This window comes from Dipodomys merriami, unplaced genomic scaffold (genome assembly GCF_024711535.1).
Source record: "Dipodomys merriami isolate MVZ:Mamm:240054 unplaced genomic scaffold, mDipMer1.0.p SCAF_8, whole genome shotgun sequence".
In the NCBI taxonomy this organism is placed as follows: domain Eukaryota; kingdom Metazoa; phylum Chordata; class Mammalia; order Rodentia; family Heteromyidae; genus Dipodomys; species Dipodomys merriami.
Window position 1 is genome coordinate 58,657,705 of NW_027206401.1, and position 246,345 is coordinate 58,904,049.

At 41.0% G+C, this 246,345-nt stretch overlaps 1 protein-coding gene and 1 long non-coding RNA gene across 3 annotated transcripts; one reads left to right on the forward strand and one right to left on the reverse strand.

The window, feature by feature from the left end:
• Positions 1-34,126: 34,126 nt before the first annotated feature.
• Bckdhb (branched chain keto acid dehydrogenase E1 subunit beta) lies at positions 34,127-218,565 on the reverse strand. Of its 2 annotated transcripts, XM_070010168.1 has the most exons (10): positions 218,342-218,565; positions 212,478-212,555; positions 209,825-209,893; positions 171,329-171,462; positions 170,918-171,073; positions 167,547-167,655; positions 154,089-154,186; positions 151,557-151,667; positions 85,562-85,648; positions 34,127-34,275 (listed from the first exon to the last, which is right to left on the reverse strand). In XM_070010168.1, the coding sequence occupies exons 1-10, from the start codon at positions 218,532-218,534 to the stop codon at positions 34,135-34,137; spliced, it is 1,176 nt and encodes a 391-aa protein (XP_069866269.1). In that variant the 5' UTR covers positions 218,535-218,565; the 3' UTR covers positions 34,127-34,134. The 2 variants fall into 2 exon arrangements, with proteins under 2 accessions (XP_069866269.1, XP_069866270.1); XM_070010169.1 differs by lacking the exon at positions 85,562-85,648.
• On the forward strand, positions 39,980-44,631 carry LOC138819234 (uncharacterized). The gene is made up of 3 exons (XR_011369374.1): positions 39,980-40,290; positions 44,205-44,313; positions 44,501-44,631. It is a non-coding gene; the product is annotated as an uncharacterized lncRNA (long non-coding RNA).
• Positions 218,566-246,345: the final 27,780 nt, after the last annotated feature.

Consider the following 246,345-nt stretch of genomic DNA (forward strand, 5'->3'; position numbering starts at 1 on the left):
GCTCCACTGAATGTTTTAGCAGATCAGTCCAGAATAATCGATACCAACTGCTGGTGCTTTGCACAGTGGCCTGGGGAATAACTCTTGGGTGTAAGCTTTATTTTACTTTAGTTCAGGCAAAGTGCTTTCACATGCCTTCCTCTACTCCTGTTAGATCAGGGAAGGAATATTTGGGTAATATTTTATGTAACTTACTGGTTACAAACATTTAAAATAACACTCGACTTAAGTGAGTTTGAACTTTTCTTATCTAAGTAGTTGCACAAAGGAGTTGCAATTCAACATGTTTACTTAATATTTCAATGCATCTTGTTCAGTGTCACCCCCTCCATCCTTCTTCCCATCTCTCCCCACCGCACCCCTCCCCTCAAGTTACCTGGTTCGATTTTCACAGGTGTACATTGAATTTTATGACTATTCACCCATCTCTTCTTTCTTTTGTCCATCCCCTCCTCTTGAACTCACCCCAACACCCCACGTACCAGCTTCCTGCAATGGTAAATTGGTTGCTCAGAGAAGTAACACCATTTGAATCTGCCCCTGTGTACGCTATACCTTAGTTAATATGCTTGTGCTTGAACTTTTAAACTTGTGAATCCTGTTGTCTCAGAAGTATCCACTTTATAACCTGCCTTGGATGAAAATGTAAAAGTACTGCATAATTGTTTAATTGTCAATTTATGGCTAAAATAATAATTTAAGATGTTATTATAGTTTAATATTTCTGTGTTGGGAAAAGAAGATTGACACCATTGTTTTCCATGTACATGTATATTCATTTACTTAGTTACTTGAACTCAGGGTCTCAAACTCTCACTTGGCTGTTTTGATCAAGGCTAGTGCTCTAGCACTTGAGCCATAGCTTCACTTTTGGTACTTACTTGGAGATAAGACTTCTCTGCCCAAAGTGGCTTCAAACCATGACCCTCAGATCTCAACCTTCCGAGTATTTAGAATAACAGCCCGGAGCCTCCAACACACAGCTCATTCACCATCTTTTGCCTATTCATTGAAGTGTGATATTTGGTTGTTTGCAGTTTCTCCTATTATTAAAAAACAACTCAACTGTTTGCAAACAGCCTTCTTTTTTCAAAAGTAACCTTTGCAGAATTCAGCGGCTCGTTACCCTGGTGTTGTCTTCAGATCCGAAGCAACAATCCCTGAGCACAGTTCCAGCTTTCCCTCCCGACACTCAGCACCCACGGGCTCTCTTCACAACCCCCAAATTTACCAACCAGAAAGCCACAGCGTTCTCACAGAATGGCCAAAAACTTGCTTAAAGAGTTCCAGCGTCAGTCATATTTTCCATTTAGATGTGGATTTCTTCCTGAACCAGAGCTTTCCTTTTAGATCAAGACTTAATTTCTTTGAAGCCTGTGGTTTTGAGATGATAAATTCCAGGACAGCTCCAGCATCTGCCGTTCTCCGTCGGCTCCTCTGCTGCATAGATTCGCAGCAAATACTTTAAATATTTTAGAGATCTTGATATGATGTTATATACTTGACGCAAGGCGTCATGGGACACACTTAAAGATCCAAATGAGACAGAAGTCTATTAAACTGGAAAATGTTGGCCCTTTTCATTGTATGACCTTTGCCCCCAAGTTCCCCTGCCTAGCCAGATGAGACAAGGTGTGGTATTGGCTGCCTGTCCTGTCATGTCACCCATGTATTGACTCACATGGGTGCAGCTCCCTGCATTTGATGACACTCATTATATCTGGGTCAGCATCTGGCTTCTATTATATGTTGGATACTGCAGATAATGAAGAGGTTCAAAGACAAAATTGCATTCTTACCTCAGCTTTATTTTTCTTCTCTGATCGCGCGCGCGCACACACACACACACACAGCATGCACATTTTTACTTTTGCTAATTGTTGTGTCATATGTTTTTCTTCTTATCCCATCTTCTTATTTTCCCATGTCAGAACATTCCCGATCTTCCTTGGGAAGATCTCATAATATGGAATTTTTGATAATTGATGGAACCCTTCCTGTCTTGGCCTGTTCATACTTTATCCTGTTTACCAAGCAATCTTTGACATTCATACCTTTTTATTTGTAGGATTTTGCACATTGGCACATATTTCTGTAAGGTAAAGTGGAATCCAAAATTTACACATGGCTTTATTTTCCATATACATCACCAATATTTTCCAAAGATACATAATAGTTACATTGCACATTGTGTGTAACTTCAATATTCCTCACCGACAGTGGAAAATAAGTAAGAACTCCTTGAATCATAAATATATAGAGATATATTTATATTAAGATGTATCACCAGTCAGAAAAGTCACATTTTCAAATCTCCTTGCTACTGAAATCTCAAAGACCCACAATTTTCAATATATCCAGCAGGTATCCCTAATAAATTGGAATTAAACAGGAAGTTAACTTTCCTAATGGGAGATCTAAAGTACAGCGCCTTACTGAATCTTTTTGTCTGGGGTTTTGGTTTGCTTGTTTACTTATTTGCTTTGAGACAAGGTCTCAATGTGTAGTCAAAAGCAGGTCTTGAACTCACAGCCTTCCAACACCAGAGGAGATGTCATGTCCCATTGGTTTAATGAATCTTGAAGGTAGTTTCTCACTCATGTAATAGACATGAGATTCTTACCTCAGATGGCTTCCTATGGTCATTCAGGGATTTGGATTCCTGCAATCTTATTGATCTCCCCTCTACACAAGGGAAGCTAGATCATTCGCCCAGGCAGGAAGAATTTTGAGGTCTTTCACCTCATGTTACTTCACTGTGGTCTTGTTCAGAAGTGTGTCCTCCAACACAGCTGAGTGCACAGGAAAAGAACTGATGGGTGAATTTATCACAGTGATCCTTATCTCCAACTAACCACCAAAAACACTAGCGCTAGAGCTGTGGCTCAAGTGGTAGAACATTAGTCTTGAGCACAAAAGTTCAGGGACAGCACACAGGCCCTGAGTTCAAGCCCCAGGACTGGCACAAAATGACAATGAAAATGTATACAGTCACGTATGCACCAGCACGTCAGCATAAAAGAGCAGCTACGGAACCACTAGTTCATTCCTTTTACACCATTGAGCATATCAAGGACTGGAGAGCTACAGTTTATCCATTCACCTATTGAAACTCATCTGGATTATTTCTAGTTTAGAGTAGTTACAGGTATAATTGTGCTGAGCAGCCATGTGTGGGGTTTTGTGTGAAAAAGCACATCTATATGTATGTGCATACATACATATGCATATGCTTTAAATCACATAGAAATCTTTCCATAGAATTTTTTTGTGCCAGTCCTGGGGCTTGAACTCAGGCCCTAGTTGCTGTCTCTAAGCCTCTTTGTGCTCAAGGCTAGCTCTCTACCACTTGGGTCACAGCACCGCTTCCAGCTTTTTCTGTGTAGTTTATGGCAGTAAGATTTTCATGGACTTTCCTGCCCAGGCTGGCTTCAAACCATAATTTTAGATCTCAGCCCCTGAGGAGCTAGGATGACAGGCATGAGCCACCAGTGCCCAACTTCAATAACAATTTTTAGCTCTTTACCTCTATCTTAGCCATATAAAATAATTGATTACATCTCCTGAACCTATCTCGATGCTTACACCAGTGTTGCCAAGACAACAGAAGCAGTGTGTCTCTTAATTCAGTTCCTGGCAGTTCCATCTCCAGACCTTTCTACCCTGAGCTTTTTTTTTCTTTTTTTAATCATAGATTTTTTTTTTACTGTTATTAAAACAGAAAAATAATACTTTCTAATTACTTCTATTCATTTCAGTACGTTCTCTGGGCGGGGGGGAAACACAAGCTGTGTGCAAAAGAATAGGTCTGCAGAATGCTTATCTTTTTTATTTTTTCTATCATCTTTAAGTAGTTGTACAGAGGGGTTTCAACCCCTCCCATCATTCTCTCCCATCGCCCCAGCCCCAGCCAGCCCCTCAGGTGACCTATGCCCATTTTCGCATCTGCACATTGACTAGACTGACTGTATCCACTCATCTTTCCTCTCTCTATTCTTCTGCTTCCTCTCACTTGACCTCTACTTTTTATTGGGTGGTACAGGTGTTTGAACTGAGGACCCTGTGCTCGCTCAGCAGGTATTCTACCTCTGAGCCACACTTCCAGCCCTCTGGGTCACCTTTTAAATGTCTAAACAAAAGCGGAGTTGTAATTACTTCATACCATGAGAGCAAGCCAAGGAGGCCTAAGAAGAATCTTGTGTCTATAAATAAAATCCACGGAGTGCAGTCTGTAGTGGGGCCTGGGATGCAGAAGAGAGGAAGCCATAATCCCTGCTAGCTGGCTGTAAGCCTGGACCAGAAGACATTCCTGACTCCTGTCTTGCTGGCACAATGAGCGCATTAACTAAAGGCACACAAAAGGGCCTTTATTGTTTTCTGGAAGATGATAAGACCAGCTGAATCATTTAATGCCTCTTCTGGCGCTGGGAGATGGAGTCAGGGAACTTTGGTTACTCCAAGGGAACAATAAAATGGCCCTGTGAAAAGGGCACTTGAGAAATACAGTAATGACAGAAATAGAAGACGGAGCAATGCTATGGAGATTCGTGGCTGGGGATGCATGTGGAGCTGCTGGCGCTCCGTCGCTCTCGTCCACGGCTGGCTGATGAGCAGGTTAGGCTGCCCACAAACCAACAGCAGCAGAGGTAACCTCAGTCATGCAGCCCACAGCCAGCTGCACTCCAGAGCGGGTAGAAGCAGGCCCCAGGCAGGGACTCACCAAAGGTGTTATCATGACTGCACACTCAGCACACCATGGGAAGGTCCAGGTACATGACCACTCACTTCACCAGATGGCTCCTTGAAGGACAGTTAGAAATAAGTAAATGTCATATAAAAAGAATCAAAAGAACAGAATCCACTGACTTGTTTAGCATATGTGTTAATACAATGTTTGGTGCTTCAAAAAACGGTTTTGGCTCTTTTTATTTTTCCTTTTTTGGAGAAGATCTCACTTCAATCCCTGTGCCCTTTCTGGGTGATTCACATCTGTCCATTCGATGCTCATAAATAGTCTACATTCCCACATCTGTCTCCTCCTATGTTGAGCTGGGTAGATTATCCTGCTTTGCTCTGCAGGGCTTCATTTCACGTAGGCAATAGCACTGCTTCTTCTACCAGAATATCAGCAGCATCACTATCACCTAGGGTCCTTGGCTCTCTAAGACGTACATCCACAGTGAAAAGAGCTGTCCAGGCCAATGGTCTGAGAGAGAACTGGCTTTAATTTTCTTGTCATTCCAACCCTACTCTTTCGAGACCCAATGATCCTCCACTAGCCGCTTCCCATGCCACTTTTCTTCAGTTGTGGGTCTTGAACTCAGGGCCTCGGTGCTGTCCTTGAGCCTTTTCACTCAAGGCTAGTGTTCTTCCACTTGAGCCACAGTGCCACTTCTGGTTTTCTGGTGGTTTGTTGGAGATAAGAGTCTCAGACTTGCCTGCTCTAGCTGGCTTTGAACTGTGAGCCTCAGATCTCAGCCTCCCAAGTAGCTAGGCTTATAGGCTTGGGCCACCAGCGTCTGGCTAGACCCTTTTTTAAAAAATCTAATACTGGACATCTTCTAATAGGGAGATCCTTCCAAGGGAGGTGAGATCGAGATCATCAATCTCCTGCACCTATGACCCAGTTCAAATTGAAGTCCAGGCGCTTCAATTAAGCTACAATGACACCTGTTCCTGTGCCTTACCCCTTCCCCAGCCCCACAGTGGTGGGTTTCCTTTGGAATAATTATGGTACTGAAACTAAAGGCTATTTGGGTCCTGTCTTTAACTTCACAGGATGATTCTCCCATTTCAATTAATGACATAACTTTCAAAGTCACAAGATGAACATAGTAGAATCTGTCCTATCTAGAAAGATAACGCTCTATCCAATTTAAATAGCTATTCTAGTCAGCTATCTGAGTGAGCTTCTACACTGTAGCCTCCACCGGGCTGAGCCCAGGGCCTTACTCTAGTGCGCACTGTTCCTTGGGTATCAGATGCTTCAACGCTCAACATGAGGTGGAAGCAAAATGGGGTAATGGTGACGATCACAAGAGGAACTGTCCTCTGGCAAAGTTCTCTGTTCTTCGATTCTCAGAGGCAAGTTAATCGTCAAAATAATAACACTGGAGCCAGGCACTGGTGACTCAGGAGGCTGAGATCTGAGGATCATGACTCAAAGTCAGCCTGGGCAGAAAAGTCTGTGAGACTCTCCTATCCAATTCAAGAGCAAAAAGCTGGAAGTGGAGGGATGGCTCAAGTGGTAGAATACCAGCCTTGAATAAAAAAGCCAAGTGAGATCATATGGCCCTGAATTCAAGCCCTTGTATCTCCACACACAGAAATAGCAGTGCTGCACACCTCTGAGCTCTATCCATCTTGGGTGCTGGGTTGGAAACTTTAGACATATTGTTTTTCAGTATCCACCACAGCTTTGTGTAGTCCATGTCATCCGCTGCGAGCCAGCAGGCATACAATGACTTATGTAGTCTGGGCTCATCTGGGCTCATCTATTGGGCTGAACTTAGCTTAGCTAACTACAGTTAAGTTCACCTGGGATTAATAACTGGTAAAATGAGGGTGGCTGGGATAAGCAGTGCCTCTCCATGCTAAGCCTCTCACTCTGGCAGGCCAGCTTCAGACCTAGTCACATGAGAGGCACACTGAGAAGAAAGGAAGCAGAAATGTACACAGTTCCTAGACCAGCTCAAAGCTTCCCACATCACCTCTCCCACAGTAGGGACTGAAGCAAGCCCCGCCCAGGATTCACAGCCAAGGAATGGACTGTACTTCCTTCTGGGAGAGGCCTGAGCCTCAGTTCAACACCACTCAAAAAGTGGACCTATGGGGGGCCATTTTCACAAAATACCACAATGAGGCAGATGTTATGTATCCATTTTTTCTCACAGTCAACAAACCAAAGCTGGAAGAAAAAAAAAAAAGCAGAGCTCCAAGAACAAAGTAAGACATTCTAGAAATGTTCTCAAAGTAAAAGAATAAAGCCACGAGTAAGTTGAGTGATTACATGAACTAGAGCTCTGATTCCAGCCCAGGTGGTCCGCCTCATCCTCCTGTGTGGGTTTTCGCCCTCGTTTGGACTGACTCCCACACACAAAGTCAAACAACAAAGGGAAGTAGAGGGATGACCTTTCAAAGGTTGGTAGACTCTGGTCAAGCCCAACTGGTGATGGCAGCTGCTGGCCAGGAGAGGGCCAGACACTGGATGACAGGCAGCTCAGGGCTGATCGCTGAGACAGGAGCCCAATGACCTGCCCAGCTCACCGCGTCCAGTGTGCAGTCCATGTGGGTCACTGCAAGGACAGCCTGTAGTCCCGCTAAATTTGAGATTCAAATTCAGAAAGCCAAGACAGCTGGGACTTGAACTTGCAAAGAAGAGCTTGGAAGAGGAAAACGGCTGCACATAGCTATAATCCCAGCGTTCAGGGGTGGAGGCAGGGGGAAGACAAGTTCGATGCCACCCTGAGCTACGCAGTGAGATTCTATCTTCTAAAAAAATGTTTTTTAAATCATTGTACCTGGGCACCGGCTCATATTTAGCATCCTAACTACTTAGAAGGCAGAGATCTGAGGTGTGAGGTTGGAAGCCAGCCCAGGCAGAAACCTCTGAAAGAATCTTATCTCCCATTCATCAACCAAAGGCCAGATGCGGGGGTATGGCTCAAGTGGTAGAGCACTAGCCATGAACCAAACAGCCAAGTAAGAGCTCAGGCCCTGAGTTCAAGGCCCAGTAGTGGCACAAAAGGAAGAGATAATGGAAATTCTTAAGGAGATATAGTAAGATCCTATGGCAGATCTTTTCTTTTTCACTGTTGCCCACTGCTGTCGTTACCGAGACTCTAAACCCATTGGTGCCTCCTTAAGAACTAAGCAGCCTCTTCCTACATGTGGGAATATTTTGAGACCCGGGTGAGAGGTCAGTCCAGATGCGAGCCCTCGGCTGACCACACAGCGGCTGACTCACAAAGGCTGGGCAGAGCGCATTCTGCTTCGGCTGACATGAGCATGCAGTCAGGGTTTCCCAGTGTGAGTTGTGGCTGACGCATCGGTAAGGAGTCACAACCAGAGTTGAAGCTGGGCAGTTTGGTGGTCACGCTGAACCATCAACTGAGGGAAGCATTTTGGTCTTGGGTTCCAGTGTGGCCTAGAGCATGTGAGCAGTCTCTTTTTCCAACTCTGCAGCTTCCATACAAGCTGTTGGAATCCCCTGCCCAGGGCAGAGTCATCATTCCCAGATATTTGGACCAGGTTTGGTGTGTGGCAAAGCCATATGGCCTTCATCTTTGTTTGATATCTTCCAAACTGTTCACTATTATATTTTTCTATCGGGTGATTCCTTCCATGTTTCCAAGTAGGAAGACACTAGCCTTGAGTGAGGGGAAAAAAATAAGCAAGAGCTCAAGCCCCAGCACAGGCACAAAAAATGATGGATGGATGGATAGATACATAGATACATAGATACATAGATAGATACATAGATAGATACATAGATAGATAGATAGAATGAAAGTATTGGCACATAAAATGTGATCATCTAAATTATTTCAAAATCCATCTAACTAAGCTGAAGAGCTGAGGGACAGTTCCCAGGCCCAGAGTTCAAGCCCTACAACCATCAAAAAAAATTAAATTTTCTGTATATCAGAAACCAAATTGCTCATAAATTGAACAAAAATACAAGAACATTTAGAATACAAGTAAGCATAGAGTTACTAATCATATTATATGTCAATAACACATAACTATCCATAAGAGAAATGCCTAACATTCTTTTCTTTTCAAAGACTTGGTACAGGACAAGAAAAAAATTATACTAGAAAAGAAAATGAATTGAACATATGGATAATAGTTGGCTACAACTTAAAGACATGAGATTCTAAGTATACAAACAGATGACTTTTCAGTCTGTGAGATTATAAAATAGTAAGGGAATGGTCACTCCCAGACACTGGCAGATCATTGAGCAATTTGTCAGTATCTGTTAGAATTTCTGAAGGTGCTCTTACAATGTTTCCCCTAAGTAATAAATCCTATGCACATTAGCTTCATCAACAGGAATTTAGCCTCTTACACAGCCTGAAGTCAAAAATGAAATAAACTTAAATTGGATGCAACCAAATGCATCTCAATGTAATGCATCTCAAACCCAACAGTAAGGACCCAAAATCTTTTCCTTTTATTTTTTGTGTTGTTAGTCTAAAGGAGCTCACCTTTTACGGTCCAGCAATGACTCCGCCTAGCCAGTGAATATTGGGGCCCAGAAGGAAAAGCGATCACATTTTTCTTTTATTGCACTACGAGGGTTGAACTCAGGGCTAGTGCTTGCAACAGCTCCACCACCTGAGTTCCAGCCCCTGCTCAAATCACCCTTCCATAGACATGAAGTGACATTTCCTCAGCTACTCTCAAAAATCCACCCCTTGCATTTCGTTGACCATAAATTAATAGTATGGACACAGGAAAAGTTTTTAAATCATAAATATTAAAAGCAATACATGTAGTCATTAGGGCCAGGAAATTAAACCTGATAGGCCAAGGTGGTGCGTTCCGCACCCTAGAACCTTCTCCTTGTGTTAAATGACAAAATTAGCCTTTTTCTGTGATATGAGAAACCTCAGACTGTGTGAACAGGCTGAGGGGCTCAGGGCCAAGTCGGGGAACAGAAACCCAGCATTCACCCCTTTCACCTGTGTTACCTGTGTCACCTGTGGTGTTTCCATCAGAGCTCCAGATTTCCAGAAGATGCACAGCAACCATCTCAGTCTTGTGTTTGTAGTGGTCAGGACTGATCAGGGCTGGTCAGGGGTGGTCAGGGGCTGATCAGGGCTGGCCAGGGTTGGTCAGGGGTTGATCAGGGCTGGTCAGGGTTGGTCAGGATTTGTGAGGGGCTGGTCAGGGCTGGTCAGGGCTGGTCACGGCTGGTCAGGGGCTGGTCAGGGGCTGGTTAGGGGCTGGTCAGGGCTGGTCAGGGGTGATCAGGGTTGGTCAGGGCTGGTCAGGGTTAGCCAGAGCTGGTCAGAGGTGGTCAGGGATGGTCAAGGGCTGGTCAGGGGTGGTCAGGGGCTGGTCTGGGTTGGTCAGGGCTGGTCAGGAGTGGTCAGGGGCTGGTCAGGGATGGTCAGGGGCTAGTCAGGGATGGTCAGGGGCTGGTTAGGGGCAGGTCAGGGCTGGTCAGGTGCTAGCCAGGGCTGTTCAGGGGTGATCAGGGTTGGTCAGGGCTGGGCAGGGGCTGGTCTGGGTTGGTCAGGTGTGGTCAGGGTAGTCAGAGCTGGTCAGGGGCTGGACAGGAGCGGTCAGGGCTGGTCAGGGGCTAGTCAGGGCTGTTCAGGGGTGATCAGGGTTGGTCAGGGCTGGGCAGGGGCTGGTCTGGGTTGGTCAGGGGTGGTCAGGGTGGTCAGAGCTGGTCAGGGGCTGGACAGGAGCGGTCAGGGCTGGTCAGGGGCTAGTCAGGAGTGGTCAGGGCTGGTCAGGGGCTAGTCAGGGCTGGTCAGGACTGGTCAGGGGCTGGTTAGGGGCTGGTAAGGGCTGGTCAGGGTTGGTCAGGGGCTGGTTAGGAGCTGGCCAGGGATGGTCAGGGATGGTCACAGGTGGTCAGGGGCTGGTCAGGGGCCATCAGGGGCTGGTCGTCAACATGGCCACTTGTGTTCATCCCCAGGTCACAAAGCACAGAGACTCCAGATACGAATCACCATCTTGATTCCACTCAACTCCCTGTTCCTTCCTGGGCAACAGGTGCTTCTCTCCTTCCTTCTTCCAGGTCCCCCTCCTTCATCTGTGACACTGAAATAAATCCTTGCTGAGACTCCCACCTGGTGAGATGACGGGCATCTCAACAGAGATTGCGAGGTCCTTGTGGAGTGTGGGGGCTGGAGATCCAGCTGGGCGATCCCAGGATCGCCAGGATCCCAGGCTCCAAGCCGCTGGGAGTCGTGGGGTCGGGGCCGGTCCATGCCATGGGTCAGGCGGGACAGTGCGCCCTGAGCCCGGTCTGCGCCTGAGCAGGAGGAGGGGACATGGGAGCGGGGCCTCTGGGGCTGTGTGGTCTCCAGAGCATCTGCAGGCTTTTGAGTCTGCTCCGCGGGGCTCACACAGGGGCCAGGTCTCAGAGCCCTGCACACGCTCACTTCCACGGAGATGTCCATGAGTCCCACAGGCTCCCCATGGGTGCTCTGCAGACGCGACCCCCTCCTGTCCTTACCTGCTCCATCCACATCCACGCAAAAGTCCACTCCGCTCTGCATGGCATCGGAGCTGCTCTGGCTCGTGCCTTGAAGGATCTTCCTTGTCCGGAAAATACACTAAATGGAAGAAAGAAATTGCATTTAATGTGAGATGATCTTTTTGGGTGAAATGACCCCACCGAGCTGGGCTCACAGGTCCTGGCCGCCTTGGAGAGGAAGGAGCATTGGAGAGGAGGGAAGAAGGGACTCAGGTCACCATACCCACCCCTAGGTCCCCATACACGCCCCACCTGCCCCCCCCAGATCCTCATATCCACCCCTCCCCATACCCCTACCTACTCTATACCCCTAGATCCCCATACCTGCCCCCAGGTCCTCATACCCGCCCTACCCCCCAGATCCTCATATCCGCCCCCCCCAGATCCCATACCCGCTTCCACTCCCCCCATTCTTATATCCACCCCTCCCCATCCCCATCCCCTCCCGCCAGATCCCCATACCTACCCCACCCCCAGCCCGTCCTCTGCCTGGACACGCAGGGCCCCCCCGTGGTATCCTCCCCGTGGACCATGGAGCCCTCTCCCTCTGGGGGAATCAGCTCTGCCTGCCCGGGGTGTCTGACTGGCGACCCTTGCTCCTCAAAGGCTCAGATCCGCCACATGAGCAGCTTTGCCCCTTCAGTGTGCAAGTTACTACACACGGATGCCTCACCGCACAAACTCTTCCCTCCTGCCACGCAGAGGCAGGACAAGACAACTGAGGCAGAAGCCAACACGTGGAGCCAAGGACACATCCAAACACACCGCTCCTGTCCCCACCAGCCCACGCGGGCTCCCCGGCCTCTGCATGTGCCCCGCGCATCCTCGCTGGTCCTGGGCGGAGGATCCAATCAGAAGGCCCGCTGGGCACTGGTCCCGGGCTGGGGATCCAATCAGAAGTCCCGCTGCGGTACAGGCTCCGCCAATCGGAGGCAGGGGAGTGGGACCCACCCTCTGGCAGGCCTGAAGAAGGGACTGCAAACACTCAGCTCTTTGGAGAGCCTGCTTTGCTTCAGGTCCAGCTTGCACTCTCCAATACATGGCTCTCTCTCCTTCAGCCACCTCCTCACCTTTCTAATTCTTTAATCAGAGGCAAAGAACAAACCTGGCTGTAAACAGCATCACCCTCAGAGGAAAAAAAAATAGGACTTGGTCTTCCATTCTGACCTTAAAATGAAAAAGACATGGAACAGACCCAAAGCTGACCCTCAGCGAATAGGGACCTGAGAGGAAAATGAAGTTTGGTCACTATAAAACACTGGGATTTCCATGGTTGTGTCCATCGTGCATATCAAACACAGAATGGGGGGCTGGGAAGGTGGCTCAGTGGTAGAGTGTTTGTCTTGCATGCATGAGGCCCTGGGTTCGATTCCTCAGCACCACATAAGCAGAAAAAGCCAGAAGTGGAGCTGTGGCTCAAGTGGTACAGCGCTAGCCTTGAGCTGAAAAGCTGAGGGTCGGCACCCAGCCTAGAGTTCCAGGCCCCACGACCAAAAAAACAAAAACAAAAACAAAAAAAACACACAGAATGGCAGCACAAATGCAAACAGATATTTTATGAAAAAAAACGTTGCAGTGTATTATAGTGTTGAATGAGAGAATAGATTAAGTGCTATGAGAGGAAACTAGACAACAAAAATTCACAAAGAAATTATGATTACAATTCTGTTCTATTTGTAAGAATCTTTTGATTACATTTCATTGACTGACACATTTGTTCTTTGTACTCTTTTAAGTGACAGGTCATTTCAAATCAAACTCAATATCTTTCTTTTATTTAATGTGTTTTCAAGACAAGGAAGATTGTCAAGGCACTGGGGGAAAAACCGCAAGCTAGAGAGGCTCTAAAGCCTCTAATGGACCTTTGAGAAGATATGGAAGGTATAAATAAAGACCGTAGGTTGATTACATTACCAGCATGTACAGAAAAGTTGAATTGAAATAGAAGGCACAAACATCTACTGATATCTCCATGGACTTTTCAATAAAGTGCATGCAGTAGTAATTAAAACAGCATGGTATTGGCATTTTAAAAAATAGATTCATCAAAAAACAGATGGGAATACAGAACTGACAAGTAAATCCTTGATTTTATCCAGCCATCTGATTTTCAACATAGGTGCTAGTGCTCAGAAAATTGGATATCCACATGCAGAAAAATGGAACAAGATCCCTAACCTTCCCTAAATATAAAAGTCAAGTCAAAGTAGATTAAAGATTTAAATGGAAGACTTAAACCTATAAAACTATTAGAGGAGAACATGTGGGAACTGCTGGAGAACACTGGATTTGGCAAGAACATTTGGTTAGGACTCCAAAAGCACAGGAAACAAAAGAAAAAAAAAAACCCTGGGATTACATCACACTAAAAAATGTCTGCACTGGAAGGAAATAATCATCAAAATGAAGAGATAGCCTACAGAATGGAATGGATTAAGTTTCAAACTGTACAGATGATAAAGGCTAATAACTAAAAGGTGTAAGAAATACCAAAAGCTCTACAGCAGAAAATAAATAAAAAAATAAGGCCTCTTTTTAAAAATTTGCAATAGAACTATATAGATATTTCTCAAAAGAGGACATACAAATAGCCATCTGGTGTGCTTTAAAAAATGTCCAACATCACAAATCACTGGGGAAATATAACAAAACCACAAGAAGAAATCATTTCACACTAGTACACATACAGTTATTAAAAAATCATGTACAGAAGGTAAGTGTTAGTGAAGTTGTGGGAAAGATGATGTCAAACACTTTGTGGACATGTTACCTAGTGGCCCACTAAAAAGAAATAACAAAAACAGCACTGAACATTAAAATAGAACTACCCTATGATGTAGCCATCCCACCCTGGGAATCCATGCAGGGAAAGGAAATCAGTTATCACAGAGACATTTGCACATCTGCTCTCCACTAGACATTCCAGCACTGCTCACAATACCAAGAAATGGAACCAACCAAGACCACCATCAACTCTTGAGTGGACAAAGAAAATGCACACACACGCAGTGCAATACCTTTCTGCCATAAAAAGAATGTGATCATGTCATATGCCATGATACAGATGGACTTCAAGGAAGGAAGCCAAGCACAGAAAGACAAGTATCGCACCAATATGTGGATTCAATCACCGATCTCATAGAAGTTGACAATAGAATGGAAGTTGCCTGAGGCTGAGAGGGGAAGGTAAAGGAAAGCATAAGAAAAGTTTGGCACATTCAGATAAGAGCAGGAAGCCCTGCTTTGTATTTGCTGAGTAGGTTGCCAACATATAATAACTCTGTAGTGTACATTTCAAAAGCTACACGAGCTTTGAATGTTGTCACACACATGTACAAAAACAAGTGCTAGAGGAGATAGATGTTTACATATCACACAGATTGCCAGATGCCAGTATTTCATGCCTGTAACTTATCTGCTCAGGAGACTGAGGTCCAATGGACCAAGGTTCAAAGCCAGTTTAGACAGAGAAGTCCACAAGACTCCATCGTCCAAATAACTAACAAAAAGCTGAGCTGGATGTGTGTTTCAAGTGGTAGAGTACCAGCCTGTCATGAAAAGCTAAGTAAGCGTGAGGCTGACTTCAGATCCTAGTACTGCCAGAAGATATGGGCATATAGATATACATTTACATACATACATACACAGATGTGCACAGATGTATGTATATATATATATATATATATATATATATATATATATATATATATAATATGTGTGTATATATATATTCCTTTCCAACTTCACGATGAACTGGTCCTTTAGTTTCTACCAGAATGCAGTTGGGGATGGAAAGGTTGATTCTGGGTTTTTTCTTGGACTTGAAATCTCTCCAGGCCACTCAGGAGCCACATGTTACTTTGGCATTACTTTGAATTTATAAATGCAAGCAGCACATTATTTCCAGTGTCTAGGGCATCTGAAATAAGTAAAATTTCACCCTTGCTGTTGCAGGCGGTTAATGAGCCCAGCCAGTCAAGAAAGCAGATTTCATTTCTCTATAATACTGAGCCTAAAACAAAGTTTGCTAGAAATGGAGTGGAAGGTCCCACAAAAAAAAAAAAAACAAGAACTGACTTAAACCTCACTAGACAGAAATGAAATCTCATCATGAGCTTTGAAAGTATCCAAATCCCCACCCTTCTTTATTAGTTCTGTTTATCTTTGTTTTTTACATTGCTGGTGTTCTTAATATCTTTTGGCCTTCACTAGGTCCTACTTTAAACAGGAAAAAGGTTAGAAAAAAACAGCAAAAATATTGCCATTGTATTTATGGCCTAACCAGAAGTGGGAAGCAATGGAAGGATTGAGACACCATAATTAAAGTCCAGAAAATTATGATTCCTGTAAGAAAGAATGCCAACAATGAGACAGTAGTCAATATGGCTTTGCCATGGGTGAAGTCTGAGGTCCACTGCGGAAGTTTAACACACACACACACACACACACACACACACACACACACACACACGTGTCTCTGCAAATAAAAACTGGTCATGAAGAAATGAAAACACCACTTATTTGGGAGTTGTTAAAAGGGAAAACTGGGAAATATGTAACTATAAAATCTACTGCAAATCCTACAATCCCTTTAAACCATTAATGTGCACACTGCCTGACAGGGCTGAGTCCAAGGGAGTGGTTTAGTACTCTTTTCATTCCTTCCATCTGCCCAGCTCAAGATAAGTCATAAAGATTTAATTTTTAAAAGTAAAATAAAGTTAGTAGTGATTTGGACATCGACAATAAGAAGGGTCAAGAGTTTGCAGTATCATTAGCATCCATTAGTTACATACGGGAGGATTTCACTGTGTTGTTCCACATATGCATACAACGTATGCCAGCTAATCTCACCCCCTACCATTCTCCCTCAATAATACCAGCATGTCTCACTGCAGAAAATCAAGTTCTGACCAAAGGAGGCTACGTCTTACCAGTCCATGACTAGAAGCAGTTTTCCAATGTGGTCCATAAATCGGAGTCTGTTAAGCTCTTATCAAGTGGTGTGGATGATGCTGATGGCAAGCCGAGTTACTGAGAATTGTGGCTCCAGAAGACAAACCAGGAGAACAAAGTTAGGAGGAAAATCTTGACTGTATTTCAGATGTGGTGCATACTGAGACATTTAGTATGCCATAGGAGATTCAGGGCCCGTGAAAAAGCTGGGCGCAAGACAGCTATGAATGGACTCTAGATGAAGTCTAGAAAGAAAAGATGGTGGCCAATTTATCTATGAAACTGGTTAGGTACACTCCATGCCAATGAGAAACCAGAGCGAGTCTAGAGCCAGCTTCTCACAAGGTTGCTGTCTGGCCAGAGGCCAAAAGGAAAAGCCCCTTGACCATGCACTGAAAACCTGCAGAACTATGAATCAAAGGGACCCTCTTCTCTTTATCCATCCTCATCTCAGGCATTTTGTCATAGTAACGGAATGCTGGGTAATACAGGCTTTCAGGCTAAGCTCTGTTACCACAATCTTGAAAATGCTTAACAATTCTATCTGTGAACATGTGTTCTGTAGGAAAGCTGGAAAACACAGTGAGCTGTGTGTACATAAAGAAAGCAGTCTGTATCGTGCACATCCGCACTATTCCTTACTAGTCAGGTATTACATTTATTATGTCCCACACACATAGAACACTCACACTCTGTATAGTGATCCAGTGAGACACAGGGTAAATACGAGGAAAACACATTCTATTTTAGTTTGACAACAGGAGAGGCATAAGAAAAGGCTAAAAGGCTGGAGAGACCATGCTACTGTTGGAATCAGAATCTGCTGGTCTGAAAGAAAGTGGCATTGTGAGGAAGTGGCGCTGTAGCTCAAGTGGTAGAGCGCTCACCTTGAGCTAAAGAACTGAAGGACAGTGCCCAGGCCCAGAGTTCAAGCCCCACGACTGACAAAAAAAGAAAGAAAGAAAGAAAGAAAGAGATAAAGAAAGAAAGAAAGAAAGAAAGAAAGAAAGAAAGAAAGAAAGAAAGAAAGAAAGAAAGAAAGAAAGAAAGAAAGAAAGAAGGAAGGAAAGAAAGAAAGAAAGAAAGAAAAAGAAAGTGGCATTGTGAGAAACATGGACAGCAGGAAAGCCTCAGTATCCTTTCTTCACATGTGTGCATCTCTGCAGAGCCCAGACTTACACTGAAGATGAGGACACAGAAGGAGGGGAAAACAGCAACCAGTCTCATTTCCTTCTAGCTCTTCCTCATCCACAGGAAGCCAACAACTGTGCTGGTAAAATGAGCATCAACAAGTGAGCCCCCAAACCAAGAGCATTTGCTTTATGCCATAATTCTGTTCTAGTAAGGATGGAATGGGCTTTATGAGGTACAAAATAATGATAATATGATTTGAATGCTTTTAAATTTGTTTAAAATTCACAGTGTATGATATGAAGATGGATGTAAAGTTCAGGCTAATAATTTATTATACCACTTTTTCTTAGAATGAAATTAAAATGTATCATGACGAATCAAGAATTACAAAAGAAAGAAAAAACTTCATATTTGAAAATCACTAATGGAATTTTCTTACATTTGTGAGGGTGTGTGTGTGTGTGTGTGTGTGTGTGTGTGTGTGTGTGTGTGTGTGTGTGTGTGTGTGTGTGTGTGTGTGTGTGTGTGTGTGTGTGTGTGTCTGCCAGTCTTGGGACTTGAACTTAGGTCCTGGTTACTAACCTTGTGCTCAAGGTTAGTGCTCTACCACTTTAGTTACAGCTCCATTTCCGGTGGTTTGCTGGCTAATTGGAGATAAAGAGTCTCACAGACTTTCCTACTGGAGCTGACTTTGAACCACAATTCTCAAAGCTCAACTTCTCAAGTAGCTAGGATTACAGGCATGAGCCACCAGCACCTGATGGTACTTTCTATTTTTTTAATTTGCCCTAGGCTCCTGAATTACTGAGCCAGCTCTTGGAGAGTATAATCCTTTAATTTCTTGTTTGAATACAATCCTGTCACTGGGGTTGGGCTTGGAGGATAGAACTTCCTAATAGAAGCTCCCTGCCACCCCCTCCCCTGCTACCCCAGCCCAAATTTGCCTCTATTCCAGGCCTGTCTTTCTTTCTGTTGAGGATTGAGAACAGATGTTAAACATGGGTATTAAGTGGTTCCTGGTAACTTCCAAGAAAGCAAGGTATAGAAAGTTCTAGACTAAAAAGCAAATTGCAAATGACTAAGGAGTGAGCAAAGAGTATATTAATGCATCAAGGATAATTGGTACTCTCAGACATTTTGTTGGAAGAATGGATGGGAGGATGGATGGATGAATGGACAAACTGACTTATCTACTCTGCTTTCAACTCTTTATACATATAGAACTATATATGTGTCAAGAAATAGGAAATGTTTATAAGACATCTAAAAGCCAAGACCAACACTTGAACAACTTGTGCAAACTATTCTTTGCTGAATGACAACAAAATAGGCAACTTTAACATTTGTAATTCAATTGTCTATTTGTACTATAAGTCAAAGTTAGTTCACCTTTATGTTTTCTTTTTAATTTTTTTTTTTTTTTTTTTTTTTTTTTTTTTTTTTGGGTCCGGTTGTGGGGCCTGAACTCTGGGCTGGGCACTGTCCCTCAGCTCTTCAGCTCAAGGCTAGTGCTCTACCACTTGAGCCACAGCGCCACTTCCGGCTTTTTCCTTTTTGCTTATGTGGTGCTGAGGAATTGAACCCAGGGCCTCATGCATGCAAGGCAAGCACTCTACCACTGAGCCACCTTCCCAGCCCCTTCTTTTTAATTTTTAATGATGTGTCTCTCACCATTAAAGACAAATATTGCCGATCGTGTCTGTGAACACGATGGTTGTCAGCAATCGGCTATCTTTAGTGCTTCTGTTTCTAGGTACAGTTGTGAACAACAGTGGCACGAAGCCCCAAATACGTCCTCACGATGAAATCGCGTCCCAGGACAGGCATCTGCCAGCTGTTGCCTGGAGATGGGAAGTCCAGCCTCGTCTTGAAAGACATTTCTCTTCATGGGAAGCCAACTGGCCAACGTGGGCCTCCGCTCTCCCACTGTGGCTCCATCAGTTCCAGGCCTAGCAACAGGGAAATTCCAGCTTCTATGATTCCTTGTCAAGGTGCAGCACTGGTGTAGAGAGCAAATGACCTGCGGAAAATCGAAACATCCCTGCATGAGTAAAGATTCGAACTTCACCCATCAATAGGACATCTTAGAAAGATGGTACCAGCTGGACCGAGATATTTTACATTTCAAATATTTCCAGACGTGTCATGTGACACATCCTACGACACACTCCCTGGCAGAAGGAGGGAAGGAGACAGAAGGAGGGAAGGAGACACACCGAGACAGGTTGGCAAAGACATTTTTCTTGCAGACTAATAGGTACCTCAAAGAAACATATATATCAGAGAGCTGGGCTGGCCTCTCACCAGCACTTACTGCCCCAGAACCTCCCACCCCACGTGAAGGTGGGGAAAGAAGCCCTCCCTTCTCTCTACCCACCAGACACCTCTTCTGATACAAGCAGTGCGGGATTCAGTGACAGGAGCAGTGCTGGCCTCTTGGGGGACCAGTGGTCTGCATCAGAACCTGGGTCTTAGGGGCAGGTCCTGAGGATGCTGCCAGCTCTGCCCTCCCGCTGTAAGTTTGAGGCCATTGCATGTTTGGAATTTAGTGTAATAAATACGAATGTGTAAGTGATCAATACTCTCTAAATCCTACTGCACATGATTGATATAGACATGTGAACTGGAAGACAGGCAGGAAGGAGGGAGGGAGAGGGAGGGAGAGAGAAAGGGAGAAAAGGAGGAAGGAATGAGGGAAGGAAAGAAGGAAGGAAGGAAGGAAGGAAGGAATGAGGGAAGGAAGGGAGGGAGGGAGGGAGGGAGGGATAAGGGAAAGGAAAAAGAGAAGGAAGAAGAGAGGAAATGAAGGAAAACGGGGAAAGGGAAGAGAAAAGGAACAAAAAAAGGATGACTGAAAGTAGGGCTTTCATTAATCTCACATAATAGTTTAGGATTGCAATCCCAGAACTCAGGAGGCTGAGGCAAGAGGATAGTGAACTCAAGCTCAAGGTCAGATTGAGATACATAGCTAGTTGTCTAATATATATACATATATATACATATATATTAGTACATACTACATATATATGTATATACAACTGGAAAGAAGGTAAGGAGAGAGGGAGCAAGGGAAGCAGACAAGAAAGAAAAGAGAAAATCAGAGAGAAAAGAAAAAAGAACAACTGTATCAGCAAATACAAGGCTGCACAAATGCCAATCACCTATATTTTGTATGAATACTACAATTAATTCTACAATCTTTCTACTTCTGAATCTCTCAACACTCTATGTAGAGCTTCTCAGGCTTTTAATGAACCATGCCGATTGTGAAAGATGACTTTAGAAGACGATGCAGTCTGGTTTCGCTGATGGAGTGTGTGTGCCGGGGAGCATGAACTTGCTCCTACATTTCTGCTGTGGTGTCTTTGGCCCGCAGCCTGAGCGATGCTTGCTTATATTAACAAAGTATGTAGGGGAAGATTCGCGGGATGAGGTCAGCCCTTGTAACTGCAAGGAGCTTAGTGCATGAATACTTTCCTGCACATATAAACCTAGGAAATTCAAAGTATTAATTTTGTGTGTGTGATGGAAAGAGAATGAGGGAGGAAGGAATCACAAGCAAGGCTCCTGGGACTTCAGACGGACACTCTGTGGAATCTTTTATTTGAAGAGACAAGGAAATAAATGTTTACTAAGCATAGGATCTTGGAGAGAAAAAAAAGAAGAGTTTCTTGTCATCCAAAACATATTAACCCCTGGAATCCTAGAAAGCTGCCATTTTAGAAATGCTTCCATCAATTTGCTCCAAGTCACCTTTTGAGAACAACTTTGTTTGTGCTACGATTTGAAGGGTTTTCCCTGGGTTCTTTGCAGAAAAACTTTCCAAGTACCATCAAACTGAGAAGTGAGGTTTGCTTTTGGGTAGAGGGTAATTGCCATCCACAGCCTGCAAATGTGGGTAAGCTCGCCCTGAAATAAACCACCCGAGCCTAGGCCGAACCTCCAAATTGTAGGCGTAAGGAGCAGAGTGGAAAATTGTAGTCTGACAAAATAGCTACATTTAATTATGTCAAATTACATAGAATTTTCATCTTCCTCAGAGGTGCTTGATTTAAACTCACATCTGAAGGCACGTCTTTGGACTGTGCAACCTTCATTTCCAGTCAGGGAGTTAACAATGTTTTTCTGTGTTTAGGAATCCAGCACTGTAATGTCGGCAGATTTGGAAAGTTTGGGGGAGGGGCAGGGGGGCATCTTCAAGGAAAATGTCATTTAAAAGCCATCTTCATCTCAGGGTTTGGGGTTTTTGTTTTTTGGGGTTTTTTTTTGCTTTTTCTTTCTTTTCTTTTTTTCCTTTTGCCTCAAATGATGTGTGGCCAGGTATTTCTGCTTTGATACACAAAGTAAATACTTATCTTTCATTCCAGTGTCTACTTAAAACTCACTCTTCTAGGGAGCATCCTAAATGTCTCTTCGTGGAAGAGCCCATGAAAGGCCTGAGCTCTTCTAACTTCTAAGTCAGCTGAGGAGCAGTTTCTGCAGTAATCTAGCACTAAGATAGGATAGATACTTGCTTAGCTAGCTGGAGGGCAGAAATATCCAATGATCCACCTCCGTTCATGCAACGCAAGCTCGGTGAGCATCGCCATGCACACTGTCTCCCCCACCTCTTTTGGAGGAAAGTATCTTTAGTGGACCTTCTCCAAACAGATTGCAGGGCATTCCTGGAAGTTGGGAAGAAGGCTTGTGTGTGCTCTAGTCAAAATGGGACTTCAAGCCACCTGCTCCAGAGATTGAAGGTAGGAAAGGAAGTAACTCATGTGAGCATTAGAGAGAAGAAAGGTGGTTGCTTTCTTATTGCCACCTCTGAGCTCAGATACACAGCCAGTTCTTGCCTATGTCTGTCTTCCCAACCAAGCTTCAGTTCTTCCTTTTTAAAGTTTATGTTTTATTTACTTACTTATTTTTGCCACTACTGAACTTGGGTCCTTGCTCTCTTGTTTGGCCTTTTTTCTGAAGGCTGGCACTCTACCACTTGAGCCACAGTTTCCATTTGGGCCTTTTTGCCCAATTGGAGATAAGAGTCTCCCAGACTTGTCTGCCTGGACCGGCTTCAACGCATGATCCTCCGATTTCGGCCTCTTGAGAAGCTAGGATTACAGGCATGCTCACCAACACCTGGCCATCATTTCTCCCAAGAGCTTGACTAGAATTTCATCTCATTTCCACATACCTCAGAAAAAGCTTGGTCTATATATGAATTATCTACATAAATCACAATAAAGAAATCGTTGCTTTAATGGTGCAGTTTCCAGCACCACTTTTTCTATGTACAACGTGTTTTCCCCTTGGAGCAGCCCTAGCTCTTGGCCAGCTGGACTTTCACGCATGCTTCATGGGTTTGTCACCTCCCCTGTTCCGTCTTCATTCCACCGTGTGTGACCCCTGTGTGCAACATAGCACCTAGAGAATCACAGAGAAGGAACACACGGGCCTGAGTGGCTCCCAAGCCTGGGTACACAGAGCTTCTGTTTGCCTGGAGCCCTGTGCATGATTGGTATTGTTAAGTGTCAGTGTCTGGATGGCCTCTGGAGACATTTTGCTGCTGCAGAGATAAAGTCCTCTTCTTACCCAGTGAGAGCTTTATCTTTGCTGATAGCCAGGACAGCGCTAGAGAGAAGACCGGCTAAAAAGAGTCCATACGCATCTCTCCAGATGCACTGTCTTCTAAAAGAAAACCCTTCTACCCACCCTCTCCCTAAAGTCTGACTAACTCACTTTTTCTAATGAAGAAATAATAATGGCAACAGCTATAATAAACCACCCTTCTCAGAGAGAAGAACCTGTCCAGTGTTCCCTGGGGCACGTTATCTTTGCTAGCCCTCTCTAGGTAGTGCACCTACATCTGCACATCTGCTCCCAGATGTGGACCCAGCGTGGACAGCTGCCAGCCCAAAGCTGGCCCAAGGATTCACTCGCAGGAATTTGGAATTGAAATGAATAAACAATATTGCTCAGGATGGGAAGCCAAGCCAGCCAGCCAGAAAAGGGCTGTCATTACTGAACAGCCCAGCACCAGGCGATGAGAGGGCTGGGAAGCAGCGGGCAGAGAGACAAGAACGCAGCCTGCATGGGGTGCAGAGGGGAGTCCATACGGGGCCTGGGAAGGAGAGGCAGTGGGAGGTGGGAGAAGAAATCAAAAGTTCTAGCGTGACTTGCTCATTTTATGCAGCCTACAGCTTCTCCTGAAATTGGAGTCCTTCGAATCAAACTCCACTTGGCTTCATCCACCATGAGTGGATTTGTGGTCTTCACAAGGAAACGGGCCTGGTCACCTCCATTTCTTAGAGGGGAGAAAAGAATTAAGATGGCTAACTAGCAATCGGTGCGTGTGTGGCTCTTGGTTTTCATTGCAGCTGCTGCAGATTCCATAGTTTGTCCTCCCTGATTTTATTCCTCCACGGCTGCAATCACCACGCAGGTGCACCACCGCTCCCTGGATTGGATGAGCAGTCTTACGTGGGCTGAGTGAAGTCCATGAGCCACAGTCTGGTGTTGCTCACACTTTCTCCCAACTTAAGTCAGGGTAGAGACTGACAGCCCCGGCTCAAGACACTCTGCCCTATCTAATTCTCACTTCCTTCGAAGACAGGTCTGGAAATTAATACTTTGCCAACACAATCCCACAAGACAGGGAAGCATACATTTAATTTCAGTCACTTGGATTAAAACCTCCAAAGGAGATTGTTTGGCACATCGTCTGCCTTCAATAACTGTGAGTCTCTGTTGCTATATCCTGTCACCCACTACCACCTTGTAAACAATGGAAAAATCAACCACAAGACAGGTACTGGTGGTCCTCGCCTGTCATCCTAGCTACCTAGAAGGCTGAGAGCTGAGGGTCACCATTCAAAGCCAGCCCAGACAGGGATGTCTGTGAGACTCTTATCTCTAATGAACTGGCAAAAAAAGAAAGACAGAAGTGGAGCTGTGGCTCAAGTGGTAGAGCACTAGCCTTGAGGAAAAACAGCCAAGCAGGATCACAGAGGCCCTGAGTTCAAGCCCCAGTATCAGCACGCATGTGGGTGTGCGCACACACATGCACACAGACAGACAGACACACACACATTCTCTCTCCAGAAGCCCAGTGATGCACTGTGGTAACAGCACCCACCCATGTGTGCGCAGCTGCGGGGAAAGCAGGGCTGAGTGTGTGTTGCAGATGCTCCTGGGGCAGGGGGAGTGTCAGGTGCTGGCCGTACATCTGTCTTGGGGAGGTGAGTCTAAGCCAGGAAGATCTTAAACTCCATCTCACCCAACTGTCTGGGCTTGAAAGCAGCTCTCCAGCAATTCCAAGAATAATGAGGGAAACTAGGGAATGCTCTTTCTAATTCTAGTCTTAATATCCTTCTAAGCTAGGGAAGACTAGGATTGAAGAATTGTAGTTTTCGTGCTACAAATAGCCAGTATCCTGTTCTCTAATTTCTTTGAAACTTTCATTGAAAAGAGGAAATAATGGCCAAGGGCCAGCGGCCCACACCTGTAACACAATCTGAGGATTGCAGTTCAAAACTAGATGGATAGGAAAGTCCCTGAAACTCTTACCTCCAATTAACCACCCACAGTCCAGAGATGAGCTGTGACTCAAGTGATAGAGTGCCAGCCTTGAGCTTAAAAAGTTAAAGGACTCGCATGGAGTTTAAGCCCCAGTACCACTAGCACAGAAAGAAAGGAAGAAAGGAAGAGAGGAAGGGAGGAAAGAAGGATGGAAGGAAGGAAGGAAGGAAGGAAGGAAGGAAGGAAGGAGGGAAGGAGGGAAGGAGGGAAGGAAAGAAAGAAGGGAAAGAAGGAAGGAAGGAAGGAAGGAGGAAGGAAGGAAGGAAGGGAGGGAGGGAGGAAGGGAGGAAGGATGGAGGGAGGGAAAGAGGGAAGGAGGGAGAAAGAAAGCGGAAGGAAAGAAGGAAGGGAGGGAATTAGAAAGGAGGAAGGAAGGAAGGAAGGAAGGAAGGAAGGAAGGGAGGGAGGGAGGAAGGGAGGAAAAGAAGGAAGGGAGGGAGAGAGGAAGAAAGGAAGGAAGGAAGGAATAAATAGAGTAATTGTGAGGGCTGTTTTACAGCTCTGTAGTTATGTTTAACCATGACACTAAGATCTTCATACTAATCCTCCAAAGAACAAGGTTACTAGAACACAGCGGATTGTGGACTATTTGTTTTCCTAAGAAAAGATTGCCAGCATTCAATTTTCAGGCTGAAAATCTGAATGCCCTTGTTTCATGATGAAGACTTAGCCTTCACACGCTATCTGCAGCTAATTGGTGCCACAGATAAGTTGTACATAAACGGATCCCAACACTGGAAGTTTCTCCAAGTATACTTTATGAGAAACATGTGCACAAACAATGTATTCCCAGCATCCGAATGGATGAATTGTGAGGCTTTTACTTGGAAGCAACAGAAACCCAACAGGAAGGAGGGCAGGGGCGGTTTCCTGAATTCCTGGGGCAATTCCTTAGAGACGGAAAGGAAGTGCAAAACACTTGAGGGTGTTGCGGGCGGAAGTGGAGCTGGCCTCCGAGGGGATGCTTCTCGAGGATGGAGTCTGGTGGGAAGTGACCCCATCTCGCATTGCAGCTCTTGATGATCACAGATGGCCTCCATCCGTAGAGAGAGTGGTTCTAGTTCATTCCGATCTATTCATTCAAAAACTCCTGAAGAACAGCCCAAGGTGGTTAGTTCCCATCCCTTGACTAGACATTGGGGCCAAGAGGCTAGGTCTTAACACTGCCCCGCCTCCCATCTACAGACCACGCCCCCTAAAAAAGGAGAGGTGGCATGGCCAGGTACGTTGGGAAGGATTGCAGAAGCCAACTCGTCACCAGAGACAACAGAAAAGCTGAAGAAAATTAACTCAGCCTCAGTGCCACCGTCCTCAAAGGAAGAGTTCAGAATGAGCTCCTGAACTCTACATTGTCCATATACCGGACATTGAGTATCTACAGCTGTCACACGTCCTTCACAGACGGCTGCCATACAGTCATTTAACAAATACATGCCTTGAACTCTACCTGAACAGACCTAAATCACAGCAACAATGGGCCTCTCCCAGGGAGCCGGGGGAAGGCCCTCTGTGGAAAGCTGTCTGTGTCTGAAATTTCTTTAAGAAATAAGCAGACTGAGCACCCACAACTGAAGCACACATCTGAAATACAAAAGACTGCAAAACGGAATCCTCCTTCCTCACCCCCAACCCCGCCATTCTGTATTCTTTTATTTCAACTTATTTTTCCATTTATTTTTGTCAGTCATGGGGCCTGAACTCGGGGCCTGAGCACTGTCCCTCAGCTCAAGGCTAGCGATCTACCACTTTGAGCCACAGCACCGCTTCTGGCTCTCTCTGCTTATATGGTGCTGAGAAATCGAACCCAGGGCCTCATGCATGCGAGGCAAGCACTCTACCACTGAGCCACCTTCCCAGCCCTTTCAATTTATTTTTGTGCTGGTACTGGTGCCTGAACTTGGGGCTTTGGAGCTGTCTCTTAGCTTTTTTGCTCCAAGCTGGCATTCTTGCCACAATGACATGTTTTTTTTTCCCTTTTAAATAAAGGAATGCTTATGCCACCAACCTCCCTCCATTAGTTGTTCTAGAGGAGTTTGATCATACCATGTCCACACATGTACAAAGTATATCACAATCAACCTCACCTCTTGTGTCCCTTACTCTCCTTTCCCCTTCTTACAACAGGGGTCTTTGTTCTATATTCACCAATGCAGACTACTTAGACCACCTTCGTCCTCATGAATCTTCTGCTAGAATCTACCCCCTCCCCAAAGTGCCAGTCTTATTCTACCATTTTTTTTTGTTTCTTTGTTTGGTCATGGGGCCTGAGCTCAGGACCTAGGTGCTGGTCCTTTAAGTTTTCTGCTCAAGGCAAGTGCTTTGCCACTTGAGCCACAGCCCTATTTCTGGTTTTCTGGTGCTTCTTTGGAGATAAGAGTTTCAGGGACTTTCCTGCCCAGGCTGACTTCAAACCACAATTCTCAGATCTCAGCCTCCTGAGTAGCTTAGGATCACAGGCGTGAGCCACCAGCGCTCAGCTATCATTTGTTCCTTTCAATATGTATTCATTGCACCGATGTCTTACCGTGGCACTTTGGACAAGTGTGCTTTGCTCAGGATAACTGTCTTCATTACTTTCTCTTCCTTACACCCACTTTCATGACGCATCCTAGGCTCTCTTCATATAGAATTGCAATGTATTTTGAAATTATTCAGCCATCCTTTCTTTTTCCTTCCCCTCATCCTCCTAACTAGAACCATAGTTAGAATCATTGTGTGTGTGTGTATATGTGCGCGCATGTGCACATGTGCTTGTACATGTCCACTGAAAATCTATACTCTTCAGGCCCAACTTCTACATGTGAGCAAAAACATACGCTCTTCAGCATTTTGAGTTGGGCTTCTCTTGCTCAACATAATGTCCATCAATTCCACCCATTTTCCTGCACAATAAATCATGTTTGAGGGGTAAGTAACAGTCCATGGTATAGATGTACCATATCTTGTTTATCTCTTCACCTGGTGCTGGCAGCTTGGCTGATTCCTTGTTTAGCTCTTGCCGGTGGCACGACAGTAAACACAGGTGTGCAGGTGTCTTTGTTCCATGTTTATTTACACTCCTATGGATACCCCTACTATGATAACGGCAGGGACCTAGGGCAGGTCTGCTTTTAGTTGTCTGAGGACCCCCATACTGACCTCCATAGTTTTTGCACTAGGACAGAAAAGACCTGGAAGAATATTATTTCCCAACCACTGTCCCACTCCTACTCCAGCTGAAATTCTCAGCAAAAAGGAATATTTATGACACATATTTCTTCCCCAAAAGTAACTTCATTAGTTCAGCCTCATGAGCAAGGCATTCTCAGATGGATGAAGAGTAAGAAGAAGAGCCTTTTGGAAGAGCCATGAACAGGGGAGCGAGTCGGAGGTGTGAGGAGGAAAGAGTTCAGCATGAGGATGTGGGAGGAAATGCTTGCAGCGCTGGGCAAACCATCTCATTTTGTAAAATATTTCTGCTCTCTTAAAGAAAGCAGACAGTCATTCTGTGGTTTGCATACACAGGTATCATGAGGAAATAAAAACACAGGACACATGATAAAGCAGAAAAAGAAAATCATTTTCATGGCGGGGGGGAACACAACTTTTCCTCATTTGGAACATTCGGTTTATAGTGGTGTGTGTGTGTGTGTGTGTGTGTGTGTGTGTGTGTGTGTGTGTGTGTGTGTGTGTGTGTGTGTGTGTGTGTGTGTGTGTGTGTGTGTGTGTGTGTGTGTGTGTGTGTGTGTGTGTGTGTGTGCGCGCTTGAAGTTTGCAGTGTTCTTCTTTCAAAGACTTAAAGTCTATGAATTTACCCCTGCAAGGCTCTTGACTGACACACCTCTGTGATCTTATGCTTTCAATATTTAGTAACTGCGTTTACATTTTCTTTCTGGTTTCACAGTTACAAAGCTGGGTGATTTCTTTCTTTCCAAGATGCCAAGACTTTGTGATGTGGTCAGAGGATATGATTGTTAGGAATACTCCTTTGGAAGGTCAACGTTATTTTAATTCATGCCCTGGGATGTGATCAAGTCTTAACTGCTTGTGTATACTTTAAAAGCTTCTATAGTCTCTGTGGAGACATAAAAGCTTAAAATATATTATTTCTATTGATCCAACTCTATTGCTTACATAGTTAAAACTATCATCTTTTATTGTGATCCACTTCAATGACTAAATTGAACGTAGAGTATGAAGTTACCTCATACACCTGTTTTGTCCATATCTGAACTTATGAATTATTGCTTACATTTTAAGGCTATACATTTGGGACACAAAGGATTTAACTGCATACTCTTGCTGTGAGATGCTGATATTAAATGCACATTTCCTCGTTGTCCATTTTGTCCAATGTGAATTACAACACATTTGCTCATTTTCTTTTTGATCTAGTATTTTCTCCATCTTCAAATTTTAAGCTTTCTAGAGCAACCTATTGGAAGATTCTTCCTGATGAATTAGTTGGATTTTTGTTTCTTAACCCATTCTAGTCTCTTTTTGTATTTTTTTTGTCAGTTGTGGGGCTTGAACTCGGGGCTTGGGCGCTGTCCCTGAGCTCTTTTACTCAAGGATAGCACTCTACCGCTTGGAGCCACAGCACCACTTGGAGAAGAAATAGAGACTCGTGGAGACTCTTCTGCGGGGGCGGGCTTCAAACTGCGATTCTCCGATCTCAGTCTCCTGAGTAGGATTAGCGGCATGAGCCATTGGCTCCTGGTCTAGTCTTCCTTTTTAACTAGGAAACTTATCTCATTACATATCTTGGTGTGCATTCATTGTACAAGGGGAGTTCATGTGGTATTTCCACGGTCTCTTGTTTTGTTGACCCTTTTTTATTCTGGTTTCCTCTCTTTGCTTTATAAGAGATTTGTTTATTTGCTGGTGTGTGTGTGTGTGTGTGTGTGTGTGTGTGTGTGTGTGTGTGTGTGTGTGTGTGTGTGTGTGTGTGTGTGTTGAATGCAGGGTCTGTTTCTTCAATAACTTTGTACATAAAACTCTAACCCACTGCCTGGACCCCAGTATCCACCAAATGTGTGTGGAATAAATTAATTATGTATAACTTGAGAATTAATGTGGACAATATAAAATATGCACACTGCTTTTAATTATTAGTGGTTAATTTCAGGAAGTATTTTAAATGAAAACTCTAAGCTGGGTGCCAGTGGCTCATGCCTGTAATCCTAGCTTTTCAGGAGGCTGAGATCTAAGGATTGAGGTTCAAAGCCAGACTGGGCAAAGGAAAAAAAAATCTGTTCTACTTGAATTAACCAGAAAAAAATAAAAGCCAGAAGTGGAAGTGTGGCTCAAGTGCTAGAATGCCAGCCTTGAGTAAAAATTGCTAAGGGAGAGTGTCCCAGGCCCTGAGTTCAGTACCCAGTACTGGCACCAAAACCAACAGATTTTTTAAAAAGCGATCAAAGTTAACAGTAGATTAATGAAGATAAACTCTTTATTGAGATGAAGCATTTAGAACCTGGAACTCCAGTTGATAAATCTCCTATTCCAGTCTTTATCAAGTTAAGTCATATTTACAATCCCCTTTTCCCCCTTTTTCTAACCCAGAGCCTTTACGTCACCAAAAAATGAGTTTAAGCCCATTATTTATACACATGCATTAATCTGTTTGTATTCTACTTCCCAGTCTCTCTAGCTATAACTTCTTTTTTCTTATTCTCACTGTTCTGATCACCAATATCTCAGAGGGCCCTAGAGGTCGTAAGCCTCAAACCATCTATCCACATGTTCTGTGACTTCCCAGTTGCTTATCTCCTCCTGCGTCACACTAGGATTTCCCAGGGGCTGGTCCTGGGATTTCTGCCGAGGATTTCTGCACAAGGTTTCATCTTCTATATGTCCGTCCACTAACCTATCACTTGTGTCCCCAGGCATTCTGGGAGCAGGCAAAAGTCTGAGAAGCAGCCACTGGCAGAGCTTGAGGTCCACTAGCTGTAGTGTGTGTACTAAGGTGCTGGGGGACAGTGTGTGTCTGGACCCTCTGTGCTGGTATGGAACCCTTCTGGGATTAGCAGCAACCCTAGGGAACAATGGGGCAGGGGGGTGGGGGGGAAGTTATCTGAACAAAGACAGCACTGTTACCAGATAACTGGGCAGAGACACTGACCACCAGAAAACACACGCATCTGCGGGCGAGCGACAAGTCAGGCCTTACTTTACACTGAATGTGTACCTTCTGTAGGCCTGATTCTGCAAATCCACCATTTTCCAAGTGATATGACTTAAACTAAGGGGTCACTTTCTAATCTAACTCGTGTGTGTGTGTGTGTGTGTGTGTGTGTGTGTGTGTGTGTGACTTAAACTCAAGGCCTAAGTACTGTTTTTTTCTCAAGGTTGGCACTTTACCACTTGAACCATAGCTCCACTTCTGGCTTTTTGCTTAGTAAATGGAGGTAAGAGTCTCTCAGATTTGTCTGTCCAGGCTGGCTTAACCACGATCCTCAAATTTCAGTCTCCTGAGTAAACTAGGATTACAAGCATGCATCACTGGTGCCTGGCTTTTGCTCCATTCTCTTATTTTTACAATATGGAATATTTTTTTCGTGTTACAATGTCTTTGACAATTACACAGACATTATGCAGATGTTTTGTGCTGAAGACTGAGTTTGGTACAACTACAGTCATAAATGATGTCAACCAATAGCAAAATAGTCTCATTTGTATCATGACATTAGGACTCGTGGGAGAGGAGGGTGTGTTGACTGCCATTAGGCTTCCGGTTCTGCTGGGCCAATCACATGACTGCAGAGTTCTTTCAGGTGGCCTAGGCATTTGATGGGGAACATGGCCAAGCCAAGGTGCTTAGGAAGCCTAGGCATCTTGCACTCAGATGTGCTGTGGAGTGAGCCAACTGGATTCCCTAAATCTTTTTCATTTTCATACTTGTGGTTGACACACAACATCTTTTCCCATCTTGTACTGTACATACAAGTTGAAGCCAGCCCAAGTGGAAAAGTCTGCAAGACTCTTATCTTCAATGAACCATCAAAAAGCATGAAGTGGAACTGTGGCTCAGTGGTACAGCACCAGTCTTTAGTGAAAAAAACCAATAAGGTCTTGGGTTCAAGGCCCAGTACTGGCATGTACACACACACACACACACACACACACACACACACACACACACACACACACACACACACACACACACACACACACACACAATCCCATAGGTTTTGCCAACACCCCACCAACTTGGCCATGAAAAACTAAACCAAATGCACCTAAATTAGAAAATTATCATTTGTAGGGTAAATATTTTAATTTAATACTTTAATTCAGATTTAATTAATAACAATCAATTATTTTTAAAAAACTTTTTTATTACAGGACAAAGAGGATACACACAACCTGAAGACAATTGGACTTTGATTTATTGAATATTACCGGGCACCTATTTACAGACATAATTGAGTAGAATTTATAAGAATACCATATAGAATATTTTAAAAGTGAATTGAAAACACCCTTAATGGGAATCATTGGGTCATCATTTCTATTAATACAAGAATTTCAGCTCTTCAGCCAATATCCATGATAGATCATTTCATAAAAAATAATTTCAAAAGATGAGTCTGAGGAAATAAAAAAAAATCAGAAAAATATCTCCATATCGAGTAAGAATCTTCCTGTTTTTCTGTAAAAAAAAATTAAAACACTTGTAAGCAAACATTCTTTGTTACCTGTAGGACTATGTTCTTTAAGAATATTTAATTTTACAGCACAGAAAAGCAATTTTATTCATATTTCCAGCATTTTAAATGTAAGAAAAGTTGAAAAGCAAATGTGCTATCCAAAGTGAAACCCAACATCAAAACACGACTTGAAAAACAGTGCAATGGGCCTGGCCATCTTACTCAAATGCTTCACATGCATGCCTGCGGACGGAACACCATGAGTGCAAGAGAACGGAAGATCTTTAATCTGCCCTAAGTGTGACTTGCTGTAGAAGCTGCAAGCTGTTCTCCCAGGCATTATGAGGCCATCAGAAGGACAAGTTCTGGACCTGCCTATCAGAACACTCTGGGTACAAGGCCTGGCAGCCCTAACTTACAATGATAACCTAGTCCCCTAACAACAGCCTAGACCCCTAAGGATAACCTTGACCCCTAATAATATTCTCAGTACACAAGTACCCAAGACACAGGGATCCTGGTAGCACAGTTTTTGCAATTTGCACAAATTGAGAACACACAGGATGTGTTATTGTGTGGAGCTCAATCTCCTTTTGCTTTGGAAAGTTTATGGTGCTTTAAAGTGTACTGCTATTATTACTGCAGTTTAGATATTTAAATAAAAGCATCAAATCCTATCTACTCATTTTGAAAACTTCAAAATCAGAGTGTCAGCGATACACAACTTCTGTCTTAAAATTATGAAAACCAGGAAATTCCTAATGAAATTTTTGTTAGAACGGCACTGATACAAGGTTTGGTAGTCATGATTTAATCAATATGAATAAATATCATTTGTGATCTCATATTTAAAAAAAATCTATAAGCCAGCATTGTGACACATGCCTGTAATCCCAGCCCTTGAGGAATTGAGACAGGAAGATGGGCTACATAATGAGACCATGTCATTAACAAACAAAACAACAACAACAACAACAAAATTATTCGGCAAAGAAGTTCTAGGAATGGTGGTTATGTTGGGTTTGTTTTCTGTTTTGGTTTGAGTTGTTTAAAGTTGCTCTTAAAAGCTCTTGCTTAACCACTCTATTTATCAGATAATATAAAGGTAAATTTAAGAATCTTTATGGATCACAATATAAAATAATTGGAGCCTAAGGTAATAGTACTTAAAGGGTCATTTTATTTTTATTATCTCCAAATAGTAGTAGAAGGGGGGTTCAATGTAACATGCCCCTTTTTTATATGCAATGTATCCATCAGCGCCCTCCCACCCTGCTCCCCAAGACTCCTACTTCTAATCTCACGTGTGAACATGAACAGCTTCCTGGTGTTCATTTGTTCACCATCTGACCACTGTTTGAAAGGTTCCCATGTTATCTCCACTGCAGTCAGCGTGGCTGTGTACAGAAACAGACCACGTAACACACACACGCCCTGTGTTCCACTCAAGGTCAATGCCCTGGTTGATGCTTGACTTCTTTTTTCCTTACCTACACATTTTTGTTCTAAAAGTTGCTACCCACTGGCACGCGAGCCGGTGAGGACTGCTACACCTCGGAGAAGAGGACGCGATGTGACACACTCGGGGCACGCTCACGCTCACTCTCTCAGAGTGCACCGCTCCTACCTGTGTGCTCAGTAGTTGATCATTTTCCGAAGGGCATCGTAGCACTTCCATTTGTCAGGGATGTAAAACGGCTCAAAAATGTGGGGGAAGGGAGTGTCGTAGCCACACACTCTGGATATAGGAGCCTCTAAGTTCAAGAAACATTCTTCCTGCAGAGAAGAACCGAGACAGGACAACTTTAACATGCTCTTTTTATATTGTTAGCGAGAGAAATAGTAATAGCCAGGCACTGGTGGCTTTTGCCTATGATCTAGCTACTACGGAAGCTGAGAACTAAGATTGTGGCTCAAAGCCATCCAAGGCAGAAAAATCCCAAAGACTCCTCTCTCCAACTAGCTAGCAAAAAAAACCCAGGAGTGGAGGCATGGCTCAAGGGTAGAGCACCAGCCTTGTGCAGAAAAATGCCAAGCGAGAGCTCAAAGCTTGAACTTCGGTTCAAGCCTTAATACCTACACAAAACAAGCAAAGGAAAAACGCTAACAACACAATCACACCTACGGAGATGAGCAATGAAGTGACTTTTCCTTTAAAAAGCATGTCACAAGGAGCATGCGCTCATGGTCCATGATTCCTTGAAACACGCTTGTATATATATTTATGCGCACTGAGAACACAGCACGGTGCGTGGCAAAGCCAAGTAGGACACAAATTACCAGCGAATGTTCACAGTGGCTCACACTGTGGCTTGAGAGGAGGGATTGCGCTTCTTGGTTCCATCATTCTCCAAGCTGGTAAAATGGATGTGCCTCGCTTCCACAATACACGCCTGTAATTCCCCTGCGGCCCAGATGGACTGAACGGTCAGGGCCCTCTCCACTGCCCGGGTCAATTCCCCTTTTCACCTGGGAGAGCAAAAGCTCCCGGTGGACAGAGGTCTGGCTTCAGCAAGGAAGAGCTGACCTTTAGTACAACTGTGTGGGGACATCATTTGATGGGGGAAGTGTTACACAACTTTTATTAAAAATCCTAATATATGAAAATTAAAAATTTGAAAGTTTTAAAGCCAGACTTGTACATATAAAACTTTAAAGATCACATATATCTTTAAATACATAGTTTTATTTTTTTTAAAGTAAACAGAGTAAGTTTATTTAAAAAGAAAAGGAAAGAAAAGTTAGTGAGAGCAAACTCTCTCAAGGAGGGAAACCCTAGTGTGCAAACAATACATATAATTTTAAAATACAAAAATTAAAAGAATGTATAACTTTAAATATATATATATATATGTTTGTATGTGTAAATTAAATTTTTATTTATTTTGTATATGCCTGCATGTTCTGTGTCTTGAACTCAGGGCTTGGGCACTGTCCCTGATCTCTCTTGCTCAAGGCTGGCACTCTACCACTTGAGCCACAGCACCACTTCTGACTTTTGGCTAGTTAACTGAAGATGAAAGTCTTATGGACTTTCCTGCCTGGGCTGGCTACAAACCATGATCCTCAGATCTCAGCCTCCTGAGTAGCTATGATTAAAAATAGATATTTAAAAAAGTCTACCAATCAATCAATCAATCAATCAATGGATAGATATGTATTTAAACTAGTCAAAGGAAAATGTTAAATTAAAACCCTAGGTTTTAATTTACATATTAATACACGGCTTGTTTCACAAAGGATTTGAGGAGACTTAAGTTTTCTTATATCTTGTACTATTTTTTAAATCACTTGAGCAGACATTTCTACCTGAAGAAATCCTGAAACCTTGCACTCAATCTTCAATCCCAGTGTGATTTTTGTTCCCCAATGATAAGTATAGTAAATGCCCACGAAACCATCTAGCACCCAAGGACACAAACTGAACATTCCCAGACTCTCCTTCACCCATTACCTGCTGTGATGTACAGCATCAGTCACCAAATAAGAACTGCATTTTCCAGCAACCCAACATCTCTACCAGCAACACTATAAATTTAAAATGCACACAACTTCAAGAGTGACCTAAGACATTCCACTTCTCACTAAAACGAGATGACAGATTGGGTGAATTGTTTGCTCACTGTAACCTGTAATTTTTAGAGCCTGAAATGATCAATTTCTTAAGCATATTGCTCTTTGTAAACAAATTATCTATGGACACTGCAACATACAGAAGACTCAAAGGCAAAAATAGTTTGCTAACTGCTTTTAATTTTTGTACCTGGTATAAAACAACTCTTCTTTCAAACTAGTAACTTGGAAGGCTGGCATGTGTGTGTGTGTGTGTGTGTGTGTGTGTGTGTGTGTGAAACAGTCTGGTATGTGTGTGTGTGTGTGTGTGTGTGTGTGTGTGTATTGCAACCACTCCACTTAGCACCATGACTAAAATCACTGGGCTGAGTTTCTGTCTGCTGACAATGCTGCTAACCCCTCAAGAATGTGAGGGCCTCTCCGGCAGGAAGGCATCTGTAAGACATCTGTGAGTTCCCCGCCACACAACACCTGCCTGCAGTGGCGTCTGACCTCCAACAGTGGCTTCCCCTTTGCAGCTGGGAATCCAAAGCTGGGAAAAGATTCCCCTTTGTACGGTACATATTCATTAATTCAGGTTTTATGAGACAGGAAAATTGAACTGAAATGAAATAAAAAAGTGAAAAACTGATTTGTGGTGTGTGTGTGTCTGTATTGGGGCTTGAACTCAGGGCCATTCGTTCTCACTTCGCTTTTTTGCTCAAGGCTGGCACTTCTGCCACATGAGTCATACACCTCCAGTTATGGCTTATTGTTGGTTAATTCAAGATAAGAGTATCTCAGACTTGTCTTCCCTGGGCTGGTTTCGAACCATAATCCTCAGATTGTAGATTCTGATATAGCTAGGATTACAGTCACAAACCACCAAGTGCTCAGCTGAAGAATCACTTCCTTTTGTGAAGTTCTAGTTTATGTTACTGTGATTTGATAAGTAAGGTTCCTTAATTCAGAAACAATTATTGTAAATTATATGGAATCTAATGACTATAAAGTATTCCTATAAACATATAAAACATATTGTAAAAGTCATAAAGGAATTCAAAAATACACAGCAAGGAGACCATGAATGGGTTTTTCAATTTTATAAAGATATACCAGGTGATACAGGTTGAAATTCTAAGTCTTTGCTAGCTAAAGCATGTTAAAAGAGCCATTAGTTATTTCTTCCTTGGAGTTCAGTTAAAACTTGTTTTAAAGCAACTGGAAAAACTAAGCGGCTACCAAGTTTCTTCCCACTGAATTTATTTCCATGCAATGGTGTTATGTGTGATTTTCTTTGAGCAACCATGAAAACTGGTCACCCTTGTTCAGGCTTGGTTTTTCCATACAGAAGCTACACGCACGCACATACACACACACATGCATGGCGTGCACACACACACACACACACAAAGAAATGCTCAAATCTCGTTGAAAGATTTACATATTTGGGCCCAAACTGAATCCTTAACAAAATATTGTTCTCTCCTGTATAACCACATGACACTGTAACTAGATTTTGTACACAATCCAGATTAATCACAATCATGTGTTCCACTGGTCGCCTAAGGACACTTGCATTTTTAAAATTATGTTTGATGATTTTTCTTGATTCAGAAACAGTAAGTGCATAGGAATTAAATAAGGGTTTGGAGGATGCATGTTAAGTCTAGGGCATGAGCCAAGGTAGGCAGTGCTTATACTGGGCCTTTCTCTCTAGAGAGCTGGTGTGTGATCAGCTCCATTCATGTGACAATGTGACCAAGAGACCCATGTAGACAGAGAAGAAGCCAGACAGGAGTCAAGAGAATCATTCTTCCCATGATTTGGGGTTCAAAGTATCAGCCAGGAGGTAGTGAGAATGATCAAAAGCAAACCTCCAAAACCACTGTAATGACTACTTATGTTATGTTGCAGTGCAATATGTATTTTCACATAATCTGGTCCCTAAAGTAAACTATATTCCTTCCAAAAGGTGAAACTCCAGAAGTGACGTTTGAATTTCCTTCTGAATGCACTCTGAGAATTTTTCCCCTAAATAAGTGAATAGTAAGATGGGCGATCAGGACCTCTGTCGGAGGAGCTCGCCCACAGTGCAGCAGTCTTCAGTTCTTTCCTGCAAATTCTGGGGTATTCATTTTGAGACTAGCAAAAACAAGGAGGAAATAAATTAGGAAAAAATTTTAAATGGCCAAATAGAAGACAAGCCAAGATGATCAAGAGTCTACAGAGAACTTTGAAAGACTAAGTAATACCAAGGAAGGTAGAGGCTGTGGCAGGGAAAGACACTGGGAAAAAAGCCGGGCAAAGGAGCTCACACCTGTAATCCTGGCTGTCAGGAGGTTCAGCTCTGAGGCTCATCAATCAAAGCCAGCCCACACAGAAAAGTCCTTGAGGCTGCTTCATCTCTGTTTAATTGGCAAAAAGACACACAAGTGGAGGAACTGTGGCTCAAGGGAAAGAGTGCCAGTCTCAAGCAAAAAGAAAAAAAACAAGAGTGAGAGGGTCTAAGTTCACTAGTATACACACACACACACACACACACACACACACACACACACACACACACACACACACACACAGAAACTAATAGCAAATTGATATAAGATGGGAACATACGAAGCAAAACCCAGATGACCCTGAGTACTGGGAGCTATCCTACACGATTTATGTGAGCATAACTCAAATTGTTTATATGTTAGCCATCTGGATGGCTATATGTATTATAGCCAGAACAGGAAGCGAGCAATGCGAAATAGTTCCAAATCATTGCAATCACGGACACAGGCAAAATACATTATCTTCATTTCGCTTTTTTCCATAACAAATTACAAATTTATCTTTTTGCTTTTGAAAACAAAATATAATACCAAAATTAGACGGCACAGAAAGTCTTCAAGTTTTTAATTTTTTTGGGGGGGGGGGTCTGGTTGTGGGGCCTGAACTCTGGTCCTGAGCACTGTCCCTCAGCTCTTCAGCTCAAGGCTAGTGCTCTACCACTTGAGCCACAGCACCACTTCCAGCTTTTTACTTTTTGCTTATGTGGTGCTGAGGAATCAAACCCAGGACCTCATGCATGCAAGGCAAGTGCTCTACCACTGAGCCACCTTCCCAGCCCCAAGTTTTGTTTTTTTTTTAAAGCAGGTAAGAGAGAATAAATACAAATTAAGAGATTTTGATCCATCAGTGTTTAGGAGAAATAAAATATTATTGAGGTGAAAAGTAAGTACAGTGCCTTTACTCCTACATAAGTTGAATGCATCCCCTAGTGCTCCTGTGCTGGAGACAGCTCCTTCATTCTTACACAAGAGTATTTGGAAGACACACTTTGGGGAGGTGATGAGGGTTACAGAGCCATGCCCCCCCCAGCAGTGCTGGGTTTGTAAGGAGAAGCAGCGACCCTTGCTCAGTGTTGATGTGAGGCTCTGATATAGCCATGAGCCTTCACCAAATGCCAAAAAGTGTTGCCCTAAAGAAACTGAATGACCCAGCCACCAGAACCAAGGGCCACATAAACATCCTTCCCTCACCAACCACCCCATCTCTTTTACGACAGTAACCGAGAGCAGGCTAGGACAGTTACATGTCCAATGTGCTGTGCATTTAGTCAATCACTCCACACCTGTCAATTCTTAAACTCAAAACATCAAAACACCAAAATATCAAGTCCACCCATCAGCCATTCATTTACCTGTCACTGTGCCACAGGGGTTCTACCACGGAGAAAATCCCATGCCTCAGACATTCCACACAGTACCTTCAGTCACCATTAACAAATCTGTCGTTACGGAAACAACGTACAATGTAATTGGCGCAGCACAGAATTTGGAATTCTATCTGAAGGACATTTTTATTCTAGGATTTAACCACTCCAAGCCCCTATTCACACAACAGTGAAAGAAAGAAAAAAGAAAGGGGGAGGGGGGAGAGGGGGAAGGAGAGAGAGAGGGAAAGGGAGCGGGAGGGAGGGAGGGAAGGATTTTAAAATTCTGTATTACTGATTTTTTCCTATTGTTTTGTAACTGTATTATCTTGTTTATTTGCCTCTTTAGATTTTGTTACCATGAAAAATATACTACATGGTCTTGTGCCTGACATATCACATGTCACTAAGTTTTTTTGTTTTGTTTTGTTTTTCAGATAGAGATTTTCCAAGTTAAAGGAATCCTTTACTTCTAATACAATACAGGGCATTTGAATTTGTGGACCAGGAATGCAGTCATTGAAGACAAGATTCAGGTAAGCAAAATAGTAGAGCCTGAGAAGCAATATCCCATGTAACACTGTGCCTGAACTTACTGAACATTTATTAAGCCTTAAAAAGTATATGCTTAAGAAAGTATATGTGACCTTTTCCGCTTGACTCATACATATACTAAATATTACAAGTAAGGGAAACCATGGGACCTATGTTTCTTTGGGCCTGGCTTACTTCACTTAATATAATTTAAAACGAGCTTTACAACGTCGGTGCGGGGGGGGGGGGGGGGGAAGGTGGGGAAGGAGAAGGATTGGGATTGGGGGGGAGGGGGAAGGCTGGGAAGGGATGTGAAGGGTAAACAAAGGAGGAGGCTGCAATGCTTGGTAAGAAATGTACGCATTATCCTGCCCATGTAATTGTAACTCCTCTGTACAGTATGTTCACAAATAAAATTAAATTAAAAAAAGAAAGTATATGTGTATATATATGAGTATATATCTGTGTGTGTGTATATACACACACACACACACACACACACACACACACACACACACACACACACACACACACACACACACACACACACACATATATTTATAATATGTACCACCTGAAAGGAAAGACAGGATGGAAGGACAGACAGAAACTCTTAGACCACAGGGTCCAGTGCTGCCCCCTAGTGGAAATTGAGGAACTTGGGCACTAATTGCTAGTTCCTGGTGCTGCAATAAAATCAGGAGCTTTAGAAATAGTTAACACACTAACACACACACACACACACACACACACACACACACACACACAGAAAACATACTTTTCATGCCATAATACTACATAAAACTGACAAGGCAGCTAGAGAAAAGTTATGAGTAACAGAGTCCAATAGGTAAAAGGATACAATCAAGGTACACAAGCTTTGAAAACTAGAGTCAAGAATAAAGACCACACACGACCATGTTATATTTTTAAAGTAGTTTGTTTTCTTTTTGTTTGTTTTTTAGTTTTAATGCAATCCCAGGCTCGTGTTTCTTTCTAAGAACCATTTTGGAACAGTTTTTACTTACTTCTTCTAATGACAGAAAGTTGGCTAAAGCCCACTATGCAAGACTATCGACCATCTAGAGTTGGAAAAGCTGGGAAGAAAAGTTCAAAATAAGAGAAGAAAATTCCAGATCTTTCCTAGCCTAGACATGTTCTCTTTTCTTATAGATGGCACAGGCTGATAAAATTCCTTCCTTTTTTTCTGAACAAAGTTACTAGCTAGTTGTTTTTGTTTTTGTTTTTGTTTTGTCGGTCATTGGGCTTGAACTCTGGGCTTGGACACTATCCCTCAGCTCTTCAGCTCAAGGCAAGCGCTCTACCACTTGAGCCACAAGGCCACTTCTGGTTTTCTAGTGGTTTATTGGAGATAAGAGTCTCATGGACTTTCCTGCCTGGGCTGCTTTGAACCGTGATCCTCAGATCTCAGCCTCCTGAGTAGCTAGGATTACAGGCGTGAGCAACCAGCACCTGGCTAGCTAGTTTTTTAAGCACTAATGGGATGATAGGAAAAAGAAGGAAGCTGCCATGAGAAACACAAATCAACACAGGCCTATGCTGCCTATAGGGTTACGTGACCCTCAGGATTTTGTGTTTCTGTAAAGAGAACTATCCTGCCACAAGTTCATTTCAAAGTAAAAACTCATGAAATTAATTTTTAGGTCACTTTGCAAATAAAAAGGGCTAGCTTTGATGTCAAGTAATCATGATACCCCTGTGACAATTTAACTAATGAGAGTATATGTTCTTTCAGGGAAAGGAGTAAAATAAATCATGTAGTAACCACTGTACAGCCATAGAATTAGTGTTTCTCTCCCCCACCCCTTGGAAGAAAATGTTAAGTATGTGATGAGTAAATATGCTAAACCTTAAAACTAAATCCTATCATCACTTAGTCTTCATCAATTATTAAATTAATCAAACTAGAGATTTTATTTCTAGCTGTGCAAGAGTTAACTTCTAAAAATGTAAGAACTAAGCTAGTAGTCCGAAATGACATGCTTTTGATGGTTAATAGGCAATGAACTTAGAGGCATATGTTTATTCCCCATTATGTAAGGTTCCATGTCACTCAGCTTCCAAATATTATCACAGAATATTTGTTTTAAATCTGCCATGAAAACTTGCCCGTTGTTAAAACACGAATTTCAACAGATGAAAAAAAAGCAACTCTGGTGTCTTGAATCACACTTTCTCAGTAAATGAGTCATAGACCTGAAGAGGCAGAATGCCAGCAGCTCCAAATTAATTTCATTACTAAATTACATAAATACAATGTTACCAGTGTACCATATTATGTTCATTTCAGTTAATGGCTTAAACATATGTGTATCCCATTCTCTACATATATGCATACCTATAAATTTAATTATAAAATTAAGGTTTCAAAAGATAGAATCCAGAATCAATAACTTGTTGTCAAATCATTAGGATAATGTCCCTAAATGATAGTTATTTATGTTTAATTTTCTAATATAACATATGAAAAGTAAACCACAAATGTTTTTGATAAAGGTCTGATGATTTTTAAACACAGCTGAGAAAGTGGAGTTGTGGGTAACATGGTAAAGTACTTGCTAGCTTTGAATGAAAAGGTCAAGTAAGACCTCAAGGCTCAGAGTTCAAATCCCAGTATCAGCACTAAAATGAAAGAAAAATAACCAAAACATTGTTGAACCAGTAAGTAAATAAAACAATACATGAATAATACGATTCTAGCCAGACTTGTATAAAACCTGAAACATTATTGTAAAAGCCAAACTATTTTAGCAAAGCTTCTAGGTATAAAATTATAATCTTGACTAAATAAAAATGTGTCATCTCTACTGCTTAACTTCACCAAAGTACTTCAGTGTCTACTGACTTTTTCTAAGTTCCATTTCTCTTTCTTTAAATGCAAATCACTATTGATTCTGTATGATTCTTTCCTAAGATTTCTTTCGGCTAGCTAGAGAATGGAACTGAATCCAAAATTGGATTTTTCACTTAAATTCAGTTTCCATTTTTAAAATGAAAGCTTATTTTCTGAAGTTAGAAAAAAAAACATCATTTCTGCCCTAAACGGGTTCTCTGGACACAATCTAACTACTCTAAAACAAAGTTGGACAATATTATTAAAATATGCATAAACTTGCTTCACAGACTGTTCTGACTCGGTATATGTGTTCACATAAAGCTGTCTATGAATTGATACATACATTGCCTGTTGCAATGAGAGTAGCAGAAATGTTTAAATAGAAACCTAACATTAAGTTAATAATTGACTTGTTAATCTAGAAATCATTGTTAATAGTTACAGAGCTTGCAGTTGCTCCTCAAAACTAGTTTTCCTAATTTTGCTGTTTTAAAAAGAAGAGAATAAAAAGCGAAGAAGTAAAACTTATTCCTGTCATTTAGAACTTTATCTAAAATTGCTTGAAAAAAAAAACCTCTATGATTCCCAGGAGTCACACTTAAATGTTTTAAACTATTTAACTCACTTCCATTTCCATAAATCTTAAGTTAGCAATCAGGCACGTGAAGCCAAGCAATGCTTCTAAACCATTCTGGTTTCTAAGGTTAAACCTGTCAAGCTTCATGTCTGCTTTTAAATTTTGCCCACATACTGTCCTGAGCGCACGGCTTTCACCTGAAGAACAGAAGCAGCTGCAGGAATGGAAAACACAGCTCAGTAACTCTTGCTGCAACACACTCCGTTTATTTAGATGTCTGGGGGCTGTAAAAATGGAAAGTGTACAGTTTCAATTCTTGAGATACCCAATGCTTAAGGGTTCACATATTAAAAATGTTGGGAGCTACGATGTGATGGGGAAAATCCTTTCTATTCAAGAAAGGGGGAGAAAGTAGGCAATGCTCTCAAATTTCCAGAGCCGCCGAAGCTTCTCAATTTTTATAGTGGAAATTCTTCCTATAGACGAAGGCGAGGACTTGAAAGGGGGATCGCCTGAGATGCAGAGTCCTAACTACAAACATAAGGGCCGTCCGGCCGCAGCTCACCTCTGGAGCAAGCTGCCCGCCGTAAGGTAGGATTTCTGGTTTCCTTGGCAGCAGGATATTTACAATACTCCTGCAAAGTGATGTGGGATGATCCTACCAAGCAAACTGTTTTTCTGCTTGTTTTTACAAATATCTTTTCATGTCGCACCACCAAACAGAAGGCAGCGATCATTCCTGCCGGAGGCGACCTGATGATTCCTTTGTCTCTAACAGGAAATTCACGGAGTTCAGATGTGTGCAGGGCTGAAACTACGTGAAGAGGACTGTCCTGAAGATTTGTTGTCATCTCACCTTGGCGACCTGCTTTAGAGTTTCTAGCCTAATTACAAACTGAAACTACTAAGAGAGTGATGTCTCACTTGCTATGTCTCTTGACAAAGCATGAGAAAAGTCAAAACAATGTTAAAAAATTTTCAAAGATGACTAAGATATTTGCTATCTGATAAATCATACTCTTGATGAAATATTAACGGTGGTTTTTATTTTTCCTTAACAACATTTTTTTCCTTCAGTTTAAAACATGTTCAATTTTTTGCATTGCTGTTTATGTTTCAAAGAATGTCAAAAAGAGCTCACTGAACATACAAAGGGGGAGGAAGGCTCTGCTTTCTTCTGTCTATGTAATGTTAAGGGCTATGCCAGTGTTCCGAGTGTCACAGCCACGACCTTTAACGTTTGACTTTGTTGATTGAATTAATCAAGTTCGTTTTCATGAGCTTAACTCTGATCGCTAATGACTGCAATTCCACTAACATAATACAGCAAACATAAACGTTAGATGTTATCATGAATTATTATGTAAATGTAGCTAAAACCTTGACTCCCCCATTACTGTTGACTGAACACCATTAGTAAATTCATCCTTGAAGTTTAATAATAGAACAAATTAACAAAGCAAACAAATCTGTGGTAGAAATAACTGATCCAAGTAAAAAAGCTTGTAAAAGTTCTCATTATGTACAACTACTTAACGATTAAAAAGGAAACAAACAAACAGGCCTTGGCCAAGGTGGGGAAGTCTCATATATTTTCTTCTTTACTATCTTTATATACAATCTGTGATTTTTGCCTTTAAAAGGGTTGGTACTTCTTCAGAAGGAGTTTTTGGTTTGCAAGTGTTCAGGATTTGTATATATACATGTTCATGCTGGAATTTTAAGAATCAGGAAATATTTCAGAATTAGGAGGAGAAAATGCCAGCTTCATTTTTAAATTCTAATTGGGGAGATGCGGTGCTGATAAGATAGACGCAGCTCTGTAAACATTTTCACAGTCTGTTTGCTGGTTCCGTGGAGAAAATGTCTAATAAATGTGGTAAAACCATAGACTCCTTAACAAAGGGCTAGTTAGGGACTGGGATCTTACTGTGGATACCTTTACTGTTATAAGTGTAAAAATATAAAATTAGAAATGTCTAGAGGCACTTCCAGTTAATAATTTCAGGTGAACAAAATTTTCAGCTCGTGTACAAAGGTAATAAATAATCACATAGTTTACTTAGATGGACCACAGCATTTATTTTCTTAGAAATGTCTTATGTACTTACTTGATCTGAACCACCCAAACGCAGGCAGGTTCTAGTAAAAGTCTCACAGGATTGATTCAACTGTGAAAATTGTAGAGATTTATCTATGTGTCACAGGTCCAAAGGAATTCATGTATCAAGCACCCAGGACACACTCAAAAAAACCAATGTATCACATTATACATGTGTTGGCCCGAGAAACAGCATGGAGAAAGAGAAATATTCATAGAATTATCCAAAGGCATCTGGGTTGAAAAGAAGTATCTGCACAGATACAAAGAACCAAAAGCAAGACTAACTAGTAACCAGATAACAGAATTTAATAAGAAGCACATATAACTTTTCTATCATCTCAGTTAATCATTTCAACACTTCTGTGTGGTAGGGGCAGTGGAGGGATCGAGGCTGGGAGAGATGACAAGGTGACCTGGAACAAGGCACATGCAGTGGACAGGTATTTGTAGCAGCATTCCTGGTTAATCCCAGGTGCACTGCAAAGTCTTTATTGAGATGTAAGTGTTGGGGACTCTGTTTTTACAGAAGTTAGTGTACCAGTTGTGCCTGTGGAGGAAAAACTGTTACCACCATCTTGTTGATCTCAAATCGGGTCAAGATTTCTAAATGTTTATAACAAGTCTGGCACTTTGGTAGCTCCTGCAGTGGGGAAGACATGGGTCTCTTTCATTAGAATCACAGCACAATCAGCTTGGATTTTCAGAGGGAGGTAGAGCAATTTCTGGGATGATGCCCCTCACATGGAAATTTGCTTCTAATGAATTCTCAGCAGTTCACTTAAGTGGAGGTCCTCTGAGCCCACTTGAACTCAAAAGCTGACTTTCAATTCTCAGGAAAACTTGGATGTTCGACTTACGGTGAGCTGTAAGTTGAAACTGTAAGTTGTATGTGTTTGTGCATTGTGTGCATGCATTGTGTGTGCATATATGTATGTGTGTGTGTGTGTGCCAGTACTTGGGCTTGAACTAAGGGTCCGGGTGCTGTCCCTTAGCTTTTTTGCTCAAGCCTAGTGCTCTACAATTGGAGCTTTTGGGTGGTTAATTGGAGATGAGAGTCTCATAGCTTTATGGCTGGCTTTAAACCCCAATCCTCATATCTCAGCTTCCTGAGGAGCTAGGATTACAGGCATGAGCCACCAGTGCCAGCTTACAATTTTTAAAAAATAACCAGTGATGTGCTTCATTATGATATTCAACTTTGTAATTTATTTCCTTATCTGTGATGAATCTAGATGAATGTATGCAGCTAGGTACATTGATTAAAATAACAGTTTTTTGATAAGACTAGAGAAATATATTAAGTAGACATCATTTTGAAATCTTACACTTAGTTTTAACAGGAATATTAAATTTAATACACTCCTCACGGTAAACATTTTATAGATATTTTTAAGGATAACTCGTTTTGTAGGACTCTAATACTATATGACAAAAATTTTTTTTAATTAAATAAGTATCTCAAGAATAAAATTAAATTCCCTATTTTGCAATTTAAATGACAACCAAGAAAGCTATTGCAATTAAAGCAATCTCAAATTAAAATGGAAATAAAGCCACAGTCCAGGGTCTTATCCTGTCGTTCTTAGACAGGCTTCAGTTAGTGGCTTTGGGCACAGCCCCCGGCAGGCGCAGCGTTTACTAAGGAGCTGTGCACCTTCCTTGGAGGTGGAAGTGGTGTCGAGTGGGTCTGGCCACACACAGAAGGCCCAATCCCCATCCATGGAAGCAAAGGAGCCCCAGGTGTCTGGGACAAGTACTTCGATCTGCCCTGGGAAAGTATAACTTTAAACAATGTTATTAAAAATTCTACGTGTACCAAAGAGCACCACAGGTGCACACCAGTAATCCTAACTGCACAGCAGGCTGAGACTTGAGGACTACAGTTTGAATTCAGCCTGGCAGGAAAGTCTGGGGGACTCTTATCTCCAATAAACCACCCAAAAGCCAGAAATGGAGCTGTGGCTCAAGTAGTAGAGCATCAACCTGGAGCAAAAAAGCTAATGGACAGTGCCTAGGGCCTGAGTTCAAACCCTAGTACTGGGGCGCATGCCCACATGCATGCACACAGACACAACACATGCATGTGCTCGCACACACATGCACACACGTGCACACACATCAAGATTTATCAAACATTTGAATTTCATCATTTTCAATTCCCAGCCCCCTCCTCAACAAGCATGCTTGTATTTGACCTAACAAATCACCACGCCACAAGGATTTTCCTTAGGTTTCCTCCAATGCTAATTATGCAGCAAATCTAATTAAGTTCATATAATTCACTTCAGCAGTAGGTACTTCAGTTACTGCAGAGCTGCCAAAGGGGATCTGGAGTGCCTCTTCTCCCTCCAAAACAATCAGAGCACGGGCCAAACTGATAACCATTAAACACAGCTGCAGAGCTAATGTACGTCTTGGCCCAGCCAATGCACTGTTCACACATCAGTCTGTGCCTTGAGCAAGTTCAGACTCAGGACTACTGACAGCAAGCTCGCATTGCTATGATACGAGATCTATGGGTATAGATGGAGATGGGTATGAAGTTCTTTGTTCCATCTAGCACAGCTGGAGTAGATTTTTATATGCTCTGAGTTTTTGCTACTTAAAAATTTATACTCGCTGGGTACTGGTAGCTGCTCACTAGGCTGAGATCTGAGTTCAAAGCCAGCAAAGGAAGCAAAGTTCATAGATTCTTAACTTCAATTAATCACCAAAGTAGCACAAGTAGAAGTATGGCTCAAGTGGTAAAGACACCCTGGAGTGAAAACACTAAGGGACAGCACCTAGGCCCTGAGTTCAAGCCCCAGGGCCAGCATCAAAATAAGAAAGTTTTGTAAAGTATACTGAAGTTCTGAAAATTTCCAGTATTGACAAATACATTGATCAACACATTACATCTTGTCCATCATATGAATGTGTGCTGGAGAACGTACTCAGGGAAAAATGACCACATTTAACATCATTCCTAAAGAAAATCACAAAACTGTCCTTATTATAAACACTTTGCTTTTGTTTGCAGTCTGTAAGAGTGGAAAATGAACTTAAGGCTGGAAAAATAAAACTTTGGTTTCATTACTTCAGATACGTTCACATGGAAGGAAGTGCTTTGCAGAGGGGGTCTGGGAATGGGGTAGGCTGCTGGATGTGGGGAAGGCCTTGGCCAATCCTGCACCGCCCCCACCCCCAAAACCCTCAGGTCACCATGGCAACCATCCTTCCTCTATCAATACAGAAATGCTGTAAGGGCTAGTATTCTGGAGGGGGAAAAAAACTATTTCCTTTTCTGTGACGATAACAACATGATCTCGTTTCAAGACTAAATATACGTCTTCCTTTGTGCAAAACAATGTATTTGCTGACTGAAATATTGCAACAAAAGTCAGCCAAAACAGTGAAACCAGTCATTGTACTCTAGTTTCAAAGCAAAGTGGATTCAGTCATCTCAGACGGGTTCAGTTTGTTGTGTTTCAGTTCCAGTGGGTGATGTGCTTTAAGTCCAGGCAGAAGAAAAACAGGTGTACAGTGAGCAAAAGACTCATCAGAAGCTAAACTGTCAGCAGTTAAACAGCAAATGCTTCCAAGGTGCTCATAGAGTTCTTAAAAGACACAAACATTTCAACCGGTCTATCATGGTGTTTACGTGGGAGGGAGGTAAAACACTTTTCTGCTCAAGTCTAGCACTCTTGCAGTTGAGCCACACTGACACTTCTGGCTTGTTGATGGTTATTTGGAGATAAGAATCTCACAGGCTTTCTTGCCTGGGCTGCTTCAAACTACCATCCTCTGATCCTAGCCTCCTCAATCCTTAGCTAGGATTACAGATGTGAGTGTGAGGGGCTAGTGCCCAGCTTCAACAGGTATTTTTCTATACTGTAGTTTTTGTAGATATCTAACTCTTAATGTGCAAGGAAATTAAAAGAATGAGTTTCCAAATTTTAAAGAAATGCTCAAGGTGATATCTCATTTTAGGTATGCAAAACACTGCAAAGAGTCATATAAACAGCTTACCAATGTAAAAACCTGCTAAATATGCACCCACAAACAAAGCGGTTAACAGTTTCAGCTTGTACTTATGTTCTGTATCACCTGGGCCCATGAATGAGCTTAGGCACTAAACAGTTCCTCCAAATCAGCAAGACAGGAATGAGGTGCAGAGATTCTTAATCCTTAGCAATTTCTAGACACCTCTCACTCACCTAACAGAAACCACAGCATTGCCACTGTGACCAGGTGTTTAAAAGGTTTTCCTGATGCCCCAAAGCTCCTTATTTCCTTTTTCTCCCAAAGCCCCGTGTGAACAAGGGTATGTCTGCCTTCCTCCAAAAGCTTAAAAAATTTTTTCTTAAAGACAAGCCACTTCCTTCATGCAAGTCTCTCTCCTTTCATTGTTCTATATCCTGCTACCTTCAGACGGCTTACCTTGAAACCACTGCTCAAAAGCCCTTCTGCAGGAAGGCTAGTTATTTTTTTTTAAGCTATGTTCTTTTTTTTTTTCAATCACTGTTTTGTTGTTGTTCACTTGTTTTGTTTTTTTGTGCCAGTACTGGGGCTTGTACTCAGGGCCTGGGTGTTGTCCTATGGCTTTTTCACTCAAAGCTGATATTACTACTTGAAGCAACTTTGGGTTTTTGCTGTTTAGAGGTGAGTCTCATGGACGCTTCCTCCCCGGGCTGGCTTTGAACCGTGATCCTCAGATCTCAGCCTCCTGAGTAGCTAGGATTAATTACAGGCATGAGCCACGTGAGCTGGGCTTCAATCACTGTCAATTGCCCACCTTGTCCCGCCCTCACAGAGTTTTATGGTACAATGAAGGAAACACGTGAGGATGGTCAAAGGTAAGCCAGGGTCACTGGAAGACAGGAACGGGGAGCTGTGTGTTACACTGTGCACCCGGAGTGGGGCTTTGGAAAGGAAGCTGAGAAGTAGGGACCAGCTGTGCAAAGACCTGGGGGGAACGTGTGGCAGGTTGTGCAGCGTGCGCCAAGGCACAGAGGCAGGAAAGAGTCTGGTGACCCAGGAAGGGAGAAGGTCTCTGTGGTGGCAGCATGGGGAGAATGGACACCAGAAGAGGGCTCGTGGACCCAGGGGAGGGGAAGCAGATGGTCTCCAGAGAGACCCCGGCGGGAAGACAGCTGCAGGTGTTTTTCATAGTCGTTTGCATCACATGCTACAGAACATATGCCAACATCGTTATAGAGCATTATGAGAGTCTCACAGTTCGGTTATTAGAATCCAGAAGCATCCTTAGATATTGATAGATGAGTAAAGATAAATAAGTGATAAAGCGGCTGAAAATTTATATAACCAAGTAAGTCAAAATACACAACAGAAACAAACAGATCACATGATTTTGTCATTTGAGGAAAATTGCTAGGTTCAATGTAAGAAAATTTCAAGATCAACACTAAAACGCACACTGAGAAGACAGTGAAGAGGGAAAATGAAAATTACAATTATAGGATAACGAAAGTGCTTCACTACATTATAGTTTGTGGCTATCGAGATTCCTTTCTTGGCTAGCATTCAACTATCTTTTCTCTTCTTGTAATCTAATACACTTATTGCCACATCCATCACTGTAATGATACTATCAATTCCCCACTTCCTCATACTGTTTCTTTCCTCTGTGTATTTCTTATCTCTCTCAGTGCTGTTTCATTTTAAAGGCTTGCATATTTAAAGAAAAAGATGCATAATGTAGTAACCTAGCAACCTGCACACGGATCATATTTTATAAATGCTGTCTATTGTTCCTTCTACTGCAGCGAGAAACAGATTTTCATATGCTTTATCTGGGAGTAGAAGAGAAAAAAAAAACAAAAAACTTTTCACTCTCGCTCTGGGTTTCCAGTCACCAAAGGCTGATTTACAACAGAACAAATTCGGAGCAAAGCCCATAATAAATTCGCTACTCAGAAACTGGAGATGATTATCAGGTGGTCTAAAAAGGAAGGTAAAAATATAACTAGAAAATTTTCTATGTACCCAATTACACTAAGTTCAGAAAATCATGCTTTTTTTCCCCCTTAGTATGTATTTCAATTCCGAGTTATAAAAATTCCTGTTGCTTGAAAATTCTATTATTTCTTCTTTACATAAGCATTCATTTCTTTAAAAATAATTAAATTAAATATAAATTAATGATTAAATTATTAAAATAAATTACAATTAATTATCTTTTTAAAAATGTTTATAGTGATGTTACAGCCTGGAGCTGGTGACTCACACTTGTATAATCCTAGCTACTCAGGAGAGTGAGATCTGAGGACTGTGGTTCAAAGCCAGCCCAGGCAGAAAAGTCCATGAGACTCATCTCCAATTAATGAGCAAAGGCCAGAAGTAGGCCATGTGGCTCATGCTAGAGCACAAGCTGGCCTTCTGTGTCCTTTTTGTGAAAAAGAAGGATAAAACAGCACTGCAGTAGGAAACCGAAGACTGTAGTCAGTCCTTGCGGCTGTCAGGCAAATGACAGGACAATGTGACCCTCCCTGTTCACTGGCCACTCACTCTGCACAGGGTCAGCATGGGGATGAAGGCAATCAAACTCCTGTGGCCGGAAGACGACATGTCCTTCCGGAGTCCTGCTGGCAGAGGCTGAGCCAGCACGCGCGAGCTAGCACGCAGCAGGCATGAGAGGTACATGAGGGTTTACCTCAAATGCTCCACTTCCCCATTTATGGTCAATGTCTCTTGATCACAGAGAGCGTGAGGACACAGGCTGCAGTCCTTCGGGGGTCAGGACAGAAGTCAGCACACTTTGAAAAGACCTCCGTTCTGAACGCTTTACAAAGCGCAGACTCAGAAAGTGGTTGGCGACACTTTCAACATGAAAATGGCAACAAACAAAATACAGATGATTATAGAATTTGATTGTTTTAGTAATAAGACCATGAACATTAAAAAATGGCCAAAATGGTTCAAACAATCCTATAATCATCAACAGAACAGGAGAGAGAGAGAGAGAGAGAGAGAGAGAGAGAGAGAGAGAGAGAGAGAGAGAGAGAGAGAGAATATGTTCACATTTATAGAGGGATTGTCAAATTTTGCTGTAAACCAAGTACAGAAATGGTGGGAAAAAAAACACCATTTCTTTTGGAGGAAAAAAAAGTGTTAAACTTGAGAAAAATCTCATAGTGAAATCTAAAAGATAGATCTCTAAGGGTTAAAAAGGAGAGGCCATTGCTTCATGGAACAAAATCTCTAGAAAAGAGTAAGGTGTTACAAATTTAAAAAAAAAAAAAAAAAAAAGCACATGATAGACAAGAAGCAAATATTTGCAAACCAAAAAAAAAAAAAAAATGTGACAAAGCAAATAAGCAGAATAGCTCAATAGCTATGTACATATGACCATATAAGATGATGCTAGGTGAAATGAACTCCAAGACACAAAAGGTTTTTCTTTGTTGTTGTTGTTTTTAATGTACTATGTGATTTCTTTTTTCTTTTGTGTTTTTTCCCCCTATGGTTTATCCCCTGTTGTCACTGTATTTGATTTTTGGTACCTTGGGTATTATATGTATATGTTTCTGATTTAGGGAAGGGAGGGGGAATAACAGAATGTGGAGACAAAGGACAAGGGGGAACCAATGCAACAGTGATACTAACAAGACAATATGTTGGAAATGAGCTGTGCAACTGGGGGGGGGGGAGGCATTGAGAGGGAGGGAAACAGGGAGGGAGTAACAAGTTAGGCAAAAAATGTACTCACTAGAGTCAGGCACCAGTGGGTCACACCTGTAATCCCAGCTACTCAGGAGGCTGAGATATGCGGTTCAAAGCCAGTCCCAGCAGGAAAGTCCATGAAACTCTTATCTCCCATAAACCAATAAACCACCAAAAAACTGAAGTGGTGCTGCAGCTCAAGTGGCAGAGCGCTCACCTTGAGCTGAAGAGCTGAGGGACAGTGCCCAGGCCCAGAGTTCAGGCCCCACAACCGACCAAAAAAAAGAAAGAAAGAAAGAAAAAAAGAAATGTACTCATTACTGCAATCCCTCTGTACGTCACACCTTAACAATAAAAGTTTTTTAAATAAAATAAAAATCTGACAAAGGTCTTAACATATAAAATATATAAACAAGTTTCAAAACAATTAGGACATGAGAAAAAGATGGAAACAGACATCTCACCAAAGAGGAATATGAAAAGATGTTTAATACCACTAGCCAGTAGAAAAAATAAAAATGAAAATCACATATTAGAACAGAAAGATACTGACAGCACCGGGCACTGAAGGATCGTAGAGAAATTGAATCATATGCACAGCAGCAGTGGGAACACTCAACAAAACCACTCCAGCAGAGCTTGGCAGTTTCCTAGAAAACTCACCATGCACTTCCCATACGAATTGAACTCCTGGGCATCTATCTCAGAGAAATGAAAACGCATGTCCCCAGAAAAACACACCCCCCCAACATGCCTAACATCCTTTTCACTGCAGCAGAACACTGAAAGCCATGCAAATGCCTCTGGGGGGGAAGGGGATGGCTTAAAAATTATAGTGTACTCATACCATTAAAAATGAATCATCAGCAAAAATAAATGCATTATTGATACACACACTCTGGATGGAGTTCAAGAGCACTGTGCTTGGCAGGAATAAGAAAGAAAAAAAAAAAAGCCTGTTTCAGACACTGGTGGCTTCTGCCTAGCTACTCAGGAGATTGAGATGGAAGGATCACAGTTTGAAGCCAGCCTGGGAGAGAAAAGCCATGAGATTCTTATCTCCAATTAACTATCCAAAAACAAACCCAGAAATGGAGCTCTGGCTCAAGCGGTAGAGCACTACCCTTAAGCAAAACAGTAGCTCAGAGACAGCACCCAGGCCCTGAGTTCAAGCACCAGGACAAGCAACAAAAAACAAAAGGAACGAGAGACAAACAGACAGACAAACAGACAGACAGACAGACTCACGATTTAAAAAAAAAAAACATTCTGGACTTCATAAAACTATAGAGATGGAGAAAAGATTTGAAAAGATTTGTAGGTGCCAACAGGTCAGGACTGGGTGTGTGTAACCCAGATACATAGATAAGCACAGCATGAGAGTGCCTGTGATCAAACCATAGCCTGCCTAGGATGATTGCTACAACAACCTATACATGGAATAAAACTTCACACACACACACACACACACACACACAGGTTCAACAAATGGAAAAAACTTTGGCAATCTAATTTGCACTATTCTATCAATATCAAATGTCACTTTCCTGGTTTTGATGCTGTTGTGCAGTTAGATTGAGAAAAGTGAAGTGAATCATGCATAGGACTGTTAAATACTACTTTTTTTTTATTTTTGGAACTTAGTGAATTCCACAATCATATTTCAATTCTGAGGCATGTTTGTTTTTTCGTAAAACACAGACACAAGTTGAAAGCCTGTTATTCTGGCCGGTTAGTATCTTCCCACCCCCACAGCATACCTCAGCAAAGAAAATCAGGGAGGCAGTCAAGAAATGCCCAGGGCACTCCTGCAGTTTGTCACGTGGGTGACCTGCCAGGCTCCAGTCTTCTAAGTCTCCATTTTCCCATTAGTGAAAATGGTAGGTCTATCCCACAGGCTTCTAAAACTAGATGTGAAATCTAGTCCAGGTTGGGTATATATTGTTTCTTGAACTTAGGCCACACTACAGTGAGACACATAGATGGACAGACAGACAGACAAATAGGAGGTCATAAACCCAACCACTCCAGCCTCATTGTCTCCTAAGGAAATGCTAAAGAATGAAAGACTCCTTGCCTTCTTCAAACGTCGTGAAGGCTTGGCTGCAATAATATTTTGGCAAAAACTCATTCTTTATCATAACTTCTTGTGTCAGGACAATATTGAATTCACACAGAAACTGCCACAATAGTAGACAGTTTCCACAAATCCCACGCTCAGCTCCTGCTATTATTATTATTATCATCTATTGGGGTGATACATTTGTCATGTTAATGAACTAACAGTGGATGTACTGTGACTAACTGAAATCCAACTTTTATTCAGATTTCCTCAGCTCTCCCCTGGAGTCCTTTCCCACTCCAGAATCCTACCCCGGACCAAGGATCCTTCAGACTTCTCATTTCCTTGGGATCACCCTTGACTTTCCCCATTGTTGAGGCTCTTAAGCTTTCTGACCAGTACTAGCCATGCATTCCGTAGAACGTCATTCAACTGGAATCTGTCTGATATTCTCTCATGAATGGACTGGGGTTATGGGGATTTTGCTCAAATAATGAATCCCACACTTTGGTTCTAAGATGAACAAAAGTAATTTAAGTTTGACAATTTATACATCCAGAAACAAGCAAGTGGTTTTCTACATACTGGCCTGCTGAGAAATTGCTTTGGGATATTAAACACTTTCTTCAGAATATGATCACAACCAGCAAATGGATCAGCTCTAACTTTTGTCACCATACTGTTCAGCAAGCATTCACACACAGGCTAGTTAGGAGCTCTATCTATAGGCTTTAGCCCTCTTTCTAACTTGTTTTATTTCAACTGCTAATTCTGTTTCAGGAGGCACTGATAGTCCACGCAAACTCTTCTTGGCTTTTGTTCCATTAAGTGACAGACACAGAAGCCCCATTGTTTGATAAATTAGCAGCTAGTAAGTGGACAGCCACATAGCCGTATGTCTGCCTGATAATCTCCAGAAATGCCAGGATAGAACTGCACTTTTTTGCCACAAGAGCAAGTTGGTGAAGCAGTAATTTTTCTCAAGCATGATACAGACATGATATAGTCTTCCATAGGTTGCTGCATTGTTTACATGTAAACATTTCATGTGATACAGTACATTGTAATGGATATACCACATTATATACTCATCACCAATAAATGACTTTCCCTCAACTATCTCAACTCAAAAGCAAGCATGACGTAAAATTGTCTGTATGCTATGCAAAACTGTTCCTATAAAAAGGCACCAATGACTCACATGTGTAAAATAATACACTGCGACTTCTGACTATAGAACCCACAGTGCCTGCTGCCTAGCGGGCACCCACTGGCATCTCCACATGGGTCTTAAGGGTAGCTGGACTTCCCCCAGTTCGAGAGCCAACCTCCAGTGACTTGGGAAATCAGTATATTTCACAGTCCTGACCTCAGCATTGTTTGAGGAAACAACTTATTGGTTCTGATCTGCTCAGAGTGAACCTAGAACTGCGTAGAGATGCAGGAGCCACCGGGCCACCATGAGGACATCAGCTCTGAGACCAGCTAGGTACCAGGCAGTGCCCTCCTGCCTGATCTAGGACAGAAAAGAACATTCTAGTAGGGAAGCGGCATGGCAGGATAGGGAGTGTGGGTAGAGCCGGTCAGATCTGGTTGAGTCAGCTACAGCAGCAATAGAAGCACACTTCCTGCTCATGGAGACGTGACCCACAGGCACGTCTGCCTGGCTTGTTAGCCATGAGCTGTCCACGCTCCCTACACGCCCCAGAGGGACCAATCAGTGCCCGTCACAAGTGCCTTACATCAACTCCCCGCTAAGTGATTGGCCGGGAAGGACTTAGGAGGTTGGGAAAGATGAGGCTATAAAATTCACCCCTTGCACAGAAATAAACGAGACCTGCTTAACCCTGTTCCTTGTGCGCGTCGTTCACGCTTACCTACTGCTGGAGATCTAGCCTCACAAGGGAGGGAAAGATGGGGAGGGCAGTGCATAAAGGAACAGGTGCATCAAGATTCCACAGGAGCATCTACTAACTGCAAAAGCTTTTGCAAACCTAAACTGGTGACACACCAGTTACACTGAAGGGCGTCTGAGACTCACCGTCAAGTATGCTAACGTGTGTCAAGATAGTGCTAGATTTCCTGCTACCACTATTTGGATAAAGGTTTCATCACCCTTATCCCTTTCACCACCCAAACTTGATAAAATGTTAACCTTCATTTTTGTTCTTCATCTCCCACACTCCCACTCATTCTGGCAACAATTTAACCTAATTGTATCCTTCAACACCTGCACATTATGAACACATGAAGAGCTTTAAAAACTGACTCCTAAGTCCCATCTTCAGAAATTCTGATGAAACTGGAGTATGGTGAGGGTATCAGTGTGTGTGTCTGTGTGTGTGTCTGTGTGTGTGTCTGCACGTGCGTGCGCACGAGAGTGCGTGCGTGTGCCAATGTACAAGCTCCAGTACTGAAGCTTGAACTCAGTGCCTCAACTCTGCCCTTAGCTTTTTCACTCAAGGCTGCAGCAGTTGAACCACAACTCCACTCCTAGCTTTTTGCTTATTAATTGGAGATAAGGGTCTCATGGACTTTCCTACCTAGGCTGGCTTTGAACTGTGATTGTCAGCTCTTAGCCTCCTGAGTGGCTAGGATTACAGCATGAGCCACCAGTACCTGCCTCCATCAGGAATTTTTTAAAGCCAGGAAATTGCAATGTACAACCAGGGCAAAAACAAGTCCACTGCTCAAGAACTGTGATGAACGGCCTCTCAATTAATGACGCCAATGATTTTTCTCAGCTGCTTCTACTTTGAGCAGAAATGGGGAGGGGGGCGGGGCAGTGAAGCAAATCCCAATCAAGAAATGCTTATCTCTTTATAGCATAAGGTTGGACAAAGAGGAGGAGCAGCCACATCCATCTGTAGAAATCAGCCCTAGCAATAAGATTATTATGGCTGAAACTTATAAAATAAGATTATTGTGGCTTAACTGTGAGAAATTGAAAGGGAAAGATGAGAAATATGTGCTACAGGAATAGTAAAGTGGATAGGGAAGACAAAAATCACTGTACGAAAAATTTGCTGACATGAAAATTCCTCACTAGTACAGAGCAGACTGCATGGGGCTGTGCACTACAATATAAACCCACTTATTAACTCTCTGATAAAGAAAGGTGACTTTTAAAGGGTTTTAGTGTCTTAAAATTCTCATATGTTGGAAGGTAGAATATTCGTGTTTTAAAAATCCAAGCTAAGACAGTACGTCACACTTTTCTGTGAAACTTCAGAAACAAAAGCTCCAATTCCTAATAAAGGTCAATTTGTATTATGTGTTCATAAAATACCTCAAAAAATTCACTAAACTGGGTGCCAACGGCTCATGCATGTAATCCTAGATGTCAGGAGGCTGAGATGTGAGAATCAAGTTTCAAAGTCAGCCCAGGCAATCAGATATGACTTATCTCCAATTAACCAGCAAAAAGCCTGGAGTGGAGGGGTAGCTCAAGCGATAGAGAGGCAGCCTTGAGTGAAAAGACCAGCAAAACTGTGAGGTCCTGCATTCAAGTCCCTGTACTGGCCAAGAGCACACACACACACACACACACACACACACACACACACACACACACACATGCACGCGCGCACACACACACCACACACATTACTAGCAGAAAACAATCGAGAGAATGAGCTTCTGTAACAACAGTGACACTAAGAATATTGTTACAAATAGATCCAGAACCCCTCAGGAGCACATGAGTGGCGTAGGCTCGATGCAAGTGCCTAGTCCAAGCCATGCAGCTAACACATGGCTGGACAGCATTTGCAGTGGTTTCTGTCCTACAGCAGAGCCTAGGTTCTATGCTTTTATGCCCCATTGTATTGCTTCAACTAGACATGATTCATCAGAAATAGTTTACATTAAAAAATTCTGGGCAATACTCTTAAAAAAAAAACAAACCACAAGGCAAATTAAAGAGAAAATTTAGGTAGAGACAGGGTAAGTTTAGCCTCAGGGGTAAAATCCAGAACCAATCGCTTCGGGTATCTTTATAAATGGCTATAAATGATGGATGAGTTCTACATGGATATGTTCCACGCCGACTCCAGTGGAGTCTGCTTAGCATGGGAAACCATCTATCAGACCAAGATAGGGGCTTCAGAGACCTATCTCCGAGTTTTGGGACTTCACCGAAGTCTACCTCGGAGAATAGGGCTTCTAAGAGGCCTACTCCTGGAAAAAGGCTGGCAAGCCCCTGGGAAAGATGTGTTTCTGTCTTTCTTCTCCTCATAAGAGTGCCTATTAATCTTTTACTGTTTCTGCTGTTCATCGTACTTACTCATTGTCAACGTTCCCTTATTCAAAGTTCTTAAGAGTGTTGACGACTCCAATATCTGATGAGTGTCTTAAAAATATGACTAACTCACCAGAGTTAAGTGCTACCCTGAAACCCCTTTTATGGAGGCTAGTAGACAAGTCATAAGTAAATATAAAAGTATTGGGGGTTTCACAAAGTCACTTCAGCAGAAGGAATTGTAAGAGATTTACAAGAAGCTGTAGGCGAGGCTAGAACAGAAAGAATGTATGGCAATTGCTGAGATAACTACTTAGGAGAAAGAACTTCCTGTTACTCTTTCATTTACTAAGAGACTTGCTAGATCTAGGCCTCCGTGACCTTACTATTAAAGAAGGAACAGGAAAGATCTTATGGGACAATTAAGGCCTCTATAGAAATAAGGTAATGGTTAGATGGTGACAAACGTGGAAACCCATTATATTTCTTAGAGATAAGCCAGAAACAAGTGCCGATCAGGCGACCAGCTGGTGACCACCCAAGAATGAAGCCCTGCAGCAAGATTGTGTAAACTTTTGCCCTTTCAGGCGACCAGCTGGTGACCATCCAAGAATGAAGTCCTGTAGCAAGATTGTGTAACCTTTTGCCTTTTCTTATGGAGACTTTTTGCTATAAAAGTTTGTTATCCTCTGCATTAAATCGCACTCAGCACTCAGCATCCACTCCTAATGTGTGTGAGTTGTCTGTTTGCCATCTCCCCCCCTATTCCAGGTTCCTCCCCTAGGTGTCCTCCGTCGTCCTGACAGAACCCGGTCCGCGGCAGATATGTATATAATATATACATGTATCTGAGTTTATACATATATACACGTATCGTTTTATATATATAAGCTCATGCATATGATTATTGAGACAATGACTTGTTTTTCATTTACACACAACAAGTCATGAGGTCAGTCTCCTCTGACTGAGCATGTGCTCAGCCAATCACTAGTGAATTCACTTTAGAAAACACATCATGGGTTGGCTTCTATGAACTCAACATGGCACCATTATTATGAGTAAAGACATGATGGCACTACCGTGCATATGTAATGTCACCATTATTATTAATGAAGAAATAACCACACTATGGTGCATACATATCTAACCCATACTATCTCTTAGTTGTTCTACAATGTGTGTGTGTATATGTGTATTCTATCAGGAAGATCTCTTCCTTAAATGGGTGTATCTGGACGGCGGGCACCATGTTCTGTTCAGCTGGCTTCTCTTCCCTCAGCCGGACACATCCTCCATCCTCCTCCATAAACAGACTGCAAGTGAATACCTGCTGAGCTTACTTCATGCCTGACATGAACTGAATACTACAATGCACACATGAAATCAGAAAACTCATTACTCTGATTGTATATTTTTCCATGCTGGAACTTGCAGAGGTTCCATGTTACAAATGGAGTAGAGAACAATAGGAAATCAGGAAAGGAACATTTTCATGCTTATTACTAATTGAGTAGTTAGAAATCTGGAGACGATTAGGTATTAATTTCTTGCTTTATATTACTAGCATACATTATAAATGATAATGTCAGAATGAAGACATTTCATTTCAGTGCAATTCCTTTTTATAAAAATGTGGGTGGACATGGAGCCTTCCCAAGGCTTGTAAATAAGGACTACATTGTTGTCTCTTTAACAGCATGGACAACATACTGTCTGTGTTCATGTGGCTCAATTTACCCAGCATCCCACAGGGCTCCAGGCAGCTAGTCCTCGCTGACAGAGAAAGCCCCAGTCAAGGGAGAGGGTACATGACAGAGCTGCAGGAAGACCCCAAGACGGAGGTGTGAAAGTGTGAGGCCTGCTGTTCTCCACGAGCCTTCCCACCGAGGGACGGGAAACAATGACTGTGACTTCTCTGTCACTGCAGACATTTTCCACCCACAGAGGACATGGCTGAGTGAAGGTAGTGGTTCTTCTTAGCCTATGGATGGATCCAATATGGATCCTGAGAAGCTTTTACCCAGAGTGACAGGGATCGCATGGGAGGTAAAGCTGTCGGCCCTAGATAAATTGTATTGTTCAATTCATGATGTGTTCAAATATCACACTTCCATAACATAGCCTAAGTCACAATGAAACCTACCCTGGATATTCTTTCTCAGTATATATTTTATTTGTTTATTTATTCATTCCTTCTGTCTTGGGACCAGTACTAGGATTTGAACTCAGAGTTTTGTCCTCCTGCCTGGCTTTTTCAGTCAAGGCGAGCACTTGAGCCATTCCTCCACTTCTGGCATTTTTTAAATTGGTTAATTGGAGATAAAGAGTCCCATAGATTTGTCTACTTTGGCTGGCTTTGAACCAAGATCTTCACATCTAAGCCTCCTGAGTAGGTAGGACTACATGTGTGAGCTAACGGGTCCCAGCTTCTCAGTAGTTTTAATAGGACTATTACTAATTTCATACTTTTGAGGGAGGCCATATCAGAGATGTAGTAAGAAAATATACAGTTTTGTAAATGGAGGTTTAATTAGTGGTTAGTATATCAATAATTCATTTCTGCATACATTTAAAAAATATAATCATTCTACATATGAATAAATTTGTAAAAAATGTGCATTATAAAACAAGAAACTGGAAGAAAACTATATAAAGACATGTTTGCAACTATTCACTGAAATTAACAAACTAAAATGAAAGATATAAATATCAAATCCTATCAAATGTGGTAGGAAAAAGGAATTAATCTTATGACTTTATAAAAGTTGAGTTCATGTTCATTGTGATATAATTCAAGTTCCCTTTTGCTCATTTGAGACTAATATAAAATGTTCATATTTCATACATTTTTCTAGTTAACAATATTTATACTTATGGAATGTTTCCTTCTTCATTGAAGGTTTATAAGCAGATGTAATGTTGCTGTAGGCCAACTCTGAGAGGAGCCAATTGTTTATCTTGTCTCTAAGTATTTTAGAAGAAGCTACTTTTAAGCAGAGTCAAAGATTATATTTTCCATTAAATTACCATTCTTCAAATTATTTCACAAAGTCTAAAAACCATATGTACATAATTTAAGGAAAAGAGACACGTGAAAAGATCTTCCTGATGCAAATTAGGCACTATAAATGATCAGGACAGGAAAAAGCTAACTTCCACAAAGGAATTTACACATCCTCCACATCTGGAAGTTGAATCTGCCCGACTGCATTACCCATCCACTTCTGCAACACAACCAGGGTGCCACAAGTTTCCCTCGACATCTGGAGGGAACTCCTCTTCCATGAATAGGAGAGAAAATCTGGTCAGAATTAAGAAATCTATCTTGTATGATGATGGCAGCAAAAGGGCAAGTGATTTAAGAAAGACGGATGATTAATGGTGAGGACCAAATGTTTCCATCATTCTCTTCAACGCTCTGTGTACGGTGGCCTCTTTCTAACAGCTTAGCATTTTTTCATCCACTCAAGGCTCACGCCAATCCTGTGACTGAGTAGAACCAATGAGAAAATGAAGGATGAAGCAGGAGGAAGGAATTTGTATGAAACCAAACTCCAAGTAAGAGTCAGGCATATTCTGACTCCCTAAAACCAAGAATTGAGAGGATACAGTGCCACTTGCTCATTTCTACACCAAACACCCCACAGGCTCAGCTTTCCCCATGCAGACCCTGTGAACTTCGACGTGTCCTGCTGGCAAGGTTGTGCTATGGCTCCTACCCTGTGATGCCACTGGACAGCTTTGTCCGGGGCCCCACAGGAGACCTGAGGGTGTCTTCCATTCTGCTTGTTTCCACTATGCTTTCCATGGACATATGTATGTTCTCACACAAATGCATGTGAACACACATCAGTGTCTGTGCCATGACATTCAATTCTGACATGCTGCAAATTGGAACAAATAACTGAATACATCTGCAGTCTGGTTTTAGGAGCCCTACACTGATTGTTGGGGTTCCATCGCAAATGCTACAGAGAATTACAGTGTGTCACTTGATATGGGGAGTTGCACAGAGTTACAGGAAGGACAACTGCAGAGGGAGAAAAACACTATGGAAAGCTTCTCATAAGATGGAGGGCTGCTGGGGGAAGGTAGGAGGAGATAGCCAGAGTCTAGTTGGCTAGCTAATGAAAAACTCTCAGCTGGGAAGCTGGAGGCAGGTACTTTGAAGATAACTATATCCTGGACCCACTGTGATAAGGAAGGAGAATGCTCAGACCCTTCAGGGCCCCAGATGAAGATAGCTAGTGAGCAAAGGAAGGGACGGTGGTGGGCAGAATAATGCCCTAATGTGTCCTGTTCTCCTAATCCTTCAGGCTTATGCGCATGCTGCCTTACATGGGCACTGGGAACATGTACAGGAAAGACTTTGAGATGGGAAGAGAGTGATCTGGATCAGATGGGTGGGCTCAGTCTAATCACAAGTCCTTAAAATGGGACCACTTTCTCTAGCAGTGGTCAATGAACAGGCAGGGCAGAGAGATAACAAAAGCTCTGAAGATGAAGGAAATGCATGGACCAAGGAATGCAGGCAGCCACTGGAGGGTGGACAGGGCTGGAAAACGGCCATCATGAGAGACTCTCCCAGAAAGGAGTAAAGTTCTGCCCACACCTTGACTTTAGCTCAGTAAGATGGGTATCTGACTCCAGACCTACAGAACTGTCAGACAACAAATGGTTGTTTTAAGCTGCTACTTCTGTGGTCATTTAGACAAGAAGCAAGAGAAAACTGGGACAGGTGTCTTCAAGTTCTAGATCAAGGTTGCTCTCTTTTAATGGCTCCAAGTGAGAGCAGAGCACTGCACAAAGAGGAAGGTCACCTCTGAGCTGAAGGAAGGAACTAGAGCAAGACACAAGAATATGCAGAGCACAGTCTTCATCTCTGGAGAAATGTTGCCTTAACTCTAAATATCACTCCAAGATTCTATTCTGAAGAATGTGATTTCAGCCAACTTCGAACATCTGAAGAAAACAGAAATAGCCACACCATTGGGTACGCTTCAGTGATTTCTGTCCTCCCTGGTAGTTAAAGGTCAGCAGGGTCTGGGGAAAGACATCATGACCCTCCACAAAGTCCTGTGACAAGGCCAGGCCCAGGCTGCAAGGAACAGCAACTAGCCTTCATTGGCTAGCAAATGAGATCAGGTCCCTCTAGATTCTCCCTGAACCTCCATGCCAAGGCAGCACGAATCACAAGATGAAGGCAGTAGACAATGAGCCTAAGAACTTGTTGTAGAAAGCATCTTGATTTCATGATTTTCTCCACTAATTAAGAGCAAGCTTAAATAGAAAGAATGGGTATCATTAGCTTACATTGTTTCCCATAAATCAATCACCTGCTGAAACCTTTCTGGGTTGTTGGAAAGGAAAAAATCTGAAGGAAATGTTGACTTTTTAAAAAATTATTTGTCGAGTTATCTGTTTGCTTATTCTATGCTGGCTGATGGGCTGGAGGTCATGGTGTGAGCATTTTGTCCCTGGGCATTTTGTGCTCCAGGCTGGTACTCTACCACTTGAGCAACAGATCCACTTCTTGATTCAGGAGGTTAATTGGAGGTAAGAGTACCATGGACTTTCCTTCTCCAGCAGGCTTCAAAATGTGATCCTCAGAAATCAGCCTTCTGAATGGTTAGGTTTACAGGTGTGAACCATCAGCACCCAGCATTAGCTCTTTTTAATCTTGTAAAGAATCAGAAATGAAGCTCAGCACTGGTGGCTCATGTCTGTAATCCTAGCTACACAGGAGGCTGAGATCTGAGGATCGCACTTCAAAGCCAGCCCAGGCAAAAAAAGTCTGTGAGACTTTTATCTCCAAATAACCACCAGAAAACCGGAAGTGGTGCTGTGGTTCAAGTGACAGAATGCTAGCCTTGAGCTGAAGAGCTGAGGGACAGTGCCCAGGCCCAGAGTTCAAGCCTTACAACCAACACACAGACAGACAGACAGACAGACAGACAGACAGACAGACAGACAGACAGACAGACAGACAGACAGACAGACAGACAGAGTGAAGGGAGGGGTGGATATGGAAGCAATGGATGAGAATGATGAAAAGGGGTGCATTCATGCTGTATTCATGAACTGCTTTGTTAAATCACAACTCCTTTATACAACTATTTAGGATAATTTTTAAATTTTTTAAAGCATGGAATTGGAAAAAAGAGACATATAAAACAAACTAAAAAGATTATATTAAAATCTCACTGAACATTGTTACATAACACAGAACAGAATTACTTTTCATCTACAAACTAAATCATTCTGATTTAAAGAAAATCTAAGAAAAGAATATAAGTATAGCTTAAACTATTAAAGTGATTGGTCTTCTAATTAAAAAATAACTCCCTGGGATTTACAAATGCTTTAACATCTGTTTAATGATTTAGCTGCCAAACGTAATTATCCTAAATTTGAGACTACCTAGCCATGCTTACAGCTTATTTCCCCTGTTCCAGAATCCTGAAATCACAGCATCTGAATGAGACCTGGGAAGGTGCCCTAGGCTGACATCACTGACAGAGACAAGCACTTAGAACTGTTCTTCATGGAATCTTCTATGGACCAGTGCACATTCAGACTTTGTGTGCAAACAGGAAGGAAGGATGTGGCCGTTTCTTAGGACGTACTAACAGGCCTACTATAAACCAAATATGTTGATTTGTGCTTTATGCTGATTTAAGTATGTTTCTCTGAACAACATCTCAGTGAATGACTGTGAAACTCATCTATAACTGAAGTAAACAAGATAAATTACAGTATTTATACTATTCCATTATTTTATACTTTCAGCGAAAACGATACAAAGTCGTTGATGCACAAGTAAATATTTCAAACACACACACACACACACACACACACACACACACACACACACACGTGCCAGTCCTGGGGCTTGAAATCAGGGACACTGTCCCTAAGCTTTTTGCTCAAAGCTAGCACTCTACCACTTGAGTCACAGCTCTCCTTCCATCTTTCTGATGGTTAACTGGAGATAATAGCCTCACAGATTTTCCTGCCCAGGCTGGCTTCAAACTGCATTCCTCAGCCTCTGGAAGAGCTGGGATCAGAGGCGTGTGCCACTGGCCACTGGACTACCATGCTCCCGTTTGACCTTCCTGCACAGCTGGGACCACACGTGCACGCCATGCATCCCTCTCCCCTTACACTCCCCTCCCGCAGTGTTTATTGATAGAGGGCCCTGCTAATTTTCTTCACAAGCTGGCCCCATCCTGTGGTGTGACAATCTCCAACTTCCTGTAATTTTTTGTGGTAGGGTTTTGGTAAGTTAACTTTTATCCAAAGACTTTTGGTAAAAAATAATTTTCTAATAACTTTTTCCTTTCTTAATAATGGGTTCTGAAGACAACTGAATAAATTTTTCTGCATGCAGAGAGGTGACTGTGCCTTTTAGTCAGCCAATAATGTAAATTTTACTAATAGACTATATGTTAAGTAAATTCACAATTACTGGAATAAACTTGAACAACCCTATTCAGTTGTGCTAAGAATGGTGTGACTATAGCCGGGCACCAGTAGCTCATGCCTGTAATCCTAGTACTCAGAAGGCTGAGATCTGAGGATCACGGTTCAAAGCCAACCCCGGGCAGGAAAAGTCCGTGAGACTCTTATCTCCAATAAACCACTAGAAAACCGGAAGTGGCACTGTGGCTCAAGCGGTAGAGCGCTAGCCTTGAGCTGAAGAGCTGAGGGACAGCTTCCAGGCACAGAGTTAAAACCCCATGACCACCACCACCAACAACAAAAGAATGGTGCTTGAACTTGGGGCCTGGGTGCTGTCCCTGAGCTCTTTTTGCACAAGGCTAGTGTTGAACCACTTTGAGCCACAGCTCCACTTCTGGTTTCCTGGTGGTTAATTGGAGATAAGAGTCTCAGCCTTTCCTGCCCAGGCTGGCTCTGAACTGAGACCCTTAGATCTCAGCCTCCTGTGTAACTAGGACTACAGGTGTGAGCCACTAGCATCCAGCTTAACGGTTTTAAATAATACTTAATACTTAATACTTTTTAATAAATCATTAATCATTATCATCATCATTCTCATCTTCAACAAAATATGCACTATTTCTTAAGCCTTGTTTTCTCTTCTAGCCCTTGAAACTCATGTTAAACAATCTTTAGTTTCACTTCTTACATTAAATTCTCCCATTAAATTTAAGAAAGGTGTGAATAAACTGACTACAGCTATGAGAGTAAGTGTATGCCTCGTTTATCTCTCCCCTTTCATCGGTGTATACTAAACCGTACACAGTAGAGGGCTTATGACCCATCCTCGCACAGCTAGGCACCTGCAGTATACTCACCCCTCCATGCTCTTCCACACCCTGCTTCCCTCCCTTTCCAGCTCCACACTAGTTCCCCTTTTACTGCAGGCTTCATTTTTAACTGAAATTGAGTGTTTGGTACCCTCCATGTACATTAGGAATAAGATCAGAACTCTTTGGGTGTGCATACATGCACGCATGTGCGCATGTGTGTGTGTGTGTGTGTGTGTGTGTGTCCACATTTTTTCCCATCAGAAATTTGAAACGAGAAGTAGGAGTAGAGAAAATACACCTCGGAAATGTGAGTTAAAATTTTACATAGCACAAAGCTGAGTGCTGGTGGCTCCCACCTGTAACCTCGCTACTTGGGAAACTGAGAACAGGAGGATTACTGTTTGAGGGTTACCTCAGCAGAAAAGTCCACAAGACCCCATCTCTACAATGTAAAGGTAAACACAAACAGATGCACCTGTAATACCAGCTATGACACACAGGTATCTCAAGGATCAGATTTGTGCTCAGCTGAGAAGTGAGACCTGATCTCAAAAAACAGGGCTAGAGGTGGCTCAATAAGTACAGAGCTAGCCTCCTAGGAGGAGGCCCTGAGTTCAAATCCCAGTTCTGAGGGAAAAAAGTAAGTAGCATCACTTCCTCACACCCCTAATGACCTTCTCCATTCTCTTTTAACTACAGAATTGTTCTGTTAGCTTAAACGAGACATTGAGAGTCTCGGAAGAAGAAAGTTACTGCTTGCAATGTTTTCTAAAACACCGTAAGGGGTTTGTAACATATTTTCCAAAGAGCCTCTTAAAAATGTGCTAGAGTCTGCATTTTCAAGCTAGAGCTACCTTTAATAATAAATGTCACGTGTTCATCTTTAAGACTAATATAAACTCAATCAGTGGCCACAGTGCACGGCCGAAGTCCAACCAAGCAACCATGGCCAGTCCTTCCCTTGCAATCCAGGAGATCCCAAGGTCAAATACTAAGGCCCACAGTAATGCTTAAGTAGCCAATGAAGACATGAATTTAAAAGACACAAGGGGAAAATGCTTTCAAAAGAGAGAGAAAGAGAAGGAGAAGGAGGGAGATTTAGTTGATAGCTTCAAGGAAGAATAGAGAACCTATGACTACGATGGTGTTAAAGTGATACCAGTTCCAGGGGGCTGTGAAGAAGCCATGTGTGATTTTCCCTGATTCCCGGCATTTCCTGCGACCTCCATCATCCTGGTGGAGGGTGAAGCTAGGATGAGCTGATGTCCCAGAAATACCAAGCCAGGCAAACAACCCCATCTAAGAACAATTACTTCTGTACTTCGTGCCTACTAAAATAGGGAAGAAAACAGAAAGATCACACAAAAAGTGTGAAGGTTGGAACTGTAGAAGCTTAGAGAAAAGAGGCCTGGGGGTAAGGTGTTTCCCACCTCTGTGAGGCCCAGCGGGATGGGGGGAGAGGGGAGAGGAGAGACAGGGAGGGGGACGGCCCCCACTGAAGACTCTGCATGAGGAGTGAGCAATCACACATTAACAGGAGTGCCCCTGGTAATGGGAAACACAAGTTCCCTATTGGTTTTATGAACATTTCAATTCCATTCCTATATAATTCAAGGGAAACAATTAACTGGTAAAACTAAAAACCAACAGTGAGCCCACAGCAAGCCTGGCACAGATCACCAAGTATGTACTCTATGAGGTCTTGGGTAACTGACTTCTTTTTTGTAATGCTGGGATTCGAACTATATTGCTAGGCAGAAGCTCTCATCCCTTTCTTTGCTTTTGTTATTTTTCCAATCGAATCTCGCTTTTGCCTGGGTCAGGCTGAACTGTGAACCTCCTATTTACATATCCTGCATAGATGAGATGACAAGGTGCCACCATGCCGGGCATTTTATTGGTTGAGAAAGAGTATCAGTAACTTTTTTGTCTGGGCTGGCCTTAAACCATGGCCCTCTCAAACTCAGCTTTCTGAGTAGCTTGGATTACAGACTTGAGCTCTCATGCCTGGCTTGACTATTTTATACTATATATTCGTGAAAATATATAGTATAAAATCCATTCATCAAAGGGAAAAGAGTAGCACAACATAATACTATAAATAACACCTGCTGTTTTAATAAAATGACAGAAATGTATGACAACTCAAATATCATACAATTTGAATATTTTATGATCCTTGCGAAATGATCTTGTGGCTTAAATGAAAAGGACTATTTGTCTTCAGATTATGCAATATTTTTGCTTCTCGGTCAAGAAAACGTTTTCTATCAGTCATAGGTAAAAACAGCCTGAAAAAAATTAGTGAAACTAATTCATGTTCCAAACATCATAAACAGGCTGACAAATATTTAATGGGTGTTTTTCAACTTTCACTAGAAATATAATGGCTTTTCTTTTTGTTTTCTATCAGAAACAGATTTTAGGGAAATTCTTCAATATAGAAGCTAACAGCCAAGGTTACTGCCTATTAACTGTGATTTAGGACACGTTGACAACCTTCTCCTGTGTTCATCTGCTTCATGTACAAAGTGGAAAGCAGATCAGTTCCCATTTTGTAGTCCTGGCTTTGTTGTGGTGGTTTCTTTCGTGCTGACCCTGAGGACTGGACTACAGTCCTGGTGCTGTGTCTGTGGGCTCAGGGTTTTTGCTTGAGGCTAGCACTCTACCGCACAGGCTCCTCCTCCACCTCTAGCTCTAGGAAACCCACTTGCTCTGGGATCTTTCATTCCTAGGCAGGGTGTGGGGTGTGAGGTGCTCTGGGCCTGCGGCCAGTGGTCCCCATTCTGGGCAGATCCTGGGCCCGCCCCTTATGTAGGTTGGTGTTGCTCTCACTGGGAAGAGAACCTGCAGGGACACTGGGGGACAAGGACAGCTCTCTTTTTTAAACTCACATCTTCTATCCTAATTCTGTTTCTTTTATCATCTGCTTTCCCCAGACTTATTCCAGTACAACTGATAAGTGGATTTAACCACTTAATCACTTTCTTCCTGCAATCTAGCCAGTTTCTTTTTTTTTTTTGGGGGGGGGTCCAGTAGTGGGGCCTGAACTCTGGGCCTGGGTGCTGTCCCTCAGCTCTTCAGCTCAAGGCTAGCGCTCTACCACTTGAGCCACAGCGCCACTTCTGGCTTTTTTCTTTTTGCTTATGTGGTGCTGAGGAATCGAACCCAGGGCCTCGAGCATGCAAGGCAAGCACTCTACCACTGAGCCACCTTCCCAGCCCCAGTCTAGCCAGTTTCTTATTTCAGAAGCAGCAGCAGCACCAGCAGATGCTGACATAAAACTATGGAAATCCAGTCGAGTGGAGCTCTAGTGACACAACAGGATATAACCCGAGCTCTGGTGAAGACATCTCACTTCACTCTTGGGTTTTAATCAAGTCAGCTTCACTATTTCCTGTGCACACTGGAGATGTTGCTGCTTCTCTCTTTACAACACCATCCTCAGCCCAGCACCAGAAGCTCACTGTCCTAGCTGCTCAGGAGGCTGAGATCTGAGATCACAGTTCAAAGTCAGCCTAGCTGAAGAGCCCCCATGAGACTCTTACCTCCTTTAAACCACCAAAAAAGCTAGAAGTGGCGTTGTGGCTCAAGTGGCAGAGCGCTAGCCTTGAACAACAAAGACCAGGGACAGCGCCCAGACTCTGCGTTCAAGCCCCAGAACTGACACCAAGAAAACAAGATCCCTACACCTAGCCAGGCTGTCACTCACAGATCTGGGGCTTCCAATCAGCATTGCTTCGTTTCATATGTTTTATTGCACTGTTGCAGCACATGTACTATGTCCCTGAGTAAGCTGAACAACACAAGTGCACCCCGGCTGGAAGTGAAACACGCGTGCACGCACACTTCATGGAAGAGAACTGTCCACCACGTGCACTGCCTCCCCACTGGCGGACGGGGCCTCTCTGCTGCACTGACACAGAGCCAAGGGGTGTGCTATCTAACACCTGCTGACAACGTAGGCCCGGCCAGCAAGGCGGCCCTCGAGCGTCCCATCCTGCATGGCCCCATACATCACACTGTGAATACAGGATGAAGCATTCTGGAAAACGAAGTAGTGCACGCGCATAGTGAATTTTGGACAGGCTCATGACAGTCAGCCTGTGCAAAACCATCAGATCTCATCACCATTGGTTTCCCAGAGGAATCTAGCACAGTGGTTTTCATTATATAATTACTGTAAAATATATTTCAATACATGCAAAAATGTTTTTGTTTTTCAACATGAATGTCACAATCATGTGTCTGAGGGAGATCAGTAAAGCCATATTAACTCAATATTAATGTAAATAGTTAAATAGTATAAGCTGAATCAGACTACAAAATAATATCTATAAAATATATTCTATTGGAATTTTTGTTGTTGTTGTTCATGGGGCTTGAACTCTGGGCCTGGGCACTGTCCCTCAGCTCTTCAGCTCAAGGTGAGCACTCTACCACTTGAGCCACAATGCTACTTCTGGTTTTCTGGAGGTTTATTAGAGATAAGAGTCTCATGGACTTTACTGCTGGACTTTTACCAGGCTGGCTATGATCTCAGCCTCCTGAGTAACTAGGATTACAGGCATGAGCCACTAGCGTTATTGAAATTTTTAAATAGGCTTGGGAATTACTTGGATTCTACAAACAGAAGAACTTTTCCTTGACATAGTCTACCTTCTAGAATTGGCTATTTTTTTTTCAAAAATGTTTTCATTTCTTCACAGAACAGAACAAAGTACTGGACATAACAGGCATGCTCAGTGAAACATAACAAAGGGGCATCCCAGAAGAATCCAGAAGAATGTAAAGTAAAAATTATTTCTTAGAGTCCTATTATTTTCTTTTCCACAAACAGCCATTCGGTTTCTGAAAAGAACACGTCAATGGATGTGATCTTTATAGCACAACAAGAAAGTTGTTTTTGACTTTTGCTATCTGTTAGAAATACTGGACATAGCAGCTCTGGGGCTTTAACTCAAGACACTAGGACTTGCTATGCAGGCAGTCTGCAACTGAGCCAAACAACAAAGAAAGACAATCATGTCCCCCACCCCAATAAAAAAGAAACACAGCTTATTTCAATTTAAAAACTGACTGTAAGAAATGAACATAAATATTCCTAGTAACAAGTGAATAATAAATAGTAATTTTTTTAGAAAAAGAAGCAATTAAAGACAAGCCCTTTTTACATATGCACAGGCATGTTCTGATCCTAGAACAGAAGGACACTGAACACAAGCACTCTCCTCCTCGCTACCTTGCACTCCCCAAGTCTTACTCCTGCCCCTCCATGACAGCGAAGATCACACCCTTCAGCCTCAGAATAATTTGTAAAAGGCTGGGCCATTTCACAGGCATTTAAGGAAAAAGAACTTGTAATAAAAGAAAACCCTTTAGATAAAGTGCAGGGTGTGTAATACACGCTTCCTGAGAGCCTGTCTCAGTCCCTTGAAGGCTGCAGCAGTTTTATGAACTCAGTGATCGTTTGCAGGCAGCAGGCGGGGACCCCCCCCCCCGGCTCCATCCCCTACAGTAAACTGTGCTTTTATTTACCTTCATGAAAGTCCATCATAAGTGAAGGGTATTTCCAATCATGCTCATTCACTTCTAAACTACTATTTTCCATGAGATCTTGATCTTGACAACTGGATTTTTACTCCAGGCATTTTTCAAACACATAAACCCCAAAGTCAATAAGCTATTAAATAAGTTCTCATACCATAATTTCAGACACTTAAATATCATGTAGTATAATGAAAATCACGTTTACTGAAAAAAGAAACACATTGTAATGGTTACCAACTCCCCACAGATCTTTAATTTGCCATTACAGAACACTGTGATTTACCCTTTTAGCAATCATTTCAAAAAGCCAGACTCATAAAAATCGAGAGCTGCCACTAATAAAAAGGCTCAGGATCTTTACTGAGTCAAAGGCAGCTAGGCAGCACGTTAAGACAGGAGTCTTTCCGTGCCATCATGCTGTGCACAGTACCAACCACCAACACTCAACCTGTGAAAGACAGTATAGAAAACTGTATTTTATTTCAAGTACATTGAGGAGCTGTGAATGTTTTGAAACCATTAAAATTACTTAATTCAATACAAGTAGAAAGACATTCCATTCAATGACTCTTGGTTTGTCACTAAAAAGAAGCTACACACATAAACAAGAGCCTCTAACAACAAAAATTAATTTCAACTTCTCTGACATTATACTTAAAAGAAACAACCACAAAGAAAGAAATGTCATTGATCGTGATGTTCTTCTAAGTTCTTGACATTAAGAAGGCATTTGACATTAAGGCCTTTGAACTCAGTACCTTGTTTTTGTTAGGCAAGCACTCTACCACTTAAGCCACAACTGAGATGCTCCTATTTCCTGTATAGCTGGGATTACAGGCAGGCACCATCAGCACCACACCTACTCCTTGCTCTTTGAGGTAAGTCCTTTCTAACTTCTTGGCAGGGCTGACCTTCAACTCCTATCCTCCTATCTCTATCCTCCTACCTCTATCCTCCTATCTATCCTCCACAAGAGCTGAGGTTACAGTATGAGACACCGTGTCTGTTCCAAGAAAGCTGCACTCAATTTACAGAAATCACTACTGAGTTGTAACTCCATTGTTATGGATCCTTTACTTAAAATTTAATTGTACAACAAACATGCTGGATGATATTTCCATAAAGTAACATATTATTATGTAGGTAATTATACATTCTGGCTTCTGGGAGTAACCTGATCTAACCCAGTTGGGAAGGTAAAGTAAATGCTGCATTATTCCAGGAACAGCTGAGAGTCTGCCTGTCTCTATAACAAACTTCCTCTTCAGATAAACACATGAGAAGTTCAGATATTGATGGGAAGGGGAGAGAAGTGTAACAGGTAGACTGGCAGAAAGTGGGTCTAATTTCCATCTCCATAGCAACTAGTCCATTCATTCCTCCTTAGTCTGATACAGTACTTATCCTAATTTACATGTCAGCTCTATGACGTCCAGATGACCAAGGGCTCATAAAAGCAATGCAAATATAAAAGTCACACATAAAATGTGTGACTTGCATATATCATGGAAACATAAATCTGTTATTAAAAATCTGGCTTTCACTTATCACAATACCATTAACTATATGATAGATGATCATATCCACTTCTATGTCACCAAAAAATAAACTTTGAATAATGAGGTTTCACTAATAACAAAAACCTTTGTAATTTACCCATAAACTACTTATCAAGTTTAAGCCCCCCAAGAGTTCACACCTGCAATCCTAGCAACTCAGAAGGCTGAGCTGTGAGGATCATGATTTGAAGCATGCTTCAGCAGGAAAGTCTGTCAATTAATCACTGAAAGAGCCAAAGTGGAGCTGTGGCTCAAGAGATAGTGTTAACCTTGAGCTTTTTTTTTTTTTTGTGAAAATACCGTACAGAGGGGTTACAATTACATGGGCAAGGTAATGAGTACATTTCTTATCAAGCATTATTGCCTCCTGCTTTGTTTCCCCTTCCCATCCCTTCCCATATCCCCCCCCAAAGTTGTAAAGTTCATTTTTCTCCATAACGACTTGTACATCTCATTGTTGCAATGGGTCCACCTGCATCCCTATTTAAACAGTTTGTTTTTGCCCTTCCCCTCCACAAATTATACCAACATCAAAAAGCTCAGGTACAGGGCCCAGTCTCTGAGCTTAAGCCCCAGAACCAACAAGAAAAAAACATTCAACAACAAAAAATGCTATTGGTATCTTAGAAACTACCTGTTGTATAGTAAAAGCTAAGATACCATCAATAGTAAATTATCCTCCAGGCCTGAGCCCAATCATCCTTCCCTTAACTCAGAAGAAACAACCACATGTAGAGCACAGAATTGTAGCCTCCCAATACTTTCTTTTTTGCCAGTGCTGGGGCTTGAACTCTGAGCCTGGACACTGTCCCTCAGCTCCTTCATGACCAAAGCTGGCACTCCATTTCCGGCTTTTTCTGTGATTAATTTGGAGATAGGAGTCTCATGGACTTCCCTGCCAGGCTAGCTTCCAACTGTGATCCTAAGATCTTAACTTCCTGAATAGCTAGGCTTACAGGTGTGAGCCACCGGACACCTGGCCCAAGTATGTTATGTTAAAGCTCAGAGTTCCCCTGAGCAAAAATAAATTAATTAACTGATTGCAATGAGTCAAGCCTTAGTTTGAAAAAAGGAACATTTTAATTGAGATAACACAAAAAATCCATTTAATCAAAATCATTAGCCGAGAAAGGTATAGCTTTTTAAAAGGAAGTCTAAATCTTTAGGTTTTAAAGAATGCTTTTGATAACCACCATTACAAAATCCATATTCATACCATAGCACAATTATGATTATGCCATTGTTAAGAAAACAATCTTTACTATTTTATATCTTTTGATAGAATTGCTTTGCTTTCTTGATAGCTGGGTTTCTTTATTCCTTTCCTGAATCAGGGTTAATCCCACCTTCAAATAGTGCTAGTATAAAACACTTACATGTATGGACTGTTGGTACATGTACAGTCAGTCACATGATGTTTTGGTTTTCCCTGAGATGGCTGTACTTTGAGTGTGCTTTGGCATGCATATGGACTTTCACAGAAAACCTATAATTCTTTTCTCACCCTGCAGAGTCTTAGTATTATCTGAGTATCATTTGTGCTTGTGGGGACTTTTCTATGCTAGCAGGCAAAATACAGCAATGACAATATTAATAGATTAAAGCTAGAAAATGAGTTTGAGTGCAAGCAAGTCTGTATTTCTACCTATACAGGTTGATAAAAAATGGCACTCACATTTTATTTATTTTTTTTTTGGGGGGGGGGTCCAGTCATGGGGCCTGAACTCTGGGCATGGGCGCTGTCCCTCAGCTCTTCAGCTCAAGGCTAGTGCTCTACCACTTGAGCCACAGTGCCACTTCCAGCTTTTTTTCTTTTTGCTTATGTAGTGCTGGGGAATCGAACCCAGGGCCTCATGCATGCAAGGCAAGTGCTCTACCACTGAGCCACCTTTCCAGCCCACTCACATTTTAAAATTAGATAAAGCTAGAGGCCTGATACCAACAGAGAAAGCAAAAGGCTCAAAGTTTAAACTCGAGTATTAACAGAACAAAGTTTTAAAAAGTCCCTTCTTCTTTTAACACACCTTAAAACAAAATAATCATTCATTTCCCAATCAAATTGAAATTACCAGACATTTCTGCAAATTAAGATGACATCTTAAAAATTTACATTAATGATGACAAAGCCAGAAAATCAAAACAATTATAAGCTAGGTGATTTCTACTTACAGCTTTCACTTATAACCGCTAGTTTTCTTGTAATAAGTGTTGATTATAATTTTCACAAGGGATGAAATTCAAATTGAACAGAAAACTCAATAACATTAGTTAACCCTTATTTTAATGTCTACTTTAAACTGAAACATGTGTCTGGGACTGCAGACTCATTCCTGAGAAGAGATAATGTCTCTTACAATGAAACACAAACTAATTTGATCAATACATTTCACTGTGCTAAATCACCCAGTTGAAATGCCCTTTCAGCCTTACAAACGTGACTGTCTAGCAAGAGGCAAAACAAAGCAGACAGTTCAGTTATGTTTTCCAGGACTAGCTTAGGTCATGGATAGGCTCTCTGCTGCCTAAAAGTCTTCTGTAAAAAATTTTAAATAAATTAATTGTAATCTGACAGTTGTTAAAACAGTGTTTCATAATTAACATATAGAAATTCAATATTCCTTTACACCCAATAAGAAAATGTAGTATTTTCAGTCAGTTACAATTTTCTAACGAGACTTTGATCACGGCACTGAATCAAAACTACAACTCTTTTGGGGCCAATGGTGGTAGAACAACTAACGGTTTAATAAAATACCAGAATACCACTGGGAACAACTAATAGTTTAACAAAACACCAGAATAACAAAAGCTGAAGCATGTTTTGTCTGTCCACGGTGAGGTCAAGGGAAGGAGAGTGGAGGAATGGTGAAAGGAGGGGTGGGGAATGCAGTCGGGATACTCACTGTTCACGTGTGAAAATAGAAGCAGGTCATTTGAGGGGATAGGTGGGGTTGGGAGAGCCAGGGGAGAATGATGGAAGGGAGGGCATTGCTCAAGATGCATTGTACTCATACACTGACAAGTCGATTTGGAACTCCTTTGTGCAACCACTTAACGATAATAAAAAATAAAATAAAGGTACCAAGTCATACAAACCACTGGAACTTTCAAAGAAAGGAATCTTTTTCCTTCAGAGAACCTATTTTACTAGTTAGTTTGTGGTACTTCCACAGTGAATATGGAAATACAAGCATGTTCCTCAGGCTCACAGAAAAAGGAGGTTCTCTGCTGGTTACTTGGAGATAAAGTGACACAGACTTCCCTACCCAGGCTGGGTTTGAATCACAGTCCTCAGATCTCAGCCTCCTCAGTAGCTAAGGTTAAAGCCCTAAGCCATTAGTACCTAGCTTCTCCCACAGTTTTAAATACCAATAAAAACTCTGAGCATTGTTTTTGAGTTCTAATTATGTCCCATATTCACATACTTGTTTGTGCCAGTCCTGGGGCTTAAACTTAGGGAGGGGGGAGGGGGGCCTGGGTGCTCTCCCTGAACTTTTTGCTCAAGACTAGTGCTCTACTACTTGAGTAAGAGTCTCATAGGCTTTCCTGCCCAGGTTATCTTTGAACCATGATCATCAGATCTCAAACTCCTGAGTAGCTATGATTTTAGGTGTGAGCCATTGGCACCCAGCTGTAAGGTATGTTTTTAATATATTAAATGGGAAAAATTAGAATTTCTCTCCATACCAGTTATCTCTCCTGTGTCAAATCTATTTTCTCCACACACAAAAAAACACTTAATACTATGGTCAGGATCTTGCTCCTACCTTTCAGTCTTCAGTTTGCTACTCTGTAGCCATACCAACACCACTGTGACTCCCAGACTGGTGAATACCTTGTAAGCCTGCTTACCTTCCTTCTTCCTGAAATATCTACCCACCTTCATTCCCGAGGACAATATTCAGCTTTTTTAAGAGTTGACTTAGTGGTCACATCTGGTTTAGGTGACAGTCCTCTGAATGTTGTATCCTATAATTATCAGTTTATCAGTTTATTTCTTCTAATAAAGTCCTAGTGGTCTAAAATACGGACTCCCATTTCTTAGACCAAATGCCTATCTTGAGGCAAGAATGAATGATTATTCAGGAAATGGCCAGTGTAATCATCATACTGGAGTCAAAAATGGATGAGAGAAACATTACTGGGAACACAGGCTTGGGTAATCCAAGCTTTAGATCATTGACAAAAAGACATTGTTGTAATGAGAAGTGCACTGAAATGTTCAAGCAGAAAATGAAAAGAAAAAAATTTTTGATGAGTGTTTAAAGAAAACAATGGATAATACTGTGTCAAGAAGTGAGAGGCAAAAGACAAAAGTAAGAAGAGACTTAAAAAGATCCAGAAACAAGGAGAAGCTGGTGGTTCACAGCCATAATCTTGGCTACTCAAGAGGCTGAGATCTGAGGATCATGGTTCAAAGCCAACCTGGACAGCCCGTGAGACTTTACTCAAGTGATCTCCAATCAACCAGCAAAAACCTAGAACTGCAAGTATGGGTCAGGTAGAAGAGAACTAAGAGCAAAAAAGCTGTGCAAGGGTGGAGGACTTAAACTCTAGATCCAGTATAGTCTCACGTGCATGTGCACGCATGGACACACACAAACACAAACATACCTAACAGTGAAGAAATAGCTGCAGAAAAATGACTTCACTTTTTCAGAAGTTGTTTTCCTTAAACTGATGAACACTAACATACTCATTTCTACCTATCTCACTGTTTCCTGATAAAGTCCTTCCACACAACTATTTTATAGGATCAATTTTGCCTCTCCCCTTAGCAAGAAACAGGAATTTTGAGTCTGATGCCCAACAGCAGAATTGAGTAGCCATGGAAATGGTCAGCTACCCAAGCAAGGCCGGGGGAAGAAGACAGAGCAGGTGCTGGCAACATGGTCACACTTCTACTAGCAAGCAAAAAAGCTGACAAGAAAGAGATCAATCCAGGGTGGGAGGATGGCTGGGGTTGAATGCAGAGTCATAAAACCACCCCATCCATAAGGATTCCCTGGATAGTTTAGCCTTTAATCCCTAACTGTAGCCAAGGAGGCAGTTTACAGAACAGTCAATAGAATTCAGGCCAGCCTGTATCTGAATACTCTATACCGAACTGCTTTTCTGATACTCTGGCTCCATCTTTTAGCAAAGAAGTATACTTCTCTTATTGTTTTATTTGCTGTTGGAAAATGTTTTACACCACTGTTGAGGAGATTTAAAAAAAAACAACAAAACTAAGATGACAAACTTGTAGTAAACTACTCATCCAATTATTATTTCAATGGTTTTCTCTGCTGAGTCTTAATTTATCAACATAGTTCAAACAAGTAAATATGGCCAAAAACAAAAAACAAAAAAAAAGCCCTCAAGACCATTCAGAATCTCTTTCTTTCCCCACCTTCAAACTGATGTTTTTAACACTTTGTACTTTGACAGGCTTCTGTGGCTCATGCCTGTAAACTTAGCTACTCAGGAGGCTGAGAACTTTAGATTATGGTTCAAAGCCAACCTGGGTAATGAAGTCTATGAGACTCATCACAAATCAGCAAAAAGTCTTAAGTGTGGTTGTGGCTCATATGGTAGAATGCCAGCTGTGAGCTCAAAGGCTAAAAGACATTCCCAGTCTTTGAGTTCAGAGCCACAGTACTGGCACACACACAAACACACGCACACACACACACAACAACAACAACAACAACAAAAAACCATCACTTTAAGAGACAACAACAAAAACATCCCACTAAATAAACCTTTCACACTTGACAAAATGAGAAAAGCAAAATTCCTTTTGTTGAAAGTAATGAAACTTTCCTTTTCCACAAGGATTTATATAGTCCCTATAAAAAAAAAAATCAAAGGATTGGAATCTGATTACCTTGAAATATCCATATCGGTACGCACCATTTTGGAGTTTTTATTCTCAGAAAAGAGACCGCACAGAAAGGATAAAACAATGGTATGGAAAGTTACCATCCCCTCCAACTGGACTCTTTATTGCAAACTTATTGCTTCCATGTGTTTGAAAAAAAAAAAAAAAAAAGGAAAAACCCTCAAACCTTAAAGCCAACCACAATCCTTAAAATTTTTGGCGCTTTTATTAAGCATTAACTCCAGAGAAATAAATTAATTAATCATTTTTATGATCTCACAATTCTATCACGCTGAAGACATCATATGGAAATGGGTAGGAAATTAATAATGACTATAGGTTTCTAAGATATTTGAAGACACCATGCTATTTAAAGTTGCTAAAATACCACAGGTCAGTTGGCCTTGGCATTTTTATAAAGCCTATGTTGAAAACTGCATTCTAGAACACATAAATCAACTTGGGGAAAGTTTAAATGAATGATATTAGTGATATTTTGGTACAGCCAAAAAAGGGCATTTTCTTTGAAAATCTGTGGTTACGTAAAGCTGAAAAAGGCAAGCATGACAAAAACTTATTTTATGTAGTTTTCTGAAACAACGAAATCTTTGCTTAACCTACCCCTTGAAAAAGTCAATCAATGAACTGCTTAACCTCTATTGTCTCTGCACCTTTCTACAAAATCAGGAGGCAAAATGTAGGACTCGAAGAAGCACTTCAAGTTTCGGTATGTGTCAAATAAAAGAGAAGGAAGAAAAAGCTCTCTCGCCCCAAAGTGAGAACAGATGGGAATGTAAAATTCGATGGAAGGAGACAGGGAAGCTCTGGACGATGGAGCAAGAAACCTTTCCCAGAGGGGGCCGCGTGCGGCAGACCCCAGCATGTTCTGCTGCCCAGCTAACCTCCACATGAAATGCAAGCAAAACACAAAGCAGTGATGATTAAATGCTAGCGACTTAAATTTTGCCATCACTGATTTATTAAATAGTCATTTTAGTAGGAATTAGTGGGAAATATTTATAATTATATGTGCGGTAATCAACATAACTTAGTCAAATAAGTTTTATGGACGTTGAATTACTCCATGCTATGTTAATTTAAATGGTTTTAAATAAAATAAATGACTGAAAAACGAGCCACAGGCATAAAGAGACTTAGGATGTGGACAAGGCACTCCTTTTCTGATGGGAGAGCCATCTGCTGTAAATTAAAGAGCTATGTAAATAAATTATGACTACATTTTACATTCATTCTTTTCATATTTTATCTATATAACTAAAAATAATATTTCAATAGTAATTTCGAAAACATAGTAACACTGTAAAATATGTTCCTCTATTTCATTTTTAATTCGAAGTAGCTTTAAACTCAAAAACTGTCGATGTCAAAAACTTAAAGGATATTTATTGCCTCACGTACTAGCTTCTCTTCAATACTATTTAATTTATAATTGAGTTATAATTTAAAATTGGAGTACAACAGCATATTTCAGATTTTCAGGGATTCTCAGATTTTAATGTACGAAACCCCTGTAATTCTACTATTAGTAATCATTCTTGTAAAATATTATGAGTAATTTTGTGGTATTAACCATCAGATTATTGAAAGCTATCAACATCTTCAATAAAAACAGGTTTTGTAAACCAATTCCTTTTTAATCATTCTCACATAAAATTTACACTCAATTGCTGCAACAATGAGAATAACTCAACTCTTTCCCTAATCGTACCCGAATTTATAGATCATTCTTATTCATAACTTCAAACTTCTTTTCCTAGACAACAACAACAAAAATGTCCTTCATGTATGTTTTCCTGCCACCCCAAAGAGCTTGCTTTCAGTATCTTAATGCCCCTTTATCTTTTTTGTTTTTACTCGTACAACATATAGATGACAAAAAAATAGAGAAATATGAAAGTGACTGCATGGCATATTCAAGTAGTTTCAGTTTCAACAACTCAGGCTTTTGGTAACTTGACACAAGTTTCATTATAAATACAGAAGCAACGCCATAAGATCGGGCTACATGAAGCCCACTTCATTTATTTGAATATGTGCACAAAGCAATTATTGAAAAGCAGATTTTGTTATCCAGAGTGCTCAAAATTATACACAAACTTTTTACTGAAAAAAAGAGGACTTTCAACTTCCTGGCTTTTATTCTGTATCTCCCTTATCAAGAGATAAAACGGACAAAAGGTAAATATTTGGGGATTTTTGTGCTCATTAAATTGTTCTATAATTATTTTCTGCCCACTGTGCAAATAAACACAAACTAAGAAAACACCACAAGCCTTTTTCAAATTCATCCTCACATTAATAAATCTAAATTCTAATTACCCAAAGTATTAAATGCAGATTCCTCCTACAAATTTAATAGTATTGTGGTTCACTGGCTGAATAATTCTGCCATGGAAAACAACTTTATAATGAATCCAAAATTTCTATCTTCCTCTGGAGAGAGAGCAGACTTTGAATAAAGAATGCATATGTATATGCTTAACGTTCGCTCAAGATTCCTGGATGGGTTCCACGTCTGTGTGACTCTGAGCAGGCTAAGTCGAGCACTGTGGATGACAAATGCTCATCAGTGAAAGGAATACAGTTGATTTAGACCAGTATTCTCAGATGCCTGAAAACATGTGAATGCATTCTTGAACGTCTTTGTTTTGGAGTTTTCATATTACAATATACACATGATTATATGGTAGATAAATCTCTGTGACATCTTTTATCATCAACTGTGACAGAGCTGCAGGATCTGAGTTTGATATTTATGTTTTTTGGTGTTGGCTAGTTATAATGCCTGTGTTTAACTCTTAACACAGTGTTAAAAGTATGCTTGGGACATGAGGCAGATCATTCCATAAACACAAATGCACATTGTATGCAAAACCAAGACACTCGATCATCTTCCTAAGTCTTTTCCAGTTTGAAAACTAAGTCAGACTCTACTGCAGAAAATTGATGGAGAAAAATAGTTTTAAGCATATTTAGAGAAAATAAGCTGCACAGGGAGTATGATTTCTAATTCTACTTACATTCTAATAGAAATCTTTTTACAAGTAGACCAAATGAAAGTTTTGATAAAACAAAACACAGCAAGGCTGTCATGTCTATGAGCAGTAACCATTACAGCTTCCAATGGTTCAGTACACTATGTATTAACCAGGATTCAGAAAAGCTGGTTTCTTTTCCCAGCTTTGCCACTGGCTTGGAATAATATCTTAGCACTCGAGTGACTCATTCTTTGAGCCCTCATTTTCTACAGTTTTAGTACACTAATTATTCTTCTCAATGAATAAAATATATAATAAATACCTGATACACCACACTTAAAAGATACTAATTGAATAAATAGAAAAACAACTTATCTATAAAACACAGTGACTGCTTTCCTTGTCACAGTATAATTTTCAATCAAATACAGTTATGGAGTATTTTGATCTAGTTTTTTAACATTATGGTTAAATATGCTTCGTATTAATTTTAAAATGTAGGTAATTTTGTTCGTTAGTCCTTTAAAATATTCTACAAGTAAAAATCCTTCTTTATTTTTAAAATTTTAAAGATATTTTTGTGACTACTTATCAGAATTTCATTCTTATGATTACATATTACAATTTTGTATAACAAATTATTAAGTCACATATTCAAAGGAAATTCTCTACTTACATGTACCTTAGTAATTAAAGCACCTGACACCAGTAAAGAGAAATATAGGGTTTGCAAAGTGAGAAGATAGTCTGAACTTAAAACACGTGTCCTTTTCATGTAAAACACGTTTTAATTTAAATGTTAGTGAAAAAAACTTTAAATGATGTATGTCACACTGTGCATTTCAGAATCAACCCATTTTATACTAGTTTGTTTATTTTTAAGTTTGTTATTTTAAGTTTTATTTTTAAGTTTGTTAAAAGAGAACCATCAAGTTAAAATTAACACAGGAATAAACGTTTAAAAAAATCCAAAAAGAAGTATTCAGGAATGTTTTCTTGATCTGCAGTATCTTGAAAACAATTTTTAAAAGGAAATTTTTAAGTTATTTCTACACCATTGCCAATAACATCATAAATTTGCTTATTAAGTAACTTAATGAATTATCTTAAAATTTTCTTATTGGAATGAAATTATTGACTTCTGATAAGCTTCCCTTTTAGAGAGTAAAGGCTATAAAAATCTAACATCAATTTCATAATCAGCTCAACTTCATAACCTTCACAGTTTTTTTTTAAAGAATTAGATTGAAACTTAAGAATGTTTTCTTTTCCTGTTAACCCAGCAGATATAACTGAAATCATTCATGTAGTAAACTCATTTCAAACTTTCTTCTTCCCATAAGGGATTTTTCCACTCGTATTAATTTAAGACTTCTTTTCTAGAAGATAGAATTACACGATTACGTGAAGGAGAGCACAGTGCACATGGAAAGCGCGCATGTGCCGAATGTACATTGGTCCACTGTGGCAAGTCACTTTTTCCCTCTGGAATAGCCACCCTGACACACACGCAGGTCACCCTACCTGGACAGTGGAGCTGATCTCGGAGGCAAAGCCGCCTGTCAGAGGAGCCTCGTGACTGATAAGGAGTCGCCCTGTTTTGACCACAGACTGAAAAAGAAACAGGCATTCTGATATTGAACAGAACATGCATCTCAAGCATATGCTGACACTTCCATTCAATAATAAAAAGAAATTATTTAAATACAATGAATCACACAAAGCCATTGTGCTTATGCTTAATAAATTCACAACTCCCTCTCAGCCAGCAATTTTCTGAATTTAATACTATGAAAAAATGTTCAATGTAGCTTATCATCCCAGTACAAAACACAGATTTATAATTCTATGTGGCATGTCATTAAATGTGCAACTATTTTAGCAGATATTGGGGGGGGCTTTATGAATGAAATTACTGTTTCATTATTTCATACCTCAAAATCAATTTTTTTCTTCATATTATTACTTTAGGAGTGAAAGTACTTTTTTGTTGGGGATAGATTTCCATATAGATAGCAATCGTTTTGGGAACTAGAGCTTGCAGAAAAGGAAAAGACAAAAAGAGCATGAAAAACCCGTAACAAAGCAAAAAGGTAGAACTAGCAGATACTCAAAGAAACTTCCAGAGAAAAGTAAGAAATGAGACTGGAAAGGTGGCTCAGTGTTAGAGTGCTTGCCTAGCATGCATGAAGCCCCTGGGTTCGATTCCTCAGCACCACATACACAGAAAAAGCCGGAAGTGGCGCTGTGGCTCAAGTGGTAGCCTTAAGCAAAAGAAGCTCAGGGAGAGTACCCACACCTTAAGTTCTGAATTCATGCCCCAGGACTGGCAAAAAAAAAAAAAATACTAAAAGGAAAAGTAAGAAATGACCGTGGAAGCAGAAGGGGCTGACTTTATTCAAGGTGAGCAAGAATCTGCTAAGTGGCCATGGCTCTATTTTAATGACGAAGCCATCACAGTAAGTATATATGCATATGACTACTCACACTGTGCATAAATTGCTAAGCACAATCCAAAGGTAGACCTACGGTATAACAGAGGACGTCATCTGGGTTGGGAGGAAGAACTATTAAAATCAACAGCAAGTTACAGCTTGTAATGTACTGCACTGTATTACTATAGGGAAGTGGCCATTTCTTCCCTACGTTTGTAACAATGTGTGATCACCTCTTTTAAAGTCTATGTTACTATTTTAGGAATATAAAATTAAATCTTCCAAGAAAAAGTAAGTATCAAGAAGAAAAGATTTGGTTCATTCTAAGCAGTTAAGACTTCAGAATTTAAAAGGTATGGTAGCCACTGGAGCCAGCAGATGTTAAACCCAAGATATGGCCAGAAGCCATACAAAAATAAGTTATTACATTTACCAAGAAAATAGTGATGGAAGAACATAAAATTTTATGAACACCTTAATGAATTCCATCATAGCTCCAGTGAAACATTACTACAGGTATTTTATATTTTATGACTGTTCATTCATTGTGCCATTTCCATAAATGAAATTTCAATGTATTTAGAAATATAAATAACAAAAACATTACACAAGCAACAAGAGACACATATGTTTTTAGTGTTCTCTAAAAGACATTCTTTTAGCCAAGTGCCTGGGGCTCCTGCTTGTAATCCTAACTATTCAGGAGGCTGAGATCTGAAGATCATGGTTCAAAGTGCCAGGCAAAACAGAAAAACCCATAAGACCCTTACCTCCAATTAACCAGCAAAAAGCCAGCCTTGAGCAAAATAGTTAAGGGAGAGAGTGATGACCTTGAGTTCAAGCACCCAAAAAAAAAATCTTCCTTTAAGGTGACGCAATTTAAATAATAAGACCTCTCTTAAAGTTCTTAAACCCAGAACTCTGCCAACATGGAATAGATGAGGAGTAAGTGAGCCTCCATCCATCTCAGACAGATGGTGCATCTTAAAGTTCTAGCCCATAAAAACAAGAACCTAGTCTCAAAATGTTGCTCTTAGACTAAAACTCTACTCTAGAGTTTAGCCCTGTGGAGTGATCCAAGAATGTCCCAGGACAAAAGCCTCCCACTCTGGGGCTCCAGCAACACCATAACTACGAGAATGAGAACCACAGGCCCTCTGTGCACCGTTGGGCAGGGAACTGCTAAACATACAAATGTACTTCAATACCATTGAGTGTAGGATGTTTGAGTCCACTGCTAAAATAAGTTGCAGCACAATGCACTGTCATTTTTGTGTGGGGTGGGAGGGGAACCACAGCAGTAGGTGCCCCAAGAAACACATCTCACCATGTAGGTGGAGCCAATCAATACAGGTATCAAAGAAAGTCGAGTTCTTCAACACTTGTCTGTGCCATACTTAAAATTGTCATTCTCAAATGAGTTGTACTGACAGACACAGAAGGAGTTCTACCAATTTCTAACACACAAGGAGCTAGAAGGGACATATGATAGGAAGTAATCGCAGTGGGTTTGTGGAAACTGACACTTTACACAGCAAGTAAGAGGGATGTGGGAAGAGAAGAGTCAGGGTAATAATCGTAAAGACCTCACCATCACCCAGAACACAGCATGCATTCTCTCAGCCGAGGATTTTATGCTCATTGTTTCTTTCAACTCAGAAAGCACTTAAGTTTCATTTTTGATTCTTAAAAAAATCATCTCTTATTTCCAAAAAGTATAAAATGCATAACATTGATATTTTAGTCAGGCTCTCAAAGAATTTTCATATATTGAACTGTCTCTAAATACAACTCAACACAGTTGAAACATAAAATTCTATTTAATATATGCTTTTTATTCACAATTTTAATTTACTAAAAGTCCTTAAGATTACTTCTATACCATTTTAGAAATAAACACTTTATTAATACTGTGATGAGTTCATTAAAGTTTATAAAACTAAAGGACATTACTCTTTCTATTATTTGTATTTCAATTTAAGAGATCATGAATAAATATATAAATTATATTATAAATCTATTATATTATAAAACAACACATATCATATTGTTATATTTATAATATTTATTCATATTATAAATATTTCAAATACAATATAATATATATTATATATTAGTGCCTGCACTGGGGCTTGAACTCAGGGCCTAGGCACTGTCCTTGAGCCCTCACTCAAAGTTCATGCTCTAATACTTTAGCCACATCTACACTCATAGCTTTTTGCTGGTGAACTGGAGTTGAGAGTCTCAAGGACTTTCCTCCCCAGGCTGGCTTTGAACCACAATTCTCAGATCTCAGCCATCCTGAGTAGCTAGGATTACAGGGCTAAGACACCAGCACTTGACTAAATTATATAAGGTCAACGTAGACAAAATGACATATATAACTATCGGGAAATCTCGCTAACCAACTTGTAACATTTGGGTGAAATTTAATAAATTTTAAAATGGTGGTTTTCAATGGGTAGGGCCATTAAACTTTTGAAAATAAATAACTACACAGATACAAATATTCATACTACTTAAAAGTTTGTTTTCTTGGGAAGAAATGTTTTCAAGTTGTCAAGTTTCCCTCGGAGATAAATGTATTTCTCCACTTGAAAAAAATGTTTAAGAGTTTAAACAATTTTCAATGTGAAGCTGAACCAATCAAAGCCAGGAAAGATCACATAAGGCCGATTTTCCAAGATCTCTGCTCTTCCAACTTTTGCTTCTGGCTTCTGTTCCACGGTGCATGAAGCGCCGAGGAGTTCCAGGTGACAGACGGCACCAGGGACAGTGAAGCCAATCACAGAACAGCTATAAAGAACTGTTCTGTGTGTCATCTACCCTCAACCAGAAAACAAAACAAAACTTTGTTCTTCTCAAGGGTTTAAAAGTCCCGTCAAATAAGCTTTCAAACAGCCCCAAAATGGCTAGGAGTTTTCAAACTTCCAACACATTCTTTCCCAAGCATATCCGTGAAATCCCAACAGCAAACACACCACATAGCAAGCAACACCAATACCACAGCAGCCAAACTCAGATGGAACTGTGATGCCAATCTGCTCCTCGTTTGGAGATTCATTCTATGACTTTCCCCACTGTCCACTTTCTGCACACACATCTTTATTACCATGACAAATGAAAGCTGTCTCTTCAGAATACTTAGCACGATGCTTTGAACCTGACAGACACTTCAGAAACATTAACAGATACAAATCTATTATCACAAATGCATGTCACCCCTTTTATTTCTTTACGCTATTATAAAATCCATGTTTTAAGGTATGAAAGTGTGTATTTCAACACATCCTAGAATACTTGTTCAGAATAATTTAGAATAATTTAGTTATGACAGAAGACAAAGTTGATACTTTAACATAGCTTTTCAGGTTTAATTTGAATCGATCATTAACAGATTCACAGACATCAAACTTGTACATACCTACTGGTACCCTGTGATCGTTCACCATGTGAGCATAGATGGAGCTTTAACAAGAAGACACCTGGGGTGATGCAGAGCTGTTGAGTTACACACTTTGTGCAAATGATCGCACAGACTTTGGCTGCCCAAATGTCGAACATATGTTTTAGTGAATATAGCCTTTAAAGGTTTTAACACAATCCAACCAGGAAAACTATTAAGCTGTCATTCCAGGGGAAAATGATACAGACAGGGAGACCATTTAGCTTGCATGTGCCTGGTAGGGCATTCAGAAAGTAATATATGTAACGTTTCTTACCATCTCTAGCACAATTTTCTCCCTTCAGACAAATGAATCTTACCAACAAAATCAGGCAACTATTTTCACTGCTGAGAAGATAGGGTAAGCTAGACCATTGATAGCACTGTTAACAACAGCTATCTAAATAAAAAGCTAATGAAAGAGCAAATAAAACAGCAAAGCTGGCCTTCATTAGCTACTCAAATACATTAAACATTTACAACTAAGGGTTAAATCCCAACACACGTTTTGTTAGCTAATGGAATATATTAATCCATAATTATGCAATCTAGAATCATTAAAGACAGGGTATCGATCAACTTCACATGTCAATGCAAATAGATTAGAAAAGTATTTTAAAATATTTTCATGTTTGGGTTGGCCAAATATCTTTGATAAGTTAGCCAGAAAACCCTGACAATTATTCCCAGGCTGACAAATGCATTAATCCATGGCTAATAACCACTATGAATGGGCAGGACTCCACATCTGACTGGCCAATGACATTCCAGGGGACAAATACCAAGGTTACAAGAAAAAGAACAGTCCGAGCTCCACAGAAAGTTCTGGAAAGTCTAATTTGGCAAGAATTTTGATGACAGGGTTACAAATATTTTAATATCACAGGAGAGTGGTGTAAACTGAGAAAAGCTAAATCCTCAGGGCTTTATCACCCATGTGGAAAAAAGTAGCTAAAGGAGCAAGCAGAGCACAATGCGAACCAAACCAACTCAAAAAGAAAAATAAGCAAATAACACGGACCCAGAAGGAAATGTTAGTTTTTAGTTCTCAATGATTTTCTCTTTCCTCCATTATTTATACGATCACAGTTGAAATACCAAAGAAACTAAGAAAATCCATTTGACAAGATTAGACGTGGATATCTTTTGAAAGCTACTTCAAAATATACTAGGTAGCCGGGTACCAATGCCTCATGCCTATCCTCCTAGCTACTCAGGAGGCTGAGAGATCTGAGGATTGCAGTTCAAAGTCAGCATGGGCAGAAAAGTCAGCGAGATTCTTATCTCCAATTAACCACCAAAAAAAAAAAAAAAAAAAAGGCTAGATGTAGCGTTGTGGGTCAAGTGGTAGAGTGCTCGCCTTCAGCACACAAGTTCAGGGATAGCATTCAGGCCCAGAGTTCAAGCCCCAGGACCAGCACAAATAAATATCCAGATAAATCTGTTTCTGTTCCTCAGCCGCCCCTTTCCAGCTTGTTTTCTAATACTCCCTCTGCGCTCTGGGCATGTCAGACCACAGGCTATTCCATAAACTGAATTTGACCCAGGGTGTGCTGCCTCTGACTTCTTTCCCCAAGCTGGCAGACATCCCTCAAGACCCCGCTCATCCAACCGCCTCCTACCCAGTGTGGCCAGCTCACAACACACACCCTCTTTTTCTATCAAAGACTACATTTTCTCGTAAAAATCTTGAGATCACCAATAATGCCAGGATATTCTACCACTCCTAAAGTCAGGATACAAGGACAGGGCTCCAAGCACAGGGTTGGAGCAACACACAATGTGTTTCTAACACTGGGAATTCATATCCACCCGAGAACAGCCCTGCAGAGGTGTGCTACGAGCCTCTGAAGACCTATTTACATTGTCTACTGCACAGGGCGTACACGTTTTCAACTGGGCCCGACATGCTTGTTGTATCGGGACTTCAGGACAAATGAGTGTATTATGAAAGAGAAGTGATTTGAAGAGTCCATTCGCATATTCATTTGTTTCTTTATCTGGGAAAATATTCTTTGAGGGGAGAGGGGGTACTGGAGCTTGAACTCAGGGCCTGGGCACTGTCCCTGAGCTTTTGAGCTCAAGGCTGGTGCTCTAGCACTTGAGCCATGGCTTTACTTTCAGCTTTTTTGTGGTTAACTGGAGATAAGAAGAGTCACATGGACTGTCCTTCCCCAGCTGGTTTGAATTTCGATCCTCAGCCTGCTGAGTAGCTAAGATTCCAGGCATGAGCCACCAGTTCCCAGCATCTAGAGGAATGATGCTATTTGCTGAATGTAGGATCTCTATCCCCCTCCTTCAACAGACAATAAATAAACCATTCAAAAAAAAAACACCTCAATATCAAATATTCTGTGCCCAATAAAATATATGATGCACAATTGTGCATATGGGTGCTTAATGAATGCTGTTTATGTTGTTCACATTCACTCAGCAGGAGGACATGGTGATTTCCATAAACCACTCCCAAGCCGCCAAAGTCTGGTCCCTTTCATCTCTTAGGAAAGGACAATAATGCTTCTAAGACACTGAACGTGCAACCCTAAAATTCAAGCAATTATAGTTCTGATTCTCACTGAGATCTGCCCTGGCCGATTATTCCCACATAGTTTTTATCAGCTTTACAATAAAGTATGAGCAGTATAACACATGTTTCTGTTTTTAATGTATCTTTTTTCAAATACAGCATTGTAACAAATATATAAACACAAGGATGGGCATGAACATGATATATTTTCCTTTCTTATTCACAAAAGACCAACATGATTATAAATAAAAGCATCATACTAAACTTGCAGGTATTAGTAGACATATAAACAAGCAAAACCAGGCACATGAATGTGGCTTCAAAGTTTCTTGCTGATGTTTTATGTTTGCTTTGTTAGTTTAAACACCATGCAAAGTATTTCTAACTCTAGCTAAACAACATTTTTTTTCTACCAAAACTACTTTCTATTGAGGCAGCAATTTCTCAAGCTTTCTTTTTAAATTTTTATTCTTATTCCTTTCTGATCATCTCAGAGAGAAAAGCAATAGTTGAGAACTAAAGAATGCCAACTAAGGAAGTCTGAGTCAGATTCATAGAAACCAAAAAATCACTGTCATCATCACCTTACTTTAGCATCTATATAATTTCTCAATAAACTTTGAATGCTGTATAAATGCTAAAGGTCATCAGTTCACATTAAAAACAAACTCTAGTCACTCACATGAGCTAATACTTGCGGGGGAGGGAAGATGGGTTAACTGGGTCTCCGAAGGGTGATAATATGAGTTCCCACAGTGCCCTAGGGCAAAGCTTGCCTAGAAAAGAAACTTAAAGGCTGTTTTAAGTAATCATAAAACACAAGGGAAGACAGAATGTTGGTATTTAAAACATCAAGGCAATTGTTTTAAAAAGAAATCGACACATTTGTTCCTCTCTAAAAATAACTGAAAAAACTGAATTTTTCTCTCTCCTAAAACAAACAGGAATTACTAATATCTTCTTATAATTTATAAGTCTCCATTTGGCAAAGCTTTGCTCAAGTGTCGACAAAGGGGGAAATACTAGCCTGGCCATCGTGAGAGTGCTAACGGGTAGAAACTGACATCATCCCTTGCGCTCTGGGCTTAATGTGAATAATAAGAAAGTGACCCTAACCAAAACCAAGGTTGTCAGCCAGTTACATTGTACACTGCTGTTTTAAGCACGTATCAAGGGTACAATTTTCCATAAAGCCAGCTGGTTCCCTACCAAGGTAATACTTCTCTAAGGAAGGATCAAAAGCATAAACACTGCTACACTTCTGTATCACCATGGATAAATGCTTTGATTTCCTAGAACCCAGTCCAATTCTATTGGAGTAAATGGATTTTTAGTCAATTACGAAACAAAATTCATGTGTAGTTTCTAATACATGGGCAAGTCTAAAAATCTTTTGAGTCTTTTTTTGGCTGTGACTCAAAAAGGACTGCAGTAAACCTCAAAGAATGTTTCAGAAAAAAATTACACATTGAATATATAACCAAGATGGCAGATAGATAAATTATACAAATTTCATACTTTTATTAAAACCAAGATCATGGGGAAAGTTATGCATATGACAAGTGGATACAGGAAAAGAAGCCTTTAAGCAGAAATAGTAGTATTTGTCCATGAAGCATTCATTGATATTTTTTTCATAAAGGAAATAAGGACACAGAGACAGAAATCTCAGTCAAAAATTATATTGGTAGTCAGGTGCCAGTCAGTACCTATATTTCATGAGATCTGAGGCTTTGAGGATCATAGTTCAAAACCAGCTCAAACAAATCCAACAGACTCTTATCTCCAATTAAACAGCAAAAGGCCAGAATTGGAGGTGTGGTTCAAGTGGCAGAGCACCAGCTTTGAGCAAAAAAGCTAAGTGAGAGCTTGAAGTCCTAAGTTCAAGTAGCAGTATACACACAAACACACACACACACACACACACACACACACACACACACACACACACATGTGCACGGGTGCAAATTATACTGTTAAAATTTGTAACTGCTTTGTTGAATAGCAAAAAGAAATTTAATATATATATATAATAAGAAAAGTGGGGAAAGGGTTGAGTTAGGAGGAGCGGGTTAGAATGTTGATCAAGAAGCACTGTTTTCAGAAACTGCTCTGTTAAATGGCAACTCTTTTGTACAATTATTTAAAGATAATAAAAATAATTTTAAAAACTTGTTGCTAGTGGAATATTAGTGAGAAGATATCACAATAGTAGATGTTCAAAATATTTAATACTTAAAACAATTTATATCTATATTTAAATTCTTGGGGTTTTTCCAAGGGGAAAAGATCTTAAACATTCTTTGTAAACCAAAAAAGTATCATTGATTCTTTTGTGACTGATTTGTAATTCTCTATTCTGTAACATTTTATAGTTTAATCCTTATTGATTTACATTATTGTAAGAAGTTGGTCATTTTGTATCACCTATGATTAAAATTATTATGATAGATACCATTGCGCATGAATGAAAATGGTCTGTCACCCTAGTACTTTTATTATACTTTATAATGTTCACAATAGATCATATAATTATTTAAAATAATTTTAGAAAAAAGAATGTAGTGAAACCTCGCCCATTAAAGTCACAAAACAATTTAAATTCTGGCAAGGGTCAAGGAAAATCCTCTTCGTATTGCTACAGGCAACATAAATTGGCATCACTTTTGAGAAACATCATGTGTATATATTTATCAAAAGCTACTAAATGCGCTGTGCCTCTCTCTGATCACACAAAATAATACTTATCCAAATGAATTCCAGGAAATGGAATTTATGGTTTGGTTTTTCTCTTTTTTTCCTTGTTTGTTTGTTTATTTGTCTCTGGGAGGGTAAAGCAAGGAGCATAGAACTGGAGGGACAAAAGATGAGCATATACAGCAGTGGTAGTACTCAGTTGACAAGCTGAAAAGGAGCTATTCAACTTGTGGGCCTGGACGGAGGAAAACACTGGGAGGAGAGAAAGGAAGGGTTGACACTGCTCAGAAGGGAACGTAATCATTACCTGACATGAAATGGTAATCCTTCTGTACATCACCTTGTAGTAATTTTTTGGGGTGGGAAAAAAAAGAGCTAATAAATGATCAGATCCCTGGAAAAAGGAAACTCAAATCTGAGCCACATGACTCTCAGGAAAGAATCCAAAAGATTTAACTGACAGGGTTACAAGCTCAAAACAAGTCACGTGTTGGCATTTGTATGTGTCACCAAGGCCAAAAACAAGTTCAAAAACACTTAACAAACTTGTCTTCAGAGCCACGGCCACACACTAAGGGCCCTAATACTACATCTGGACATGGGCAATTCCAATTATCTTTAAGTAGTTGTACAAAGGGGTTGCCGCTTTAACAAAGGCAGTTTATGAATACCTTGCATCTTGACAAATGCCACCCTTTCAACATTTTCACCCATCCTTCTCCTTCCCCGCCCCCCAGGTGACAATCCAAAAAAGGCAGTTTATCTAGTTTATTCATAACCAAAGAAAAAAATCCCAAATTAATTTCTGGTGAGTGCAGAGGCTCTTTCACCAGGGCTGACTAGAGTATGAATAGTACATAAATAACCTTCCTTGAACTAATAAATTTTAATATATCCCCGACTATTTCCCTTACGGACTGACAAGTTATGTAAGTGTTTGCAGCCTGCAAATCAGTACTACTCTGTGCGTATTCACCGATGTGTAGTATTGGTTAGTGAATCTTTACTTCAATTCTTAGTAACTAGAAATCAAGAAAATTTTTAAAATGCCACATTCTGACCCCACTTTGTATCCATGATAAACAAAAATGTAATAGGAGAAACTTTTAGAGTAACCAGTATTTGGACTTCATTCACAATGCTTAGGATTTTAAAGTATCAACAGCTGCTCCTGAAAACATATTTTTCTTTTACTTTGATCAAATGATTATTTATGATCTGATTTCCTATCTATATTTGAAATCTTTTTAATTAGACTGTGCTTTCAGGTATATAATTAAAGCTTAACAGTAAAAATAAATGTAATTCAGCAATGTGATTCAAGAATAAAGTTTTATTTTCTGGATAAGCTATAATTTATTGTATCAGATTTCAATATTACCTTAATTTTCTTTGCAGGTTGTTAGAGGAAAGAAAAGACCCTATGCTTGGCACTACGTGTCTTCTTTTGTTTTTTTCTAGGGCTGTTTTCTATTTATAAACTAGTTTGGCAGGCTTCATGACGTTCTTAACGATTCTTTATATTTAAGGGTATGTTATTTTGTGCAAATGTATGTATATGAATTCTTTTATCTAAGATCAGAGATTAATATTTTTTATTTATTCAATAAATGTGACATACAGGTAATATATTAAAAGACATAGGTGGGCTGGAATGTAGCTCAGGAGCAAAGCACTTGCCCAGCAAGTATAGCATACTGGGTTCGACCTCCAGTACCAAAAAAACAAAAAACAAACAAACAAAAAAGACATATATCATAATTAGTGGAAGCTTTAATCATTCAAAAATAACCCAAAATAGGGCTGGGAAGATGGCTCAGTGGTAGAGCGCTTGCCTTGCATGCCTGAGGCCCTGGGTTCGATTCCTCAGCACCACATAAGCAAAAAGAAAAAAGCCGGAAGTGGCGCTGTGGCTCAAGTGGTAGAGCACTAGCCTTGAGCTGAAGAGCTGAGGGACAGCGCCCATGACCAGACCCCCCCGCAAAAAAAAAAACAAAATAGAATGCAAACATTGGATGGATCTTGTTTTTTGATCGAATCTGCTATTCTTCTTTTGATTGGAGAATTGAGTCCATTAATGTTTAGGGTTATTTCAGAGAGATGTGTCATGTTTCCTGCCATTTTCTTGATTTCTTGCGTTTTGGTGTATTTAGTATTTTCCTCTTACTGTTTCTTCCCCTACCTCACTCTTAATTTGTAGGCTAAACACTGGATTATTGATTGCATTCTTCCTCTCTTCTCCTCTTCATTTGTCTACCCTTTTCCCCTTGATTCACCTCACCCCTTCCTGGTATTTTATTTTGCTGATTGCCTTTCTAAAGAATTACACTATTTGCATTCTCCCTTGAATCTACCATATTTCAATTAATACATTTATTTGTATACCCATGCCTATCACCCAGTGTATATCCTTGTAAGTTTATAAGCTAAATCTAGCTCCCACATATATGGGAAAGCATGAATCCTTTGTCACTCTGGGCCTGACTTACTTCACTTAATGTCATTTTTCCAAGTCTTTCCATTTCTTTGCAAATAGTACAATATAATACTTTCTAATTGATAAATAAAATTCCACTGTGTATATATACCACGTTTTCTTAACCATTTTATTTTAATACTGGCACTGGGGCTTGAACTCAGGTCTCCTGCTCTCACTTAGCTGTTTAGCTCCAGGCTGGTATTTCTACCACGGGAGCCACAATTCCACTTCTGCCTATTTGCTGATTAACTGGAGATAAGAGTCACATGGACTTTGCTGTCCTCAAATCTCAAGTTGGATATCAGTAGCTCAGACCTTTAATCCTAGCTACTCAGAAGGGCTGAAATCCAGGAAAGTCTGTAAGTCCATCTCCAAATAACCAGCAAAAAGCTGAGTTAGGTAAGGCTCAAGTAACAGAGCGCAAGGCCACTTGAAGACAAAGCCCTGAGCTCAAACCCCAAAATTGGATCCAAAAAAGAAAAAGAAAAGAAACTCATTAATATACTAAAATCATTCTTTCAATATTTAAATAGGCACAAAATAAAAATATAAACTCCTTGTGTACAAGTAGCTCATATATGTCCATAAACCCAAGAAATTTCAAGGTACATATCCAATAAAGGCATCATGATCGTAAGGCACCAGTGGCTCATACCTGTAATTCGAGCTTCTCAGGAGGCTGAGATCAGAGAATTGAGGCTCCAATCCAGCCTGAGCAAGAAAGTCCATGAGACTCTTATTTCTGATTAACCACAAAAAAACATAGAAGTGGAGCTATGACTCAAGCAGTAGAGCACGCACCAGGCAAGAGCAGGAAGCAGAGTTCAAGACCTAGTACCAACACACACACACACACACACACACACACACACACACACACACACACACACACACACACACACACACACACACACACACAGTCAGTGATTCTATTCATTTAAACCACTTCCTTAGTCTTAGATTTTGAGAAAGAGGCAAAGTGAGGTGCTAGAAGAGCCATTTTATACTGTCGATTACAGAATTTAAGTATATGCATATATGTATACAGAAAATTATATATATATATATATAAATACTATATCAAACATAATCCTGATACTCCATATGCTAAAAGAGAAAAGCTGCCAAGAACCTGGACAGAAAATGACCTAATAAAGCTGGCAGACTGGGGCCAGAGCTATGCTGGGCCTCCTCCATCTCTACCTGCCTTGCAGATAGGACACATCTCCACCCCCCACCCTACCCCACCCCCATGCACCTTCCAGCTGTAATGACCTTACAGTGAAAAACACATGCAAATAAACACATGGAAACAAGCAAATAAAACAAAGCATAATTAGAGGCAAAATGATAAGTCCTCTAAGCACAGCTTGGAAGAAAGGGCTTGGATGAAGTTTGGGAGGCGAAAAGTATGATGTAGGTGTTTATGAATTAGCTTCAGCTGCAGCAACAGAAGTCCGTGAGGGCCACCAACCTTGTTCTTCCTCTAACTCAGGTCAAAACCCATCATGGACAAATGTCCTTCCTGGGTTCTTACTGTTCACACTCCTCACTGGATACCTGCTTAAGAGATAACTGCCAGCTAAGAAACCAAGAGCCACACTGCCCTGGTGTTTGGTGAAGCTTACAACCACCAAAGCAGCCTGCCCTGGGGGCTCCACAGGCCCTCATCTTGAGCCTCAATGTTTCAGACACAGCCTCTGCTACCTTAGAACATTTTAATAAGCAGAACTACAAGCCAGTGTTGAATAGATGATATTTGACAAGGTTGACTTCCTTTTGTTTGTTTTTAAGGAAAAATAAAGTTCCCCAGCAGGCTTTCTCTGGTGTCTTCTAAATCTATTACCAGGTCTTTCTGTTTGTAGCTAGAGTTGTGCTGGTTTTCTGCAGGTTAGACCAATCAAAACCTCCAGCACCTAAAAGTGTGAATCCTTGGGCAGGTGAGATGGTTCTTCCCCTTATGCACGTGTCTTACGAAAAGGTGGCCAGGAACTGGGGAAAACAGGACTGTTGCCAATCTCTGAATACTTCTGGGCTTTTAAGGGAAACAGTTCCTCTTAGAAGACACTGTGTTTTCAAGTATGAAGGAAGAAAAACATATAGTATTATATGTATAATGTGTATATATAGCTATAAATATATGTGTATGTATCTATCTCTTTCTCTCTCTCTCTCTCTCTCTCTCTCTATATATATATATATATAGTGTGTGTGTGTGTGTGTGTGTGTGTGTGTCTCTGTGTGTAACTGTGTTTATAAAGGCAACAGACTGAAAGTAAAATCAAGAGAGTTAAGACTGTAAAGTCAAAAGCAGTTGAACACTGGTGGCTCAGGCCTATAATCTTAGCTACTCAGGAGGCTGAGATCTGAGGCTCAAGGTTTGAAGCCCACTTGGACAGAAAAGTTGTTAGAGTCTCCAATTCATCTCCAATTAACCAGCCAAAGGCTGTAAGTGGAGGTGTGATTCAAGAGGTATGGTGCCATCTGTGCATGAAATAAGTCAAGCAAGGGTAAAGGCCCTGAGTTCAAGCCCCAGGGTAAAACAATTAAAAAACAAACAAACAAACAAAACCAAAATGAAAAAAAACAGAAGCAATCAATCAGCCAGTATGGATATTTATCCACTTAACCAGAGTGTTCCTGAGTCTCAATAGTCATTTATCAAAGGGTTAAACATGACCACTTTTCCCTTTTTTAAAGTAATCTCACATCAACAATGCAAAAAACAAGTGTAACTATGGGAAAATTATTGTTAATAATGTATATATTCATATGTATAAACAATTATAGAAACTATAAAATATCATCCGGAAACTCCTGAATTTTGAAGCCAAACCATCCACGGTAAGTACGTAAATTTGAAAACATCCTTTCCTGTTACCCAGTAATTGTCTAATTAGAAGCCTCTGTTTTGAACTACAATGCTATTTTTAAAACTTATGTACTACATGACAACTACATTTATTATGGCTAAATATTATTATGAATTATATATTGTTTCTGAAAAGCTAAGCTGGCAGGAGATGTCAACTCTTCTATATTTAGTTCAGAAAGCATGACTAAACTCAATACAAGAAATTACCAGATCTTACTAGCACCAAAAAGTACCATTCAACTGAATCAAGGAAATAAGATTATTTCTTTACAAATAAAAAAATGTAGCATATAAAAACACCTTTACAGCTGGGCACTGGTGGCTCATGCCTGTAATCCTAACTACTCAGGAGGCTGAGATCTGAGGATCGTGGTTCAAAGCCAGCCCGGGCAGGAAAGTCCGTGAAACTCTTATCTCCAATAAACCACTAGAAAACCAGAAGTGGCGCTGTGGCTCAAGCGCTAGAGCGCTCACCTTGAGCTGAAGAGCACAGGGACAGCATTCAAGCCCAGAGTTTAAGCCCCACGACTGACCAAAAACAAACAAAAAAAAACCTTTATAAAAATTGGTGATTGTTGTGACCTTAAATCAAGATGTCCTTAGAGAAACAATTTGTGCATGTAAATATATATGTGACATTTAAAGAAAGATGTTAAATAACATGTTTTGTTTTTGTTTTGTTTTGTTTTTACTGACTTTCAGTTTCACAGATTTCAACTTAACTACTTGCTACCAGTTGCACAGGGAATTGAGCAGTTCCTCAAAAGCGAGTGTATAACAGAACCTCCAGACTTTGGGAGTAAAATAAACAAAGGGCAAAACCATCAAGGTGTAAGTAACTTCCTGATGACAGTCATAAAACCAGAAACCGGTAGTCAGACTGCTTCACTTGCTTCGCATGTTAGCAGCTGTCCATCTACACAATTTTTGCATTTAAGATTAATGATGCCAGTGCCTCATGTCTGTAATCTTAGGTACTCAGGAGGCTGAGATCCACGTATTCTGGATCAAAGCCAGCCACAGACAGGAAAGTCTGTGAAAATCTTATCTCCAATTAACCACCAAAAAGCCAGAAGTGAAGCTGTGGTTCAAGTGGCAGAACACCAGCCTTGACAATAAAGCTAATGAACAGTGCCTAGGCCCTGGGTTCAAGCTCCAGACACACACACACACACACACACACACACACACACACACACACACACACACACACACACACACACACACACACACACACACACACACACACACACACACACACACACACAATTAAGATAAAAAAGATGCAGCATATTAGATATTCTTTATGTTCAGGAGGCTAAGAATGTGCCCCTGGGAATCACACTGCAATCTAATGCAGGAAAATAACTTCTATTATTCACTAATCACATGGAGCCACACCCACGACATGCACCCATCTGCTAGCCAGTATGAAAACTGACTGGCTTCTACTTTCCTCCCACTGTACAGCAATGGCAGGTCCTGACTGATACACTGCTCATCATTATCTGGAGGGTTTTTTTGTCTGTTTTGGGAGGGTTTTATTTTTGTTTTTTTTTGGGGGGGGGCGGTACTACTGTGTGGTGGTACAGTACTTCTTGCTAGATCCTATTTTTGAAATAGGGTCTTTTTTTTCTGGCTCAGCCTAGATTTTAATCCTGTTACCCATACTGGGACGGCAGGCATGCACCAAAGCACCCAGTTTTTTTATTGGCTGCCACAGGATCTTAGCCACCCAAGTAGCTAGGATTATAGGCACAAACCACCCATGCCAGCTTCATATTTTATTAATGCAAGTATTTGAGAGTTTAATACCAAATGGTTTTTTTTAGAAACAGAAAAATGGGAGCCATTACCAATGGGGAAAAAATTTATTTTATTTCTATGAAAAACCTTTCAAGGAAGATTCATTTTTGAAAAAGGGAAGACAGATGCAACTTTTAATAGATTTTGAGAAAGCAACAGAAATTACTATAGTACAATCCTCACAAAGGTTTCCCATGGGTCTTGCCCCTTCTACACTGTGGTTTATGGAGGTGCAATGTGCATACTATCAGTTTTTCATAAAGGTATAAAATTAGTGCAAACAAGGCTTGCCTTCAAGAAGTGCATAGTCCAGAATGGTCAATGCATTTTAATTATATAGAAAAAAAACAGGAAATATATAATGACAATATAACCAGATAAATTTTGAAACAGTGAGTATTGCTCTTCAAAATACCCCAAAACTATTTTTCTAACCATGAAACTTTACTTAACACATTTCTGAGGCATTTCTTTTGAAATTATCTTAAAAAATAATTTATGGAAAACCAAAAAGGTCATTCTTTCTAGGTCACTCTTTCCTATAATACCAGAACTCAGAAAGCAGAGGCAGGAAGATTGTGAGTTCCAGGCCCATCTTAGAACTCGCAATCTTCCTGCTTTTGCATGTATACATTGAGAGTACTGGGGCCTGAAGCAAGGGCTCGACACTGTCTCTCAGCTGTTTTGCTCAAAGCTAACACTCTACTACTTGAGCCTCACCTCCACTTCCAGTTTCTTGCTGGTTAATTGGAGAAAGGTATCTCACAGACTCTCCCTGCCTGAGTTGGTTTTGAACCTCAATTCTCAGATCTCAGCCTCCTGAGTAGCTAAGATTACAGGTATGAGCCACCAGTGCTCAGCTAGCATTTTTTATATACATATACTTTTATTGTAAAGATACCATACAGAGGGTTTCCAATTACATGAGCAAGGTAATGTGTCCATTTCCTATCGAGCATTATTACCCCCTCCTTTGTTTTTCCCCTACTATCCCTTTTCTCCCCACTTCTCAATTGAGTTTGGAAAGCTGTAAAGTTGTAAAGTTCATTTTCAACATGGTGTCTTGTACATCTTGTTGTTACAATGAGTCATCCTGTATCCTTATTTCATCAGCTAGGATATTTAATAATAATCAGTTACTCCATTTGTATTTCAGATATTTAGACAAGTACATAAATACAGATACATATAGATTGATAGATTGATAGATGATAGGTATTAAGAAATTATATAGATTACATGTTATTTCAAGCATTACTTATAAGTAATCATCTTACATGATGGCCACATATTGACCTAGTTATATACAAAATACATGTTTCCTCTTCAGCTTTAGTTTATTTCATGCTTTTAAATATCATTAAACTTTTTCTAGCTTTCTATTAAGTTCATAAAGTTCAGAAAACCTCTTAAAATAACTCACTACCACTCACCTTGTCAAGAGTGCTTTTCATAAGTACGGTGTGAACAAGTACAGAATGAGAGTAAGCTTTTCTGCTTCATTAGCAGCCACATTTGGGTCATGACTAGTCTTAATCATCAAATGCTAATGAGAAAAGTAATCTGATGATCTCAGCAATAATACTGTTGGGCTTAACTGTCTTCAAACTACTTCATTTGCCACACAGATAAAAAAGTAAGTGTAATTTAATTGCAATATAATAAGGGAAATTTCATTATTAAAAGTGTAACTTCAGGCTGGGTGCAGACTCTCATACCTGTAATCCCAGCTACTCAAGAGGCTGAGGTCAGAGCATTGCAGTTTGAGGCCAAGCTGGGCAAAAACATCACAAGACCCCAAGTCAACCAATAAAATGCTGGTGTGGTAGTGTACACCTCTCATCCACCAACGTGGGAAGCATAAATAGGAGAACTGTGGTCCAGGCCAATTTGGGCAATAAGTAAGACATTATTTGAAAAATAACTGAGGCAAAAAGGCGTAGGGGTTTGGTACAAGTGGTGGAGAGTCAACAAAATGCAACAAATTCAGATCAAACTTCAGTACCACCCTCTCATCAGCAGAAGGAGGAACACAGGCTGTGGAATGAAGAGCTTGAATTCAATTCTTAACTGCTATTAGTAAGTGAGCACTTCACTTAACTTCTCTGTGACTCAGTTTGCTTATTTAAAAAAAAGGAGCAAAAATCCACCTTACTAGTACAATAGGGATGTTTAAATGAAGCATCACAAAAATTGAGATTTTATTATGTCAAATTATGTTCTCTGTTTACAGTAGGTTTTAAATATTTTAATGATGAAGGCTGCCCAGACAATTACTTAGCAAGGGCAGAGCCCAGTAACTTTGTAACACTATCAAAAATCTATCCATTGCAACAATGAGATGTACAAGTCCTTTTGTCGAAAAACGAACTTTACAACTTTGGTGGTGGGGGAGGATCAGGTGCGGGGAGTATGGGAAGGGATGGGAAAGGATGGGAAGGGGAAACAAAGAGGAAGCAACAATACTTGATAAGAAATGAACTTGTTATCTTGCTAATGTAATTGTAACTCGTCTGTACGGTATTTTCACAATAAAAAAAATCTATGCACAGCTTATGTTTAAAAGTACTTTTGGGGGCTGGGAATGTGGCTTAGTGGTACAGTGCTTACTTAGCATACATGAAGCCCTGGGTTCAATTCCTCAGTACTACACAAAAAGAAAAAGGCAGAAGTGGTGCTGTGGCTCAAGTGGTAGAATACTAGCTTTGAGCAAAAGAAGTTCAGGGACAGTGCCCAGGCTCTGAATTCAAACCCCAGGACTAGAAAGGAAAAAAAAAAAAAAAAGGACTTTTGAGGGCCAGGCAATGAAGGCTCACACATGGAATCCTAGGTACTCAGGAGGCTGTAATCGGAGGATTCCATTCTGGTACAAGTAATAGAGCACAATCTTAAATGGAAAAAGCTAAGCAGAAGCACAAGGCCCTGAGTTCAAGAACCAATACCACCTTCCCCCAAAACAAAGCACTCTGTGGGAGGCATTAGATATTAAATTCAATAATTCCATCAACATTGCCTTGGGAAACTGTGTCTGGGTTATTACCAACACTATGAACAAACAGAAGGACACAGAACTACTAAAAGGAGTTTTCCAGGAGACTAGAGAGTATACTGCAGGATATCTGAAAGTGGTGGAGCAGAGGAACAGCTGCTTTCTTCCTCACTGTACATAATCTCCTTGCTTTAGAAAACAGACATATGGCAAAAAGAAAATTCTGAGCACAGACAGCCACATGGTTTGTACTCTGTTTGCAAACAGACTCTCACATGGCCTGAGACAGACTATGCATACATGCTGATGTCACTTTAAATAAGGTTATACTAACTTCCAACCTTGACCAGGATCCTTTAAGGCATAATTAAATTGCAAAATATCAATGAAGCAATCTGTTCTATTTGTATGTACTTCTCTGAGAAATCACAGTATCTGTGAAAAGTTCTGTATTACCATGACTATTTTAACATGACTCAGAGTTAACAGATTTGTTTGTAAGAAAAAGATTTATAGGTTTATATATCTTTACAAAAATACAACTTCAACACAGAGAAAATGAAAGATCCATTTCAAACATTTGGAATAAAGGAATCCATGGTTCACAGAGTTAAATGGTCTAAACAAAATGACTAGCTAGCTAATAGTTAAGACAAAGAAGAGTTCTAATCTCCAAGAACAACCAGAAGAACCATTCTTACATAATTATCACCTCACAGTGTAGCACAATAAGCAATCATGCCCTCACCATTGAAGCCATTGTAACTGAGGTTATCACAACAGACAGAGACTGAACAGAAAGGGCAGTGACTGCTCCAATGCCCACAGGAGCTAGTGCCTGGGCCTAGCTGAGCTGTTATCATCCTCTGTGCCAACACCTGACTCTCATGGGATGGATTCATACCTATATACTACACCCACTCCATCTCCTCCACACTAGGACTATCTGAGCCCAAACACAAGGGACAAATATAGAGTTTGGCTCCAAAGTAAATGATTTTTATGCTGGTACTGGGACTTGAAGTCAGGACCTGGATGCTGTGCCTTAGCTTTCTCAATCAAGGCTGGTGCTCTAGCATCAGCCACACCTCCATTTGCAGCTTTTTGTTGCTTAATTGGAGATAAGAGTCTCTGGACTTTCTTGCCCAGGCTAGCTTTGAATTGTGATTCTCAGATCTCAGCCTCCTGAGTGGCTGGGATTACAGGCGTGAGCCACTGGTGCCCAGCAAAGCTAAGATTTACCAGTTATGAAGGGATTTATTCATTTCTATCAAGCAGCAGCAGAGGGGTTGGGTGCGTGCTCAGTGGTAGAGTCTTTGCCTGGCATGACAAAGGCTCTGGGTTGGTCCCAAGCATTGCAAAGGCCTTGTCTTCCTTGACACTCTAGATATGACTCTTCTGTCGTCAAGATTTTAAAAAAATAAATAAATCTGGTATTTTCTTCCATTCTCTCTCCCCTTGTATTTCAGTCGATTGAAGGCTTTGATCGGGACTTAAGAGGCAGGGATGAGTCTCCTGGAGTGGACAGAGTGCACAATGCATAGGCTACCATTCATTTCTCCTCCTTCCCCCCTCATGCTGAGCTTGATGCTGCAGCTGCAGCCACAAGTCCATCAGCAATGTAGAACACACAGTGAACATGGGTGTCAGAAAAGGAGTCTTCAGTGGGTCTTGGGCCGCTAAGGCCTGAACTCCTAGGCCTCACCACTCTTCCCCAATTCAGAGTTGAGAAGACTAGCAGGACTGGGCAACTGGATCATGCCCATAGTCCTGGCTCCTCAGGAGGCTGAGACCTGAGGATCAGGGTTCCATGTCCCCAGACAAAAAAGTCCATGAAATTCTTATCTCCAATTAACTTACAAAAACAAAAACAAAAACACATAACTAGAAGCGTGGCTCAAGTGGCAGATCATCAGTAAAAGCCAAGTGAGAGCCTGAGGCCTGAGTTCCAACCTTGTACTGGCTCACACCTGTAATCCTAGCTACTCAGGAGGCTGAGATCTGAGGATCTCAGTTCAAAGCCAGCCCGGGCAGAAAAGTCCATAAGGCTCTTCTCTACAACAAATCTCTTCATCTACAATAAGTCACCAAAAAGCCAGAAGTGGAGCTGGGAATCAACTGGTAGAGCTCTAGCCTTAAGCTATAAAGCTCAAAGCTCAGGGATAACACTCAGGTCCTGAGTTCAACCAGCACTAAGAAAAAAAAGAACAGTTGTTTATTATTATTATTATTTCACAAATATTGGCTCACATTATTATGGAGGCCAAGAAATACCAACTGAGCTGAGCACTGGTGGCTCACACCTGTAATCCTAGCTATTCAAGAAGTTGAGATCTGATGATCATAGTTTAAAGCCTGCCCAGCTAGGAATTTCAGAAATTTCTGTTCTCCAATTAACCAGCAGAAAGGCCAGAAGCAGAGCTGTAGCTTGAGTGGTAGAGTGCTAGCCTGGAGCAAAAATGGTCAGGGTCAGCTTCCAGGCCCTCAGGAACCACACACACACACACACACACACACACACACACACACACGAATGCTAGCCAGGGTAAGAGGGGTAGGGAAACAGCAGGCAAAGCCAAATGGAGATAAGATGCACCCAGCCCACTCTGCCCACAGCACACAAAGACACGGGAGAAGGGAGGGATGTGGAAACAAGGCAGAGATCAAATGGACAAATGCGCTGCACTTCCAGAACTCTGTTTATTCTAACAGAACAAATAGCATCATTACAGAACAATACACATACTGGGCGCCAAAAATTTCCTTGCAAAGAATCCTTCACAACTCGACATTATCTCTGTCTCTATGTGCTCTGCAGTCCCAGCCATGGTGAATAGCGCCAACCAACTTCACACTCCAACTGCCAGCACAGTGTCCTTGCTCACACCCTTTCCCAAGGCCACTCTATTTCGCATGTAATTGTCACTTGATTAAAATAGTGAATACCACATAACCTTTTTCTTTGTGTGTGTTCCAGTACTGGGGGCTTGAACTCCAGGCCTGAGTGTTGTCCTTCGGCTTTTTTGCCCAAGTGTGGTACTCCACTACTTGAGGTACAGCTCCACTTTAGGATTTTTGCTAGTTAACAATCCTCAGATCTCAGCTTCCTCAATAGCTACAATTACAGGTCTGAGCCACCAGCAGCTGATCCTGCTAAGCTTTTGTAAGCCAATTTTTATGTGATAAAGACTTAAAAGTCCCAGAATGACAAGAGGAAATAAAACAAAACCCATATACCACAAAATGTAGTTCAGGCCTGAAAAAAAAAAGAAGATGCAAATTTGAAATAGATCCTATATACTAAATACAAAAGTATTCTTGGACCTAAAAAGAGCCAAGGAAGTCCCAAGACTCAAAACTCACAAAGAGAAGGGATGCTGGTGAAATGCTAGAATGCTGACTTAAAAATATAGTAATTTAAAAATTGAGCTATGTAGATACAAGTATCCCAAAGCACTGAAAAAACAATAAGCATATGAAAGGGACAAAGTGCAAAACCCCTCAAGAGAATTGCCGCACCCTTGCATGGACTTCAAGTGGGCAGCATGCACGAGAATTATTTCTCTCTTGGAAAAACCCAAGCAGGCAGGTGTGCTAATCACTGGGCAATGATTCTTGGGGCTCCCGTGGGGCAAACTTATTGTAGGGGTTGAATAGGTTTTGCATAGCAATTCGGTGACAGCTACGGCTCAGTCTGAATGCTAAGAGGCTGGAAGCACACTACCAGTGCCAGTACTAACGTGGACCTCATCACCCTACAGCCATCCAGGAACACAGCCAGCAGCAACAATTTGCAGTGATTACCCAAGGAGCTGTTATTTCAGGCACTGCGTGAGGTTATTTCAGTGGTCATCTCCATTCATTTCACATCTCTGATAATAGAATTTGGTGACTGCTGACATCCTTCCAGAGAGTCTTCAAAAGTGCAGACAATGGTATACGTTAGAGTCAGCATACCTATTTTAAGAGATCAGATTATAGAAGGTTTAAATGAATTGGGAAGACATTGGAGTCTTTAGGAAAGTCAGAGCTGGAGCTCTGATGGGCAGTTTACCCCTCTACCACTAACACACATTTGAAAACCTGATGATTCTGGTCATAAATATACACAGAAATCATCACACTCATGATCCTAACGACAGGGATACAACTCAGGTCTAAGCAATAAGAAAGACTGAGCAAGCTAGCCAAGCCCTGGTAGCTCATGTCTGCAATCCTAGGTTCTCAGAAGGCTGAGATCTGAGGATCAAGATTCAAAGCCAGCCTGGGCAGGAAAGTCCATATGACTCTTATCTCTAATTGACCACCAAAAAGGCAGAAATGGTGCTGTGACTCAGGCCCTGAACTCAAGCCCAGTATTGCAGTATTGGTACAATTAAATATATATATATATATATATATATATATATATATATATATATATATATATATATATATATAGTACATGCTAGTATTTGTGATATATCTGATTTATATTTTCATTCTTCCCCATCTTATGGCCATACCCAATGAAACTGTTTCAGCTTTGGAGGCAGACAAATAGAGCCAAGAATAAAGATGGTACTGTTCAGTTGTAACTTTCCAAATAGAATTTTTAAAGTGAGATCAGTAGAAGTAATTGCCTTGAAATCCCCACTCTGTATTACAAGATCTTGAGAAAGGAGTCATTTTATGTTGATGGCCCAAAAGCACTTGGCTTGGGACATGTGGACTTGAGAGTTTATATGACAATGACTCATGGAGTGTGGCAACAGCACAACGTCCTGTGGGGGCCACACTGGCTCAGGGACAAAAGATACATGTTAGATTGGCTGGTAGAAGAGGTAAGGGCCAAAACACCTTACTGGGGCTGGATGGGCAGGCAGGGAGGTTGGTAGGTATACGCAGAGGGGATGGACAGGGATGGGATGCTGGGAAATTCAGACAAGCTGAGGGGGATAAGCACTAATATTAGTTAGAGGCGTACTCCCACCTTCTAAAATTACTGGGAGAAGCACTTGGATGGGTTTGATGGCATGGAACACCAGTGGAGACGCAGCACGCCAGGGAAGCTGGCAGGAAGCTTGGTCCTTCCTTCCCTGTCCTGCTGCACTTTGATAGGACATCAATGGGGTCTCCAAGCATATCCCTCCTGGCCCTTCAAGGGCGGCCTGATGAGTTCTGGTGGCAGCAACTGTAGAGAAGGGGAGGGATCTGGAGCATGGAAAGCTGCGGGGTCAGCCAAAGGAACAGTAAGGACTGGATGTGCTTTTATCGCATCGTAAGATGCTCCAGCGGGGCTCCCAGCAACCAAGGAAAACACGAGGACAGAGGCGAAGCAGGAAGAGAGATGAGGCGAAACAGGAAGAGAGACAAGACGAAGCAAGAAGAAATGAGGCAAATCAGGAAGAAAGACAAAGCAAAGCAGGACCAGAGGATCAGGATGTGCACGAACCCCTCCTTTCCTCACCAGTGCTCCTCCATGGAGAGGTCACGATTTTTACACATCTAAAAGTGTGTGTGTGTGTGTGTGTGTGTGTGTGTGTGTGTGTGTTGTATTGTCTGACAGGTTGCCATTTTCACAGGTCAGGTAATCATCAGGTAGTAATGCCATGTAAACTCTGTTATGGGGGTAGCCACCCACCGAACCGGGGAGGGTTAACAAAGACGGTGAGAAGTTCCGGGAAGATGGCGGAGGAGAAGCTGGAATCTGAACAAGCTCTCGCATAGAAAGGAGTTTTAGAGTTCCAGTGAACAGTCCTAAGCCAGAGAATCACACCAAGTGTGTCATCACAGGACAGAGAGTTAGACAAGAGAGGGGAAGCCAAGGAAACGCAGCAGCTGCCGCTCCGGCGGCGGGGCCGCGGCGGCGGCGACCACCGCCGCGGAGACATACCTGAGACACAGAGAGTCGGGGACGAAGGAGCCAGACGCAGCGGACGAGCGGATTCTACTCAACACCAACAAGAACCGACAAGGAGCGAACATCTTCATCCTGCTGTTTGCAGACCAGAGACGACCCAGGATCCAAGACTCGGCGTGAGTACAAGCCCGACGTCCTCACTCCTCAGGGAGCAGAGGAGGGAAGGCCACCCCTCCCCCCCCAGCACCGGTGATCTCCATCTTGGATACCGACAAAGTTCGGAGGAGCTGCTAGCTCCAGCTCAGGCCTTGGAATAAAATGAGTCATTTAGCAGGTCACAAGAACTTAACGGCAAAGTGACCTGCCAGACTCAGCTCCATCCAGGGAAAAGTCACCCAGCTCAGGCGCCAGCCATCGGAGTGCCTTCCCTCACTGGGTAACCAGAGCCAGAGGCTGCCCCTCCCTCTAGCAGCCTCGACAATCAATTGAAAAACAGAAACCCTGAGAATGGCTCCAGGCTGGGCGCTGTGAGCTTTATCACAAAATAGCCCCAGGGAAAAGCTACTGTTTATTGAAAGGCCTCAACTCTACCCAGAACCTAGCCTCATCATCACATCCCCCTCTTTTGTGACTCTCGAAGCAGACCACCCTCCCAGAAAACTAACCTGGGAGGGGGATCTCAAAATCTTGGGTAAAGCAGAGCATTTTTCTGCCTCTTCCAACCAACCGACTTAAGAAACCAATCAAGCCACAGGACCTCAAGCTGACCAGAGACTCCAACAAGAGACTGGTTGCAGACAAAAGGGAGATACAGGATTCTTCCCACTCCTCCCCCCCCCAAAAAAAAAAATTAAAAGACTTTTTTTTTTTTCTTTTCCTTTTTTTTTCTTTTCCTTTTTTTTTCTTTTTTTCTTCTTCTTCTTCTTTTCTTTTTTTTGCTTGTTTTTTGTTTTTTGTTATCTTATATATATATATATATATTTTTTTTTCCCTTCTAAAACTTTTATTAATCTTTAATTTTTGCCTCTTCTGAAAAAATAATTGTTTTCCAGTAACCTTTTTTTTTTCTCATCTTATAATTTTTATTTTAGGAATACGTGAATAAGAGTTTTCCTTTCTTTTCTTGTCTTCTTTCTCTTTTTCTTTCTTTCTTAATTATCTTTTTGTTTTTTATCTAGCTCTACTTAACTTCTGATCTTTTCTTCTCCCGTTCCCATCCTTAAAGCTGTTCACAACTCCTCTATGTCCCTCCCCTTCTCTGAACATATTCACATTCCTCTCTAAATAGACGGTCTTTTAACCTCTATAATAACATTAATTTTTACGTTTCTATTCTTTTTCTGGTCTCTCTTTATCCCCCTTTCCGTCTCCTCTTTTTCTCTCTCTCTCTACTTGCATCCTACCCAACTCATTTCCTGCACTGTGATTAGGACATAGTTAACTCTCCCTGTGCCTCCCCACACCAATCTATTCCTATTTTTTACCCACATCTCTCCCTAATCCTAATAATTTCTGGTTTTCCAAATTCTTTTCTGCGGTTCGAAGTCCTTTAACATATAGTCGTTTGATGTTGAATAGATGTATCTGTTGAACTAGATTGTATCTGTAGACTATTGACTGTACAAATGCAAACTTTGGTTGATGGTTGCCTTAAGATAGTGTTCTAGCACAAAACTGGTGCAATCTTTATCTCAAATGGGCCGAGTAAGCCGGAAAAACACAAGAAAAATGGCAAATTCGGGTATCTCAATTCCCAACCTTGATAATCAGGGATTAGAACAGATAAAGAATAATCCAGAGGAGAGTTCCCAAATAGCTCTACAAACACTAATAGCAAACATGATAAATGAGAAGTTTGACAATGTACAAAGGACTCTGTATGAGCGTGATAGGGAGAGAGAGGAGGCATCCCAGAAGTTTATACAGGAATATCATAAGCGTGAGGAAGCTTCTCAAAAACTGATACAGGATTTGCGTGAACAACTTGAGAACACTCAAAGAGAAAGGGAGGAATGGCGTGAGCAGGCAGAGAACACTCAAAGAGATCTGCAGGAATCCCACAGAAGGGAGGAAACTAATCAAAGAGTAATTCACGAATTAAGAGACCAGGTAGAGAATACACAAAGATCACTAAAGACATTCATGGAATCCATTAACAAAGAGCTGAAGGAAGTCAGGGAGACCACAAAGGGAATGCTGAATGGAACCCAACAGAAGGAATGGGAGTCCAAAGAAACCATAACCAATCAACTAAGTGATTTGAGAACAAACACTGAACACCAAATTAAGGAAGTAAAGAAAATCATACAAGACCTAAAACAGAGCTTCAACAAAGAACTTGAAGCCATCAAAGCTGACCAATTAGAAGGAAAAGAGATAAAAAACAAAGTAGAGAGTCTTGACAGCAGGTTAGACCATGCAGAAGATCGAATCTCAGGGATTGAAGACAGCCTAGATATTATAGAGAAAGAACATACAACCATCCAAGACAAGTCCAAGAAATATGATAGGTCTATCCAACACCTGGAAGACACCATCAGAAGGCCCAATCTAAGGATAATGGGTGTAGAGGAGCACCTAGAAACAGAAGTTAATGGTCTAGGAAATTTGTTTAACAGGATCCTAGCAGAGAACTTCCCAAACATACAAAAAGATAGGCCTATTCAGATACAAGAAGCTTTTAGAACCCCAAATAGACCAGACCAGAATAGGACATCCCACCGTCACATTATAATCCACACAGGATCAACCCAGACCAAGGAAAAGATCCTTAAAGCTGTCAAGGAGAAAAGGTTAATCACCTATAAAGGGAAACCAATTAGAATTACCTCAGATTTCTCAGCAGAGACAATCAAAGCAAGAAGAGCCTGGAATGACGTATGCCATGCCCTAAAAACAAACAACTATCAACCAAGAATACTGTACCCAGCTAAACTCTCCTTCATAACTGAAGGCCAAATAAAAACCTTCCATAGCAAAGAAAAATTGAAACAATACATCTCCACCAAACCAGCCCTGCAAAAGATTCTTAAAGATGTCCTACACATAGAAAACCAACAAGAACGCAACAAAGGCCAAGAAACTGCACCCAAACTGAGAATCCAAGAACCTTAGGAAGAACCCAGTTTTCACAGCCCCCAAGAAGGTGGATAACATGGCAGGAACCCCCAAATACCTCTCAGTCCTATCTCTTAACGTTAACGGACTGAACTCTCCAATTAAGCGACATAGACTGTCTAGTTGGATTAAAAAACAAGACCCCTCTATCTGCTGCCTGCAGGAGTCACATCTTGCCCGTAAAAACAAACATATTTTCAAAGTTAAAGGCTGGAACAAAATCTACCAAGCAAACGGCCCTCATAAACAGGCAGGAGTTGCAATCCTAATATCAGATAAAATAGACTTCAAACTAAAATTCGTGAGAAGAGATAAAGAAGGTCGCTACATACTAATTAAAGGATCTCTCCTTCAGGAGGATATTACAATTCTAAATATCTATTCGCCAAACAATGGAGCACCCAAATTTATCAAAGAAACACTACTTTCCCTCAAATCCCATATAGATCCAAAGACATTAATTGTTGGGGATTTTAACACACCACTCTCCCCACTAGATAGATCAACTCGGCAAAAACTCAACAGAGAAACCGCAGATCTAAACAGCTGCATAGATCAACTAGACTTAACAGACATTTACCGAACATTTCACCCAGCAGCAACAGAATACACGTTCTTCTCAGCAGCACATGGAACGTTTTCTAAAATAGACCACATTTTAGGCCACAAAGCAAACTTGTCTAAATTCAGAAACATTGAAGTTATACCTTGCATTCTCTCTGACCACAAGGGAATAAAATTAGATCTCAACACCAAAAGCCACCAAAGAAAGTCCGGTATCACATGGAGGCTGAACAACACACTGCTGAATCATGAGTGGGTCATGGAAGAGATTAGAAAGGAAATTCAAATGTTCATGCTATTCAACAAAAATGAACACACAAATTACCAGCTCCTCTGGGACACAGCAAAGGCAGTACTCAGAGGCAAGTTTATAGCTCTGAGCTCCTACATCAACAAATTGGAGAGATCGGAAACTAACAATTTAATGACACATCTAAACCTCCTTGAAAAAGAGCAGCAAGATAAACCCCAATCCAGTAGACGGAAAGAAATAATCAAAATTAAATCAGAATTAAATGAATTAGAATCCAAAAAAACTATAGAAAGAATCAACAAAAGAAAGAGTTGGTTCTTTGAAAAACTTAACAAAATTGACAGACCCTTAGCAAACCTTATCAGAAAAAGGAGAGAACACACCCAAATTAATAAACTCAGAGATGAGAATGGAAACATCAACACGGAAACAACCAAGATTCAGAACATTATTAGGGGATACTTCTCAAAACTTTATGCTAATAAGTTTGAGAACTTGACAGAAATGGACCTTTTCCTAGCAAATATTGACATGCCAAAACTAAACCAAGATGAGTTAAACCAGCTTAACAGGCCCATATCAAGCATTGAAATAGAAACAGCAATAAGAGACCTCCCAGCTAAGAAAAGTCCAGGACCAGATGGTTTTACAGCAGAATTTTACAAGGCCTTCAAAGCAGAGCTCACACCAATACTCCTCCAACTCTTCAATGAAATTGAAAGAGAAAGCTCACTACCAAACACATTCTATGAAGCCATCATAACCCTCATCCCAAAACCAGGCAGGGACTCATCAAAGAAAGAGAACTATAGACCCATTTCTTTGATGAACATTGATGCAAAACTTCTCAACAAAATTTTGGCCAATCGACTTCAACAATTCATCCAAAAAATCATACACCATGATCAAACAGGATTCATTTCAGGGATGCAAAGCTGGTTCAATATACGCAAATCAATTAATATTATTCATCACATCAACAGGAGCAAGAATAAGAACCACATGGTTATCTCAATAGATGCAGAAAAAGCAGTTGACAAGATCCAACACCCCTTTATGATGAAGGTTCTGGAAAAATTAGGAATCCATGGAACATTCCTCAATACAATAAAGGCTGTATATGACAAACCTACAGCCAGCATTATACTCAATGGTGAAAAACTAAAGCCATTTCCTCTTAACTCAGGAACGAGACAAGGATGCCCACTCTCTCCACTTCTCTTCAATCTAGTATTAGAATGCCTAGCTACAGCAATAAGACAAGATGCAGACATAAAGGGGATCCAAATAGGGAAAGAAGAAATAAAACTCTCCCTCTTTGCAGATGACATGATCTTGTATTTAAAGAATCCCATAGACTCCACTCCCAAATTACTCAAGCTGATTCAAAACTTTGGCAAAGTAGCAGGTTATAAAATTAACCCCCAAAAATCAATGGCTTTTCTATATGTCAACAATGAGAAAAGTGTGGCTGAAATTAGGAAAGCAACTCCATTTGTAATAGCCCCACAAAAAATAAAATACCTAGGAATTAATTTAACCAAAGAAGTGAAGGACCTCAATGATGAAAACTTTAAAATCTTGAAAAAGGAAATCAACACAGAACTTAAAAAATGGCAAAACCTCCCATGCTCCTGGATTGGCAAGATTAACATCGTGAAAATGGCAATACTTCCCAAGGCTATCTACAAATTCAACGCGATCCCTATCAAAATTCCACCCTCATTCTTCAAGGAAATAGAAGAGGCAATCCAAAAATTCATATGGAACAATAAAAGACCCCGAATAGCAAAAACGCTTCTCAACGGAAAGAACACTGCTGGAGGAATATCAATACCAAATTTCAAACTCTACTATAAAGCCATAGTAATCAAAACAGCTTGGTATTGGCATAAGAACAGACCTCAGGACCAATGGAATAGAATTGAAAACCCAGAAATGAACCTACAGACCTATAGCCATCTAATCTTCGATAAGGAAGCTAAAACAATAGAATGGAAGAAAGACAGCCTCTTCAGTAAATGGTGCTGGCAAAATTGGTTAACTACATGTAGAAAACTAAAGCTAGATCCTTAAATATCACCCTGCACCAGAATCAACTCCAAATGGATCAAAGACCTTGAACTCAAAGCAGACACTCTGAAAACATTACAGGATGGAATAGGAGAAACCCTAGGTCTCCTTGGCTCAGGTCGAAATTTTCTGAATAGAGACCCGGAAGCACAACAAATCAAAGAAAGGTTGGACAAATGGGATTGCATAAGATTGCAGAGCTTCTGCAGGGCAAATGACATAGCTGGCAAGATCAATAGAAAGCCCACCGATTGGGAGAAGATCTTTACTAGCCATACAACGGACAAGGGTCTCATATCTAAAATATACTTGGAACTCCAAAAATTAAACCACCCAACAACAAATCCTCAAAGAATCAACTGCCCAATAAATAAGTGGGCGAAAGACTTAAAGAGAAGCTTCTCTGAAGAAGAAACAAGGATGGCCAATAGACACATGAAGAAATGTTCAACATCCCTAGCCATAAAAGAAATGCAAATCAAAACAACATTGAGATATCACCTCACTCCAGTTAGAACAGCAAAAATCAAGAACTCTAACAACAACAGATGCTGGAGGGGATGTGGACAGAAAGGAACCTTACTTCATTGTTGGTGGGAATGTAAACTTGTTCAACCACTTTGGAAAGCAGTATGGAGGTTCCTCAGAAGACTTCACATAGATCTCCCCTATGACCCAGCAATCCCACTTTTGGGCATTTACCCAAATGTTTACAAACAAGACCACACTAAAGCTACCAGCACAACTATGTTTATTGCAGCATTATTTACCATAGCTAAGATATGGAACCAACCCAGATGCCCCTCAGTAGATGAATGGATCAAGAAAATGTGGTATATATACACAATGGAATTCTATGCCTCCATCAGAAAGAATGACATTTCCCCATTTGTTAGGAAATGGAAAGGTTTGGAAAAAATTATATTAAGTGAAGTAAGCCAGGCCCAAAGAAGCATAGGTCCCATGGTTTCCCTTATTTGCAATATCTAGTATAGGTATGAGTCAAGCGGAAAAGGTCAGATAATGTGATGTTAGGAAAATGAACCCTTAAATATGTATTTTAATGTTTTCGTTTCTTTCATGCATGTGTTTCTAACGCATTTATAAGATTATTTCTTTGTTGCTTTGTATGTCCCTCCCCCACAGTGTAACCCCCGCTTTCACTATATTTGATGTCAGTATAACATGTGGAGGAGATGGGGACAAACAAGTCGTTTAAGGATTCAGGTGGACCTGTTGCAACAATGAGAAGTACAAAATGTCATGTCAAAACCAGCTTTACAATGTCGGTGTGTGGGGGGGAGGGGGGTATAATTGGGTGGGGGGAGGGGGGAGGCGGGGAAGGGAAGTGAAGGGTAAACAAAGGAGGAGGCTGCAATGCTTGGTAAGAAATGTATGCATTATCCTGCCCATGTAATTGTAGCCCCCCTGTACAGTATGTTCTCAAATAAAATAAAATACATTTAAAAAAAAAAAAAAAAAAAAACAAAGACGGTGAATGAGGATGAATATGGTCCAAGTGGAGTCTCTACATGAATGATGATCCAACAATGCCATCTGTGGAAACTGTCTTAAGAATGGCCGAGTGAAGCCAGGCGGGCTCACACCTGTCATCCTAGCAACTCTGGAGGTTGATACCTGAGGATTATAGTTCAAAGGAAAGTCCATGACACTGGTATCTCCAATTAATTACCAAAAAAAAAAAAAAAAAAGGAAGTAGGGTTGTGGATTAAAGTGGTAAAGTGCTACCTTGAACAAAAGAGCCCAGGGACAACACCCAGGCCCTGAGTTCAAGCCTCAGGACTGACACCAAAAAAAACAAAAAAGAATGAGAGACTAGGATAAAGGAGAGTGATAGAAGGGGAGGTTGACTAGAACATTTGTATACATGTGACAATGTCACAATGAAGCCCCTCTTGTACACCTAACATATGCTAATAAGTAATTTACAATTAAAAGAAATTTTTATGTAATTCTAAAGTATGGTTCTTAAAGGGGGTCATACGTGACTTTGTTTCTTTGGGGTTTTTGTTTTGTTTTGTTTTGTTTTGTTTTTACCAGGAAATACTAAACTCTGTTCTTCTTTATTCTGCTTAACTAATACAGAGAAAAGCCACACAAAAATGGCTGCACAGGCCAGGTGTTAGTGATGCATGCCTGTAATCCTAGCTACTCACAAAGCTGAGACTTGAGAACTGTGGTTCAAAGCTAGCCTGGGCAGACAAATCCAAGAGATAGTTAAACTCTAAATAACTAACAAAAACCTGGAACAGGAGATATGGCTTAAACGGTAAAGTACCAAAGATGAATGAAAAAGCCAACGAAGAATGTGAGACCGAGTGCAAGTCACAGTATAAACACAGGAAGGAAGGAAGGAAGGAAGGAAGGAAGGAAGGAAGGAAGGAAGGAAGGAAGGAAGGAAGGAAGGAAGGAAGGAAGGAAGGGAGGGAGGGAGGGAGGAAGGGAGGAAGGGAGGAAGGGAGGAAGGAAAAAAGGGAGGAAGGGAAGGAGGGAGGGAGGGAAGTTTGCACATTACTTTTCTACTTCTAACCTAACCCAGTCAGTGTTTTGTCCCTCAATACAGAGCAATAATACCTTATAGAACAGATGCTTGCTATTCTATTTTTTCTCATCCTATTAGACTCAACTGGACCAAATAGTTGAGTAAATGTAGTTGATTTCCATTATTTCTGAAAGTGTCTAAAAAAGGTAACCCAGACAGGTATGGTGGTGCATGCCTATAATCCCAGCATAAATAAATAAACAAACAGATGCAGTGCCAGGGTCAACAGGAAAGGAAGGTGAATATACAAATGAATGTGCCCAGGTCTCTGGCTTTGCCTGTTTTCTGAAGGTTTTTGTTGTTGTTGTTGTTGTAATTTTATTTCTGGAAACCACCCCCCTCCGGCTACGTGCAGGACCCCTGTGTTCTCACAGCATCTTCTGGACAAACAGTTTCTTGGCCTTTTAGCTACTTCCCCACAAAGATGGTCGGAAGAGCTTCCAATTCCCAGTCCTGCTATGTTAAAGGGGCAAACAGCGTCTTCAGTACTTGACATATGGTAAATATTAGAAAAGTAGAATCAAGAATCAACACAGGCCGGCTAATTCCAGAATAAATGCTCAATGAAAGTATGTGGAGTCGGCCAGGCACCGGTGGCTCACACCTGTAATCCTAGTTACTCAGGAGGCTGAGATCTGAGGATCCTGGTTCAAAGTCAATCCGGGCAGGAAAGTCCATGACACTCTTTTATCTCTAACCACCAAAAAGTCAGAAGTGGAGCTATGGTTCAAATGACAGAGTGCCAGCCTTGAGCAAATAAAGTAAGGACAGCGCCCAAATCCTGAGTGCAAGCCCTAGGAGTAGTGCACGTGCGCACACACATACACACATGTATGTGTACACACACACACACACACACTCACACACACACACACACACACACACAGTTGAACCAAACTAAACCCCAAGTATAAAATACAAGATCCCACAAATGCAAATTCCTTTCTTTTGGATTCTGGCTTTGGTCAGCAAATTTTAAAACAATACCCCATGAGAATTCAATGAACAAAAAAGCAAAACATTGTATCTTTTGTTTAAAGAATTTGTTGTGTGTTGCAGGCATCTTTCTGCTGCTGCCATAACTCCTTTACTTTTTCCAAGATATCACTATCTTCTTGAGCCAAAAATCATTACAATGTAAGATCTTTGTCAGCTTCCATAAAGCCAGCTTTTCAGTAAAGAAGGAACTAATTCTTTCCATGAGCTGTTAAAATGACCTGATCTATTACTATAATTGTAGACACACACATACCTAAAGAACCAACCACACAAACAAAATGCCTGTTACCCATTTTTCCCTCAGAACAAAGACAATTCTGTTCTCCACTTAAATAACAAGAATACTCTGATGCCTAATTCTTTTTAAGAGTGATTTTTTTTTGCAGAGCTATTTTTTTCTTATAATTATGTTAAGAGCCCTTCAAAATTTGATTTATGAGCAACCCCTTTTAGAATCTCTATGGGATATTACCTCAAAAGGAAATTTAATTTTCTAATGAATGTTTTTGAAACCATTCATTGCTTCGTTATTTCTTCTGCTCTCACACACTTCTGACCACAATGTTTTATGACTCAAGACATACACACACACACACTCCCTCTCTCTCTTCTCCACACCTCTCCAGCCCATCTGTCATCCACACCCCGCTCTCCCACACTTTTAATAGTTAACATATGTTTCCTGACATAAAAAAAAAACAGTAGCCGTTGCTATCAAACTTTTATAGACTCGCGTTTATAGGCAAGACATCAGGAAATAAGGTATTTTCCTAGATACCTTGCTTATAATCAGCTTGTGGTTTCTTAGTGTCAGTTTGCTGAAAGACAAAGCTGAGTGGGCTGTCCATTCATCTTCAACTATTTTCTGAGATAGCCACACATAAACATAGCCTTCTCAAACCTAATCCCCTATGCTTATATCAAAAGTATTTAAAGTAAGGCTCCTAGAAAAACACATAGAAGACCTAGCCCTTTACTTGTAAAGAGCCAGACAATTCCCTTGGTTTAATCAACATGCATTTTCAATGTTTTTTCTGGTTACCCTGAATCTGGCTGTATCAGATTTATCTTGACTCAGTGAGGAGCAAAGTCTGTTGGAATTGCGGGGCTCTGCGTTTCGTCCTCCTGTTGCCCCTTGAGGAGAACAGCCTGACTTGGGTCCATACCCTCGACTATTCCAGCCTCCAGGTTGGAATAAGGAATAAAACACAGCAAGCTCTGCCAGGTGCATTCTCCAGCAACCTCTGCACTTCTTGCTGCGTCTCAGTATTGGGCCAGACACACTTTGGTTTTGTCTATTTGTACATAATTTCATCCAGCTGCCAGACTTTTAGAAACTAGATTCTGCCCCATTGTCATGGGGGTCCCTGGCTAGGATATGGCTCCAGAGTTCTGATGCTTTCCATACCTGAGAGATTTTCCTCAAAACCCTCATTGAGACAGATTCTGTTTCCCAATCAAGAAAGCCATGTTCACCGCCTACCAAGTTACTTCTAATCTGATTCTACCTGCACACTCACACTACAGAACTTCATGCCCTTCACCAACATGAGTCCCTAGAAACCACCCGAATGTCACACTTCACTTGTCCTTGTCCACTTCACCTGACCTCTCCTTATCTCTACACCTCACACAGACTCAAGCTTATCATTGCTGTACCCTAGATACAGCAGCGATGTTCCTCAGTCTCTCTTGTTCATTTACCCACCTATTCTTTTCCTCCTTCAATGCCTACTTGCAGTAATTATAGGTGAGTGTGCCAAATATTATACTGTCTAAATGAGGCATCATTGAAAGAAAGGAGGATAACTGCTATGATATTAACTATGCTGGGAAAACTGAGATGTTGGTGATGGGAACAAGGTGAACAATGGTGAATGTCTAGCCAAAACCAAAACAAAGAGGGCCCAGCCAGTCTGAGGGCTGCCAATGATGAAGATGATGGCTAAAGATGGTAGGGCCTGCTCCACCTACAGCTTAGAACTTGGACTACAAGAGAGCTGCTAATTGGTAGATGGTGGACACAGTTGAAAAGCTGGATGTAGAAGCTGCTCAATGGGAAATGGAGAGTCAAACAAATGCTACCCAAATCTCTCTGATGAAGAGCTGTGAGACCAGGCCGTCCTGCCAGACATGCTGCAGGACTCCTGCAGTCCCACTGCTTAACCTACAGCAGGTATTCCCCAAGCCAAGACCACAGATTCTGGTCATGAAGCCCAAGACCTTAACAGCCAAATCAACTTTCACACACCACTCCTCAGCACTTTCTCACGCACACGATCCTACTGAGAGAGATATTCATGGACTTGTTATCTTTCTCCTAAGTCCTTTTCTTCCTCCTAAGTTCACTAAGCAGTCCGACTTTGGGGCAAGCCCCAGACAATCATGAAACCAGGCTCAGGCTTCTGGGTCACGCTGACTGAGGCTACACACCAGCCCCTCACCACACTCTCTCCCCCCTTTCAGAGGTTTTGCTCAGGCAAATTGCCCTTTCCATGACTAATCCACTCATCCTCCAGATAGCTCAGGATTTAACGGTAAGTAATGCTCTTCTGGACCACTAGTAGGAAAAGAAAGAGTAATCAGGGGAACAAATTATATTCATCAGAGCAATTAAATCTCTAAGGTATCTTGGAAAAAAATCTAGCCAAACATGAGCAAGAAGTGTGTGGGGAAATCAAAAATGAGGCTATGCAAACACAAGATGGCCTGACTAAGTGCAGAGATAGGATATCTGTGGGAAGGAAGAATGAATTTTGCCAAGAATATTATTTTCCATATTCTCCAGTGGTCTATAAGTTAGATGTAAATTTGATCAAAATCCCAATCATTTGTGTGTGCACATGCATTTTTGTGAGAGATTTGTCAAGTTAACCTTCCAATTTCTAAAGAAAATAAAAAAGATTCAAAGTGATTAAATACCTAAATATGAACAATAAACATTTAAAACTGCTCACAGGAATATAGAAGAAAGCCTATATAATCTTACGATAAAGAAGAATTTAAGGGAGACTAAGCAAAAAAAAAAAAACTTAGTGAAAAGATGAATAAATTGATCATCACAAGATACCATATGTGGGGTATAGTGGCTCAAACCTATTACCCTAGCTGCTTTGGAGGCAAAGATTGAGATCATGGTTTGAGGCCAGCCCAGATAAAATGTTTGTCAGACCCCTTTCTCAATGAACAGCTTGGTATAATAGTAATACAGGAGGCTGAGATCAGGGGATTTGCAACTCTACACCAGACTGTGCAAAAAAGTTCATGAGATTCCATCTCAACAGAACAAAGATGGATGCAGGGGTGCCAGCTATGTCCGCAGACATAAAACAGAAGGACTACCATCCAAACTTGGGCTCAGACAAAAAGCAAGATCCTATCCCAAAATAATCAGCACAACAGAGGACTAGAGTATGGCTCACCAGTAGAGCACCTGTCTAGTAAGCATGAAGCCCTGAGTTCAAATTCCAGTACAACCTTAAAAGAAAAAAAATATTGCTAAAGAGTGAAAACATGAAGGTCAGATGCCCAGTAGCTCATGCTTATAATCCTCACAATGCAGGAGGCTGAGATCTGAGGATCATGTTTCAAAGTTAGCCTGGGCAGAAATAGCTCATCTCCAATTAACCATCAGAGGTGGAGGGGTGGAGGTGTGGCTCAAGTCATAGAGTTCCAGCCTTGAGAAAAAAAAAGCCAAAAGAGAGCCCAAGGCCCTGAGTCCAAGCCTTAGTACTGGTTGGCATGCACGTGTGCATGTTGTGTACATACACACAGACACATACACACACTCGTGCACAGGAAAGCATATACTTTTAATATACGTCATTCATAAACACTTTTCATCAAGGTTATATAACAAAAGAGTTCAGCATAATTTGGGGTAGGGAATCACACCCTCCCCTGGCCTCTCTTCACACCTACTTTATTCCCAACTTGTTCTTCGTCTCTTCTGCTGGATCTCCAAAGCTGGATGGACTGTCCGAGGTTGCCTCTCTGGACCTGGTTTCTGCCTACACTCACTTCCTTGATGATATTATCCCACCTCATGAAATCCAACAGCAAGACACAGATGGCTGACAAATGCATTCTCTACTCAGACCTACTTCTTCAACCTCAAGGTCATGAGACGTATGAAACATACAACCCAAATCCTATTCCTGACCTATCCTCCACGGAAGCATATCCTCCTTGCCATCAGCAGATTTCAGTCAGTAGCTACACCACTCTCCCAACCGTTCTGAGACAATCATTTGATCCTTGACTACTCTTTGCCTACCCTACCCTAACCCCTCAGTATGTCCCACTGACTGCCTTCAAGAAACACTCAGAATCTAACCACTTCTCTCTCTGCTTCTGTTAGTCATCTAGTCTCGGTCCTACCACCATCAACTCTCTTCTACCTCCTAATTGGTCTTCCTACCTCTCCTCCCTGGGCCCAAAACAGTGACTGAAGGAAGCCTTTCATAGTACAGTGAATGCCTTCACCCCACAACAGCTCTATTCACTCAGAAATCCCAGGGACTCTCTCACTTCTCTCTGTGCATACTCAGCACAGACAGTGCTCAGCTACAAACTCTCTTGGTGCTTCCTAAGTGACTTGTACTCTTCTACCTTATGGCCCTCTTGCTGGAACATTCTGATCCTTATGGCCCTCTTGCTGGAAAATTCTGCTCCCTAGAAAACTGTACAACTAATTCTTTTACCCACTTCCAAAATCTGCTCCAATATTGGCTTATCCAGTGAGGCTTTCCAATCTTTCCAATCTTTTTAATCTTTTAACATCCAATCTCTTTAATCTTTCCAATCAATTTAAAATCATGGCCCTTAGCTCCTTGTTTATTTAATAGTTCTAACTCCTGTATGCTACTCTGTTTTATCCCAGTGTTACTTTCGCACATACCATATGATTTATTTTTTAAGGCTTATTATATATATGTTGTCTATCTCCTCTGCCATAATAGAGCCAATGTTGTATGTTTGGTTCCACTGGAATATCCTAAGAATCTAAACAGCATTTCAAATGTAAAGTTATGTTACATTTCTTCGAAAAAATTGAAGCAAGCAAGTAATGTACTAAAATTTATCAATGCTGGGAACTGGTGGCATAGTAGTCAAGAGTGAAATCTATGCTTTTTAAGCATTTTAATTACTTCATACTTTTAAAGAAAACAGAATAACAAAACAAATACTAAAGGAAACATGCTTATTTGTAAATATAACTTTCCCACTGTTACACTTTTAGCTCTCCAGCTAGGTGCCTAGACCGATTTTGCCCAAAAATTTCCACTAGACACATATGACTATTCAATTTTTAATTTAAATAAATTAAAATTGAAATTCAGTCTATTAATTACACTAGCTACCTATCAGTTAGTACTCAAGTACAGCCAGGGCTGCCATTCTTGAAAGGTCCATCTGACATCATGGATCAGACTCTTCAGCACCTGATAGGCATCTAGAATATCATGAAAGTGAAGGCCATCTAACAAATGGAGACTCTACAATAATACTCTGCATTTCACAAACACTTAACAAGCAAAGAAGGTTAAGCTGTAAGGTCAAATGTTGGCCCACACCTACAAATCCTACTTTGTTGTGAGGCTGAGAGTGGGAAGATCACAATCAGAACCCAGCCAATGCTGAGGTCCCCATCTCAATCACTAGTAGTGGTGCATGCCTGTTATTCCAGTTATGCAGAAGGCAGAGTTAGGAAGATGGTTTTCCAAGGCCAGTCTTGAGAAAAAAGAAAAAAAAAAAACTAAGACTCTAACTCAAAATAAGTAAGGCAAAAGAGCTAGGAGTAGTGGCTCAAGTGGTAGAGGACCTGCCTACAAGCATGAGAACCTGGGTACAAACCCAAGTACTGGTCCCCTCCACCAAAATAAAAGAAGACAAAAAAAAGAAAAGAAAAAAAAAAAAAAAGAACTCCACACAGACATTTTCTTTATGCTTCTACCTACTGAGAAATCTAATATAATCCTGAGGCAGGGAAATGGGTATGTGCTTGCTTATTTTTGTTTCTTTACTGTGTTCTGCAAATAATATTCTCCCAGTCTTAACTTTAATCTTTGATAGTCTTCATTCTGCTTGTTCTAGTCTATTGATGATGCTTTCTACTGTTTGTTTTTTAACTTACTTGTATTTGACCTTTTATTTGAAAAATGGTTTGCTCATTTGTTTTTAGAATCTCAATTTCCTTGCTGACTTTCTTGTCCAGGTCTTGAACTGGTTTATTTATCTGTCTGTCTGAATTCTATCTGAAGTCATTGATCATAAAATCCAAGTAAGCGCCAGGCACTGGTGGCTCACGCCTGTAATCCTAGCTACTCAGGAGGCTGAGATCTGAGGATCGCGGTTCAAAGCCAGCCCAGGCAGGAGAGACCGTGAGACTCCTATCTCCAATAAACCACCAGAAAACCGGAAGTGGCACTGTAGCTCAAGTGGTAGAGCACTCGCCTTGAGCTGAAGAGCTGAGGGACAGCTCCCAGGCCCAGAGTTCAAGCCCCACGGCTGACCAAAAAAAAAAAAAAAAAAATCCAAGTAAGCTCTGAAATTCTTTGTCCAGAATTCCAGTCTTTTATGCATCATGGGATGGATGTATTGAGATGCTTTTTAGCATTTGGAGGAGTCATGTTTTGCATTTTCATATAACTTGTATTTCTACATTACAGTTAGTACATACATTGTTCTGGATATCTTTCATCACCACTCAGAAAAGAAAAAGCAATAAACATAATAAAACCAATAATTCAAAACCAAAGCAGTTATTTAAATGTGGTAGAAAACAATTGTAAATGTCAGTTACCCCCTGCAATTGGGTATCAATGAAGAGGAATTATGTCTGGGGGATAAGGGCTGGTTTGGAGGGGAGTTGGTTTTTTGTTTTTGTTTTTTGGTTTTTTTTGGAGGGGAAGAGGGTGCTGATCCTGGGGCTTGAACTATGGGCCTAGGTGCTATCCCCAAGCTTCTTTTATTCAAGGTTAGTATTCTACCACAAACCACAACTCCACTTCTGGCTTTCTTTGGTAGTTTACTGAAGGTTAAGAATCTTATAGACTTTAATGCTTGGGCTGGATTCAAACTATGATCCTCAGATCTCAGCCTCTTGAGTAGCTAGGATTATAGGTGTGAGCCACTAATGCTCAATTGAGCCACTAATGCTCAGTTGATGAACTAGAATTTCAAAATAATATTTTAAGTATAGGTATTGATACCTAAAAAGAAGAAAAAAGGGAAAAGAAAAAGAGAGAAATCAAGGTATGAAAGGAGGAAAACATATGGTATGAAGTTCTTAGAAATACTGGTAAAAGAGCAAGACATGTAGAGAGAAAGAAAAAAACAATAACAACATATCAACAATAACAGCTGCAGAAGGAAAGTGAAAAAGGAAAAAAGAAAACCTGTTGCTATTCTTGCTGAGAAAATGTATTGATCTCATCTCCCCCATGTTGTGTGTGGGGTGGGGTTGGGTTGGGTTGGATGTTTCTTGTTTTGTTGGGGGTGGGAGTGTCTGAATTCTGGACAGGTTATACTGAAAAAGTTGTCTAGTTTTAGGATTTAGCTCCCTGGAAGACCACTCACTTGCAAAATCCTGAGTGAAATCTCTAGCATAGAAATGCTGTCTGCAAACTGAGAAAACAGTAAACAGCCATCTCCCTCCTGCCACTCAGCAACTCTGACTCCTGATCCCTCCCCCCATTCCAGTTAATTCCTTAATATGGACTCTTAGTCTCCTCTCAACTGCATTGTTAAGGAGCACCACACTCGTAGTACACGCCTGACACCCTCCAGATGGCACCCAAGGCTCAAAGAAGTGGTGCACCACCAGCAGTCACTGTCAGCTCTGGAGAGGGCAACTGACACACTCACATGGTTCTCACAGACCTTCAAGATTGGCAATGACTCCACCCAATCCTCACCTGTTCCCAACTTGACTTACATCAGTGCTGCAAGTGCAGCATTGGTAGCCATGATCAACACAGTTTCTGGCTTGCAGTTTTAGGTCTCTCAACAAAATTTTAATTGAACTAGACTAATGTTGATTTTCTATTACATTGAAGGATTTCTTAAGTAAACTTGAAAATAGTTCCACAGTATGTGACATTATAAATTTATTTTTCTGTGATTTCTGTGTGTGCCTACTTTGATAATGCTTCTTGCACATGAGTCTATTTGAGGACATTTTGAGGACAGAAAACATTTGAGGACAGAAACTACATTTGCTGTGTTTACCACAAATTGGGAATATTTAGATAATTCATATAGAAATTAAATGTGCTTTGTTTATTCCATTATCAGTCTAGATGACTTGAAATATCAACTTTGTCATGTATACTATTTCAGTGTACTGCTTTAATAAATTCACCAATTGGCAGTCCACAGTTGATTATTAAATTGGTCACACCTACTGTCATGAGAAGTCAAGGCAGAGACCACATGACCCTCTGAGCTGAAACTGTTAATCTAACCTTCTATAGAAAAGGTCCCCACTCATCCTCTGGGCACTTATTAGTTCCTAATCACAGATTACTTACACACCAGTGCACTATGTTTTAATTTCAGCTAATAGGAAAACCTCTGTCTTGGCTAGTTTTGAGTATTTGTTCTTTTTATATATAGCTTCATATATTTGGGGGCAGTTAAAAAATTAAAAGACTCCTTTGGGATTCAAATTGGGGTTTTATTAAAGGGTGTTTATGTGATACTGCTTTGCATTCCAGAAGCAGGGTATATTTGACTCTAGTTTTATGGCCTTCCATAAGATTTTATTCTTTTCTTCATACATCTACTATCTTTCTTATAAAATTTATTCCCAAGTCTTTTATAGTGTCTTTCAATTATGAATTGGATCTTTTTATAATTTTCCACTTCTGATTATTTATTGCTAAGATGGGAAAACACTATGATTTTATAGTCATGATGGGGCAAATTCCCTTTTATTTACTTTTATTATTTTATTTTACTTCATTTCATTTCATTTTAGAAGAGTCTTTGTTTGCTGCTGAAGTCGGTCTCAAACTCCTAAAGTGATCCTCCTGCCTCAGCTTCCCGAGTGGCTGAGACTATAGGTGTATACTTACCCCACAAAGCTCTAACAGCTTCTTTGCTGAGACTCCTCCATTTCTCAAGTGTATAGTCACAGTCTTTAAAAAATAAAACATTTTATTTCCTTCTTTAAAATATAAAACAATTTTATTTCCTTCTTTTCCGTATTTATTCCAATTCTTTAACTCTCTAATCTTACATCATTATTAGACTCTCTAGGGCAGTGATGATTGATAATGAGGGAAGAAAGCAATCCTATTTTGTTTCTCATCTGGCAACTGGGTACTTTCCAATTTTTGCTCACTCTATTTCAACCACACCAACTTTACTATTCTTTTTTCAACTGGCTAAGTGCATTTCTGTCTCCACCTTGGTGCACATGCTACTGATGTTGCTGACTCTTTTCCACAAAGAATTCTTACAAGTCTTACATGAAACATCTGCTTAAAGTCAAAAGCTCACTGCATATGCCACAAAATTAAGAAAAATAAGAAAAGGGGTAAGTTGAAGGGAGGGTGAGAATGTTGAAATGGGTGATACTGATCAAGGCGCACTGTCTTCATAAATTGTTTTGTTAAATGGTCCCTCCTTTGTACAACTACTTAAAGAAATACCTGCTTAAAAGCTTCGAACAATTATCATTGGTCAACCACCTCGCATAGTGTTTCCATTCATGCTGCTGCTTCATTCTGAGCATACATACTATAAAGTGTATTGATGGTCTCCACAAATGGAACCTAAGCACCAAGAGGGCAAAATACTTTGTGTTCTGTTCATTTCCATGTCCTCTCTATCTGAAACACATGGTTCTCATTATCCAATGAATATCTGCTCAAAGAACATGCAGTATTAACAGAGTTGGATGGGAATGCCTTTAAGAGATCCTACTATTCACTTAAGATGCATTCTGTGGTATTTTGATACCCTGTCCTTGAACTAAAGAACTATTAGGCAGGTACCAGCTTCTGTGAGAATGCTCAATCTCCCAGACCCAGCTCTCTCTGCAGCACTGTGGTCTGAGCCCTTACACTGTATCCCTCCAGTATTCATTTTTTTTAATTCCAATGTAGCAGAAAAGAGGTCCCAGGAGGACCACACACAAGAGGTTCAACTCAGATCTCTGCACACACGCTTCAGGTCTGCTTTGACAAGCCATACACATACAAAGCCCCACATTGCTCCTAGATTAAAAGAAGACCTAGAGCAAAGCATGTGTGTTCAAAGAAATTACTGTCGGGATAAATCTTTCAGCTGTCCCTCTTGCCAATCCCCATGTTCCTCCTCCTAGAAATTCTGAGCTGGTGTTTTTGGTAATGGGATTTAGACTGCCGCTTTCAAGAATTCCTTCAGGAAACTGATTTCTGCCTAGAAGATATTATAATATAATATAAAAAATTAGATCAGTTACTAAACATTCAAGAAAATGAACCACGCCTCCCTGCATACTCTGCATGTGGTCTTCGAATCTTGAAAATGAAAATTAAGTGACATTCCAAAGAGACTTCAGTTCACTGAAGCTTTTGATTTCTATCCACACATGTTTCTAAATAATTTAGAAATCATGAGAAGTTAAATGAACCATTGTATGTTCTCACCTAGAACTAGGAGAGGGCTTTGCATTTTCTAACAGCCTGACTGTATTGCTGGTTCCCTGAAGCATTTCCCAGACTTCCCTACAAGAGATCATTATAAATTTATTCCCCTAGGATGGGACATTACATCTGATGGAGGAAGATCTCTTACATACTTTATGTGTTATACATTATTTGGAAGGCCATTGCCATTTGCTCAGGGAGTACCAATGTCATTCCAAAGAGCAGAATCATGGGGGCTGGCAAGAGCAACTGCTCTCAGCCCAGAATCAAGAACATCTCTAACGTTCTACCTTGGGTTCTTTCCATGGCTCAAGGGAATTAAAAAGCAAAAGAACAATGACTCACAGGATCTTCCCTCAGTAAGGAGATATAGTACCACCTTTAATCCAATTCCTGAGCAATTGCGAAATATTCTCAAATCAGGAAGGAGAGGTGTGGCACCAGCCTTGAAGGAAAAAGCCACACAAGAGCTCAAGGGCCTGAGCTCAACCCCAGTAACAGCACAAAACAAAAATAAAAAGATTCTTATAACAGATTCTAGGAACATTGTTACCTCAAGCACAATGTTTTTAAGATCATTAAACATAGGATTCCCTATAGGACTTTATATAGTCATTTAGGAATAATTTCAGATTATAAATTTCAGATTACAGTACAGGTTGCTGAAATCTATTGGTCCACAGGCTCAGATATGACAAGGGAAAGGCTAATAGGGTAGCAGGATTTTAACAAGATCCTTGACTTTTGAGATATTAAAAACTAGAATTAACACTAGAAATCTAAACATAAACACTAGAAATCTCCCAACTTTTCCAGAGTCAGTGTTATTCATCCACTACATAAAAAAAGCAAAATCAGCTGAAGAAGTGAGAGCCTTACAGAAGCAAAATAATCCTGATGCAATTTAAATATGTGGTTAATTGGAGCATTGCAGAGGACCGGCCTGAATCATCTAGACCTCGCAAAGGGAGTTGAAAGGTTCACAGGATTTAACAGTCCTTCAGTGTTCTCTGAAGTCCTTGAAGGCCATAGTACAATCTTAATGGACAATATAGTAGCTATATTGCTTTCCCTCAAAAGAAATTGAAATGGCTTATACAACTTTGACACAACTTACATCTTTTCTTTAAAAGACCATCTGGAATACATATTGAATGAATTTTGGGGCATTTTTGTTTAATTTACTTTAGAAATCCAAGAAGTCTTCTCATTGATACTATATTACTCCCTTTATCTGTGTTATTTTTCGCTTTGTGTGGTTTCATGGGCTCATAATAAGCCGACATCATGGCTTGATGACCCATCTCCTGACACAATGTGGGAAGTTCAGCAAAAGCCCAGTATTGGGTTACAATATGTATGGCATTAACCTCACTTAATCTAAGAATGTACACATAGGCATTTACATCTCATGTTACCATTAGATAAACAAACTACCATAGATAGTTTAAAAGGGAGAAACTATGTCCATATAGCTTTTACTACATGATCGTTTGCTATGCCTAATTTATACATTAAACTCAGTCATAGGTATGTTCTGTAGGAAATACATTGTGCTGATAGGACTCAGTACTGTCTTCGGAGTCAGGCATCCCCAGGGGTCTTGGAAGATTCCTCCACTGATAAGGGGAGCCACTATATTAACTGAAGTATGTAGATAAATGCTAATTCACTCAATACATTCATATTTACCCTTTCTTACGGATTGTAAACTTTCATTTCTTAATACTAGGGAGGAAAAAAAGAAAGTCTTAGTTTTATAAAGCAGGAGAGAAAATAGAAAAGAGACTGACTCACTCGCCCAAGGTCATCCAGCAACTAGTGGAAAAGCCAAGTCTAGAGACTGCTCTCCATGCCCCAGCTCTCTGTTACAGCCTGCCCACAGTCCAGGGGCCCACAAAAGCCAGAGTAATATGCTTAATGGTAGCAGAAGGAGGAAGGCATGGATCAGGTTGTGCTGAGAAAAGGCTTGGCAGGCATCTGCTGCAGGAAAAAGAAGGATGACAGCTCCAGCTGGAACTCTTTCTCACCCCTTCGCCCAAACAAGTTACGCGATCCAAGCAAGGCCAAGCCCTTACTGTATATTTCTTGTGAGGAACTTTGGGAAGACAATTGGTTAAACAAAAAAAAAAAAGAAAGAAAATCAAGAAATAGGAAATAGTCATGACTCACACTTTACACACCTCGAAGGACCCAAGCTACCATCCATCCAGCCCTTCTATCTTCATTTTCACTAGTGAGCCCAAAAGGAGTGCAAACAGGCCACACTTACGTGACTCCGCCTTAATAAGATGGCGGAAGGCCACACGCCAACAAGACTGCGCATGCTCTCTATCAAGATTAATAGTCACGGAAGTTTCCATGCGTTTCTTTCTCCAACGATGGAGCTGTCGTAGACCACAATTTCCTTGAGATATTCTGGCGCTGTAATATCCTTTCCTTGAAACCCAAGAACCTTCTCATTAAACACCCTTATGTACAATATACTATACTGCAGCCAAAAAAACACTGCACACTACACTGAATACTGTGAATACTGATACTAAGGCACGAAGCAATTACTAGAATTACCAGGCACCAGTGGCTCATACCTATAATCCTAGCTAAGAGGCTGAGATCTGAGTGTTACATCTCAAAGCTGCCTGGGCAAGGAGGCCTGTGAGGTTCTCATCTCTAATTCACCTCCAAAAAGCCAGAAATGGTGCTAAGGCTCAACTGGTAGAGCACTAGCCTTGAGCAAAAAAGCTAAGTGACAGTGCTCAGTCCCTGAGTTCAAGCCCTAGCACGGTCTCTCTCTCTCTCTCTCTCTCACACACACACACACCCTTTCATTGACATAAATTAGCCAAATTATAGTACCATTGATATGCATGCCAAAGACTTAATTTTAAGAGTTCCTTTACAAATACATCATTGGTAAATGTCTGATTGTATCTAACAACCAGAGTTCATGTTGTCCTGGCAAGGACCAAATGTGAGCAGTGGGTAATGGCCAAAGCCATGCTTAAAACAATGCTGAAGAGTTCTTAAAAGTTTCTAAAACCTACCTTCATTACTCCAAATGTTGACTGTACAACAGTATAAGCTGATCACTGCCCACCAACATAGAGAAAATGCACAGCTCTATCATGATAGTGAGGGGAAGAAATGCTGAGGTTATTTTTGTGGAATGCAAGTTTTAATCAAAGAGGCAGTTTTGGGAAAATGCAAAATATTTCAACAAGTTCATTCAGAAAATAAAAGCACTAAAATGCCCCTTCCCAGGGAAGAGCATTTCACTCAGGTATACTCCAGTGAGTAAACACTGCAATATGCCCTACATTTTATAAGAGATACTGCAGGAAAGAACTATAAAAATCTAATAGCTACTTTTAATTGTTTGGTAGGACACTACCCTCGCAGTGCATTCACTATTAGATTTTACAAGTCAAATATGGAATATGTGTGTTTGCTTAACACACTCAATGACAGAAATGTACTGTCTTCTCGGCATTCTAAAACAGAAGCATGAGAAGCACAGATCTCCATGCAAGGTGGTGATGGCGGCCAGGCCTCAGGAGAAACAGCCCTGCTAAGCAGACAACTAGTCAGACCACATCTGAACGTTCATTTTTTAACCCCTCCAAGTTTAAAAGGTCTTTGGCTATTGAGACTCTAGCCAGGGAACAGTAATCAGAATTGTGAGGAATGTGGAAACCAGCAGATTTAAACAACAGTTGAAAAGGATGATGGGATGCAGTGGTCTCTTTCTGTCCCCAGGGACACATGAGAGGAAAGCCAGTGGATGTCTGGGGAAATTCCAGATCTGAATCCTTCATAGACTACCACTTTTACTATATACCTCTGGTATATTCAGAGTAGCTGAATCATCCTTCCCTGTATATTCTATATCCTGGTGTCTCATTCGCTGCTATTCTCATCTGCATTAGAGTCATTATCAAGTAAAGTTAAGGCCTAATCGAACATAAGACTTACACTATCAGATGGTCCAATTAATCACCAGAATGAATACTAAGTGATTAACAGGCTGGATGCATGTATAGTACATATATTATTCAAATAATATCATGAATAATCCAAAGATGATTCATGTCCTGGGTGGAAGAGAGAAGGATATTATACGATTTCATCATGTCACTCAGGAGGATGAGCAACTTCAAACCTCTTAATGCTTTCTGGAATTTTCCTCTTAGTAGTTTCAGACCACAAGTATCTGAAACCACAGAAAGGGAAAGCAAAACCACACCAAGAACGGACTGTGGTGATTGGCCTAGAAATGAGAAGGCTAGGAGACTTGGGAGCTGTCCGCAAATATCTGCAGAGGGTTTGTGTGGAAAAAGCTATCCACAGGATCATACAAGAGCCAGTGGGTGAGAAAAGCTAAAGAAAAGCAAGTTCCTGATCAATATAGGAAAACATTCTAACAGCCAGAATGGTACAACAAGAGAACTTGGTTGTGTCATTGTATGGGAAGATTCCAGAAGGAGCTGAGTAGGCATGTGTCCTGTCCCCACTGCAGGACACGTCTGGTTACCCCTCACTATTTTTCCAATGAGATCCAAAGCAACACAACCCAGGTGTCTGACTCTCAGCACGAATACAGTGGCATTATAATTTTATGGTGGTATGAGCTTGGATGCAAATACAGCAAATACAGCCCTGGGCCTGTGGTAGACATCAGGTGGCTCGATTAAAATGCTGAAATACAGGATGAAAGGGTGACCATCTTTCAATGTGGATGGCATAGACATTCCATGTACATGTCCTAAAGACCAGAAGCCTGCGATGACCTGACGGCAGAGGTACCGTGACCCACGCGCCTAGTTCCCCAACAGCCGTGTGGCCACTGGAAAGTCTGGCTCCGACACAGAGTTGTGAAACCTTTCGCGGCTGCCAAAAGTTTGCAGTCACATGGAAACTGAAGTTGTCAGGCTTCCTTAAAATTCCATTCTTCAAAATAAGCTTCTCATCATCCCTAGAGAGACTAAGGAAAAACAAACAGCCCCCCGCCCCAAATTTGCACCGTTTCCAACCCAACTATCCTTCTGCACAAGAACGACTAATGAGAAACTCCACTCGCAGATAAAAGACTATTGAACAGATTAGTCAATCCCCCTCCACCCTTTGGCACCAGCGCCCAAGCTCCCCTGGAAGAGTTCAGCCACACTGAGAGACATAAGAACTGTCACAAGTAATTCACACCAACAAGATTAATTGTTCCAATCCCTCGCACTGGAACTTGTCGTCCTGAGACGACATGTGGGATCTGTCATACCTCAATATCTCAATCCAAAAAGAAAAGAGAGCTAAACCTCCTCCTTTTTCCCTACCAATCCAGTTAAAGAAACGTTTGGAAAATGTCAAAGTAGCTACAATGCAACAGTGTCAGAATTTGAGCCTCATTAATGCTTCAGCTAACAAAAACCCCTAAACAAGGTATGATTTAAATGAGTAAGAAACAAACAGCAAGCACCGAGAAAAGGGATCATTTCCCAGTCTGATTATTTCCCCAAATCTGACATCAGAAACTTAAAATGAATAGGAAAATACTCTTATGGAAGACCCGTTAATGACTTGATTAGTAATGTTATTATAATCCAAGGGAAATTAGTGATTACAAGCAAAGCAACAGTGCCTTGCAGCTCTTAATAAAGAAGAAAATCAAAAGTTCATTTATCTAACACTAACATTTATCTAAGGTAGGTGATGCAGTTGAGAGCTCACTCCATTCATACCTTCAAGGAGTAAGACTGTATTACAAGCACACCATCTGGTATAGACATGAATGTCTTCCTAATGCTGAATATAATTCAGAACATCAATCATACTATCATGTTACAGGACATGTATCTATGTTGTTTCTACAGTAAAAAAAAAATACAAATGGTTGTGATTTTTTAAAAAAGAAAAATTTGGTGCTTGTGGCTCACATCTGTAATCCTAGTTCCTCAGAAGGTTGTGACCTAAGGATTCTGGTTCAAAGTCAACTAGGGCAAGAAAGTCTATAAGACCTTCAATTAACCTGCAAAAAGCTAGAAGTGGAGCAGTGGCTCGAGTGGTAGAGTACTGGACAAAGGGCAGCATCCTGGCACAGATCCGAGCACCAGCTCACACACACACACACACACACTCTCTCTTTCTCTCTCTCTCTCTCTCTCTCTCTCTCTCTCTCTCTCTCTCTCTCTCTCTCTCTCACACACACACACACACACACACACACACACACACACACATATATGCACACACAAGTGTATGAGATACTCAGATTTTGGCTGTTAAGTTCCAAACCGTTTTATTCTAAAATCTCTGATACCTTTCTTACTAAGGCAAGAAACTACATAAGGAAGCTGATAAATTCTATTTTCTGCTTAACAATTTGATCTGTTCAAGATTGCGCTTTATAAATATTAAGTTCAATATCTTCCATCATCACTGTCAATATCATTTGACGGTTCTAGGTTATAGATTAGAAGAGACAGATTTGACTTACTTGCAGAATATGATTACCAGCTGAAAAAAGTCAGCAGAGACTGTTGGAATGAATATGACCTGAATGAAAGAACAAAACACTATGTAGAAACACAAATTGTCACATTTCTTTTTAATAAATGGGAAATATACAAGGAGAAGTCTTCCAGCTCAAGACACAGACTAAATGTATGTTTTCCCTCTCATCTTTCCCAAGACAGGAGATGAATTCAAAAGGAAAGAAAAAAAAACTAAGAGCAAAAGGAATGAAGTTGGAAAGGACAGTCATTATCAGATATAAGGAATTAAACAATCATGAAGATACAAACAAAGGACAGAAGAAAAAGAAGAGAATCTAGACACAGAGAGCACACTGGGGAAGAGGAAGCTAATCAGCCGCAGGGAGGAAGCAAAGCTCACCCACTGCACACACCAGAACATTTTTTTAAAACAGGGAGAGGCCTCATGAAGAAAGAGACATATGGGAAAACGAAACCAGTCAGCTCTCCAGAATAATCACAACTACGGAAAGAATATATATGATTTGAAAAATCCCCCAGGAAACATAATTTATATTTCAGAACCTTAAGAAAAATTAATCTACACAATTAGAATGACTGAAGACATAACATAAAACAAACAAAAAACTGAAAAAAATAACTGGCTAAAAAAAAATTGATTGCTACAGGTAAAATATTCAAAGTAAGAATGAAAAAAGTAAATACCCAAAATTTTGCAAAAGTTAGGACAGAAAAGAAAACATGACGGACACAGAGACTATAAGCTAAAGGTTTATTATAAACCTAAAAGAGGGGTTTTTTAATGTAGAACAATAAAAAGATATAAATATTTTTAAGAAAGAAAATTCTAGAAGGAAATCATGAGAAACAAACCAGATGAGTGAGATAGAATCATATTTATGCTCACATCTGTGACATCTGGTTATAAAGTGGACCAAACAAAATAATAAAAGTTTACTTAACTAATTAATAATAGAGAGCTATCAAAAGATTTAAAATCAAGCTACTGTCAATCTGAGGATCATTGTTCAATGCCAGCCCAGGCAGGAAAGTCCATGAGACTCTTCTCAAATTAACCATACGAAAACGGAATGTGGCACTGTGCCTCAAATAGTAGAATGCTAGCCTTGAGCAAAAGGAGCTCAGGGACAGTAGCTCAGGACCAGAGTTCAAGCCCCAGGACTGGCAAAATAATAATAATAGCAATAATAATAATAATTTTCTACTCTAATATGACAATAAACTGTTGTCATTAAGCACCAAAGGAACTATTATCTTCAAATTATTAAACAAAGATCAGTGTGAACCTAGAATTCTATATCCAGCCAGATATCTAATCTATATCCAGCAGTCAAGTGTGTGTGTGTGTGTGTGTGTGTGTGTGTGTGTGCATGTGTGTGTACAAAATGAAGACATCTTTCCAAACAAATACAAGTGTCAGAAAACTTCCCAAAAGCTTAAATAAATTAATTTTTTGTGAACCTCACAAGATGAAGGAAAATTCATGACAAAAAAAAAAAAAACTCATACGACCCAAGATACTGTATTATCAGGTGGGAGCTACGGCACTGTGGTTCATTCCTGTAATCCTAGCTCTTTAGGAGGCTGAGATAAAAGACAGAGATACTGCTGATACTGATGTAGAAGTACACACACTTGTTTGTATGAGCACATGAGTTTCTCTCTAGTTGACCTCTCTTACTTGTGATTTACCCAAAACTTTTGAACATATTCTCCACATTTTAATAGTTCTCTAAGTATGCATTCTCCTTTCTCTAGGTAAAATATAAAGAAAACTATGTTTTCCAGTCTCTATCCCAGCCAAGATAAAGGCAGGACCCAGGCTCTGTGAACCAAATCTACATCGAGCCATGAACCACATAGGCGAACAAACTGGTCAGGGTAAGTGCATTTTCCTGGCATAAGCATAAAGCATGTTTTTCATTCAGAGACGGCGGCAACTAACCCAGTCATGTTGGCAATTCCTTGCAATTTGCCCCAGCATATTAATGTCTTGTGCCACTAGGAAACAACGTGAAAGGCAACAGAGAACCACAGTGCTGACTCAGGCCTCAGGAACACAGCACCATCCCCTCGGCCTCTTGGCTGAGGCAGGCCCATCTGCTCTGTTTTAGAAGTGTTTATTACATGGTTCCCCCAACTTTGATGAATTTTGCCCTTAACTCCATAACTCAACAGGCTCCATCCATCCTGACTCGTTACAAACCCTTTCTTACACTCATTACAAAGTTGTGGAGGTTTTATATGGTCCACCCAACCTAATTTTTCCCCCCATAAACGCTGTAATTTTTACTGAACAATGGTAGAAACTTCAAGGCTTGGCAAAAATAAATAAACACACACACACACACACACACACACACACACAACCATATATATACACACACACATACACATCCATACACACACACACACGCACGCACACACATCCATACACACACACACATGTCATTATGACAGAAATAGCTGGACAGTATATTGTTTAGAAATAAGGAAATAGCCACCAGAAGAATGAAATACAGAAATAGTTAAAATGGCTAGTTAAGGGGTAGAGAAAAGCAGGGAAATTTTGGCTTTGCATAGTAACATAGTTCTACTGTGCAATAGATTAAATTTATGCTGTAGATTTTTATTTTTTTTAATTTTACGTGTGTGTGTGTGTGTGTGTGTGTGTGTGTGTGTGTGTGTGTGTGTGTGTGTGTGTGTGTGTGTGTGTGTGTGTGTGTGTGTGTGTGTGTGTGTGTGTGTGTGTGTGTGTGTGTGTGTGTGTGTGTGTGGCAGTCCTGAGGTTTCAATTCAGGGCCTGAGTGCTGCCATGAACCGCTTATTTTGCTCAAGGCAAGGGCTCTACCACTTGAGTCACAGCTCCACTTTTGGCTTTTGGGGTAGTTTAATGGAGATAAGAGTCTCACAGATTTTCCTGCCCAGGCTGGATTCAAACTGTGATCCTCAGACCTCAGCCTCCTGAGTAGCTAGGATTACACAGGTGTGAGTCACCAGGCTTAAGATTTTACATTTAATCTCTTATATGATACACTCAAAAAAGAAAAGGAAAACAGGAAAGAAGGGAAAATTATAATACTGATATTATCATAGCATTATCAATAAACTATTGAGAAGTCAACTTACATTACAGTGTAGCTGGGCACCACTAATGGCTCAAGGCTAGGATCCAAAGACTCAGGAGCATGAGATCTAAGGATCCAGTTCAAAACCAACTGAGAAGACAAGTCTTTAAGACTCTTTTCTCCAATGAATCAGCAAAATGTCAGACTACAGGCTTAGCTCAAGTGATAGAGCACCAACCATGAGCATAATGAATAAAGAATAGATCAAGCTTCACTGCTGGTACAAAGAAAAAAAAAAGAAGGAAAGAGAGTGAGAGAGAGACAGACAGACAGAGAAACAGACAGAGAGAGAGACAGGCAGAGAGAGAGAGCTTTCTTATTATCATTAAAAAGCATTAGGGATTCTTCAATCACCAGAAGCCCCTCCCCCCAAAAAAGAAGAGAACTGTGTAACAAGTGAAAAAGAACATAAAACAAGTGGAGAGATGAACCAATTTCCAGGAAGAAAACACAGTAGAGTACGGTGTCAGAAAGGGCAGGCTGGCTCTCCATGACAAGCAAAATGTTTCCAATAATAAAAAAATTGGACAAGTAATTTCCTTTTTATAAAACCTTCCTACACCTCACTATCAATAAATATTTAATCCAAAATATCCCTGATGATAAAAACTAGGATTTGATTATGACAAGAAAAAGCAAGAAAAAAATCTTCCCAATTTCTGCCAAAATGCTACAGTTTTGTTTAAGTGTAAGTACAAATTTAATGGAAGAAAGTTAAATAGCCAAGGAAAAGAGCAAAAAGTCAACAGATCCAGATTCCTTACCTTTTACCTAAAATGCTTAACTAAGTGCACAAGCATAGCTTTCACTAAGAAAAAAGTAATTGATTTCTGTTTTCACTGCTATTTACAACAGCAAAAGCAAATGATCAAAACCAATCAATCAAACTCAAAAAAATTAAATATATAAAGTGACACCTCAAAAATGCATCGATCAAGATTATAAATAGAAGTACATAAATATCTGGCTTAATCCTAGTAATCTACTTCCAATGAGAAAGAAAAAAAATATAAAAAATACTGAGTGAAAGAAAACATGGTAGTCTGATTTACAGGGTATATATAATATTTAGGAATGTCATATACATTTTTCTAAAACATTATACTAGTTGGTAAATGTAAAAGAATATGTCACAGCTGAAATTCAGAAGTATATCATCCATAAAACTGTCACATAACAATTTTAATGGATAAAATAATTTATTTGTAAGATAAGCATTCTACCAAAAGGCCTTATTGTATTATGATAATGTAAGTATAAGAATTTAAGACCTAAGGTTGAGCCTACTGACTTAGGGAAGTTTCCAACCTTCCTTCAACTTGATTTCCTTTTCTCTAAAACAGAAATAATATCTCTTAGCACATACCATCACTGAAAGGACTAAATGAGAATGTACATGGTTCAGACCAAACACCTGGCACCACCCTTCCCACTAACATTTTATTGCAAATAGCTTTTATAATTTCAAGATGCATTCAAATCAGATTCCAAACATCTAAATCAGATCCCACATCTAAAATAACTTCAAAGATTCTGTACAATCTTTGTTTGAGAACTTTGGGCTATAGTTTATTTTTTTACTTTAAATTTAAATTTACTTGTAAAGGTGATATTCAGGGAGTTACAGTTACATAAGTAAGATAATGAGTACATTTCTTTTGTTACCCCCTCCCTCATTGTCTCCCATTTTCCCAACCCCTGAGCCCTCTTTCCCCACAAGTGGTAAAGTTCATTTCCCTAGTCTAGTGAGTATCACTGTTGAATTGGTTCACCCTTCATCCTACCATTTCTTTGATTCCCCTTCCGTTCCCCAAGTCAGATAAACTTATATACAAGACAAAAGGTATATAAATCAAAAACAGTGGCAATAGGGAATAAACCAAAAGAGAAAAAAGAATGAAAAAAGAAATAACTGCAACAATACAATTTTTAAAAACCTCATTTCCATTTCTTGGAGTTCATTTTCATAAGCATCATTGTATACGGTCATACGCACATAGCAATTGAGTCACTGATCCTCTCCTAAGAATATCTACAAACCAGCCTGCACTAATGCCACCAGGACAACCACGTTCAATGCAGCATTTTTTACCATACCTAGGATACAGAATCAATCCAGATGCCCCTCCATGGATGAATGGATCAAGAAAATGGTAAATATACACAATAGAATTCTATGCTTCCAGCAGAAAGAATGACATTGCCCCATTCATAAGGAAATGGAAAGACTCAAAAAAATATATATTAAACTACGTAAAATATATTAAACTAAGGAAAACTAAGAAATGTAGGGTGCATGGTTTCCCTCACTTGTAACAACTAGAATATGTTTATATATCTACAAGTTAATCCAATAGCTAGTAAAAAAATAATTATACTTGGAATATAATTTAAAAAACAAAAGCCAGGTGCTGGTAGCTCACACCTGTAATCTTAGCTACTCAAGAGGTTGAGATCTAACAATCATAATTCAAAGCCAGTCTGGGCAGGAAAGTTCCTGAGATGCTTATCTCTAACCAGCAAAAAGCCAGAATTGGAGCTGTGGCTCAAGTAGTAGAGGCTAGTCTTGAATCAAAAAGCTAAGGGAAAGCATCCAGGCCCTGAGTTCAAGGACCAGTACTGACACAAAAATAAGTAAGTGAAATGAAATAAATCTCATAAAGTAGGTCCAAACCCATAGTTAACTATTTTCAGTCTTTAAAGTATAAACCATATCAACAATAAACTAGTTGACAGGAGAAATAACTCGCAATGTTGGGGGGGGGGGTTCCCTACAGAAATGAATAAAATTCTCCTTTAACAAATTACATTTTAAATTCCACAAGCTCATTCAGGAAATATATAAGGAGTATCTGCTATGTTCTAGATGCCATTCCCAAGCCTCGGAGGTGTAACAATGAACAAAATATACAAAACTTCTAGCCCTTAGACCTTAAGAGCAACTAAGCAGGGTAACAAATACAGTAGTCACATGCTACTCTAGTATCCAGAAGCCCAAAACTTGTTCCAATTAATTGGGTGTAATCATGACAAAGACAGTCCTTTTGGAAAGACAACTCATCCAGTAGGACCAAGCTCTGAATTCTCAGCATCACTGTTCTGGAAAGATCAACAAACTGTTCTTATCACACAGAATAAGTTGTTCTACCCAACTACTTTGTAAGGTCAAACAACTTTAGAAATAATGCCAAATAAAAATGACATTTATTTTCCTAACAACTGGGGGAGAAACCTTTAATCTCACCCCAAATACTAAATCTAAAACATTTCTGAATCATTTCTCATATAGGCTTTTGATAATAGAAAGCTTATTTTAAAGATGGAAGAAATATGCACAATTTTCAATATATAGTTTAAAGAGATCTTAATTGAGGCCTGCCATCAGAAATATGAATTAGTTAACATTTCAATATAATACATTGAAACAATAATAATTTTTAACCCAAATATCCTTATAATGTCAATGATACATTTAATCTCATATGGTAATACTCTACCATTACTTTCTTTTACTCAAGGTTTATTTAGAGAAGAGATTCCTATTTGTTGGTTGCAAGCCAATAGACCACCAGTTTTTCCACTATGCAAATAAAACGGACAATTTAGATCCATCATCACACATCCCTAAAATAAAACTACTGGCATAGTACTCAGAATAAAATGTACTTAATTTACAGTGACAAAGTCAGGCCCTACTATGGAAACCCAAATGTTAGTGACCATGAAACCTGGCCTAAGGGAGGCCTCTAGTGGATCTGGGTGGTTACTAACGTCCTTCTCATCCCAACCCTGGAGTTTCCCTGTTCTCCTCTAGATTAGATAGATAGACAGATAGACAGACAGAATATATTACATATTTCAATATCTCTCTCAATCTCTCACACCTTTCTCTCTCTCTCTCTCACATACATACACACACACACACACACACACACACACACACACACACACACACACACACACACACACCACACACACACACACACAGACAGCCTCAAGAAAATAGGTTACATTCAATCGCTGAACTATTTGATTAAGTTTAAAAAGAAAAAAAGCCTTTAAACTATATAACCAGAGTTGGGAAGGTGGTTCAGTGGTAGAGCGCTTGCCTTGCATGCATGAGGCCCTGGGTTCCATCCCTCAGCACCACATAAGCAGAAAAAAACAGAAGTGGCGCTGTGGCTCAAGTGGTAGAGCGCTAGCTTTGCGCTGAACAGCAGAGGGATAGCACCCAGGCCCAGAGTTCAAGACCCACTACCGACAAAAAAAAAAAAACCACTATATAACCAGTACTGTATCATTAAGGAGTCTCTGAAGTGAAATTTTTCAACTTCACTAGACACCTTACTATTAGCTAATGTTAATAATCTTAATTTTTTGTAATGGAAAGAGCACCTGGCTAGCATATGCAAGGACCTGGGTTCAATTCTCAGGACTAAAAAAATGAAAAAATAAATGCAGCTTATGGTAGTCTAAATCAAGTCAATGAAAAAAAAAAAAGACTACAAATTTAGAGTTAAATTTCGAATTGATGGGTCTTCTAAGTATGCTTCCCACTCTTAAATACACTGACATTTTTGTAAATGCAAAGAATAAACAAACTGGTCCCTTTAGATAAATGCACCTACTTACAACCAATTATCGAGGTTTAACTCTTCCCCAATTCTGCTTCTATAATATTAATATTCATTTCCTTTTTTGCTGAGACCTCTGCTTTCAGAACCTTCCTCTCTCTCTCTACCCTGCCAACCTTAATACCTATCTTACCTTCGACCAGTGAGGTCTTTTGTAGCAAGAAAAGAAATAGCTGGGGTTCCTCCAAAACAGGAACGATGCCATGTCTCTCCTCCCATCAATGGCAACGCCCTCATTTCAGTGGACAGCCTCAGGGCTGCACACTGCTGCCTATCTGAAGCTTTCCTTGCTCTGATGGTAACCTAACCCTAAAATACTCTGAGTCTACAGGTACCCCAAAATGTAGCCTAGGAATACTCACTCCCATGTATGGAAATTCTCATCTTTTCTTATGTATTTGGTGTTTAAAAAGAAAAGGGCTAAAGAAAGTGGCAAGAACAATATACAGAATAAAGACCCTTTTTATATCATATCCTCACTTAGTTAAAAATTTACTCCCTCCAAAAAAAATTCCATTTTCAAAGAAACTCAAAAAGCCAGGTACCAGTAGTTCTTGCCTGTGATCCTAAACTACGTAGGAGGCTGAGATCTGAAGATCTTGGCATAAACTCAACCAGGGCAGAAAAGTCCTCAAGACTCTTATCTCCAATAAACCAGCACAAAAGCCAGAAGTAGAGTTGTAGTAGCCAGTAGTAGAGCATCAACCTTAACCAAAATACCAAGCAAGAGTACAAGGCCCTGAGTACAAGTTCTAGTACCAGTATACACACATACATACACATATACACTCACAAAACTAAGTGTAAAGATTTTAGAAATACATTCAAAAGCTAAAAAAAAAAATCTTAAAAACCACTCCAAAAATAGTAACTCTGATCTATGAAGAAACTAATTATCCATATAAACTCACTGCTTAGAATGTATGAATAGCTGAAGTGTTGATTAAATTCGGCTTTATATTTCATAGAAGACAAAGTAATCATATTCTAATAAGAATTCAAATTTAAAATTTTTCAATGTAGGATGGGATGGGAAGGGGAAACAAAGGAGGAGGCTACAATGCTTTATAAGAAATGTACTCATTATCTTTGCCCATGTTATTGTAACCCCTCTGTACAGTATTTTCACAATAAAAAAAAAATTTAATTTAAAAAAAAGTTTCAATGTACCTTTATTTAAAAATGGACAACTGTTAAGAAAAATAAATCATAAAGTCAAAGGAATATTTAAAACAAATAAACGTTACAACTTAACATACATTATTAAAATGCACTCACAGAGCAATATTCTAGAGCTGCTTTTTACTTATATTTTGTTGCTTGATTTGTTGATTTGAGACAAAGTCTTGTTGTGTTATCCAGGCTGGCCTCAAAAAACAATCCCCCCCCCACCTCAGCTCTGTAAGCAGCTGGTACTACAAGCATGTAGAACCCTGCAGGTGTAGAACTCCTTTTTAATATTTACCTATTTAATCTGAAGCCAATGTCTGTACGCCGAAGATGGTTGAAGACGTACTAAATACCATCTTCCCAGGGCTGCCATGTAATAAATCTCCTTTTCTCTACCCTTCACCCATACCTGGCTCCTTACTTGGCATATGGGAGCTAACATTAGTCCCACCTAATATGGAACTGTACTGGGTTTTTAGACCTAAGGCCCGAAGTCCAAGGAGTCCCAAGTTGGGAGCAGCTGCTCACTCTCACAGGCCAGAGCATGAGAAAGATATGCATGGTTGTCCAGGCACAGGTGAGGTCTGGCTGGCCTGTAGCTCAGTCCTTTGGACTGGGAGGAGTTGTGGACAATTGTTATCACTTTACTCCTGGAACAAAACAGGAAGTAGGTAATCACCTGTGCTTTGGCAGTTCCTTTAAGATGGTAAGAAAACACTGCTTATTTGAGGGGCAGTTTGCCTTCCATGCGAGATGCTAGTCATTGAATCTGCTCTTTCCTCTGGGAGCTCAAGGTGATTGCAAAGGTACTTCAGAAGGGAAAACCTCAACTGAAAGGAATTTTTAACTGATTCAAAGGACCCAGCAAAAGCATCTTTTGAGTTGCCTCTGATAGTCTGGTGGACTTTGGGCCTCAGCTCCAAAAACCTAGTTTCAGAATACCTGAACACTTGAGTTCTTATCAACAGGAATACTTTTTTTCTAACTCCTTAGGCAACACACAAAAACTTCTAATTTCTCTGTCCCTAAATTACACACACACACACACACACACACACACACACACATACACACACAATTCCAATGTGCCATGACTACCCAAAAACTGTAAGCCCCTCTTGCACCATCCCAATCATTTGACCAACACACAGTATGCTAAGGCATGTGGTCAGTAAACCATTACTGCCTTTAATAAGCTGCTGTCCATCAGGCACTTCAAAAGATGAATACTGTTGAGCATAACATGTGATGAAGAAAACCAAGTAATCCAATTTTATCCTAACACAAAACAATTGATAAAACATAGCAAGTAGAAAAAGATTACAAACAGAAATTGTGATTGCTAGAGAATTCATAAGATGAAGAAGAAAGATTAGCTCTACTTAAACAAAAACAACCACAAAAAAAGGGCTTCGTTTTTAATATGAATGTGTGGCTATAGGGCCCTCCTCTTTCAAAACATCTCTAAATCCAAGGGAGGAAAAAAAATCAAAGTAATAAGTATTTTCTCATTTGATCCATGAAAGGAAGACAGAAGATGGACCAGCAACAGCAAGGAAGAGAGGCAAGGACAGACCCAAAGTAATCAAGAAATGACAGCTGGTTCTCACTGCAGGGCCATCAGGTAGAAAACTACAGGAGGAAAGTATCTGAACACAAAACTGTTCTGTGGAGTCAGGTGGCTGTGCACAGCTTTCTTATGAACCACTGAGCTCTCGTCTCTGCTTTTAGCGTCCCTGGTACAACAGAACCCAAAGGGCAACCAGTACGTTTCATAAAAGAAGCAAAACCAAACTGATAGAAACACAAATCATTTCCTTCTCCTTTCTTCCTTGCTCCTCACTTGGTTGTCATGGTAACCAACTTGAGGTTGTGTTTTGCTATAAAGTGCTATAAGTACTTGCTGATGGTAGATGGTATAAAAATGCATACACCTCTGAAAGTCTTTGAATACATATCCCACTTTCTAAGATGAAATATCACATTCCCATGCAGATGCACTATCCATATGAAAAATACAAACCCACGCCAGGCACAGTGGCTCACACCTGGAATCCCAGCTACTCAGGAGGCTGAAAGCTGAGGACCCATGAGATAAATTCACAAGACTATCTCCAATTCACCCACACAGAGCTGGAAGTGACCAGGGCTGTAGGCATTTACACACAGTGAGACCAGAGGACTCTGTTAGGAGTGGAACACAAAAGCACAATAGCTGTGTGCCTCTCACCATATAATAATATTTGTTGAAAAGAATGCTAGGAAATGGAAACAAGAGGATTTTTCTTTGTTGTTTCTGTTTTCTTCTCTTTGGAGAAGAAAACTATTTGTTGATTTGTCTGTCTTTGGGAGGGGGACACAGAAATGGAGGGACAAAGGGTGAACAAATGCAGCAGTGACACTCACTAGATACGATGTTGAAAACAAACTATACAACTTGTGGGTGGAGATGGGAGGGAAAAACTGGGAGAGAGCTAGGGAAGGGGTGACATCATCCAAAATGAAACGTACTCTTTACCCAACTTATATAACTGTCACCCCTCTGTGCATCCCCTTTATAATAACAATAAAAATTTTTAAATTATTTTTAAAAATATATATTATACAAAAAAAGCTGAAAATAAGGTGTGGTTTAGGGGGCAGAATGCCATTCTTGCATGAAAAAGCCAAGATACTAAGTTCAAGAACCAGTGCTGGCCCACACAAAAAATTAATTCATTAATTAAGGTTTAGAAAAAGAAAAAAAAGGAAGAAAATCAAATTGCAGATGCGCCTGTTGCGAAGAAAAAGCCATCTTCAGGGTTAGCTAGAATTTGGAACATTTATATCTAATATATGCATGAGTCAAGCGGAAAAGGTCAGATAATGTGATGTCAGGAAAATGAACCCTTAGATATGTATTTTAATGTTTTTTTTCTTTCATGCATGTGTTTCTAACGCATTTATAAGATTATCTCTTTGGTGCTTTGTATGTCCCTCCCCCACAGTATAACCCCTGCTTTCACTATATTTGATGTCAGTATAACTTGAGGAGGAGATGGGGAAAATCCAGTTGTTTAAGGATACAGGTGGACCTGTTGCAACAATGAGAAGTACAAGTTGTCATGTCCAAAACGAGCTTTACAATGTCGGTGCGGGGGGGGGGGGGGAATGGGGGGGAAGGAGAAGGATTGGGATTGGGGGGAGGGGGGAGGCTGGGAAGGGACGTGAAGGGTAAACCAAAGGAGGAGGCTGCAATGCTTGGTAAGAAATGTACGCATTATCCTGCCCATGTAATTGTAACCCCTCTGTACAGTATATTCACAAATAAAATAAAATAAAATAAAATAAAATAAAATAAAAAAGAATTTGGAACATTTGGATATGTGAAAGAAAAGGAAATGTCTAACCTGGTTTGAACATGCTTGTAAAGAAGATTAAGTTATTTTTATGTAGTCACAAATAATTCAGTCTGAAATACCACTCTTAATTATGGCAGTACAAATATAAAGACTTAAGACATTGTTGAAGCCACCTGTAACCATGTCAAGTGCTTTGAAGATGTCAAGAGCCTACCAAAACATTCATCAGAACAAGTCTTATGTTCCACTGAAGTACAAAAGCATCTTCGTCTAAGAACACATTACTCTGTACCTCTGTACTTGTACAGCGGAAATACCTGCTGGTTGTTCTGAGGTAATTAACCTAATACACACCTCTAAAAGCCTTTGAGAACACCAAAGCTTTAAAAGATAGTTAATATGAACTACTCCATGTCTTAGGACTTACTTGTTAAAAGCAAAAACCTAGAAAAAAATTTACGTATTTCCTACTGACATCAATAGATAAGACCATCAAAATGAAGTCAAACCTGCATTAGAAAATGAAGAACTGAGGTGCTTTCAATTATTTAGACATCAATATGAAATACATCAGTTATACTCAATAAGTATATGCAGCCTAAACTACATTCTTGAGAGAGGAACATGTGAATTCTGTCAGTAGTAAGAAGATGACTCTGACTTAATCAGGCCAAACATCAAGAAGCTACTTAGATAGAAAGTAAATTAGACTAGGCACTGATGGCTCACACCTGTCACCCTAACTACTCAGAAAGCCGAGGATCACAGTGCAAAGCTAACCCAGGCAGACAAATCTCTTTTCTCTAAATAATCAATAAAACTCCAGAAGTGGAGCAATGGCTCAAGAGTTAGAGCACCAGCCTTGAAAATAAAAAGAGATCCTGAGTTCAAGCCCCAGTACTAGCACTGGAGGTGGGAGGGAGAGGAGGGATGGTGCTCATAGATTAAGGATATATACAGAGTGGGTTGTGGGTTTTGTTTTTTTTAAGTATTCATATCATTAATTTGGGGAAAAAGATGCAAACCATATGTAAATTAAACCATACCAAACCATCATCAACAAAAAGGTTGAAAAAAATCACCCTTCCAGATATGCTACTTACTTCCATCTCTACTATTCACAGAACTCAAAGGGACCAGCTACAACAGAGACACAGTTTTGTAGTATTTTAGTATTTGTAGTATTGTAGTATTTGTAGTATATTCCCTCTAATAGGAGGGAAAAGAAACATGAAAGTGATTGATTGTTGAAATATAAACCTGACTGCAAAGTCCCCATAACTTTCTTCCTGCAAGTGGGGAAGTTTTTCATTTTCATTTTCATTGAAGATGCCCCCACAGCTCAGCATTTCATAACAATTCTTTGCAAATATCCAACAACCTTAGTGTCACGGCCTTGAGAAAATGACATTCTATCAGGATTATCTGTGTACCTTGCAAACTGTGTCCACGTCCCAAGGTATTATGGTCCTCAGATCTATGACTTCGCAGGATACCCCAAGCTTTTCTCGTGCCATGGCAGCCACCTCCCGGATCACATGAACCTGAAATGAGGAACAGACAATAGACAGTGTGGTTCAGGCCTGACAGAAGCTGACATTATTCATAACACTGCTCACAGACAGAGGAACGAAACTGCACCGAAAAATCATAACCTCATATTCCACCCAAACAATCAAGTATGCAGGTCTAAAAATCAGATAGATGGCTGGGAAGGTGGCTCAGTGGTAGAGCATTTGCCTTGCATGCATGAGGCCCTGGGTTCGATTCCTCAGCACCACATAAGCAGAAAAAGCCAGAAGTGGTGCTGTGGCTCAAGTGGTAGAGCACTAGCCTTGAGCTGAAGAGCTGAGGGACAGCGCCCAGGCCCGGAGTTCAGGCCCCATGACTGGCAAAAAAAAAAAAAAATCAGATAGAAAGGGATCTTAAGAGAATGAGAGAAGCCAGTGTTAGAGAGATAAGAGAGTCCAAAAGGAGCAGCACAAGGAAGGTAAATAAAGTCACAGGCAGTGGGAATATTTCCAAGGAATGCACATCAAGAAAGACATAAACACCAGGCTCTGGTGGCTCATGGCTATACCTAGCTACTCAGAAGGCAAAGATCTGAGAATTCTGTTCCCAAGGAAAAAAGTCCATGAAACTCTTATTTCCACTTAATCAGCAAAAAGTGGGAAGTAGAAGTGTGGCAAGAGCTCAGAGCCTTGAGTTCACAACCCAGTGGCAACACAAAGAGAGAGAAAGAGAGGAGGAGGAAGAGAGAGATAAGGAAATCAGGGAACCCTATAGCTCATCAGCTTTCAAGAGGAACAAGAACAAATATTCACTAAAGTAAACAAAATAGCTAAAGAGACAGAAGAAAACCAAAACGAGTCAATGTATCTCAAAAGTTAAACACAAAAGGTTCACAGAAAAAGCAAAGTGTCTACATCAAAGTACAAGTATCCATATCAAAACACAGCATAAACACTGGATTTAATAATTAAAGGTTAGAAGGTTACTAAAAATGTCTTAACTATTTGGTGGTGTTTATTAGTAGTTGCCAGAACATAAGGAAATTTAAGAATAGACAGTTGAAAATAGTTGTGCAAGTCTGGTGATAAAAGAAAGTAGGATGATAATAATTATGTTTAAGGGTAAAGGAATTCTTTAGACAGTGAAGAGATATGCGCTTTTCTGATAAAAAGCAAGACAGAAAGGTCTGAAGATGTGGGAGAGGGAAGAAAGCGTCTTTGGGCCTTGCTAGTCAGCCAGGCTAGAGAAGGTAAAATGGAATATATCCGACACTTCTTCTTTAAGGACAAAGGCCCAGCACAGATATGACAAAAGAGCAAGCTATGGAAACTCATGCCTTAGATACACTACCTAATGTCACTATTAAAGAGAAGCAAAGTCATGAGCTGGGTTACATGTTTAGGGATTGAGCAGTAGAGTGAGCTGGACACCAGAGGCTCAGGTGATCCTAGCTACTCAGGAGGCTGAGAGCTGAGGATCTCCAATTAACAGGCAGAAAGCAAGAAGTAGAAATGTGGCTTGAGTGCTAACGCACCAGCCTTGAGTGAAAAAGCCAAGGGAGAATGCAAGGCCCTGAGTAAAAGCCCCAGTACTAGCACACACACACACACACACACACACACACACACACACACACACACATGCACACGCACACACACATATATGCACACACACACAAATAGACTGAAAGAGGAGAAAAAAGATTCACCATAAATACCACAGGCCTTAGAAAGGGCTATGAGAACCTAGCAGCACAGCTACCCCACTGAAAATGAAGAGCCACAAGGACTGCAGAAAGACAGCAGGATTTCACAACACTATAAATGGTTTTATCTTCTTTATAAAATACACATATAATAAATACACTGTCTTAAATGTTTGAAGAGAATCAATTTCCTTAATACAGAAAAAGGAAAGCTGAGCATGTCTTTAAAGGGAAGAGAGGGAAAAAAAATAAGATAGAAGTCTATGGCTACAGAGGGAGGGGGGAAATCGCATAAAGAAGACCGTAAGTCAACTGTAGTAGCAAATCATAATATATACTTTCAAAGTGTTTTAATAAATACAATTCTGTAACTCAAACATACTTCACCATATGCTTACCTGTCAACAGGAATGAACAGACTCCTCACCCCCACTAAGAAAGCAGTAAACAAACTCCCAGCTATTAAATAAACAGACTAACCAAGTGCTGGTGGCTCACACCTACAATTGTAGCCACTCAGGAGGCTGAGATCTGAATTATCAGGTTGCACACATTGAATGCATATAATTTTGACTGTCAATTATAGCTTTATAAACTTGATGGGGAGTCCGTATCCATAGCACCAAACAGACTTTATCTGTCTGACATGTAAAGAGAAACCATCACTGTCAGTTCTTCCTGTATCAAGGTGAGAAATGAGACCATCCACACACAACTTGGCCTTTCCCACAGGGACAGAGTCACTGACCTGCGTGCCCCAGGCCACGAGAGTCACATCACTCCCTTCCTGGAGGACCTCTGCCTGCGACAGCGGAATGTTGTATGGTTCCACAGGAACCTGTTCCACTAAATACAAAACAGGAGGGGAAAAAAGAAAGGTTCGTCACTTTTTCTGACTTGTGGCTTAGGGAATATAAGAATCTCATGTGAACAAGTTTTACCTTTATTTTTTCTTTCCTCCATTTTATAACCTACCCAAAATAAAAATTGCATTTACTGCCTGCCTCTGTGACATTACTACATAGGTAAATATGTATCACATAAACGTAAAAAACATAAAAAGATCTTGGAATTGAAAAAAATTAGTCAGAAACTAAGAAACTCATAACACATGGGCCTTAGTAATTATGTATCAACATCAGTTTATTAACTATAACAATGGTATCACACAAATGTAAGTGGTTGATATTAGGAAAACCTGGGTATGTAGTTTAAGGGAATTTTCTGTACTATCTTTGTACTTTGGTTGTAAATTTAAAACTATTCTTTTAAAAAATTATAAAATTTTTACTATGTCTGCTAAAACTATATGGGACTGAATTAAGATCTCAAACCAATTTCCTATCAAGCAGCAAACTTATGAGGGCTAGGAAAACAGAGATAACTCATAGTAGGATGAAGTTTTTAAGTGTATTTTATTTCGTATATAACACAATCACTTCATGAACAGTAACAGCTGCCAATATCCTAAGTTTCAAAACTAAATACTGTAGATTCCCAAAACATAGATACTACCAGTACAGATGTGTATGATCTTGGCACACAGGAGGCTGAGCAAGAGGGGCTCAAGTTCAAGTCCAACTGGCCTATATAGCAAGGACCTTATCTTAAAGTAAAAAAAATAAAGTATCTGTTAAATCAGTCCCATTTGAACTGCCACTAGCATCGCAGAGAAAACTGTTTCAGCACCTTTGTGTACAACCAAGCACATGCAATAAGGAGTTGACGGAATCTGACAGGAAATTTGAAAATGAAAGTGAGGAGGGATTGATGAACTGCTGAGTTCTAGGCAAACAGAGCAGCCATATTTATGTGGGATAACATTGTGGCTCTCTCCTTCATTTCTCCCAGTCCTTGTTTGATCTTGTCTTTGCTTTTTTTGCTTTTCATTCAAGAAGCAAAGAATAATCTAATGAAAGTAAAAGCTCCCTCTACTGCCCAGCCAGAGCCTTCAATCCCACTGCCCAGAAATACCAATGATAATAATTCCCCAAATGTCTACAGGACCCAGCCTCATGCACAGGAGCCTCTGAATCTCCTCCCAACATTTGATCACCCCTGCTTGAGGAATCAGTGGGCTTTCTCCATTGTGAACCCGAGGCCTACACAATCACTTCCCCGGCTTCCCTTGCAGCTAGGTCACAAAACTGGCTCTACCAATCAAATGTACCCAGAAGCAGACTGAATTGGGAGCTGATGGCATAAGAGAGCAGTAACAGCCTAAAATCCTTCCAAAATCCTACATCTGCCCTCAGTGGTGTCAGTGACTCAGAAATCAGTAGTCTCTGCCCTGTGATGTCCAGAGACAGCTGCTGGGGCATTTGGAGAATTGCTTCTGGATACATAGCTCCTAAGCCTGGCCCTTGGACATGCCAGAGAACAATCAGTTGTTTATACTGTCCTTCACTTTTTGTTTATATTGAGCAGAATTGACTTCATTTGCTTGAAAACCAAGAACTCTGTCTTTTCAGATATATACCATATGCAATTACACATACACACAGGCTAGCTCTTATAGCTTTCATAGTTATTTTATTAAGATTTTCATGTATGCTGGGACTAGGGCTTAAACTCAGGGCATAAGCACTATGCCTTAGCTTTTTCTGAGCCATTAGCTTTTTCCACTCATAGCAGGTGCTCTCTCACTTGAACTATACCTTTGTTTCTGGCATTTTTTTGGCCGGTGGGGGTGGGGTGTCTTAGGAGATAGAGCCTCATGGACTTTTCCTGCCCTGACTGGCCTAGAACCTCAATCCTCAGATCTCTCTCTCCAGGGTAGTTAGAATTACAGGAATGTGCCAACAGGAACCCAATCATTTTACTACCTCTTAAAAAAATTCTGTATAGCACATAAACTATGTAAAGTCACTGTCTAAATCAGGGATGAGAAAAACCACAATTTCTAGATCATTTTTTCCATAAACAGTATTTTGCAAAATGAATGGTCATGCTATTCATGTATTGCCTATAGCTGTTCTTATCCCACAACAGCACAACTCAGTAGTTGGAGCAGACAGAATGTCAGCAAATGTAACAAATTCAGTGTTCCTCTACAGAAAATGACTGCCAGCCCCAATAAACAATGTTTCAGAAATTAATTCTAACAGTCTACAGAAAACACTGGATGGATGGATGGATGGCAGACAGATGGTCAAATGGACAGACAGGGAGACATATTCAAATGGGATATTATATTCTCCTCCTCAGTTGACCAGTATTTGAGTCAAGAGCACGCTGAAGATATCTGGCCAAAGGTAGCACACAGGCTCTTTGCCATCTTCACCTTCTCTGCAGCATTTGCAGGCCTGGAGAAGGCTCAGAGACAATACACATCCTTCCCTGCTTATGAGTCAGTTGCTACCACTTAAGTTCTTCTTTTCCGCCTTGTAAATCAGCTGCCAGCAAGTGATTAGCAGAAAGCCCTGGAAAGCAAGACTCTAAAGGCTGGCACATCAAAAGAAATGGGCTGGCAACTTGGCCCACCTCCTTCCTAAGATTGCCAGTGAGTGACTGCTTTGTTGTCTTCAATAAAATTACCCAGGGTAATAAGACACCATAATTTTAACAATTAATTACGGGAAAACACTGCAAAAATAAAGCTTTATTCTCTGGGGGGTTGTTTTGTATTTTTAATATCATGCAGGGACTTTTGATTCAAGTTGAGTCTTACATTAAGAACTATGAAAGAAGGGGGAAAAAAAACCTCTTCAGGGATTTGCATTTATTCCTGAGGAGAATAAAGACACAATTTTAATACATTCACTGATTTAATCTTGGCAAACAATTCACCTGGGGAGCAGGTTAAACTTCATGCATACTACTTTGTAGTTACATTCATTTAAACAGTATTATGCCAGAAGAAAGTTACTATCTCAAATGAGCGTTCTTGCATTCCTCATGCACGGCTAAGAGCTTTCTGAAAGGCAGCAACAGCAGGAGTAAAGCCCGCTCTCCAGGGATGAAGAACATAGTATCCAGTCAGGTTACAGGTGTCCAGCTACCTGAGCCCACGCTACCCACCACATGCCCAGCCGATTAAAATCAAAGCACTAATGAGCACTCCAGAGAAATCCATCCACACTCGCTACACACTGATGAAACCTACTACTTTGAAAAATGAGAAACCTTTACCAAGCAAAATATAGGAGAAAATTATTAGGTCGAACAGACATTATAAAAAGTGTATTATAAATATTCACTGTATGTCTTGTGAAACTAAGAAAATTGAGAGGATGGGTGGGGTTGGAAGGGATGGGGGGTGGGGGGAGAATGATGAAAGGAATGGTACTGACCAAGACGCAATGTACTCACAAAACAACCTACTGAACTGTAGCCCCTCTGTACAACTATGTAAAGAGAATGGAAATACTATTTGAAAATAAATGGATTCCACACCTACAATGAATGCTTCTCTAAATGAATTTACAGGCAAAACATACATTCACTTACAAGTTAATTAGCCCCCATCTTCTTCCTTTTACTAACCATTTCCTTCCAACGAACCATCTTAAATAAACCCTACATACTATAAGAAACAGTATACATAAATAATATACCATATACAATACACAGAGTCAAATAATGCCTATGTACCATATGTATTCCAGCATCATGTGAGATGCCAGAAGGAGAAACTGAAAAGAGCAGACTCTACTGCAAATGACAGATGGAAAAACATTATCAGCAAACAAATAAGAGCATGACACTGGCAGCAGAAAAAATTACTGACCTGGAAATACAGAGAGAAGCAACAATCTGGTTATACCAATCAAGGTTTGCATCAAGCAGAAGACAACTGATGGAGGTCTTCAGAGACCAACTGACAGAGAAAAAAAATAATAATACAGAGGGCACTTCCTAAAGACATGGAGGTGTGTGAGTGCACTCTGCACAGACCTTAGAAACAAACAGGTGTACATGATGTCTGAGGTACAGTGAATACAGAACGTGTAACTAATATTCCATATCCTGAGAGAGCTCTTTCCGATTCCTGCTGATTCCACACATTAATAACTTGTGTGGGAAGCATTTGCAAAAACATAGCCATGTACTAGGAATGATGCAAATTCCTCCATGAAACACACAGCATGGTTCCAGAGTTTATTCCTCCTGCCTGGCACTGAATTTCCAATGCCAGTCCGCCTGCTTCATGCATGTTGCATTACACATGACACAGTAAACAAATACAAATGTGCTTTTTTTTATTGTTTGTTGTGGTGGGGAGGTTGTTGTCAATCTTGGGACTTGAACTCAGGGCCTGGGGACTGTCCCTGAGCTTCTTTTGCTCAAGGCTAGCACTCTACCACCTGAGCCAACTCCGGCTTTTTCTGTTTATGTGGTACTGAGGAATCGAATCCAGGGCATGCTAGGCAATCACTCTACCACTAAGGCGCACTCCCAGCCACAAATGTGCTTCTTTTGAAAAGAAGTGGAATATACTGCGCCTCATGCAGTATGACTACTACAGCATACTCAAGTCCGAATACCTAATAAGTCTATTTCTTTTTCTTTATTCATTTTCTTGTTCTGTTCTGACGTAAATCCTCAGATTCAAACTCACTGACTTGAGCTCTTGCTCAGCTTTTTGCTCAAGGGTGGAACTTTCCCACTTGAGCCCCATCTCCAAACCCGTTTTTTAGCTGATTAATTGGGAGATAGAGTCTTGCAGACTTTTCTGTCAGAACTAGCTTTGAACTGTAATCCTCAATTTCAGTAATCTGTAATCTGTACTCTCAACCTAGTGAGTAGCTAGGATAATAGGCGTATGCCATTGGTATGCAGTTTAATATTCTTTTCTCTTTTTCCTCCTGCCAGTACCAGGGCTTGACATCAGGGCCTCCAGTTCTTGCTTGGCTTGCTTACTAACCTCTAGACCTCCCCATTTAAGCAAAACTTCTAGCCAATTTCAGTTGTTAGAATCAACAGCCCATGAGAGGAGAATGGGAAATGGGACAAATCCACCCAAACCAAAGCCCACTTCTGGCCTTATCACTGCATCTAATGAATTTGATGGTCTCTTTTGAGTTCCAGAATCCCACCCGTAATCACAGAACCACAGAATGAGGACACAACAATTCAATCACCAAAAACATCCTTTGTGTTGTGAAGAAAAAAGAACTCAATGGTAGTCATTGGGCTATAAAATGCTTTCAATGAAAAGTAATTCTTTTTTATTTTTTCTGAACTTCAAGAGTAATTCTTTTTTGCTAATTTTATTTTTTCACTTCAATGTGTCCATCTAAGTGTCTAGTGTTTCCTGTTCGGAGTCTCCCTTCCAACATTTTCTCCACCATTCCATGTTTCCTCCACCAGATTGAACTTGAGGAGCTCTTCTTATCTTATTACTACTGTCAGTGGGAGAAATGACACAGATCCAAGCACCTGTAATCCCAGTGACTCAGGAGACTGAGATCCGGGATTGTGGATTGAAGCCAGCCCAAGCAGACTCTTATCTATAATTAAGCAGCAAAAAATTGGAAGTGAAAGTGTGGCTCAAGTGCTAACTCAATAGCCTTGAGCAAAAGAAACTCAGGAATAGTGTCCAGGCCCTGACTTTATCCCCAAAATGAGCACCCCCCCAAAAAAGAAGAAAGAAAAAAATGCAGAGCCACTGTAGATTGTGATCTTGCCTTGTGAAACAAATTCTGTTTGAGAGAGGTTGATACAAAAAAAAAAAAAAAATAAGGCTATTAGTAAGCTATATGATTGTAAAACAGAGCATAGCTACATTAGGGATTAAATCTGTGCTCTTGTCTCCATGGAGAAATTTAACTGCATCCTGCCTTGCAAAAGACATGAAAATGTAAAGTAAATTTAATATTCATGCATGGCAGGCAGCACTTTGCTAGAGACTTGGACAGTAAATAACCAATCAAGCTGTGTCAATATCAACATAACATCAAATCAGAACCTCCAAACAAATTACAAGCGACGAAGAGACTTCTCACATTGAGATATTTTTACATAGAAAATATGAACTTACAATTGTATTTTCCTTAGTGTTGGTTAAAAAAGTCATATTTTCTTATCACTTGAATATGGAAAATACAACTCACTAATTATTTTTAATTCAACAGCAAAATTAACTTCTGTTCAATATACCTTTATATACCTTCGTGTACCCTCTAGTACATTATATTTAACAGGCCAGCAAAATTTCTACACCACACATTTACAATAGACACTCTTGAACTCAAAAGTACTCAAGATCATTTTCCTTTACCAGTACTTAATTGGGAAAGCCAATATTCAACTGCCATAAGAAAAACCATTTAAAATGTTACTATAAAAAAATCCCACATTTTTCCTTTTTTTACATAATGAGATAAATTACAGATCTTTTCACAATAGTTGGCAAATATATATCACAAATGCAATAATGTAATAAAGCACCTTTGTATTCATTACAAAATGTTCAAATGAACCTCATATTTTCCAAGCTCATTTAACGTGACCGAAAAAAAGCTCTTATGAGACTGATATCCCGTAATATACATAGTGTATTTAACAGATGCACTGAAATTTAACCACATTTAGGACTTATTTAATCTTTGCAACTTCTCTTAGAGGTGTTCCTTCGTAGGCCTGCTAATATGCTATATTTAACAGGTTAGCAAAAATTCTACACCATCCATTTACTAGCAATTGTTCATTTTCTTGTTCAATGTGTTTAAACTATTTTAATAACTACTTTAGCAATTCATTTTCTTTAACAAGGAGCTATGTATGAATTTCATACAGGCAAAGAATGTATAACTCAACTCTGAATTAAACAGCAATATTTTTAAAGCTATTGCACATAAGCACATGGACAGTTTAAAACAAGGGGAAAATCACCTAACAAAAGAATTATGTTTTACTTTTTTCTTTTTTTCTTTTTTCTTTGTCAGTCGAGGGGCTCAAACTCTGGGCCTAGGCACTGTCCCTGAGCTCTTCAGCTCAAAGGGAGCACTCTACCACTTGAACCACAGCACCTCTTCTAGTTTTCTAGTAGTTAACTGAAGTTTCATGGACTTTTCTGCCCAAGCTGGCTTTGAACCATGATCTCAGCCTCCTGAGTAGCTAGGATACAGGTGTGAGCCACCAGTGCCTGGCTGTTAAGATTTTTTTAAACGAATATTTTGATTTGCATTATCAACCATAAAATGTATCATTACCTTATGAACTGGTTTTAAAAAAAACCTGCCAATTAAAGTCATACACCTTTTAGAAATTTAATTTCATTCTTAAGGGGAAAAAAACAACAACAAATGAATCAGATTTTTTTTTTGGGGGGGGGAGGGGGTCCGGTCGTGGAGCCTGACCTCTGGGCCTGGGCGCTGTCCCTCAGCTCTGCAGCTCAAGGTTAACGCTCTACCACTTGAGCCACAGCGCCACTTCCAGCTTTTTTCTTTTTGCTTATGTGGTGCTGAGGAATTGAAGCCAGGGCCTCAGGCATGCAAGGCACGTGCTCTACCACTGAGCCACCTTCCTAGCCCCAGAAGAAGATTTTTAATTATCTATTACCCTTACACACAAAAACAATAGACATAATGAATACATTATATGTACAATAAAACCTCTTTGCACAATTTATTTTTTCCATTGTTTTTGGTGCTAGTACTGAGGCTTAAACTCCAAAATCTCACATTCATTGTCTTCTTCACTCAAGGCTGACATTCTACCATCTGAACCACACTGTCACTTCCTACGTTTTGCTGACTAATGGGTGAAAAAGAGTCTCGTGAACTTTCCTGCCAGGGTTGGCATAAAAGTGCAACATGCAGATCTCAGCCTTTAGAGGTAGCTGGGATTATAGGTGTGAACTACCAACACCCAGCCACGCTACTATTTAAAAAATAAGTAGAAACAAAACTCAAGAAAATTACTAAAAAAAAAATTACACCTACTTGCTTTATTGTCATCCTTAGTAGCTTATTTAGCAAATAAGAGATTGAAAGAAGCCATCTGACTGTTGTGACCTGGATGTATGAGGCAGGGGTGGGATATACAGTCTAGGCACAGCCCAGAGCCCAGGGGCAGGAGAGGCTGAGAGGAGCTATGGGTAAGGACAATACCATCCCCTCACCAAGCTCCTCCTGTTTTCTCTTAAACACAGGCAGGCTTCCATTTCCTTCTGGACTTGGGATTAAGTCCCTGAATGACTTCCTGGCACCCAGGGCAACTGTAAACCTCTTACCAGTGGCCATACCAGACTGTGATATGTGGCTTTTATAGCTATCACAGAAGTAAAGTAACCCTGTGTCAGGAGTGAAAGTAATGCAGTGTGTATCAGACCTGGGCTCCACCTTCCACAGGGATGTGCCGTGAGAATGCGTGACTATGGATGGCATGTGTTCTCATTCAGTTAGAACAGCACCCCTTTTAATTCTGCCAGAAAGAAATTTTAAGTAGTATATTTTCCGCATGAAATAGAGAGTCTAGAAGAAGTTACACCTTTTATCTATGCCCTGCATAGATGAAGTGGGAAGCAAAATGGGGTGGTATCAGAAAAAGGATAGGCCCTTAGAGCAAACATTACGGCTTTACATGAAGAAGCAGGGGTGAAGCAATTTCCTGAAGCTTAATAAACCTCAGTTTCCTCATCTGTCTAGTGTAGACGCCACTACCTCACAGGTTTTTTGAATCATCTGCACCAGAATTATCAGATGCCTCTGTAGACAGGCTCAGCACCAGGTTTGAATCTTTCTGTGAAACACTGAGCAAGTTTTTCAACTTCCAGATCCTCACCTATCAACTGACAGTATGAACACATAAGCTTGATAAGGATGTCGGGAGGGTGGATTACATTAAATCATCACTATGTCTTAACAACACAGCATGCTGTGCAACATGAATGTTTTAAAGTGTTCAAAGATAAGCCAGCCTGGTGGCTCACACATGTAATCCCAGCTACTTAGGAGGCTGAGATCTGAGGATCGAAGTTCCAAGCTATCTTCTATGGACAAATCCATGGAACTTTTATCACCAGTTAACCAACAAAAGGGCACAGTGGAGGTGTGCCTCATGTGGTAGAGGGTCAGCCCTGGTGAGAAAAAGCAAGAGAGAGCAAAGCCTGGAGTTCAAGCCCCAATACTGGCATTTTTTTTAATATTATCTCCTTTTATTGTATACATTTTAGTGCTTTGGAAGTGAATTGTACAATCATATATTTTCCAAGCCTAATTTTCACAAACTTGCATTTGTTCAAATAGAAATGTTATAAATTTTAGAACAGACATTAAAATAGATATAAAATTCAGTTACAGGAATTTTTCCAGCATACATCTCTATAGTGTGAGTTTTCAAAATTTGTTTTTGGGGATTATTTCCAGGGTCTCACACATACTATTCAAGTGCAGTCAATGTGGCATTTTTTTTAATTAATAAGTTTTTCTTAATTGTGAAAATACCATACAGACGGGTTACAATTACATGGGCAAGGTAATGAGTACATTTCTTATCAAGCATTGTTGCCTCCTCCTTTGTTTCCCCTGTCCTCCCCCGCCCCACCAAAGCTGTAAAGTTTGTTTTTTGACATAATTATTTGTACATCTCATTGCTGCAATGAGTCTACCTGTTTCCCTATTTAAATGATTTGTTTTTTTTCCCCTTCCCCTCCACAAAGTATACCAACATCAAATGCAGTAAAAGCAGGGGTTATACTGTGGGGGAAGGACATACAAAGCAACAAAGAAATCATCTTATAAATATGTTAGAAACAATCAGAAGAAACAAAAAACATTTGAGTCCTTATCTTGGGGTTCATTTCACCTAACATCAATTTATCTGACCATTCCTGCTTGGCTCAGACATATACTAGTAATTGCAAATAAGGGAAACCATGGGACCTATGTTTCTTTGGGCCTGGCTTACTTCACTTAATATAATTTTTTTCCAAGTCTTTCCATTTCCTAACAAATGGGGCAATGCCATTCTTTCTGATGGAGGCATAGAATTCCATTGTGTATATATACCACATTTTCTTGATCCATTCATGTACTGAGGGGCATCTGGGTTAGTTCCATATCTTAACTATGGTAAATAATGCTGCAATAAACATTGTTGTGCTGGTAGCTTTAGTGTGGTCTTGTTTGTTATCATTTGGGTGAATGCCCAAAAGTGGGATTGCTGTGTCATAGGGGAGCTCTATGTGGAGTCTTTTGAGGAACCTCCATACTGCTTTCCAAAGTGGTTGAACAAGTTTACACTCCCACCAACAATGCAGTAGGGTTCCCTTCTGTCCACATCCCCTCCAGCATCTGTTGTTATTAGAGTTCTTGATTATAGCCATTCTAACTGGGGTGAGGTAGTATCTCAATGTTGTTTTGATTTGCATTTCTTTTATGGCTAGGGAGGTTGAGCATTTCTTAAAGACTGGCATTTTTTTAAACGAGTCTTTTGACTTTATCACAGCAACCTCATAAAGTAATATTGTGAAAAAAAAGATTGTTTTTGTGCTTTCTAAAGTCAGCTGTTAGAATACCTTCGTTAAATTATTAAAGGATGTGCAATAACTCAGGAGTAGGGGGATGTCTTCATCTCAAAAGAAAAGCATCTTTTCTCTAAGCGAGAGCATTGAACATATATTAGCCAAAACTTTCTAATACGTAAGCAAAGTCTATAGAAGAAAAACTGAGACTTAAGTAGGTTAAACTTAAAATGAGATTACCTGGGAGGTCCTGGAATAACTCACTGCTCACTGCACAGGGAAGGGAGAGAGAAGGATTCAGGGACCAGCCTCCCACATTCTCAAGCAAACCACCTATGAACAGCACAGCTCTGTCTCACAGAGAAAGTCCCAAAAGTCAGAAGAGCTGGCCCTGAGCCCCGTATGCACATCCTGAGATCATGGAGGCCGGCCATGATGAAGGCGGTCCCATCAGAGCCCCATACAATGAGATAGAAACAGCCAGCTTAGGAAGAACAAGGAAACAAAGGGACCAGGAGATGCTGAGATTAATGAGGGCTCATCTATGATGGAGATCTAGAATAAAATTATAGATTGTGAATAAATTTTTAACATTGACAAGTAAATGTTTATAGATACCAAATAGTTTAGATTCCTAAGAAAATTACTTCCAGGAACCCTTAAGAGATTTGATTTTGGTAACTGTGTATAGAATACTACCTTGGATTTGGGAACATAGTCTTCCTTGATAATAGGTGGAAGACACTGAGAAACTGAAAATAATAATGGACATTTGTTCATCAACAGAGAATTGGAAAAAGTGAAACTGCCCAGTTACCTGGGCCATCACTAAATGACATTATGCTCATTCAATGAATAGTCACTCAATATTTTTATTCAAATTTTGTCAGCCAGACACTGGGGCAGCATACCTGTAATCTGAACTATTCAGGAGGCTAAGAAGATAGAGGCTCAGGGACAGCTCAGGCAGAAAACTGAGATTCTTATTTCCAACTAATCAGCAAAAAGTCAGAAGTGGTGGTGTGGCTCAACGGACAGAGCATCAGCCATGAAGAATAGCACCATGACCTTAAGTTCAAATCTTACTACACACAGGCATGCATGCACGTGTACACACACACACACACATACACACCCAACAGTATATATCTTGTTTTTCAGATTCTCCTTCCCATAGCAAAGAAGCATTTATTTCCCAGCCAACTCATTAACAGGCAGGATTCAGAGATATAGCTACAATACACTAATGCTATTTACAGGACAAAGATAGATGATGAAAAACTAGGCAAGCTATTCTCTTTAGTAGTAACAATTAATATACTTAGAAGAATAAGAACAAGACAACTTATTTCTATTTAGTAGTAATAACAACAATGAGCAAAGAACATTTACACAATGGAATGCCACTCAGCAATGAAATAAAGAATGTAACTACTAACACAAACAACAACACTAATGAATACCAGTAAATTAGGTTGAGCAAAAGAAAGCAAGCACAAAGAATACTATTGTATGTTTCCATTTATCTGAAGCCCAAAAGCACATCAATTAACCTAACAGCAATTGGAAAGTGGCTGAGTTCAGAACAGGGCAAATGGATTGGCAAAGGAGAGAAAGGAAAGGCCTTCCAGAAGCGATGAAAATGTTTATCTTGTTTTTCTAGTACTTACATGAATGTACAGGGCTGTCCAAAACCTATCCAACTGAACACTTACTATCTGTGCACTATTATGGTACATAAACTACAGCACAATAAAAACATATAGCTTTAAATTCAACAGTTCAAGGCTAAAGACTGACTTGCCAAAGTAATTTTCTTGAATTCAAAATAAAATATACTTTAGAGAGCACAAACTGTTTGGTGTTTAAATTTTCCATTACAACTGAAAAATAAGCAGTCACAGATGTGTGTTTATAAAAATTATGATTGAGCTAAAGGGGGGTGAACAACCACCTCAGCTTGCTAGAAAGACCACCCCCACACACACACATCAACTTAGACGTGATATCATAGCAATCTGTGAAGAGCACCTCCTTCATTGCCAGGTGCTGGCGGCTCATACCTGTAATCCTAGTGGCTCACACCTATAATCCTAGCTACATGGGAGGCTGAGATCTGAGAATCAAGGTATGAAGCCAGCCCAGGCAAAAAAGTCCGTGAGGCTGGTGTTTCCAATTAACCAACAAAAAGCCAGAAGTGGGGTTGTGGCTCAAGTGGTAGAGCACCAGCCTTGAGCAAAAACATCAAGTAAGAGAGCAAGGCCCTGAGCTGAAGGTCCAGTAGTACCTGCCCATATGGACGGACACATGGACACACACACACACACACACACACACACATACACAGAGTATCTCAACTGAGAATACCTTCACAATCCTGGTCTTTAGTCACTTTACCTAAGCATGATTTCAACCTGATAGAATACAACCAGCTCATCATGTTCTCACTCCGCCCACATGCACTAAGTACCTGCTGCACAGATAAACACAGCCCCTTGCTGTGTTTGAGATGTCTTCCTTGTTTCCACTATCAAAACATAAACCTAGCTGGGTTTTCCCTAGAATGGATACTCAAAGACAAACTTGAAACAGGAGAAATCAAACAGAATGTTCCCTACAAGGAATGTATATATCAAACTTGTAGGGAAGGTTGAGATTCTCTTTGAACTGTGAAAAACGTATACACAGACAGACAGACAGACAGACAGATGATAGACTACAGAGAGATAGATGATGATGACAGATGCAGAGATATAGTTATAGATAGATACTTCCAAAGATAAAAGAAACTGTTACCTGCTGCTCTGTAAAGTATTTTAGGTTCAAAAAAGATACAAGGATTTTTGTCCTGGATGCATGACAAGAGAAGTCCCTTGGCCTGGAAAGGGCTTCTGGGTATGACCACCTGAATGAAAAGATCCAAAAACATTAGTAAAAGTGTGTCCCCAGCAAACCCACTCACTGGCAAGGGCTGATAGGTAGATAACGAATGGAACTAAAACAGAGAAGTCTGGGGTGGATTTCAGCATAATTAACACGATAAAATTTACATATTGTTCCCCAGCCCCAAAACTCATTTCACTAAATGAATATGTATAATATGCCTTCTATGTTCTATTAACTGAGACATATTCATCTCTTCAGGAGTTAAACTTACCTATATAAAAATACAACTGCAAAGAATAGCAATCAAAGTAAAAAAAAATATCAAGATTTGTCTGCATTTACTTATTAGTAAGCTTTTCTACTAATACTCTGCTACCTCCTGCAATGTGTGGGACACTCTGTTCTCCAGTTTCAACCTGCTCAAATCTCCTTCCTTCTCATTAAAATATACAATATATATTACAGGGCTGGGAAGGTGGCTCAATGGTAGAGCGCTTGCCTTGCATGCCTGAGGCCCTGGGTTCGATTCCTCAGCACCACATAAGCAAAAAGAAAAAAGCTAGAAGTGGCGCTGTGGCACAAGTGGTAGAGTGCTAGCCTTGAGCTGCAGAGCTGAAGGACAGCGCCTAGGCCCAGAATTCAGGCCCCATGACCGGAACCCAAAAAAAAAAATTAATAAAGAAAACCAATATATATTACATATGATATGTATAACATAATATATATATATGGTCTTAATTCCATCAATGGAAAAGCAATGCACTGAACTTTATGATTCAGGCACCAGCATGTCCAGTTACAGCAAGACAAAATATATGGCTACTGCACCCTTGTCACTGACAGGGAAGAGCTCTAGGAGCCTTTTGAGCTTGAGAATGAGGACCGGGAAGCACAGGAAGCACCTGTGTGTGTTAATTTGGTGCAGATCTCCATCTGTCGTTCCTAGTTAACTCATGAAGGAGATATTTTAATTTTACTACTTAAAAATAGAAACCAAGGCTTAAGGAGATATCAAGAAGCCATAGCTGAGCCAAATGACAGCTATACAGCTCCTGTTTAGCTAGGATTACAGCTATAAAGAAGGCTGAGATACGAAGATCATGGTTCAAAGCCAACTCATACAAAAAATCCTTGAAATTCTTATTTCCAATTAATGAGCAAAAAAGGGGAAAGTAGAGCTGTGGCTTGTGGTACAGTTCTGGTCTTGAGCAAAAAGAGAGAAAGAGAGAGAGAGAGAGAGGGAGAGAGAGGGAGAGAAGGCCCTGAGTTCAAGCCCCAGTACTGGAAAAGCAGGAAAGGAAAAGAGAAAAGGAAAGAGAAAGGGAAAGGAGAAGGGGAAAGGAAAAGGAAAGGAAAGGAAAGAAAATGAGACACTACCTGAAAATAACTAAAAAGGGGGTTGAGGGAGATTGTGGCAGGTTTCAAACCATGCAACAGTCTCTGAGGCTTGAGACACTGCATTCAAACCCCAGAACCATCAGGAAAAAAAAAAAATCAAAAGAAGCTTGCCCAAGGTCCTACTGCTTGGTTGACAAGAGACTCTCAAGTATGACTTTCTAAGATGCAATCTCTTAACTGCTATACTATGTTACCTCAAATCACAAACTTGTGTCCAATCTTCACTCTAAAATAATTACATAAAAGACATATATTGTATAGGAAGAATTATTCAAATAAACCTGAATTTATCAGAAAGACTCAAGTAAGATTTCCTATAGCAAGCTATACCATGGCTTTCAAAGTTATTTATATCCAACTTTTATTGAAGAACTTTTATTTAAAGGAATACGGTGGCACAAATCTCACTACTTTATTTTCTGCAGATTTCTGAACTCATTAATCAACATCATGCAAAGTATCTTGTATTTGTAGTTTTTAGCTTTTCTTTACCTGCTCATTTATGTATTTACTTTCAGCCATTTTTGTTTTATGAATCTTTCCACTTAAGATGGAAAAGTTTGAAAAAGAAAGCAGGGGGCTGGGAAGGTGGCTCAGTGGTAGAGCGCTTGCCTTGCATGCCTGAGGCCCTGGGTTCGATTCCTCAGCACCACATAAGCAAAAAGAAAAAAAGCCAGAAGTGGCGCTGTGGCTCAAATGGTAGAGCGCAGGCCTTGAGCTGAAGAGCTGAGGGACAGTGCCCAGGCCCAGAGTTCAGGCCCCACAACCGGACCCAAAAAAAAGAAAGAAAAAGAAAGAAAGCAGGTAGGACAGAAGGAAATAGAGAAGAGAAGGTGAGGAACTGAGAGAAAATATCTACTATGAAACACAGTGAGTAATGTTAGGAGATTAAGTATTAATGAATCACTGTTAGACTCAAACACAAAATAGATGCTATGTTTTAACACAGCTCCTGTCCACCTACCACATCTAGCTACACTGAAAAGAACACATACTTCTAGTCAACTTAAAAATCCAAGGTGACACAAAAAATAAAAATAAAAAATAAAAAATAAAAAAAATTTTTTAAAAATCCAAGGTGAGCACTGGTGGCTCACACCTAGGTCCTGAGTTCAAGCCCCAGAACTGGCACAATAATAATAATAATAATAATAATAATAATAATACCTTCAAAATATCTTTAATATCAAAAAACCTGAAAATCTAGACAACGAACAGCCTTCTCCCAATCTATTTAGAAAAGAAGAATGCATGGGTGTGAGCACTCATGCCTGTAACTCTAGCTGTTGGGGAGATGAAGACTGGGGTGATCTCAGTTCAAGACCAGCCTGGAAAAAATGCTCATAGACCCCTCTCAACCAGTAGCTGGATGTGGAGTCCTGCACTTATCATCCCAACTAGTCAGGAATAGGAGGATCGCAGTCCAGGCCAGTTAGGTCCAAGTGCCAAAACAAAAAGGAATACAAAAAGGGCTAGGGGAGTGGCTCAGGTGGTAGAGTATCTGTGTACCAAGCCCAAAGCTCTGAGTTCAAATCCCAGTACTAAAGAATAAAAAGGACTACAAGCAAAACTCCTATCCTTCCCTCTGGCTTTGAGGAAAATATGGACCAAATAGGAAATGTATTAAAAAGCACTCCAGAATCAGTTACGTGAGAAAAACGCACTGTGGAGCCTTGAAAGCGTGGAAAGACAAACCCACGAAGGTCACGATCCTATCTGCTCTCCAAGTCTATGGAGTTCACTACCAACCAGCATCAAGCTCCAGAACCTTCTGGAAAACGTAGCAGCGGTGTTGGATTTCAAAAGCAATGCTCCTCTCCCTTTCTGACTGCGTAGGGAGGCCCAGCCTGGCAGCACGGAGCGCGGCCGGCAGGCGGGGTTACCTTGATTCCGGGGCAGTGGGCGAAGAAGGCCTCGGGGCACTGCGAGTGGTAGAGTGCGCCGTGGCCCACGCAGCCCCACGGCGCGCGGATGGTGAGGCGCCCGCAGTTGAAGAGATCCCCGGAGCGGTAGCGGTACTTGGCGGCTTCGTTCACGATCTGCGGGGAGCGGAGAGGAGAGGGGTGTGTGGGGAGCCCGGCCCCGCCCCGGGCAGGCCCCGCCCAGAGCCCGCCCAGGACAGCCCCAGCCACGCCCATGACATGCCACGCCCAGGACACACCATGCCCAGGCCATGCCCAGGCCACGCCCAGGACAGCCCCAGCCACGCCCAGGACATGCCACACCCCGCCATGCCCGGGCCACGCCCAGGCCACGCCCCTTGGCTGACAGGAGGGCGGGCGGGAGGCGCTCACCTGATCAAAAGCAGGGAAAATATAATCTGCAAACTGGATCTCCGCGATGGCAGTGGCACCAGCCACCGCGATGCCAATCCCGAACCCAACGATTCCTTGCTCACACAGCGGGGTGTTAAAGACTCTATCCTTTCCTTTAATAAAAAGAAAAGAAAAGAAAGCAACCTTAATATGGCAAGGGAGAGAATGTAACTATTAATAAGGAGAAATACAGAACATAGAAGAAATGGGTGATAAATAATGTGATGGTCAATTCCTATTAAGTAATTTATTAAATAGAAGTAATCTGAACAGTGCAATAAAAAGAAACGCTGTCACACTGGGATTAAAGAAAGCAAAGTTTGTCCCGCAAGCCCAGGGCCCTGAGTTCAAACCCCAGTACCACCAAAATGGGGGGAGGGGGAAGCAAAGTACAATTTCTTAAAAGAAAATGGTGACATGGAAATAAAATTATTTGGGGGAGGGGGGTCATGGGGCTTGAACTCTGAGCCTGGGCGCTGTCCCTCAGCTCTTCAGCTCGAGGCTGGCTCTCTACCACTTGAGTACCAGCACCACTTCTGGTTTTCTCGTGGTTCATAAGAGATGAGAGTCTCACAGACTTTAATGCCCAGGCTCGTTGAACCATGATCCTCAGATCTCAGCCTCCTGAGTAGCTAGTAGGACAGGCATGAGCCACTGGCACCCAGCTTTAAATATAAAAATGTAAAGAGAGAAAGAGAGAGGGAGAGAGAATCCTAACTAAACTGAGTGCCAGTGGCTCACAGTTGTAATTCTAGCTTTTCAGTTGACTGAAATTTAAGGATCATTGTTTAAAGCCAGCCCAGAAATACTGAAAGATTTTTATCTCCAATTAACCAGAAAAAAAGCTAAAAGCAGTGGCTCAAATGGTAGAGCACCAGCCTTGAGAGAAAAAAGAAACAGCATCCAGCCTTAGCACTGTCACACAGAAGGAAGGGGAAGGGGAAGAGGAAGGTGGACTCCATAGCAGACAAACTGACTTTAAGGTAAAAAGCACTGGAGCTGGAGGCAAGGCTCTGTTGGGATAGCTCTAGCCAATGAGAAAAAGCATCAGGTACAGAGTCCTGATCACAGACCAAAAACAAAACAAAACAAAAAACAGTAAAAAGGCATTGCTAGATATAAAGAGGTAGAATTCATCCTGTTCAAGAGTTTAGCTCAGAAAAAGGACATACATAGCAATCCTAATTTTAAGTACATCAGACCATGTACTCCAGATAAAGGGAAAAGTTAACTAACCAAGGGGAGAAAGGGTCAAATCCATAATAGAGTGGGAAATTTCTTAACACCTCAACACTGTTAACAGAGAGAAAAACACAGCAGAAAACAAGTGTGACATAATAGTCATAACACAGGATGCTGTTCCCAATATCTAAAACCTCAAATCCATGTACAGACATTCATCAACCATGTACAGAACATAAATCTAATCTCAACAATTTGTGTGTTTCTTGGTTTGGGTTAGTTTGTTGGGGGTTTTGTGGGGGATTTTTTGAAAGTAGAGAAGAGGTTTAAAGACTGCAAAGTGTGAGACCCAAACAACCAGTAAAGTTTTCCTTTATTGGCATAGTAAGTCCTACAAGGTACCTGGTAATTTTTGAAAGTCTACGACTCCACCAAACTCATTAACAATCCCATGGTAGAACATGAGCACTATTCACAGCTGCCTCGAATAGAATCCACACTCCTGAAATGCCTGAACCATCTTCACCAAACACGCGGGCTTCTTCCATACTCCGGGCTGCCTCCCATTCATACGAGATAGAGATCTGAGGACCTCCATTTTAAGCCAGCCTGGGCAGAAATGTCTGCAAGATTCTTACCCTCCAATGAACCAGAAAGAGCCAGAACTGGAGGTGTGGCTCACATGGTAGAACATCAGCCTTGAGCAAAAAAGACAAGTGAAGTGTGAGGCCATGAGTTCAAGGCTAATAGTGGTACATGTACACATCTGCACACACGCACATGCACACACACACACACACACACACGCACATGCACACACACACACACGCACGCACGCAAAGAGAGTCAACAAAATAGATGAGGTGGCAGCCGTGATCAGCTGAAACCTTGCAGACCCCTGGTAAACATTGACTTTTCCTGTGAGCATGAGTCAGAAGGCAGATGGGTGAGAGAAACAGGAAGCCATGGAGCAAAGTCATGCCATTCTCTGAGCCTCATTTCCACAGAATCTAATGGCATTTTGTGCTTGACCTGTAAATAACAAATGAGGGCACAGCAAGATTGATCACAGGATCCTGTAATGTCCCCAGTGTGAGACGATGATGCGTAATAGCAGAGGGGGTGGAGAGAATGTGTGGGACTCTGGATGCAGTCTAAAAATGGACCAGAGGGGTTACTGATAAAATGGATGAGGCGCATGAGTCAGCAATGCTAAAAGTGATTCAAAGGCTTTTGGCCTGAATAACTCAAAGGACAGAGTTACCAATAACTGAGGGGAAAAAATTGTAACTACAGAAAAAGCATGTTGGATAGAGAAATTCAGGAATGTAACTCTGCAGTGACTTTGTGTCAGGTGTTTTGCCAGTAATAAGACTGAGGAATATATAAGCTTTACCATAAGGCCACATTTTAATATACAGATGAGAGTTCATACCTGTAATCCTAGCTACTCAGGAGGCTAAGATTTAAGGACTGAGGTTCAAAGCCAGCCCAGGTAGTCTAATCTGAGAGACTCTTTATTTCCAACAACCAGCAAAAAGCTAGAACTGGAGGGATGACTCTGATGATAAAGCACCAGTTGTGAGCAAAATGAGCCAAACAAGAGCTCGAGGCCCCATGTTCAACCCTCATAATGGGTACATGTACTCACACACACACACACACACACACACACACACACACACACACAACAGCATTTAATGACATGAGATAAGATACTTAGCAAATTTATAAAGGACATACAGAGAAAAGCAGATAGGTAAGGCTGGTCCCAGACACCATAATATTAACACAATGGCAACCTTGAAATGGAAAAAAAAGAGCCAAGAGTTTGGGAAAAAATAAAAGAAGGTTCTGTCCTGGAGACCGATGAAGAAGTGTTTGGAGAAGCGAACGACTGATGCATGTCAGTCATTGCTGTAGGGAGCTGAGAACTAAGCATCTCATCACTGAAGGCCCAGTGAGGACAGTTCCTGCAGAACAGGAGCAAGTAAGAGCTTAACGTCAGGGATTTCAAATGGGAGCAATAAGCAGTCACAAGTACATGGAGAAATTGTGCCACAAAGAAGAGAATGGGAGAGACCACTAGCTGGAAAGCAAGTCAGGGATCTAGAGAGATTTTCTTGCTTTCAATGGGAAAAACATGAGAACAGGAGCTGGGCACTGGTGGCTCACACCAGCTACTCAGGAGGCTGAGATCTGAGGATCGCGGTTCAAAGCCAGCCTGGGCAAGAAAAGTCCATGAGACTCTTATCCAATAAACAACCAGAAAACCAGAAGTTGGGCTGTGGCTCAAAGTGGTAGAGTGCTACCCCTGAGCTGAAGAGCTCAGGGACAGCGCCCAGGCCCAGAGTTCAAGCACCATAACTGCCAAAAAAAAAAAGAATGGGAAAAACAGCATTATTTGCAGGGTGATGGGAATGATCAGGGAGAAAGGGAAATTCATTGTTTGAGATAAGTAATAAAGAGAAGGGATAAGGATTGCAGGTGTGCAAGCCAGTGACAGGGTACCCCAAGCCAAGTGTGGAGAGGTTGGTGGGCACATGCACAAGGGAGCAGAGGAGCATGAGGGCCAGCCCTGGACGCCTGTAGGGTGAGAGCATCTCACTCACTCACTCAGTGGTATTTCCAATCCAAGGTAAAGCTAGGCTTTTCTGCTTTGTGGTGCTTAGGATGATCCTAGGCACTGAGCTTATGCATGCTAGGTCAATGCTCTACCACTAAGCTATGTACCTACCCCACACAACTACATTACTAGCAGAGTGAAGATGGGGCAAGACAAGACGTTTGAATGAAAATAATGATCTGTACAACTTGGGGAGGGGGAGGCTGGGGGGAAGAAAAGAGGGAGAAAATGAGCAAGTTAGACAAGAAATGTAATCACTACCTTACTTATGTAACTATAACCCTTCTACATATCACCTTGACAATAATTTTTTTTTTTGGGGGGGGGAGTCTGGTCATGGGACCTGAACTCTGGGCCTGGGCGCTGTCCTTCAGTTCTTCAGCTCAAGGCTAGCACTCTACCACTTGAGCCACAGCACCACTTCTGGCTTTTTTTTTTTCTGCTTATGTGGTGCTGAGGAATCGAACCCAGGGCCTTAAGCATGCAAGGCAAGCGCTCTACCACTGAGCCACCTTCCTAGCTCCGACAATAAAATTTTTTAAAAAGAAAACAAAACAAAAAAGTATTCAAGAAGTGGGGTGCTGGTAGCTCATGCCTGAGGCTGAGATCTGAGGATTGTGGTTCAAAGCCAGCCCAGGTAAAAAGTCTGTGAGACTCTTATCTCCAATAAACTGCTAGAAAACCAGGAATGAAGCTGTGGCTCAAAGTGGTAGAGTGCTAGCCTTGAGCGAAAAGCTCAGAACAGTCACAGGCCCTGAGTTCAAGTCCCATGACCTAAGAAAGAAAGGGAAGAGGAAGGGAGGGGAGGAAAGAGAGGGGAGTATAATAAAGTCACCCAGAATAAAGAATGGAGTAGGAACCTGCCTGGATGACCAACAAGAGTGGATATTGGAGGTTACTAGGTTAAACTGTGAGACCTGTGAGCATACAGGCAGATTTTGAATCAGTGACTTTCAGCTCCAGTGACACTAAGATTTAGACAGAGGTATGAATTTCTAACTGGATTTCCCCAAGCAGAAAGACATGAAATGAATATAAATGGAAGGCCATCAGACATGACAGAAACAATGACAAGGCATGGAAACCCATAGCTCTTAAGAACCAATATGGAAAGCCAGGCACTAGTGGCTCATGCCTGTTCTCCTAGCTACTCAGGAGGTTAAGATTTCATAATCAAGTTTTAAAGCCAGCCAAGCAGATAAATCTAACTTTTCTTTCCAATTAATCAGCAAAAAGCTGGAAGTGGAGCTGTGACTCAAGTAGTAGAGTTCAAACCTTGAGGAAAAAAAAAAACTCAGCACCCAGGCCCTGAGTTCAAGCCCCTGGATTGGCACAAGAAAATAAAAATAAAAAAGAGCAAACCAAGTGCTACCATGTACAGAAGAAGCCTACTCCTGTAAATCTCAGTACCCAGGAGGGAGCAGATGAGGATGGCAAGTTTAAGGGCAGACTGGGCAGCACAGTGAAATTCTGGCACAAATTAAAAACTGATCAAATCAATCAAGGAAACAATTCATGCTCCAGATTGTTTGAGCAGAAAGATTAATGACATAAACATTTGTGACTATGATACAAAATAAGTTAGGACAACAACAGATGCTGGAGGGGATGTGGACAGAAAGGAACCTTACTTCATTGTTGGTGGGAATGTAAACTTGTTCAACCACTTTGGAAAGCAGTATGGAGGTTCCTCAAAAGACTTCACATAGATCTCCCCTATGATCCAGCAATCCCACTTTTGGGCATTTACCCAAATGTTTACAAACAAGACCACACTAAAGCTACCAGCACAACTATGTTTATTGCAGCATTATTTAACATAGCTAAGATATGGAACCAACCCAGATGCCCCTCAGTAGATGAATGGATCAAGAAAATGTGGTATATATACACAATGGAATTCTATGCCTCCATCAGAAAGGATGACATTGCCCCATTTGTTAGGAAATGGAAAAACTTGGAAAAAATTATATTAAGTGAAGTAAGCCAGGCCCAAAGAAACATAGGTCCCATGGTTTCCCTTATTTGCAATATCTAGTATATGCATGAGTCAAGCAGAAAAGGTCAGATAATGTGATGTCAGGAAAATGAACCCTTAGATATGTATTTTAATGTTTTTTTCTTTCATGCATTTGTTTCTAACGCATTTATAAGATTATCTCTTTGTTGCTTTGTATGTCCCTCCCCCACAGTATAACCCCTGCTTTCACTATATTTGATGTCAGTATAACTTGAGGAGGAGATGGGGAAAAACCAGTTGTTTAAGGATACAGGTGGACCTGTTGCAACAATGAGAAGTACAAGTTGTCATGTCCAAAACAAGCTTTACAACGTCGGTGCGGGGGGGGGGGGGGGGGAATGGGGGGGAAGGAGAAGGATTGGGATTGGGGGGGAGGGGGGAGGCTGGGAAGGGACGTGAAGGGTAAACAAAAGGAGGAGGCTGCAATGCTTGGTAAGAAATGTACGCATTATTCTGCCCATGTAATTATAACCCCTCTGTACAGTATGTTCACAAATAAAAAAAAATAAATAAGTTAGGAGGGCTGGGAAGGTGGCTCAGTGGTAGAGTGCTTGCCTTGCATGCATGAGGCCCTGGATTCGATTCCTCAGCACCACATAAGCAAAAAGAAAAAAGCCAGAAGTGGCGTTATGGCTCAAGTGGTAGAGTACTCGCCTTGAGCTGAAGAGCTGAGGGACAGCACCCGGACCCAGAGTTCAGGCCCCATGACTGGACCCAAAAAAAAAAAAAGTTAGGGACATAAAAATCATTAGAGATACAAATTTAAAATGGGGAAGAATAATCATATAATCATTCCTCATATATCATCATAATTTTCCTCACAGACTTTCTGGAATGTGTTGTGATCTTACAACATTTTTAAGTGGGCTGCCAAAAATTCTGATAAAGATGAAAAGTGTTAAGTTAACTGAAGCCAAAAGACAAAGTTAATCCAGAAGATCACTCTGCCTTAAATATATAAATAAAAACAGAAAATAGAATATTCCATTCATTCGATAAACAAGTAAGAAAAATAAAGACTATGCAGGCAAAAAAAATATTCTCAAACATTTCTAAGTAGGATGGCCATACAAATTAATCTCAAATACTGATATACTTCTTAGAATGTTAAGAATTACTAAAATTATATTAATTATATTAATTATAATCCAATAGATAATTTAAATAAGGTAGCCTTGAGTAAATGAAGATCACCATCACATCATTACTAAAGATAAGTACAATTAACTCCTAGAGTGTTGCCCTTGTTCAAATCTAATCCAATACATTAGCATTCTGAATTAGGCTACATATTATGTGATGTTACAGAATGAAGAAACTGGACTAAGTGATCCAGCAAGTCACAATTTATGGCCTGGGGCAAAACCTGTGATGTCAGAAGCCAAAACTTTGCCTTTGTGAGGATTTCTCATGGCTGAGAAAGCTGCTGGACGGCAGGCCCCAGGCAGTCCATCCTGTCAGGGTCTGCGTTAGCAGCTGCCCAGGGTCCCATGCAGAGATGGATCAGGGGGTGAGTACAAAGACCTACTCATTTCAGCCCAATTAGATACAACTAAAAAGCGTCATTATGACTGCAGAGATCCCACAGGGCTGACAAGCCTGTCATTGGTCCAACATCAATTCTAGACCTCTTGATCCAAATCTGCTTCCAATTGAGAGCAGTACTATTTTTCTGGTTCCAAAAGATGCCAAGTTCCAAGCTTTCAAATTCAGAAGGTTTACTTACAGTTACCATTACAACAACAGTCCTCCAAATGTAAACTGCAGAGAGTACTGGTTAAAAAGGACTGTTTGTGCTCCTTGTCCTATGAACTCTACCTCTCTTATTCTAAATCCTTCAAGGCAGGAGACCTGGAGCAAACCAACTGGAGAGAAAAATTAAAGGAAATGTGAGTTCAAGCAAGACCAAACATATATGATTAGAAAACACTGATTAAATACAGGTGCCAGTGGTTCATGCCTGTAATCTTAGGTACTCAGGAGGCTGAGATCTGAGGATTGAAGTTTGAAGCCAGCCCAGGCAGGAAAGTCCATGAGATGCTTATTTGCAATTTACCAACAGAAAACTGTAATAGCTGAACGTCTCTTAAGAGAAAATGATCTTTTGTTTTTTGGATTGTTTGGGTTTTTTTTTTTTTTTGTCGGTCATGGATCTTGAACTCTGGGCCTGGGCGCTGTCCCTCAGCTCTTCAGCTCAAGGCTAGCGCTCTACCACTTGAGCCACAGCGCTACTTCTGGCTTTTTCTGCTTATGTGGTGCTGAGGAATTAAACCCAGGGCCTCATGCATGCAAAGCTCTACCACTGAGCCACCTTCCCAGCCCAAAAATTATGCTCTTGTATGCCTAATGTTAAATTAAATCACTGTTAATGTTATTTTAGCATATAAAAATTAAACAGCATTTAGAACTGTTAAAAAAAAGGCAAAAGCAAAACAAAAGAACAAAAAATAACTGTAACTACTTAAATTAAAGAGAATAACAAAAATATAGTAAGGCAAAAGGGGTGGCACCCACTAAAATGACTTGTATTCCTAAACTGTTTTGTTGAATGGCAATTCCTTGGACAACCACCTAAAGAAAATACAATGTAACAAAAAAAGTAGCTGTCTTCTGAAATAACAGCAACAACATAGCTTCAGATCTGATTCTATGTTTCAGCTCTTTCATCTGGGTTAGGGTGTACTTTCCTCACTTAAATCATTCTAAGGGAAAGAATTCCTTAAAATACTGTGAGCAAGGCACCAGGAGCTCACACCTATAATCCCACCTACTCAGGAGGCTGAGAAAGAGCACAGTTCAAGGGCAGCATGGGCAGGAAGGTCTGTGAGACCATCTCCAATTAACCACCAAAAAGCCAGAAGTGGAACTGTGACTCAAGAGGTAGAGTGCCAGCCTTGAACAAAAAAACTCCAGCTTTGAGTTTCTGAGTTCAAGCCCCACTATGGGCAAAAAAAAAAAAAAAAGTAATATATATCCTCATGGCTTCCTGAACCACTAAGGGTAATTAGATATTCTATCAAATACCACCAGCAGCAAGCATTCTGTAAACACTAGGTTCGGGAAATCACTGGTAGATAATGGCACGGTCACAACTGCCCTGGAATCAGCAGTCAGTGCTCTGAAAGGTGCTAGGTAAGCATTACCTGTCACATTGGACGTGCATGCTCCTGTCACTGCTTTCAAGTACTTCCTGAGCTCGCCCTGGCACAGGCACACACAGTCCTGAGGGGCAGCACCCCGTGGGGACAGCGTTGAGTTGTGCAGCCAATGGTCCAGCTAACCCAGTGATACTGCTACATTCTAAAGAGTATCATGGCCGGAACCCTTCACAGCATAGAAAATCTCATAGAAAACACCACACACACCATCCACATCCACTATAACACTGAGCTGCATTAATGCCAGCTACAAGAAACAATACCACAAAAATATGTCCTGTAAAACAATAACAGTACTGTTCAAACTGAGAAGAAAAACCCTACCTCGGAATGAGCTGGGATTCTGGGGAAGTTGGCGAGGGTCAACGGGGAGCCTACACGGCTGGCTCTGAGAAGCCAGAGCGCTAGAACTTGGAAACAGTCTGTGCCCAGAGAGTCACCAACTGAGCCGCTATTGCACAGCAATTCTGGCCAGAGAGGAAACTTACAGGCGGCTTACCAAGTCAAATCTGAGCTCCGGCCAGCGTGGTCCCAGCCCCGAGAGCGCGGACCCCCAGCACAAACCGGATGACTAGCAGTGGAGAACCACATCCTGCTGACCAGAGACAGAGCAGATCACCGCCAGTCCAAAACACCAAGGGAACGAGTGAGTACCCCACAGAAGCCATCCTCACTCCCACCCAGAGAATAGCTTCAGGAAAGGGGCCGTGCCCACCACCGCCCACCGCCCACCGCCCCCCCCCCACCATCAGAGAAGAAAGCCATCTCTCATACTGGCATAGAGGTGGCCAGAGCAGCTAGCAGGTAACAAGGGTCTGAGAGGAAGTGATAACAGCACCACTTTTCAACAGGGCAAAGGAATCTGACCAATGAGAGGCAGCTCCACCCAGGGAAAGGTAGTCCCGCCCAGGAGGAGGAAGCTCCACCCAGGGAAAGGTAGCTCCGCCCAGGAGGAAGCTCACCCAGGGAAAGGTAGCTCCGCCCAGGAGGAAGTTCACCCAGGGAAAGGTAGTCCCGCCCAGGAGGAGGAAGCTCCACCCAGGGAAAGGTAGCTCCGCCCAGGAGGAGGAAGCTCCTCCCATGGAGGGTCAGCTGTACCTGGGCAGGCACAGAGGGAGGCAGCCCGGCCCTCTGGAGTGAACAAAGACATTCCAGTCATATAGAATTCATCCTACAGCTAAGCCAGCTACAGGAATTAAAAAATTAAAAGTCTAAAATAATCTCACTGAAAGAAAAAAAAAAAAACCCTGCATAGGCCATAAAAGCCGAGAGCAGTTCCAGGCTGGACCAAAAGAGTGTCAGGAGCTAGCCCCTCTGGGAAAAGGAACTGACCTCAGACAGGCCACAACCGCATCCACCCTGGAGCTCACTGGCAGAGACAGAAACCAGCCACCTCCTTCCCACACTGCACACAAAGCAGATCACCTCTTCCACTATTAGGCTAGGAGGAGAAACACAAAGACCCCAAGTTTATAAGGCAGAGCTTTTTTCTGCCCACTCAAGCAAACTGATTTGAGAAGCCAATTAAGCCATAAGGAAAACTGACCACCACAAGGAAATTAAAGACTCCACCAGGAGAGTGGGTAGTAGACAATGGGGAGACACAAGGGCCCCCAAACAAATTGAAGGATTCTTTTTCTAATTTTTACTTTTATTTCTATTATTTTTATCATTCTTTTTTTTTGTCTCTTTTCTGCTCATTTTTTTTCTTCTTCATTGCTGTTTTGTTTATTCCTAGATAGACAGCCTATGGTGATTACTAGGATCCTTCCTTGTGTGCATAATTAATTCAGGCTATGTTTTGATTACTTGATTTTCTATTTCTCAATCTTAGTATTTCTAAGATTTTAATATTATTTTATACATATACTTTTTAATTTTTTTTCATTTATTTTCTTTTTCTCTGAAGTTAGGTCTTAATTTTCTATCTCTGTTCCTTTCATTTCTACATTCCTTTATGCTTATTTTCTGCTCCTTTTTTCATTATATCTCTTCATCTTTTTTAATTTTACCTTAACCCATTTTCATTTATTTCTGGTCCTTAACTCCATTTTCTTTAGTCTGTGATCCATAGTTGTTTGTCTCAAAGCAAACTATACCTATATCCATTCTGACTGTGTCAAAGTGGCCCATCTTGTTATCATTCAAGGTCATATTGCTTTAACAGACTTTTTCATGATTATAATTATATATACTCTCCACTCCAGAATCACAATACCCCCACCTCTAACAAAGAAAAGGAGAAATAGAGTGAAAATACCTATCAATGCTTGTGAAACTCTGAAGTCTATACAACTACAGGGCTCTGGGTTGGTTTGGTTCTTGTATTAAAATTATGTTCTGGGGTGCTGCTGCATTTGCATTTCATTTCCAAATGGGCAGAACAAGCCATAGACACACAAGAAAAATGGCAAGAAAAGGACCCTCAACTCCCTCAAGCAAAAGAGCAGTCAATGTTAGTTCTCAAAATGCTCTACAAACACTATTAGTAAACATGCTGAATAAAAAGACTGAAAGCCTGCATATGGCTATTTGTAAGCATGAGGAGGCTGGCCAAAGATTAATAGAGGAATTCATGGAATCCACAAAAAGAAAGTTGAATGAATTCCAACAGAAGGAAAGGATGTCCAGTGAAAGTATAGCCACTCAGCTAAAGGATTTGAAAGCACTCAAAACCAAATTAGGGAAGTAAAGAAGTCCATACAAGATCTAAAACAAAGCTTCAACAAAAAAATTGAAGCCATCTAAACTGACAATTAGAAGAAAGGAAAATAAAAAACAAAGTAAAAAGTCTTGACAGTGGCTTACACGATGCACAAGTTAGAATCTTTGAAATTGAAGCTAGATTTTGTAAAGAACAAATATTCAAAACAAATCCAAGAAACAAAACAGATTCCTATAAGAGATAGAAGACACCATCAGAAGGCCTAATTTAAGGCTAATAGGTATTGAGGAGGGTCTACAGAAGAAAGGTAAGGGAACAGGAAATATATTTAACAGAATCCTAGCAGAGAACTTCCTGAACATCCAAAAGGATAGGCCCATTCAGATACAAGAAGCCTATAAAACCCCAAAGAGACCAGACCAGAACAGGACACCCCACCTCACATTGTAATCTACACAGGATGAGTAGAGACTAAGGAAAGGATCCTTAAAGCTCTCAGGAAGAAAATCACCTATAAAGAAAAAGCAATGAGAATAACTACAAATTTCCCAGCAGAGACCATGGAAGCAAGAATAGCCTGGAATGATGCCACACCCTAAAGACTAACAACAAATAAAAACCTTCCTTAGCAAATCTGACCAGAGAGACAGAGACCAAGCGAGAGAACACACCCAAATAAATAAAATCAGAGATGTGAATGGGAACATCATGACAGAAATCAACAAGATTCAGAACATTATAAGGAAATATTTTGCAAACCTTTAACGAATGATAACAAATTTGAGAATCTGGAAACTAAACCAAGAAAAGTTAAAGAGCTAAAGAGAATTCATATTTAGTATTGAAATAGAAATGGCAATAAAAGACCCCCCACCCAAGAAAAGCCCAGAACCAGAAAGATGCACAGGCCTTCAAAGGAGAACTCATTCCAATACTCCTCAAACTCTTCAATGAAAGTGAAAGCAAAAGATCACTACCAAACTCATTCTATAAGGCCAGCATAACCCTCATTCCAAAACCAGATAAGGACTCACCAAAGAGAAGTATAGACCCATTTCAGTAACATTGATGCAAAACTTCTCACTAAAATTCTGGCCAACTGACTTCAACAACTAATCAAAAAACTCATATACTATGACCAAACAGGATTCATCCCAGGGATGTAAAACTGGTTCAATATATGCAAGTCAATTAACATAATTTAAACACATCAAGGACAAGCAAGGACAAGAACCACATGATCATCTCCATGGATGCAGAAAAAGCATTTGACAAGATCCAACACTTCTTTATAATGTAAGCTCTGGAGAATGTAGGAATCCATGGAACATTCCTCAATATAATAAAGGCTGTACATCACAAACCCACACCTCGCTTTATACTTCATGGTAAAAAGTTAGAAAACATTTCCTCTAAAACCAGGAATGAGACAAGGATGTCCGCTCTCTCCAATACTCTTCAATATAGTATTGGAATTCCTAACCAGGGCAATAAGGCAAAAGACAAACATAAAGGGGATCTAAATAGGGAAAGAAGTAAAACTCTCCACCTTTACAAATGACACGATGATATATTTAAAGAACCCCATAGACTCCTCTCCCAAGTTACTTAAGGGGATCTGAAACTCTGGCAAAGTAGCAGGGTATAAAATTAACCCACAAAAATCAGTAGCTTTCCTGTATTCCAACAATGAGAAGAGCAAGGCTGAATTCAGGAAAGCAATTCCTTTTGTAATAGCTTCAAAAAATAAAATATCTACAAATAAACCAAAGAGGTGAAGGACCTCTATGATAAAAAAAAAAAAAAACTTGAAAAACTTGAAAAAGGAAATTAAAGCAGATATAAGGAAGTGGAAAAACCTCCCAGGCTCCTGGATGGGAGTATTAGCATCATGAAAATGGCAATAATGTGAAAAGCTATCTACAAATTCAATGCAATACCTATCAATATCCCAACAACGTTCTTTAATGAAATAGGAGAAACAATCCAAAAATTTATATTGAATAATAAAAGACCCCAAATAGCAAAAACAATCCTTAGCAGGAAGAACAGTGCTGGAGGAATATCAATACCAAACTTCAAACTCTATTATAAAGCCATAGTTATAAAAACAACAACAACAACAACAACTTAGTACTGGCACATAAACAGGCCTGAGGACCAATGGAATAGAATTGAAGACCCAGAAATGATCCCACAGACCTATGGCCCCCTAATCTTTGATAAGGGAGCTAAAACATCAGATGGAAGAAAAGATAGCCTATTCAACAAATGGTGTGCGAAGAATTGGCTAAACACATGTGGAAAATTGAAGTTAAATCCTTATACATCACCCTGCACTAGAATCAATTCTAAATGGATCAAAGACCTGAAGGTAAGAGCAGATACCCTGAAAATATAACAAGAAGGGATAGGGGAAACACAAGGGCTCCTTGGCACACATTGAAACTTCCTAAATAAAGATCCAGAAGCACAAGAAATCAAAGAAAGGCTGGATAAATGGGATTGCATTAAAGTGCAGAGCTTCTGCATGGCAAAGGACATAGCTAGCAAGATAAATAAAAGATCTACTGATTGGGAGAAGATCTTTACTAGCTATGCAACAGACAAGGACCTCATATCAAAAATATACTTAAGAGACTGGGAAGGTGGCTCAGTGGTAGAGTGCTTGCCTTGCATGCATGAGGCCCTGGGTTCAATTCCTCAGCACCACATAAGCAAAATAAAGAATATATACATATATATATATATATGAGCTCAAATATTAAACCAAAAAAATCCTCAAAGAAACAACAACCCCATTAATAAGTGGGCTAAAAAAGAGAGATTTCTCTGGAAAGGAAATAAAAATGGCCAATAGACACATGAAGAAATGTTGAATATCTCCAGCCATAAAAGAAATGCAAAACTACATTGAGATTCCACCTCAGAATGGCCATTGTCAAGAAAACAAATAATAACAGATACTGGCAGCAATGTGGTCAAAAGAGAATGCTACTATACTGTTGGTAGGAATGTAAACTTGTTCAACCACTATGGAAAGCAGTATGGTTCCTCAAAAGGCTAAACGTAGAGCTCCCCTTTGACCCAACAATCCCACTCCTGGGCATTTATTTATCCAAATGATCACAAACAAGGCCACTGTAAAGCTACCAGCACAACTATGTTCATCACAGCATTATTTAAACATAGCTAAGATATAGAATCAACCCAGATGTCCCTCAGTAGATGAATGGATCAAGAAAATGTGGTATCTATACACAAAGGAATTCTATGCTTCCATTAGATAGAATGACATCACCCCATTCATAAGGAAATGGAGACTTGGAAAATATCATATTAAGTGAAATAGCCAGACCCAAAGAAACACAAGCTCCATGGTTTCCCTCATTTGTAACAATTAATATATGCCTACGATAGTCCTAGCAGAGGTTCACAATAGCCCAATAGCTATGTACATATGACCATATAAAATGATGCTAATTGTACTCATCTCCATAGTATGGAAACACGAAGGGGTTTTTTTTGTAGTTTTTTTCTTGTTTTTCTTTTTCTTTTCCTTTTATTGTGTACTGTTTTCAGTTATTTCTTTTGTCTTTCCTTTTTTTCTCCTCTGGTTTATTCCCTGTGGTCACTGTTTCTGATTTTGGTACTCTTTGTCTTGTACATAAATTTATCTGATTCGGGAAAGGGAATGAGAATCAGAGAAACAGTGGACAAAGGGTGAACCAATGCAACAGCAATACTCACTAGATATTAGGTTGGAATGAATTTTACCACTTGGGCAGGGGGAGTGCGAGGGAGGGAAAGCAGAAGAAAATGAGGGATGGGGTAACACTGTTCAAAAAGAAATGTACTCATTACCTTACCTATGTAACTGTACATCACCCTTCTGTACATCACCTTTACAATAAAATGAAATGTTAAAAAGGAATAAATTGGGAGGGAAAAGGTGACACAGTCCAAAAACAAATGCATTCCTTACCTAACCTATGTAACTATAACTCCTCTGTACACCACCTTTTTAATAACAACCAAAATGTTTGAAGAAAGAAGAAATTGAGGGCAGAGGTGTTGGTGTTCATCTACAGCACTCAAAGGTGGAGATGAGGAGACAAGTTAGAGGCAAGCTTGTGTAAAATAATCAGTGACACTTTGTCAACAAGTTAGCTATGTTGATTGCACACCTGCTGCGGTGCACGCCTCTCTCTACAGAGAGATGTGGCAGGAGGATCACAGTCCAAACCCAGCCCAGGCTGGAGATACAATCTCAAATGGAACGAAAAACAAAATGAAAGTGTTGTGTGCATGAATATCCTGCATTAAAACATCAATATGAACAAAGAAGGGGAAGGGGCTCAGAATGGAGTTCAGTGATACAGTGATTGAGCATTTGCTTAGCATACTCAAGGCTCTGGATTCAATCCTTGGTACTGCAGAAATAATCATGAATCTTTTAAGCATTTTTAAAAACAAAGTGTCCCTGGAGGGTTTGACAGGGAAAAGCAAGGGTAAGGGTGACATTGTCCAAAACTAATCGTAATCACTACCTGAATTAGCAACCTCTCCTCTCTGTACATCACTTTAATAATAACAATGACATTTTACTTTTAAAAAACTAAAAATAAGCCACGTACTGTTGGCTCATGTCTGTAATCATCGCTATTATGAAGTCTGAGGTCTGAGGATCACAGTTTGAAGCCAACCTAGAGAGGAAAGGCTGTGAGACTCTTATCTCCAATTAAATCACCGAAAAAGCTGCTTTAGCTCAAGCGGTAAAGCACTAACCTTGACCAAAAGGAGCTCAGGGACAGCACCCAGATCCTGAGTTCAAACCCCAAGGCCCATACCAAAGAAAAAAAGGAGAGGAAAATTTTGTTTGATTAACTGAAAAGAAACAAAGGTATTATTGGGGAAATTCTTTCATTTGAGTGAATTTCTGAATTAAAGAGAATATGGAGGGGCTGGGAAGGTGGCTCAGCGGTAGAGTGCTTGCCTTGCATGCAGAAGGCCCTAGGTTCAATTCCTCAGCACCACATAAGCAAAAAGAAAAAAGTCCGAAGTGGTGCTGTGGCTCAAGTGGTAGAGCGCTAGCCTTGAGCTGAAGAGCTAAGTGATAGAGCCCAGGCCCAGAGTTCAGGGCCCATGACAGGACCCAAAAAAAAAAAAAAAAAAAGAGTATATGGAAAACGCTTCTACATTATTTCTCTTGGTGAAAACAGGAATTCAAAGCATTACCTATACAAAATTCACGAGGGGTAAAAATATGTTCTTCAGTATAAAGGGAAAAACAGGCAGACATTCAATGAAATAAGTTCATTATCTTCAAAAATTATAATTAGGCATGGAAAAATAGCAAACAGAAAAATGTGGTAATTACTAATTACAAAAATCATAAGCTTCTAAGCACTATCAAAGCCTTTCACATGGCCCTCCCTTCTTCAAATAAAGATCTGTCTTTATTTAAGTGGTGTGTCCACAGTGCCACAGACAAGCGTGGCACCCCCAACCAGTGACCTTCCACTAGAAAAAAAAAATCTTTCCTAAATTGCCTGTCACAAACTACTCCACTCACAAATGCCAAAACATATCAAATTAGACCCTTAATTATCTGGCAGCCCAGCCACAGATACAAAATAGTTTTTAAACATGTAATCTGAATGTAATAAGTCTTTGTAGACAATGTCCTAGAATTCCCTCAGATGTTTCTCCAAAAAGCCGAGGCAAATAAGACAGCTTAACTTTCACAGTCTGTGACCCAGTTACCAACAATGAAAATCCTCTTTAAAAACAAAGTGATAAAAAAAAAATGGTCAAAGATTTAATTGAGAACATGTTTTGAAAGACCTTGTTTGCTTCAAATTTTGACCCAATCATTAACTACACAGCAAGATAGCACTCTTGCTCAGTAGAAATGTCTACACTTCTAATCTCTAAAAGCAGTGTAAACATCCTGAAGCTGAGGAAAGAACTAAGATATCACTAGTCACAAAGTGCCAATTTTTATACAATCGACTTCTATGAAAAATGAGTGGGCACATGTCTATAATCCCAGCACTTTTGAGGCTTAGGCAGGAAGACCTGCCACAGTCAAGACTGGACTGAATAACATAAAGACTCTGTCTCAAAAATAAATGTTTTCTTGAGTTTCACAAAGAAGTCTCCATTCAATATGTCAGTTTATGGTATAATGTATCTTGATCCATATTACCCCTTCCATCATTCTCTACACAACTCTCAAAAGAAAATTTTTTTAAGGGACAGAGGTTAGGGTACGAGAAATAAGTAGTTATAAAAGATACAAAAAGTTAAGTCATCAAAAATCAATTTAGAATCATGGAAATCTCCAATTCTAAGATTTTATCAGTCTTACAGTTAAGCAACCAATCTTTCTTGGCAATGACACCATAATCCAAAAAAAAAAAAAAAAAAAATTTGCCAGGTACCAGTGGCTCACACCACTGAGTAATCCTAATTACTTAGGAGGCAGAAATCACATTTTAAAGCCAGCCCTGGCAAGGAAGCCCACAAGATTCTTATCTCCAATTAATCCACAAATAAAAGCCAGAAGTAGAGCATTGGCTCAAGTTGTAGAGTGCTAGCCTTGAGCAAAAAAGCTGACCATGATAGACACGTGCACTTTTGCCCATGCACACATGCAGGCACACACACACACACACACACACACACACACACACACACACACACACACACACACACACACACACACACACAAATGTTGACTTACATTCAACATTTCCTGCTTACTATTCTCTTGAAGCTAGAAATAATAAGGTTTAAAAAATAGGATTTTTTAGTAAATTATAAAAGAAATCTTAAAGGATAAAATAAAATTATTTGGTTACATAAAATTTTGGGTCTTCTTTGCCAAGAAATTCAATTACTATTAGCAATTACCAGATGAAAATATTACTAAAATATGGAATGTTGGAATAAAATTATTTCAAAATGAGCAAAGTGATCCACTTACCACAAATTAGATAAGATCTTTACTGAATGACTTGTGCGCCAGGAGGGGAATGAGTTCAGAATATAATAATAAGAAAAAAAATATCCCAAGCATGCCCTTCTAATCTTACTAGCTACAAGGGATTATATCAAACTTCCAAATCACCTCTGGCCACCACTAAAGTTCTAATTCTGGTCAACCAGAAAAAAAATCACTTGGAGCGAGACCCCAGTGGTTCACACCCATAATCCTATCTACTCAGGAGACTGAAATCCTAGGATGTGGTTCAAAGACAGCAGGAAAGTCTATGAAACTCTTATTTCCAATTCACCACCCAAAAAGACCAGAAGTGAAGCTGTGATTCCAGTGGTGGAGTGCTAGCCTTGAGCAAAAAAGGTAAAGAACAGAACCCAGGACCTGAGTTCAAGACCCAGTAAAGGTAGGGAAGCGTGCGTGCGTGCGTGCACGCGTACACGTGTGCGAGCACACACACACACACACACACGCAAATCACTTGATAAAATCTGCTTTTGCCCATTTGTACATTATGTACTTGACTGTGTACAAGACAAATGTACAGGGGCTAGGAAGGTGGCTCAGTGGTAGAATGCTTGCCTTGCATGCCTGAGGCCCTGAGTTTGATTCCTCAGCACCACATAAGCAAAAAGAAAAAAGCTGGAAGTGGCACTGTGGCTCAAGTGGTAGAGCGCTAGCCTTGAGCTGAAGAGCTGAGGGACAGCGCCCAGGCCCAGAGTTCAGGCCCCACGACCGGACCCAAAAAAAAAAAGACAAATGTATACAAGATGTAGAGATAAATGTAACAAGTAATAGATAGATGAGACCTTTGCTGTCTGCAAGCAGCTTACAATGTGCCAGGTACATAAGTCACAGGTAAATGTAATGGAAAGCACTATTACAGAGGATGGGAGGAAGGTCCCAAGGAGATGACCAGGTTGATCAGGGCTTGCCTATCCCAGCAGGGAGGGAAAGTTTTTCAGGCTTGAAAGAATCAGAATTTCAGGAAAGACAAGGATTGAGGCTGAAGTCTGATAAGTAGAAGAGGGATCCGAAGCCACAGAGCAGGAATGATAGTGCAGATTCACAGCTGGTCATGAACCAGGAAGGCTGGAGAGAGAGGGGAGTAGAAACAGAACCAGAGGTGGGCTGTAGGAGGTTTGCTACATGGTCACTTCCTCATCGAGCAGTTCAAGGTTTGGGCTCTGGCCACAGATGGGGTTATTCTGATTAAAATATGTTATGGGTGAAATCCCATGGTGAGACACCTTGGCACAATTAATATGCACTAAAAAACAAAACAGAGGAGCATCAAACAGACTCTGCTGGGGAGCAAGGTACCAGTAGGGGATAGTAGGGTGAATGGAGAGAGTGAGTATGGGCAGAATACTTTCTGTGCGTAAATCAATGAAACCGGTTGAAATCATTTTAAGTGGGGGAAGTGGATTTATGAGGATGGAGAAAGGCAGTGATGTTGATGGGTACAATTTGTACATGCATGGAAATACCACCCCACTGTATAACAAAACTACGCTGGCTCACGCCTGTAATCCTAGTGACTTGGGAGGCTAAGATCTGAGGATTTCCATTTGAAGCCAGCCAGGGCAGGAAGGTCTGTGAGGCTCTTATCTCCAATTAAACAACAAAAATCCAGAAATAGAGGTGTGGCTAAAGTGGTAGAACACTAAGGGACAAAGCCCAGGCCCCAATCTCAAGCCCCAGAAGTAGCATAAATAAATAAATAGATAAATAGAAGAAAACCATCTATTTGATTTTTCCTGGGGGTGCTGGGGGCGGGGGGGGGGGGAGGTTGAAGAAGGACAGGCATGTCGCTCAGTGGTTTAGCATTTGCCTCCCATGTACAAGGCCCTACCTTTGCCAGCATGAAAAATAACTATTTTTTTCTTAAAACCCTTAAACCCTTAAGCAATTAAGTCCAAATGTAGAGAAATACACACTAACTAAAAACTTGATTTCTCAAATAAATAATGTATACTTAGCTGATGGTGAATAAACAGATTCCACACAAAAAAAAATGAACACAGAAAGCACCTCTAAATAAACATATAACCACTTCGTGGTGGGTGAATACATAAACCTGAGAGGCAGATTTTCATCATCCTTGTGATGGCAGCTGGAATTTAAGGGCGATCCATCTACATTTTTCGTTTTAATCTTCCTTCATTTATATGGAAATGAGCATGTTTCCTAAAACATAGCTGTACCTCGTGTCTACGTCAACAGCGGAGCTCAGAGAGCACAAATCCCCCAGCTGATGGCCTGCCAGAGAAAACTTGGGCCAGCATCCCCTCAAACAACCTGCGTCATCCACTATGAAGCCGTCAGTTCCCATTAACCTGGCTCGCTTTATAAATAGCCCATATCTCCCTATCTAAACAGGTTGGTGCCCTTTTCTCAGAAGCAAAAGGAACATGACAAAGGAGCAGGAAAAAAAATAAATGAGCTTTCCCCTTTGTAAACAGGAGAAGGTTCACAGTAACCCAATTCTACATGCAAACTGAAGAACTATGAATAAAATAGAGCTTAAGACAATGAAGAATCAGAATTCCATGGAAAGTACACAAGATCCTCAAACAGATCTGCTCTTTTTAAAGTATCTGTCAGTCTCACTGCAACCAGGACCCTGGCAGGGCCTACCTACATTCAGAGCCCACAAACATCAAACCATGGATGCTAGATCAAAAAGAAAACCAAACAGATTTGAAAAACATTATATTATTATCCTCTAAACCTGAAATGCTTTATAATTTTTATACCATCATCATTTCCTATGCTAGTTCCAGACATTTCTTCCTCTACAATCGATGAAAATCAACAGATCCTCCACATCACTGCAACCTAATTACTTGTATACCGCACTCTCTGGTGGCCACTCCAATGTACAAGTGAATACAGAACCAGAAAAATGCACCAACAGAACTGACTGAAAAGTAAGAAGTACCTGCTAGAGACATGACAGTAATTCCATTAATGCATCCAACTATTAATATTCCACTGGGTAGAAAACCTGACAGGTTCATACTAATTTCAAGTACAATACATGTGAACTCATGTGTGTATGTACACACAGATACCCATATCAGCTGAATGGTTAACAGATACCCACATCATCTAAATGGTGAACAACCTCATTCAAAATAGTGTTATCTCAGTGATATCTCAAACACCCTAACAACAGATTTCATCTCAATTCAATACATAGGGCACAATCAAAAGTAAGGATTAACTTACACAGAGCAATCAAAAAATACGACAAAGTTGTTCTTGTATACACAGAAGAAGTCCCTTCACCCTCACTCACAACTTTAGAAAATTCCATGAGAAGGCAATCTCAATATGCAACACACTTCCTACGTCAGCTAAATGAATCACCACCTTATTTCCTTTATTTGTACAAATCACTAACATCTGGCTTCAATTCTGCCATCAGTGTTTGGCACCGTTATGGGAGTCAGAGGGAGCTATGACAACAGATTATATGCCTAAATTAAAACATGGTAGAAAAGAAAGAGAATGAGCTATAGATGCAACACTGCACCGAGACACATGAGGTTGGGGAGGAGCCCCCCTGAAGAGATAATGGCTGTGAGGAAGATGTACAGGGTCTAGGAATGCAGGCTGGGCAGGAAGCAGAGGAAGGACTTTCTGAGGGACAGGAACAGGGCAGGAAAGGCAGCAAGAACGGATGGAATGAGGGTACTGTAGGTGTACTCAGGAAAGGGGCAAAGATGGAAGCTGTGAGTAAAATCTAAAAGCAGATCACTTTAGCTCTTACCTACTAAGCTTAGAAAAGTGAAATGTGGGACAGGATTTGTGAAGGAAGGAAGAATTGATTGTAGCTATATTGGGGGAAAATTGATCTATAGGCATCCATATCAAAAAATAATGAGGTGAAGGGACCAAGGGTGAACAAATGCAACAGTGGTATTCACTGGACACTGTGTTGAAAATGAACTATACAACTTATGGGTGGGGATGGAAGGGGAAAACTGGGATACAGCGAGGGAGGGAATGACATTGTCCAAAAAGAAAATGTACTCTTTAACTAACTTACGTAATTGTAACCCCTCTGTACGTAATTGTAACTCCTCTGTATGTCACCCTTATAATAACAATTAAAAATAAAAAACTTCTTTTAAAGTAATGAGGTCAGGCTGAGTCTGGTGGTACCTGCCTGTAATTCCAGGAATTGGGAGGCTGAAGCAGGAAGATTTTAATTTAAAGGGCAGACTAAGCTACATAGCAAATTCAAGGCCAGCCTGAGCCACATTGCAAGACCCTAAGGAAGGGAGAGAAAGAAAGAGAGAGAGGAGAGAAGGGAGGGGAGGGAGAAAAGGAGGGAGAGAGGGAGGGAGGGAGGGAGAGAGGGAGAGAGAGAGAGAGACAGAGAAGGAAGGAAGGAAGGAAGGAAGGAAGGAAGGAGGGAGGGAGGGAGGGAGGGAGGGAGGGAGGGAGGGAGGGAGGGAGGACATGAATTATTTTATTGACCATAGGGAAAATAATGAGAGAACATTCACAGTAAGACCTACAGAACTATCATCAGTGATGTTTTAAGTTAATGCATAAGCAAGTTTCAAGAGGCATAGCTTGAAAGTCACCATACAGAAGAAAATGCAAGTAGAACGCATTCCACATCAACCTCAAACTAATAAACATATGCAAGAGGATATGTTTCATCTGAAACAAAATACAGAGATACTTTTTTTAAGTGTCAGATCCATTTCTAAACAAAAGATGAGGGGAATTCCAGAAAGTATCATGGCACATCTTATTTGGCCCAAATTAGATGGCTAGCTAAAATAAAGTGGGTACCCAACTTACCTCAGTGTTCCAAAATTAAAGGAATATATATTTATTCTATATGCTATTACCGGAGTTAGTCAGACCTCCTTGAGGTCTTCGCCTTTTCATTTATTTCTGGCCTCATGGTTCCATGCAAATTGCTCTTATTTAGGTCAACAAGTAGCCATTTGCCTTCTAAAAACAAGCCAAAGGAAATGATTCAGTCTATCTTTCATTTCATATTTTCACTCCTCACTATTGTCCTAGATCCTTTCTTCTCCATTGGCTTCAACTTTTTTTTTTCCCCTACCAGTCCTAGGGCTTCAACTCAAGGCCTGAGCACAGTCCCTGAACTTCTTTTGTTCAAGGCTACTGTCCTGCCACTTGAGCCACAGCTCTGCTTCCAGCTTTTTTTTTTTTTTTGTAATTTATTGGAAAGCAGAGTTCTCATGGACTTACCTGCCCAGGCTGGCTTTGAACAGTGATCCTCAGATCCCAGCCTCCTCCCAGCTGCGGTGGTAATGGCTCATACCTAGGCTCAACTTTTAAAGAAAAACGTTCCTGCTAACTCTCCTCAGCTAGCTCTTCATCTCCCACCTAGTCCTGGCTAGTCTTCCCTGCACTGCCACAGATCTGACTCTCGGATGATTCCGTGCCTCCCACTGGTGTTGCAATCACCCCACATGGAAGGCTGGAGAAGTGAAAGTTCTTTAGGTTCCACCTAATACCAGTAAATCACCAGCCCTGGTTGTGAGTTCCAGGAACCTGTGACCTAACCAATCTTCTAGCAAATTCTGAAGCATGTGCTGAGGTTTAAATCCCCGGCACCTGGCCATCTCCTCCTCACTGTGGAGCTCACTGCCTTTCATGTCGGTTCCTCCACAGACCAGACGTGTGGACTAAGTTACTAATTTCAACATGGCACTACTCTCCTTCCATGACCACATTTGAAATGAGCCTCTTTCAAGCTGAAAAAATTAAAAGACCTCCAATGTTAAAAGACATACATTCGGGGCTGGGAAGGTGGCTCAGTGGTAGAGCACTTGCCTTGCATGCATGAGGCCCTAGGTTCGATTCCTCAGCACCACATAAGCAAAAAGAAAAAAGCTGGAAGTGGCGCTATGGCTCAAGTGGTAGAGCGCTAGCCTTGAGCTGAAGAGCTGAGGGACAGCGCCCAGGCCCAGAGTTCAGGGCCCACGACCGGACCCAAAAAAAAAAAAAAAAAAAAAAACATACATTCTATTACTCAAACTGGTACCAAAAAAAATTTGTAAAACTAGCCAACAACTTTTGTATTTACTTATTGAGCATATATACCACATAAAACCACCCCACACAATGAAGATTACTAGTCCACTTCTTCTAAAATAGATCCACAGTGCTAGGTTGTCACAGGAAAGTGATGTCTCCGCCTCAGGGTCATCCGAAAACCTCTTGGTGCTCAGTCTCTACATCTATTAAACTGGAGTAACAAGAGAATTAACTTCACAGAATTATGGGGAGTAGATGAGTTACTATAAGGTTCCTTTATGTGTGTGTGTGTGTGTGTGTGTGTGTGTGTGTGTGTGTGTGTGTGTGTGTGTGTGTGTGTGTGTTGTGGGGGTGAGGAGTGTATGAGTGCACGTACACGCGTGCCCTGTCACTGGGGCTTGAACTCATGGCCTAGGCACTGTTCTTGAGCTTTTTGCTCAAGGCTAGCATTCTACCACTTGAGCCACAGCTCTACTTCTACATTTTTGGGTCTGGGTCTGGGCGCTGTCCCTCAGCTCTTCAGCTCAAGGCTAGCGCTCTACCACTTGAGCCACAGCACCACTTCCAGTTTTTTTTTCTGCTTCTGTGGTGCTGAGGAATCGAACCCAGGGCCTCATGCATACAAGGCAAGCGCTCTACCACTGAGCCACCTTCCAAGCCCTACTTCTACATTTTTAATGGTTCACTGGAGATAAGGATTTCACAAACTTCTTGACCAGGCTAGCTTCAAACAGTGATCCTCAGATCTCAGTCTCATGAGCAGCTAAGCTTTGAGTCCCCCATACCCAGCCTTATATGTAAAGTCCAAAGAGTACAAGGCTGGTGAAAAAAGCATTGTAAAGGTTTTCTGCTAGTATCATCATCATCATCATCACTATGAATATTATCATACTGATGTACCATGGAAGCATAGTTTCTACTGCCAACTGTTACTCCCAATTCACTCCCTGGAATAGACTTACTCCTCTAATAAGGACAGAACTCCAGAGCTTTATTTGTGAACAAAAGCACACAGAATAAAGAATGCATTACCCACCGGGCGCTGGTGGCTCACATTTTTAATCCTAGCTACTCAGGAGGCTGAGATCTGAGGATTGCAGTTCAAAGCCAGCCCTGGGGGGCAGGGAAGTCCGCTCTTATCTCCAATAAACCACTCAGAAAACCAGAAGTGGTGCTGTGGCTCAAGTGGTAGAGCGCTAGCCTTGAACTGAAGAGCTGAGGGACAGCGCCCATGCCCAGAGTTCAGGCCCCACAACCAACCCCCCCCCAAAAAATGCATTTCTCTGCTCCCATACAGCCACATAGCTTTTCCAGAGTTCTCCCAGGATTCTGCCAGGTGGTACAGAGAAGTTAGAGACCTGAGGCATTTTTCCAAAGACTTTCAACTGATTCTCCTTATTCTGGAGCCTCAGTTCCTTCGTCCCTATTCTCACAAGTGCTGGACCTTGCCAGTCCTGAATGCTGGGGCAATTCTGGGATGTAAACCAGGATAGTTCTTGGCTATCCATCATGGATTGCTTGTTTTCCCAAGCCTGCTAAGCCCTCCACCTTCCAGCTTCCAGCACAATCCCATTGTTCCCACTTGACGTAGATTTAGACACCTTTGTATGTGTGTATGTGCCTGTGCATGTGTGTGTGTGTGTGTGAGTGCACAGGCCATATATGTGCACCAGTACTGGGACTGGAACTCAGCCTGGGAGCTGACCCTGAGCATTTTCACTCATTGAATCCCACCTCCACTTCCAGGTTTTGGTGGTTAATTGGAGATAACAATCTCTCGGATTTTCCTACCTGGGCTGGCTTCAAACCATGACCCCTCAAGTAACTAGGATTACAAGTGTGAGCCCCAAGCACCAGATTTAGGTTTTAGAAGGAAGATCCCTGGACACTTTTTAATGGAGTTTGGAAACAGAGCAGAAGTAGATGCCTCCACTCAATGATGCCCTTTTCCAGAGGTCTCAGTGCCTTTTTCGATTAAAAACTCCAAATTTAACATTTTACTTCACTCTCTGTTCTTTTAAATTCTGGACTACATGAAAGCAACGAAGCGTCCTGGCATTTCTTACATCATTTTATATGGTTATTTCGATCTTGTGCTATTTTACTCCTTAGGTAATTTTGCTTTGGCCAATATATCCAGTATACCAGGATTTCCTTGAAGGCAGAAACAACATCTTAAAATTTTTAGTACCACTAGAACAGAACTTCTCAATCTTGGCTGTACATTCAAATCACCTTGGGATCTTTTAAACTAATACTATGGTCACACCCCATACCCGTAACCCACATCAGTAATACTGCATATGAGCCAGACTAGGAAGCAGGGCTGTAGAGCATGGTAGTTGTCCGGAGACAGATTCTGAATATTTACCCCGTATCTGTACTCACACAACGGTAAGGTATCTATATGCCAACAGTGGCATGACCAACAAGTTCTTAATCCTAATAAATGGGTTTCAAACCAGAAAAAGAACCTGAGTAATCCCAGAATACACAACAGAATAGACAAAGTTCAATGGTGTTTCTTTCTACTTATTAGACAATTCTGCACTATCAGTTACCTCCTCCCACCTTTCCACTTGACAATGCTAAGTCAATGCCAGCCTTCCTTCTGTTGAGTGTATTCAGTCCAGTCTGTAACTGCTCTCTTATTGGTTCACTCCTCTGTCGAGTGTACTCAGTCCAATCTGCCACTGCTCTCTGATTGGTCCACCGCTTGCACGCATCTGGCCAAGCAACTGTAGTACATGTTTGAGGGGAATAAGGTCTATCTGGAGTAGCCACCTACCAGTCCTGCAGAAGCTATGAAACTAACCAAATAAACAAAACTGTGTTGCCAGGCAGCAGAGCTCCAGAATATCCACACAAAAGGAGTTTAGGAGAATCGCCTCTGATGAGACTCTGCTTTGTTCTCATAACTCAATGTTGCTATGGCCCGCTGACCATGCTCCCCTAGGAGGGGCCTTTCAGGCAATCTCCCCACTCCCACCCATCCCCATCTCTTGGGAATCTTATCAAGATCCCTATCCTTGAGCTTCTCTTAGCAAAACCTCACCCCTGGCCTTATAAGGTGCAGGACCTTCTGCCTCAACTGCGAAGACATCGCAAACCCCAAACAGGACCTTCTGCTACAACTACAATGACATTACACATCCAAAACTCTCATACTCGACTACGTTTAAACCCCAAACACCCACACGCTCCTCACTCCTTGCATCTTCAACTCTGTTTTGTGCTACTTGGGGCTCCCCACCCCCCGCTTGGCAATGCTTACATCCTGATCTGATCTGTTGAGGCCTCTGTCTGTCTTCTTCTGTCCTTTTGTCCGCTTGATCTTTCCTAACAACCTCCAGTTGGAAAGGAAAGCCAGAGAGCAGTGTTAACCTCACGTCTTCGCAGCAGGTCTGCGAAGGAGGAAGATGCCAGGTGGTTTGGAAGAGGTGATGAAGGTAAGAGTCTCCTCAAGCTTCCTTGGAACTGCTATGTCAGCAAAGGCAGGGGCATGGACGCACACAGCACACAGCACTGAACCACAGACAGAAGCCTCGTTGGAGGATGGACATCAAAGTTTACTTATGGCTGTGCAGAGTAGTGACCCAAAGAGAAAAATCATAGTAAGATACTGACCAACTGTTAAACCCTCCAGAAGAGGGATTCAACAAAAGAAAGACAGATTCCATGTGGTCTGGAAGGAAGTGAACAGGTCCAATACGAAGTTCAGGAATTTCCATAGTCACACAGAAAGCACAGACAATTGACCCCAGAACGGAACCTGCAAAGGTAAAGCTAAGTGAAGAAAGCTTGATACAGCAGACTTTTTCCCAATGAAAGCAGTGTGGATGCCATACATTTCTCAGAATGAATCATACCTGCTCTCTGTGTTTTACTTTCCTGGATCATGGGGACTGTTCTATGGGGAAATGGGAGAGAGACGTAAATGATGAGAACACTGGTACTGTACTGCCACAGGAAAAACCTGGCAGTAAATATTTACCAGCTAACGATCACTTAGGCCGGAAGAACTGGGATATCAAGCTTTTCTCTTTGTATAGAGAAACTCATATACTAAGAACATAGTTCAAATAACCTTGGATGTACAAGCACAGAATGATTAAAAGCTAAATGTCCCAAGGACAGAGAGGTTCAACAGAATCTTTATTCAACAAAAGAAAAAGTGAACACAATGTTGTGGGTCTATACTCCCAGAATTTAAGAGTCTGAGGCAAGAGGACCCAAATGCAATCTATAGCTCTGGCTAAAGACTACAATCCTGCCCCCTCAAATAAATAAATAAATAAATAAGAAAAGGAGAAGGAGGGAAGGAGGAAAAGAATGAAGGAGGGGAGGAGAAAAGAAGGAAAGGGATGGAGGGAAAGACACAGAAGAGCGCCTTCTCCAGGCAAATCACTGAACTGTGTAAATAGGACTTGGGAAATTTGTAGAACTTTCTGAAAGTTTTCTCTTTAGTGAGTTTATTTCATTTCACAATCTTTATTTCTTCCTTTCATAAAAAGAATTGAAATATTTCAGTTAAGGCTTCCTTCTGCATTTTGAGGACCTTCCACTTTTAAAAAAAATTAAAATTAAAAACAAAATGCTGCCACAAGCCAGTAGGTCATGCCTCTAATCCTAGCTACTCAGGAAAGTGAGATCTGATCATAGTTTGAGGCCAGTCCAAGCTTCAATAAGCCACGCTAAAAAAAGCCAGAAGTAGAGCTGTGGCTCAAGCAGTAGAGCACTAGCCTTGAGCAAAAGAAGCTCCAGATCAGTGTGCAGGTCCTGTTCAAGCCCCAGAACCATCGTTTAAAAAAATAATAATTAGGGCTGGGAAGGTGGCTTAGAGGTAGAGTGCTTGCTTTGTATGCATGAGGCCTTGGGTTCGATTCCTCAGTACCACATAAGCAGAAAAAAACAAGAAGTGGTTCTGTGGCTCAAGCGGTAGAGCACTGGCCTTGAGCTGAAGAGCTGAAGGACAGCGCCCAGGCCCAGAGTTCAGGCCCCACGACCAACAACAACAACAACAATGAAAAGACAGAAATTCATAAAGGGTATTCATGGTCAATAAACACAAAAATATGTGTTAATGTCAACTAACCTCAGGTCTTTGGTATACATAGGTACTGATCTGTATTTCTTGAGTTTTATGAATAATAAAGAAGACTCTATTACTTAAACAATAATAATAATAATAATTTTTAAAAAACAAAATGCTCCCAGGTTACTGGTGGCTCAAGCCTATAATCCTTACTGTCTAAATGCTAAATCTGAGGATCATAGCTCAACACATGCCCAGGCAGAAAAGTCAGTGGGACTATTTCCAATTAACCAGCAAAAAAAGTCAGAAGTAGGGATATGACTAAAGAGGTAGAGTACCAACCTTGAGCAAAACACCAAGCAAGACTGCTAGCCCCAGAACCAGCACACACACACATAAACACATACACACACACACACACACACACACACACACACACACATACACACACACACACAAAGAGCTGTAAATTCAGTATATCAAAGATTTGACTAATAGAGAATGTAATACTATGTTTTGAGTGTTCCCTTTTAGCTCAGAAACAAGTCTCTTTGTATCTGTTCTCCTCTATTCTGGCAAGGCCCAGAAAAGAGGAAGAGATGGGTTAAGTGAATAGTCTGCCCAGAAATTGAAAAGAAATCCCTTATTACTGAAGACACGAGTTTCCAGGGGCCAACACTCATTTCAGAACAAGAATTCTTTGGCTAATTTACTACTGGCAGGATGCCACCGCTCCTGGCTGGTGGCCAGAGGACCTGTGGGGACCATGGCAGGATGCCACCGCGGTCACGCACTCTGTGGCTAATGCTGCCTTTGGGTGTAGCCACTCACCAGGAAACTGAAAACTTTTGGTCCAACAAGTTTCCCAAGTGATTTCTTAGCACATAGTATTTGCCAATCTTTACCTAACTGACCCTTCATCAGCTCTGCCAATCAAAGCAAATGAGAAAGCTATGTATGCTCCATGGGAATGGAAAACAAAGCTGCATGCTCCAGTCCTCCAGGACTGCTCCGCGGGCGATGGTCGGCGACTATCCAGCAACGACAGGAATGCTGGCCCTCACGCAAGGGCTGCCTGCATCAGCTACTTCTGCCCTCACCGGAGGATTACTTTCTCCCTAATGAGTTTAACAAGTAAATTAGTATGTGATTTTATAATTATGTTAAAGGCACAAAACAGTGAACTTTCAGCATAGAATTAGAGGCATAGAGCATTAGCCGTCTACTAACATGTGCACTGGAGGTGAACTTCCTGAGAGCGTGAAGTAGTGACTTCATCAGCTCAAGTGGTGACAACATCCACTCAAAGTCATGCTGCCTTACAGCTTGACGTGACCATTAAGCACACAACTTCTAGAAGGAAGGACATCCCAGAATGAAATTCAGCAGAGCCAATGATCAGCCTCAACGTGAACCGATTACGATGGGAAGGTAGGGAAATGCAGTCATAGTATTTGGTGTACACAGGGGCAAATGGAAGCAGGTCACTTGAGGGGAGGGAAGGGAGGGGTAGGAAAGATGGGGAGAGCAATGGAAGGGGTGACACTGATGCACTGTACTCATATACTGATATGTTGAATTAAAACTCATTTGTGCAATTAAAGATAACAAAAATTACATTAATTAAAATAATGGCAATAAAAACTTTTTAAAAATAAGAAAAAATTTAAAAACAGGATGGGAGAATCCAGACATTACAAACCAATCTCAACAGTTCTATAAAAATCATTGTACTGATCACCTGCTAGCTCTACTATCCTAGGAAATCTAAACTTGCTGTAATTGATGATAGTCTTCGCTAGCTAATTTTTTTTTTAATTTTCAGGAACTGGTTAAACTGATGTCATCAAGGAAGGCTGAGAACTGAAATCAAGGAACATATAATGTTACTGAAAGAATATTTGCAACTAGCCTAACTTATACTACTCTTTGAATCTCCAAAATAGTACTGATAGTGAGTCCACTTTGAATTTTACTGCTTATGACTTCTCATTGCGACAATGAGAAGTACAAATTGTCACGTCAAAAACGAACTTTACAACTTGGGGGGGGGGGGGATTGGGTGGAGGGGGAGGATGGGAAGGGTAAACAAAGGAGGAGGCTACAATGCTTGGTAAGAAATGTACTCACTATCTTGCCCATGTAACTGTAACCCCTCTGTACAGTATTTTCACAATAAAAAAAAAAAAAAAGCTGGTGCTAGCCTTGAGAAAAAGAAGCTCAGGGACAACACGTAGGCCCTGAGTTCAAGCCCCAGAATGAGCACAAAAAAAAAAAAGAAAAGAAAAAGAAAAAAAAAAAGGAAAACAACTGTGACAAAAGTAATCACAAATGATTAAGAAGCACAAAAGCAACTATTTTTGACACTTCCACCACACCAGAGCCAATGCCAGAACATGAAAATCAAAATGGTAAAAACTAGGCGAGGCACTAGTAACTCACACCTTTAATCCTAGCTACTTGGAAGAACAAGATATGGAGGATCACAGCTAGGGAACAAAAACTCAACAGAATTTTAGGATTGGAGACACAGTCCTGACATATGACATTCAATCTGAGTATTTGCAAACTATTCTCAGCATTCCTTTATCACTTACCTCATGTCAGTGAATGTCATTTGATGTGGAATATCTCTTCAAATTTTAATAGACCTTTGTTTTTTATTTGTTTATGATAGACTTTGGTTGGATATTTGGCAGATTGTGGTGCTGATAAAGCATCAGAAAGGTCAGGGTAATTACATTAAGTAACATTCCACTCTTTAATTGTAACATTCATATTAATTATTGACCAATAGAAATTTAAGTTTTATGAACCCATTCTCCCACACTCTACAGCTGCAATGAGAAATTTAAAGGAAGAAAAACAAAACAGCCTTCCATTTGGATCAAATCAGTAGCGATTCTTAATACATAAAAAGTAATCACTAGCTTCAATGAGCAAAATTAGACAACTATGACAAATAAAATAATTAGAAATGACCAGGCACCGGTGGCTCACATATTTAGGAGGTTGATATCTAAAGATCACAGTTCAGCCTGGGCAGGAAAGTCCATGAGATTCCAATTAACTACCAAAGACAGAAGTAGAGCTGTGGTTCAAGTGGTAGAGTGCTAGCCTTGAGAGAAAGAAAAACCCAGAGTAGCACCCAGGCCATGAGTTCAAGCCCCTGGATTGGTACAAATAAATAAATCCACTGTACACTAGCTGAAGAAATAGTAAATATTAAAGAAAAAAAAGTCTGTTATCATTAAAGCTATTCAACCCTATTGCAATGAAAAAGACCTTCAGAAGACTAAGCCCCAGATTCAGCAACATCTCTATGTGGATATGTGGCATGCGACATATTTGAAGACAAAAATATTTTTTTTTAATTTTTCAGAGGCTGGGAAGGTGGCTCGGTGGTAGAGCGCTTGCCTTGCATGCCTGAGGCCCTGAGTTCGATTCCTCACCACCACATAAGAAAAAAGAAAAAAGCCGGAAGTGGTGCTATGGCTCAAGTGGTAGAGTGCTAGCCTTGAGCTGAAGTGCTGAGGGACAGCGCCCAGGCCCAGAGTTCAGGCCCCATGACCAGACCCAAAAAATTAAAAAATTAAAAAAATTTTTAAAAATAAAAATAAAAATCTTTCAGTACTTGTATCTTTGTTTTCTCCAAGTTGTTGTTAGTATTGTTTGGCAGTAATGGGGCTTGTTCTCAGGGCCTCAAATATGTTATGCTAGACTACACCACTTGAGACACACACACACACACACACACACACACATGTCCTTTTTTACTTCAGTTATTTTGGAGACCCTCATCAGACTAAGATTCTCTTACCTATGCCTCCTTGGTAGCTAGGACCACAGGTGAACACCACCATGCCAAGCTTGTTAGTTGAGATGAGAATCTCACTAACTTTTTTCCCTTCTGCATAGTTAGGATTACAGATGTACACCAGCACAGCAGCTGGTTCTTTCTATATGTATTACTCCTAATAAAAGTGTAGGTACTTTTATTTTTCTAAGTCTTAATTGTGAAGTTGAAAAAGATTTATGAATTTGTTTTGTGCCATCTGAAAATAATGACCAATAATATCATTTTTGTTCCCATCAATTTGGATCTAAGTCCAACTCTTGAAAATGTTGGTGCTTGTGCCAAGGTCAAAAAAAGTTGAGAAAATACTGACTTAAAAGGTTTTATGTTCCATGCAATGCTTAAAATGTCAGAGAACACCTGTTGACAGCGCTAACATTGCTTGCTTAATCAATTAAAGGGGAAATATAAAAGTTAAAGCAAGCTGGGTGCCAGTGGCTCACACCTGTAAGCCACTCAGGAGGCTGAGATCACAGGCTTGTAGTTCAAAGCCAGACCAAACACAAAAGTCCTTGGGACTTATTTCTAATTAACCAGCAAAAGGCTAGAAGTGGTGCTATGGCTCAAGTGGTAGATGGAAAACTCTACCTTAAGCAAAGAAGCTAAGGGGCAGAATCCAGGCCTGAATTAAAACTCCAGGACACACACACACACACACACACACACACACACACACACACACACACACACACACACACACACACACACACACACACACACACACACACACACACACACACACACACACACACACACACACACACACACACACACACACACACAGAGACTCATTAAGTTTCACTTAAAACCCTCAAATTTAAAACTTACTATACTGAATATAGAGCTGCAGAACTGTTCTTTCATTTGTTTTCCTTTCTTTTTGGCAATACTGAGGATTAGAACTCAGAGCCTTTTACTTGTGAGGCAGGCACTCTACCCCTTAGGCTATACCTCCAGCGCAGAGCTTCTTAAGAGAAAATGAAACAGGCCATGGTTCCAAAATGAAGTAACAAATGTTATATTCACAAACCTCTGAAGTCAAAGGGGATGGATGCAGGAGGAAATTATGTTTCTTTTTCCTGAGAGAAATAAAAGCAGAGGGCAGACATCCATGTGCAGCAGGAGAGGGCATCCACAAGACCCGTGGCTCTTCTTCCTTCACCCCACCAATGAGGACACGAGACCCCCAAATACCGTCACATCACAGAAGAAAACTGTCCTTCTCCACATGCCTGTCCTAGTTTTCCTTCTTGATTTCAGCATGCTAAAGTCTCTGGCTTACACAATTTCTTTGAGGTTTACATAAGAAAATGAGTGGTTATATTTCTTTCCCAAGCTGCTATGAGAGCCAGCCTGTGGTGTACAGGAATGGATGTAGTCATGGAGAAATCACAATGAAAGCCTGCAGGAAAACAGACATTCCAGCCTGCAGATGCATTCAGCAAGTTCCCTTCTGCTGCTTTTCTTACTTACCTTTCCTGCAATAAGTTAGGGCCAAATATAGTGAATAAATATATATTCACCAGTACAGTGTTGAAGACACTCAGACTCACACATTCATATGTACATGCGTGCACGCAAACACACACACACACACACACACACACACACACACACACACACACACACATGCACATGCATATACATAGAACAGATTTTTGTATATCCAAAAATACATGTAGCACTCACCATAAACCCACACATTGCCTACAAATCAAATAACTGGAAGTGTCCTGTCCTCCCCGGCTTCCCTACAGGTCTCCCAACCCCAGCTATTGCTCCTGACCTACAGATCTCAACACCTACACAGCTCACAGCTAGCTGCCTTTGGTATTCTGTCAGCTGTTCCTTTCCACTTTCAAGCACTTGTATTATTTTCTTCTATGAAAGGACAGGGAAAGGCATAGAGAGCTATGCATAGCAGGACTGAACCTCACATCTCTTCCTTTTGTTGTAGCATAGCCCCTAATTAAGCTACCTCTTCTTTTTAATATTAAATGGTATTCAGCTTTCCAGGAGTAAGCCTGCAACCCCTCACATTCATTCTGCCTTCTGATGGGACATGAAATGTGTTGCCAGTTCCAGTTCTCAAGTCCAATGCCAGCAGCACGGTCTCATTACAAAGTACATGCTGCCACCTACTGACCATGACAGCTCACAGGCCAGACTCATCCCAGAGCTATGGAATGCAACTATTCAACTATATCATGATGATTTTTTTTTTTTGACAGTCCTGGGCTTGAACTCAGGGCCTGAGCACTGTCCCTGAGCTTCTTTTGCTCAAGACTAGCACAATACCACTTGAACCACAGTGCCATTTCCAGGTTTTTGTGTTTATGTGATACTGAGGAATTGAATCCAGGGCAAGTACTCTACCACTAAGCCACATTCCTAGCCCTTCATTGTGATTTTTTTGCCCTCAGTTTTAATGTATACTGACATGTCCAAATATGGCCCAGAACAGTGTATGTATGTGTGTGTAAATGTATAAACATCCAGATAGAGAAAATTAAAAACCTACTACTAGGGCAATAAGAATGGGAAAGCACCAGAATAAAGACAACTTATAAAGATAAAATGATAGAACTGACTACATCTGATGTGTGTGGTAGCTATCTCTGGAAATACATAACCAATTTTTATATTCCTCTTGTGGTTTTCAGACTTCCCAACATTTTCTACAATATATGTGTATTTCTTTTTAAATCAAAAGTATAAGGATTTTCTAATTTTTTTTAAAGATCTCAATGAATTATCAAAAAAGAAAACTGTCTGGTCAACTATCTCAACTCAGAATGCTCAATGACAACCAGGATAAAACAAGGGGACTGGAACCAGAAACTCAACTTGCTATGACTAGAAAAGAACAAGCTAAAAAAAAGAATGAGCTAAAAGTTTTCATAAGGGAGATGGAACATGACACGGCCTCTTAAATTTCAGTACAACATAACCCCAGAGGCAGAGCACAAAGAAAAAGGACAATGATTTTATAAAACAATTCCTGAAGGCTTTATTACTCAGGTTGGACACACGGGAGCATGACAGGGTTAGGGTGGAGGTAAGAAATTAGGGAGATGTCACCTCCTCTTACCCATCAGCACAAATATTTTGCTCCTTATAAGACTGAGAGAGATGGCTGGGAATGTGGCTTAGTGGTAGAGTACCTGCCTAGCATGCATGAAGCCCTAGGTTTGACTCCTCAGTACCACATAGTGTGGCTCAAGTGGTAGAGTGCTAGGCTTGAGCAAAAGAAGCCCAGGGAACATGCCCAGGCCCTGTGTTCCAGGATTGGTGAAAAAAGAATGAAAGAAAGGAAAGAAAGGAAGGAAGGAAGGAAGGAAGGAAGGAAGGAAGGAAGGAAGGAAGGAAGGAAGGAAGGAGAAAGGAAGGGAGGGAGGAAGGAAGGAAGGAAGGAAGGAAGGAAGGAGAGAGAAGGAAGGAAGGAAGGAAGGGAGGAAGGAAGGAAGGGAGGGAGGGAGGGAGGGAGGGAGGGAGGAAGGGAGGGAGGGAGGGAGGGAGGGAAGGAAAGGAAGAAGAAGAAGAAGAAGAAGAAGAAGAAGAAGAAGAAGAAGAAGAAGAAGAAGAAGAAGAAGAAGAAGAAGAAGAAGAAGAAGAAGACAAAATAAAAAAACAAGAAGAAGAAGAGGACGAGGAGGAAGAGGAGGAGGAGGAGAAGGAGTGGAGGAGGAGGAGGGGGGAGGAGGAGGAGGAGGAGAAGGAGGAGGAGGAGGAGAAGGAGGAGGAGGAGGAGGAGGAGGAGGAAGAGGAGGAGGACGACGACGACAAAATTAAAAAAAAAAAAACAGTAAGGAATAGAAAGATATTCCTTCACAGGCCAAAAGGGTAGGAGCTATAGAATGGGCCAAAATGCATGCAGACAGTGCTAAGACTAATGAAGTCAAAAGAAATGAATAAGAGCAAGAGGTAAATCAATCACTCACCAGGGAAAAGATGCAGAGAGGAAGGATGAAACCCACAGGTCTCCCTCCCTCCTGAACAAAAAATACTACCTGCTAACAGAAACCACAAGGTAGAATCCTGAACTGGAAAGATAACAGGATGGAGATTGGCTAAGACACCAAAAGTTCTTGGTGGTTAACCTAAAGTCAGTCTAGCTAGGTCAGAAGGATCAGTTACTTGGCCAAATACAAGTCTAAATTTTGTTGTAAAGTTATTTTTTTTTTGGTAGATATGAATGAGTTTAAATTCATAGCTTTGAGTAAAACAAATTTACACTTTAAAATGTGAGTGGGCTTCATTCAATCCATTCAAGGCTTTAAAAGATTGAGATCTCTCTCTCTCTCTCTCTCTCTCTCACACACACACACACACACACACACACACACACACACACACACACACACACACACACACACACGCAGAGAGAAAAAGATATCTTGGTCTTACTCAAATCTGAAACATAAAACCTTACTTGAGAATCCAGCCTGCCAGCTTTCCCGAGGGACTTCCCGGCTTCCACAGGCCCAGGAACCAATTCTTTACAAAGCAGTTCTATCCCTCCTTCCCCAGCAAAAACTACTATCTGCTAACAGAAACCAAAAGGCAGAATCTTGAACAGGATGGATAAACAGAATGGAGACTGGCTAAGGCAGGCAACAGTAAGACACCAGAAGTTCTTAGATGAGTGACATGATAGTATATGTAGCAAGGATTGTTTTGGAATCTATGATGTGTGTAACATTAACTACATCAGAGAATACTAGAGTCAGAACACACTGAGAAGTCTCAGCCAAAAAATTCTGCAGGCAAATGCAAGGAGAAAAAAAGAAGGAAGCTATCCACACAATAATAATACAGCAGGTGAAAAAATTAAATTTTCAAGATCTTTTAAGTAAAAGTTCTACAGGGTTATTGTTCAATAGATTTAACTTACCATATTTGTCCCGCAAGCCAACAGTACATCTAAAGACTCCACCAAAGGCAACATCTTCACCAAATATTACTGAAAAACAATGTTTCAAGAATATATTTTATTTGATATTCTCTAATACTAACAATATGAAAAAAGTAATTTACTATTTACATTTGAAATCCCAAAATAGAAAAAGGCCTTATAAAGTGGCGTATACCTGTAATCCTAGTCACTCAGGTGGCAGAGATCTGAGTATCATTGTTCAAAGTCAGCCTGGGCAAACTTATCTCCAGTGAACCAAAAAAGCCAGAAGAGGAGCTATGGCTCAAGTGGTAGAGCACCAGCCCTGACTGAAAAAGCTAAGGGACAGTGCCATGCCCAGGCCCTGAGTTCAAGCCCCATTACCAGCACAAAAAGAAAGAAGAAGGGAATGGGGTGAGCTTACACTCTTTGACACAAAAGTGTATCAGGCATAGTAGAAAAGAATGTGGGAACAGAAATTAAGAGGAATTCTATATAAAATGAAGGAAAACAAATCCTAAAGTACTGACCACCAAACTCTAGCTACACAAACACACTTGATAGTGTTGTGTACCCCCTAGAAAATAACACTTTTTTAATTTTTATTCCTCTGGGTCTGCCATTCTCAGACAGCATTCAAACAAAATCAAGGCCCAGTCATCCTTTAGTCTAGCCCTTATATCCCCACACACACTCACCCTAAAAGCTTACACTTTCAACTTAAAGGTGAGGATTCTCAAGAGAAAGTATAGTCACACACACACACACACACTTTGTATACCCAAGTAGGTCTATATATAAAAAAGTAACAGATTTTACAAAACAGAGTAAAATATTCTTATATCAGTCATTTATAAGATGAAGATTAAGTTGGCTCTATTAACTATTCAGAAATACTAAAATTGAGGGCTGGGAAGGTGGCTCAGTGGTAGAGCGCTTGCCTTGCATGCATGAGGTCCTAGGTTCGATTCCTCAGCACCACATAAGCAAAAAAGAAAAAAGCTGGAAGTGGCACTGTGGCTCAAGTGGTAGAGTGCTAGCCTTGAGCTGAAGAGCTGAGGGACAGCGCCCAGGCCCAGAGTTCAGGCCCCATGACCGGACCCAAAAAAAAAAAAAAAAAAAAGAGTCTCAGAAATACTAAAATTGATAGGGGCACAAAAAGTCTGACAAGTTGCATGACAATGTAAAAAAGTGGGAAAAAAAAAAAAAAAGGTTGGAAGTGTGGTAGCTCATGCCCATCATCCCAGCTACTTGGAAGGCAGAGAGAAGGAGGATCACAGTGCAATACAGGCAAAACTTTAGAGACTCTCATCTCAATTAATACAGCTGGCCTCAGAGAGTACCACCATCATTCCCGTAGGCAGGAGGTGTAAATACAAGGTTCAAGGTTCAGGCCAGGCTTTCAAATAATGGGAGCCACTACAAAACAAGGAGAGTGAAAAGGGCCTGGGGCATGGCTCAGCTTAGCAAGGACAAGACCCTGCATTCAAATCCCTATATTCCCCCAAAAAATCAAACCTGTTATAGATAAAGATCTATTTTTTTTAAAAAACACCTAATACTTTGTTTTCCTCTATGCTAGAAAAATTGAAATTCAGTCTTGATATTAATACATTAACTGTAAAAGTTAATGTAGCCATATACTGATGGCTCAAACCCATAATTTTAGCTGCTCAGGAGGCTGAGATATGAAGATCGAGGTTCAAAGCCAACTTGGGTAGACAAATCCTCTCTGACTAACTAGCAAAAAGCCAGATGTGAAAGTATGGCTCAAGCGGTAAAAGCACCAGCCTTGAATGAAAAGGCCAAGCAAGAGTGAGAGGCCCAGAGTTCATACCCCAGGACAGGTCCAAAAGAAACATAATACAACGTGTATTTCAGTTGGTAGTGGTAGTGGTGGTGATGGTAGTGGTGGTGGTAATGGTGTTTGCTTTTGCTTTGGGTTTTTTTTTTTTTCTTCTGGGAGGCCGTAGAAAGGAAGGGAGGAAGGGTGAACAATGCAATCACGATATTCAGTATACACTATTCAGAAAAAGGCCTATGTAACTTGTAGCCAAGGATGAAGGGGAGGAGGTGGGGAATGGAACTCAGAGAAAGGAAAAGAAGAGGTAACTCTGTCCAAAAGAAAAAAGAAAGAAAAAAGAAATGTACAGGCTGGTGCCAGTGGCTCGTGCCTATAATCCTAGCTACTCCGGAGGCTCAGATCTGAGGATCGCAGTTCGAAACCAGCTTGGACAGAAAAGTCCATGAGATTCTTCAATAAACTACCCAGAGAAAGAAATGGCACTGTGGCTCAAGCAGTAGAGTGCTAGCCTTGAACACAAAGAGGCAGTCCCTGAGACAGTGCGTAGGCCCTGAGTTCAAGCCCCAGGACCAGCCCAAAAAAAAAAAAAGTGTTAAAAAAAGAAACATACTCATTACCTGACTTATGAAATGGTAGCCCCACATTAATAGATACATGCATGAGAACTAATTAATAATGCGTAGATTAAAAATGTGTGAGTAGTATAATTTACCATTTAACCTTAATCATTTGATGAAGTCTTTTAAAAAATGAAGCAGCTAGAAAGTAAACTATTGAGCTCAGGGAAATGTCACAACCACATCTTCTGAAATGAACACGCTAACACAATCAACCACAAATGGAGTTTACCTGCAGTAGGATCTGTGGCCAGGGAGTTATCCAAGGCGCTCGTGACTGCCTGAAAAAGATTCATTTTCTGGGTTTGTCCTGGGGGGGGACAAAACAAAAACAAAAACAAGATATATGTCATACCTGTTAGAAAAGTAAAAATAACCACTTTGTCAATAACTTGATTAAAATCAAAGTGCAAAGATAGGCACAGGGGAACACGGCTCAGTGCTACAGCTCAGCGGTAGAGAGCTTGCCGAGCAGGTGTGAGGTCCCGCACAGGGAGAAAGGGAAGGAATACATCACAGGAATTACTAGATTATTTACACTGAGGCTGGCTCTCTGGAGGATTCAAAAACAGTACAGTTTTCCAGACCTTGCTTAAAAGGCAAAACATACACTTTTTCTTTAAGCTGGTACTGGGATTTGAACACTGGACCTGGCACTTGCTCAGTTTGCTTTGTCAGCTAGCACTCTACCACCTGAGCCATTCTTCCAGCCCAACTTTTTGCTGTGTAATTTGGTAATGGGAGTTTCGTGGACTTCTCTGCACAGGCTGGCCTTGAATTATGATCCTTTGGACTCAGCCTCCTGAACAGCTAAGGAAGTAGTAGCATACCATACACGAGGCCACTCATGCCCAGATAAAACACACAAGTTAAGCAAATTACAGACACCTTTGTTCTTAGAAGGGGAATATAATCAAATAACTAAATGTGCATAGACAATAAAAATGATGGAAAGTTCCAAAAGGTATGAGTAAGAGCTCCAGGGGTCTGGGAGTACATTCTAGACCAGTGTCATTTACCAAACGTGAGCTTGTACATAAAACAGTGAGCACAAACAAAGAGACGAACTTTAGTGCTCAAAAATGCTCATGTTTGGACACCAGAATCCCACACTTAAACATGTCAGTCCTTCCTGATATCTTCCTGCTTAAGTAGAATCTCTGGAAGCCAACGCCTGTCTTCCTAAAGAAATTGTGTGTGTGTGTGTGTGTGTGTGTGTGTGTGTGTGTGTGTGTGTGTGTGTCTGTGTGTCTGTGTGTGTGTGTCTGTGTGTGTGTGTGTGTGTATAATACAAATACTATATATAAATTATATATAATTTAAATTATAATAACAATTGTGGTATAATATACAGCTTCATACATATAGATATATAGATATATATTATATGAAGTACCTTGAGCAGTGTCTGACACAGTGAGTACAATCTAGGTCTTGCCCATGTGCTTCCTCTTAGCATTAGCATTATTTACAGTATATGGCACAGCAAGGCTCAAAAGAGTTCTGAAGTTTTTGCTGGGAAACATCTTGATGATGGACTTTTGATTGTAGCCCCAGTGCTGCCTGCTACCCACAATCATTCTAAACTTTCGGGCGACTCCTCTCCAAAAGCACTGTTTAGAGCACAGACAGACATGTGATCCAGAGAGCCCATCACCGCCTTACTGAAGTCACCCTGGGCTGCTGCTCGCTGGCCACTGTCCCGTCTACTGCCATGCTCTTCAGTAACCTACTGGGTCCCCAAAGTCGAGGTCTAGGGCCAGGCACCAATTGCTCACGCCTGTAATCCCAGCTACTCAGGAGGCTGAGATCTGAGAATCACAGTTTGAAGTCAACCAGGGAAGTAAAGTCTGGAAGACTCTTATCTCCAATGAACCAAGAAGTGGAGGTGTGACTCAAGTGGCAGACCACCAGCCTTCAGGGGAAAAGTAAGGTAAAGCAAGAGCACAAGACCCTGAGTTCAAACCTTAGTACCTGCACGCACGTACGCATGCACAAAGTCAAGGTCTAATATCCAGTGTGCATTCCAACATCTACAGCTTCTCCTTCAGCTCTCTGACCACGAGACACTGGTCTGTCATCCTTCCCCCAGGAACCACCTTCTCAGTCCTCTCCTCTAATCCCAGGCCCACACAGCACAGCGGCCCTCTCTCTTTCTCCTTCCATTAACCTCCGCCAACCAGGCTTTCTGACATTCTGCCCAGTAGGCCTACATGTTTCCCCGAGCCTTTGAATAGTGCTGACAGCCCAAGTGTCCAACTTTGGCAATCACCTACCAGAAATGCACCTGCTTACCTCAGCGCCCAGAACAATACCCTGCTTGTAGTCTCATTTCTGGTGGAGATAAGAATGTATTCAGGAAGGCACTATGTCAAAGCCTATATCATCACACCCTATGTCCATGGCTACAGAGTTAGTTTTCCTGGACTAGGGCTATATAACTTCATAGATTCTTTCCTTTCGGTAAATTCTATTCTTAAATCATTTACTGCTGCCTGATTTCAGAAAATAATGGTTGAGGGTAAACTGTTTTCTCACCTTTTTCATATATTTCATTAAAGAATATATTTATTGATTTGTCTGTTATGGATTTTCAGAGGTAAGAATCTTGGAGGCTGGTGGAAGTGCTCGGGTGGTAGATTGTCTGCTTAGTAAGCACAAGGTCCTGAATTCAAAGCCTACTACCTCTCCCCCGACCAAAAAAAAACTGAGATGGGGGCTTGTCTCAAGTATAGAATGCTTGTGTAGCAAACATAAGGTACTGACTCCAAACCCCAGTACTACAAAAATAGTAAGTAAAAACGGAATAAACATCTATACTGCTGGGCACAGACACCAACTCAATGAACAGAGACTGAGTACAGTGGTGAACACCTGCCATCCAATCTCAGCCACGACAGAAAGTCTAGTATAGGTGGATCACGGTGCAGGCACATGGCTAAACCTGAACATCAGGATGCTATCTTAAAAGTAATTAGTGCAAACCAGCTGGAGGCATGGATCCACCCAATGTTCATGCCTGGCATGCGAAAGGCCTAAGTTCAAAACCCAATATCATGAGAACACATCATCATTTAACTCAGGGAAAATATAAATGCCTAAACATCAGAGCTGGCATTCATTTCAAGTCTGCTGTGCTTTTGAATTAATATTGAATGCCTCCCAGACAGTTGCTTCGATACAGTTAATATTTTTTTCTTAGTATACAAAATTGTGAATTGACAAGAGAAAGGAATGCGTAGGATTTTTTTAATCTACCAATGTCGAGGGGGGGGGCGGGCTGGGGGGATGCTTCAGCACCGGTCTAGTGGACTCAGAGTTGAACGGATGGAGAAAAATCAGGTCTGCATTCAGATCATGAAGGTCTCTCCCACTGGAGAAAATCAGGTCTGTGTTCAGATCTTGAAGGTCTCTCCCACTGGAGAAAATCAGGTCTGTGTTCAGATCATGAAGGTCTCTCCCACTGGAGAAAATCAGGTCTGTGTTCAGATCTTGAAGGTCTCTCCCACTGGAGAAAATCAGGTCTGTGTTCAGATCATGAAGTTCTCTCCCACTGGAGAAAATCAGGTCTGTGTTCAGATCTTGAAGGTCTCTCCCACTGGAGAAAATCAGGTCTGCATTCAGATCATGAAGGTTTCTCCCACTGGAGAAAATCAGGTCTGTGTTCAGATCATGAAGGTCCTTCCCACTGGAGAAAATCAGGTCTGTGTTCAGATCTTGAAGGTCTCTCCCACTGGAGAAAATCAGGTCTGTGTTCAGATCATAAAGGTCTCTCCCACTGGAGAAAATCAGGTCTGTGTTCAGATCATGAAGGTCTTTCCCACTGGAGAAAATCAGATCTGTGTTCAGATCTTGAAGGTTTCTCCCACCAGCTGCAGCGGTCGGTCCTCCGGTGCACTGCCTGCTTTGTGGCCTAGGCCTGTGAACTACGACACTTCCTCCTCCTGATCCCAACAGAAACTCCGGCATTTCACTCAGGACCTGAAACAGGCTGGACTGCAGTGTCTACTCACTAGAACACCATGAACACATGACATCATTGCCATCAATCACACTGCCACTGGGAAGATGTCTCAACAACTAGCTATGTTCCCCAACAAAACGTTTTTTCCCACATCTCCAGACTCCCACATCTCCTAGACTGTCCAGACTCCCAAGACTTGCAATAGATGTCCCTTCATCCATCCCACCTCCCCTCAAGGGCTATCCCAATGACTGCCCCCTCACCACACCACACGAGCAACCAATGCTTTGCTCAGCTTTCCAGATGTGCACCAGCAGCAGGCAGGGGTCTCACAGACTCCTGGGCCCTGAGCAACCATGTGCTCTCTCTGCTCAGTTTCCCTATTGGCCCTGGAAGCTGTGAATGGTTCCTGGTGTGTTCTGTAGAAACACCACACCAGGGATGAAGGAACACTATAATGGGTGTAAAGAAATGCTTCTTGGTGCCAGTGGCTCATGCCTGTAATCCCAGCTACTCAGGAGACTGAGATCTGAGGATTGTGGTTCAAAACCATCCCAGGCAGCAAAGCTGGTACAACTCTTATCTCCAATTAAACACCCAAAAACCAGAAGTGGAGCTGTGGCTCAAAATGATAGAGTGCTAGCCTTGAGCAAAAGAGTTCAGGGACAGCACCAAAGCCCTAAGTTCAAGCCCCATGATGGACCAAAAAAAAAAAAAAAAAGGCTTCTTTTTGCAGGCAGAAGACCAGAGCTGTAACTTCCTGGCCACCTCCTAGAGGAGGTATATTTAAAATAATACATCTTATTACATAGATGGGTATAAAGAAAAGGGATGTATAGTAGAAACTGACCATATGACCAGTATAAACTGGTCATATGCACTATGACACCCATTAAACCATTCATGTTTTCAACTGAGAAACCCAGCCCTTGGTATTCTATCCTGAAGAAATCATCTCAGGCCTCCCACTGGTAGTTCCGGCTGCAATCCAAGCTGCTCAGAAGGTTTAAATCTGAGATTTAAAGCCAGCCGGGGTAAGAAAGTCAGTAAAATTTTTATCTCCAATTAATCACCAGAAAGACAGGCATAGAGCTATGGCTCAAATGGTAGAGTGCTAGCCTTGAGTGGAAAAAGCAAAAGGACAGTGCCCAGGATTGAAGTGAGTTCAAATCCAGTACTATACACTCTGTGCCTTTCCTATGGCTTCTCTTCCTGCCACCTGCATGACTCACCTTGGAGAAGCAACAGCAAGGCCGACACAAGACACAAGCTCGGGGCTAGGCTCAAATAGGAAACCTGGACTCCTTCCCACCTCTAGGAAGAACCTGTTCTGTGTCCTTGGGAAAAATCAATTCCAGTCACTCAGTCCTTCGGTCCTTCACTTACCTTCCAGCTGAAAAATAAACGAGTGACTACAGTGAACGAGGGGACTCTTTCTTTTAAATGCCACTTCCCAAAACTAGTGCAGGGTCCTAGGAAAGCTGTAGGGAGGCCTCAGGCCTGGGATGGAGAAGAGACAGGGAGGCGGCCTGGGGACTACAGTGTCCCTCACCCGACCACCCCAGGGGAGGCTGCAACTTGAGGCCCAAAAATGGGGGAGGAGGAAATCACACAGAGACCCGGGATACGGAGGTTGGACAGCAAGATGGGGCAGGGGAGGAAGCTGGGCAGGAGGGAAGGTGTTCAAACCCTGACCCAGCCTGAGCAGGAGGGGGGACAGGAGGAGAAGGGGAAGGCCCCCAGTTCACCGCACCCCCGGCCCCCAGGCTCACCCCCGGGCCCCCAGGCTCACCCCAGGACTCCAGGTTCACCCCCAGGCCCCAGGTTCACCTCGGGACCCCAGGCTCACCCCCGGAACCCCCGGCTCACCCCGCACCCCGGGCCCCCGGCTCACCCCGCACCCCGGGCCCCAGGCTCACCCCGCACCCTGGCCCCCGCGCTCACCCGGGACCCCGGGCCCCAGGCTCACCCCGCACCCGGGCCCCCAGGCTCACCCCGCACCCCGGGCCCCCGCGCTCACCCAGCACCCTGGCCCCCGGCTCACCCCGCACCCCGGGCCCCAGGCTCACCCCGCACCCTCGCGCTCACCCCTGGCCCCCAGGCACCCCGCACCCCCGAGCCCCCGCACTCACCGTACTCCCGGGACTCGGGGTCCGGCTGGAAGGTGAAGTGAGCCACCTGCCTCCTCGGGGCCGGCCCCTGCCGGGCGAAGGCGGGCTGCAAGAAGCCCTGCACCAGCCCCGCGCCCCGCAGCCGACGCCAGGGGCCCCCAGCGCCCGCCGCGCACCGCCTCAGCCGCCAGCCCGCAGCCGCCGCCGCCGCCATCCCGCTCGCGCCCGGCTCGCAGGCCCGGCGGTCCCACGCTGCCGGCAAGGAGGGCGGAGCCCCGGGCGGCTTCCTCATTGGTCGGGATGAAGGGGCGGTGCCACGAAGTGAGCCAATCATGGGTGAGGAATCGGGGGCGGGGAAGGTGACCGAGTGGCGTCTGCTGGTTGTGCGCGTGCGGAGAAGGGAGCTGGCGGACGGGCGCGGCCGGAGGGGGAACAGACAACCCGAAATTGCTCCGGAAGGCGGAGCTTCCAGAGTCAGCTGTGCGGGACCCAGAGGGGGCGGGGTCCTGAGGGGAGGGGTCCACTAGAGAGCGAGATCCGGAGGGGAGGGGCGGGGGGCGGGCCCGGGCCGTGCACATAACGTCATGGTTTTTTGTCGGTCGTGGGGTTCGAACTCCTGTCCTGGGCGCTGTCCCCTGAGCTCTTGCTCAAGGCCTGGTGCTCTACCACTTGAGCCACTTCCGGTTGTATGGTTGTTCATTGGAGATAACAGTCTCACGGACTTCCCTGACCGGGCTGGCTTTGAACCCCGATCCTCAGATCTCAGCCTCCCGTGTCGCTAGGATCGCAGATGTGAGCACCAGTGCCCGGCCTCTGCTCTTCAATCACAGTCCCTGTGAAATGTTGATGAAGTATTTATAGATTTTTATTGATTTCATTATTTCCAGGTTTAGATGACAGTGAAAATGGTAAACTTAGATTTCAACCCGCGTGCACAAAACCACCAAATAAAAATTGAGACAATCTTGCTCAGATGCAGCAAAAATTACTTGACCAGCTTTCCCTAAATAATTTTAGAAATGTGGAGTGCTTGAATAGTTAATGTGCCTTTGTAATAATCAACTTTGTAGATTTTATTTTTAGAACTCCAACTATTAAAACAAAAACTTTCTCTGTTGATGAACTCGTAAGCTGCAGTAAAATATAGCAAAGGAAGGGAGAGAAGGAAAAATGCTCTATTCCTGGCCTTCCAGCCCTTTCTTGTTCTTGCAAGAAGACAGAGGAGAGAAAATGGCTAAGAGGAGACCATACAGATGTACCACTTATTGTTTTGTTATTGAAATTGAGAAGCAGAAATTTAAAACTGCACAAAGAAGAACCAGAATCATATCTTCATTGTCTGAAGGGGTAATCCTTTAGGGGAATCTTTGAACCTTGTTTTGTTGTTGTTGTTGTTGTTGTTTTAGTGTTTCATGTCTATTAATGGAGTAGAGATAGAATGTGTGTTATATTTTTTTGTTATGTGCATAAAGGGTATTTATATTTTAATTCACAAGAGCAACCAGATTACACAGTCAATGTTTATTAGCAATGCTATGCCAAGGATAAAAATAAATCAAGTTTTATTTTCTTAATGTACTGATAAGACTACCCGCAAAATTAAGATCTGAGATGATGCAGGCCTGAAGGAAAAGGGGGGGGGAATGAAAGAATTAGGGAGAACTTACTGAATTTCTGCAAGGTGCCAGCCAAAGTCACCACAGAAACGAATATGATTAACATTTACTCCACTTTTAAAATAGCAAAATAGGTTGAGGAAAGAGACAGATTAGCCAATAATGTCTGCTCTTGCAGGGTAAGAATGTTTCCACAGAGAAGACTGAGCAGACTTAAAGGACTAGACTAGAGGGAGTCAGCAGTTATTTGTAAAAGTGGAGGGCAGGATCTTCCAGGAAAGGAAAAAATGTACAGAGGCCCTTTGGCATGAAAAAAAAGTATGGCACATTGGCATGAAAGAGAATATGGTGCATTGGCATGAAAGAATACGGTGCATTCCAGGAAGAAAGATCGAAATTCCATACAGGGAAAGATATAGGAGAAGTAGAATAAACAGACTAAAGAGATTTTGGAGATTTAACATCTGGACTTTCATCTGGACTTTCAACTGTACGCTGGCTGTAATGACAATGCCAAGCGTGTAAAACAAATTTTCCCAGAACTCAGCTTTTTGGGGGGTAAGGGGTTTCCTTTACCTCCTCCCACCCTCGCCCCAGATGCCTGGTAGTCACAGAATCTGTATTAAAATTCAGCCATCTCCCTCCCCAGTCACATTCTTTTGATTTTAAGATGAGAAACTCAGTGTCCTTATGGGGAATTGCGCAAGTGTAATGAGTAAGGTATAGGGAAATGTCTCAGGATATCTTTAAGTGCCACCAGGAAATGGCAGCAACTGGGTTTGCAGTCATCTCCTAAGGCTGGAAAAGGTGGCTATGCTGAAGTCTTGCCATGCTATTTGTGTTTGAGGCCTGGGATTTGATAAGACATGGCAGCATTCTTTACGTGGATGTCCTGCTCTGCTCGGGTACTTGGAACTGGGTTTCTGACACTGTAACCTCCCTTAGACAAGTTAAAAAAAAAAAAACCTGTGGTTGAGAAGCCAGACTAGGAATCAAAGTGACTGTTCCCATTCCAGAATGATACCTGTCCTAAGCTGGAACAGCAGGCTCACCTTTAAACCCAGGTTTGCTCTTGGACAACCATCTGCCAGAGCCAAACCATATTTTACAGCATGACAACATTAGACCCCAGCACCTGCCCCACTCGGAGTCACACAGAAGCATCGGGAGAGGCAGACAGGAAAGGAATCACACCCTTGCTTTTGAATTGAAGTGGATTTTAAAACTGACCTAAGATACAATCATTTGAGGAAAGAGGTTAAGGAAAAGTTGGTTTCTGAATCTCAGCTCTCAGGAACCTGAATGATTCAGAGTTTGAGGCCAAACAACAGATTAACTAGCACTAGTGGCTCCCTCCTACAATCCCAGCTACTCAGGAGGCTGAGATTGGAGAATCTCAGTTTGAAGCCAGCCCAGGCAGGAAAATCTGTGAGACTCTTATCTCCAAATAGGCAACGACAAAAAAAAAAAAAACAGAAGCAGAACTGTGGCTCAAATGGTAGAACACTAGCCTCAGGGACAACACCCAGGTGCTGAAGCAAACCCCTCAGCCAGCAACAGAAAACAAACAAACAAATAAATAAAGGCATACTGACTCAAGAGCCTGGCTCTCCCACCTTTAACTGTGCTAAGGTACCACCACAGAGTAGAAAGAGCCAAAAACCTTTCTTTGTAGATGAGCCCCCAGGGTTGTGGTGAAGTCTTTGGTGTGAGATTGCACGCATGAGAGCATGGGACTGCTCCTCACAGCCAGGAGTGATGCAGATGGAGTGCACAGGTCCAGAGAACTTGAGGGAGACTAGAGATTCACAGTGACAAGAGATGTGTGTGGTGTGTGTGTGTGTGTGTGTGTGTGTGTGTGTGTGTGTGTGTACGTGTGTGTATGTGTGCATACAAATGTATATGAATGATATATATTATATATCTTAAAATGGGCAAAGAGCCAGTCCTGATAGTGTACACTCAAGACTCTGGATACTGAAGCAGAAGGGTGGCAAGTTCTAGTCCAGCCAGGGCTATATCGTAAGACCCCCTATGGAAAAGAAAAGGAAGGAAGGAAGGAAGGAAGGAAGGAAGGAAGGAAGGAAGGAAGGAAGGAAGGAAGGAAGGAAGGAAGGAAGGGAGGGAGGGAGGGAAGGAGGGAGGGAGGGAGGGAAGGAGGGAGGGAGGGAAAGAAAGGAAAGGAAAGGAAAGGAAAGGAAAAGAAAAGAAAGGAAAGGAAAGGAAAGGAAAGGAAAGGAAAGGAAAGGAAAGGAAAGGAGGGGGAAGGAAAGGAGGGGGAAGGAGGGAGGGTCAAAGACCTATCTTAGTATGTAAATCAGTAATTACACTCCTTGATATTTGCTCAAATTAGTTGAAAACTCATAGCTACATGAAAACCTGCACAGAATATTTAATCTAGCTGCATTCACATTTGCCAAAACCTGGAAGCATGCCTGATGAACTCCAGCAGGTAAGTTAATAAGTAAACTATGGGACTTCCAGACAACAGAACATTATTCAGTAGTAATATGTATGTGTTTTATATATATACATACACACACACACACACACACACACACACACACACAAGCCAGGTGCCAGTGGCTCACTTCTATAATCCTAGCTATTCAGGAGGCTGAGATCTGATGATCACAGTTCAAAGCCAGCCCAGAAAGAAAAGTTCATGAGGCTCTTCTTGCCCATTAACCACCAGAAAACCAGAAGTGGCATTGTGGATCACAGTGGTAGAGTGCTAGTCTTGAGCAAAAATGCTCAGGACAGTGCCTAAGCCCTGAGTTCAAGCACCCTGAGAAGGTATGGAGGAAACCTAAATGCATCAAAAAAGGCAATCAGAGAACACTACGTGCTGTAGGATTCCAACTGCATGATATTCTAGAAGAGGCAAAACTGTAGAGACAATAAAACGAGCAGCAGTTGGAGGAGTTTGGGAAAGGGATGGGTGAACAGCAGAGCACAGAAGGGCTTTCAAGCAATTAAAACATTCTGTACTTTACAGTGGACAAGTGTAAACGATGTCATTATACTTTTGTTGAAACCCATGGCATCTATAAAAATTGAGGTGGAGTCCTGTAGCAAGGCCCAAGGCTCTAAGTCCAAACCCTGTTACTGCAGGAAGTGAATGAATGAATGAACAAGAAGCTGGAGCCCCAAGATCAGCTATGGACTCTTGCTGACAATAGTGTTCGAGGTGGATCATGCCATGGTGACCGTGTATCACCGAGGAGGCTGTTAGAGCAGTGTTTATGCAGGAAGCATGCGGGAATGCTCTGTGCAGTGTTTCAGTGATTCTAAAACTGCTATAAAATGAGATGTAAGGGAGAGTAATGGGAGGGGGTGGATGAATGAAAAAGGGAACAGGGTGCAAATACAGTAGAATACTCAAGGTCCATAGGTGATGAGGGAAATGGGAAATAGGAAATGGGTCTGGAGAGGGAACCCACAGATGGAGGAGAATGAGGGGAGGGGTGAATGATCAGGAAGGCACTTAGAATAGATGTAACCCCCTCATAAGAGATTTGAATTTCAGTAAAATATTAAAATTTAAAAGCAAAAGATATTATATGCATGTATGGAATTAAACCCTTTATACAATTAATATATGCTAATAAGTATACAATTATTATATGCAAGAGTATATGCAAGAGACATGTGTGCGCACGTGTGTATGTGTGCGTTACAAATGTGTATGAATGATATACAATTAATATATGCTAATAAACTTTTGTCTCAAGACTAAAAACCATTAAAATTAAAGTGCTCAAAAAGTCTATATAAAAGAGACAGGCAAATATTATAAATAGAGATTCTTTCAAGAATATACACCAATGGCCAGAAAATGTTTTTTAAATGCTCAACAACATTCATCATTAGAAATACATAATTCAACCAGGTGCTGGTGGTTCATACCTGTAATCCTAGCTGCTCATGAGGCTGAGATCTGAGGATCACAGTTCAAAGCCAGGTAGAGCAGAAAAGTCCATGAGACTTTTATCTTCCAAACCAGAAAACCAGAAGTGGAGCTGTGGCTCAAAGTGATAGAACTCTAGCCTTGAGCAAAAGAGCTCAGGGACAGTCCAGGCCCTGAGGTCAAGCCTCATGATGGACAAAAAATAGAAATATGTAATTCAAAGCCACAGTGAGATACCATTTCACATCACCTACCATGAGTAGGATCAAACCACATCTGCCTGTAATCCTAACTCCCTAGAAGTCTGAAATCTGAGAATCATAGTCCAAACCCAGCCCATGCAGGAAAGTCTATGATACTCATATCTCCAAGTATCCACCAAAAAGCTGGAAGTGGGGCTGTGTCTCAAGTGGTATAGCACTACTAGCCAGAGAGAGAGAGAGAGAAGAAAAGACATGCATAAATATCTGAGTGCACACCACAATTACAGGTGAATTAAATAAGATAAAATTAAAATATCCATGAAAACAAAAGTAAAGGAATTTCTAATCAATAAGCCAACATTTTAGAAGACACTTAAATACTACACACAGAAGAAGATGACAAAGACAACCACAAAAACACTGGAAAAAATAAAAATCACTAAATAAGTAGAAAAGCAAATGGAGAGAGGGCATGGCACAATCAAATGCTATACAAAACAACATGGCAGGAATCATCACAAACCTTTCAGTAATAACTATGAGTGTTAATGGTCTCCATTCTTCAATCAAAAGACACAGATTGCTGGACTGTATTAGAAAACAAGGCTCAACCATTTGTTGTCTACAAGAAACACATCTCATTGGCAAAGACAAATTTATGCTTAAAGTGAAAGGGTGGAAAAAGATATTCTAAGAAAATAAAGCCCACAAACTAATGGCAGTAGTTATTTTCATAACTAACAAAGTACACTTCAAATAAAAACTAGTCAGGACAAAGAATGTCACTTCCTATTGCTAAAGTGATCAATTCATCAAAAACATACAACAATTTCCCCCTATTTTGTGAAAGACTTACCTCTCCCCTCTTGGCCCAATCTTCTTATGTATCTAAAGATGGACTATGAAAGCTTGATCCCCACCCTATTATCCCAGAGTCATCAGGCAAAACCCCAGGTATGCACAGCTGTGCTTGACACAGATAGGTCAATCCCACCCCAGCATGGCCATGAACATTCCACTGTGGTCCTAAGGGAAAGTTCCCATCTTCTCAGCCCTAATAGCCTTTTCAATAGCTTCTGTCTTGCTCAGACCCAGTAAAAGCCCAACTCCAACCCCACCTCCTTGCACAACCTCTGCTCTCTGGGGGAAGGTTGTTTGCCCCTCACTGCTATGTCTCAATAAACAGTCCTCACTGATCAAATGGATAGCCCAGCCTGTTTCTTTCTCCTCCATTTTTCTAACATTTAGGATAATGTTATATGGGTTTTTTTTACATCACTTTTTATTGTATTGAGATATATCCTTTTCTTTTTCCTAGTTTCTTCAAGGCTTTTTAATACATTTTTATTGTAAAAATACCGTACAGAGAGGTTACAGTTACGTGATCAAGGTCATGAGTACATTTCCTATCAAGCATTGTTACCTTCTCCTTTGTTTATCCCCTACCCTCCCTTCCCTCCCACCTCTACAACTACACTCCCCCCTCCTCCCCACCTAAATTGTAAAGTTCATTTTTCAACATAGTGACTTGTACAACCTGTATCCCTATTTAAGCATTTTATGTTTTTCCCTTCCCCTCCCCAAGTTAGAGAAGTCTTTATACAAGATGGAGGGCACTAACATCAAATACAGTAAAAATAGGGGTTACACCATTGGGGAGGAACATATAAAGAAACAAAAAAAATCACATGGTACATTAGAAATACGTTAGGAACAATAGCAAGCAAGAAAAAAACCACTTGTGTCCCTATCTTGGGGTTCATTTCACTTAACATCATCTTATCTGGCCATATGTACATAGCTTTTGACCTTTTCTGCTTGTCCCAGACATATACTAGTTATTGCAAACAAGGGAAACCATAGGATGTGTTTCTTTGGGCCTGGCTTACTTCACTTAATATGATTTTTTCCAAGTCTTTCCATTTCCTAACAAATGGGGGTGATGTCATTCTTTCTGATGGAGGCATAGAATTCCACTATATATATATATATATATATATATATATATATATATATATATATATAAAATCACATTTTCTTGTTCCATTCATCTACTGAGGGGCATCAGGGTTGGTTCCGTATCTTAGTTATGGTAAACAATGCTGCAGTAAACATAGTTGTGCTGGTAGTTTTAGTATGGTCTTGTTTGTGATCATTTGGATAAATGCCCCAAAGTGGGATTGCTGGGTCATAGGGGAGCTCTATGTGGAATCTTTTGAGGAACCTCCATCAAGGATTTTTTTTTAAATCATGACAGGATGTTGAATTTTGTCAGCATCTATTGAGATGATCATGTGGTTTTTGTCCTGTTGTTTGTTTGGGGTTTTTTTGGTGTGCTGGATTAGAGTTACTGATTTGTGAATGTTGAATCATCCTTGCCGCCTTGGGATGAATCAACTTAGCACTGAGCCTTAAAGATCAGGGCAGGTAATCTTTTCAATGTGTTAGTGAATTCAGTTGGTAAGTATTTTATGGAGAATTTTTACATCTTCCAAGATTTATCTATACTTTTCTTTTGTGTGTGTCCTTATTGGACTTCAGTATCAAGGTAACGCTGGTTTCACAGACTTAATTTAGAAGTAGGCCTTCCCTTTCTAGTTTATAGATTCATTTAATTTAGAAGTAGGCCTTCCCTTTCTAGTTTATAGATTCATTTAATGAGTACTGATGTCCTTATAAATGTCTAACAGAATTAGGCAGTGAATTTGTCTAGGTCTGGTTTTTTTTGTTTGGTGGATGACTATTAGAGCTCTAAATTCAAGTGCTTGACATAGATCTGCTTAAGTGATTTATATCCTCTTTATTAGGTGTTGGTAAGTAGAATGGATCTGGAAATTTAAGCATTTCTTCTAAATTTTCCAGTTTATTACATAAGAAATAGAAATCAGGCTGGGAATGTGGCTTAGTGGTAGAGTGCTTGCCTACCTGCATGAAGCCCTGGGTTCAATTCCTCAGTGCTACATACACAGAAAAGGCTGGAAGTGGTGCTATTGCTTAAGTGGTAGAGTGCTAGCCTTGAGCAAAAGAAGCTCAGGAACAGTGCCCAGGCCCTTAGTTCAAGCCCTAGGATCAACACAAAAACATGTCTTTAATCAACAAACTTTATCTAAATTAGCCAAAAAGAAAAGAGAAGAATCCTAAGAAAAAAATGCTATCCAGTAAAAGGAAATAAAATTGTCAGATAAAATAAAAAGATAAATGAAATGCTATCATATTTTAAATTTTCTTAATGATAAAAGATGACTATTTCAAGAAAAAAATTATAGCATTGTCTTGTCTAGTGAGGTTTATTACTTAGAGGGAAAACACATGACAGTAGTATAAAGAATGGTGGCAATGGAATTGTGCTATTCAAGGTTCTCATAGTAGATATGGAATTCTATATGGAATTATAATTATAGTGGATATGGAATTATATTTGGAATATGATGTTAGATTGAAGTAGACAGTAATATGTTAAGAATGAATATTTCAATCCCTGAAATAACCCCTAAAAGCCTTTCAAAAGGGAAAAGATAGCCAAGTTCTGGTTGCTCACACCTATAATCCTAGCTACTTAGGAGGCTGAGATCTGAAAGTCACAGTTCAAAGCCAGTCTGGGCAGGAAAGGTTATGAGACTCTTACCTCCAGTCAACTAACAGAAAGCCAGAGATGGAGCTGTGGCTCCAGTGATAGAGCAACAGCTTTGAGCACAAAATATCAGGGACAGTGCCCAGACACTGAATTCAAGCCATAGAACCAGCCAAAATAAGAGGGGGGTGGGGTAACAGATAAAAAGCTAATAGAGAACATTAAATTGAAAGAATATTTAGATTAACCCTAAAGAAAGTAGCCGTATTATAAAAAAAATACTGATAATGTTGTTTCATTGGAAGCAACATTTTATAAAAGAAAAATTATGACACAAATCCATTAGGACAGATTAATTATTGTATACTATAGAGGCCATGAGAGCTATCGGTGTAAGGTCAGCCCTTCCATTTCTGGATGAATCCTTAGGTACATCATTTAACCCCCCTGACTCTTATAACAAAACACTGAAATTCATCTACAAGCAAATATACAGTCCCTGAGTTCAAACCTTGGTACTGTCCCCCAAAATAGTTAAAAAAAAAAAAACTCCTCTAGAGAGATGTCAAGATAACAATATATACTTTATAAAAGCTACTGATATACAGCAATTTCTCAGTAAGTATTTGAGTTAATTAACATATAACATAGTTACATGTGCCTCACCTATGGAAAAATATCAGTAATACTAGCTATGATTATTTTTATTAGTAACTGTTATAGTTGCAGTAACTTGGAAAAGACACCAGGTGGCATGAGATAATAAAAATTATTGCCACTCTAAAATGCTAATACAATTGGATAATAATTTGTACACTATATAGGTTTGTGAAAGGTTGAGATTTAAATTTCCTGTCAATGCACAAACTTCAAAGTGTCTTTTATTAACCTTTCAGAGTCTTTCATTCCATTTTCAATAGCTCAGAGTACTTGTGTTTGCCTCCACCACGTAAAAACAGGGCAAGAACTGTTTGTGATATGTTGTTTTATTAAATTTAGAAAGTGGGTATCAGCTTCAGTTTATAGATGAAGAAAGTGAGGCTTTTGGAGAGAAATGGGATTCAACACAAGGCTGACCAAGAAATGTCTTTTTGTATTGCTACACTATTATGCTACATGTTCTTTTATGTTGCTTAATTCCTCTAATCAAGTATAAGTAAGAAAATAACTAAAGTAACTCTTTTTTTGGAGAGGGGAAGGGGGGTCTGGTTAACGGGCCTGAACTCTGGGCCTGGGCGCTGTCCCTCAGCTCTTCAGCTCAAGGCTAGCGCTCTGGCGCTTAAGCCACAGCGCTACTTTCGGCTTTTTTCTTTTTGCTTATGATGTGCTGAGGAATCAAACCCAGGGCCTCAAGCATGCAAGGCAAGCACTCTACCACTGAGCCACCTTCCCAGCCCCTAAGGTAACTCTTAAAAACTGAAACATATGTTGTTGGGTGGCAAGAGGGCAATGATACATATGTGAGAATGTGTATATGTGAAAATGTACATATGTGAACATGGAATTGGATAACTTGAGGGGGTTGAGAAGTGGGGAGAGATGAGGGAGGATGATGGAAGGGGTGATATTGATCTAGATTTTTTTTTTTTGGTCCAGTCATGGGGCCTGAACTCTGGGCCTGGGCGCTGTCCCTCAGCTCTTCAGCTCAATGCTAGCGCTCTACCACCTGAGCCACAGCACCACTTCCGGCTTTTTTTCTTTTTGCTTATGTTGTGCTGAGGAATCAAACCCAGGGCCTCATGTATGCAAGGCAAGCACTCTACCACTGAGCCACCTTCCCAGCCCCTGATCTAGATACTTTGTACTCATAAACTCACATGTTGAATTGAAAGCCTTTCGTACTTAAAGATAATCTTAATATAATAAAAGTAATCAATGTAAAAAAAACAAACTTCCAAAATGTCAAAGATTATAGAAAGTTCTAGTATGAGAAAAAGATTTAAATCCCCATAATTCTACTTTTTCAGAAATGAAAAAAACATAAAGTAACTTTTCAACCACCATAAAAAAAACAGGCTTCAAAAGCCAAATGATAATTATATAATTGTATGTGGATATACAGAATTAAATTTAGGAGACATAACTATAAAGAAATGTTAAGGAAAAGCCTACAGTGGAAACTTTTATGCATATTGCACATATTAAGGAGGCCTAACGTATGTGGTGGCTTAAAACAACACATCCATTTTTCCATTTACAAAAAAAAGCACGAACCCAAGTCTAAGTGACTCCCTCACAGCCTGTCTTGGAAATGATTTCAGAGCACTCATGTCTTCATTTTCCCAGACCTAAGAAACATTCATTTATTCTCTTTCCCTCAACAAAAAAAAATTGCTACTTCCTTCTTTGGCTGTGCCAGCTACCCTTTAATTTTAAAAGCCGTGCTACAGTGAAATGTGAATTTCTTTGAAATATGTGCAAGCCAGAGCAGGTATATACTCATTGTTCCAAAGATCATTCTGCAATCCACAGAATGGGAAATAATTTAACAGTATCTCCTGGGATAGGGGCTGGGAACCCACATGGTATTTTAAATAGATTACATGAAAATTACATCATGGAGATTTCATTCAGCTAATAGAATCAGAGAGAACCTTGTAGAGAGAGGCATGGCATTCGGGCTTTGAATACAGGGAGAAGACATTCCAGAGATATTAGTAATGGCTCCAGCAAAGATAGATTCTAGCAGATTCCTTTGAAACAAGGAAGGATACACAGCAAGCAATAACAAGGAATGAAGTTGGCTCGGTCCGTAAGCATAGTCTGCATAGATCCTGTTCAGAACTCTGGGCTTGATTGAGGGAGTAGGAAGATGAATCCCAGGCGGGGCCCTGATGAAATGCAATGACCTTCACCAAGGGCACTGAGCTGCTATGCCACATCCATGCATTACTTTATTGTCCCTCTTTGCAATCCTATCAAGCTCCTGATCATCCCAGTGGCTCAGGAAGCTGCGATCTGAGGATGGAAGTTGGAAGCCAGCCTAGGCAGACAAATGTGAGTGACTTTTACCTCCAGCTGATCAACAAAAAGCCAGAAGTAGAACTGTGACTCAAGTGGGAGAGTGCCATAATTGAGTGGAAAAAGCCAAGCACAAGTGGCAAGTCCTGAGTTCAAGCCCCAGAACCAGCAGGCACTCACACACACACACACACACACACACACACACACACACACACACACACACACACACACACACACACACACATATTTAATTCAAAGAAGGAGCTTTTATTTTAAAACATCAGTAAATATTGCAATTGGAAGGTTCATTATTACCTAGTATTGTGGTTTCAATTAAACTCTGCAAGGGGAAGTTAAAGAAGGATTACAGACAAGTCACTGGAAGCAACACGATGAAATTAGACAGTGCTTGGTTTTGGACTTCCAAACCCCAGAACCTTGCTAAATAAATTTGAGTTCACTGGGCATCAGTGTCTCATGCCTATCATCCTAGCTACTCAGGACACTGAGATCCGAGGATCTTGGTTTGAAGCTAGCCCAGCAATGCAATTGCAACAAATGATACTAAAGATAAAAAATGAATTAAATAGAAAACAGAAAAAAGATATAGAAAAACCAAAGAAATCAAATGCTCTGAGATTAATAAAAGTGATAAACATCTGTGAGTCTCCATGAGAACATTGATTGCATGGGATAGAGAACTGAAGTCCCAAGTCAGTCATTCTCCATTGCTCTCAATAACTGGCCTGGTGCAGGTACCTGTCCCATTTAGAAAGAAAATATATAAAATTACCTACCTTGGTCTCCCTAACTCTAGTGCCCCCATCTTCCCCTGCACATTATTTCCAGATTAATTTCAAAAATTATTTTATGATGCACAAACCTGACATTGAAATCAGAAAACATGTATTTAAATCCTGGTTCTTTTACTAATCATCTATGTGACTATATTTTACAAATCAGCCATGCAACTCTATTATCAATATGACTATACAACTATTCCTTTGCTAATCAGCTATATGAATTCCTTTGCCAGGTTTGGGAACTTCATGCTCAATATTGCAAGGCTGGTTTGTCCCTTCCTATCTCTTCATATCAATTCAAGTTCAAATACTTGCATTAAGTTTGTGTATAGAATAAGCTCTTTATCATGCTGTACATGATTGCTACAAAATGTCTAAAGAAGTCTTTCAACCTTCACCAATGGCTTCCTATGACTTTTAGCCAAAGAGATGTCTAACCTATTTAGAACTTGATTTGTAACTTTATTTGCATGATATCATGACATCTCCCTTTTCCTAATACCACTTTTCTAGAGGCTGTTTACCCTAGGAAAGCCAGCAAAAGCCATGCTTCTCTACCAAGCCTTTTTGGATTGTTTTTCCAGACACGAAACAATAATACATTGTTTAGTACATTAATTGTTCTAGTAATAGTACATTAATTCTCTAGGTTGGGGTTTTGGAAGATGGCTCAGTGGTAGAGTACTTGCCTTGCATGCCTGAGGCCCTGGGTTCAATTCCTCAGCACCACATAAGCAAAAAGAAAAAAGCCGGAAGTGGCGCTGTGGCTCAAGTGGTAGAGCGCTAGCCTTGAGCTGAAGACTGAGGGACAGTGTCCAGCCCAGAGTTCAAGCCCCACCACCAACAAAAAAAATAGATCTAGGTTGGGACTGTATTTGCCATCTAACCATCTATGCCAGAAACCTATTCTCCTCACTAAATGGCTCGCTCTCTCGCTCTCTCTCTCTCTCTCTCTCTCTCTCTCTCTCTCTCTCTCTCTCTCTCTCTCTCTCTCTCTCTCTCATTCTTTCTCTCTCTCATCCCTTGAAGTGAGGGGTGACTTTGAAACTAGTGCTAGACAATGGGCAAATTATGTACATGGAATGCCTCCTCTCCTCAGGACAAATAACCTAAAAATTCTTTCCTCCTCTGCTGTGGCAACTTGAGACAAAGTTGTATGTATTTCAATGTCTATTTCACAAGATCATGTTATATGAAAGACATAAAGGACATCTGGATTACTCAAGAAAGATTGGTTAGCACAGCCTAGCTCAGCCTGGTCTGATTCAGTACACCCCCACAAAGAAGGCCAAAGGTCACGTGGTCTAATGTCATGTCTTCAGTTGTCCCAAAAATAATCAACAGCAGACTGGTACTAGAAGTAGTTCTTATATGCACCTATTTGCAGTCCATAATCTATGTGAATAGTTATTATGTATAAGAAGGTATAAGTTATATTATCAGATATATCATATTTTATGGCATTATTTATTATTGATTTTAATGGATTTTTACTACTTTTTTTGGGGGGGGGGGAATCCGGTCATGGGGCCTGAACTCTGGGCCTAGGTGCTGTCCCTCAGCTCTTCAGCTCAAGGCTAGCGCTCTACCACTTGAGCCATAGCAGCCACTTCTGGCTGTTTTTCTTTTTTGCTTATGTGGTGCTAAGGAATTGAACCTAGGGCCTCATGCATGCAAGGCAAGTGCTCTACCACTGAGCCACCTTCCCAGCCCCTCTTTACTATTTTTTCATAACAAGGTTTCTAAATAAAAATGAGCACTAAAAATAAGATATTGTAGTCATTTTAACCTTAAAAAAAACAGCTTTTGATTTAAAATTTAAGAGATATTATCTGAGAGGTCAGAGGTATGGTACAGTTGGTCAAGCTCCAGCCAATGAGCTAAGGGTCAGGTTCTGAGTTAGAGTCCCAGTCTCCCAACCAAAAAGAAAAAGAAAAAGAACAGAAGAGACATATTTGATTGTCTGCTCTAATCTTGAGGACAGAGATCCAAATACATCCTGTCTGGGAACTCACATACCATATGGATTTCATGGTATTTCCCGTTTCCTTCCTTCAAGTAGGAATAACTTTAAGACACAAAGATGAATAAAACTGAGAGGATCTACCTATATTTATTATCTTTAATAAATAAAATAGCAAAATTAAGCTTGTTAAGAACACCCTGTGCCAGGTACCAGTGGCTCATACCTATAATCCTAACAACTCAGGAGGTGGAAATCTGAGGACGGCAGCTTGATGTCAGCCCAGGCAAGGAAGGCCATGAGATGCTTAGTTCCAATTAATCACCAAAAAGCCAGAATTGAAGCTGTAGCTTAAGTGGTAGAGACTACCTCATGGAAATGCCAAGGCTCTGAGTTCAACTCCTAGTCCCAAGACACACACACACACACACACACACACACACACACACACACACACACACACACACACAAACAAGCTGCTTATTTATTCCTGGAGCCTGTCATTCAACCTTAAATGTACATTTTCTCAACTAGGAAAGGAGGTTCAATAGGATTAATACTGAGAGGATGAACAATAATTCGGGAAAGGGGCCTCAGGGGAGTTGTCCCTGGGGACAGGATGTAGGGAGAGGAACATGGTACCACTTAAAGATGTCACCAATTGATTACTGTAATCTATCTCATTTTGACATAAGGGTTCAATCTGCCCACTTCTTTTTTAGCATAAAATGTCTGCACGGGAGACTTGGCCCCATGCTTCCCACAAGACCTAATCACCTAATCAGGAGTTGGGGATATTTTGAGTCCCCCCTGGAGGAGTCCTGTGGCAGACCAGCAGGAGCTCCATGTCTTCCAGGCCTCAGAGTAGAAGCCAGGCCTCATGGGAGGCCTCCATTCCGTGAAGAAAATGCAAGCTCAAACCCCAAACAAAAGCTTAGTGGAGGAGGAAAACTTTCTCCTTTCTTTGACTCTTAAAACGGCACAAAATAACCTCAATATGTATGTGTGAGTGTGGTGTGTGACTACATGTGTGTGTGAGTGTATGAGTACTAAGGCTTTCACCTGAAGGCCTTGTACTACTGCTTGGCTTTTTTGTTCAGGGCTAGGGTTCTACCACTTAAGTTATTCCTTCACTTCCCAAGTATTCTTTCTCAGGCTGGGAATGTGGCTCAATGGTAGAGTGCTGGCCTAGCATGCATGAAGCCCTGGGTTTGATTCCTCAGACCACATAAATAGAAAAAGCTGAAAGTGGCGCTGTGGCTCAAGTGGTAGAGTGGTAGCCTTGAGCAAAAGAAGGCCAGGGATAGTTTCCAGGCCCTGAGTTCAAGCTCAAGGACTGGCCAAAAAAAAACAAAAAACAAAAAAAAACCTATTCTCCAAGTATTCTTTCTGAACAAAACACTCACAGCTCAGTCCTGTGTGTAGTGTTAACCCTATGAAAAACAAGAATTGGGTTTTCAACTCTCTTTTATCAGTTATTTTTTTCTTAATTTGTTTAAAAGTAATCGAAACCAACTACCTGTTAGGTGTGGGTGGCTCAAGCCTGTACTCATAGCTACTCAGAAGACTGAGATATGAGGATCCTAGTTTCAAGCCAGCCTGGGCAGAAGCATCTGTGAGACTGTTATCTCCCAATTAACCAGTGAAAATGTGGAGCTGTGGTTCAAGTGGTAAAGCACCAATCTTGAAAAAAAAATCTCAGGGACAGTACCTAGGTCCTTAGCTCAAGCCCCTATATTCACACACACACACACACACACACACACACACACACACCACATATACACACATATGCACTCACGCATGTGCACACACACACAAATTTAGATATACCTAAATGACAAAAACATTATGGAAAATTACCTCTTGAATCTTGAAATCTTGAATTGTTAGTTTTTCCATCTACAATCACAATATAATAACCAAACCCAGAAAAAATAAATTCTAAGATCTATTCTCTAGTCTATGGATGATCAAATGTTGCTCCTGGTGCCCTTTCCCTTTCTAGATTCCAGCTTTAAGAAAGGTTCAACAAATATTTAGGGCTCATGTCATACAGATAATCAAGATCAGATTGTGGCACCCTAGTTTTGTACAGGACTAGACAATCAATATTTATGTTCCTTGGGCCAGACAGTCTAGAACGACTGCTATCAGCCAAAGCAGCCACAGTGGCCACACAAACATCTGGGGTGGGAGGATTTGCCCCTGGGCACTGTCACTGATTCTGGTTTCAGTTACCATGATCTACTGTGGCCCAAAAATATTAAATGGAAAGTACTAGAAATAAGTCATCATGTGTTTTAAATGAGTCAAATGATGGACTCTCGCCTCATCCCACGCCATCTCACCAGGAAGGTCAATCATTCCTGGGTCCAGAGCATCCTCGCTGCCCCGGGTCACACAGGGGCCATCTCGGTCATCAGATGTCACAGTGTTCACGCACTGCTGTTCAACTATGTTTTACTCAACAGTTTAACTCAATAATGGCCCCCGAAGGGCACATGGAAGTGAAGTTGACAATCTGATGAGACCAAAGAGAAGTTGTAAAGCGTTTATCATCTCCCACCATCAGAAGAAGAATACTGTAACTACAGAACTATGACAGACTTTGGAGGAGGGCGGGGCAAGCACTTTCACTTTCACATAACTTTTTTTTTTTTTTTTTTTACAGTCCTGGGGCTTGAACTCAGGTCCTGGGCACTATCCCTGTTGTTCTTTTGCTCAAGGCTAGTGATCTACCACTTTGAGCCACAGCGCCACTTCAGGTTTTCTGGTGGTTAATTGAAGACAAGAGTCTGATGGGGACTTTTCTACCCAGGCTGGCTTTGAACACCAATCCTCAGATCTCAACCTCCTAAGTAGTTATGGTTACAGGCATGAGCCACAGGCACGTGGCCTCACATAACTTTTATTATAGTATATACTATCACAGTGATTCTATTTTATTAATGGCTATTGTGGTTAATCTTAGTGTTCATAATGTATAATTTATGTAGTGTACATAATTTATTATAATAATGTACATAATTTACTATTGTAGGGATGCATGCTTAGAGAACATTGTATATATTTATAGGCTTTGTGTATGGATAGTATAGACAGTATGTGATAATATTGTAGAGAGGATATACAATCCACAATCTCAAGCATCCATGTGGGAACTTGACAATACCTCCTGTGGAGGCAGAGGCAGACAACTGTACGTAGTAAACAACTTGTTGGGTGAGTTTTGCCAGAGAGCCATCCCTTCCCTATTCTGAGCCATTGGGTGTTGAAATGTGATCCCAGACCACCAGCATATGCATCACGTAGGAATTTGTTCAATATGCTCAGGTCTGGACTCCATCCAAGACATACAAACCAGAAACTCAGCGGCGAAGGGTCCTATTTGTGTTTACTTTCCAAAACAAATAAGCTATACCTGGCAGTTCATGGTACGTGCTCCTAATCTAAAACACTGAACTGCTTAATTCCTTGTTCTTCTTTTCTTTTTCCAAGACTTTTACATTTTTGGAGTCCTTCACTGGGATAGTCCTCAACTACTGGGTTTGATACTTGCTCATGATTGAATTCAGGTTATAGACTTTGCTGTTTCTCTCTCTCTCTCTTTCTTTCTTTCTTTCTTTCTTTCTTTCTTTTCTTTCTTTCTTTCTTTTTGGTCTGTTGTGGAGCTTGAACTCTGGGCTTGGGCGCTGTCCCTCAGCTCTTGAGCTCAAGGCAAGCACTCTACCATTTGAGCCACAGCGCCACTAACGGTTTTCTGATGGTTTATTGGAGATAAGAGTCTCACGGACTTTCTTTGCCCAGGCTGGCTTTGAACCATGATCTTCAGATTTCAGCCTCCTGAATAACTAGGATTACAGGCGTGAGCCACCAGCACCAGGCTTTCTTTCTTTCTTTCTTTCTTTCTTTCTTTCTTTCTTTCTTTCTTTCTTTCTTTCTTTCTTTCTTTCTTTCTTTCTTTCTTTCTGTCTCTCTTCCTCTCTCTCTCTCTTTCTTTTTTGCCCAAGATTTACTACTATAGTAGTAAATATAGTGCTGATCGCCTTCTGCACAGTCTGACCACAAAGAACATAGTGTTTATTTGTCCCCTGAACATTAAGGCTTAGATCACTAGGATAAAGTGTCAGCTACCACTTTTCTCCATTATAAAGTTACTATTTGCTTTTTGTAGTTATTGAACATCTTGTGGGAAGATACTTTGAAACTATGCACACACTTTTCTGAGCTAACTTTAAACAGCCATGGGCAATTTTGCTGCTCAAATAATTGTTACTGGAATCATTGCAAAGGATAATTTTTCTATTTCTATCTTTCTTACTGTGCAGCTTTTTTGACTCTCTACATATTCAAAACCTTTTTAATATCTGCATGTAATCATGGACTTTTATTTTCATCAAAGCGTTTAATCCATTTATAACCATTAATTTTCCTGTCTCAGTTTCCACAAAAGGAGCCATACAAGTTGGCTCCTTTGTCTTTCTGACATGTCCTTATCATGTGTTTGATGTTGCTTTGTGTTGTTTTGTGCAGGTACTGAGGCTTGAACTCAGGGTCTGGGTGCTGTCCCCATTTTTTGTCCATGACTGGTACTCTACCACTTGAGCCATAGCTCTACTTCCAGACCATTTGGTGCATAACTGGAGTTTCACAGCCTTTCCTGCTTCGGCTGGCTTCTAGCTGCCATCTTCCTATCTGAGCCTGCTGAGTGGCTAGAATTATAGGTATGAGCTACCGGCGCCCAGCCCCATCTTATTTGAAGCTTGAGAACACACACCTCAGCTGTCTACTTTCTTCACTCTACTGTCTCGGGGATAATGGACTACATTTACTTACACAAAATTTCTCTTAAAACTAAAGATAAACATCCAGAAAAGATGAGATCTCGACACAAGTTGAGCTTTGCTTTGTAAGTACATTTATAGAAGACATTTTCCCAATGTTTTGAATTCTTAATTTACCTATAATTTACTAGATACATTTGATCATCTTCCAATGTGTAGGAAATGATCTAAGGGACTTCTGAAACAGAGTGTTACTAATGCCAGAATTTGACAACCAAAATTTGGAAACAGAAACCAGAGTCTCCTTTCAAATGTCCCACTGTAGGATTGATCCTCCTATACCATACTAAATGTAGATTCCATAGGCCTGTAATTATTTGTTAATGTTTTTCCTATTGTTTTTGTATTTCTCTTCAAAGCACATAACAGCATCACTCTGAGAGGCTAGGAAAACCTATATTCAGAAAAGAGACCATGTTCTGCCCATCTTTATGACTTTACTTTGACATCCCTAAGGACACAGTTGGGAACTTAAAGGTATTAATCGGGTTGAAGGCCTCAGGGTCACAGTGCTGCAAGACACAGGCCCAGCTGACTTCGATTGCATCAGAAAGCTCAGGCTGACCCTACTGCCCACTGCTGTGTGGCTCGTGACATGGGTGAAAGTTCAGAGAGTGTAGGAAGGAAAGAACAACTCAGTAGGAAGGAATAGGAGGTCTGATCTTTTATTACTCGGAATTGATGGCAACAACAGCTTGGTTTCCTTAAGTATTGACTTACTCCACTTGTTTAGGCAGCACCTACTAGGTTCAAGGCCCCGCCTCAGCCCTAGTGTGACACTGATGCCTACGAGACAAAGGTCATTCCTGAGAACAAAAAAATACATTGATTCATTAATTAGATTTTAGGCGTTACAGTCAGGAGTAGCCCTGGATTCAATCTCCAACACTAAATGCACACACACACACACACACACACACAAACACACACACACACACACACACACACACACAAGAATAGATATTTCCCTCATTTCATGCTGCTTTTTCCTAATTCAATGACCAAATAAGCTTTTTTCAGAGAAAAGCTCAAAATATTTTTAATAGATTCTGAAATCAGTCATGATTACAGGTTCTATGGGTAGTCAGGCAAAGTTAATCCTAAGATTAAAAAACTGGAACAGAGAGAGAGAGAGAGAGAGAGAGAGAGAGAGAGAGAGAGAGAGAGAGAGAGAGAGAGAGAGAGAGAGTGTGTGTGTGTGTTTGCATAACCAAAATCCAAAATTGCAAACATCTGTTACCAAACGCTTTCTGTGGGTCAGAAAGTTGGGAATGGTATAGCCCAATAGCTGTGGGTCAGAGGCTCCCAGGAACTTGAGCCAAGCACACTGGCCAGAGCGTCTGTGTTCAGGAGGCTGGGTGGTTTCACTTCCAAGATGGCTCACCCAGATCTCTGCTGTGAAAAGGCCCTGGTTCCTGATAGCCACATCTTGCATCTCTGGAGGGCTCTTTGATGTCCTCACAGCTTAGCAGCTTGTTCCCCAAAGAAGGATCCAGAAGAAAGCAAGATGAAAAATAATACCATGTCTTTAAAAACTAGCTACAACTGGATGCAGTGGGGCATGCCTATAATCCCAGCACTCAGGAGGCTGAGGCAGAAAAATGGTTACGTTCAAAAGCCCAACAGATGACTTAGCATGATCGCAGTTGGAGGTGGCTCAGTGGTAGAGCGCTTGACTTGCATGCATGAGGCCCTGGGTTCGATTCCCCAGCACCACATAAGCAAAGAAAGAAGCCGGAAGTGTCGCTGTGGCTCAAGTGGTAGAGTGCTAGCCTTGAGCTGAAGAGCTGAGGGACAGCGCCCAGGCCCAGAGTTCAGGCCCCACGACTGGACCCCCCCCCAAAAAAAAGAAAACTTACAAAGGAAAACAAAACAAATTAGCACAAAAGATAACCTCTCATTTCCACATTGGTTTCTCTGATCAATTTTATTCAGTAAGGGGAAGACTCCCTGGGGCATAATATCAACAGGTAGAACTGTTGGCAGGTCCTTTTAGCAATTGGCTACCACTAAGAGAAGAAAACTGGAATAAGCCAGTAACTGTGGAAAACTAGAGTAAGCTAGTAACGATGGTTAACATATTCAGGTGCCAGGAAGCACAGAAAGTAGACTTCCTCGTTAGTGATTGGATCAACAGAAGCCTACATGGAGGCACATTTCTTAGACAGGTGTCATGAACCGAGCCTGCAAGGGCAGGAGCTGAGAAGCCGGTGGGAGCTTTAGCGTGGACCTCCGCAAGGCTGCATGGGGCTGTGTGGTGGAAGGTGCTGGTTTGCAATCCATGAGCAGTAGAGTTGGACAAGTAGGCTAAGAACGCACTATCTAGTCTGATAATGAATGGCGGTCACAAGTCACAAAGCCAGTGTCCTAATTTGATGCCAAAACGCCAGCAACCTCGGAGTGGGTGGACTGAGGGGATGGTTGTTTTGATTTGGATCCACAAAGTGATATGGAGACACTGGGCAAGCTCACCTGATTTGTGAAATTCGAAACTTAAAGCCAGGCTTTAGTGTTCATCACTATAAAAGTTGTCTTCTTTCTTTTACATATATACATATATATATATACATATATATATATAGTAAAGATACTGTACAGAGGGGTTACAGTTACATGAGTAAGGCAATGAGTACATTTCCTATTGATACCCCTCCTTTGTTTTTCCCCTGCCCTTCCTTCCCTCCCCAACTCCCCAACTCCTCCACCCCCCACCCCCGCCCTGCACCTGAAGTTATAAAGTTTGTTTTCAACATCGTGTCTTATACATCTCATTGTTACAATGGGTCAACCTGTATCCCTATTAGAGCATTTTGTTTTTTCCCTTCCCTTCCCCAAATTAGAAAATGTATATACAAGATGCAGGGCACCGAAATCAAATACAGTGAAAACAGGGGTTATTCCATGGGGGAAGAACATACCAAAGAAACAAAAACAAATCACCTCATACATTATAAATACGTTAAAAACAATAGCAAGAGAGAAAAAAACCACTTGTGTCCCTATCTTGGGGTTCATTTTGCTTAATATCATCTTATATGGTCATATGTACATAGCTTTTGAAAAGTTGTCTTCTTTCTAACCACAGCTTTCAAAATGTGAAGCCAAGATTTGACCTCAGTGCAAGCATTCTTTTTTTTTTTTTTTTTTTTAAACACTTGTTGTCTTTTTTTTTTTTTTGGGTCTGGTCGTGGGGCCTGAACTCTGGGCCTGGGCACTGTCCCTCAGCTCTTCAGCTCAAGGCTAGCACTCTACCACTTGAGCCACAGCGCCACTTCCGGCTTTTTTCTTATGTGGTGCTGAGGAATCGAACCCAGGACCTTGAGCATGCAAGGCAAGTGCTCTACCACTGAGCCACCTTCCCAGCCCCAGTGCAAGCATTCTTGAAAAACTGTGGTTAGGGCCATTAAAGCAATACCATCTTCCCAGGAAGATATTCAGTGTTGTGGGATTATTTTAATCCTTGTTACATTTCTGTATAGACTCACATTTATCTCTTCTATAAATGTCTTCTTATTTTGTTTTGTTTTGTTTTGCACTATTGAAGATTGAACCCAGGAACCTATGCATGATAGACAAATGCTCAACTAATCCCTACACCTTTATTTCCTTTCTTTTTTTGAGGCTCAGGCTGGACTGAAACTCTGGGTCCTCTTACCCTTACATCTGAAACAGCGGGTATAACAGACTTGTCTCACCCTATTCAGCTTCTGCAGATGACTTAATGTAGTCTAGAGAGACTAGAAAAATGAAAGTAAGTTAAAAATGTAAATCAGAATAAGGAATTATGGCCAAATTTTTTTAATTCTGAAACTTCAAGACCAAGGAAAAATTAATACAAATATGCAAATGATAAAGCAGATTAATGTTTTTCAGAAGGGCTTCAAATTTGGCTTTGAATCTCTTAAAATCAAAGCAAAAAAGAGACAAGATTTACATTAAGTTCTAAATTCAATCCCTAGTACTGGAGGGGGGAGGGAGGGGTAAGGAAAGGGTAGAAAAGAAGGAGGAATGAGAAAGAAGATGGGAGGGAAAAGAGGAAATAGATGACTGATACAGAAATACACCAATTCCTCCACAGACAGGGGTTCTAGACCTGATTCACATGCTTTTTTTTTTTTTTTTTGGTCCGGTTGTGGGGCCTGAACTCTGGGCCTGGGCGCTGTCCCTCAGCTCTTCAGCTCAAGGCTAGCGCTCTACCACTTGAGCTACAGCGCCACTTCCGGCTTTTTGCTTATGTGGTGCTGAGGAATCGAACCCAGGGCCTCATGCATGCAAGGCAAGCACTCTACCACTGGGCTACCTTCCCAGCCCCTGATTCACATGCTTATATGACCTTGGGATAGTCTTTGAGTTATGCCATGCTTCAAAGTTCTGATCTGTGAAATTTATAATATCTGACTTAGCCACTATTAGGAGAACCAAATGGAATTGGAGATACAAAAGGACTTTGACTAATATAAAAAGGCATAAAATTAAGGGTATTCCAGCCATCCCACAACTACCCAGATCATTACAAGTCAGAATAAAATAAAGATACTTACACATCCATGTTCACTGCTGCACTATTCACAATAGCTGATGTGTGGAAACAGCCCAGATGCCCTACAATAGATGGATGGATCAAAAAAAAAATGTCGAACCTATACCCAATGAAATTATATTCGCTTATTAGAAAGAATAATGTCATTTGCAGGGAAGTGAATGGACCTAGAACAAATCACATAAACTCAGAGAAGCAAATGGCACATGTTTTCTTTCATATGCAGAAGCTAGTTCTAAAATACAACTGGACATGATAAACTATACAGGACTGTTGGCAATCACGCAGTCAGACTAAAAGAGTACCTTGTGGGCAGGGATGGATGGTAGGGAGAAATTGGGGCAAAGAAAAGGAAGGAGACATTGTCTAAAAAAAAAAAAGTGTACTCATTACCTGACTTGTGAAATGGTAACCCGTCTTAGAGCACCTTAATAATAACAGTGGTATCTAGGCATCAGCTGTCTGGTGATGCATACCTTCTGAGTCCTGGTGCTTCCCAGCACCATATCCTCCTGCCAGATCACAAGACAGGATTTGTCATGGAAGAAGCAGAAAGCTGACCTACAACAGTACAGTTCCTAAGACACACTGTCACTTTTCATGGAAATAGCATTTCTCATTCATACCCACTCAGTCAAAAATACCTCTCAGCTGATGCAGTAATCCTCAGCCTACAGTTGTAGGTATTTGGGAAGCAGAGATTGAGAGAATCAAAGTTAGAGGCCAGCTCATACATCAAAAACTCATGTAACTCCATCTCAACCAATATGCAGGCACAGCAGCACATACCTGTAATCTAGTGATCGAGAGAAGCAGAAGCCGGGGAAACTGCTGTCCAGGACAGCAGGGACACAAAGCAAGACACCATCTCAAAAATAACCCATGCAGAAAGGGGCTGGAATCATGGCTCAAGTGGCAGAGTGCCTGCCTAGCTTTGAGTCCAATCCCCAGGACTCCCAAAGAGATAAGAAAATCTCTCCCCCATTTCCTGACTATAGGAAATCCCCTTTCACAACTCACTTGCACATTTATTAGAAACACCAGGTGCAAAGTTGACTTTCTCCATCTTACTACCCTATTACCAGGACATTATTATCATTAAGCATGCCAAGAATTTCATCAAATTTTCCTGTTTTCCCTTTCACTGTTACCATTACCTTCCCGGTCACTATACAGTCCTTCTAATAGTTGAGCTATATAATGTGTTGTACAGGGATTCTGTTGTGAGAAACAGAGAAGCCACATTTTGAGAGGTCACATTGGGAATCTTTATTGGAGAGCTGGCAGCTGCAAATGGACTCCTGTCCCAAAGGCTTGCAACCCCTCAAATACACTTAACACCGTTAGAAAACTGAGCCGTGAGAGCTGGAGAGAAAATAAAGAGCAGAAAAACAAGACCAACAAACCAGATCAACTCCAGTGGAGAGCTGAAGTGGGAGGCCATGGTGACCAGAGGGGAGCCAGGAAACTCAAGGCACAGGACACAAGACATGGCCTAATGGTGCCTGAGCTAGTCTGGGCCTAAATAGGGTCCTGGTCAGGGGGAAGGGTCACAGGGAGCTTGAGAGTTCATGACCCAAGACTGACAGGTCCAGTAACCTATTGTCCAAGTCCCCGCCCCTGACTCTAGGAATTCAGGCACACCCATCACCTGGGGGTGGAACTTCCCTGGCTCTACCATGAAGACAAGATGGCACCAGTTAAATCTAATTCTCTATCATCCACTATGTGGCCAAATGATGCTGGTTAGACCCAATAGCCTTATTTCAAACTTGATTTGTATGTGTCTTTGTAAACTATCATTTTTTTTCCTGTGTGCATTAGTTGTAATTAATTTAAGTGTGATAGAGCTCGTTCTATTGTTTTATTCCCATAGCACTGTCTTTAGGTTCTGTGCATGGTGGCCACCCCAGGGACATCCAGAACTCCCCCGTTTCTCCTGTGCAGACACCTAGAAGACAGAAGCATGTTGTTGTAAATATTTTAATGTATTTTAATTAAATGGTATGATGATTTTTCTGTGAATCTTTGTTTACATGCATATAAGCCAAGATGAAGAATTTCAATTGCCATTAAGAAGCAATCATTTAAAAGAGAAATTTCTAACTGGGCACCAGTAGGTTCACGCCTGTAATCCTAGCTACTCAGGAGAATGAGATCTGAGGATCCTAGTTTAAAGCCAGCCAAGACAGAAAATACAATAAGATTCTTATTGAAATATAGATACTGGGTCCTGCCATCTTGACCTCATCTCCATCTTGGCCTCTTAATAGATGATAAAGACTTTCCAAGAATTCTAGAGGTGATATAGGTCATTCTTTGACTTGCAGGTGTGTCATGTTGTTTAGCTCCAGGAAAGGTTTGCTCCAGAGAATACCTGCCCTTAGTTGTCCTTGTTTTTCTCCCAGATCACTGGCCCTTGATTGCCCCTGATTGTTCCCCCTACGTAGCTTGCTTGGCTTCTGTAAAACATGCTTTGCTAGTCTGCCTTGATGTGCTTTTTGCCTTTATAAACTTTGTAATAACTGCATTCAATGCTGCAAGATTTGGGGGACATGAGTTCACTTTCAGTTGCCAGCTTTCTAATAAAGACTCTATTCAAGCCCTCAAAATGTGGCTTCTCTGTATCTTGCTGAAAGAATTCCAGTATGACATTTGAGGGCCCCAGTGAGATCCCAGTTCCAAGGGGGAACCTGGGTTCCTTGAAGCCACTGGCAGGAAGCCTCAATGATCAGGCTGCCAGAGGACAGGAACTCCATAGAGAAGCAATTCCTGAGACATTCCAGGGCCCGGTAGCCTTTCTACCACCCCAACAGCCTAACTGGATGCTTCAAATGTCACTAAATCTTTTTGGATTCATTCAGGAGAACTTTGGAGGTAAGTTTCTGTTTCTGTTTCCTGGAGATCCATCTATGCAGACTATTGTGGAAGGAGATTGGACACAATCAATTACCCCCCCCCAAGCCCTTAAGACTTGAGACGTCAGCAGAGGGTTACAGTTTGGTTTAGTTCTTTTTTTTTACTTAGAAATTGTTGTTGATCTGTTGTATAAACTCCTGTCTTCGTTGTTTGTAAATCCTAGTCATTTTTGTTGGTCTCTGTGAGACATCCAATATTATTTTGTCCATTTGTCATCTGCACCACTGCATCTCAGACTCTAGAAGTGTGGTTCTTTCCATAGTCAGCCCAGTGCTTAAAAACTTTAAAAATGGGAGAGTTTAAGAAGAAAAATGTTCATTTCTATGTATAATAAAATGTGGTCTCAATATAAGTTGTTCTATAAATTGTTCTAGTCTAAAAAATGGGTGAAGAAAGCAGAGTAGAGTCACTGCTTAAAATATATGGTTAAATTTTTTATGAATAAGGAATTCTATAAAGTTTATAAATAATTTTAAAGAGATGTCTCCCCTACCCCTCAGGAATACAGGTTGAGAATCCTCTCTCCCTTAAAAGTCTTTGCAGGCTCTTAAGATTAAGACCCAGCTAGGAATTGTTAAAAAGTCAATTCTTATGCTAATGTGTCTCATTACCAAAATTGTTCTAAAGGTGTTCTGTTCTTGGTAATCTCTTTGATTGAGAATGGCAATTCTGTTAAATTCTGCTTCTTG

Coding starts and splice junctions, on each gene's coding strand:
- Bckdhb (XM_070010168.1), bottom strand. CDS start 218,534: ATGGCGGCGGCGGCGGCTGCGGGCTGGCGGCTGAGGCGGTGCGCGGCG. Junction 212,556..218,341: donor CCCCGAGTCCCGGGAGTACG/GTGAGTGCGGGG, acceptor GTCCCCCCCCAG/GACAAACCCAGAAAATGAAT. Junction 209,894..212,477: donor GGCCACAGATCCTACTGCAG/GTAAACTCCATT, acceptor ATTGTTTTTCAG/TAATATTTGGTGAAGATGTT.